Source organism: Chiloscyllium plagiosum, unplaced genomic scaffold (assembly GCF_037043375.1).
Source record: "Chiloscyllium plagiosum isolate Xiang-an unplaced genomic scaffold, Cpla_swu_hap1 HiC_scaffold_29, whole genome shotgun sequence".
Classification (NCBI taxonomy): domain Eukaryota; kingdom Metazoa; phylum Chordata; class Chondrichthyes; order Orectolobiformes; family Hemiscylliidae; genus Chiloscyllium; species Chiloscyllium plagiosum.
In genome coordinates, this window is record NW_028270167.1 from 43097291 (window position 1) to 43303663 (window position 206373).

The 206373-nt window shown below is 42.9% G+C and overlaps 2 protein-coding genes across 6 annotated transcripts; one reads left to right on the forward strand and one right to left on the reverse strand.

Annotated features, from left to right (window-relative positions):
• Positions 1-347: 347 nt before the first annotated feature.
• siae (sialic acid acetylesterase) lies at positions 348-169230 on the forward strand. Of its 2 annotated transcripts, XM_087976542.1 has the most exons (11): positions 348-452; positions 549-713; positions 22245-22411; positions 34933-35071; positions 43876-44050; positions 61706-61818; positions 83981-84114; positions 116625-116779; positions 117366-117558; positions 132124-132157; positions 169032-169230. In XM_087976542.1, exons 1-11 carry the CDS (start codon positions 377-379, stop codon positions 169088-169090), a joined length of 1410 nt encoding a protein of 469 aa, XP_087832668.1. In that variant the 5' UTR covers positions 348-376; the 3' UTR covers positions 169091-169230. The 2 variants fall into 2 exon arrangements, with proteins under 2 accessions (XP_087832668.1, XP_043532897.2); XM_043676962.2 differs by lacking the exon at positions 169032-169230 and having other exon boundaries at positions 132124-136753.
• On the reverse strand, positions 144509-187630 carry LOC122540764 (transmembrane protein 107). Of its 4 annotated transcripts, none has more exons than XM_043676966.2 (6): positions 187192-187557; positions 185296-185416; positions 179454-179521; positions 171704-171804; positions 154283-154379; positions 144509-151907 (listed from the first exon to the last, which is right to left on the reverse strand). In XM_043676966.2, the coding sequence occupies exons 2-6, from the start codon at positions 185380-185382 to the stop codon at positions 151838-151840; spliced, it is 423 nt and encodes a 140-aa protein (XP_043532901.1). In that variant the 5' UTR covers positions 185383-185416; positions 187192-187557; the 3' UTR covers positions 144509-151837. The 4 variants fall into 4 exon arrangements, with proteins under 4 accessions (XP_043532901.1, XP_043532903.1, XP_043532904.1 ...); XM_043676968.2 differs by lacking the exon at positions 154283-154379 and adding an exon at positions 166724-166820 and having other exon boundaries at positions 187230-187496; XM_043676965.2 differs by lacking the exon at positions 154283-154379 and adding an exon at positions 166724-166820 and having other exon boundaries at positions 144510-151907; positions 187192-187480.
• Positions 187631-206373: the final 18743 nt, after the last annotated feature.

Below are 206373 nucleotides of genomic sequence, written 5' to 3' on the forward strand. Positions count from 1 at the left end.
CAGCGAAGGGACCAGGATTGACTATGGGGGGCGGGGCATTGTGGGTGAGGGGGCGGGGCAAGGTGGGTGAAGGGGCGGGGCAAGGTGGGTGAAGGGGCGGGGCAAGGTGGGTGAAGGGGCGGGTCATTATGGGCGAAGGGGCGGGTCACTGAGGGGGCGGGACATTGCGGGTGAGGGGGCGGGACATTGCGGGTGAGGGGGCGGGACATTGCGGATGAGGGGGCGGGACATTGCGGATGAGGGGGCGGGACATTGCGGGTGAGGGGGCGGGACATTGCGGAGAGGGGACGGGGCAAGGCGGGTGAGGGGGCAAGGCGGGTGAGAAGGCGGGTGAGGGGGCGGGATTGGGCGGGTCAGAGTTGGTGCTGGTTGGACTATGGCGAGGCTCGGGTTGTTGTATTTGTTTGTCGGGGTTGTATTGTCGTTGTTGTCGAGTCACGGGTTTTGTGCGGGTAAGTGACAATACCCCCCCTGGTTATTGAAGATAAATGAAGTATGTAATCAGTCCTGGTTGAATTGTTCTAAGGCAGTTTGTTTTTGTTTTTCAGAGTTTCTCTTCCGGTTTGGATCTTACTATGCCGATCACATGGTGTTACAGAAAGAACCTGGCCGAGCTGTGGTTTGGGGATATGGTGCAGTGGGAGCAATAATCCGTGTGTCGGTCCGGACAGACAACAACACATTAACTCATGAAGTAACAAGAGTGAACCAAGGTGGGGAATTGTGCTTGTTTGTATAATCTGTATGGAGAATGTCTGATTCATAGAGTCATAGAGATGTAAAGCATGGAAACAGACCCTTCGGTCCAACCCGTCCATGCTGACCAGATATCCCAACCCAATCTAGTCCCACCTGCCGGCACCTGGCCCATATCCCACCAAACCTTTCCTATTCACATACCCATCCAAATGCCTCGTAAATGTTGCAATTGTACCAGCCTCCACCACATCCTCTGGCAGCTCATTCCATACACGTACCACCCTTTGCATGAAAAAAAATGCCCCTTAGGTCTCTTTTATACCCTTCCCCTCGTACACTATCCATGCCCCTCATGATTTTATAAACCTCTATACGGTCACCCCTCAGCATCCCATGCTCCAGGAAAAACAGCCCCAGTCTATTCAGCCTCTCTCTATAGCTCAAATCCTCCAACCCTGGCAACATCCTTAAATCTTTTCTGAACCCATTCAAGTTTCACAACATCTTTCTGATAGGAAGTAGACAAGAACTGCACACAATATTCCAACAGTGGCCTAATCAATGTCCTGTATAGCCGCAACATGACTATATACTCAACACTCTGCACTCAATACTCTGACCAATGAAGGAAAGCATACCAAATGCTGCCTTCACTATCCTATCTACCTGCAGCTCCACTTTCAAGGAGCTATGAACCTGCACTCCAAGGTCTCTTGGTTCAGCAACACTCCCTAGGAATTACCAACAAACTGCCAGACTACTCAGACCCGTTGGCATCACAAACCCACCAACACACTAAACACTAAAACAGCTAATGAACTTCAAAAACCCTATACAGACATCAAACAAAACTAATGTCATTTACAAAATACCATGCACGGACTGTAACAAACACTACATTGGACAAACAGACAGAAAACTAGCCACCAGTATACATGAACACCAACGAGCCACAAAAAGACATGACACTCTCTCACTAGTATCCTCACGTACAGATGAGGAAGGACACCACTTCAACTTGACGGAGTGACGGAGAGAGATGGTGGCATCTAAGTGTGTGGTGAATGATCAGTCGACTGGAGAGATAAAGGTGATCGGTGGAGACAACCTTTCAACCCTAACAGGAAAGAATGTTTTAATTGTTGAGGATATAATTGATACGGGTAAAACAATGCAGACTCTGCTGAGCATGTTGCAAAATTACAAACCCAACATGGTGAAGGTGGTGAGTCTGCTGGTTAAACGAACTCCTCGAAGTGTGGGCTATCGGCCAGACTTCGTTGGTTTTGAAGTTCCAGACAAGTTTGTGGTTGGATATGCACTCGACTATAATGAATACTTCAGAGATTTAAATCATATTTGTGTAATCAGTGAAAAGGGAAGAGAGAAGTACAAGGCATGAGGTGTGTGGCACTTCGATGGACTGTCAGATTGTGATGGTTGAAATCAGCTGAAGACAGTCAGTCTAGAAGATAATCTCTAGGGCTATGTGTTTGTTACTGTCAGTGAATTAGATATTTAAGGGCCCATCATGAACATACTTAAGTATTTATTTTTGTACTGTAAAAACATAAACTTACAATTTATCAAAAAAAAATTAGCGTTAATTAGCAGAGGGATTGAATTCAAGAGTCGTGAAGTGATGTTGCAACTGTACAGGACTTTGGTTAGGCCACATTTGGAGTACTGTGTGCAGTTCTGGTCGCCTCACTTTAGGAAAGATGTGGAAGCTTTGGAGAGGGTGCAGAGAAGATTTACCAGGATGTTGCCTGGAATGGAGAATAGGTCGTACGAGGATAGGTTGAGAGTGCGAGGTCTTTTCTTGTTGGAATGGCGAAGGATGAGGGGTGACTTGATAGAGGTTTATAAGATGATCATAGGAATAGATAGAGTAGACAGTCAGAAACTTTTTGCCCGGGTACAACAGAGTGTTACAAGGGGACATAAATTTAAGGTGAAGGATGGAAGGTATAGGGGAGATGTCAGGGGTGGGTTCTTTACCCAGAGAGTGGTGGGGACATGGAATGCGCTGCCTGTGGGAGTGGTAGAGTCAGAATCTTTGGTGACCTTTAAGCGGCAATTGGATAGGTACATGGATGGGTGCTTAAGCTAGGACAAATGTTCGGCACAACATCATGGGCCGAAGGGCCTGTTCTGTGCTGTATTGTTCTATGTTTTATCTAGTTCTAACTGGGACAACACATCCATCCTAGGAGAAGCCAAACAGAGACACGCACGAGAATTCCTAGAAACACGGCATTCTAACCGGAACTCTATCAACAAACACATTGAGTTAGACCCGATCTACCACCCCCTGAGAAAAGGAACAGGAAGTGACATCACCACAGGAAATGACATCAACCCAAAGAAACCCAAATATATAAATAGAAAGCAGGAATTTTCATCATTGCTTCGCCTGAGGCCCACTGAAGACGTTACTTAGTAAGGTAACAAAACATCTGGAAATGAACCTTGCGGCTCAGCGAGCAAACCTACATCCATTTTTTCGCTATGTTTAAAGACATCCAGCACTTCCTTCTCTGTAATATGGACATTTTCAAGATGTCATTGTCTATTTCCCTACGTTCTATATCTTCCATGTCCTTTTCCACAGTAAATACTGATGCAAAATACTCATTTAATATCTTCCCCATCATGTGCAGCTCCACACAAAGGCCGCCTTGCTGATGCTTGTGGAGTCCTATTCTCTGAGGAGAAAGCGAGGGCTGCAGATGCCCGAAACGTCGATTCTCCTGTTCCTTGGATGGTGCCTGACCTGCTGCGCTTTTCCAGCAACACATTTTCAGCTTGAGTCCTATTCTCTCCCTAGTTACCCTATTGTCCTTAATGTATTTGTAAAGACCCTTTGGATTCTCCTTAACTCTATTTGCCAAAGCTATCTCACATCCCCTTTTTGCCCTCCTGATTTCCCTCTTAAAGCATACTCCTAATACCTTTAATTCTTCTAAGGATTCACTCGATCTGTCCTGAATACCTGACATATGCTTCCTCCTTTTTCTTAACCAAACCCTCAATTTCTTTAGTCATCCAGCATTCCCTACACCTACCAGCCTTTTCTTTCATCCTAACAGGATTATACTGTCTTTGGACTCTCGTTATCTAATTTCTGAAGGTTTCCCATTTTCAGCCGTCCCTTTACCTGTGGACATCTGCCACTAATCAGCTTTTGAAAGTTCTTGCCTAATACTGTCAAAATTGGCCTTTAGAATCTCAACTTTTAGATATGGTCTATCTTTTTCCATCACTGTTTTAAAATTAATAGAATTATGGTCGCTGGCCCCAACATGCTCCCCCTCTGACACCTCAGTCACCTACCCTGCCTTATTTCGCAAGAGTAGGTGAAGTTTTGCACCTTTTCTCGGAGGTACGTCCATACACTGAATCAGAAAATTTTCTTGTTTGCACTGAAAAAAATTCTTCTCCGTCTAAACCCTTAACACTATGGCAGTCCCAATCTATGTTTGAAAAGGTAAAATCCCCTATTATTCCTACAGATAACTGAGATCTCCTTGCAAATTTGTTTCTCAATTTCCCTTTGACTATTAGAGGGTCTAGAATACAATCCAATAAGGTGACCATCCTTTTCTTATTTCTCAGTTCCATCCAAATAACTTGCCTGGATGTATTTCTGGGAATATCCTCCCTCAGCACAGCTGTAATGCTATCCCTTATCAAAAATGCCACTGCCCCTCTTCTCTTGCCTCCCTTCCTGTAGCATTTGTATCTTGGAACATTAAGCTGCCAGTCGTGGTGGTACTATTGGCAGAAACGTCTAGAATCATCCTTTCCCTGGCTGCAGGCCTTCAAGCTAGGGCTCCGGATAAGGGGACTAATTTTGGATTATAATTAGAAGTTTCACCATCTGGTTGAGAGTATTCTAACCTTGAACGTTGTGGATGATCAGCTGTTGAGCATATTCTAGATTGAGATTGAAAGAGTACTGCACTTGAGGCGCATCAAGGAATGTGAGGATCGAGTAGAAAAGTAGATTTGAAGTTGAGGATCAGTCGTGATTTTATGAAATTAAGAACCAGACTTGGGGGACTGTATAGCCTATTCCTGAATCTATTCCTTAATGTTTTTATGCTGCCAATTATGGAGTAAAACAGGATTTAGTAAGGAAATTCTGATCATAGTAAATAACCAGGAAGTACCAGGAAAAAGCTTCCAACACTCAAAAGTAGAAAACCCATTTTAGGGAACTTTAAGAAAGCAATTTAAACAGCAAACCGTAGACATGGAAAAGGACTTGTGAACAGGATTCAGGACAACACTAAGAAATTTTATAAATACATTTAAAGGCAAGAGGTTAACCAGGGAAAGAGTAGGGTCCGTGAGTGATCAAGGATTTGACTCACCCTGCCCGGCCCCCTCACCCACCATACCCTGCCCCCATAGTCAAATCCTGGCTTTGAAGCCACAAGATGTTAGAAGGATGTGGAATGAATACTTCTCTTTGGTCTTCACTCTGGAAAAGGAGAATGTAGGAATGAAATTCGCGGAAAGGGACAGTGAAGAACTTGCATAGTTTGACATAGGCAATAGGGAGGTATTGGAGGCTCTGTTAGGCTTAAAACAGATAGATCCCCCTGACCCGGCTGAATTGCTGCTGTGAGAGGTGAGGCAGACAATTTTTAATTCCTCTCTGGCCAGATGGGAAGTGCCAGAGGACTGGAGGACAGCTGATGTGGTTCCACTTTTTAAGAGGCATGGTGGAGATGAACTGGGAAATTACAGTCTGGTGAGTTTCATGTTAGTAATATGGAAACTATTGAAGAAAATTCTGAGGAACAAAGTAATACTAATTACTGTCATAGAGTCGAACAGCAAGGAACAGCATGGTCCATGCTGACCATGTTTCCATACTAAACTAGATCTATTTGGCCATATCCCTGTAAACCTTTCGTATTTATGTATTTGTCCAAATTTATCTTAAAATATGCCCCCTAGTTCCGAACTCTCCCGCCCTAGAGAAAGAACCCTTGTTATTTACCTATCTATGCCCTTCATGATTTTATAAACCTCTCAAAGGACCCCCCTCAACTTCCTGTGCTCCACTGAAGAAAGTCCTAGCCTATCCAGCCTATTTTTTATAACTCAAACCCTCCATTCCTGGTAACATCCTGGTAAATCTTTGCTGACTTGGAAGGACAGGTGTTGATTAAAGATAGTCAGCATAGCATTGTCAGAGGGTGGTTATGCCTAACAACTTTGCACAAATAAATTGAAAAGTGTGTGGATGAAGGAAGTTCAGTTGATGTAGTTTATGTGGATTTTAGTGAAGCTTTTTACAAGGTGCATCATGGGAGACTGATTGAGAAGGGCAAATGTCATTGAATTGAGGGAAACATAGTGAGATGGGTCAGAAATGGGTTTAGTAATAGTGGTAAAAGGCTGTTCGAGTGACTGGAGGTTGGCATCCAGTGGTGTACCTTTATTATCTGTTATATTCAGAAATAATGAACGTGAAAATGGGGGAGGGAACGCAAAGTAAAATTATAGATGATGCCAAGATTGGTAGAGTGGTTAACAGTGAAGAAAATGATTGTAAGTTACATGAAGATATAGGTAGGTTGGTCAGATGGGCAGACCAGTGGCAAATGGTATTTAATCCTGATAAGTGCTAGGAAATGTACTTTGGAAGAAGAAACAAGATAAGGGAGTATTTAGTGAATGGCAGGACATTGGGTAGTTTAGAGGAATAGAGGATTTTTGGATAATTATTCACAGATCCTTGAAGTTGGCAAAGCATGTGAATAGGATAGTTAAAGCATATGGAATCTATTCATGTTATGGACTAGGCCAGCCCCCCTCAAAACATTTTAAGAAGCCAACCCAGAATTTAAATTTTATTTTGTGCGAAGTGGATATTCCAGGAGTGATGCAGCTAGGCAACCATTCAGCTTTAAACAAAACAGAATTTATTTAAACATTACAGATGAAATACAAACAAAAGAAAACAGAATTTAGAATAACTTATTTGATAACCCACCAACACAATATCGCAACTTAACGAAGGTGTCCCAATCCTGGCAACATCCCATAAATACATCCCTTAACAAAAGATAAATTCAAACACAGATTCTTACAGGCAGGAGAGGTTTCAGAGAGAAAGTTCAGGCAAGACCTCTGTTAAAGCATAGAACTGCTTTTCACTGTAGCCACTTCTTTAGGTCCCCAGTAATTTTCTTGACTGCTTGCTAAAACAAACCAAACTAGAAAATAAACCTGAACTGGAGAACTGTTAGCCATTTCAGCACCACTGAATTTACAAACCTTCTTGAAAAAAAAACTAAGGACAGCATAATCTTGTTAAAAGAGGTAGCAGTGTCACAAGCATAAGAGAATGGAAATAATGTTGGAGTTGCACAGAGCATTGATCAGGTCACAGCTGGAGTATTGTGTGCGGTTATGGTCACCTCACTACAGGAAAGCTGTGATAACTCTGGATGTAGGTTTGCTTGCTGAGCTGGAAGGTTCATTTTCAGATGTTTCGTAACCATACTAGGTAACATCTTCAGTGAGCCTCTGGACAAAAAACTGCTGGTGTTTCCTGCTTTCTGTTTATATGTTTGGGTTTCCTTGGGTTGGTGACATCATTTCTGATGTTGACATCATTTCCTATGGTGATGTCATTTCCTGTTCTTTTTCTTGGGGATCTAACTCAATGTGTTTGTTGATAGAGTTCCAGTTGGAATGCCATGCTTCTAGGAATTCTCGTGCATGTCTCTTTGGCTTGTCCTAGGATGGATGTGTTGTCCCAGTCAAAGTTAGCACCCCCTGTGAAAAAGAACAGGAAATGACATCACGAACCCAAGGAAACCCAAACAAATAAATAGAAAGCAGGAAACACCAGCAGTTCTTCGTCCGGAGGCTCACCGAAGGTGTTACCTTAGTAAGGTGATGAAACATCTGAAAATGAGCCTTCCAGCTCAGCGAGCAAACCTACATCCAGAACCTCAACGTGAGCTACCAATCTTCTCAAAACTCGCTACCTGTGATAGCATTAGAGGGGGTAGGGAGAAAGTTCACTGGGATATTGCCTGGGATGGAGAAATTGAGGTATAAGGAGAGAACAAAGAACATTACAGCACAGGGGAACATGCCCTTCAGACCTCCATGCCTGTGCTGATCCAGATCCTCTATCTAAATCTGCCGTCTATTTTCTAAGGATCTATATCCCTTTGCTTCCCTATCCATTTATGTATCTATCTAGATACACCTTAAATGACGCTATCATTCCCGCTCCAAGCACCTCTGCTGGCAACCCATTCCAGGCACCCACCACGCTCTGCATGAAGAACTTTCCATGCATATCTCCCCTATACTTTTCCACTCTCAGTTTGAACCTGTGACCCCTAGTATTTGAGTCCTCCAATCTGGGGAAAATGTTTTTTGCTATCCACTCTATCTATACCACTCATGATTTTGTAGGCCTCAATCAGGTCCCCCCTCAACTTCCTTCTTTCCAATGAAAATAATCCTCATCTATTCAACCTCTCATAGCTAGCACTCTCCATACCAGGCAACATCCTGGTGAACATCCTCTGCACAAAGCATCCACATCATTTTGGTAATATGGTGACCAGAACTGTACGCAGTATTCCAAATGTGGCTGACCTGTTATACAACTGTAACATGACCTGCTAACTGTTTAGTGAGAGACTAAATAGATTTGGATTATTTTCTTTAGAGCTGAGACGACTGAGGGGGGCATGATTGAGCTATATAAGATTATGAGGAGTGAACAGAGCGCAGCTATTCCCCTTGGCTGAGGGTCAATCATGAAAGGGCATTGTTTTAGGGTATGGGCAGGAGACTCAACATTTGATGGGCATCAGGAATGCACTGTTTGGAAAAGTAGTGGAGGCTGGAAGTCTTACAAACTTTAAAAGATATTTGAATGAGTATTTCAAAAATCATAAAATTCAAGAATATGGTACAATTGCAGCAAATTGGGATTAGTGCATTATTAGTGGTAGTTATGCCAGATTTTATGTGCTGAACAGTCTTTGCTGTACCTATGAATTTATGAAATACACCTTTTAGAGACAAGTGGGCATTGCAGGGCCTGGGAGACATCATCACCCTGGATGATGGTATTTTGATTTAATAAGCTCCATTCACTGCTCGTGACCTCTCTTCAAGTGCCCCACTGGAGGCTGTTTCACTGATTTTTAAAGTTTCTTTTTCATAAGAATATACGTCATCTGACGAAATGGGTTAGATTCAAGTTTGCAGAGGGAAGTAAAGGTAGTGGAGGATTTGGCCAAGTCTTCAAATTCTAGATATGACAGAGGACTCTGGCGATAACTTTCATATTCTTGTTTAGAAATTAGGAGAAAGAGGGACCTGTAACTGTAGACCAGCCACTTGAACTGGTGGTGACAAAACTTTTACTTGAAGAACCCAAGTAAAAATTAATTGCCACTTGACAGTCCCTTGGATTAGTGAATGAAAGTCAAGATGAATTTGTTAAAGTCAAATGAAGCTCAATTTGATTAACAAAGAGGACCAATGAGTGTAGAGTACAATTCATATTATGGATATCAAAACATATTTGATAAAATGCTACTACTTGTGAACAAAATTGAAGATGCACAGTAAAAGTGCCAGAGTGGAAAAAGCACAGCAGGTCAGGCAGTGTCCAAGGACCACGAGAGTCGATGTTTTGGGCATATCCCTTCTTCAAGACTGGGGAGGGAAAAGGGGGCTGAGAGCTAAATCGGGGAGGGAGTTAGGGCTAGGGAAAGATAAGTAGGAGGTGATGGTGATAGGTTGGTGAAAGTGTGGAATGGATATGTGGGAGGAACAGTGGACAAGTAGGCCAGATCAGTAGGGCGGATCTGACTTGCAGGGTTGGATCTGGGATGGGGTGGGGGGAGGTGAAATTTGGAAACTGGCAAATTCAGTGTTCATGCCATGCGGTTGTAGGCTCTCGAGGCGGAAGATGAGGTGTTCCTCCTCCAATTTGTGGTGGCCTTGTGTAGGCAGTGGAGGAGGCCCAGAATGGACATGTCCTCAGGAGTGTGGGAGGGGGAGTTGAAGTGGATGGCCACACGAAGGTGGGGTTGGTTGGTGTACGGATCAGAAATATTCCCTGAACCATTCTGTGACTTTGCACTTGGTGCACCGATACTGCTCATTTAGCAAGGTTATACTGTCCTTGGCTTTGTTTCAGAGTTCGTAAAAGCAGCCATTCTGAAAAGTCTGACTTGGATGGGTTTTAGTGTCAATTTGATTATAGCTAACAGATACTGCCTCAGGAAAAAGGCGTTCAAATTTTTAAAAGAAACACTTGTATGATTAAAGAGGGGTGGACAGTGCTCTAGGTTCAACTTTTTTCTAGTTTGGTTTGGTTTGGTTTTAGCAGTCTGGCTGTTCACTAAAAGCAGTCAGTCAGTGGGGCTGATGGTGCAAGAAGCTACATGGAAGAAAGTGTTCTATGCTGAACCCCTCTGCCATCTCTCTCTCTCTCTCTCTTTTGTGCCAAGAGGTGTTTATGGGGATTGTTGCAATGAATTGGAACAGCATCATTAAGTTGGGATAATTGGCTGGGTTTTCAGCGAGGTTAAATTATTGAATATTCTGTTCTCTTTTGTATATGTTTCATTCAGTAATCTTGTGAATGAATTCTGTTTTGTTTCAAATTTTGATTTATGGACCAATTCAATCGTCAGCCATTTCAGTTGATGATCTTGCCTTTTTAACTCTCTGCTCGTACACGAATTCTCACTACTTCAGGAATTGAATTTTTGAACTCCTCCAAAATAATTCTCTCTCTAAGAGCATCATGGGGGGCACGGTGGCACAGTGGTTAGCACTGCGGCCTCACAGCGCCAGAGATCCAGGTTCAATTCCCACCTCATTGCATATTCACTCCGTGTCTGCGTGGGTTTCCTCCGGGTGCTCCGGTTTCCTCCCATAATCCCAAAAATGTGCAGGTTAGGTGAATTGGCCATGCTAAATTGCCCGTAGTGTTAGGTGAAGAGGTAAATTTAGGGGAATGGGTCTGGGTGGGTTGTGCTTCGGCGGGTCAGGGTGGACTTGTTGGGCCGAAGGGCCTGTTTCCAGCTGACCAGCTGCATTTCTCCTTGAATATCCACTTAAACCTGCTTTAAAACAACTCGTAAAGTTAGGATCCGGGCTACTTTCTTGAAATGTTTTTGGGGGGGGGGGTCTGGCCTGGCCTGGCCCAATACAGATTTGCGGCTCTTTGTTCTATAGCTCCAGATTGGGATTCGTGTTGCTGGACTTAAAGGCAGCAAGTGTTAGGTGTTAGTGTCTTTTGTTCTGGGTGTTGAATTAAGTTGGTTTAATCAATACTTGGCATAGCAATGGTTCTTTTCAGTCACCAAGGGTTTTCTGGGGTAGATTAAGTTGGAGACAAAAGACAGGAAAGGTCAACAGAAATAAAACAGTTTGAATTACAATTAAAAGCAGAGGAAAGAGAAAAGGAATGAATCGCTTTAGCAGAGTAAAAAGAGAGAGAGAGAGAGAGAGAGAGAGAGAGAGAGATTGAGAGAAAAGGAAGAAAAAGGCAGAGTTTGAACTTCAGAAATTGGTACCTAGACAGGAAAGACAGCTTAAAAAGATGGACATGAGGGCTGAAGGTAAGCTCTGAAGAGAGTGAGGATGAGGAAACCCATGGTAGCCGAAGGCATGGTGAGAAACTGTTAAATATCTTCAAGCATTTCCTAATTTGATGAAAAGGATATGGAAACCTTTTTCATCTCATTTGAAAAGGTGGGGTAAACAAATGCGATGGCCATTGACCAATGGTTGTGTTGATCCAAACAAAACTCTTGTAAAAAGCGGTAGTGAGGTGTTTGCATCGTTATCAGAGGAGGTATCTGGGCCATATGAGGAAGTGAAGACAGCCATCTGATGAACATATGAGCTTGTGCCAGAAGTCAACAGACAACATTTCAGGAGTCAAAGAAGGGGCAGTTTAGGATATCCAGATTCTGGATTAGTGCTGCTGGAACAGCACAGTGGTTCAGGCAGCATTCGAGGAGCAGTAAAATCGAGTTTAGGATATCCAGTCAGCATGGATGAGTTGGACCAAAGGGTCTGTTTCCATGCTGTACACTTCTGTGACTCTATGACTCTAAATACAACAAAAACTTGAAATTTCAATGACCCTGGTGAATCCAGCAGTGAGTTTGAAAGGATCAAACAAAGTAATTTGGATAAGTGGATAAGGGCATTAAAAATAAAGCAAATCGATTAGATTAGATTACAGTGTGGAAACAGGCCCTTCGGCCCAACAAGTCCACCCTGACCCGCCGAAGCGCAACCTACCCAGACCCATTCCCCTAAATTTACCCCTTCACCTAACACTACGGGCAATTTAGCATGGCCAACTCACCTAACCTGCACATTTTTGGGATTATGGGAGGAAACCGGAGCACCCGGAGGAAACCCACGCAGACACGGAGCGAATGTGCAATGAGATGGGAATTGAACCCAGGTCTCTGGCGCTGTGAGGCCGCAGTGCTAACCACTGTGCCACCGTGCCGCCCATGATGCTCTTAGAGAATTATTTTGGAGGAGTTCAAAAATTCAATTCCTGAAGTAGTGAGAATTCGTGTACGAGCAGAGAGTTAAAAAGGCAAGATCATCAACTGAAATGGCTGATGATTGAATTGGTCCATAAATCAAAGTTTGGCTTCCAACATCAATTTGAGATAGAAGCTGGGGCAAAGAGAAATTCTTGCCTGGAAAGGGAAAGTTAGATTTCAATGTAGGTCATAAGGATAACAACACAGGGTAAAAATGAAACCTTTGAAGGGGAAAGAGAAAATAAAATCTCCTGTGTTTTCACTGCAAAAAGTAGGCCACGTGAAATCACAGTGTTAGTGGATTAGGAAAAGCACTGTGAAGCCAGATGTAGGAAAACAGGATAAGCCAGTGAATTTTGTTGGAATGGTAATGGAAAGCAGAGTGAAGTCTAGAAAGCTGCACCAGAATGTACAATCTGGTCGGAGGTTGGTTAAAGATCTTCTTGAACTGTATACCTGTTAAAGTAGAGTTAACTCACATATGCCAGGAGCAGCAGGTAAAGAGGTTACAATATTAAGAAATACAGGACCCTTTGAATCTGTGATGTTGAAAGGTGAGGAGATGTATACTTCTGAAGGACCGTTGCCAGAAAAAAGTACTAGTAACGGGAATTCACGGTGAGACAAGAAGCACTCAATTATGTAAAATGAGGCTTGAGTGTCCAGTGATGAGTGGAGAACTTGTGGGAGGAGTACTGGACAAACTCTCAGTTCCAGGAGCCAACTTATCCTTGTTAACAATATGGCTGGTTCACAGGTAGGAGTGCTGCCTACTGTGGTTGAAAAGCCAGTGGAAACTCAGGCAACTGAACTTTTACAGGACACATATCTGGAATTTTTCCTGACTGTGTGGTAACAAGGTCACAAAGTCAGCAGTTGAAACAGAAGAAATCAAAGAGTGCAGATAAGAAAGTTCAAGTGGAATTAGCAGATTGATCAGATGGTTGACACAACCCAGGAACAGATAGATGACAAAAGAGATAAGTTAACTTAGTTACAGCAGAAAGATGAAAATGTAAAGCGATTGTATCAAAAGGCATACACGGAAAAAGAATCCGCATGTATTCCTATCATACATCATCTTAAGAATGATGTCTAAATGTCTTAAAGAAGTGGAGACCATCACATATTTGGACAGATGAGAAATTTGCAGGAGTTCATCAATTCATATTGCCAGTAAGTTATAGAAAGGCGGTGTTGTGGGTAGCGCATGAGCTACCACTAGGGGGTCATTTAGGAGTGAGAAAAACTCAAGCTAAAATACAAAAACATTTTTAGTGGTCTGGACTGCACAAGGATGTAGTTGAACTTTGCCAGACATGCCGTACATGCCAGGTAATTGGAAAACCACGAGAGGTAATAAAACCCCATCTTTAATACCTATTCCTGCATTTGAGGAACTTTTTACAAGAGTCTTAATTGATTGCATAGGACCCCTATCTAAAACAAAAAGTGGAAATCAGTATTTGTAAATAATAATGGAGGTGTCCATTAGATTTCCAGAGGCCCTTCCATTTCGCAATATCACAGCTAAAAGAATTGCCGAGGAATTACTCAAATTGTTTACTAGATATGAACTACCCACAGAGGTACAATCAGATCAAGGGTCAAACTTCACATCAAAATTATTCAAGGAAGTTATGAACAGCTCAGGAATAAAACAATTCAAATCTACAGCGTAATATCCAGGGTTGCAGTGAGCACTCGAAAGGTGGCATCAGACACTAAATACCATGTTGAGGGCTTATACTCAAAATCATCCAGATGATTGGGATAAAGGAATTCTGTTTGTACTTTTTGCAAACAGAGATCCACCAAATGAATCAACCAAATTCAGTCCATTTGAATGAACTTTTGGGATTGAAGTGAGATGACTGCTAAAATTGATTAAAGAGAAATTGTAGGTCATAATTCAGAGACCACATATTTGGACTTTGTGTCAAATTTTAGGAAACTACTAAGTAGAGTGGAGGAGTTGACTGGACAGCATTTAATCGTATCATGGCATATAATGAAACAGGAAACAGACAAGAAATCAAAAACTTGCAACTTTGATATTTAGGTTAAGGTGTTAATGTTACTTCGAGTGATAGATGAACCTTATCAAGTTGAAAGGAAATTAAGTGAGGTGATAAGGACTCCAGACAGAAAGAAACCTGAGTGTGCTATGTGAAGATGCTTATAAGGTATGCTAGAACATAGAATATTACAGCACAGTACAGGCCCCTCAGCCCTCGATGGTTTTGCAGGTTGGCAAACAATCTGAAGCCCATCTAACCTATACTATTCCATTTTCATCCATATGCCTATCCAATGACCATTTAAATGCCCTTAAAGTTGGCGGGTCTACTACAGTTGCATACATGCCATTCCACACCCCTACTACTGAGTAAAGAAACTACCCTGACATCTGTCCTATATCTATCACCCCTCAATTTAAAGCTATGCCCCTTCATGCTAGCCATCACCATCAAGGAAAAACGCTCTCACTGTCCACCCTATCTAACCCTCTTATCTTATATGTCTTAATTAAGTCACTGCTCTACCTTCTGTCTAAAAAAAAGCCTCAAGTCCCTCAGCCTTTCCTCATAAGACCTTCCCTCCATTCCAGGCAACATCCTAGTAAATCTCTTCTGAATCCTTTCCAAAGCTTCCACATCCTTCCCATATGCAGTAACCAGAACTGTACACAATACTCCAGGTGTGGCCGCTGCAGAGTTTTGTACAGCTGCAGCTTGATTATGTTTTCTGAGCGTATGCATTCAATCTCCTTTGAACCTGTGCCACCTTTTAGAGGGTTAATACCTATAAGGATTTTGCATGATAGCACCATTTAAGGTGTACATGAATGGGCATGGAGCAGAGGAATACAATAGAAAATAGGTGACAGGTTTAGGTAGAGGATCTGGATTGGTGCAGGCTTGGAGGGCCAAAAGGCCTGTTTCTGTGCTGTAATTTTCTTTGCTCTTTGATCTTGTTCTTAATCGGAACAGCATTTCCTATATCTACATCATGCATAATTAGGTCAGTACTTCCCAGCCTATTTCCACATATCTCCCCAAGTGATTGTAGTATCTCTTTCAGGGCATTTTGATTTTCCTCTGGAAGGTAACTTAATAATTTATCCCAATTTTTGACAACTTCCTCATTGTCCAATTTAATTTGAGGAATGTCCAATTCAGAATCCCCCGAATTTGGTTCTTCCCTCTGTATTGGAACCAATAACACAGTCTCCTTTGCCTTTCTCTCCATGTCAAAATCTTTGTTGTCACTGGCTGCAGGAATAGTGCCAAAAGACTGCAGGACAGCAAATGTTGTTCCCTTGTTCAGGAAGATGGGTAGAGCTAACCTAGAATATTGTGCCCAGTTCTGGTTGTCTCCTTATAGAAAGGATGTGGATGCTTTAGAGAGGAGTCTTACCAGGATGTTGCCTGAATTGGAGGGCATGTCTTATGAAGAGGTTGAGTGAGCTAGGGCTTCTCACACTGGAAAGAAGGAAGAGAGGTGACTTGATAGAGGTGTACAAGATAATGAGAGGCATAGATCGAGTAGATAGCCACAGACTTATCCCCAGGGCAGGAATGTCTGCCATGAAGGGTCGTAATTTTAGGGTGATTGGAGGAAGGTAAAGAGGAGATGTCAGAGGTAGATTCTTTACGCAAAGAGTGGTAGGTGCATTGAATGTAGTACCAGCAGAGGTACAACAGTCAGAGACGTTAAGGATATTTAAGCGACTGCTGAACAAACACATGGACGGCAGTAAATTGAGGAGTGTTTAGGTTAGGTTGATTTAGATTAAGATAAATGCTCGGCACCACGTTGTGGGCCGAAGGACTTGTAGTGTGCTGTGCTATTCTATGTTCTATGTATGTTGTGTACTAACAATTTAAAATGAGAGGGTTTTATAATGAAGCCTTTTTTTATTAATAGTTTTTATTTTAAAGGAGGCATTGTGCCGATGCTACTCCTTTAAAGAGGTTATGCTGTCCTTGGCTGCTTTTTGAGAGAGGTCGTAAAAGCAGTGATCCTGAAAAGTCTGGCCTGGATGGATTATAGGGCCAATTTGATTATAGCTGATAGATACTGTCTCAGGCAAAAGGTTGCCATGTTTTTAAAAGAAACACTTGTACAATGAAAGAGGAACGGCCAGTTCTCCCAGCTCAGCTTTTCTCTGGTTTGGTTTTAGCAGCCTGGCTGTTCACCGAAAACAGTCAGTCAGTGACGCTGCTTGTCCAAGAACAGTCTCTCGCCCTCTCTCACCAAGGATGTTTATGGGGATTGTTGCAAGGATGTCAAACGGCATCATTAAGTTGGGATAATCTCTTGGGTTTTTGAATAGGTCAAGTTATTTGGTATTCTTATTTTTGTTTTGTGTGCTTCATTCTGTAATCTTGTAAATAAATTCTGTTTTGTTTCAAACTAAGTGATTTGACCAGCTGCATCCCTCCTGGAATATCCACTATATCCACTATACCCCTGCTTAAAACAACTAGCAAAGTTAGGATCCGGGCTACTTTCTTGAAATTTTTTGAGGGGGCCTAGCCTGGTCCATAACACTCGATCTCTCTGATGTAGAGGAGAGCAGTAGATGCAATAAATGAGGTTGGAAGATATACAAGTAAATCTCTGCTGGGTTTGGAATCCCTTTGGGACCTTGGACTGAGGTGAGCGGGGAGATGTGGGAGCAGGTTTTGCACTCTTACACTAGCAGAGTGCCAGGTGTGGAGAGGCTGTTAGTGGGGAGTCTCCAGCATCTGCAGTCCTCACTTTTTCCTAGTAAAATTGGCAGGACAAGTCTAAATGTAAAATTACTCACAGTACAGAAAACAGATGGTAACAGTTGTGTTTTAGACTTGAAGGAACCAGGCAGTGGTATTTGCCAGCCGTCAGTATTGCCACCACTTTTCTTTTGAATATATATTAAGGGGAATGTGGTATTACCGCGAAACTATTAATCCAGAAACTCAGCTAACATTCTGGAGACCTTAATTCAAATTCCTTGGCAAATGGAGGAATGTTGAATTCAATTTAAAAATAAAACAGGAATTAAGAATCTACTAATGACCATGAAACATTACTGATGGTCAAAATAGTGGATCTGACTCATGATGTCCTTCCAGAGTCCATTCCCACAGCAATGTGGTTGAATCTCAACTGCCCTCTGAATTGGCTTAGTAAGCCACTCAGTTCAAGGGCAGCTAGGGGAGGGATAGGAAATGCTGGCCAGTCAGTGATGCCCATGATGTACAAGTGAATAAAAATAAATTGATAACCTAAATTGTGGTGATATTATTTCAAAATTTACAATGTCACAAGCAGTGAAGAGGATAGTTATGGGAAAACATAGACAGGTGAAATGGGCAGGGGCATGGCAGATGTAATTTAACAGAAATGTAAAATGATGTACATTTGTTGGAACAGTGAGAGGCAGTGTACATTAAACTGTGCGATTTTTAAAGGGCATCAGGAACCGTGAGATTGGAGGTATACATATCTTTGAGGATGAAAGTATTCTTTCACCAAAAACTTTACAACAAAATTAAATCTTTCCACTCTGGAAAAAGTAACATAAAGGTGCAAACAGTTATAAGTACAAATTTTATCAAAAGTCTAACCTTGTAACTTTTTTTTATTCATTCATGCAATGTGGGTGTCTCTGGCAGAGTCAGTATTATTGCTGTTCTCTAACAGTCCTGAAGTAGGTGGTGGTGAATCTGCTGCCTTGAACCAGTCTTGCCCTTGTGTCAAAGTATATCCTTAGTGCTGTCAGGAAGGGAGTTCCTGGAGTTTGACTTAGATTTTGCATTGCTAATAATTATTGAATATGAAACTCTACTTGGGAACTGTTTCCTTCTGACGTAAAAAGACAGGTTTACAGAACTCAGTGGTTAGCATTGCAGCCTTTCAGCACCAGGGGCCCAAGTTCATTTCCAGTCTCAGGCAACTGTCTGTTTGGAGGTTGCACGTTCTCCTCATGTCTGCGTGGGTTTTCTCCAGATGTTCTGGTTTCCTTCCTCTATCCAAAGACATGTACGTTTGGTGAGTTGGCCATGCTAAATTGCCCATAGTGTCCAGGGATGTGCAGGCTAGGTGGATTAGCCAGGGGAAATGCAGGGTTACAAGGAAAGGGCAGGGTGTTGAGTCTGGGTGATATGAGCTTCAGACGGTTGGTGTGGACTGAATGATCTGCTTCCACACTGTAGTGATACTATGATTCAATGTTATTCAAGGCATAAACTTCAATGTCTTTGAAATCTGCCTGATATAATTTCAGCATTCTTTTCTTTATTCTCACATGGAATATGTGCACCACTGCATTTGTTGTTCATCCCATTTGTCTTTCACCTGATTGAGGCCGTTTCAAAGGGCAGTTAAATTCGGAATTTGGAGTCACATGTAGACCAGATTAAGTAAGGATGGCAGGTTTCCTTCTCTCAAGGATATCCAGTGAACCTGCTGGGTGTTTATGTCGATTGACAATGGTCATTATTAGTTTACGTTTTAATTCCAGATTTTGGAAAAAAAATGTCAGATTTTACCCTCTGCCATAGTGGGATTTGAATCCATCCTTTCAGAGCATTAGCCCAGGATTGTGGATTACCAGTCCAGTGTCATTAACACTGCTTCTGTTCATAGAATGATAGACTACAGAAGAGACCCTTCGGCCGTCAAGTCTGTACTGCCAAATCTTTACACGAGTCCTATTAAGTCCACAGCCTTGGATGTTATAACACTTCAGGTGTTCAGTGAAGTACCTTTTTAAAAGTTGTGATATTTCCTGCCTCAGCTATCTTCTTAGGCATTGCATTTCAGACTCCACCACTTTCTGGTTAACATAGGTTTTCCTCAAATTCCCTCTAAACCTCCTTTAACATAATGCCCCTTGTCATTGACAGTTCCACTAAGGGGAACAGCTGTTTTTCACTTAGCTTGTTTCTGCATCTCATAATTTTATACACCTCCAAAAGGCTCCCCTCACTAAAACTTCCTGAAGAAAACCACCTGAGCTTTATCAAGCATCTCTTCACAGCTGAAACGGTCCATTCCAGGCAGTATCCCACTGAATCTCCTTTGCACCCTCTCCAGAGCAATCACATTTCTCCGATAGAGTGGTGACCACAACATTACTCCAGCTGTGGCCTAACTAAAGTACTGTGTGCTCCAACATTACCTTTTTGCTCTTAAAATGTGTACCACAACCAATAAACTCAATCATCCCATATGTTGTCTTAACTATCCTATTAATCTGTCCTGCCATTTTCAGGAATCTTTGGACACGCACCCAACATCCCTGTTCCTCTGAGCATCCTAGTGAATTGCTTCCTTGTCGTCTTCGTTTTTCTAAAGTGCATCACCTCATATGTATCAGGGTTAAATTCTATCTGCCACTAATCTGCCCACCTTGCCTTCCCCTGTAACCTAAGACCTTCTTCCTCACTGTCATCAGCCAATCAATCTTTGTGTTGTCCATAAACTTAATTATCATTAACACCCCCACCAAGCAATTCTCATCCACATCATTGATGAATATTACAAATCATCTGCCAATACCTCCAATACCTCTGCTTATATCAGTTTGCTCGAGAACTTCACAGTTCATCATCTCAAATCTGTACGTCTCCTCTGTCAAGACAGATATGAAGAACTCATTTAACAGTCTGCCAGTGTCCTCCAGCTTCATATATAGATTCCCCCCTTGGTCACTAATCATCCTAACTTTTTCCTGGTTATTTTCTTCCCCTTGATACACTTGAAGAATATATTGGGATTCTCCTTATTCTTGACCACCAGCATTTTCTCATCCTGAAAACAAAAAGTGCCTGAAATCATCCTAAGTCAGATAGCATCCATGGAGACAGGACAAGATAGCTGAATCTAGATTACCTGCTCAAGCCACTGTGATTTCCAGCATTTTTTGTTTTCAGTGCAGATTCCAGCATCAGCAGTAATTTGTTTCAGCATTTTCTCATACCCCTTTGCTCCCTTAATTGATTTCTTGATCTCCCCACAGCACTTTCTATTTTCCTTTAGGGCCTCCATTGCATGTTATCTTTGTACTTGTGATACATCACTCTTTCTTTTTATCAAGTCCTGAGTATTCCTAGACATCCATGGTTTTCTGGGCTATTCCTCCTATATTTCACCTTAAAGGGAACATGTTGGGCCTGCATTCTCCTCAGTACTTTTTTGAATGTCTCCCACTGTTCTGCTGTACATTTACTCTCAAGTGACTGTTTGTAGTCTACTTTGGCCATATCCTACCTTAGTTTAATAAAATCTGCCTAAGAACAATCCAAACGCTCTTTTTGCAATCATTTTTTCTGTTTTTCATAATAACTTACTGTATTGTGGTCACTGTCACTAAAATTGTCACCATTGTTACCTTGAGCATCTGTCTAGCTTCATTCCCCAGAATTAGGTGTTGACGCTAGAAGCTCTCCTGTATACATTTCACGAAATGTGTTCCCTCTAAACTCTTCATATAATCATTATCCAAATTGATTATGGGGTAGTTGAAATCCCCTAAAACCCTATTGTAATTTTCATCCGTCTTAGTGAATTGACTATGTTTGTACTCCTCAACTGCCCGCTAGCACCCTCATGATTAATGCAACATTGATGCCTCAAGTTGCCATCTTGTCCCTCCCTCAATATGTCTTTGTGATGGCCACAATATCATATTTCCATGTATCAGTTAATAACCTTAACTCACCTGTCTCGCCTCTCCTGGCATTAGAGGCCATCCAGCCTCTGCTTACTCCCTTGAGACACCATATGGCTGAACGTGCTCTGCCTTGGTTCCTTTTTTAAGTTATGCTATGTCACAATTGAACTAACACACTGTTTTTCCTGCTGAACAAGTCAAACTCTTCCCAACAGCAGTTGCAAACCATCCTGCAAGGATGTAAGTCCCATTCTGATTCCAGTGCAGACTGTCCCACTTGTAAAGGCCCCATTTTCCTCAGGAATGGTTCCAGTGATCCAGGAATCTAAAACCTTCCCTCCTGCACCAAGCTTGAGCCATACATCCTCCTATTTCTGCATTTGCTGGTGCTCAGCACTGGGAGTAATCCTGAGATTACAACCATTGAGGTTTTGCCTCTCATTCTACTGCCTAGCTTCCTGAATTCTTAACACAAGAAGTCATCCCTTGTTAGATTAGATTAGATTACTTACAGTGTGGAAACAGGCCCTTCAGCCCAACAAGTCTACACCGACCCTCTGAAGAGCACCCAGACCCATTCCCCTACATTTACCCCTTCACCTAACACTACAGGCAATTTAGCATGGCCAGTTCACCTAACCTGCACATCTTAGAACTGTGGGAGGAAACTGGAGCACCCGGAGGAAACCCACGCAGACACAGAGAGAATGTGCAAACTCCACACAGACAGTTGCCCGATGCGGGATTTGAACCCGGGTCTCTGGCGCTATGAGGCTGCAGTGCTAACCATATGTTCTATGTACATTGTTGGTGCCAATGTGTATCATGACCTCTCTTATCACCATCTCCCCAGCTGCTCCCCTAAAGGTGCCCAGTGACATCTCAGACACAGTCTCCATTGCTGCAACGTTTGCCTTCCTCCAATCTGCTCCTTGCACATGTCTGATTTTAATCACTGTTGACCTGTGCCTAAAACTCTGAAATTCCTTCCCTCCACCTTTTAAGACATTTATTGAAAGCTCTGTCTTTTTGGTTACTGGTTCTAATTTTTGTTTATGTGGATTGGTGTCAGATTTTGTTTGACAATTATGCTCTGAAATGCATTGGAATATTTTACTATGTTAAAGATCTGATATAAATGTGTGCTGCTGTTTTTCTGAGGTCTCTGCTGACAAGGAATGTATTTTTGATTGGTGTTAGTTATAGTCAAACTTCAGTGATGTCATGTACACGTGATTCCCGCCTCCCTCCACCGAGTACAAGTACTTTACTTTTATTTCTGTGTTATTTTTCAGGTGTCTGGAATGTTTTCCTTCGCCCTTTTGGTCCAGGTGGTCCATTTTGGATTATTGCAGAGCAGAATTATTCCAGAAGAGTGGAAAGAATTGTTTTAAAAGATGTTTATTTTGGAGATATCTGGCTGTGCGGTGGGCAAAGCAATATGGAGATGACAGTATTGCAGGTAATTATTTTTTCCTTGTGCTGGAGGAGCTTTATGGAGAAAAGTCTTGTGTTGTCAGGAAAAGGACAGAAATACGCACCTTGAAGATGTCCGATAATCACAATTATATAGTGAAGTTGGTTCCTCTCCCAAGAGAGGCAATTACCATGTCGCATAAAATACCGTGCATTGTTTCTGGCTGACAGAGATCTCATTACATTCTTATTGTTGAGCTTATTTTACAATTCTTTCCATCTCTGCCAACTGGCCACTGGCTGAGAAAACCCATGCTTCTACCCGTTATAATTCAGAAGCCAAGGTATTGTCCTGCTTCACAGAATTACAGCAGAAGGAGGCCATTTGATATATTGAAACTGCCAGTGCAAACTTGAGCAATCCAATTCGTCAGTTTCTACACCACAACCTGCAACTTTTTCTCCTATCTTTTTCCACCATCTTACCAGACCAGTCCAAATTCGTCATGTGGAATTCTGCCATCTCTGACTGTTTGGCTATATTAAAACAAAAATCCACAGTATGTGGTGTCACTAGTTAAGCAAGCATTTATTGCTCACCTCAAATGGTGAAATGAGAAGGTGATGGTGAACTTCCTCCTTGAATTGCTGCAGTTCATGAGTGTGTAGATATACCTATGCTGATAGGAAGGAAGTTCCAGGTTTTGACTCAGTCTTCAAGCAATGACTCGTGCCTGGAACAATTTTCATAAGTCCCTTCTGTATCACTTCACAGAGTCTTTATGTCCTTTCTAAAATGTGCTCAGAATTTGAAACCAAATTCCAGTTGAACATAATTTTGTTTCTTTTTTAATTAATTTAGCACAACTAGTATTGCCAGGATTAGAGTGTTTGAGCTATATGGAGAGGCTGAATAGGCCTGAGCATTTTTCCTGGAACATTGGAGGCTGAGGTGTGACCTTTATATAGGTTTATAAAATAATGAGGGGCATGGATAGGGTGAATTGCCAAGGTCGTTTTCCTAGGGTAAGGGAGTCCAAAGCTAGGAGGCATAGGTTTAAGGTGGGAAGGGAAAGATTTAAAACACACCTAACTTTTTCACAAAATGCCACAGAAAGTGGTGGAGGTGGATATAATTACAACATTTAAAAGCCATCCGAATGGGTAGATGAATAAGAAAAGTTTAGAGGGATTAGAATCAAATGTTGGCAAATGAGACTAGATCAGTTTAGGATATCTGGTTGACATAGATGAGTTGCACTGGAAGGGTTTGCTTTTGTGCTATATAACTGTAAATGTATGACTGCATAGCATCCTGGTTCTCTGCTTGTATTTGTAAAATCTATGATCACAACTAGAAGTCTGGTTTCTAAAGAAATATTAGCTAGAAGTCCTTTTCTTATATCAGTTAAATATTCAGAAGTGTTTTTAAACACATCTGAATGGCTTATTTTGCCCATCATCAAATCACCTGTGGTATTTATTTTTCATCTATTAACCAGCAGCAGTGTATCAAAGAATCCCGACAGTGTGGAAGCAGGCCTTTCCCTACCCTATCCCTGTAACCCTGCATTTCCCATGGCTAATCTGCCTAGCCTGCACATCCTTAGACACTGGGCAATTTAGCATAGCAAATCTACCCAATCTGCACATATTTGGACCGTGGGAGGAAACTGGAGCACCTGAAGGAATTTCACGCAAACAGTGGGAGAATATGCATGCTCCACAGTCACCCAAGGATAGAATTGAACCCAGGTCCTTAGTACTATGGGGCAGCAATGCTAACCATTGAGAAATCACAAGTATTTTCTAATTGGTTAATTTACATGCGCAACCTATTAAAAGAGATTGCAAAGCATTAAGGGTGAGGGCCTAAATTAAGTGTAGTTGGAAAGGGAGATAAAGCATTCCATCCACTATGATGCCCACCGTCCCTGAAGGCATTGAGAATATTGGTTGACACGTATGCTCCCTCGCCAAGTACACCCGGACACAAATATAGCTGTGGGAGAGGGGCTATGACTCCTTCCATAACCTGCTGCCTGGACTTAATAATAGCCACTTGTTCAGGCCCAGGAACATACCCACGAGGAAGTCCTTTGACTTACTATACCCCTCCACACCGAATGCCCAAGGTCAGAAGCATGGGGCTGTAGTGCAATTGAAAGCACAGCACAAGATAGCCAGAAGTCTTTGCTCCCTCCTACAAATCTGTTTCAGCTGTGATTGTGATCATTGTTGCTGACACTGCCAGTGTCCAGTCATGTACTGCAATGTTATAACCAGTTTCCTTTGCTTCATCTCTTTTGCCTCTTTGTCCTCCATCTTTCCCACTACATAAGAGACTGGTAACAAAAGTGAGGACATATGGAATTGAAGTAATTTACTGGCTTCAGTTAGGAGTTATTTTGGTAGATGGAGACTTTAGGAATAATGCATATGTTCTCAAAATAGGATGTGGTTTGTGGTGTCCTACAGGAGGCTTCAGTCATTCATTGTATTTATAAAATATGTGGGTTATTTATAATGTATTTCATCTTTGGTACCCAGAGAGTAGAGGAATTTTATCTCTTATTTATTAGAGATCAAGTTATACTTAAAGTTGCTCAATCTCCGGAGTTCACAGGTAATCAAAACAGAAAGTGCTGGAGAAACCCAACAAGTCTGACAGCATCTGTGGAAAGAGCAGCAATGCTAACATTTTGAGTTCAATACACAGTTTCAAAGAAGAGTCAGAGAAGAAATATTAACTCAGTTTCTGTGGCATTTTCTGTTTTATTTCAGATCTCCAGCATCTACAATATTTTGCTTTTACTTGGGGGAATTTAGCTATGAAGAAAGGTTGGATAGACTGGGTTTCATTTTCACTGGAATGCATGAGGTTGAGGGGCAACCTGGTAGAGGTTTATAAAATTGTGAATGGCATGGTTAGAGTGGAAAGTATGAGGCTTTTTCCCAGGATGGAGGCATCAATTACTAGGGACACAGGTTCAAGGGGGTGGGGGTGAGGGGTGAGGGCAATGTTTAAAACAGATTTGCGGGCAAGTATTTCACACACAGGATCGTGTGTGCTTGGTACGTGCTGTCAGGAGGTGGTGAAAGCAGACACAGTAGCAACATCCAAGAAGCGACTGGATAAATATATGAAGAGGAAAGGCATAGAGGGATACAGATCCTGTAAGTGAAGACAGTTTTCATGTGGAAGGGCAAAATGTGTCAGTGCAGACTTGGAAGGCCTCGTTCCTGTGCTGTACTGTTGTTTGAGTTAGACCAAATGTTTCCATGCTGTACATCTCTATGATTCTATAATTGGAACATTGCATGCAAATATGATACTGATGTTTAAGAAATGGACAAAGGATAATCCAGGAAACTACAGATCTGTCAGCTTAACACTAATAGTGGAAAAACTAATGGAGGCCATGGTATTGAATAAGATAAGCTACACTTGGAGAAAAATAAATGCTAGGCAGTCAACATTGCTTCGTCAAGGGCAGGTCATGTCTAACAAATTTAATTCTTTGACGAGGTAACACAGGCAGTGAATGGGGAGTAATGCAGTGGAAGCTGTATATTTCGACTTGCAGTAAGAATTTGGTACACTGCCATATGGAACATTTGTTTGCAAATTAGAAATATTTGGGTTTGATGGATCCTTAGCAATATGGATGAGAAGTAAATTAAAAGATAGGAGATAGAGGGGACGTACAGGTGGGCATTTCTCAGAAAGGAAAGGACTTGAAAGTGGTATTCCCAGTTCTCTGCATTGGGATCCTTACTTTTTCTGATTTACATCAACGATTTGGAGAGGGGTGCTGAAGGCAAAATCTCTAAATACTAAGCTGGGTAGAATAGTGAATTATGAAGATGATGCTGAGTGACTTCAGGTGAGCATTGGCAAGTTGTCCAAATGGGCAGATCCCTGGCAGATGAATTTCAATGCAGAGAAATGTGAAGTAATGTATTTTGGTAGAAGAAACAACTGTGAATTGGTAGAAGAAACAAGACTCAAGTGTACAAATTTGGAGGATAGAGAGACCTTGGGTCTCATGTTCATGATTCTCTGAGGGGGACCAGGCAAGTTGAAACAATTGTTAAAAAGGCTTATAGGATTCTTAGGTTTATAATAGAGGCATAGAGTATAAAAGCAATGAAGTGATGCTACACCTCTACGAATAAGACCACATTTGTAGTATTGTGTTGAGTTCTATATAAGGAAGAATGTTAAACCCCTGGAGAAAGTATAAAGGAGATTTATTAGAATCAGCCCAGGAATGAGGGATTCTAGATACAAAGAAAGATGAAAGAAATTAAGCTTGTTTTCCTTACAGGTCAGGCAGCATCTGAGGAGCAGGAGAATCAACGTTTCGGGCATAAGCCCTTCATCAGTAATGACAGCATCTGCAGTCCTCACTTTTCCTGTTTTCCTTGCAGCAGAGGTGACCTTATTGAGATGTTCAAAATTATGAATAATATGGAAAGGGATTTTACGTTTCTGTCAGTAATTAGAGGGTCACAATTTCAAGATTGTCAGCAAGAGAGCAAGGAGTGGAGATGAAGAGAAACTTCTTTATTCAGACTTGCTCAGATTTGGAAGGTGCTGCCTAGGAGAGTGGTGGAGGAATGTATTCTCAAAACATTTAAGAAGCACCTGGACGAGCTCTTAAGATACCAGGGTATTGGGGAGGTTAATCCAGAGACCCAGGTAATGTTTTGGGGACCTGGGTTTGAATCCTGCCAAGGCAGATGGTGGAATTTGAATCAATAAAAATCTGAAATTAAGAGTCTAATGATGGCCCTGTTGATTGTTGGAAGAATTCATCAGGTTCACAAATATCCTTTAGGGAAGGAAACTGCCATCCTTACCTGGTCAGGCCTACATGTGACTCCAGACCCACAACAATGTGGTTTATTCTTAACTTCATCAGGGCTTATTCCCGAAATGTTGACTCTCCTGCTCCTCGGATGCTACCTCACCAGCTGTGCTTTTCTAGCGCTACACTCTTCGACTCTGATCTCCAGCATCTGCAGTCCTCACTTTCTACTTATTCTTAACTGTCCTCTGGGCAGTTAATGATGGGCAATAAATGTTGTCTTAGCCAGTGACACCCTCATCCGGTGAATGAATAAAGCTATGGAACGAGTGCAGGTAAATAGGATTAGTGTTGTTTGATTATTTATTGATCAGCATAGATATGGTGCGTTGAAGAGCCTGTTTCTGTGCTGTATGACTCTGATTCTATGAAAATAGAAATCTTTGTGTCATCTGCAAACTTAGCAACAATTTCCTCAGTTTCTTCGCCTACATCATTCATGTATAACATAAACAGATGTGGTAGTCCCAACGCTGATCCCTGAGGAACTCTGAATCACTGGCTGCTGTCTTGACACCTTGCCTGTGACACCTTGGGCTCTTATTTAGCAGCCTCCTCTGTTGTACCTTGTCAAAGGCCTTCTGGAAATACAAATAGATCACATTCACTGGCTCTCCTTTGTCTAACTCTTCCCCCCCCCCACTTTCTTAAACAGAAGTGTGGCGTTAGCCATTTTCCAATCCTCCAGAAACTCACTGACTCCAGTGTTTCCTAAAGGATCCCCACCAATGCCAGGATAATTTCACCAACTATCTCCTTCAGAATTCTTGGAGGTAGTCCATCTGGTCTGGGTGATTTACCCAACTTCAGATCTTGCAGTTTCCCCAGCATCTCCTTACTGATTGCCATTACACTCATTTCTCCCCCGACTCACTTGAAGGTCTGATGTGATGCTGGTGTCTTCAACTGGGAAAACTGATGCAAATTACATTTTCAGTGCCTCCACCATTTCTTTGTTCCCTATTACTGCTACTCCAGCCTCATTTTCCAATGGTCCATTGTCTATTCTTGCCTCTCTCTTATCTTTTTAGGTATCTGAAGAAAAACTCTTGCAACCTTCTTTTATATTATGAGCTTTTTACACTCCTATTTCATCTCCCCCCCCTTAATTGCTTATTCAGTTATTCTCTGCTGGCTTTTGAGAGGCTTCCCATCCTCTGGCTTCTCATTAATCTTCACCACATTGTATCCTTTCTCTTTTAATATTGTCCCTGATTTTCCTCATCAGCCTTGGTTGCCACATCCTCCCCTTAGTCTGTTTTTTTTCTTCGTTGGGACAATTTCAGCTGTGGCTCCCACATTACCTGCAGAATATCCTGCCATTGTTGCTCCACTGTCTTCCCTGCGAAGCTCCCCTTCCAATCCACTCTGGCCAGCTCCTCCCTCTTGCTTTTGTAGTTACCTTTACTCAATTGTAATACCGTTACAACTGATTCAATCTTCTCCCTCTCGAGCACAGGGTGAATTTTATCATAATATGGTCACGACCCTGAGGGGTTCCTTCACCTTCAGCTCCCTCATCAAATCTGCCTCATGACGTATCACAAAATCCAGAATCGCCTCTTCCTTATTGAGCTATACTGCAAGCTGCTCCAAAATGTCATCTCAGACATTCTACAAATTCCTTTTCTTGAGATAATAGATTCCCTACAGTGTAGAGACAGGCCCTTCAGCCCAACAAGTCCACACCGACCCTCCGAAGAGTAATCCACCCCATATTTACCCCTGACTAATGCACCTAACCTACCCATCCCTGAACATTATGGACAATTTAGCATTGGCCAGCTAAGCTAACCTGCACATCTTTGGACTGTGGGAGGAAACTGGAGCACCCCGAGGAAACCCACATAGACACGAGGAGACTGTGCAAACTACACAAAGATTGAGGTTGGAATTGAACCTGGGTCCCTGGCACTGTGAAGCAGCTGTGCTAGCCACTTAGCTACCATGCTGCCCTAATCTGCTACCAATCTGATTTTCCCAGTCTACCTGAATATTGAAGTCCCCTCAGATTATTGCCTACCATTAACACCTCAGATTATTGTAATAGTGCCTTTCTTACATGTCTATTCTATCTTATGATTTATTTTCTTCCCCATATCCTGCCTACTGCTAGTTGGCCTGTACACAACTCCCATTAGGTCTTTTTCCTTTTGCGATCCTCAACTGTGCCTTCCAACTGTATATCTCTTCTTGCTATTGATTTAATTTACTAACATGGCAAACTGGCCCCCTCTGCCCAACTGCCTGTTCTTTTGATAAGACATGTATCCTTGGAACTTTAGTTCCCAGCCCTAATCCCCTTGCAGCTATATCTCTGTGATACCCACAACATTTATTTGTCGATTTCAGTCTGTTCTACAAGTCATTTACCTTTTTCTCAGTTAAGCCCCCCCCCCCCCCACCCCCCACTTCTCACATTTAACCACTTCTGTGCCGCATCTGAAGTTAGATTCTTGCCTCTTTCCATACTGTCTGCCCTGTTGCTTGTACTGGAAACTTTCATAACCTCTGCTGAGCCCTTCCTCTATGCTTTTAACTTTGTCCATAATTTTCCATCCAAGTGGACACCTCCAACCCACGCCCCGTCCAAAACTATTGATAGTCCTAATTAAGTGATACACACGGCTGTCATCTGAGCAGGATTCAAGTGGAGCCCATCCCATCGGAACAGCTCTGTCCTTGCCCAGTACTGATGCCAATATCGCATGAATTCAAACCAGTTTCTCCCTGGTGTGGTCTTCGAGTCAGGTGTTTACCACTTTGATCTTGTTTACCCTGCGGTAATTTGCTCATGTCTCAGCAAATAATCCAAAGATTCTTACCTTTCGGTCATGCTTTCAAATTTAGCTCCTAGCTATTTATTTTCCCTCAGCAGAGTTTGTTTCCTCTTTCTGGCAGTAACGTTGGTACCTTAGTGGAGCACGGAAGCTAGATCCTTCTCCTCTCTCCAAATTCTTCTGCGGCCAAGATGAGATATTCTGATTCTGAGCATCAGGCCTTTGGTATTCTCAATCTTGGTCAGAGAGAAGAGTGTCTATTCCACTGGCTATACTATCCCAATTACAACTGCAATTCCCTTTTCTTTGCACCCTGCTCCCCCACTTGAAAGACTCCCTGATCCACAGTATTTTGGTCAGTTTGCTCATCCTTCCTACAGCCCCCAATCTCATCCACACAGGGAGCAAGAATTTCAATGCTGTTAGACAAGCTCAAGGACTGGGGCTCCTTCAGCACAATCTCTTGTATCCCTCTACTTGCCTGGCTGATAGTGACACCCTCCTGAGCCTGATCATTTACTGAATTTGAAGTCGTTAATCTGAAACAAGGAATTAAGAGGGCTAAAATGGGTCATGAAGTATCTTTAGAAAACAGAGTTAAGGAAAATTCCAAACCTTTTATTCATTTATAAGAAGCAAGAGGTTAGCAAGAGAAAGGGTTGACCCACTCAAGGACACAGGAGGAAAGTTATCCATGGAGTCAGAGAATATGGGTGAGATTCTTAATGAGTACTTTGCATCGATATTCACTGAGGAGAAGGATATGATGGATGCTGAGGTAAGGGATAGATGTTTGATTACTCCAGGTAATTATAGACCATTAAGCCTGATGTCAGTGGTAGGGATGCTGTTGGAGAAGATACTGCGGAATAGGACATATTCCCATTTGGAAGAAAATAGGCTTATCAATGATAGGCAACATGTTGTTGTGCGGGGGAATTAAGTGTCTTACCAACTTAATAGAATTCTTTGAGTAAGTGACAAAGTTGATTGATGAAGGAAGGGCTGTAGATGTCATGTACATGGACGCTAAGGCGTTTGATAAGGTTCCCCATGGTAGGCTGATGAAGAAGGTGAAGTCGCATGAGGACCACGGTGTTCTAGCTAGATGGATAGAGAACTGGTTGGGCAACAGGAGACAGAGTAGTAGTAGTAGAAGGGAGCTTCTCAAAATTGAGACCTCAATGGTGTTCCACAGGGATCCATGCTGAGACGAGATTAGATTTTAGATTTGATTACATTACAGTGTGGAAACAGGCCCTTCGGCCCAACAAGTCCACACCGACCTGCCGAAGCGCAACCCACCCATACCCCTACATTTACCCCTTACCTAACACTATGGGCAATTTAGCATGGCCAATTCACCTGACCTGCACATCTTTGGACTGTGGGAGGAAACCGGAGCACCCGGAGGAAACCCGGAGGAGAATGTGCAAACTCCACACAGTCGGTCGCCTGAGGCGGGAATTGAACCCGCGTCTCTGGCGCTGTGAGGCAACAGTGCTAACCACTGTGCCACCATGCCGCACACATACTGTTGTTTGTGATATACATAAATGATTTGGAGGAAAGTGTAGGTTGCCTCATTAGCAAGTTTGCAGATGACACTAGGATTGGTGGAGTAGCAGAGAGTGAAGGGGACTGTCAGAGAATACAGCAGAATATAGATAGGTTGCATAGTTGGGCAGAGAAATGACAGATGGAGTTTAATCTGGGCAACTGCAAGGTGATGCATTTTGGAAGATCCAATTCAAGAGCCAACCATGTAAGAAATGGAAAAGGCCTAGAAAAATTTGATGTACAGAAAGATCTGGGTGTTCAGGTCCATTGTTACCTGAAGGTAGCAACACAGGTCAGTAGAGAGGTCAAAAAGGCATACAGCATGCTTTCCTTTATCGGATGGTTTATTGAGTGCAAGAGACGGCAGGTCATGTTACAGTTGTATAAGACTTTGGTTTGGCTACGTTTGGAATACAGTTCTGGTCACCACATTACCAAAAGGATGCGGATGCTTTCGAGAGGGTGCAGAGGAAGTTCACCAGGATGTTGACTGGTATGGAGGGCGCTAGCTATGAAGAGAGGTTGAGTAGATTAGGATTATTTTCATTAGAAAGATGGAGGTTGAGGGGGGACCTGATTGAAGCCTACAAAATCATGAGAGGTGTAGACAGGGTGGATAACAAAAAACTTCTTCCCAGAGTGGAGGACTCAATTACTAGGGGTCACGAGTTCTAAGATGACCTCTCATCTAACAGCGCTGCAAATACCTCACTAGCTCTGCCTACTAGTTTAGTCTGAACAAGCATTACCCACAAGTCTTCGGACCACTCTGTCTGCCTAGCTAATTTTTCAAGTGAAATAAATAAGGCTTCAACATCTTTCTCATCAGAATGTGGCAGAGTTTTGACATATTTGTATGTATCACCACCTGCTCTTTTAACCTCCATCCTGTTAATATGATTTTGCTAAGTCACAACGTCTCAAGTTCAAATTCTCTTTTTTTCTCTCTCTCCCTTTTCTTCTCTCTCTCTTTGCTCAGATAAGAACCTTCTCTCTCTTTTTCCCCTCTCTCTTTTCCCCCCTCTTTCTCTCTCCTCTCTCTCTTTCATTTTCTGTCTCCCTCTCCATTTCCTCTCTCTCTCTTTGTTTATCTTCTAAGATTGTAATTTAAGTTTTTCCAACTCTATTGCACTTGTCTGTTTCTCTGACAAACCTAAGTGTTTGCGTAATTGCCTTACAATTTCAGCTTTACTTTAGTCCTTGGTTAAACCCAATTCTGACACTTTGCTAATTCTAAGAGTAAGGTCTTGTTCTTTCCTTCTAAACTTTTTTGGCAAATTTGGGAATCAACTTCAAGCCCCAGAACCTCTTTAGCAATTTTAAGAGCCATTTCTCTCGCTTTTAATTTAACCAACCACAAGTAACCAAAATTAAACAAATTGTCTCATCTATGTTTTATTTAAAGTTCTCGGACACTAACTTGTAAGTTTTTAAATCTACTGGGCTTTTCCGTACCCCAAATCTATTCAAATATGTCCACATCTCAAACTGGATATGTTTCAATGGTTCAAATCACGGACTGTTATGACACTGGGTAAATGCTTCTGCAAATTTAAACCAGACACACAGAAAAGCTCACCTCGCCTCATAATCTGTTAAAGTACGAGTGATAAAGAACTACTGAAATTCCACTATTTAAGGAAAAAATTAACAATTTATTCTTTCACGCCAAGTAAAGAAAAAGAACATTAAAGCAAAATTATCTACAGTGTAAACCTCCTTTGTCTGATCAATTTATCTACCGATCACTCTGCAACACTATACTGAATCGATTAAAACCCTCTGATTAAGTTTCGCAAAAATGCAAATTTCAAAACCAGTCAGCTTTTGGTATTCCCTTTGTATTTTCCTCTGTAGATTATTCTTAGTTCTTTTCTTCAGTCTTCTGCTTCACAGATTTCATATGAACTGGTACCTTTCAGAGAGCGATTCTGCGGGGGCAGTCTGTTGGTGCTTTTTGCCGCTCTGGCTAACTGTTCAAAATGCCTGATTTTTAAATACACCAAATCAATGGACCGTCTCATTGGTCCGTCTCATTGGTTTGATGTCATCAAAACTTTAAAATGAAAATTTGATTGGATTTTGGTATCTTGGGGCATAATTTAAACTGGCCAAATTCGAATTTGTTGTGTAGCATAACAGCTCAGCTAAGGTATTTGTTTCACAACCAAATGTTACATTTTTGAAATTTTGTAGCATACTCTGTGCCTTTCTAGCTCCGTGCCAGTTTTCATTCTCTCTTAAACACACCTACACCTTCAGAACACTGTAATTATCTCTCCTTTCCTCATGGAAAGAGACAGCTCCAACTCCAGCTTGTTTGCCAATTCTAGCAGCTTTTCCTTGTTCACCTTCTGTAAAGCCTGCACTTGTTCCACCCCCAGGAAACTCTTAGTGACTGAAAGAGCCATTCCTACACCAAGCAGTGTTTAAACCAACTGAATTCAACACCCATAACAAAAGACTTAACCACTCATTGCCACTGAGTCTACCAACCCAAATGCCAATTTGGAACTTTGGAACAAATTGCGCAAAGAGCCCCCAATTTGTTATGGACCAGGTCAGACCCCTCAAAACATTTCAGAAAGACCGTCTGGACCCTAACTGTTTGAGTTGTTTTAAGCAGGTGTAAATTAATTTCTCCAGGAGTGATGCAGCTGGCCCAACCACTCTGTTTCAAACAAAACAGAATTTATATATAAATGGACAAAAGAATAATGTAGAATATATAATGTAGAATAACATAACTATTTGAAAATCCAGTTGACTCTATCGCAACTTAATGATGCTGTTCCAAATACTTACAACATCACCATTAACATCTCCTTGGCAAAAAAAGTAAGATAAAACACAGGAGAGATGTCAGAGAGAGAGACGATCAGCATGGAGCTGTTTCTTTGAGCAGCTGCCTCAAAGGCTGACTGCTTGCCGAAAGCAAACCAAACCAAATCCTGAACAGGGAGAACCGGTCACTCCCCTTTCATTGTACAAGTTTTTTAAAAGAAAGATTTAAAAGCATTCTCAAGTAGATGTTTCCAGTCATATCGGAACTGCTGCGTTTATGACCCCCTTTTGAAAAAAAGACAAGGACAACATAACCTTGTAAAAAGAGCAACATTGTCACATATGTCATGAGGGGAGAGGGAAGGGGTTTGTAAAGAGAAGAAGAGGTGGAGTGTGTTATGAGGCTCTCGAAGTATCTCTGAATAGCAGTGAGGGGAGTGAAGTGTTGGAAACAGCTCTAAGTTGCAAAATTTCTTAAGAGTTAATGTAAACGTATGTTGAGCTTTATGTTTGTCTGGTTTAATAATGTAGTGTGCAATATGGTCATTGCAATACTTCCTGTCTTTCAGATTATTAATGCAAGTGAAGTGCTCTCGCTTGCTTCCCATTATCCTTATATACGACTCTTCCAAGCAGGATTGAGCGAATCAGCTGAAGAGTTGAATGATCTTGATAGCATTGCAGTACAGTGGTCGATTCCCACTGCAGGTAAGACGGGTATTGCACTGAAGGGTAACATTGTAGCGGGGAAGACTGACTCTAGCAGTGGACGCAAACGGCTTACTCAATATAACCTTTGTTCTTTGTGTTAAGTATCTACAAAACTATTTTCAAAATAACAAACCAAAAAGAATGTCAAGTCTACAGAAAATATTTCTCAGGGCCCTGTTTGGAAAACCTTACTGTTACGACAAGGAGGTGGCCCCCTCTTTTAATTAAACCAAACACCCAGAAAAGCTCGCCTTGCCTCGTAACTCACAAATTCCTCTATTTGAAGGAAGTAGAATCCATTTATTTTTTAACTCTAAAAGTGAACATTAAACAATTATTCACAACTTTTAGCCCCCTTTTCTCTTAACTGTTTATTATTTGCCTCCAACTCTATAACAGTATGTTATTCCAATAAGACACTTACTTAAAATTTCAAAAACCACACAGCAGCTGTCATCTTCTGTGACTTCACTCTTCTGATTGCTGAATTCCCTGGGTCATCGTTTTCATTTTTACTATGAGTATGTTTCATGTGAAAAGGTACCTTTCATAAGAGCATTTCCTAATTTCTTGGAGAGCAAGATGTTCGATCTCCAGGCGTTTCTGTCTTGCTGGCAGTTGCTCTCTGATCAATTTTCAACGGTCCTCATTTTATCACATTGTTTTGCCAACATTGAACCAATGAGACAATAAATTCAAACTCGATTGGGTTTTAGTATCATGGTACATAATTTAATCTGATGGGTTAAATTCGTATTGTTGTGAAAACAGCAACCCAAACTCCGATATCCATTTCACAGCCAAATGTTACATATTTTCAACTTTCCAGTACACTCTGGGACTACCATCTAGTCATATCACAGATGCTTGTCATTTCTCAGTTCATAACAACATTCACACTCTCTTAAGGATACGGTACACACCTTGAACTTCATAACATTAGTTTTGTTCAAGTTTGAACATGGATCTGGTAAATAACAATAAATTAAAGTATGGCATAACATGCAGTGTGTTGTATTGCACTATATTCGTATTCCTAACTGGCAGGGCAGTTCCCTATTGTGCATACTGTCTCCTTGTTTGGCTGTCTATGATATTCTGCTTTCTGAGATTCTTCCAGTTGATGGATTTAACTAATGGTATAGATTCGGGTTTTAATGTGGAAGAAAATATGGTATTTGTAATAAATCAGTTTTTTTTCCCCATCCAGTCTTCAATTCCTTTGGGAAGTGTAGTCACAACACCATGGATGGTTTGGCTCTGCTGTGTAGGAAGAGGAAGATCAGAAGGCAACAGTGATAGGGGATACTATGAGGAGAATAGATAGGTGATTCGTGCTTACAGCCCTGTTTCCAGAATGGTACATTGCCGCCAAGGTACCAGATGAACAGGAAAAAATAGTAACAGAAGTAGGCCATTTGAGTCCTTGATCCCACAACACCATTCATTACAACCTTGCCTGATCTTGAGCTTCAACTCTAACTTGCTGTCCATTCCCCATAACCTTGATTCTGAGAGAGACCTGAATTCTGTTTATCACAGCGTTAAAAATATTCAACTACAGAACATCCCTCCAGCATAGAGAAAGTAAAAGATTCACATGTTTTTAAGTTTGGAAGCTTTGGTTGTTTTTTTTATTTTGACAAGGTGACTGGTTATGTAGATGTAGTTCGAATGGATGTCCGTCAGGCTTTTGATAAGGTTTCACATGGAGACTGGTTAAGCTAAGACTTCATGGTTTCTAGGGTAATTTAGCAAATTGGACCCAATTCAGGAAGCAGGCGGTCATTGTCAATGAGTGTTTTGATCACTTGAAGTCTGGTGTCCAGTTGCAAAACACAGGGATTGATGCTGAGTCTCCCTTGCTGTTTGTTGTCTATAGAAATGGTCTTGACATTAATGGAGGAGGTATGGTCAGTAAATTTGCAGATGACACGAAAATTTGAGTTAAAGTAAATAGCGAGGAAGAAAGCTTTAGCCTACAGAATGGTATTGGCAGGCTATATTGTCAAACCGTGGCAGATTGGGATCTTCATTTGACTAACTCACCTTTATTCCATATCCCTTGTTGCTATATGTCTAACACGGTTGAGAAGACAGTGCAGATAGTTGAACCTCACTATTCCACAAGTCATTATAAATGTGTAACTAGAATTATAGAATCCCTACAGTGTGGAAACAGGCCCTACAGCCCAATAAGTCCACACCGATCCTCGAAAGAGTAACCCACCTGGACCCATTTCCCTTACCCTGACTAATGGACCTCACCTACACATCCCTGAACACTATGGGCAAATTAGCACGGCCATTTCACCTAACCTGCACATCTTTGGACTGTGGGAGGAAACCAGAGCACCTGGAAGAAACCCACGCAGACACTGGGAGAACGTGCAAACTCCACACAGACAGTCGTCTGAGGCCGGAATCGAACCTTGGTCCCTGGTGCTGTGAGGCAGCAGTGCTAATCACTGAGGCGCCATTCCACTACTTCGTTAACCAAATCACCAAGATGATAAATTATCCCATCACACTGGTATTCAGGATAAATATATTTCACACAAGGATTTGTCATTAATGGAAAAATATATTTATTGTAAACAAATTTATTCTTTTGAATAAAGACAAAAATGGATTACTAGCTAACTACTATGAGACTTATGATATTTGCTGTTTAAAACCACAAATGCATTCATTCACAAATAAGATCTTAAAGACAGTTTGACATAAATATTATAAGTGAAAAATTGTTATGGACCAGACCAAACTCCCTCAAAACATATTAAAAAGATAGACTAGCTTGAGCCTGTTGTTTTTTTTTTAAAAGGTTGGATCAATAGAAACAGCATGCATTGGTAAAGATGGGCCCCCACAGAATTAGGGTTTAAGTTAAGCTTTCAGCAATTATTGGGATTAGATTAGATTCTCTACATTGTGGAAACAGGCCCTTCAGTCCACGCTGACCCTCTGAAGAGTAACACACCCAGACCCATTCCCCTCTGACTAATGCACCTAACACTATGGGCAATTTAGCATGGCCAGTTCTCCTGGCCTCCACATCTTTGGACTGTGGGAGGAAACGAGCACCCAGAGGAAACCAACACAGACACAGGGAGAACGTGCAAACTCCACACACACAGTCCCCCGAGGCTGGAATTGAGCCTGGGACTCTGGTGCTGTGAGGCAGCAGTGCTAACCACTGAGTCACTGTGCCGCCTTTAATTTTGAAGCTAGTCATGCAAACTGCTACGTCTCTCTCTCTCTCTGTCTCTCTGTTACACCTAAAAGCTTGGGATCGCTTTCTGGGCCAGAATTGCACGTGAGGCAATCTGTTTGACTGACTTTGCCTTTGCTAAGGATAAAATTAAAAATCACACAACACCAGGTTATAGTCCAACAGGTTTATTTGGAAGCACTAGCTTTCAGAGCACTACTCCTTCAGGTGCTCCTTGTGTGATTTAAAAAAAAAATTTCCATCCCAGTCCTACATCGGCTCCTCCACATTTTTGCGAAGGACGTGTTTATGGGATGTCACTATATTGGATCAATTGCTGTTTAGTAGTTAAATAGTCTATTAATGTGTTAAGTTTTTCAATAGACTTAAAGTTATACCAGTCCTTCCTCCTTTTGTTTGTATTTTAACATTAGGGTAAGAATAAAGTATGTTTTGCTTAAAGCTGAGTATCGCAACCAATTAAATTATATCTGGAACACAGTACCTTACACTTTAAATAAGATAAAAAATTAGAATCAAGGTCATCTCCTTGATATATTTGAAGGGGGAAGAAGGTATTTGATATGCTTTCCTTTATTGGTCAGAGCATTGAATATAACAATTGGGAGGTCAATGTTGTGACTGTACAGGACGTTGGTTCGGCCACTTTTGGAATATTGTGTGTAATTCTGGCCTCCCTCCTATAGGAAGGATGCTGTGAAACTTGAAAGGGTTCAGAAAAGATTTACAAAGATGTTGCCAGGGTTGAAGGATTTGAGCTATAGAAAGAAGCTGTTTTCCCTGGAGTGTCGATGGCTGAGGCGTGATCTTATAGAGGTTTGTAAAATCATGAGGGGCATGGATAGGGTGAATAAATAAGGTATTTTCACTGGATTAGGGAAGTCCAGAACTAGAGGGCGTAGGTTTAGGGTGAGATGGGAAAGATTTATAACGGACCTATGGGGCAACATTTTCACACAGAGAGCAGTGCATGTATGGAATGAGCTGCCAGAGGTAGTGGTGGAGTCTGGTACAATTACAAAATTTCAAAGGTATCTGGATGGGTATATGAATAGGAAGGGTTTAGAGAGATACGGGCCAATTGCTGGCAAATGGAACTAGATTAATTTAGGATATCTGGTCGGCATAGACAAGTTGAATTAACGGGTGTGTTTTCGTACTGTACATCTCTATGATTCTATGACTCTTAACTTGTTATCTGGGTCATTTCCAAAGACAGTGGTTTAGCAGTAGTTTGATGTAAAAATGCACAATATAAATTGAGTTTCAATCTCAGATTACAAAAGACAGCATTGGATCTTGTAATTTTCCCCTATTGATTAAACCAACCCTCGGAACCAGGGTGTCTCAATATCAGTCCATCCAAAACCTTGCAGCATTGTCTCATCAACAACACATTCGATAATCAATCAAGGTGAATAGTTTGCTTATCTGTCTGGCCTGATTCAATTTGACAGTGAATGCTGCAAGCTTTCATGGCTTAATATTTTAGTTCCACTGTCTCATTGACACCTATTCAATATAGTCAATCAAGGTAACTGGTGTGCGTACCTGTCATCTGGCCTGATCCAATCCCCAGCATGCTGCTCAGTTGGCCAGTTTTCCCAGCATGCTATTCAGTTGGCCAACATTGCTCTCAGTGTTCCAAAGGGCTGTTATTTTATTTAGAAGGGACATTCCAGCACTACAATGGCCTAACCAACATTTTAAACAGTTTCAGCATAACAACGCTGCTCTTAAATTCTATGTCCTTGCCTAGTAAAGGCAATTGTACCTACTTTCTTAACCACTTTATCCACGTGTCCCAATAACCGATGGAATCGGTGTATATACACAATCTGATCCTTGGTGCTTCCCAGGGGCCTACTAATTGTCATGTATTCCCTCACCTTTTGTACTGCCGAAGTGTATCACGTCACGTTTATCCGGATTGAATTCCATGACATTTGAAGTGCTCATTCACTTACTTTGAAAAGGTTGCAATGTTTTCCAACCCTACTGTCCTCTAGGCAATGGATTCCAGATTCCCACTACTCTCAGGGTGAAAAGATCTTTCCTCAACTCATGTCTAAACCTCCTGCCTTTCACCTTAAAAGTATGCTCTTTTATTATTGACCCTCACCTGAGGGGAACAGCTGCAATCTATCCATCCTGGTCATGTCCATATAATCTTGTACACCTCAGTCAGGTCCTCCTTTAACCCTCTCTGCTCAAAAAAGCAACCAAGTTTTTCTAGCCTCTTCTCATAGCTAAACTGCCTCCAAGTCAGGCATCATCCTGGTGAATCTCCTCTGCGTCTCTCCAGAACAATCCTTGTATAATGTGGTGACCAGAGCTGGACGCTGTACTCCAGCAATGGCCTAACCAATTTTCTATAGAGCTCTGACGTAGTTTACCAGCTTTTATAATCTTTGCCATGGCAGACAAAGGCAAGTATCCTCGGTTTTTTCCCAGTTTTTTAGGTTTTTTTTTAAACATACATTCTGGAGAGAGTTCAGTTGTGGAGGCAGTGGCAGCAATGACATTGGAGTGCGGAGCATTGCAGTGACTGGAGTTGGCGGGACTTTGACGGTCAGTGGCGAGTCAGCTGACCAGCCTGCAAGGCGGTCGGAGATGGGACAGCTGACCAGCCTGGACGGTGGTCAGACACAGAGCAGTTGACCAGTGGTTGGAGACAAAACAGCTGACCAGCTTGGATGGTGTCGGACATGGAGCAGCTGACCAGCCTGATGGTGGTCGGATACGGAGCAGCTGACCAGCCTGGAAGGCGGTCAGAGATGAAGCAGCTCACCAGCCTGGATGGCGGTCAGAGATGGAGCAGCTGACCAGCCTGGATGGCAGAGATGGAGCAGATGACCAGCCTGGATGGCAGTCAGAGACAGAGCAGACGACCAGCCTGGTTGGTGGTCAGAGATGAAGCAGCTCACCAGCCTGGATGGCGGTCAGTAGCTTGCAAGTCTGGATGGCAGTTGGCAGTGAGAGACTCAGCCCAGTGTGGGGCCCTCATGAGGAAAACCCAGCATGGAGCAACTGCAGGCCCAGACTACGGAAGCACTGTAATGTTGAACTTCTAACTGTATTTCTTTCTCTTTTCTATTTTGAATTTAAAATTTTGTACTTGGGTACTTTTGTACCTAACATGACGTTGGGATGGGTGACTTTTCACTGTACCTATAATTCCGTACTTGTGCACATGTAACTATAAACCTAATTCTCATTTGAACTACTCTATTAACCTGTCCTGCTGTCATCAGGGATCTGTGGACAAGCACACAAGATCCCTCTGTTTCACCTGGTATCCTACCATTCATTGAATACTCCCATGTCTCATCACTGCTTCTAAAGGATGGCTCAATGTTTAGCACAGCTGCCGCACAGCACCAGGGACCAGGTTCAATTCCAGCCTTGAGTGACTGCCTATGTGGAGTTTGTACATTGTTCTTGTGCCTGCGTGGGTTTCCTCCAGGTGCTCCGATTTCCTCTGACAGTCCAAAGATGTGCAGGTCAGGTGAATTGGCCATGCCAAATTGAACATAGTGTTCAGGGATGTGTAGGTTAGTTGCATTAGTCAGGGGTAAATTTAGGACAACAAGGTGGGGGAATGGGTCCGGGTTGGTAACTCTTCGGAGGGTCAATGTGGACCTGTTAGGCCAAAGGGTCTGTTTCCACATTGTACGGATTCTATAATTCTATTAAAAAAAGTATATCACCTCTCACTTTTCAGGGTTGAATTCCATTTTATTTGATTTAATTACTGTCACATGCATTTTGTTACAAAGCTGAAACCCTCGCTCCTACATCACACTTTATCCTCGTGTTCAACTATATTATCTTCCTATTTCTGGCCTCATAAATCCCAAAATTACAACATAAGAGATCCTGTTTTTCAACTTTCTACCGAAAAGGCATACAGAGATTAATTGACAGCCTAAGGTGGCACATTGCATAAGGAAATAGTCATTATCCTGAAAGAGTTGAGAAGAGCTCAATAAAGCACATAAAATAATTGAATTCTGTCTGAGGATGGCAAGAATTGTGGAGTATATAATTGGAAATATATAAGCAACAAAATCAAGGATTGCATCAGCCAATATTAAAGCAAGTTAGAAAACCAGTTGCAGGAAATTACCTTCTTGCTACAATAAATTACTATTCCTCACACAACATGGGTGCTGGGGAAAAAATAAGCACTACCGCAGTTAGGCAGTAGTGTGGGAGTAATAAAATAGAAAAAATAAACAGGAGTGTTAGACATCCTGTTTCCTCTGAGACCTGGCTCTGAGGGAGCTGGACCAGTGTCAAGGACTCTCCCTTGTTTGTCAAAAAAAAAGAAAAAAAACAAAAAGATATAAAAAAAAACTACTATTCTTTTCCCTGAAAACTGGTTGAACGGTAGGGTTTGGGGAGAAAGTGAGGACTGCAGATGCTGGAGATCAGAGCTGAAAATGTGTTGCTGGAAAAGCGCAGCAGGTCAGGCAGCATCCAAGGAGCAGGAGAATTGACGTTTCGGGCATAAACCCTTCTTCAGGAATGAGGAAAGTGTGTCCAGCAGGCTAAGATAAAAGGTAAGGAGGAGGGACTTGGGGGAGGGGCGTTGGAAATGCGATAGGTGGAAGGAGGTCAAGGTGAGGGTGATAGGCCAGAGTGGGGTGGGGGCGGAGAGGTCAGGAAGAAGATTGCAGATTAGGAAGGCGCTGCTGAGTTTGAGGGATTTGACTGAGACAAGGTGAGCGGAGGGTAAATGAGGAAACTGGAGAAATCTGAGTTCTTCTGTGCAGAGGAGATGACCTGGGGTGTGCAGTGAGAGAGGGACTCACTGAAATCCTTGTAGAGGGAGGAAGAGAGCTTCTTCAAGGAAGGCATCCTTGCAAGAGGATTCGCAGTAGGTTAAAATCTTCGAGGAGAAAGTGAGGGCTGCAGATGCTGGAGATCAAAGCTGAAAATGTGTTGCTGGAAAAGCGCAGCAGGTCAGGCAGCATCCAAGGAACAGGAGAATCGATGTTTCGGGCATAAGCCCTTCTTCAGTAGGGTTTGGGGCCTGGTTTTGATGCTCCTCTCCCTTGTAAAATTGCTATTTCTCTGTATACAGCTGCTAATGTTAATTGTTTTGTAAACTGTGTATTGTTTAATACATTTTTTTTAAAAAACTACTATTCTGCCTGCTGGGAGGTAGACGAGTTGACTTCAGTGGCTATACTGTGATTGTTAAATGGCTAAAAGCAGACTTCAGCCATTTTAGCATTCCTGACAAAGCCCTCAGTTTTGAGTAAAGAACTCTATGATTCTATGAACTCAGTCACATCTGGTTGTGAGTGGGTGGGTGTGTGTGTGTGTGTGTGGGTGTCAGTCTGTCTGACAGAATGCAGGATGTTAGTGCTCCAGATTTCCAGTAGCTGTTGTTCAAAATAAATACTTCTTGACTTCACTTCTACAAGGTCTAACTCTAGTTTGAAGATTATATTCCCTTTGTCTGATTTTCTCTCTATTTGATCGTGGAAAGGCTCAATGTTTATTTGAAGATGCTAAGTTTGCTTCCTGCTTGTCATCATTTCCATTTATTGAATCTTAGAGATTCTTGGACAAGGCAACTTCACCTCATTCTCGGCTGTCTGCTGGTTGTTTGGTCAATACCTCTATGATAAGCTACAGTATCCTATCGGCTTGGTGGAATCATGTTGGGGAGGAACTCCCATTGAAGCTTGGTCTTCCCAACGAGTCCTGCACAAATGTGAAATTCCTTTCAGGTAAGTTTACAGTTTATCTTCTTAGAATTCTCTCTTAGTTTGCTGTGGGCACAGAATAATTAACAGCTGTCAAACTGTTCAAATGGATCAGAACAAGGGAGGCTATTGACCCAACTCTTCCTTGGACAATACATCGTGTCAGATAGGATAAAGCAACAAGTCTGTCCAGCCTGCCAGAGAATATTGTTTGCATAATCATCCACTAATAAACCCTCAGTACGATTGTGCAGCTCTCGACCAGCCAGCCCTTGCAGGACCTGACCTATATTTTCTACGGCAGTCCAGTAAGTATCCCTGTAACATTTGACTCATCACTCACACAGCACCAGCCTTCTCCTTCTGCCACTTCCCATCACCTTCCAAGCCCTCAGACTATCACCCACATATCTCTTAATCTACGATGGCTCAGTGGTTAGCACTGCTGCCTCAGCGCCAGGGACCTGGGTTCAATTCCAGCCTCTGGCGACTATTTGTGTAGAGTTTGCACGTTCTCTCTGTGTCTGCGTGGGTTTCCTCCAGGTGCTCCAGTTTCCTCCCACAGTCCAAAGATGTGCAGGTCAGGTGAATTGGCTGTGCTCAGTTGCCCATAGTGTTCAGGGATGTATGTGTAGGTTAGGTACATTAGTCATGGGAAAGTTGAACATTACGAGAATGGGTCTGGGTGGATTACTTTTCAGAGGGTCAGTGTGGACTTCTTGTGCCAAGTTGCTTGCTTCCACGCTGTAGGAGCTCTACGATTCTATGAAGACTTAACCCCAGTCTGTCATACCTGCAGCCACAGGCCATCACTTCAGCATCTATACATCAGAGTTGACTCGTGCAGCCCTTCACTTGTGATCCACTCATCAAGCTGCAATCAAATCATCAACCTAACCCATTAATCACTTAACACTCAAACTGTCCCCTGCACGTCACCTGACCACACACTGCCAATACAAATTTTTACATAACACTTGTAGTGTAAAGTCCACAGCTGAAGGAAATGGAATGTCAAAATGAAGTTTCATAGACATGCACATACACAAAAGCTACCTTCTTTATACATATATTGTCATTGAAGGAGGAAAGGAACTGAATAATTTTAAAGGGAGTGAAGGATCAGAGGAACCTGGATGCACACAATCCGATCTATGAAGCTTGCAGAATAATTTGATGCGGCTGCGAAAGAGACATCTGAAGTCCAACATTTTACAAATAGATGCTTAGTAGAAAGATAAATAAATAATGTTCCACCTCTATAAAACATCAATGAGGAGCTTCCTGCTCTGTTCTGTTCTGGGCATGTAACTTTCTGAAGAATAAGACTTTGGAGAGGTTGCTGATGGTTTCAAAGAAGAAGCGGAACCATGAGGTTATGCTGCAGCTGTACAAAACTCTGGTGCGGCCACATTTGGAGTATTGCTTACAGTTCTGGTCACCACGTTATTGGAAGGATGTGGAAGTTTTGGAAAGGGTTCAGAGGAGATTTACTAGGATGTTGCCTGGTATGGAGGGAAGGTCTTACGAGGAAAGGCTGAGGGACTTGAGGCTGTTTTTGTTAGAGAGAAGAAGGTTGAGAGGTGACTTAATTGAGACGTATAAGATAATCAGAGGATTAGATAGATTGGACAGTGAGAGCGTTTTTCCTTGGATGCCGATGGCTAGCACTAGGGGACGTAACTTTAAATTGAGGGATGATAAATATAGGTCAGATGTCAGAGGTGGTTTCTTTACTCAGAGTAGTAGGGGTGTGGAATGCACTGCCTATAACAGTAGTAGACTCAACAACTGTAAGGGCATTTAAATAGTCATTGGATAGGCATATGGACGAGAGTGGAATAGTGTTGGTTAGATGGGCTTCAGATTGGTTCTACAGTTCGAGGCCCGAAGGGCCTGTTTCCATACTGTAGGAAGTCTAATCTAATTAAATTACAGTGCAGTACAGGCCCTTCAGCCTTCGATCTGTGGAGGAGAAAGTGAGGTCTGCAGATGCTGGAGATCAAAGTTGAAACTTTATTGCTGGAACAGCACAGCAGGTCAGGCAGCATCCAGGGAACAGGAGATTCGACGTTTCGGGCACAGGCCCTTCTTCAGGAATGAGCAGAGAGTGTTCAGCAGGAGAAGATAAAAGGTAGGGAGGAGGGACTTGGAGGAGGGGCGTTGGAAATGTGATATCCTATCACATTTCCAACGCCCCTCCTCCAAGTCCCTCCTCCCTACCTTTTATCTTCTCCTGCTGAACACTCTCTGCTCATTCCTGAAGAAGGGCCTGTGCCCGAAACGTCGAATCTCCTGTTCCCTGGATGCTGCCTGACCTGCTGTGCTGTTCCAGCAATAAAGTTTCAACTTCGATCTGTGGAACCAATCTGAAACCCATCTAACATACACTATTCCATTCTCGTCCATATGCCTATCCAATGAACAATGGACTTGAAGAGCCTGTACTGCGCTGTAATTCAATTAGATTAGATTCCCTACAATATGGAAACAGGCCCTTCAGCTCATCAAGTCCACACTGACCCACTGAAGAGTAACCCACCCAGATCCATTCCCCTATCCTTTATTTACCCCTGACAAATACACCTAACACAACGGGCAATTTAGCACGGCCGGTTTACCTGACCTGCATATGTTTGGATTGTGGAAGGAAACCCACACAGAAAAGGGAAAATATGCAAAATCCACATAGACAGTCGCCCAAGGTAGGAATCGAACCCAGGTCCCTGGTGCTGTGAGGATGCAGTACTAACCACTGTGCCACCATGCTACCCATGTTCTATGTTCTGTAAGCCACCTGACACCACATTATAGTTCAACAGGATTATTTGAAATCACAAGCTTTCAGAGCGCTGTTACTTTGTCACTTCTCTTGATGAAGGACGAGCGCTCTGAAAGCTTGTGATTTCATATAAATCTGTTGGACTATTACCTGGTGTTGTGTGACTTCAGAAGAAGGGCTTATGCCCGAAACATCGATTCTCTTGCTCCTCGGATGCTGCCTGGCCTGCTGTGTTTTTCCAGCACCACATTTTTCAACTCTGGTACTCCAGCATCTGCAGTCCTCACTTTCTCCTACCTGACTTCTGACCTTGTCAATGCCAGTCGAACACCAGTACCTCCACATCATGAAGAAATGAGAATCGCAGGACACAACTCTGGATCTTCTGCCAATCACCTTGAAACTGTATTGAGAATTTTATTTTCATCTGGAACACAACAATGAAAGGGCAGTGGAAGGAGATTCAAAAGGATTCAGGGAATTATCTGAAAATGAAATAATTTGCAGAACTATGGGAAAAAATATGAGTGAGAATAATTCATAAACTCTATTTTAACTAGTGGACACAAGCATTCACCCAGACTGTGTTCTTTAAATGGCTTCAAGGTCACTTGTTTGTCTGCAATAGTGTGGATTGGAGCTAAGTACATTTTAGTAGGAAGAACATGGAAAAACTGTTTAATGTTAGGGGGGTAGCTCTAAAAGAGTGTGCAGTAACAGAGACCTGGGTGTATATATACGTAAGTCGCTATAAAGATTTAAACTCATTAGTAAAGGTGCAAAAGTGACATGAGAAAAACTTCAGACAGCAACTGGTTAAAGTGTGAAATGCACATTTTGAGAATGTGATGGAGGCAGGTTCAATAAAACCATTCAAAAGGGAATTGGACTGTTTTCTCAAAAGGAAGCATGCAGGATTATGGGGAAAAATGCTATTGGCAAATTGCTCATTTGGAGAGCCAAGACAGGCCTGATGGATCAAGACCAGAAGTAGGCCACTTAGCCTTTTGAAGCTGCTTTGCATTTGATAAAATCACAGTTGATGTGATTTTAACCTCAACTGCACATTCCTGCCGAAGCTTCGTAACCTTTCACCTCTTTGCTTATCAAGAATTTGTCTATTTTTACCTGAAAACATTCAAAGATTCTGCCTTTGCTGCCTTTTGAAGAAGAGTCCAAAGGCAGTAAACCTTCTGAGAGAAAATACATTCTCTTTAACTGTCCTGTATAGGTGCCCCCAAACATCTCGTTCTAGATTCTCCCGTTACTAAAAATAGACTATCTACATCCACCCTGTAAAGTCCTCCCAGGATCTTATAAATTTCCATCAAAACAGTTCTCACTGTTCTAATCTTCGATGGATATAAGTCTAATCTGTACAGCCTCTCCTTATATGACAACACACTCCTACCAGTTATTAGACTAGCAAACCTTTTCATCATTTCTTAAACAGGACGGCACGGTGGCACAGTGGTTAGCACTGCTGCCTCACAGCGCCAGAGACCTGGGTTCAATTCCCGACTCAGGCGACTGACTGTGTGGAGTTTGTACATTCTCCCTGTGTCTGCGTGGGTTTCCTCCGGGTGGTCCGGTTTCCTCCCACAGTCCAAAGATGTGCAGGTCAGGTGAATTGGCCATGCTAAATTGCCTGTAGTGTTAGGTAAAGGGGTAAATGTACGGGAATGGATGGGTTACGCTTCGGCGGGTCGGTGTGGACTTGTTGGGCTGAAGGGCCTGTTTCCACACTGTAATGTAATCTAATCTAGGACAATCAGTGCTGTATGCAGGACTCCAAATGTGGTCTTGCCAATGTTCTGTACAACTGAAGCAGAAATTCCCTCCCTCAATTCCTCTTGCAATAACAAGAATGTTTTGTTTGCATTCCTGTATTACTTGCTGTACCTGAATGTTAACCTTTTGCAATTCATGCGCTTCGGCTTTCAGATGCTGCTGCATCTCAGGACTCTGCAATCTTTCACTGTTGAGGTATCTTTACCCACTCACGCTGAACATACCTTTTTGTAGCCCCTTGCGTCCTTTTTACAACTTACTTTCCTCCCCATTTTTGTGTCATTAGCAAATTTAGCAACCATATCTTCAATCTCTTGTTACAACTTGGCAATAAACCCTTCTGCTAATTAAACCAAACACACAAAAAAGCTCGCCTTGCCTCATAATCTGTTAAAGTATGAGTGACAGAGTGCTACCTAAATTCCACTAATTAATAAAAAAAATTTATTCTTTAACTCTAACATTGAACAACAACTATTTACAACATTAACCCTCCTTTCTCTTAAAGGTTTGTTATCTACCTCCCAATCTTTGAAAATATATTGATCCAATAAAACCCCTATTAAATTTACAGCAACGCAGTTTTCAAAACCAGACATCAGCTGTCATCTCTGGTGTCGATCTTCCCCTGTTTGTAGATCTCCCTGTGTCGTCTTCAGTTTTCTGCTGCACAGATTTTTCATATGAAAGAGGAACCTGTGATACTCTCTTATACTTTATAAAATGAGTATGAAATGTGGTGTAACTTGCTTTTCAGAAACTTCTAATGATTACAGAAAATAAATCCCTGACACTCTAAAATCAATAAGTAACAATTTATTTATCTAACTCTTAACAGTGAACAAATTAACCAAACTAATAACAAACAGAAGAAATCCACTCTAACTATTAACTATTCCTGAATAAAGCAAGATTCTAATGGTATGCTGTTCCAATAAATATAAGCCCCACTTATATCAAACAAATAGAATTTAGTATTTTGCAATTACAACTAGATTATGTGTCCTCTGGAATATTCTGTCAGGAACATCTTCTCCGCCTTTGGTACCTTTGTAAATAGATGATGCTTTCTCGAAGAGCTGAGAGCTGTTATCTCTAGCGTATGGCAGTTAGTTCTGCCAACTTACCAATTGCCCCCTGTGCAGTAGCATTTTAAATCTCTAAGCACAGAAGAAGCACAATCTTTTAAAAGGATCGTGCAATGCATTCCCCCCTGGCATTTTACAAGCATCAATATTTTAGAAACACCAATTTCTAATGTCCTGCCTCCTAATCCACAATTACTTTACTCAACTTCACAGCAACAGGCCCTTTGGCTCAACTAGTCTGTGTTGACCAGGTTTCCTGAACCAGTCCCATTTTCCTGTGTTTGGCCCATGTCCTTTCCAATTTTTCCTATCCATGTACAGGATAGTTGTTGTTATTGTATCCGCCTCTGGCAGCTCATTCCATATGCATACCACACTCAGTGTGAAAAAGTTGTCCCTTAGGTCCCTTTTAAATCTTTTCACTCTCACCTTTGGACTCCCCTACCCTGGGGAAAAGACTTTCGCTATTCATCTTATTTTGTGGAAGATACAAAAACCAAGATGCAGGATTAGAACAAAGAAGAACAAAGAAAATTTACAGGTCCTCCAAGCCTGAGCCGATCCAAATGTACTGTCTAAACATGTCGCCCAATTCCTAAGCATCTGTATCCCTCTGCTCTCCCATCTACTCATCTTAGTCCAGACGCATCTTAAATAAGTCGACCGTGCCTGCCTCTACCACCTCTGCTGGCAACACGTTCCAGGCACCTATCACCATCTGTGTGAAGTACTTGCAGCGTGTATCCCCCTTAAGTTTTTCACCTCTCAACTTGAAAGCATGACCGCTCGTTATTGAATCCCTCGTCCTGGGAAAAAGCTTATCTCTATCTATCCTGTCTATACCTTTCATGATTTTGTAAACCTCAATCAGGTCCCCCCTTAATCTCCTTTGTTCTAATGAAAACAATCCTAACCTATTCCACCCCTCTTCATAGCTAGCACCTTCCATACCAGGCAACATCCTCGTAAACCTTCTTCGCACTCTCTGTAAAGCATCCGCATCCTTTTGGTAATGTGGCAACCAGAACTATACACAGTATTCTAAATGCGGCCTAACCAATGTCTTGTACAGTTTTAACATTACCTGCCAGCTCTTATACTCAATATCCCGTCCGATGAAGGCAAGCATACAATATGCCTTCTTGACCACCCTATCCACCTGTGCAGCAATCTTCAGGGTACAATGGAACCGAACTCCAAGATCTCTCTGCTCATCAACTTTTCCCAAGGCTTTTCCGTTTACTGTATAATTTGCTCTTGAATTAGACTTCCCGAAATGCATCACCTCACATTTGCCTGGATTGAACTCCATCTGCCACTTCTCCGCCCAACTCTCCTGTATTCTTTGACAGTCCCCTATGATTTCTGCTACTCCATCAATCTTCATGTCATCTGCCACTTGCTGATCATACCAACAGTGCCCTCTTCCAGATCATTTATATACGGATTCTGTACATGTACTACTATAAATGTTTTTAATGTACCTTGAAGGTCAGGATACAGAGATGGATATTCCAGCAGAAGCCTAAGTAGTAATCGTAAATGGAAAGAGGATACTTTAGGCTGAGAGAATGGTAAGGCAGGGGCTGAAAGTTTTGTGGAATAAGCCTGATCAATGCAAAGGGGATAGCCTCAAAATATGCCATCAACTGGACTGATGACTCCGAATTTAATTGTGGGGCGGTAGTGATGATGGAATGGTGGTTCAGAAATTAGTAACAGCAGCAGTGAGGGCAGCGTTACTAGAGCGAGAGAACAGTGATGGACAGCATTGTGACAGCATTGTGAAGGTGCACAGTAGAAATATTCTCAGGTGTGTTGAGATTTAAGTATCTCAGCTTGATGTAAGAAATCTCTGAAGTTTCAGGGATTTGTATGAAAAGAGAGAAGATTGGAAAGTTCTGGAAATAGACTTAGAATATCAAGGAGAAATAGAAGAAATGAAAGTGAATCATATTAAGAAGTGCTAGAAAGCTGAGCATAGGCAAGTATATGGAGAGTGGTTAATAAACATGGGGTTATGAACAGGCAGTAAATAATAGTGGGCGGAGTGTAGTGTAGATGAGCAGAGAGATCTCGGTGTCCAGGTACACAGCTCCTTGAAAGTTGCCACCCAGGTTGACAGGGTTGTTAAGAAGGCTTACAGTGTTTTAGCTTTTATTAATAGAGGGATCGAGGTCCAGAACAATGAGGTTATGCTACAGCTGTACAAACCTCTGGTGCGCACTTGGAGTATTGTGTACAATTCTGGTCACTGCATTATAAGAAGGATGTGAAAACCTTGGAAAGGATGCAGAGGAGATTTACTAGGATGTTGCCTGGTAGGGAGGGAAGGTCTTACGAGGAAAGGCTGAGGGACTTGAGGCTGTTTTCGTTGGAGAGAAGAAGGTTGAGAGGTGACTTAAGAGAGACATATAAGATAATCAGAGGGTTAGACAGGGAGAGCCTTTTTCCAAGTATGGTGACAGCGAGCATGAGGGGGCATAGCTTTAAATTGAGGGGTGATAGATATAGGACAGATGTCAGAGGAAGTTTCTTTACTCTGAGAGTAGTAAGGATATGGAATGCTTTGCCTGCAGCAGTAGTAAATTTGCCAACTTTAAGTACATTTAAGTCATCATTGGACAAGCGTATTGGACAAGCATCATTGGACAAGTACATGGAATAGTGTAGGTGAGAAGGGCTTAAGATTGGTATGACAGGTCGGCGCAACATCGAGGGCCGAAGGACCTGTACTGCGCTGTAACGTTCTATGTTCTATGAGTATCAGGGAATGACTGAGCTACAGTGTGAGAGAATGTAGGAAAGAAGAAGGAAACAAAGTCTTGCAGTCAGCCAGGCAGTGGGACTTTGTATTAAAAAGTCTCTAATGTGATTTAGAGTTATAGAGTCATAGAACATAGAACAATACAGCACAGAATAGGCCCTTCAGCCCACGATGTTGTGCCGACCATTGATCCTCATGTATGCACCCTCAAATTTCTGTGACCAAATGCATGTCCAGCAGTCTCTTAAATGTCCCCAATGACCCTGCTTCCACAACTGCTGCTGGCAATGCATTCCACGCTCTCACGACTCTCTGTGTAAAGAACACGCCTCTGACATTCCCTCTATACTTTCCTCCAACCAGCTTAAAACTATGACCATTTCTGGTTAGCTGTTTCTGCCCTGGGAAATAGAGGTGAATTCTGGCTATCGACTGAATCTATGCCTCTCATTATCTTGTATGGACCAATTAGGTCTTCTCTCCTCCTCCTTTTCTCCAATGAAAAAAGTCCGAACTCAATCAACCTCTCTTCATAAGATAAGCCCTCCAGTCGAGGCAGTATCCTGGTAAACCTCCTCTGAACCCTCTCCAAAGGATCCACATCTTTCCTATAATAGGGCGACCAGAACTGGACGCAGTATTCCAAATGTGGTCTAACCAAAGTTTTATAGAGCTGCAACAAGATCTCACGACTCTTAAACTCAATTCCCCTGTTAATGAAAGCCAAAACACCATATGCTTTCTTAACAAACCTGTCCACTTGGGTGACCATTTTAAGGGATCTATGTACCTGCACCCCAAGATCCCTCTGTTCCTCCACACTGCCAAGAATCCTAACCGTAATCCTGTACTCAGCTTTCAAATTCAACCTTCCAAAATGCATCACCTTGCATTTATCCAGGTTGAACTCCATCTGCCACCTCTCAGCCCATACCTGTATCCTGTCAATGTCCCGCTGCAGCCTACAACAGCCCTCTATACTGTCAACGACACCTCCAACCTTTGTGTCGTCTGCAAACTTGCTGACCCATCCTTCAATTCCCTCATCCAAGTCATTGATAAAAATTACAAACAATAGAGGCCCAAGGACAGAGCCCTGTGGAACACCACTCACCACAGACTTCCAGGCAGAATATTTTCCTTCTACTACCACTCGTTGTCTTCTGTTGGCCAGCCAATTCTGTATCCAGACAGCTAAGTTCCCCTGTATCCCATTCATCCTGACCTTCTGAATGGACCTACCATGGGGAACCTTATCAAATGCCTTGCTGAAGTCCATATACACCACATCATATGGCAAGGAAACTGACCCTTCGTTCTAATTAGTTATCAGGTTCATACTTTTATAAACCACCGTAAGGTCACCTTTCAACCTCCTATGCTCCAATGAGAAAGGTCCCGGCTGATCCAGCCTCTCCTTATAACTCGAACCCTCCATTCCTAGCAACATCCTAGAAAATCTGTTCTGAGCCCTCTCCAACTTAATAATATCCATCCGATAACAGGGCGACCAAAACTGAACAGGCCTTACCATTGTCCTGTACAACCTTAACATAATGTCCCAGGCCTTCTACTCAAAGGTCTGAGTAATGAAGGTAAGCATATTGAAACACCTTCTTAACCGCCATATGTATATATGATGCAGATGTCGAAGAATTATACATAGAACATAGAAGAATACAGCGCAGTACAGGCCCTTCCGCCCTCGATGTTGCGCCGATCCAAGCCCACCTAACCTACACTAGCCCACTATCCTCCATATGCCTATCCAATGCCCGCTTAAATGCCCATAATGAGGGAGAGTCCACCACTGCTACTGGCAGGGCATTCCATGAACTCACGACTCGCTGAGTAAAGAACCTACCCCTAACATCTGTCCTATACCTACCCCCCCTTAATTTAAAGCTATGCCCCCTTGTAATAGCTGACTCCATATGTGGAAAAAGATTCTCACTGTCGACCCTATCTAAACCCCTAATCATCTTCTACACCTCTATCAAGTCACCCCTAAACCTTCTTTTCTCCAATGAAAACAACCCCAAGTGCCTCAGCCTTTCCTCATACGATCTTTCTACCATACCAGGCAACAACCTGGTAAATCTCCTCTGCACCCGTTCCAGTGCCTCCACATCCTTCCTATAGTATGGCGACCAAAACTGCACACAATACTCCAGATGCGGCCGCACCAGAGTCTTATACAACTGCAACATGACCTCAGGACTCCGGAACTCAATTCCTCTACCAATAAAAGCCAGTACGCCATATGCCTTCTTCACCGCACTATTTACCTGGGTGGCAACTTTCAAAGATTTGTGTACATGGACACCAAGATCCCTCTGCTCATCCACACTACCAAGCATCCGACTGTTAGCCCAGTACCCCATCTTTTTATTACTCTTACCAAAGTGAATCACCTCACACTTAGCTACATTGAACCCCATTTGCCACCTTTCTGCCCAGTTCTGCAGCTTATCTATATCCCGCTGTAACTTGCCACATCTTTCCTCACTGTCTACAACTCCTCCGACTTTCGTATCATCCGCAAACTTGCTCACCCAACCTTCTAACCCCTCCTCCAGGTCATTTATAAAAATGACAAACAGCAATGGTCCCAAAACAGATCCTTGCGGAACACCGCTAGTGACGGCACTCCAAGATGAACCTTTGCCATTAACTACTACCCTCTGTCTTCTTCCAGCCAGCCAACTCCTAATCCAAAACTCCAACTCACCCTCAATGCCATACCTCCGTATTTTTTGCAGTAGTCTACCATGGGGAATCTTATCAAACGCCTTACTAAAATCCATATACACCACATCTACTGCTTTCCCCTCATCCACCTCCTTAGTCACCTTCTCAAAGAATTCAATAAGGTTTGTGAGGCACGACCTGCCCTTCACAAAACCATGCTGACTATCCTTGATCACATTATTCCTATCCAGATGTTCATAAATCCTATCCCTTACAATTCTCTCTAAGATTTTGCCCACAACAGAAGTGAGACTCACCGGCCTATAGTTACTAGGGTTATCCCTACTCCCCTTCTTGAACAAGGGAACCACATTTGCTAGCCTCCAATCTTCTGGCACTACTTCTGTAGACAACGAGGACATAAAAATCAAGGCCAATGGCTCTGCAATCTCCTCCCTTGCTTCCCAGTGAATCCTAGGATAAATGCCATCAGGCCCAGGGGACTTATCTATTTTCACCCTTTCCAGAATTTCCAACACCTCTTCTCTACATACCTCAAAGCCATCCATTCTACTTAATTGTGACTCCGTACTCACATTGACAACAATGTCCTGTTCCTGATTGAATACTGACGAAAAGTATTCATTCAGTGTCTCCCCAATCTCTTCAGCCTCCACACGCAACTTCCCACTACTATCCTTGACTGGACCTATTCCTACCCTAGTCATTCTTTTATTCCTGACATACCTATAGAAAGTCTTAGGGTTTTCCCTAATCCTACCAACTAAGGACCTTTCATGTCCCCTCCTTGCTGCTCTTAGCTCTCTCTTCAGGTCCTTCCTGGCTACCTTATAACTCTCAATCGCCCCAATTGAACCTTCACGCCTCATCTTTACATAGGCCGCCCTCTTCCATTTAACAAGGGATTCCAATTCCTTATTAAACCACGGCTCCCTCACACGACCCTTTCCTCCCTGCCTGACGGGCACATACTTATCAAGGACACTCAATAGTTGCTCCTTGAACAAGCTCCACATATCAATTACACCCTTGCCTTGAAGCTTACTTTTCCAGGCCACACATCCTAAGTCATGCCTCACAGCATCATAATTTCCCTGCCCCCATCTATAACTCTTACCCTGTAGTGCACACTTATCCCTCTCCATCACTAGAGTAAAAGTCACCGAATTGTGGTCACTGTCCCCAAAGTGCTCACCTACCTCTAATTCTAACACCTGACCTGGTTCATTAGCCAGAACCAAATCCAGTATGGCCTCACCTCTTGTTGGCCTATCTACATATTGTGTCAGGAAACCCTCCTGCACACATTGGACAAACACTGACCCAACTAATGAACTTGAGCTATAGCTTTCCCAATTAATATCAGGAAAGTTAAAGTCCCCCATAACAACCACCCTATTACTTTCACTCTTCTCTTGAATCATCCTCTCAATCCTTTCTTCTACGTTTCTAGGACTATTAGGAGGCCTGTAAAAAACTCCTAACAGGGTGAGCTCACCTTTCCTATTCCTAACCTCAGCCCAAACTACATCAGATGGCGAGTCTTCATCCATCGTCCTTTCCACAGCTGTAATACTATCTTTGACGAGCAATGCCACACCTCCCCCTCTTTTACCCCCACCTCTGACCCTACTAAAACATTTAAACCCTGGAACCTGCAACAGCCAATCCTGTCCCTGTTCTACCCATGTCTCCGTAATAGCCACAACATCGAAGTCCCAGGTACCAACCCACGCTGCAAGTTCACCTACCTTATTTCGTATACTTCTTGCATTGAAGTATACACACTTCAAACCACTTTCCTGTTTACAGGCACCCTCCTTTGAAATTGAGGCCATGTTCCTAACCTCCCTACACTCCAGGTCCTGCACCCTAAAGCTACAATCTGGGTTCCCATGCCCCTGCAGAGTTAGTTTAAACCCCCCCCCCAAGAGCACTAGCAAACCTCCCACCAAGGATACTGGTGCCCCTCAGGTTCAGGTGTAGACCATCCTGTTTATAGAGGTCCCACCTTCCCCAGAAAGAACCCCAGTTATCCAAATACCGGAATCCCTCCCTCCTGCACCATCCCTGTAGCTCTGAGCTCCTAGGTCCCTCTGTTTACATCACTATTGAAGGCTATATTTTAATTGTATAAGTTAAATCATTTAGCTCTATTTTTGTCACAGGTTTAGCTTTCTTATTGCAAATGTTTTATGCATTTAATTTACATGATTTTGCACTATTCATTTAATGGACTCTGCTGATGCACTGTTACTGTTTAAAGATTTTATCCTTTTCCATTTTGCTTTGCTTTGCTTGCTTTACCTAAGGAACTGTACTGCTATATGGCCTTAAGTCCCTGGATTTCTAAAACTTTCTCCATCTGAAACTGCTGCCCACTTCTTTTACTTTCTAAATTGACTATAGTTGTAGTTATAGTGTGGCCAGGACCCTGCTCAACCTAGTTAAAATAGGGCCCACTCTTAAGGTAACAGCATCCTGAGCACTTTTTTTTATTCATTTCTGGGACATGGGCATCACTGACTGGCCAGCATTGATAGCCCATCTTTATTTGTCCTTGAGAAGGTGATGATGAGCTGCCTTTTTGAATCGCTGTAGCCCACTTGTTGTGGTTTGAGCAGCAACGGAATTCCAGGATTTTGACCCAATGACTGTGAAGGAACGGTGGTAAATTTCCAAGTCAGGGTGGTGAGTGGCTTGGAGTGCAACTTGCAGGTGGTGGCATTCCCAAGTTCCTGCTGCCCTTGTCCTTCTAGATGGAAATGGTTGTGGGTTTGGAAGATCTTTGGTGAATTTCTGCAGTGCATCTGAGCGCTGGTGGTGGAAGGAGTGGTGGTTTATAGATCTGGTGCCAGTCCTTTGTCAAGCGTCCTGAGTGTTGTTGGAACTGCACCCATCCAGGCAAGAGAGATGTGTTCCATCACGCTCTTAACTTGTGCCTTGTAGATGGTGAAAACACTTGGGGGTGTCAGGAGGTGAGTTACTTGCCGCAGTATCCCTAGTCTTGACCTGTTGTTGGAACCAATATGTTTATGGCGTGAGTCTAGTTGAGTTTCTGGTCAATGGTAACCCCAAGGATGTAGGGGATTCAGTGATGGTAAAACTTAAATGTCAAGGGATGGTGGTTTCAGTGTCTCTTATTGGTGATGGTCATTGTCTGGCACTTGTGTGGCGCAAATGTTTCATGGCACTTGTCAGCCCTAGCATGGATATTGTCCAGATCTTGTTGCATTTGAGCATGGACTGCTTCAATATTTGAGGAGTCACGAATGATGCTGAATATTGTGCAATCATCAGCGAACATCCCCACTTCTGACATTATGACAGAGGGAAGGTTGTTGATGAAGCAGCTGAAGATTGTTGGGCCGAGGACACTACCCTGAGGGACTCCTGCAGAGATGTCTTGGAGCTGAGATGACTAACTCTGCACAACCACAACCATCTTTCTTTGTGCTTGGTATGACTCTAGCCAACAGAGTGTTTGCCCCCTGATACTCATTGATTCCAGTTTTACCAGGGCTCCTTGATATCATACTCTGTCAAATGAGGCCTTGATGTCAAGTGCTGTTACTCTCACTTCACCTCTGAAATAAAGCTCTTTTGTCCATGTTTGAACTAAGGCTGTAATGTAATCAGGAGCTGAGTGACCCTGGCGCAACCCAAACTGGGTGTCACTGAGCGGGTTGTTGATGAGCAGGTGCTGCTTGATAGCACAGTTGATGACCTCTTCCATCACTTTACTGATGATAGAGAGTAGACTGATTGGGCGGTAAATGGCCGGGTTGGATTTGTCCTGCTTATTGTGTGTAGGACATATCTGGGCAATTTTCCACATTGTTGGGTAGATACCAGTGTTGTAACTGTACTGGAAGAGCTTGGCTAGGGGAGCGGCATGTTCTGGAGCACACGTTTTCAGTACTATTGCTGGAATGTGATCAGGACCCATTGCCTTTGCAGTATCCAGTGCCTCCAGCCATTTCTTGATGTGACATGGGGTGAATCGAATTGGCTGGAGACTGGTTTCTGTGATGCTGGGGACCACTGGAGGAGCCCAAGATGGATCATCCACCTGGCACCTCTGATTGAAGATTGTTGCGAATGCTTCAGCATTATCTTTTGCCCTGATGTGCTGGGCTCCTCCATCATTGAGGATGGGGATATTTGTGGAGCCTCCTCCTCCAGTGAGTTGTTTAATTATCCATCACCATTCACGACTGGATCTGGAAGTACTGCAGAGCTTAGATCTGATCCGTTGGTTGTGGGATCGTTTAGCTCTGTCCATCACTTGCTGTTTATGCAGTTTTGTATGCAAGGAGTCCTGTTTGGTAGCTTCACCAGGTTGATGCCTCATTTTTAGGTCTGCTTGAAGCTGGTCTTGGCATGCCTTCCTGCTCTCTCTCCATTCAACCAGGGTTGACCCCCTGGCTTGATGGTAATGATTGAATAGGGGATATGCCAGGCCAAAAGGTTACGGATTGTGCTGGATTGTACAGTTCTGCTGCTGTTGATGGCCCACAGCACCTCATGGATGCCCAATCTAGATGAACTAGATCAGTTCAAAATCTGTCCCATTTAGCTTGGTGATAGTACCATATAACACGATAGAGATTATTTTCAACGTGAAGACGGGACTTCGTCTCCACAGTGACAGTGCTGTTGTCACTTTTACCTGTACTGTCATGGACTGATGCTTCTGCAGCCAGAAGTTAGTAAGGATGATGTCAAGTATGTTTTTTCCTCTTGTTGGTTCCTTCACCGCCTGCGGTAAACCCATTCTAGCAGTTATATCCTTTAGGACCTGACTAGCTCAATCAGTAATGCTGCTGCCGAGCCACTCTTGCTGGTGGACGTTGAAGTCCCCACCCAGAGTATATTTTGTGCCCTTGCCATCCTCAGTGCTTCCTCAAAGTGTTGTTCAACATGGAGGAGTACTGACTCATCAGCTGAAAGAGACGGTACGTGGTAACCAGTAAGATGTTTCCTTGCCCATGTTTAATGTGAAGCTATGAGACTTCATGGAGTCCAGAGTCAATGTCAAAGACTCCCAGGGCAACTCTCTCCTGACTGTGTCCCACTGTGCTGCCACCTCTGCTGTGTCTGGCCTGCCAGTGGAACAGGATGTATCCAGGGATGGTAATGGTGGTGTCCAGGGTGTTATCTGTAAGCTATGATTCTGTAAGAATGACAATGTCAGACTTGACTAGTCTGTGAGACAGCTCTCCCAATTTCGACACTAGCCCCCAGATGATGGTAAGGAGGACTTTGCATTGTCGACAGGGCTGTTTGTGTTTTTGGCGTTATCTTTGCGCCAGGGGTCCGTCTAGTTTGATTTCTTTGTAGAAACTTACTTTCTAGCGATTGATACAACTGAGTGCCTTGCTGGGCCATTTCAGAGGGCACTTGAGAGTCAACCACATTGCTGTGGCTCTGGAGTCACAAGTAAGGATGTCAGATTTCCTTCCTAAAGGACATTAGTGAACCAGATGGGATTTTCCGACAATTGACAATGGTCTCATGATCATCATTCAACTATTGTATTCAAATTCCACCATCTACCATGGCGGGATTTGAACCCTGTTCCCCAGAACATTATTTGGGGTTTCTGGATTAATAGTCAAGCGATAATCTCACTAGGCGATCGTCTCCCCTAGTGATACTGGTGTCGGTGCCACATGAACCAACACCAACAAGATTCTTTGAGCCATGAATTTAGATTGTCATTCAACGTCCTTCAGTGCTATTCAGCACACGACTCGGGTAGAGTCCAGACGTGGTTACCTTTAAGTTTCTGTATTTTAGTTTGGACTTGAAGTGTTTGAAGAACGAGCTGAGATGGTAGGTATCACTGTTTGTTCATCAAAAGAAAGAAACATGTCACCTTCTGAATGTACACAATTGATACAGATTACGTCTGGAATTAGTGCTGACACCCCCTTCCCATCCCATTATTTATGATTTTAATACGTGACCTTGATTCTAATACACAAATTAAATTGAGTACTATGTAGTTTATGACACATAGGCACGAGGCAGTAAAGTCTGATGAAGGACTTGTATTTGCAATGGGCAGATGAAATTTCATACAGGTATAAGCACAATGTCTTCTGTATAGTGAGGTGAATTGGGAGGTTTACATAATAATTAAATGGTGTAAAATATGAGCTAGAGAATAACTGTGTGATCTGGGAATTATAATAAATACTGTCCACTTTCAGTGATTGTAGAGGATTGAGCTCTGTTCACTGACTCATATCTTGTCGGGTTTTGTGGCTAACTGATGTTGTCAGAAAACTCAGTTAGGAAACTTGATTTCTCAACATTGAAATAAATGAGAGTGTACCTCACAGGGGAATCCAATATTGGGAAGAAATTCTGCAGAGATGGGAAGTCATCAGCTGATCTTAGTTTAATAGGTTTAATTTAGTATTTACTAGTTTATTTTTAACAGTTTAAGATGCTTAAATTGCTTCTTGCAGATTATTCTAATACTGTTGTGTATCTATTATATGTTTGGTAACTTGTCTGTTTCATTTCAGTATTGGCAATCGAGTAAATGAAAAAAGTGGTCCCCATCAACCTACTGTTTTGTGGAATGCAATGATACACCCTCTACGTAGAATGACAATCACAGGAGCCATCTGGTATCAAGGTGAGGCATCTGTTACACCAGAAGCTACGGACTCAGTGCTGGGAGAGTCATAGTTGGATGGTGCATTTCACCTGCTGGCCTCTGTCAATGGCAAGGGGTATTTCTGGATCTCTGGCTAGACTTAGCTTCTGGTTAATAAATAACACCGCAAAATTAGGGAATTGTTGACCTTGTGTCACTAATGGAAACCTGTACTTGGGCTTCAATTTGGTGTTGTAAGGACCTAGGGCAATAAAAGACAGGGCAGGATGGAGAACTAAATATTTAAAGTACAATTTGGGAACTCACAAGAGGGGGAAAATAGTGTGCCTAGTAACTTAACTAGACAGAATTTGATTTCCAGATGGTGAGTTGAGATGCAAAGATAAAAACAGTGGTGTGCTGAAAGTTATGCTGGATTGTAGCAGGTTTGTACCTCTAACATATTTGCATGTCATGAATACTCAATTTAAAACAGTTTTTGTTTAAGGTCAGTGCCACTCGCTTCACAATTGTTTCAAGGAGATGTGCAGTAGGTGGATCTGTGCAGTTGTGATTGAGGTAAACAGGTCTCCATGTTGAACTGTTGCACATAGCAGTGAGTGATGAAAGGTTGATGTTCAGTTGTCGAGACCTATGGTGGAGAGAAAGATTGAGAGTACTGGATGTAGTGGTCCTGTCAGGTAATGGGCAGATCAAGCAGAGATTGGAAGATCAATGAAGGCTTTAAAGAGTGGTCAGTGCAATCAAAGGTGGAGGTTGAATTGACATACTGTTTGGTAGAGGATTCAGTGAAAATTGGAAACTCTCCTGAGTATGGGGTTAGGTCTAGAGTCAAGTTTGGGGACTGGATGATCTCTTGAAATGGTTCACAGCACCAAACAAAAAATTGAAGCTGGATAAAGAGCAGATTCAGGATTAGAGTGGTAATTTTAATGGTCAAGGGGGAAGACAATGTGTATAGGGATTTGGTAATGTGGTCTGGTCTAGGTTTAAGCATAACAGGATGGGAAAGGTTATTTTGGGTAATTATGGGTGATGGCTCAAATGTGAGGATGATGAGGATGTAGAAAGCATATGATCATGTTTCTAATGTTCCATTGTTTGTGGCTCACTGAAAACACCCAGAATTGCTTTTGCTAGTTTCCTCAACTCTGGAGTTAGACTGACTGGCCTATACTTTCCTGGTTTATCCCTTGCTTTCTTCTTGAATAATGGTGAGCATGTTGGTTGTTCTCCAGCAGTTTTCCTGTGGCCAGAGAGGAAATGAAACTTTTTGCAAGCTGTGCCATCATATTCATATTTTTAAAATGTACTTTTGCTAGGAGCTCATCTAGATGAAATCCTGACATCAGTTGAAGTACAGGCAGTCTGCTTCATATCACTGAAATGTGGCTGGCACATTTTTCATGCCAGATGGCATGACTTTAAACTGATACAGTCCAGTTGGCATAAAAAGCCAAAATTGTCCTTGCTCTTTCTGACAAAGGTACCTGTCAGTATCCTCTGAGCAAGTCCAACTTAGAAATATAAGTTGCTTGTCCCACCTTCTTGACAGTCTTCTAAACATTGAATCAGATATGTATCAGTCTTTATAACTGCAATAATATTGTGATAGTCCACACGTAACCTTTGGGCACTATCTTTGGCACCATTAGTATGGGTGAGCTCCAGTCATTGTAACTCACTTTGATTATGTTGTTTTGTTGCTGTGCCAACTTTAGAGTTTTATGCCTACAAGGATGTTGCTTAATCAGAACAGCATCTCCTATATCTACATAATACATAATCAGGTTAGTACTTCCTGGCTTATTTCCTCATATCTCCCCATGTGATTGTAATATCTCTTTCAGATCATTTTGATTTTCCTCTGGAAGGTAACTCAATAATTTATCCCAATTTTTGAAAACTTCCTCATTGTCCAATTTAATTTGAGGAATGTCCAATTCAGAATCCTCTGAATTTGGTTCTTCCCTCTGTTTTTTTTTCCCCGTCAAAATATCTTTTGAGCATATTCACACAACACACTCTGTGAGATTCTTTCTATCCAGAGGCCTTATCAAATAGTTCACCTCACTCAATTTCCTTTCGACTTGATAAGTTCCACTAAACCTTGATTTTAAAGGTTCACCTATCACTGGAAGCAATGTTAACACCTCCCCAATAGCAAAATTGCAGATTTTTGATTTCTTGTCTGCTTCCTGATTCATTGTGATACTTTTAGATGCTGTCTCGCCAACTCCCCCACTCTATTTCATCATTCCCGAAAAGTTGACACATTGTCCAAATATGTGGTCTCTGAATTATGACTTGCCAATTTCTACTTAATCAATTTTAGTGGTCCTCTCACTTTATACCCAAAAAATAGTTCAAATGGATTGAATTTGTTCAATTCATTTGGGGCATCTCTTGATCGCAAAAAGTACAAATGCAATTCCCTTATCCCAATCATCTGGATGGTTTTGACAATAAGCCCTTAATATTAAGAAGGCTAATGGAATGCTATCCTTTCATATGATAGGAATTGAACATGAGAGTCAGGATATTAATGGGTGGCATGGTGGCACAGTGGTTAGCACCGCTGCCTCACAGCGCCAGAGACCCGGGTTCAGTTCCTGCCTCAGGCAACTGTCTGTGTGGAGTTTGCACATTCTCCCCGTGTCTGCATGGGTTTCCTCCCATAGTCTAAAAATATGCAGGTTAGGTGAATTGGCCATGCTAAATTGCCTGTAGTGATAGGTGTAGGGGAATGGGTCTTGAGGGGGTCGGTGTGGACTTGTTGGGCCAAAGGGCCTGTTTCCACACTGTAAGTAATCTAATTTAATTGTCTTTAATGTCTGATGCCACCTTTGGAGCCCTCCCTGCAATTCTGGATGGTATGCAGTAGATTTAAATTGTTTAATTCCTAAGCTGTCAATAACTTCCTTGAATAATTTTGATGTAAAGTTTGACCCTTGATTTGATTGTATAGAATCCCTACGGTGTGGAAACAGGTCCTTCGGCCCAACAACTCCACACCAACTGTCCCATTACTCTACAATTTACCCCTGACAAACGTACCTAACCTACACAATCCTGAACACTATGGGCAATTTAGCATGTCCAATTCACCTAATCTGCTGGATTGTGGGAGGAAACCGGAGCACCCGGACGAAACCCACGCAGACACAAGGAGAATGTGCAAACTCCATATAGACAGTCTCCCGAGGCTGGAATCAAACCTGGATTCCTGGCACTGTGAGGCAACAGTGCTCACCACAGAGCCACTGAACCACATGCCACCTTATCTCTGTGGATAGTCTGTATCTAGTGAAAAATTTGAGTAATTCTTCTCCAGTCCTTTTAGCTGTGATATTGCATAATGGAACAGCCTCTGGAAATCTGGTGGACACAAATCTGGTGTTAACAAATACTGATTTTCACTTTTTGTTTTAGGTCAATTAAGACTCTTGTAAAAGGTTCCTCAAATGTAGCAATAGGTATTAAAATTGTGGGTTTTATTACTGCCTGTGGTTTGCCAATTACCTGAATGTATGACATGGCTGGCAAAATTCAACTATATCCTTATCAGTCCAGGCCAGTAAAAATGTTTTTATATTTTAGGTTGAATTTTTCTCACTCATGAATGACCCCTTCGTGGTAGCTCATGTGTCACTCACAACGACACCTTTCTATAACTACAATGAGTCTTCTTGCTATCTGTCACCATGAAGATCATTGAAAGAAGCCTCCTCAGCTGCTTCCTCCCAATGTCCATGAACTCCTTTCAGATTCATTCTGCAGTTTTCACCTATTGAGTGACAGCACAGAAGTGATCATTCATCATTGATCCATTTAAGAAAAGTGCAAGGAATATCAATAACTACTGCACATGACCTCTCAGAAGCCACTCCAATCAAACCCCGAAGCATATGGAGATGCTCCTCCAAAATGTGTCACTATTCTCTGCCTACTCCTTCATGTATTGTAAGCTATGTTCCTCAGCAATGGAACCACAAATTTTCTGCGGAAATTGGGGTCAAATGGGCACCAATTTTGCACCAACTGTCATCCATTTTCCTGAACACGTTAATTGCACCTCACCTCCAACAAATTACCGTTAGGAACTCAGATAATCTACAGAATGTTCTGGAAACTACTTATCCCTTGCCACCTTCAATCCAAATTCAAAACCACTCCATCCTCAGTCATTGAGCTTCACCATGTACATGCTGCATGTGTTCATTTAGAAATTGAACTCCAACCACTTGAGATAATGGGCCTTTCACTGAGACCATCTTCCACCAGCTCCAGCAGCTAAACACCTCCATGTTGATTAGATCACTATTGAGATTCAGGAAAATGTATACTGTTTTCTGTAGTTTGGGAGTTTTCACAAAAGGTAGGCATTGGTGACAAAATCCTGTAAGAATTAATTATGTTCCAGCTTGGTTGGTCAGTGGCACTTCGACACATTTCCTCTGTTTCGTTTCAGTCTTGTCATTGATAATGTCCTCAAGATAGACAAGGAGGTAAACATCTCCAAATAAATAAAAATTATCAGTTTATAATTTAAATTGCCCGTAGTGTTAGGTAAGGGGTAAATGTAGGGGTATGGGTGGGTTTCGCTTCGGCGGGTCGGTGTGGACTTGTTGGGCCGAAGGGCCTGTTTCTACACTGTAATGTAATCTAATCTAATCTTAGTATTCAGTTTACTACACATACCTGACTTTCATGAGGGTACAATTCTTCTCCAAGATCTCTTGCATTAATGTATTTTGATACCAGATTGATACATTTCACTGGATTTCACCCAGATGATTTATTTCAATTCAATTCAAAATTATTTTAGAAAACTTCCAACTTGTTGGAATGATTTTTCTATCTCTATCTTTTATCCCTTATCACTAATTATTCTAGTTCACAGAACCTAATCAAGATTCTATCTAATTTGAGAGTCCTGGAGGAACTTTACTGTCCTATACCCTATTCTTAGATCATTAAAATATCACTGTTTCTACACAGTAGAAATATTGTAGATTTTAACACATTTTGTTTGTTTTTTTCTTTTTTATCATTTCAAAACAATGCCAAATTCAGATGGATTTTTTGGCAGAACTTGTCAGTCCTATGTTCAATTTTATTTCCTCCGGTTTCCGAGGGCCTGTTTCCACACTGTGGGGAATCTAATCTAATCTAATCAAATCAGACTAGCTTCTATGATGTTCTAGAACTCTAAGACTGCTTTCTGTTCCTTTTCCTTTATTAAAAATAATACAATTTCTTCAAACAGTAAATAAATTTCTTCTCCTGGAGTGCAATGAATTTTATCATTTCCAATCTCAGAAACAATCATGCACAACCCTGGTGGTTTTGCATTAGGGACAGAAATACTTGCAATCCATGTCGTATGCAGCACATTACTTCAGCTAACAAATTACCCTAAATAGATTGCAGCCAAATCCTTGAAAAGCAAAGCCTTTGGTCGAAATTGTCACCACATTATTCAAGTCTGATGGTGTCTGCAGATAAGTTATTTTATTCTTCAAGCGACTACAGTGTTATTGTCGATGCGGATGTAAAAGGTCCACTCGTTTACCAGGGCCATGAGTTGAAAACAAAAGCAGCAAATTCTTTGTGACCGTGCTTAGCAGCCAGGAGGTTAATTTGTCAAATTATGGTTTGGTTTTGTCATCGTGGAAAAAATCCAAATAAAATGAAGAAGTTTAAATTTAATAATGCCCAATATGTGTTTATTACATTAAACAATTGTGATGATCTAAAGAGAAAAAAAAGTAATTTTCAACAGAAGACAGAACAAAATAATGTTGAAAACCTGCAATTACTTGACAAAAACTTTACAAATTCTTCCTAATTTTTATCCTAGAAATTGAAACTCTATTAAAATAGTAGTAATCATTGATTGTGTTATTAATTTCAAAAACATTTCCATTAAGGAAGACAGCATTTTACATTAATCACTTCATTTGTTTTAGTAATTTTCAGTGCCTTTCATTTGATAAAATGTTTCCGACTTCAGGCATTTGAGTACAACCAAGATGGTTGAACAAGCAAAATTATCTTATATTATCTCAAAATTCAAACCATTAGTAAATAAAATCATAACTGTTAGCCTTTTACATTTGCATGTCATCTATTCTGAATGAAAGACCTCAATATAATCAAACATAATACCCAGATTTTTACTTTGGCAGCAATGAGAGTTAGTTTCTCACAATTGAAGAGATAAGGTACCCTCAGTCATTCCAATTGAAGTTAGGCCAACTATTTAACTAAATACAAAAAACAATGCTGGCAGGAAAAAGGTGTCTCGCTTCTTTTCTTTAGCACATTTCAAAATGGCTAAACACGAATCTGAAGAAGCGGTCAGCTTTTGCAATGTGAAATTCAACACTTACCAAAGGTTTAAGAGGGCAGAGCTTTCCACATGTTGAGAATTCTGGAACAACCACACCAGTTTTTTTTTAATTGATACACAACCTTAAATTTAAATTTAACGCATTTAACAATCGGATCTGTACTTTTAGATAACTTGGAAATATTTATCTTTTTTAATGGGTTATGAACTCACTGAAGAAGGGCTTATGCCCGAAACGTTGATTCTCCTGTTCCTTGGATGCTGCCTGACCTGCTGCGCTTTTCCAGCAACACATTTTCAGCTATGAACTCACATTGCCAAACTTGATTATTTCCAGGTGTTGCACCTGCCACACAATGTGTTTGAACTCTTATATCTAGCAAAAGAATGTGAATTGACTCTTAATAATGATAAACAGCAATCCTCACTTATTTGACACAATTAATATTAGAACCATAAGAGGCTAACGATCTTATGTTTTAACTTAAATTTGTATGATTGTATACCACAACACTAGAACTTGGCCAGGATCCATATGATGATGTTGTATGGTCTTCTTCCGAGGATCTCAGAGGTGTCTTCTGTTTTGGTGGGTTATTCTCAAGTTACCGCGCTAAGCAGGGTTTTGCAGCAATTCTTATCCTTCAAACTCTTTGGGCCCTTTTGGGTTGGTCTTGAGGATCTGCCAATAGATTGATCAAATTCGAATACTCTAATAGATTAGACTCAACCAGGGATTGGCATGTTGATGGGAGGGTGGCCCATAGGTGACCATTCTGGAAGGTGCTGGGTGCAAACAGCCTCCTCCAAATAAGCATGCTAGGCACCTCCATGTCTGGTGATTGTCCCAAGTGTGACATTCCATTGTCTCATTCAAGTCCAACTTCAGGGGTGTGTATTGCAGGGTCTGCAGTTGTCAAATTTGTTTGCAAACTGTCTGTGGGCAGCTGCAGCCGGTCTGGATTCTGCAGCATGTGGATTGACACAGTCACTTTAGTCAAAGCTGGCTTTCATTTCCCAGCATCCTTTAATTTATGGCCACTTTATCGAAGTTCATCAAAAATCAATTATTTAGGGCGGCCTTACCAGCCACAGTCCCTTCTCTTGATCTTGAATGCAAAGCATGATAGATCACATACTAAAAGACCAATCTCTATGCAGTGGGTATATGACCATTCAAGCTCAAATAAAGCACAATACATATTTAAACAAGTAAACTGTTACAGATGGCATGAGAAAGCCACATTTAACTAATATCAGAAACTAAAATAAATAAGGTAATGGAGAAATGTGCAAATACAAAACAATTGTGAAAGTACAATGGTCTTCTTCCGAGGATCTCAGAGGTGTCTTCTGTTTTGGTGGGTTATTCTCAAGTTACCGCGCTAAGCAGGGTTTTGCAGCAATTCTTATCCTTCAAACTCTTTGGGCCCTTGGTAGAGAAAGAAAGGAAAATGCTTTCTTTTCGAACCTCAAACCTGGGTCCGGTGTGGAGGAATGAAGGGGGGGGAATCTCTTACCAGAAAAACCCAACTCCACCATACACAGCCACAGGGAGAGATACAGGAACAAAGCAAGGGAACAATTGTCATCCAGTGCAGTGTTACACTGCAGGTGCACAGGACACTAAGCGTGGGAATACATCACATAGTCATAAAAAGGCATTAATTAAATAAAAAAAGTATTTATACACGTAGGTGGCTAAGATTCACTATCTGATCAAATGAAAAGCCAAACAATGTTATAAAATCTCACAAAAAAAGCAATAACAAACATTTCCGTAATGGGAATCTTGAAATTGAGCAAATGTTATAATTTATACATTGGAGAAATGGCCAAATAAATTGTGGTTCTGTAGTATGTTTCAATATCAAGGTAGGCCAAATCAAAACAACCCTTCACTGCACCTGTGGGTCAGCCGAGAAAGAATCAAAGACAGGAAAGGATCAAAGGAGAGAATTAATTAGATCAGGACAAACTTAATTAGATCAGAATTAAAGTTTTCAGCAGCAACTATAGTGACAAAAAGGGAACTAAAGCGAGCAGGCGGTGGGAATGTCTACAAGAGGCGCTCAGCAGGAGGTAACCACAGAACATCTATACATGGTCTAAAATTGCTTGAATGCACAACAGGGGTAACCACAGAGTGTCTACATGTGGTCTAAAAGCATTGAGGTAAACAGACAATTCTCAAGTACCTATCTCAATGGATCAGTTTCAGTACTTTACACATACAACAAATAAACTATCGAAACCATGGAGGTAATGAATTGATAATTGCATCCTGTGGTTAAGCCAGTGATATAGTTGAAGGACTGGACAGCCCAAAACACTGTGAGGAGGTGTCGTTTGCACATGAAAAACCATTGTTCCATAGGTTGTAGGACCCTAGAGGCATAGGCCACTTGCCCTTGCCTACTGTGCTGCTCTTGTAGTAGAACAGCAGCTATTGTCTGGTCTGTGGCTGTAACTTCTAAGGTGTATGGTTAGTAAGGGTCTGGTACCAGTAAGGCAGGTGCAGTTGCAAGGGCTTGTTTTAAATCAGTTACTGCCTCTGTGTGTTGAGAGATCCAATTCCAGGCAGCGTTCGATTTTAGCTACTTTGAAAGTGGAGCTGCTTTGGGGCAAATCCATCAATGTGTTCCTGAAGGTTCATACTGGCCTAGGAAAGATCAAAGTGCACTGACATCTCTGGGGAGTAAGAGCTGTTCTGGCGTCTCTATTCGCTTTCAGTCTATTTCCTTTTCCCATGGGTGACTATCATTTCCAAATATGTGACCCGAGGTTGCAGAATTCGTGCCTTTTTAGGATTTATTTTGCCTGTGTAACGGATCGAGTAATGTGTTGAATGTGCTCCTCTTTCTTTGTTTCTGTTTATAGAAATAGATTGACCACATATTGTATTAGGCAATCAGGCCTCGGCTAACTATCTGTGAAAAATCAGGGGTGAGTTATGAAACCCTTGGGAGAGACAAGTTCAGGAAGGTAAAGGCGAATTTGTAACTGATAGGACCGTTTAAGGGTACAGACTAGAAACCATTACTGATATCAAGTACTGTGAAGTACTTCGCTTGCGGGGCCTGTTTCACCATTGTGAGTGGTCACTTCATTAAGTTCTTGACAATTGATGGTTAAATGACCCATCTGCTTTCCTTACCAGCCAAATTGGAGCATTATAAGTGGAGACTACAAGTATCAGCACTCCTTGCAGTAACAGACTGTCAATCACCTTTTGGCCACTTCCCCCCTGCCTTTGTGATTTCGGGTCGGGCCCCTCAATTATCACCTCTCCCGGGATATGCCAAAGTCATGCTTAGTGCTTTACAGTCACCTCTCTCATAGCCAGATTCTTGGTCATGGTTAGGGGATTGAACTAAAACTCCCCTATTGTGCTGACTTGATTAGCATAATGGCCCAGGATGGTTGGGGTATTAATGACCAGAGATAATTGACATATACAGGCATTCACTGGGTCGAAATTAAGATTACACCTTGTCATATAATTGATGCCAAGTAGGTATTCTGCACCTGGAGGAAGGTTGATTAAAATAGCAGTGTGCTGGCATGTAATGTCACCTAGATTAAATTCTATTTGTTCTGTAATGTACCCTTCCTCTACATGGCCAGTAAACCCACTTAAAACAATTGCCCCTGTGGTACACCAGGGAATATTATTAAATCTGGAGGTGTTCATGGTTATGTGGGAACCTCTGGTATCCCAAAGGAATTTGACAGGGCAGCCCACCTCACCATCAAATAGTGGTCTGCCTACGCTATCCCACGTCATGTTGCAGACCCTTACTGGGGAAGCAGAAGCCTGGCACTGTCATGCGGATGCCTCATAGGTTGAGAGTGGGGAGTATATGTGTTGGCTAGTATCCACAGCAGGGACTGGAACTTGCTGAATTGGGCATTCTAACGGTAGTTGGTGACTCCCTGTATCACCCCTTGGTCCCGCTGCAGTTGGTGGTCCCTGTGGCTGTGAGTGTGGCTGCACATGGGCTCGACATTCCCACGCTTAGTGTCCTGTGCACCTGCAGTGTAACACTGCACTGGATGACAATTGTTCCCTTGCTTTGTTCCTGTATCTCTCCCTGTGGCTGTGTATGGTGGAGTTGGGTTTTTCTGGTAAGAGATTCCCCCCCCCCCTTTCATTCCTCCACACCGGACCCAGGTTTGAGGTTCGAAAAGAAAGCATTTTCCTTTCTTTCTCTACCTTGCCTTTATTCAATTCATGGGCTTCTTTCTCCCATATCCAGGACATTCTTCTCAAAATCCATGCCTCGTTTGTGACTTGGCTTTGTGGAAATTCATGCAGGCCTTCCTGCTCTCCTTCGAGGCATGGGAATCTAGAGTCCTAGCCTACTTAGCTGAGTCAGCCTTGAATAACTGTCCTCTGTCTAAGTCTCTGTAAACTCCTGTAAAATGTACCCATAAGTAACGGCAAACGGTGTTCCCCCTTCTTTTGCCAACACTTGTTTAACCCATCCACGGGGTCCCTTGATTGTAGCCAATCACTGTTAGGATTGCCTTTTTCATGTTGGCAAGGGCTCTGTCTCCTACATTAGTGGGGCTGGGATCGCAGACTGGACTGACTGGCCTAAACACATGACAAAGAGTTTCACCTCTCTCCCATCCAGCCCATGTAACGTTTCTGCTGTCTGACCCTCACAAAGAACGTAATTGGATCAGCTGACGGTTAAAACTCTGGAATCTTTTTCGCGGTCTCTGCTAACTATGCTACAGTAGATGGGGTCGTATATTTGATTGAACATAGAACATAGAAGAGTATAGCACAGAACAGGCCCTTTGGGCCACGATTTTGTGCCGAGGATTATTTCTAATCTAAAGTAACAAAACCTAACCTAAACATTCCTCAATTCATTGCTGTCCATGTGCATGTCCAGCAGTCGATTAAATGTCCCGAATGACACTGCTTCCACCACCACCGCTGGCAACGCAATCCATGCATTCACAACTCTGTGTAAAGAACCTACCTCTGACATCCCTTCTATACCTTCCTCCTAATATCTTAAAACTATGACCCCTCATACCAGTCAATCCTTCCCTGGGGAAAAGTCTCTGGCTATTGACTCTATCCATGTCTCTCATTATCTTGTATACCTTGATCAGGTCTCCTCTCTTCCTCCTTCTCTCCAGAGAGAAAGTCCGAGCTTAGTCAACCTCTCTTTGTAAGACAAGTCCTTCATCCCAGCATCCTGGTAAACCTTCTTTGCACCCTCTCCAAAGCCTCCGTATCTTTCCTATAATTGGGCGACCAGAACTGGACACAATATTCCAAGTGTGGTCTCACCAGGGACTTGTAGAGCTGCAGCAAAACCTCGCGGCTCTTAAACACGATCCCCCTGTTAATGAAAGCCAAAACATCATATGCTTTCTTAACAACCCTTCACAACATCACTTCGCACTTATCCAGGTTGAACTCCAGCTGCCATTTCTCAATTCGGCACTGCATCCTGTCTCTGTCGCGTTACAGCCTGCAATAGCCTTCGATACAATCAACGGCACCTGTAACCTTTGGAGGTTGCTGGGGCTTCGGTGCCTCCAAACTGCCTTTCAGTTGTTATCGGGTTCATTGTGACTGGGGGCGTTCCCAGAAGCGCTGAAGGAGTTGACTCCTCTGAGAAGGGTGGAGGTGGACCCCAATCGTTTGTGCTCCTGGCATATGCTGTGCATATTCCCTAAGCTCATCCCAGTTTATCCCTTCTTGTTCTTCCTCTCTAGCCTCTTCATATGAGCACTTTATCCCATCTCTAAATGAGAGCTGCGCTTTTAATTTGTCAATCTCCCGCAGACACTTGTTGTGGTCGACACAATGCTTCTTAGTATTGTGTAGTTAGTATACAAGTCACATAAGAGTAGAATAGTAATACTTTTTTCCACTGTCATTTGTTAAAGTCAAAAGTGTTACAATAAATAGTTCATTTCTATTCATGATGGCACCAGATGTGAATTGATTTTGTCCTAAATGGCAGTCAGGCATGCTCATCTTGATGGTCGAATTTAGATTTGATATGTTTTTTTGATGGCTTGTGGAACAGTGAGACTTAATTATTTGCATACTCTTGGCAGTTAAGTTGTGACAATGTGCTTGCAGTATTTAGCTACTCATTTAGTTGTTGGGTTCATGCTGTTTAAAGCCAGAAGAGTCAAGAACTGTGAGTGCAGTGATAGGGATAACATTTTAAGATCTTCATCACTGAGTAGGCAGGGGCTTTACAATAAAGATATTGTGATAATCATCTGTGACTTTAACCTTTGCATTCATAAATGTTACCTGGAGGATGAGTTCATTGTGTTCAGCACCGTTTCTTAGAATAAAATATCACCTGGAACCAGGCTTGATTTGACCTGATAACATCAAATGAGACAATTAATTGAATATCTCCCAAAAAAAGGCCTTGTGGGCAAGACCAATCATAATAACATGGTCAAATTTCACATTCAATTTGAGAATGAGAAATCTGGGTCCATAGCTAGTGTCCTAAACTTAAAGACAATTACAGATGTGTGAAGAGAGGACTGGCTGAGGTGTATGTCGGTTGAAAGGTAAAGAGGCACTGGCAGACATTTCAGGAGATATTTCATAACCCTCAACAAAGTTATGTTCCACTGAGAAATAAGACTGTACCGGAACCTGATCGCATTTACAGGATTCTGAAGGGGGAGGGGGAGCAGCCAGAAATAGTGGTACATATTGGCACCAGAAATATAGCTAGGAAAGGGATTGAGGATCTGAAAAGTGACTACAGAGAGTTAGGTTGGAAACTGAAGAGCAGGACGAGTAGAGTAGTGATCTCAGGTTTGCTACCGGTCCCACAAGATGATTAGATTAGATTCCCTACAATGTGGAAACAGGCCCTTTGGCCCAATCAGTCCACACTGACCCTCCGAAAAGTAACCCATCCAGACCCACTTCCCTCTGACTAATGCACCGAACACTATGGGCAATTTAGCATGGCCAATTCACCTGACCTGCACATCTTTGTACTGTGGGAGGAAACCCACGCAGATAGGAGAATGTGCAAACTCCACACAGACAGTCGCCCGAGGCTGGAATTGAACCTGGGACCCTGGTGCTGTGAGGCAGCAGTGAGCCACCATGCCGCCCCTAAGACAGTGAGGTGAAGAAAGGTCAGCGAGTGCAGCTTAACATGTGGCTGCGGGGCTGGTGCAGGAGAGAGGGCTTCAGATACCTACACCATGGGATGCCTTCGAGAGAAGGACGGGTTGACGTGAACTGGAGGGGCACAAGTGTCCTGGGTGGGAGATTTGTTTGTGTGGTTCGGGAGGGTTTAAACTAGTTTGGCAAGGGGGTGGGAATCAGAGCTACATATCTGAGAGGGGGGTAGTTGTGGATGGGGCAGTGACAGGATGTAGTGAATCTATTAGATTTTTCACATGATGAAACAAAAGGGTTGGTTAAAGTGTGTCTGCTTTAACGCAAGGAGTGTCAGAAATAAGAGTGATGGACTTAGAGCATGGATCAGTACTTGGAGATATGATGTTCTGGCCATAAAGGAGATGTGGGTTTCACAGGGGCAGGAATGGTTGCTAGATGTTCCAGGGTTTAGAACATTTAAAAGGATGGTGGAAAAAGAGGACGGGATGTGGCATTGCTAATCAGAGAATACATCACAGCTACAGAAACAAAGGTTGTTGAGGATGGTTTGTCTACTGAGTCAGTATGGGTGGAAGTGAGGAACAGCAAGAGAGCAGCCACCTCATTGGGGGTTTCCCTAATAGCAGTAGGGAGATTGAAGAATTCATAGGGAGGCAGATTTTGGAAAAATGCAGATGTAGCAGGGTTGTTGTTATGGGTGACTTCAACTTTCCCAATATCGGCTGGAACCTCCTTAGTGCAAATGGTTTGGATGGAGCTGTTTTTGTGTGTGTTCAGGAGAGCTTCCTTACTCAGTATATAGACAGGCTGACAAGGAGAGAGGCCATTTTGGAATAAACCAGGACAGGTGTCAGATCTCGCGGTGGGAGAACACTTTGGTGACAGTGACCACAACTGCCTCACATTTACCATAGCCTTGGAGAGGGAAAGGAGCAGTTACCAAGGGAAGGTATCTAATTAGTGAAGAGGAAATTATGACGCTATCAGCCAGGAGTTGCGAAGTACAGAATGGGAGCAATTGTTCCACAGAATGGGTACAACGGACATGTGGAGACTGTTTTAGAAGCAGTAGTTGTGAGTGATGCATAAATTTGTTCCTCTGAGACAGGCAAGAAGGGATAAGATTAAGATTAAGGAACCTTGGATGACAAGAACAGAGGAGCTTCTCGTAAAAAGGAAGAAGGCAGCTTACATAAGGTGGAGGAAGCAAGGATCTAGCACAGCTTTAGAGGATTACAGGCTTACTAGAAAGGAGCTCAGAAATGGACTGAGGAGAGCCAGGAGGGGGCACAATAAAGACTTTGCAGGAAGGATTAGGGAGAACACAAAGACATTGTACTCAGGTGTGAGGAATAAGAGAATGATCAGGGAGAAGGTAGGGCCGATCAGGGATAGCGTAGGGAACTTGTGCGTCGAGTTTGAGCAGATAGGGAAGCCCTAAATGAGTTTATTTGCTTCGGTTTTCACTGAGGAAAGGGACCTTGTTGTGAATGAGGACTTTGCGGAGCTGGGATACAGGCTTGACCAGATCAGGATTGATGAAGTTGATGTGCTGAAAATTTTGGCAACATTAAGTCCCCAAGGCCAGACCAGATTTATCCTAGGTTGCTAAGCCGTTGGCAAAGATCTCACTCTCCATGGGCATCGTACCGGAGGACTGGAGGGAGGCGAATGTTGTTCCTCTTTTCAAGAAAGGGAATAGGGAGGTCCCTGGCAATTACATATCAGTCAGTCTTACGTCTATGGTCAGCAAGGTTTTGGAAAGAACTCTGTGAGATAGGATTTATGACAATTTGGAAGAGCATAGCATGATTAAAGGCAGTCAGCATGGCTTTGTGAGGGGCAAGTCATGCCTCACTAATCTTATTGAGTTCTTTGAGGAAGTGACGAGACAAGTCGACAAAGGTCGAGCAGTGGATGTGGTGTATATGGACTTCATCAGCAAGGCATTTGATAAGGTTCCCCATTGTAGGCTCATTCATAAAGTCAGGAGGTATGGGATACAGGAGGATTTGGCCATTTGGATTCAGAATTGGTTGGTTGACAGAAGGCAGAGAGTGGTTGTAGATGGAAAGTATTCTGCCTAGAGATCAGTGGTTGAGTGGTCTCCCCCAGGGCTCTGTTCTTTGTAGTTTTTATAAATGACTTGGATGAGGAGGTTGAGGGGTGGGTTAACAAAAGTTGGAGGTGCCATTGATAGTATCGAGGGCTATCGCTGGCTGCAGCGCGACATAGACAGGATGCAGAGCTGGCCTGAGAAATGGCAGATGGAATTCAACCTGGATAACTGAGAAGTGATGGATTTTGGAAGGTCAAACTTGAATGCTGAATGTAGGATTAAAGACAGGATTCTTGGCAGTGTGGAGGAACAAAGAGATCTTGGTGTTCAAGTGCATAGATCCCTCAAGGTTGCCACCCAAGTGGATGGGGTTGTTAAGAAAGCATATGGTGTTTTGGCTTTCATGAACAGCGGAATCGAGTTTAAGAGCTGCGAGGTTTTGCTGTAGCTCTAAGTCCCTGGTGAGACCACATTTGGAATATTGTGTTCAGTTTTGGTTGCCCTACTATAGGAAAGATACGGAGGCTTTGGAGAGGGTGCAAAGAAGGTTTACCAGGATACTGCCTGGACTGGAGGGATGGCCTTACGAAGAGAGGTTGACTAAGCTTGGATTTTTCTCTCTGGAGGACCTGATTGAGGTATACAAGCTAATGAGAGGCATGCATAGAGTCAATAGCTAGAGACATTTCCCCAGGGCAGGATTGACTGGCATGAGGGGGTCATAGTTTTAAGATATTAGGAGGAAGGTATAGAGGAGATGTCAGAGGAAGGTTCTTTACGCACAGAGTTTTGAATGCATGGAATGTGTTGCCAGCAGTGGTGGTGGAAGCAGAGTCATTCGGGACATTCAAGCAACTGCTGCAAATGCAGATTGATAGCAGTGAATTGAGGGGTACGTAGGTTAGGTTATTTTATTTTAGATTAGAAATAATCCTCGGCACAACATCGTGGGCTGAAGAATCTGTTCTGTGCTGTACTTTTCTATGTTCTATGACTTAGTTAAGGGTTCTATAAAAAAAAAGTGTCCAATAATGCAATAATTGGAGGTAGAGTCATAGAGTCACATAGAAGTACATCAAGGAAACAGACCTTTTGGTCCAACTTGGCCCAGCCAATCAGTTATTCTAAACTAATCTAGTCCCATTTGCCAGCACTTGGCCCATTTCCCTTTGAATCTTTCCTATTCAGATGTCCAGATATCTTTTAAATGTTGTAAATGTCCCAGCCTTCACGATTCCCTCTGGCAGTTCATTCCATACATGCACTACCATCTGTGTGAAAAATTTGTCCCTTAGATCCCTTTTATATATCTCCCCTCTCACTCGAAACCTATGCCCTCTTGTTCTGAACTCCCCCACCCCAGGGAAAAAAACCTTGTCTATTTACCCTATCCATGCTCCTCATGATTTTATAAACCTCTCTAAATCACCCCTCAGCTTCTGACAGGGAAAACAGTCCCGGCCTGTTCAGCCTCTCCCTATCGCTCAAATCTTCCAACCCTGGCAACATCCTGGTAAATCTTTTCTGAACCCTTTCAAATTTCACAATATTATCAATACGAGGGAGACCAGAATTCCACGCAATATTCCAAAAGTGGCCTAACCAATATGTGGTGCAGGCTGGTACAATTGCAACATTTCATATATTTCCATTCAGATACCTTTTAATAGGAAGGGTTTAGAGGAATATGGGCCAAGTGCTGTCAAATGGGACGAGATTAAATTGGGATATCTAATGGATGAGTTGGTCTGTTTCCATGCTGCACATCTCTATGACTCTATGACTCCAAGAAGATCATATCTACTAAAGGCTATCTTTGTTCCTTCACAATCTGCTGACCCAGAAAATAGCACAGACTTTTGCTATTAAAAGAAGTGCTCCGGGTTAACTTTATACTTATGGTTTATATTTTCAAAATTTGATCAAGAGACAGATTTCAATAAAATATATAATTGCGAAAGAACCCACTCTACTCAGTACTCCTACTCACTACCGTAGACTTATTGCAAGGCTACATTTAAAAACTATGCTGTTATCTGTTCCTGTGCTGTGAGCTCTCCCACACAGGTTCCTCCAAGGTTAGCTGTGAATTTCACTGTTTGTTATTTTTTTCTAGATGCACTGTGATGTCCAGAGGTAAATGAACTCAGCAGCAAAGACAGTAGTTGTGCAAGTTCACTGCTGTGTCAGTTAGCAGTGTAGGCTTCTTTCTCTCTCTTCCTCACTGACAATGTCTTAGCCTTTTGTTGGTCTTTCTCCCTTTTAAAAGTATCATTGTTTTGACTTATTTTCTCCAAAGTTCTAAAACAATGCAACAGCATAAAAAACAGTAATTGTTGCTCCTGGAATTCAAGGAGATCACCTCCCACTCCTAAAACCCTTCAAAAAGGAGCAGCTCTTACAGCCACAAATCTTTTTCCTGTCTTCCATCTTGGATTACCCAGAATCCTAGTAGATTGCTATTGTTTTATAAACAAGTAACAAGTGAAGAATGAAAATTAGGAGGGTGAAATTGGATTATGTGAATAAACTGGCAAAAGTAAAGATAGGAAAAGCTTTGAAAGGTGTATTACAAGGAAAAGATCAGTGTTATTTTAGACATTAAAACTGGGAAATTGAAAGTGGTAAATAAGGAAATGGCATAGGCTTGGAATAATTTTTATCTATTTTCAGTCTAGAGGACAGAAAAAGAATTCGAGGAATAGTAGAAAATCAAGAGCCATAAGGAAGGAGAAACTTAAAATAATGCATATCACAAAAGTTTGTTTGCAAGCAAAGGAATCTCTGACAAGTGGGAGGCCTTGAAAGGTGAGATAGCTAGAGTTCAAGGTCTGTATGTTCCTGTGAGGGTGAAAGGCAAGGTTGGCCGGAATAGGGAAACCCTGGATGACAAGAGATATTGTGGCTTTGACCAGAAGGAAGAAGGAGGCATGGCTCGGATACAGGCAGCTATTCAGTGAGCCGGGTTCATTTTTAATCATTGCACGCGATCAGGGTTGAAACAGCTCTTTGACGTAATATTTTTATCGGGACCTTGAGATCGCCTTCAGATAATCAAATATTCGGATAATTGATATTTGGATAATTGAGGTTGATCTATAGTTCCCTGGCTTGTCCTTACCACCTTTCTTAAACGGTGGCACCACGTTAGCCAACCTCCAGTCTTCCGGCACCACACCTGTGACTATCGATGATACAAATATCTCAGCAAGAGGCCCAGCAATCACTTCTGTAGCTTTGCACAGAGTTCTAGGGTACACCTGATCAGGTCCTGGGGATTTATCCACTTTTATGCGTTTCAAGACTATCCAGCACTTCCTCCTCTGTAATATGGACATTTTTTCAAGATGTCACCATCTATTTCCTGGAATTCTATATCTTCCATGTCCTTTTCCACAGTGCTTATTTGGTATCTCCCCCATTTTCTGTGGCTCCACACAAAGGCAACGTTGCTGATCTTTGAGGGGCCCTATTCTTTCCCTAGTTACCCTTTTGTCCTTAATGTATTTGTAAAGACCCTTTGGATTCTTCTTAATTCTACTTGCCAAAGCTATCTCATGTCCTCTTTTTGCCCTCCTGATTTCCCTTTTAAGTATACTCCTACTGCCTTTAAACTCTTCTAAGGATTCACTCGATCTATCCTGTCTATACCTGACATAGTTAAAAATCACACAACACCAGGTTATAGTCCAACAGGTTTAATTGGAAGCACACTAGCTTTCAGAGCGACGCTCCTTCATCAGATGGTAGTGGAGGGCTCAATCCTGACACAGTTTATAGCAAAAATTTACAGTGTGATGTAACTGAAATTGTACATTGAAAAATTGACTGTCTGTTAAGCCTTTCATCTGTTAGAATACAGTGATAATTTCACTTCTTTCATGTGTAAATCACAAAACCTTTAAGGGTTACATTGTACTTTGCTCAAAAACTGCATGCACTCATGTAGAACTCTGAGCTCAAAAATTGCATGAATTTATGTAAAACTCCGTTATCTCACTTTTTAGATTAGAATCAATCTAAACATCATGGCATAGACAGAGAACACAGGGGGCTAACACCTTCAACATATTGTCTTAGTATCACCATTGTTAACAGCTAACCCGAGAATGCAACTTTTTTTAAAGAAAGGTTTTGTGATTTACGCATGAAAGAAGTGAAACTGTCACTGTATTCTAACAGATGAAAGGCTTAACAAACAATCCATTTTTCAATGTATAATTTCAGTTACATCACACTGTAAATTTTTGCTATAAATTCTGTGTGTTAGGATTGAGCCCTCCACTACCACCTGATGAAGGAGCGTCGCTCCGAAAGCTAGTGTGCTTCCAATTATACCTGTTGGACTATAACCTGGTGTTGTGTGATTTTTAACTTTATACACCCCAGTCCAACACCGGCATCTCCAAATCATACCTGACATATGCTTCCTCTTTTTTTAACCAAACCCTCAATTTCTTTAATCATCCAGCATTTCCTCTACCTACCAGCTTTTCCTTTCACCCTAACAGGAATTTACTTTCTCTGGATTCTCGTTATCTCATTTCTGAAGACTTCCCATTTTCCAGCTGTCCCTTTACCTGCAAACATCTGCCCCCAATCAGCTTTTGAAAGTTCTTGCCTAATATTATCAAAATTGGCCTTCCCCAATTTAGAACTTCAACTTTTAGATCTGGTCTATCCTTTTCCATCATTATTTTAAATCTAATAGAATTATTGTCGCTGGCCTCAGTCACCTGCCCTGCCTAATTTCCCAAGGTACATCCACATACTGAATCAGAAAATTGTCTTGTACACACTTAACAAATTCCTCTCCATCTAAACCCTTAACACTATGGCCGTGCCAATCTATGTTTGGAAAGTTAAAATTCCCTACCATAACCACCCTATTATTCTTACAGATAACTGAAATCTCCTTACAAGTTTGTTTCTCAAGTTCCCTCTGACTATTAGGGGGTCTATAATACAGTCACAGTAAGGTTATCATCTCTTTCTTATTTCTCAGTTCCACCCAAATAACTTCCCTGGATGTATTTCCGGGAATATCCTCCCTCAGCACAGTTATGATGCTATCCCGTATCAAAAATGCCACACAGTTTCCCCCCCCCCCCTCCTCTTTTGCCTCTCTTTCTATTCTTCCTGTAGCATTTGTATCCTGGAACATTAAGCTGCCAGTCCTACCCATCCCTGAGCCATGTTTCTGTAATTGCTATGGTATCCCAGTCCCATGTTCCTAACCATGCCCTGAGTTCATCTGCCTTCCCTGTTAGGCCCCCTTGCATTGAAATGCATGCAGTTCAATTTATTAGTCCTACCTTGTTCCTGTCTGCCCTGACTGTTTGACTCACTTCTGTTCTCAACTGTACCAGACTCAGATTAATCTCTTTCCTCACTATCTCCCTGGGTCCCAACCCCCACCTTACTAGTTTGAATCCTCCTGAGCAGCTCTAGCAAATTTCCCTACCAGTATATTAGTCTCCTTCCAATTTAGGTGCAATCTGTCTTTCTCGTACAGATCACTTCTACACCAAAAGAGATTCCAATGATCCAAAAATGTGAATCCTTCTCCCATACACCAGCTCCTCAGCCATGTATTCATCTGCTCTATCCTCCTATTCCTGCCCTCACTAGCTCGAAGCCCTGGGAGTAATCCAGATATTATTATTCTCGAGGACCTCCTTTTTAAAATTCTACCTAACTTCCTGTAATCTCCCTTCAGAATCTCAACCTTTTCCCTTCCTATGTTGTTAGTTCCAATGTGGACAATGACCTCTTGCTGGGCCCTCTCCCCCATGAGAACATTCTGCACCTCTCGGAGACATCCTTGATCCTGGCGCCAGGGAAGCAACACACCATTCTGCTTTTTCGCTGCTGGCCACAGAAACGTCTGTCCGTACCTCGGACTAGAGAATCCACTAACACAATTGATCTCTTGGAAGCCAATGTACCCCTCGTTGCATTAGAGCCAGTCTCAATACCAGAAACTTGGCTGTTCGTGCTATGTTCCCCTGAGAATCCATCACCCCCTATATTTTCCAAAACAGCATAACTGTTTGAAATGGGTATATCCACAAAATACTCCTGCACTAATTGCCTACCTCTCTTACCTTTCCTGGAGTTATTGTATCTGTGACTGTATCTGAGACTTTCCCCCCTTCCTATAACTGCCATCCATCACATACTGTTGCTGTTGCAAATTCCTCATCGCTTCTAACTGTCTCTCCAACCGATCCACTCGATCTGATAAGATCCACAGCCAACAGCATTTATGGCAGATATAATCTGCAATAACCCTTAAACTCTCTTTAAACTCCCACATCTGACAAGAAGTACATATCACTCTATTAAAGGCCATTTTTGCTCCTTCACAATCTACAGTTGAGGACTTCGAGGATTTCCTGTCGGTAGGCGAGAATTAAAATCCTCATCCTCACTTAGTTTGTGCGATGCATTTGAATTAAATTAAATTGACCAAAGAAAGGCTGTTTTCATTGTAAAGTGGGAGGACTTTGAGTTATGTGGATTGATGTTGATGCTCTTTGCTTGAATAGTGAATGTGATGTGAGAGGTTTGCCCATATCGTTTTTGAGGCTCAGTTTTGCTTCATGACATTTTCTTTCAGGTGAAGCAAACACAAATTGGCACATTGCACAGTATAACTGCACCTTCCCAGCAATGATAGAGGATTGGAGGCAGGTTTTCCATCAAGGCTCTGGAGGAGCCACACAAATAGACTTCCCTTTTGGATTTGTCCAGGTAATTTAAAACTCTTATATTTTGAATAAAACAAAGAAGTGCAGATGTTAGAGATCTGAAACAAACAAAACAGAAATTGCTTTTCTTGTATCAACCTCTGTTGCTTCATCAAAATATTCAGTTAGATTAGTCAAGTGTTCTGGCTGTCTTTATCTAGCCTGAAACATACTTAGGTAGTGTCTTCCATCCATCCTCTTCCCCTAACCAAAACTAAAGGTTCTGTGTGCAGGATAAGGTTATTCGTTTTTTCAATATTCTCTTTGGGAATTCAGAACAGTAGGAATGGATGTTAGGGCAGTTGTATGCTCCTCCTGTAGGATGTGGGAGGTAAGGGTCACCACTAGTGTCCCCACTGACTTAATCTGCGGGACGTGCAACCAACTCCAGCTTCTTGCGAACCATGTTAGGGAACTGGAGCAAGAGCTGGATAAACTTCAGGTCATTTGGGAAGTGGAGGGTGGAGTAGAGAGGAGTTACAGGGAAGTAGTCTCACCTCAGGTCCAGGATAAAGGTAGATGGGTTACAGTCAGGGGATAGGGAACAGGCAGACAGTACAGGCTTCCCCTATGACTGTTCCCCTCAATAATAAGTAAACCGTTTTGGATACTGTTGGGGGGGGTTGACCTACCAGCGGAAAGCCTTTGTGGCCAGGTCTCTGGCAGTGAGCCTGTCTCTGTGGCTCGGAAGAGAAGTGGAGGAGAATAGAAATGCACTAGTGGTAGGAGACTCAATAGTTAGCGGAATGGACGGGAGATTCTGTGGTCACGAACAGGACTCCCAGAAAGTATGTTGCCTCCCAGGTGCCAGGGTCCGGGATGTCTCTGATCGAGTCTACAAGATTCTGAGGGGGGAGGGTGAGCAGCCAGAAGTCATGGTGCATTTTGGCACCAATGACATAGCTTGGAAAAGGGATGAGGATCGACAAAGAGATTTCAGGAAGTTAGGTTGGAATCTAAAAAGCAGGACAAGCAGAGTAGTAATCTGAGGATTCCTATCAGTGCCACGTGCTAGTGAAGTGAGGAACAGGGAGTGAGTGCAGCTAAATACGTTGCTATGGGATTGGTGCAGGGCTTCAGATAGGTAGGAGCTGTGGAATATAAATTGGGAACAATGGTTCTGCGGGAAATGCACAGCAGAAGTGAGGAGGCTGTTTAAGGTGCACTTGTTGCAAGTGTTTGGTAATTATGTCCCACTGAGACAGGCAAGGAATGGTAAGGTGAAGGAGCCTTGGATGACAAGAGAAGAGGAATTTCTCATGAATTAAAAAAAGGAAGCTTACTTAAGGTTGAGGAAGCAAGGATCTGGCACAGCTTTAGAAGATTACAGGGTAGCTAGGAAAGAACTGAAAAATGGACTGAGGACAATTAGGATGGGGCATGAAAAAGCCTTGGCGGGAAGGTTTGGGGAAAAAAACCTACAGGCATTCTACATGTGGAGATGTACATTGTAGAATAAGAGAATGATCAGAGAGAGGGTAGGGCCGATCAGGGATAGTGGAGGGAGTCTGAAGAGATAGGGAAGGCCCTAAATTGTTGAAAAAATCCATCTGGTTCACTAATGTCCTTTCGGGAAGGAAATCTACCATCCTTACCTGGGTCCCGAAGAAGGGTTACACCTGAAACATCAACTTCTCCACCTCCTGATGTTGCCTGACTTTTTGTGTTGTTCCAGCCTCCTGCCTGGCTATTTTGGATTCCAGCATATGCAGGTTTTTTTTGTCTCTAATTACTCGTCTGGCCTACATGTGACTCTCAACTGCCCTCTGAAATGGCCAAACAAGCCACTCAGTTGTATCCATAAGACCATAAGACATAGGAGCGGAAGTAAGACTATTCGGCCCATTGAGTCCACTCCGCCATTCAATCATGGCTGATGGGCATTTCAACTCCACCTACCCGCATTCTGCCCGTAGCCCTTAATTCCTTGTGACATCAAGAATTTATCAATCTCTGCCTTGAAGACATTTAGCGTTCTGGCCTCCACTGCACTCTGCGGCAATGAATTCCACAGGCCCACCACTCTCTGGCTGAAGAAATGTCTCCGCATTTCTGTTCTGAATTTACCCCCTCTATCACTATCACTAGAAAGTCACAACAAAGAAATGAAACTGGACGGACTACCTGGCATCCACCTTGGGGCTAGAAAAGACAACAACAAAAACACATACACCCCTGTCAACAATGCAAAATCCTCCTTACCAACGTCTGGGAACTATTGGGAAATTGGGAGAGCTGTCTCACAGACTAGTCAAGCCTGACATTGTCATTCTTACGGAATCATACCTTACAGATAACACCCGGACACCACCATTACCATCCGTGGATATGTCCTGTCCCACCGGCAGGACAGACCCAGCAGCGGTGGCAGCACAGTAGGGAGGGAGTTGCCCTGCACGCTAAACATGGGCAAGGAAACCTCTTACTGGTTACCACGTACAGTCTCCTTCAGCTGATGAACCAGTACTCCTCCATGTTGAATAACACTTTGAGGAAGCACTGAAGGTGGCAAGGACACAAAATATACTCTGGAGATTTCAACGTCCACCACCAAAAGTGGCTTGGCAGCAGCATTACTGATTGAACTGGTTGGGTCCTAAAGGATATAGCTGCGAGAGTGGGTCTGCGGCAGGTGGTGAAGGAACCAACAAGAGGAAAAATATACTTGACCTCATCCTTACTAACTTGCCGGCTGCAGAAGCATCTGTCTGTGAGAGAATAAGTAAAAGTGACCACCGCATTGTCCTTGTGGAGACGGAGTCCCGCCTTCACATTGACATAACCTCAATTATGTGTGTGGTACTATCACCACGCCAAATGGGACAGACTTCGAACTGATCTAGCAGCTCAAGACTAGGCATCCATAAGGCGCTGTGGGCCATCAACAGCAGCAGAACTGCATAATCTGCAACCTCATGGCCTGGCACATCCCCCACTTAACCATTACCAATGTTGTAGGTAAAATTATGCCACATTACAAACATAGAAGTCAATCAGAAGTCATTTCCTAAAGACAAAGGCTTTTGGGAGAAGCATAGGAATGTTACCACATGGCAGTCAAATCTAGCTTCTCGCAGAGTACAGGCAACTACCAAAGGTTTATACAGAACCATCTGTATAATCAAGATAATTACATAACCCAGCCTATGTGACACAGAGCTCTGAATCGCCTTGCGGTTTTTCTTAGAAGCTGACTGCAGCCGTTTTAGCTGTCTCAGCTCTGCTGCGTAACCACAGACCATGACCACAGAGGCCCTCCTGCAAGTCTGTTTGCAGGAAATCTGACAGTATATCACATTATAGTGCAAAACAAGGGTCAGTACAAATTTAATTTTAAAACTTCATTTTCCACCTTCACCGTCAAGCCAGGGGGTCAACCCTGATTCAATGGATAGAGCAGGAAGGCATGCCAGGAGCAACCTCACGGAGACCTAAAAATGAGGTATCAACCTGGTGCAGCTACCAAACAGGACTACTTGCATACAAAACTTCATAAACAGCAAGTGATGGACAAATCTAAGCTCTGCAGTTCTTCCATATCCAGTTGTGAATGGCGATGGATAATTAAACAACTCATTGGAGGAGGAGAAGGCTCTACATATATCCCCATCCTCAATGATGGAAGAGCCCAACACATCAGGGCAAAAGATAAGGCTGAAGCATTCGATCCAATCTTCAATCAGAAGTGCCGAGCGGATGATCCATCTCGGGCTCCTCCAGTGGTCTCCAGCATCACAGAAACCAGTCTCCAGCCAATTCGATTCACCCCATGTCACATCAAGAAACGGCTGGAGGCACTGGATACTGCAAAGGATAACATTCCAGCAATAGTACTGAAGATGTGTGCTCCAGAACTTGCCGCTCCCCTAGCCAAGCTCTTGCAGTACAGTTACAACATTGGTATCTACCCAACAATGTGGAAAATTGCCCAGGTATGTCCTGTACATAAAAAGCAGGACAAATCCAATCCGGCCATTTACCGCCCAATCAGTCTGCTCGCCATCATCAGTAAAGTGATGGAAGGGGTCATCAACTGTGCTATCAAGCAGCATCTGCTCATCAACAACCAGCAACAACAATCAGTGGCGTCCAGCTTGTGTTTCACCAGGGTCACTCAGCTCCTGATCACATTACAGCCTTGGTTCAAACATGGACAAGACAAAACAGCTGTATTCCAGAGGGGAGGTGAGAGTGATATCAAAGCTGCATTGACTGAGTATGCCATCAAGGAGTCCTGGCAAAACTGGAATCAGTGGGTAAGAGGTGACAAACACTCTGCTGGTTAGAGTCATATCTGACACAAAGGAGGATGGTTGTGGTTGTGGAGGAGAAAGAGCTGAAAATGTATTGCTGGAAAAGCGCAGCAGGTCAAGCAACATCCAAGGAGCAGGAGAATCGACGTTTCGGGCATGAGCCCTTCCTCAGGAATCACCCCATGGTTGTGGAGGGTCAGTCATCTCAACTCCAGGACATCCTAGGCCCAACAATCTTCAGCTGCTTCATCAACAGCCTTCCCTCTGTCATAAGGTTAGAAGTGGAGATGTTTGCCAATGATTGCACAGGGGTGAAAGGAAAAGCTGGTAGGTATAGGGAATGCTGGATGACTAAAGAAATTGAGGGTTTGGTTAAGAAAAAAAAGGAAGCATATGTAAGGTATAGACAGGATAGATCGAGTGATTCCTTAGAAGAGTATAAAGGCAGTAGGAGTATACTTAAAAGGGAAATCAGGAGGGCAAAAAGGGGACATGAGATAGCTTTGGCAAATAGAATTGAGGAAAATCCAAAAGGTTTTTACAAATACGTTAAGGACAAAAGGATAACTAGGGAGAAAATAGGGCCCCTCAAAGATCAGCAAGGCGGCCTTTGTGTGGAGCGGCAGAAAATGGGGGAGATACTAAATGAGTATATTGTATCAGTATTTACTGTGGAAAAGGATATGGAAGACATAGGCTGTAGGGAAATAGATGGTGACACCTTGCACATTGTCCATATTACAGACGAGGAAGTGCTGGATGTCTTGAAACGGGTAAAGGTGGACAAATCCCCAGGACGTATTCAGGTGTACTCTAGAACTCTGTGGGAAGCGAGAGAAGTGATTGCTGGGCCTCTTGCTGAGATATTTGTATCATTAATAGCCACAGGTGAGGTGCCTGAAGACTGGAGGTTGGCTAACGTGGTGCCACTGTTAAACAAGGGTGGTAAGGACCAGCCAGGGAACTATAGACCAGTGAGCCTGACCTCGGTGGTGGGCAAGTTGTTGGATGGAATCCTGAGGGACAGGATGTACATGTATTTGGAAAGGCAAGGACTGATTCGGAATAGTCAACATGGCTTTGTGCATGGGAATTCATGTCTCACAAACTTGATTGAGTTTTTTGATGAAGTAACAAAGAAGATTGATGAGGGCAGAGCGATAGATGTGATCTATATGGATTTCAGTAAGGCGTTCGACAAGGTTCCCCATCGGAGACTGGTTAGCAAGGTTAGATTTCACGGAATACAGGGTAAACTAGCCATTTGGATACAGAACTGGCTCAAAGGAAGAAGACAGAGGGTGGTGGTGGAGGGTAGTTTTTCAGACTGGAGATCTGTGACCAGAGGAGTGCCACAAGGATTGATGCTGGGTCCTCTACTTTCTGTCATTTACATAAATGATTTGGATGCGAGCATAAGAGGTACAGTTAGTAAGTTTGCAGATGACACCAAAATTGGAGGTGAAGTGGACAGCGAAGAGGGTTACCTCAGATTACAACAGGATCTTGACCAGACGGGCCATTGGGCTGAGAAGTGGCAGATGGAGTTTAATTCAGATAAATGCGAGGTGCTGCATTTTGGGAAAGCAAATCTTAGCAGGATGTATACACTTAATGGTAAGGTCCTAGGCAGTGTTGCTCAACAAAGAGACCTTGGAGGACAGGTTCATAGCTCCTTGAAAGTGGAGTCGCAGGTAGATAGGATAGTGAAGAAGGCGTTTGGTGTGCTTTCCTTTATTGGTCAGAGTATTGAGTACAGGAGTTGGGAGGTCATGTTGCGGCTGTACATGACATTGGTTAGGCCACTGTTGGAATATTGTGTGCAATTTCCTATAGGAAAGATGTTGTGAAACTTGAAAGGGTTCAGAAAAGATTTGCAAGGATGTTGCCAGGGTTGGAGGATTTGATCTATAGGGAGAGGCTGAACAGGCTGGGGCTGTTTTCCCTGGAGTGTCGGAGGCTGAGGGGTGACCTTATCGTGGTTTACAAAATTATGAGGGGCATGGATGGGGTAAATAGGCAAAGTCTTTTCTCTGGGGTCAGGGAGTCCAGAAATAGAGGGCATAGGTTTAGGGTGAGAGGGGATAGATATAAAAGAGACCTAAGGGGCAACTTTTTCACACTGAGGGTGGTACGTGTATGGAATGTGCTGCCAGAGGATGTGGTGGAGGCTGGTACAATTGCAACATTTAAGAAGCATTTGGATAGGTATATGAATAGGAAGGGTTTGGAAGGACATGGGCCGGGTGCTGGCAGGTGCGACTAGATTGGGTTGGAATATCTGGTCGGCATGGACGGGTTGGACCGAAGGGTCTGTTTCCATGCTGTACATCTCTTTGATTCTAAGACGCTAGGGTCTGCACTTTATGCGACTCCTCAGATACTGAAGCAATCCGTGATTAAATGCAACACAATCTGGGCAATATCCAGGCTTGGGCCGACAAGTGGCAAGTAACATTTGTGCCACCCAAATGCCAGACAATGGCCATCACCAAGAAGTGATACTGTAACTACCACATTCAATTGTATTACCATCTCTGAATCCCTTATTGGCAACATCCTTGGCGTTACCATTGGCCAGAAACTGAACTGGACTCAACACACAAATACAAGAGCTGGTCAAGTCTAGGGATACTGTGGCGGAGAACTCACCTCTTTTACACCCCCAAGTCTATACAGCATCTACAAAGTACAAGTCGGGAGTGTGATGGAATACTCCCCACTTGCCTGGATGGATACAGCTCCAAAAACACTCAAGAAGTTTGACACCATCCAGGACAAAGCAACCTGCTTGATTGACACCACATCTACAAACGTTCAATCCCTCCACTACTGGTGCTCAGTAGCAGCAGTGTGTACTATCCACAAGATACATTGCGGAAGTTCACCAAAGATCCTTAGAGAACACCTTTCAAACCCATGACGACTTCCACCTAGAAGGACAAGGGCAGCAGATACATGGGAACACCACCCATGTAGGTTCCCCTCCAAGCCACTCACCACTTGGAAATATAACGTCGTTCCTTCACAATTGTTGGGTCAAAATCCTGAAATTCCCTCCCTACTGGTATTGTGGGTCAATCCACAGCAAGTGGACTGCAGCGATTCAAGAAGGCAGCTCACCACCACCTCTCAAGGGGAAATAAGAATGTGCTATCAGTGCTGGCCAGCCAGCGATGCCCAAGTCTCATTAATGAATTTAAAAATGAGTTTTTTGCTTCAGTATTCACCAGAGAGATGGACCTTGTTGATGGTGAGAATACCATGGACCAGGTTAATAGACTTGAACAGATTGAAATTAAGGAAGGAGATGTCCTGGAAATTCTGGGAAGCATTAACATAGACAAGGCCCCAGGGCCGACCTGATATATCTAAGGTTACTATGGGAACTGAGGAATGAGATTGCTGCGCCTTTGGAGATGGTCTTTGCATGCTCACTCTCCACGGGAGGAGTACCAGATGATGGGAGGGAGGCAAGTGCTGTTCCTCTGTTCAAGAAAGAGAATGGGGATATCCCTGAGAACTACAGATCAATCAGTCTTACATCTGTGGTAAGCAAGGTACTGGAAAGGATTCTGAGAGATAGGATTTATGGTTATTTGGAAAAACACAGTTTGATTAAAGATGTCATATGCATGGACTTTAGTAAGGCGTTTGAAAAGGTTCCCCATGGTAAGCTAATAGAGAAAATGCAGTCACACAGTGTGCAGGGTGTTCTAGCTAGGTAGATAAAGAACTGGTTGAGCAACAGGAGACAGAGACTAGAAGTTGAAAGGAGTTTCTCACAATGGAGAAAGGTGACCAATGGTGTTCCACAAGGATCAGTGCTGGGGTCACTGTTGTTTGTAATATACATAAATGATCTCGAAGAGAGTACTGTTGGTCTGATCAGTAAGTTTGCAAATGACACGAAGATTGGTGGAGTTGAAGATCTATGACCCCTCAAGAGGGGCCTCTTGGTTTGAGATCGGTCAAAAGAATCGACAAATGCGGACTGTTCAAAAGCAAGGGTCAATAGTTTATTGAATGAAGGTACCTTGATGCAATTCTATCCAGCTACACAGAGATTGAAGCTTCTGTGTTCCATGGTGAAATTGCACAATTACATTTGAAAATTACACATTATTTATATGTTTTTAAAGAAATAGTACAGCCTTAATTACAAGAAAGACGAATCACATATGATAAGGTGGCATGATTTACAGCAAGTTAATCCAATGATATTTCCTGGGAAAGAGTTCTTAATTACAAGAAAAGTCCAATCAACTGTAATATGGTGACATAATTGAAGACAGGCTAATCCAATAGTATTCTTTGGAAAAAATAGCTTATTTACAAAATTGTCATGCTATGTATCAGTTCAAAGTTAGTTCAAATGGTCAATTAGTGTGTCAGTATTCGGTTTATGAAAACTCTATTGTCCTCTTATCTTTGAATTTCAGCTTAGTTCTGCAAATCTGCAGTACAGGTTCACAGGCCATTTTATAGTATTCTTTTTTTAAATTGAGAAACCATTTTGTAGTAAATAAAAATCGACATATAATTGTTGCCTAAATTCAAATTTTAGATCCTCATTCCCCCCTTTGGCCATGCTATGACCACATCATAAAGGCATTGATCAAATTAATCCAATTCAATGGCAGCAAAAGATTGCCATACTTCCTCTTCCTCCGAAGGGAAACCAAGGGCAGGCAATGATGCTGCCTCATCATGATTTAAATGAACAAGCATTTTCTGGGTGGAACCAATATTGTCAATAGAAGTTAATATTTTAGCAATAATACACTTAATTATACCAAAACCAATAAAAAGACCAATTAAAACAATAGCACCATACATAGCCATATTATTTAGCCAGTTGTACCATGAGCCAAAACCCCAATCTCCCCATCCTGCACCTTCATTCATTTGGATGACAAAAGTGCGAATATTATCAATATGTCTAGTAATGTTTTAGATAAGATCAGTGACCCTCATAATGCATTTTCCTTCGCAAGTATGTGATCGGTTTTGTTGGGCAAATAGGCACAGTTCTGAAAGCATGTCCCTAATTTCTATTAAGGCAGCAGTTGTCTCATTTCACAAAATCGTGAATCCACAAATGAGATAATTATGGTTTTGATGACTAATAATTCCTGAAGACTCTCCTAATGAAAGAACACCAAGAGCTGCATATGCCAATGAGTGTGTTTTACTTCTTGATATGGCCTTTGGATTCTTCCATTCTGCACAGAAGTGAGGAGAAACTGTATGTTTAAAAGGGGAATTATGATCTCGTTGCCAGGTAATTGGACAAGGAACAGGAGTTAGAAGGAGTGTTCCTACAGCTACGGCACGAGGAGTAGACAATAGACAATAGGTGCAGGAGTAGGCCATTCTGCCCTTTGAGCCTGCACCACCATCCAATATGATCATGGCTGATCATCCTTAATCAGTATCCTGTTCCTGCCTTATCTCCATAACCCTTGATTCCTCTATCCTTGAGAGCTCTATCCAACTCTTTCTTAAATGAATCCAGAGACTGGGCCTCCACTGCCCTCTGGGGCAGAGCATTCCACACAGCCACCACTCTCTGGGTGAAGAGGTTTTTCCTCATCTCTGTCCTAAATGCTCTACTCCATATTTTTAAGCTGTGTCCCATCAGCGGAAACATGTTTCCTGCCTCCAGAGTGTCCAATCCTTAAATAATCTTATGTGTCTCAATCAGATCCCCTCTCAGTCTTCTAAACTCAAGGGTATACAAGCCCAGTCGCTCCAGTCTTTCAGCGTAAGGTAGTCCCGCCATTCCAGGAATTGACCTTGTGAACCTACGCTGCACTCCCTCAATAGCCAGAATGTCTTTCCTCAAATTTGGAGACCAGAACAGCACACAATACTCCAGGTGTGGTCTCACCAGGGCCCTGTATAGCCGCAGAAGAACCTCTTTGCTTCTATACTCAATCCCTCTTGTTATGAAGGCCAGCATGCTGTTAGCCTTTTTCACTACCTGCTGTACCTGCATGCTTATCTTCATTGACTGGTGTACAAGAACACCCAGATCTCTTTGTACTGCCCCTTTACCTAAATTGATTCCATTTAGGTAGTAATCTGCCTTCCTGTTCTTGCCACCAAAGTGGATAACCATACATTTATCCACATTAAACTGCATCTGCCATGCACCTGACTGCTCATCTAACCTGTCCAGTTCACCCTGTAATCTCCTAACATCCTCCTTACATTTCACCCTGCCACCCAGCTTAGTATCATCAGCAAATTTGCTAATGCTATTACTAATACCATCTTCTGAATCATTAATATATATTGTAAAAAGCTGCGGTCCCAGCACTGATCCCTGAGGTACCCCACTGGTCACTGCCTGCCATTCTGAAATGGAGCCGTTTATCACTACTCTTTGTTTCCTGTCAGCCAACCAACTTTCAATCCAAGTTAGTACTTTGCCCCCAATACCATGTGCCCTAAGTTTGCTCACTAACCTCCTATGTGGGACTTTATCAAAAGCTTTCTGAAAGTCCAGGTACACTACATCTACTGGATCTCCCTCGTCCATCTTCAGAGTTACATCCTCAAAAAATTCCAGAAGATTAGTCAAGCATGATTTCCCCTTCATAAATCCATGCTGACTCTGACCTATCCTGTTAGTGCTATCCAGATGTGTCGTGATTTCATCCTTTATAATAGACTCCAGCATCTTTCCCACCACTGAGTACTTGCTTCATTTAGGACAAGGTAGTTAGATGCTTTACTATAATTAAAAAATATATATCCTGATTTAGTATAGATAATACTAAATCCCAGTGAGAAGCAGGCCTATATTTGTGACTTCCTGGGTTATGTGGATAATCCATGATTACATAATTTGGGCCTGGATGCTGAGATGAGTTTCCTGATAAGAAACATGGTCGACATCCCAAAATGATTCTACCCATCCAATAATTGGGAAAATATTAGTGCTGTTAGGGGTAGCATAACGAAGGTGGGTGTTATTACCCTCTCCACATAGAGTTTGAATTCTAGTGATAATAGGGATACATTTTTCATTAAGGCATACACATGAGATGCAAGGTCCTTCAGAAAAGCAGTGACGACTAATACATTTAATCATAGCACAGGGAATAATTTTAGGCACTCTTACATAAGTGCACCCCCATCCCTTACCATTGTAGCAATTTGGATAGGAGGAAATCCATAAACAAGTAGCAGATGGGGATAGGTAATAACTAAAAAAGATATTACGTCCTGTAAATACTTTAGTACTATTCCATACCCCCATGTTAGGATTTGGATAAAAGGGGTCAGGGAGTCTCTTACTGAAGTAAGGGCGTAACAAATTACTTCATCCTCTCCAAATATTTTATTATGGGTTTCTAGAAACATCCCCATAGAAACATAGCAAGGGGACAAGGCTTATCAGGGATGCCCATAGTACAAATGTAATCAAACTGGCACACAACACCTTTACAGGGTAAAGATCATTTAGACTTATTCTGTAAATGAACTGTTCAATATTTTTGATGCAGTTGACCACTACATTAGTAATTCTTGGTAACATTCAGTCTCTCAGCACACAAGGACATCTTCGTGACATAGTTGGTACACAGCCTCTGTTTGCTCAGGATCGCACAGGTAAACTGTCCCTTCTTGTGCACCAATGCTGGCAATGGGAGGTCAAATTCGATCTTTGTCATCTCCCCCCTTGGAAGGTTGGAGACAGCGAAGTGTCCATTGTAATAAAGTATAAACCATTTCTTTCTTCTATATAACTATATACAATATACATATATTCAAGTAAAATAGGCAGCAGCAAAGAAGTAACACAATCTAATCTAGTAAAGATCACCCATATTCTGGTTTGAGTATCGCGGGAGTACCTTATTTGAGGCCATAATTTGTGCTCTTCAGCTGGCTAGAGCAATTTTGAAATAAATAATTCTCAAATTAATCAAACTCAAATAGCCCGCTGGAGTAAGTATATTGCACATACTGGCAAAAAGCTCGTTCATTTTAAACTCTGGACTAGAGATTCCCTTCCTACCCATTATTTTCTTATTTTATATGGAAAAGCCCAGGCAAGCCCAATTAAGCATACCTATTCTTATAAATCCAGCATTGCTAGGATGTAATGCTCTTTGAAGTTTTCCTATTAAAAACATCCATATTATCTAAAATTTAGATTAGTTCTGCAATATATTGTATTCTCTTTTTTTAAAAAAAAATCATTAACCTTGTGCCTAATTAAATGGCCTGATCTACAGCTGTAGTTAACAGTAATTAGAATTAAGTGTAGAAACCTGATGGTATTTTGAGCAGAAAATTGGTAATGAATATTGGCTGGAGGGCAATGCTGTCCCAATATTATGGTGACATAACACAAAGCTTTCAAACCACACTGAAATTTTTCTAATATTGAGCTAACCCTAGAATTTAGATATTGGTACAATCTTAAAATTATAAACCATCACTGTTCACTATTAATTATCTACGTGAAGATAATACCTCAGCCAATCTAACAGCCCAATCCAAAAATAAATCAAATCAACCAGTGTGTATTCTTATAAGCTCCATACACAAAGCAAAGATATTTAGGCTTAGCATCCATGTATAAAAACAAATCACTTGATAATTCAGTCAGTAGTATAAAGTGCCTGTAATTATTTCAGAAATGGAAATTTGCAAATTACTTCCAAATCTCAAAACAATATTGAATTCAATCCAAACACTAAACCCGTATGATTACAGTCAGTAAGCAATAGAGGAATCAATCTCTATATTGTGAATTGGCGCTGAACAGACAGTCTCAATCCCCCGTGATCTTTGAACCTTACCTAAGTCTGGCATACCCGTCCTCATACTGTGTCTAACTGGGTTTTGCTGGGGACCCAATGGGATGAGAAGTTTGGGGAGTTAGGCTGCCTGCTTGGCAGCTGCATATACTTGCCCACTACTTTGGAAACTGTATCAGTTTCATCAGCATGAGCCGAACATCTTGATAACTGTCAGATTGATAGGACAAAATAGCATTACTATAACGCTGCCCCCTTAGGGGTTAAATATCTTCAATGTTCGCACAAGGCTCCAAAATCATGGATCATATTAAAAGCACAATGAAGAGTCAGTGTATATTAGTAGATTTTCCTTCTGATAGGATGAAAGTATGTCAATTCCCAACGTCAGCTCCGAGGTAACACTAAAGACTCATTACTCCTTATTGGCCATATTTCAACAGTTAAAGCAAGGGCCAGGCATTTGCCCCTGGGTTTTTTGATGTTTTGTTGCCAGTCTCAAAGGTGAAATGCTGGGGCCTGCCTGTCCCCATTTTCAGGACCCCCTTGGGAAAAGATTGTCCAGCAGTGGTCGTCGTTTGAGCACATGAGTTAGGTTCCGCCCCCAGTGGGTATCCTGGTTCTAATCAACCCTATCAGGACCAGCATATGGCATTTGGGATCCCGAGGATGCTGAATATAATTTGTTTTACCTGTAACTTTCTTCATGGTTCAGTCCGGTTCTGGCAATCCCAATAGAAAACCACTGTTCACCTCATTTGTGATTGGAAATTTCTGGACTGGTTTGTACTGTTGGTCTGGATCATGTCAGTGACTCCAGGCAGAAAACATTGCAAAAGCATAGCGTTAAAGAAAGGTAATTGAGCTTCTTGATTATTGTTCAATTGTTTGTCACTTCCATCAGACAGATAGGCGCCATTTGTATTTAGGCTACTCCTAGAATTTTACTGCATTTGCATCCATATCACACTTGGATATATTGAACAAATCTGGCTGGTTTGGTCTTGCAGTCAGGGGCATGCTTCATTAACATGACTCTAGTCCCTGGGATAGGACCCGGTTTAGGATGGCGCAAGTCACTCATCCCCATGATATCGCCTATGAAGACTGAATGCTTCATTTTTAAAAGAAGGAAAAGTTTCAACAAGTGGATGCTTTAAATTAAGGCTGGGGACAATCAGATGATTAGATTCCCAACAGTGTGGAAACAGGCCCAACAAGTCCACACCGATCCTATGAAGAATTACCCACCTAGACCCATTTCCCTTTGACTAATGCACCTAACACTATGGGCAATTTAACGTGGCCAATTCACCTGACCAGCACATCTTTGGACTGTGGGAAGAAACCGGAGCACCCAGAGGAAACCCACGCTGACACGGGGAGAATGTGCAAACTTCACACAGTTATCCAAGGCTGGCATTAAATCCGGGACCTGGCACTGTGCTGCAGCAGTGCCAAGCACATAGTCATCGGGCTCAGCAGGTATACAGGAACAAAATCACAATTCTCAAGAAGTGTCGGTATACCAGACATAGGCTCGTGATTCCGAGTAGAATCGTAGTTTTTTATTTTACAGTATTGTTGCTTTAACCTTGTTTATATATTCCTCAACCTTAGTGGTCTTACATTGTTTTCTCATGTCATTTCTAATTTTTTTAATACATGGATATACCCATTCACAGTCACCTCCCCAGCTTTTGGTAGTTTCATCTGCCATATATATATATCCCTATCCCCAAATCATATGCAGAATTTCTTTAACTGGCCAGTAATGTAGCTTTCCATTCTTTAATTAACAATGAATTAATGCAGTCATGATTTTAAATTAACCATGAATCAAAATGCCAGGTCACTGAGAATGTGTGAAGGAATCCTGCCAATTAATTTTGATTCAGGCCAAAACAATTGATTTATTATAAATATTAATAATATGAATAATATATGTAATTAATAATACATATTTATGATGATAAATAAAATAATCATTATCTGTAATTCAGGGTGGAAACCCAACAAGTGACTAAAACATTTTAAAAACTGTATTCTGCTCCTTTGTCCTTCTTATTGCATCATTTTCTTCCCTTCTGTAGTTGATCTCCTTGCCTCTATTTTCATTTTAACCTCATTTAACCAATTTGTTAATTTATGCTTGTCTAACTTTAAAGCCTATTCTTAACTATACATTTTGGAATCTTTATTGTCGTAATCTGAAAGCTAGTTTTAGGATTTTCAGCTAATCAAAAATTTCAAGAGGAGAATAACTAAATAGGTGATTTGTCTCATTCACTTGTCCTGGTCACTATCACATGGCTATGACATTATGGAGCTTGCCAACTCCATGGCAATGGGACAGTGATGCTACAAAGGAAAGTGATTGATATACTGTCCTATTCCTCGATATGTTTGGCTGTCCTTATTTTCCAAAGGTTGGAATGCTGGGTGACAGCAGTGCCTGTTTAAGTCAGGCAGTAGTCCTTTTTCATCCGTTAGGGACACCTAATGATAAGGATTGAATTCAGTTTGAATTTTGGAGAGAGCACTGAGTGGAGTGTACCAAGCATACTTTACGAATTACTGAGTGGGGATCCAGCCGAAGAAGATTTTGGAAAACAAGTTTTCAATTATTTTTGTGGACGTTGGAGGATCAACAGAGCTTAGTTCTCATTGTCTTGTTTTGAGATCAGATCTCTTCTGTTCTAATATATCAATGGTCATTATTTTTACAATATATATCTGAGTAACATATAACATTTTATTTTCTTATATAATTTATAAATATATATTTATATATTATATATAAATTGGAAATTCATTTATTCAGTATTTAATATTTAAAATGTAAAATGCATACAGTTCCCAACTTTGAAATCTGCTATAATTACCCGGTTTTAGTCCCTTAATTTAAATCCAAAATTAGGTTTCTTAAGTAGTCCTGACCAGTCATTGCTCAATTACAATGCTATAGGTGGTGAAATAACTGGAGCTGCCTTAAAAGGATTTGTCTATTCAAGTTAAAAAAAAACGTTTATTGCATGAGTAATGGCCGAATCCAAGGACACAGATATTAACCATAGGCTATTATTTTTTTGATGATTTATCACAATGTTGAACTGAAACTTCAACTGTCATTGAGACAGGGGACTTTCTGAATAAAGCTATAGCTGGCATATCATAATCACCAATGAAACACATCAGTCTTAAAATTAAGTGGAAACAAATGAGTCTGAACTACAAAAAAAAGTTTATAATGTTGTCTTCCCTTGTATTAAACTGATTTGAAATCGAATAAGGTTGGCTTTCATGTAAGGATAAAAGAGATTAGTTAGAAACTAACAGTAAGGCAGTCATGACCTGTAAAAAAAACAGGAGTTAATATTTTACTGAAGGATCCTTAACTTAAAAGAAATCATGTTAAATTACAAAATGCAAATCAGATTCAAAACAAGTGTCATCGGAGTTTTGAGGTTAATTCTCATGAAAACTTCCTTGGTTCCCCCTGTGGGGTGTTTCTAAGGCAATTAGAGGTCCAATGGAGGGTACTGCTGCAAGTTCGGCAGTTTCTGGTTGGGCAGTCACGAGCCCAGTGATATAGACTGTTACAATTAGAAGAGGCCGGGGACGGACGCCTGGGTGGAGTTCCTCTGCCATACCCATGATTGCAGCCTTGAATGGGTGCAGGTCCACTACTATGACACCCTGGTAGTTGTTTAGGTGCCTCCTCTTGAACTACAAATTCTGGTTTTACACGGATTGGTGGTCTGTCTTCACTCTGCTGATTCCTCAAGGCCCTAATAGAATGATGGAGTTGGTTAGGGGTGGCTTCAACCCAGTCTGTTTGTTTTGACTGCTGTGACTACAGAGGGCGGCAGGCAGTTTAATAGCATAGAATTATACTGAGCGTTAATAGCATTTAAATTCCAAGCCTGATCGCCAGAATAGGACTAATAACATTCTCTAAAATGTTTCAAAAAATCCTCAGCAGACTCCTTATTTTTGAGGCAAAGTTCAAGGATACGAGTAAAGTCAATAGGCTTTGCTAGTATAGCAGATGCAGCAGTGAGAATATTTCCTTGTCGCTGTTGTTCCTGGACTACAACATTAGCGAAAGCAGTAAAGTTATTGAGAATGAAGTGAAACAGCTGTACAGGCTGATCCAAAGACTGATCAGCCTGTAAGGAAGAGTTTGAAATGGGAGCCACAAAAAAAGAACACCACTCATCTAAATCTGAATTATCATTGACTTTCTCGTTAAAACTAAAGCCAACATCGAACTGCACAGCTCTGTTTGTTTACCAGTCACTTGTGACTTCTCCTTTTGTTTCTGTAATTGTTTTGCTCGAGCACATTCACTTTTAAGAACCTCAACAGATTTCATAGCACTATTTGCAGTTAATTCAATCCCAATTTGGTGGCAGTATCCTGCTACGAGCACAAAACTGATTCTTTGTACCTCTCATCACAAAACTATCGCCACAGTCCAATTAACTCTTTCGTTCCTGCTCCCATGTTACGTTGCCAAATCAATTGCTGAGCTGATTTAACCAATTGAACAGCTTTAGGGCCACCTAATGGCCATTCTTCATCATCCAATGTTTTGTTTAGACCTCCGTACAGTTTTCTAAAGGCCTCAGACTTTTCGGGAAATTTTTCGCATAATTTCACTAACGTTGATGATGGATCATCTGTTCTGTCTATGTAATTATCCATTTTAAAATTACTTCAGTATTATAGCAACTAATTTTTTTAAAAAAATTATTACTCACTGATCAGACTTCCACAAAATCTAATCAATTTCACAAACCACTTTTTAAAAAAAAACTTTTATTATAAAATATCGCGAAATTTCTTTTCTTTAAAAAATCAAATTAAGTATTTTCTATTATTAATTTATTATTATGAATTAACATATTGTTAAGTATTATATTTTATTTTATTATATTAATAATAACCTCTTATTAAAAACTGGGGCCCCCTGCCTCCTAGAAACTTCAAATATCGTGGGCCTCTTGCCTCCTTAAAAACTTCAAATATTGAATATTAGTAACTGCCTATATTGAAACTGTTGAGGGCAACAGCCACCGAAAACTGCTGAAAATACAAGCATCCAATCTTTTAGAACCTGGAAATACACAAAGCTCAGGAGATCAAAGTTTTTTTTAAAACCTAAAAATTAGCAAGGCTTGGGAATTCAGATTTCAACCACCCCCTCAGAATTCAGCAATTTTTGAACACCACTGTCCGTAAGTACCAAAGCACCCTCAACTTCAATTAATCTCTTCCCCCCCCCTTTTTTTTAAACATTTAAAAAGTCCCCCAGACCCAACCTTAGTCCCCTAAGACCAATCCTTTCAGGCTGGACTGGAAAATAAACAGCGAAGGGTCAAGTCAGACACCACTTGAAAGAGAGGAAAGCCAAATGCTCTAAAAATTCTCACATCTGGCCGGTCGAATTCCTCAACACTCAATAGTGAAGGATATTTAACTCTTACACCTCTGTTCACAATCTGTCCGAGCCGAAATGTGTCACAACACCAAAAGGAAGATGTATGAAGAGGGGCCTCTTGGTTTGAGATTGGTCAAAAGAATCAACAAATGTAGTCTGTTCAAAAACAAGGGTCATTAGTTTATTGAATTAAGGTACCTTGTTGCAATTCTATCCAGCAACACAGAGGTTGAAGCTTCCATGTTTCGTGGTGAAGTTGCGCAATTACATTTGAAAATTACACGTTATTTATATTTTTTTTTAAGAAATAGTACAGTCTTAATTACAAGAAACACCAATCACATATAATGAGGTGACATGATTTACAGCAAATTAATCCAATGATATTTCCTGGGAAAGGGTTCTTAATTACAAGAAGAGTCCTCCCGCACCTGGAGTAGCAGACTGTCAAAAAATACAGGAGAATATAGATAGACTGGAGAGTTGGGTGGAGAAGTGGCAGATGGAGTTCAATCCAGGCAAATGTGAGGTGATGCATTTTGGGAAGTCTAATTCTAGAGCGAACTATACTGTAAACGCAAGAGCCTTGGGAAAAGTTGATGAGCAGAGAGATCTGGGAGTTCAGGTCCATTGTACCCTGAAGGTGGCTGCACAGGGGTTAGAGTGGTTAAGAAGGCATATAGTATGCTTTTGAGTATAAGGGTATTGAGTGTAAGAGTTGACAGATCATATTAAAATTGTACAAGACATCTGTTCAGCTGCATTTAGAATACTGTGTACAGTTCTGGTTGCCACATTAACAAAAGAATGTGGACACTTTGGAGAGAGTGTGGAGCAGGTTTATGAGGACGTTGCCTGGTATGGAAGGTGCTAGCTATGAAGCACGGTTAGGATTGTTTTCATTCGAGAAAAGGAAATTGAGGGGGGACCTGATTGCGGTCTACAAAATCATGAAGGGTATAGACAGGGCGGATAGAGGTAAGCTTTTTCCTAGCCTGAGGGATTCAATAAAAAGAGGTCATGTGTTCAAGGTGAGAGGTGAAAAGTTTGAGGGGGATATACGTGGCAAGTACTTTACAAAGAGGGTGGTCAGTGCCTGGAAAGTGTTGCCAGCAGAGGTAGTAGAGGCAGGTATAGTGGATTCATTTAAGGTGCATCTAGACAGATACATGAGTAGGTGGGGGGCAGAGGGACACAGATGATTCGAAATTCGGCAATTGGTGTAGACAGTGGACTTGGATCGGCTCAGGCTAGGAGGGCCGAAGGGCCTGTTTCTGGGCTGTAAATCTTCTTTGTTCATTCTTCTAAAAATAGTCAGCGTGGCTTTGTGAGGGGCAGGTTATGCCACATAAGCCTTATTGAGTTCTTTGAGGATGCAATGAGACAAGTTGATGTAGCGTACGTGGATTTCAGTAAGACATTTGTAAGGTTCCCCACAGTAGGCTCATTCAGAAAATTAGGAGATATGGGATACAGGGAAATGTGGCTGACTGGATACAGAATTGGCTGGCCAAAAGAAGGCGGCGTAAGTACGTAAGTTAGCTCGCTGAGCTGGAAGATTTGTTTTCAGACAGTTTGTCGCCATACTCGGTAACATCATCAGTGAGAGGCTCCAGTGAATCACACTCACTGATGATGTTATCTAGTATGGTGACAAAACATCTGAAAACAAATCTTCCAGCTCAGCGAGCTAACTTACATACTTATCATCTACCTAAGCTACAAACCTTCTCAAAAATCGCTAACACAGAGAGTGGTAGTGGATGGAAAGTATTCTGCCTGGAGGTTGGTGACTAGTGGTGTCCCACAGGGATCTGGTCTTGGGCCTCTGCTCTTTATAGTTTTTGTAAATGACTTGGATGAAGAAGTGGAAGAGTAGGTTAGTATGTTTGCCGATGACACAAAGGTTGGTGGTGTTGTAAATAGTGTCAAGGGCTGTTGCAAGCTACAACAAGACATTGACAGGATGCAGAGCTAGGCTGAGAAATGGAATGTGCAGTTCAACCTGGATAAATGCGAAGAGATCCATTTGGGAAGGTAGAATTTGAATGCGGAATACGAGGTTAAAGACAGGACTCTTGGCATTGTAGAAGAACAGCGGGATCTTGGGGTCCATGCACATAGATCCCTCAAAGTTGCCACCCAAGTTGATAGAGTTGTTAAGACGGCATATGGTGTTTTGGCTATCATTAGCAGGAGGATTGAGTTTAAGAGCCACGAGCTTTTGCTGCAGCTCTGTAGTGCCCTGGTTAGACCACACTTGGAATACTGTGTCCAGTTCTCGATGTCTCATTATAGGAAGGATATAGATGCTTTAGGGAGGGTGTAGAGGAGCTTTACAAGGATGCTGCCTGGATTGGAGGGTTTGTCTTATGAAGAGAGGTTGAGTGAGCTCAGGCTTTTCACACTGGAGAGAAGAAAAAAGAGAGATGACTTGATAGAGGTGTACTAGGTAATGAGAGGCATCGATAGAGTAGATAGCCAGAGCAGAAGTGGCTGTCACGAAGGGTCATAATTTTAAGGTGATTGGAGGAAGATGTCAGAGGTAGGTTCTTTATGCAGAGTGTGGTGGATACATGGAATGCACAGCCAGCAAAGGTAGCAGAGTCAGAGACATTAAGGATATTTAAGCGACTGCTGGACAAGCACATGGACGGCAGTAAATTGAGAAGTGTGAAGGTTAGGTTGATCTTCGATTAAGATAAATGCTCGGCACAACATCATGGCTGAAAGGCCTGTACCATTTTGTACTGTTCTGTGTTCTAACTCAAACTTCTCCAATTGTCTGTTATTTTTTTCCCTGATTATGGTTTCTAAAATAATAACCATCACTGAGTGACCTGTAGTTACTGTGAACGTTTCTACATCCTTTCTTGAATAAAATGTCACATTTGGCATATTCTTATCCTCTGGCACCTCTCCTGTAAGTAAGGGAGGTTGGAAGATTCTGCGCTCTCCATCTTCACTCCCTTCAGCAGCCTGGGATACAAGCCAATGGAGCAGGCAGCTCATTGTAGCTGCAAAATGGTGTGCCAATTTTTGTACTCCACATTGTGAAAGTGTCATTCCAGCAGGCAGGATGTGAGGTAACCGTGGGAGTCAGTGGATTTATAGTGGATATTGGTGGCTAGCCAGAAATGAAAACAGAGATGTCAAGGAAGGGAAGGGCCGAGTCAGTGAAGGTGAGAGCAGGGTGGAAATTTGAAGTGAAATAGTGAAAGGAGTAAAGTAGATTGAATGAAGACTTCACCTAGAAGGTGCCTGGGCCTTGAATAGTGAGGAAGAAGAAAGTAAACAGGCAGGAGTTACACCTTCTGAGGTTGCATGGGAAAGTGCCGTGGAGGTGTGGGGACATTTTCTGAGTGAAGGACGAGTGCATCAAACAATTCTGGAAGTAACCATCCTTGTGGAAGGCTGACGAGGGAGGGGACAGGAATATCCATGGAACATGGAACAGTACAGCACAGTATTGATTGTCTGTTGTACTGGCCTTCTATCCTACTCTAGGATCAGACTAACGTACATGCCCTTCATCGTACTAACTTCCATGTGCCTGATGGTGGTGTCCTGCTGGAGCTAGCAGAAATGGTGGCTCATGATTCCTTTAAATCTGGATGCTGGTGGGACGGTAGATGAGGACAACGGGGTCCATATTGCTGTTGAGGGAGGGAAGACAGAGGGTGAGGGCCAAAGTATGAGACGTGGGTCAGACACAGTTGAAGGCCCTTTCTACCACAGTGTTGGGGAATCCTCGGTTGAGGAAGAAAGTGGACGTTTTGGAGGCCTCCTTGTTGAAGTTAACATCATTGGAAGAGATGTGATGGAGATAGAGAAACTGGGAGAATGGAGTAGTGTCTTTACAGCAAGCAAGATGTGAGGTAACTGTGGGAGTCAGTGGATTTTGTAGTGGATATTGGTGGCTAGCCAGAAATAGAAACAGAGATGCTGAGGAAGGGAAGGGACGAGTCAGAGTCAGTGAAGGTGACAGCAAGGTGGAAATTTGAAGTGAAATAGATAAACTTTCCCAATTCCAAACAAGAGGGAAGCAATACAGATGTTGTCATCGATGTATTGGAGAAAGAATTGTGGATGGGGGTGGAGTGGGCCTGGAACAAGGAATGTTTATATCTAAAATATGTCTTCCTTAAAGATCACCCATTGTTCCGTTATTATTTTTTCTGTCAGTCCTAGGTTCTGTTTAACTTGGTTATATGCCTTCTCCCTGTGCTAAAAGAAAATTTGGCATGTCCACAATGACTTCTACCAATTTTCATAGATGCACCATAGAAAGCATCCTGTGCGGATGCATCACAGCTTGGTATAGCAGTTGCTTTGCCCAAGACTGCAAGAAATTATAGAGAATTGTGAATGTAGCCCAGTCCACCACGCACATGAGCCTTCCATCCATTGACTCCACCTATACGTCCTGCTGCCTCAGGAAAGCAGACAAAATAATCAAAGACCCACCCATCCTGGTTGTAATCTCTTCCATTTCTTCCGTCCGGCATAAGATTCAAAGTTTGAAAACATGTGTCAACAGATTCAAGAATAATTTTTAAAATCACAGTTATCAAATATTTGAAGAGACCGCTCATATATTAAAGTTAATCTCTCTCTGCACCTTCTCTGTCGCTATAGCCTATATTCTGCATTCTATTCCCTAATGTACTTATGTATGGTATGATTTGCCTAGATAACACGCAAAACAAAACTTTTCACTGTATATCAGTGCATGAAAAAAATAAAATCTAGATGTTCTCATTTATATCAATCCTTGCTTTTGTCTATTATTAATCTAAACCTTATGATACAGTGATCATTCTTATCCAAGTGTTTTCCCACAGGCATCTGGTACTTATGGCTCACCTTATTTCCCAGTACCAGATAGGCAATGACAACTTCCTAGCTGAACTAGAACAAACTAGTTGAAGAAGTTCTCCTAAACATTTTTCAGAAATTCTTCTTCCTTCCTATCTATCCTTTACCATTATCCATATTGATATGCAGATAATTAAAGTTCCCAAAATCACCACTTTCAAATTCACATCTCACTGCTACCTCTGCAGATTCTGTGCTTCTCTCTCTCATTATTTGGAGGACTACAGAGTGCTCTAAGTCACATGATAATTATGTTTTTTTGCTTCTCAGCTCTAACTAAATGGATTCTCTCCTTGACCCCTCAAGGGCATCCTCTTTCCAACAATCTTTCTCAATCTGTATTACTTTTTTTTATTAGATTAGATTACTTACAGTGCGGAAACAGGCCCTTCGGCCCAACAAGTCCACACCGCCCCGCCGAAGCGCAACCCACCCATACCTACATTTAACCCTTACGTAACACTACGGGCAATTTAGCATGGCCAATTCACCTGACCTGCACATTTTTGGACTGTGGGAGGAAACCGGAGCACCCGGAGGAAACCCACGCAGACACGGGGAGAACGTGCAAACTCCACACAGTCAGTCGCCTGAGGCGGGAATTGAACCCGGGTCTGTGGCGCTGTGAGGCAGCAGTGCTAACCACTGTGCCACCGTGCCGCCCATCTGTTTTTCTTTCCCTAACTTTTCTGCATTTTTAAGGAACTGTCTCAAATGTATACTTTTGACTGCCTTTGTGTTTTATTCAACATACATATGAAGTTCAATGTGTTCCAAGATTATTGTTATCTTTGTTACAAGCTTCTTTTCATTCTCCGCCATGTCTGTGTGGATTTCCTCCAGGTGCTCCAGATTCCTCTGACAGTCCAGAATGTGCAGATTGGTCATGATAAATTGCTCACAATGTCTAAGGATGTGCAGGCTAAGTGGATTATCCATGGGAAATGCAGGGGTAAGATATGGCTATGGGTCTGGGTGGGATGCTCTTCAGAAGATCTGTGTGGATTCGATGGGCCGTACGGGCAGTAGGAATTCTATAATTCTATGCCACTCAGATACTGAAGCAGTCCATTTCCAAATGCAACAAGATCTGGACAGTATCCAGGCATGGGCTGTTAAATAACAGGTGCCATTCATGCCACATAAATCCAGGCAGTGACCATCACCAATCAAAGACAATCTAAACCACCACTCCTTGACATTCAATGCTGTTAACATTACTGAATCCCTCACTATCCACATCCTTGGGGTTACCATTGACCAGAAACTTAACTGGACTCACTGTGGCTTACAAGAGCAGATCAGAAACTGGGAGTACTGGGATTAACTCACCTCGTGATTCCCCAAAGCCTCTCCATTATTTGCAAGTCACAGTCTGGAGTGTGATGGATAAGTGCCTGGATGGCTGCATCTCCAATAAATGTCAATTATCCAGAACAAAGCAGTCCATTTGACTGGCACCATATCCATAAACTCCCACTACCTGCATCACTCAAGCTTGGTACCAATAGTGTTTACTATCTACAAGATACACTGCAGAAATTCATCAAAGATCCTCATGCAGCACCTCCCAAACCAAGACTACTATTAGGAGAAAGTGAGGACTGCAGATGCTGGAGATCAGAGCTGAAAATGTGTTGCTGGAAAAGTGCAGCAGGTCAGGCAGCATCCAAGGAGCAGGAGAATCAACGTTTCGGGCATGAGCCCTTCTTCAGGATTCCTGAAGAAGGGCTCATGCCCGAAACGTCGATTCTCCTGCTCCTTGGATGCTGCCTGACCTGCTGCGCTTTTCCAGCAACACATTTTCAGCCAAGACTACTATTATCAAGAGGGACAAGGGCTGCAGATACATGGGAACACCACCTGCAAGATCCAAGCCACTCGCCATCCTGATTTAGAAATATATCGCCGTTCCTTCACTGTCACTGGGTTAGAATCTTTGAATTCCCTCCCCGACAGCATTGTGGGTCAACACATTGTGATGGACTGCAGCATTTCAAGAAGGCAGCTCACTACCACCTTCCCAAGGGCAGCTAGAAATGAGCATAAATGCTGGCCAGCCAGCGACACTCAATCCCATGAATGAATGAAAAAAACACCTATTAAGCCATTTCCCTCTATTGATGTCACTGTTTAACTGGCTTGTTAAAAATATGTTCAGGTAAGAACCTTTTATTTTTAAACCATTATTCCCACTCGATTCTTATTTGTTTACTACTATTGCAGTCAAACTCTTTCATTCTCTGAATATTTCTATCCAAATTGCTACAACACTGCCTTAACTTTTCTCTATATATTTCGAACTTTCCCCTCAGTTGAACCCTTTGCCCCCTGAGAAGTTTAATTGCCTACCCACAGCCTTGATTATATGATTTGCCTGGATGCTGATCCAAGACTAGTTAAAGGAAAGCCCATCTGAACAGAACACCTCTCCATTTCCTCATCACTTTCTCCCACATGACTCTTTGAGCCACATATTTAATTCTTTAATATGAACAATAATTGGTGCATTGTTCAGGCAGTACAATAATAAGATTTGTTTGCTTGTCACGTGTACCTAAGTACAGTGAAAAGCTTATGTTTGCAAACAGTACAGGCAGATCATAGCAAGCAAGGACATACGATCATAAGACCATAAGACATAGGAGTGGAAGCAAGGCCATTTGTCCCATCGAGTCCAAACCGCCATTGAATCATGGCTGATGGGTGTTTCAATTCCACTTAGATCATAGGGTGAAAATAACTTGGACAGATTGAAGTATACAAGTTACACCGCAGAGGACATGCGCAAGGCAAGATCAATATTATTTGAAGTTAGAGAGTCCATTCATCAGTCTAATAATAACAGGAAAGAAGCTGTTCTTGAACAGTGCCAGAAGACTGGAGGATAAGCAAGTGCTGTCCCCTTGTTCTATTTTGTCATTTACATAAATGATTTGGATGCAAGCATAAGAGGTACAGTTAGTAAGTTTGTAGATGACACTAAAATTGGAGGTGTAGTGGACAACGAAGAGGGTTACCTCAGATTACAACAGGGTCTGGACCAGATGGGCCAATGGGCTGAGAAGTGGCAAATGGAGTTTAATTCAGATAAAAGCGAGGTGCATTTTGGGAAAGCAAATCTTAGCAGGATGGTAAGGTCCTAGGGAGTGTTGTTGAACAAAAAGATCTTGGAGTGCAGGTTCATAGCTCCTTGAAAGTGGAGTCACAGGTAGATAGGATAGTGAAGAAGGCGTTTGGTATGCTTTCCTTTATTGGTCAGGGTATTGAGTACAGGAGAAAGAGAGGACTGCAGATGCTGGAGTACCAGAGTTGAAAAATGTGGTGCTGGAAAAACACAGCAGGCCAGGCAGCATCCGAGGAGCAGGAGAATTGACATAAGCCCTTCTTCAGGAATGAGGCTGGTATGCCAAGCGGGCTGAGATGAAAGGTGGGGGGAGGGAATTTGGGGGAGGGGTGCTGAGAATACGATAGGTGGAAGGAAGTGAGGGTGAGGGTGATAGGCCGGAGAGGGGTTGGGGGCAGAGAGCTCAGGAAGAAGATTGCAGGTCAAGAGGGCGGTGCTGAATCCGAGGGTTGGGACTGAGATAAGGTGGGGGGAGGGGAAATGAGGAGGCTGGAGAAATCTACATTCATCCCGTGTGGTTGGAGGGTTCCTAGGCGGAAGATGAGGCGCTCTTCCTCCAGGCATCGTGTGGCCAGGGTCTGGTGATGGAGGAGGCCAAGGACCTGCATGTCATTGGTGGCGTGGGCGGGAGAGTTAAAGTGTTCAGCCACGGGGCGGTTGGGTTGGTGCGGTGTCCCAGAGATGTTCCCTCAAATTTCAGGGAACACCTCTGGGACACCTGCACCAACCAGCCCAACCGCCCCGTGGCTGAACACTTTAACTCCCCCTCCCATTCCGCCAATGACATGCAGGCTTATGCCCGAAACATCGATTCTCCTGCTCCTCGGATGCTGCCTGGCCTGCTGTGTTTTTCCAGCACCACACTTTTCAACTATTGAGTACAGGAGTTGGGAGGTCATGTTGCGGCTGTACAGGACATTGGTTAGGCCACTGTTCGAATATTGCATGCAGTTCTGGTCTCCTTCCTAACGGAAAGATGTTGTGAAACTTGAAAAGGTTCAGAAAAGATTTACAAGGATGTTGCCAAGGTTGGAGGATTTGAGCTACAGGGAGAGGCTGAACAGGGTGGGGCTGTTTTCCCTGCAGCATCGGAGGCTGAGGGGTGACAAGATTAGATTAGATTATTTACAGTGTGGAAACAGGCCCTTCAGCCCAACAAGTCCACACCGCCCCACCGAAGCGCAACCCACCCATACCCCTACATGTACCCCTTACCTAACACTACGGGCAATTTAGCATGGCCAATTCACCTGACCTGCACATCTTTGGAATGTGGGAGGAAACCGGAGTACCCGGAGGAAACCCACGCAGACACGGGGAGAACGTGCAAACTCCACACAGTCAGTCGCCTGAGGCGGGAATTGAATCCGGGTCTGTGGCGCTGTGAGGCAGCAGTGCTAACCACTGTGCCACCGTGCCGCCCTAAATAGCTTACATAGAACATAGAAGACTACAGTGCAGTACAGGCCCTTTGGCCCTCAATGTTGCGCCGGTCCAAGCCCACCTAACTTACACTAGCCCACTATCCTCCACATGCCTATCCAATGCCCGTTTAAATGCCCATAAAGAGGGAGAATCCACCACTGCTACTGGCAGGGCATTCCACGACTCGCTGTAAACCTTATAGAGGTTTACAAAATTATGAGGGGCAGGGATAGGATAAATAGACAAAGTCTTTTCCCTGGGATCGGGGAGTCCAGAACTAGAGGACACAGGTTTACGGTGAATGGGGAGAGATATAAAAGAGACCTAAGGGGCAACGTTTTCACGCAGAGGGTGGTACGTGTCTGGAATGAACTGCCAGAGGATGTGGTGGAGGCTGGTACAATTGCAACATTTAAGAGGCATTTGAATGGGTATATGAATAGGAAGAGTTTGGAGGGATATGGGCTGGGTGCTGGCAGGTGGGACTAGATTGGGTTGGGATATCTGGTCGGCATGGACAGGTTGGTTCCATGCTGTACATTTCTAAGACTCTATGACTGTATGAAGGGAGTCGAGCCACACTTGGTAATTATAGACCAGTGAGCCTTACCTCCGTTGTGGGTAAAGTGTTAGAAAGAATTATAAAAGATAGGATTTATAATCATCTGGAAAGGAATAATCTGATTAGGGATAGTCTATATGGTTTTGTGAAGGGTAGGCCATGTCTCCCAAACCTTACTGAGTTCTTTGAGAAGGTGACCAAACAGTGCTGCTTCTTGAAGCACGCCAATTCTGAATCCACACGGCCAAGTCACTGAGGGTAAAATGGTTGATGTGCCCTCACATCTCCTTTGAACTTTCCCCTCTCACCTTAAATGCATGCCCCGTTGTCGGAGACATTTCAACTCTGAGGAAAAGGATTCTGACATTTATCAAGTCTTCTCTCAGCCTCCGCTGCTGCAGCCTCACTAACCTTTCCTAATTGATCATATCCTGTAAGCCAGACAGCATCCTGGTAAATCTCTTCTGCACTCTCCCCAAAGCTTCCACATCCTTCCTGTCCAGAATTGAATGTAATACTCTTAAGTGTGGCCTTGCTAAAGTCTTATAAAGCTGCAACATAACATATTGACTCTTTACTCAATTCCCCAACCAATAAAGGCAAGCATGCCTTCTTTACCACCCACCTACTTTTGTGGCCACTTTCAAGTAGCTATGAACTTGAACCCCAAGTTTCTTCTGTACATCAGTGCTGCTCAGGATCTGGCCATTGACTGTCTGCTTTTTCTGAGTTAAAAATCACACAACATCAGGTTATAGGCCAACAGGTATATTTGGAGACACTAGCTTTCGAAGTGCTGCTTCTTGAAGCACGCCAATTCTGAATCCACACGGCCAAGTCACTGTGGGATCACATGCATCTTAATCCTCTGGATGAGCCGACCATGAGGGACCTTGTCATAAGCCTTACTAAAGTCCATGTAGACAACATCCATTGCTCAACCCTCATTGATCACTTCTGTCACCTCCTTGAAAAATTCAGTCAATTTAGTAAGACATGGCATGCCCTGAACAAAGCCTTGCTGACTGTTTCCCATTAGGCCACACTTTTCCAAATGCATGTGAATCCTATCTCTAAGAATTCTCTCTAATAGTTTCCCAACCACTGATGTGAGACTCATCAGTCTATAGTTTGGGATTATCCCTATTTGCCTTCTGGAACAGATGAACAACATTAGCCAGTCTTCTGGCACCTCTGTAGTAGCTGGCAAGGATACAACAATCTTGGTCAAGGCCTCAACAATCTCTTCTCTTGCCTCCCTCAATAACCCAGGGTAGATACCATCAGGCCTTGGGGCTTATCTACCTAATGTTCTTCAAGATATCCAACACCGCTACTTTTTTGATCTCAAAATGCCTTGGTAATCCAGTGTTTATTGTCCTTCACTAATTTAGAACAAAGCGCTCCAGAAACAACTTTCCGTCTTAGATCTACCTAAAGTTTGAATCTTTTATACTGATCTGTTATTGTGTTGTCAACTCTCCCACTCTCAATTCTATCCCTTCCCTCCCACTTCACAATAGCAACCCTAATCCCTGTACTAGCCCATCTGCACCTTCACCTGCCCATGTCACTGCATTCCTGCATGTTCACCCCACTTGCCCATCCAAGCACTCCCTCCTTTCTATACTATCACAGAGCTACCATTACAAAAGTGTAGTGTTCCCTGTCTGATAGTGTAGCGTCCACAGTGCAGCTGCTCCAACAGTGGCCCTCTCCCAGATCCATGCTCTCCCTACCTGATACACCAACGTACAGACTAGCCACCAAAGAATTTACTCCACCCAAGAATTCCTGAACACCATCAAAGACACCAAGATATAAGAGGACAAAATAATGGTGTCCTTTGACGTTACAGCCCTTTTCACATCAATTAACATTGGCCTGACCAAAGAAACACTGGCATCACTACTAGGAAAACCAGGACCACAAACACCAGACAGCACCAACTTCATCAGCAAAGACAACATCCTCAAGCTAGTGGACCTCTGCCTCACCACCCACTTCACATTCAATAACAAAACCTACAAACAAGTCAACGGAACATCCATGGGATCACCAATATCAGAGCTCATAGCAGATGCAGTAATACAGAGAATTGAATAAGCTGCCCTCCCATCTACCCAACCCAAACTTTGGGTCCACTACATAGATGACACCTTTGTCATCACAAAATGGAACAAATTAGAGGAAACATATAACACCATCAACAATATTCTGACAGGCATAAAATTCACAAAAGAGGAGGAGAACGACAGCCAGACTCCCATTCCTAGATGTACAGTTAAATGTACAGTTAACGGAGAGCTTTAAACCAATGTCGACAGAAAAGCAACAAACACAGACCAAATACTTAACTTCAGAAGCAATCATACCAACACCCACAGAGTTGCATCAAGACATTACTTCAACAAGCTACATCACACTGCAGCACCCAAGAGGTACAAAAAGCAGAAGAAAAATATCTGTACAACGTTTTCAAGAAAAATGGGTGCCTAATAATCACAATCCGCTGATTCCTCAGAAACGAACCCAACAAGCAGACACAACACAACCAAAAACTATAGCCACATTAAGTTACATCAAAGACATTATCAGAAATAACTTCCAGATCCCTTGGCATCATAGTAGCCCACAAATCTACCAATACACTTAAACAGCCATTAATTGACCTAAAGGTTCCATTAGATACTACCAGCAAATCTAATGTTATTTACAAGATACCATGCAAGAACTGTAAAAAACACTACATCCAACAAACAAGCAGGAAACTTTCCATCAGGATACATGAACGCCAACTGGCCACCAAAAGACACGACCCATGCTCACTAGTTTCCATACATACAGAGAAAGAAGGGCACCACTTTGACTGGGACAACACCCACATCCAAGGACAAGTGAAACAAAGACACGTACAAGAATTCTTAGATGCATGGCATTCTAACCAGAATTCCATCAATAAACACATTGATTTAGAATCCATCTAACTTCCCTTGAAGGAAAAGGAAGAACCGGAAATGACATCGCCCACCTTAAAAAACCAAAACCGAAAAAATAGATAGACGGCAAATCAGCGCTTCACCAGAGACTCTCTCTGATCATGTTACCTACTATGGTGACTGTGGTGTAAAATTATGTCCCAATACATGTGTGAATCATAATGTAACACATGTATTGGGCCAAGCAGTGGAATGTGGTGAAACGGTTAAAAATTATGTCCCAATACATGTGTGAATCTAACCGGAATGGAGGTGTTGCTTAGTCCCGTGTGAATCTTATTACACACCTCCCCGTGTGAATCTTCTTATCTGTATGTAACCAGAATGGAATGTGTTTTTTAGCCTTGCTCTGCTGTTCACATGAATGTTTATATCTGGAAAAGAGTATATCAGCTGGAAAAGTCTCCAGTTCGGTTACGTTTAACGGCCGAGCGTGGGTTGTTGGCAACTGCTCTACGAGAACTGACGGCTCCCAGTTCCGGTAACATGTAGAGTGAGTATAAGCCAGACCCGTTGTAAGTATGAGACCTGGTTGTGGCGACGCTGCGGGGAATAAAATGCTCATATTCTAGCAGACTCGCCTCTTGGTCGTTTGTTCTGTGTCAGACTACTCTCCTACGAACCTGACCTTGAGAATTTTTTAAAACAGTGACAAAATGTCTGAAAACAACCTTCAAGTTCAGCGAGCTAATGTACATATCATCAACCTGAGCTACAAGTCTTCTCAAAAATCGCTAGTGGAGCACACTCTCTGGCCTGACTCTCCAAAGGCACAACGCACTCTCGGAAATAAAAACAATGTGCAGGAAAAACTGAACAAGTCTGGCAGTAACTGAGGAGAGACGAAACAGTGTTAACATTTTCAGTTTAATATGACTTTTCTTCAGAACGTGCTCAGTACTGTTCTTCTGATAAGTTAGCACTCACTCAGTACTATCCTCCAACAGCATAGCTGCCATTCCCTCAGTATTGCCCAACTACTTTAATTTCATATTTATCAATTATGGCTCATAATTAATTATTCTGTAATTATTATTCCTGTAGCTGTCCACATACCACCATGCTGTCCCAGACGATTCTTTCCCATGGATACGTTGGCATCAAACCGCTGATTTTGGTTATGTTCCAAACCCAAAGATGAAGAGAACATTCATGGCAGTTGCAATGGACCTGGGTGATGAGAAATCACCTTATGGCACGTAGGTACCAATGTTTAAAGATGTCGAGATAAAGATTCGTAAAATCAGTCACACATTTGCATTCAAAGCCATCTGTGCACAGTGGGCTGTACATACTCTGAGTATGGATCTTGCTTTTGCAAATTGACAGGAGCAGAGGTTGGTGGGGATAAAACTATGTAGGAGTAATGGGTGACGGCTGCAGACAAAGTGGAAAGGCTTTGTAACAAGTTTACCTAAACAGAGGGACGTAACATAAAGGGGCGATGCAAATGATAATGGTTACATAGCAGTCCGTCCTAAGATAAAAATGTTGCTTTCACATAATGTACTGTCTTCAAAATTTTTAAGCGTATTTCATGATCAAACTTTTGAAAAAACGCTTGTTAGTTATGCAGATGCATCAGCAATTTGTGCACAGCAAGTTTCCACTAAATGCAAATGAATCAGTGATAAAGGAGTTTGCCAGGAGCCCAAGAGAACTTCTGTCCATTCCTTTGAAGAGTGTTATGGAATCTTGCAGCTTGGCTCCGCAAATCCACCACCTCTTAACTATGTAGAATCTAAGCGGTGCCAAGTGTGTAAGTAAACATTTACTATATTTCAGCATTCATCCTCGATACAAACAAGATGTCGCATATAGATTGTACCTTGGCGCTCGAGCAGTGGCTTACAAAGAAACAGCAGTCGTTTTCCAGGGCCCATTTCCTAAGGATGTCCAGCTCAAGAACAGCACAGAATTGACCATCATCTACACGCAGGAGCTGACAGTGCTGGAGCTCAGTCGTGATATATTTGAGGTATGGCACAGTTATATCTGAACTGGAGCAGTTGATAGATTCCGTCCACAATTTTCAACTCACCCTCAAATTCACTTGGTCCATCTTGGATATTCCTCCCTTTTCTTGACCTCTCAATTCCCAACTCTGGCAATAGTCTCCAGACAGACATTTACTATAAAACCATTGACTCCCATTACTACACCTCCTCCCAACCTCTCGCTTGCAAGAACTCCATCCCATTCTCCCAATTATTCCACCTCCACTTCAGAAAAGGAGACATTCCACTCCCACGCATCCCAGATGTCCACCTATTTGGAACAACATGCCTTTCCCCCCTCTGTCATGCAGACAGCCCTCCACTGCACCTCCTCCACTGTCTGCTGCATTGCTCTAAAACCGCCCTCCCAAATGCAAATAGACAGGGTCCCCCTTGTCCTCTCCTCCCACCCCACCAGTCTTTGCATCCAGTGTCTCATCCTTAAACACTTGTACCAACTTCAATTAGACCCCACCACCAAAAATATCTTCCTCTCTCCACCCCTCTCTGCCTTCTGCAAGGACTGTTCCCTCTGCCAATCCTTGGTTCGCACCATTCTCCCCACCAATTTACTGCCATCCCCACCCCGAACCCTCAGTCAAAAGATGTAAATCCTGCTGGCATACCACCACCACCCCCATCTCCATCCAAGTGAGACAGCGGTTCACCTGCCTTTCCACCAACCTTGTTTATTGTATCCAGTGCTCCCGATGTTCTCTTCTTTACATTAGAGAGACCAAACATAAACTCAGGCCATATTTAGCCGAGCATCTCAGCTGCGCCCGCAGGGGCCGATCGGTCCTCCCAGTCACTACCCATTTTATTTCCTCTTCCCATTCCCTCTCCGAAATGACCATCCTTGGCCTCCTCCATTGCCACAGCGAATCAGAGCACAAATTGGAGGAACACCACCTCATCTTCTGCCTGGGCAACCTACAGCCAGAAGGATTCAACATTGAATTCTCCAATTCCAAATAACCTCCCTTCTCATCCCCCAACTCCCTTCCCAGCCCCTCCCCCTCCCTTCCATTCCTCTGATCGACTCTTCCTTCCAGCTACCAACCAAATTCATTTCTCCCATCGACCAACCAGGCCATACCATCTCCCAGTGTTCACCTCTCCTGACCTCACCACCCCGCCACCACTCCCCCCAACACCCCCTTACATGCAGCTCCCCTTACATGCAGCCACAGTCCTAAAGAAGGGTTATGCCTGAAACATTGACTTCTCCGCCTCCTTGCTTGCTGTGTTCTTGCAGCCTCCTGTTTGTCTACATTCACAGCAACAGCAGAATGCATCAGGTATTTTGTATATTTTATAACAAGTGAGGGTGATACTGCACAGAACAAGTATTTTGCTTCACATATTGAATACAGTTTGAATAGAGTTTGCAGAGCTGGTGTGGTCTACTCAGGGAGCTACCTCCCTAAACAGAGAGCAGGCTTCTTCCCTGCAGCTCTTTAAATTCCTGACCCTTTCTTTAATAGGCAGGAAACCTTGGACTGTTTTACAGTTCTGGTTGCGTACAGACTGCGTATGGTTCGGGTTGCCGCATTAACAAAAGCATGTGGATGCTTTGGAGAGGGTACAAAGGAGGTTCACCAGGATGTTGCCTGGTATAGAGGGCGCTAGCTATGAAGAGAGGTTGAGTAGATTAGGATTATTCTCATTAGAAAAACAGAGGTTGAGTAGGGATCTGATTGAGGTTTACAAAATCATGAGAGATATAGACAGGGTGGATAGCAGGAAGCTTTTTCCCAGAGTAGGGGACTTAGTTACTAGGGATCATGAGTTCAAGGTGAGAGGGGAAAAGTTTAAGGAAGATGTGCGTGTAAAGTTCTTTACGCAGAGGGTGGTGAGTGCCTGGAACGCGTTGCCAGTGGAGATGGTAGAAGCGGGCATGACAGCGTCATTTAAGATGTATCTCGACAGATACATGAATGGGCACTGAGCAAAGGGATACAGATCCTTAGAAAATAAGTGACAGGTTTAGATAAAGGATTGGAGAGCCAAAAGGCCTGTTCCTCTGCAGTAATTTTCTTTGTTATTTTTTCTTTAACAATGTGGGAGCAGAGCCAGGCCCCAGAAAATGAGGAGCCCACTTACTAGGTACAGCATAGAAACTACGTCCTTGCTAAGCAGAGAAAATAGCATTCTATGGACAGCACTAAATAATCCCACAATTAACGGACCAGACCAAAGCTCTATAGTTTTTCCACATCCAATTTTGAATGATGCTGAACACTTATCAAACTAATTGGAAAGGAGATTCCACAGATTGAGTGTACCAATGAATACAAAAGACTCTTGTTTCAATCAATTGATGATCCAGCTTGGACTCCTCCTAAGGTCTCCACATTACAGATGTCAGCCTCCAACCAATTTGGGATGGGGTTGCAAAAGCCTTCTTGAAGTTTGTCCACTTGCATTGTTATGCATCATCAACTATGTTCATGCTCCTTTTTACACCAGAATCCAAGAGATTCAAAACAAAACATTGATTAGATTAGATTACATTACAGTGTGGAAACAGGCTCTTCGGCCCAACAAGTCCACACCGACCCGCCAAAGCGAAACCCACCCATACCCCTACATTTACCCCTTACCTAACACTACGGGCAATTTAGTATGGCTAGTTCACCTGGCCCTGCACATCTTTGGACTGTGGGAGGAAACCGGAGCTACAAGATTGAACTACAAGATTTGGATGATAGAATTTTATGAATCGCATAAAGCCATAATTATGGAAACAGGCCCTTTGGTCCAACATATCCATGCTGACCAGACATCCTCAATTAATCTAGTCCCACTTGCAATTGACCCCATCCGTCAAAATCCTTCCTATTCATGTATCCATCCAGATGCCTTTTAAATGTTGTAAGTGTACAAGCCTTCAATATTTCCTTTAGGAGAAAGTGATTTTCTTTGGCAGTTCTTTCACCCTCATGATTTTATAAACCTCTATAAGGCCACCCCTCGGCCTCTGATGCTTCAGAGAAAATAGCCCCAGCCTATTCAGCCTGTACCTATAGCTCAAACCTTGCAATTCCGGCAACATTCTTGTAAATCTTCTCTGCATCCTTTCAAGTTTCAGAACATCCGGGAGCAGGCAGACCAGATTTGAACACAGTACTCCAAGGTCCTTTACAGCCACAACATGACCTCCCAATTTCTATACTCAATGCACTGACCAATAAAGACAAGCTTACCAAATGCCTTTTTCACTATCCTGTTTACCTGTGAGTCCACTTTCAAGGAACAATGAATCTGCACACCAAGGTCTCTTTGTTTGGCAACACTGCCTAGGACCTTACCATTAAGTGTATAGATTCTGTCCTGATCTGCCTTACCAAAATGTAATACCTCACAGTTATCTAAATTAAACTCCACCTGCCACTTCTGAGCCCATTAGCCCATCCGATCATGGTCCCTTTGTACTCTGAGATAACCTTTTTTACTGTCCACTACACCACCAATTTTCATGTCTCCTATGTTCACATCTAAATCAGTTATATAAATGACAAAAAGCAATGAACCCAGCACCTATCTTATGGCACATTGTTGGTCACAGGCCTCCAGCCCAAAAAGCAATACTCCATCTCCAAATTCTGTCTCCTGCCTTCAACCCAATTTTGTATTCAAATGGCTAGCTTTCCCTGTATTCCATGTGATCTAACCTTGCTATCCAGTCTACCTTGTTGAATACCTTACTGAAGTCCATATAGTCAACGTCCACTGCTTTGCCTTCATCAATCTTCTTTGCCACTTCTTAAAAAACTCAGTTAAGTTAATGAGAGACAATTTCCCACACACAAAACCATGTTGACTATCCCTAATCAGTCCTTGCCTTTCCAAATCCACGTAAATTCTGTCCCTCAGAATCCCCTCCAGTAACTTACCCAAAATTGTCTTCAGGCTCACCAGAGTAGGCAGTGTGCGGGGTCCTGTGTATGGGCTTATATTTCTTGGTCTTTTTCCTCCTTTCCCTGGACTTTGCCCAAACTGACCTGATGGAAAGGGCTCTTTGGTGGGAGGTGGCCTCAATGTACTCCGGACTAGTCGCAATGTCTTCAGAGACAGCAAGGCTGCAGTCGGTTGGTTAGCTTGTGAAGCCGGGAGCCTGGGCATAGCATGTGCTGGGAAACCTCTTGGAAAGGCAAGGACTGATTAGGGATAGTCAATATGGCTTTGTGCGTGGGAAATCATGTCTCACAAACTTGATTGAGTTTTTTGAAGAAGTAACAAAGAGGATTGATGAGGGCAGAGCAGTAGATGTGATCTACATGGACTTCAATAAGGCATTCGACAAGGTTCTCCATGGGACACTGATTAGCAAGGTTAGATCTCACGGAATACAGGAAGAACTAGCCATTTGGATACAAACTGGCTAAAACGTAGAAGACAGAAGGTGGTGGTGGAGGATTGCTTTTCAGACTGGAGGCCTGTGACCAGTGGAGTACCACAAGATCAGTGCTGGGTCCTCTACTTTTTGTCATTTATATAAATGATTTGGATGCGAGCATAAGAGATACAGTTAGTAAGTTTGCAGATGACACCAAAATTGGAGATGCAGTGGACAGCAAAGAAGGTTACCTCAGATTACAACAGGATCTTGACCAGATGGGCCAATGGGCTGAGAAGTGGCAGATGGAATTTAATTCAGATAAATGCGAGGTGCTGCATTTTGGGAAAGCAAATCTTAGCAGGACGTATATACTTAATGGGAAGGTCCTAGGGAGCGTTGCTGAACAAAGAGACCTTGAAGTGCAGGTTCATAGCTCCTTGAAAGTGGAGTCACAGGTAGATAGGATATTGAAGAATGCGTTTGGTATGCTTTCTTTTATTGGTCAGAGTATTGAGTACTCTGTTGGGAGAGTTGGGAGGTCATGTTGCGGCTGTACAGGACATTAGTTAGGCCACTGTTGGAATATTGCATGCAATTCTGGTCTCCTTCCTATTGGAAAGATGTTGTGAAATTTGAAAAGGTTCAGAAAAGATTTACAAGGATGTTGCCAGGGTTGGAGGATTTGAGCTATAGGGAGAGGCTGAACAGGCTGGGGCTGTTTTCCCTGGAGCATCGGAGGCTGAAGGGTGACCTTATAGAGGTTTACAAAATTATGAGAGGCGTGGATAGGGTAAATAGGCAAAGTCTTTTCCCTGGGGTCGGGGAGTCCAGAACTAGAGGGCATAGGTTTAGGGTGAGAGGGGAAAGATATAAAAGAGACCTAAGGGGCAACGTTTTCACGCAGAGGGTGGTACGGGTATGGAATGAGCTGCCAGAGGAAGTGGTGGAAGCTGGTACAATTGCAACATTTAAGAGGCATTTGGATAGGTATATGAATAGGAAGGGTTTGGAGGGATGTGGGCCGTGTCCTGACAGGTGGGACTAGATTGGGTTGGGATATCTGGTCAGCATGGACGGTTTGGACCGAAGGATCTGTTTCCATACTGTACATCTCTATGACTCAATAATGTGGCATGTGCTGGGAAGCACAGAATGGGACACTCTCAGCAGCATAGCCTGGCCTGGGAAGCCTGGAGTTGGACACTCTCAGCAGCATGGCCAGGGCTGGGAAGCCTGGAGTGGGACACTCCCGTGGCGTGGCTAGTGCTGGGTAGCCTGGAGTGGGACACTCCCAGCAGCATGGCCTGGGCTGGGTAGCCCAGAGTGGGGCTTTGATGGTGGCATGATGTAACATTGGTGAAGGAAAGTTTGGATTCATTTTAAGTTATATTTTCTTTATTTTATTTTAAAATAATGTGAATGCTACTTATACATAGTGACAATACACAGTTTCACTGTATTTTATATTGAATACATGTGACAATAAATTGCTCTATAGTTTCCTGGCTATTCCTTACAACCTTTCTTAAATATTGGCACTACATTAGCCACTTTTCAGTCTTCCGGGTACCTCACCCTTGGCTGTTGATGTACAAATATCTCAGCAAGGGACCCAACAATCACTTCCCTAGCTTCCCACAAATTTCTGGGGCACACTTGATCAGGATTTATCTGCCTTTATGCATTTTAAGATGTTCACCTCCTCCTTTGTAATGTGGACACTTTTCAAGATATCACTACTTATTTCTCCAAGTTCTCTAACATCCATGTCCTTCTCCACAGTGAAAAAAGAATGCAAAATACTCATTTGTATCTCCTGTGGTTCCATACAGATCCTTAAAGGAGTCCTATTCTCTCACTGGTTACTCTTTTATTCTTAATGTGTTGTAGAATCTCTTTGGATTATCCTTAACCCTATTTGCCAAAGGTATCTCATGTTGCCTTTTTTCCCCTCCTGATTTCCCTCTTAAGTATACTGTGACTGCCCCCTATACCCCTCAAGGGATTCGCTTGATCCCAGCTGTGCATATGCCTCGTTTTTCAAGACCAGAGCTTCAATTTCTTTAGTCATCCTATATTTATAGAGTAATATCCAAACTGGTCCATGCTGACCATGGTGCCCACTCAGCTAGTTCCAGTTGCCAGCATTTGGTCTATATCCCTATAAACCTTTCCCATCCATGTATCTTTCAAAATGTTTTTTTTTTAAATGTTGCTGCCTCAATGACTTCCTCTGGTAGCCCATTCCATATACTCAGCACTCTCTGTGAAGAAGTTCCCCCTCAGGTCCTTTCTAAATCTTTCCCTCCTCACCTTAAACCTAAGCCTTCTAGTTTTTAACTCCCCATCCCTGGCGAATAGATGATATGGATTTATCCCCTCATGATTTTATACACCTCAATAAGGTCACCCCTCATTCTCTTACATTCCAAGCAATAAAGTCCTATCCTGGCCAGCCTCTCCCTGTAACTCAGACCTACTAGTCCTGGCAACATGTTCATAAATCTCCTTTGCACTTTGGCCAGTTTGATTAAGTCATTCCTGATGAAGTGTTATGCCTGAAATGTTGACTCTGTTGCCCCTCAGATGCTGCCTGACCTGCTGTGCTTTTCCCAGCGTCACACTTTATCGACTGACTCTTCAGCACCTGCAGTTCTCCAAGTTACAGTTCCAAGTTGCAAACCTTATTGTTAAACCTCTTCCAAGGATGCCAACCTTGAAGAAGCTTTCCTCCTACTTCCACAAAGGTCTCAAAGACCTGTCTCCAACTGCTAACCCCGGTCATCTCCTCCACCCTGAATCTGTTCAACCACATCCTAACACAATCCCGTTACTACAGCCACGTCGCCTTCCTCAGCAGCTGCCTACAAAACCGACTGTCCTGATGAAGGGTTATGCCTGAAACATCGACTCTCTTGCACCTCAGATGCTATCTGGCCTGCAGTGCCTTTTCCAGCACCACACTTTATTGACTGTGACTCTCCAGCATCTGCAGTCCACACTATCTCCTTTGTCTTTCCTATAACAGGGTGACCAAAACTGTACACAATACTCCAAGTGTAGCCTCACTTATACAACTGTAACAAAATGTCCCAACTCGTATACTCAATGTCTTGACCAATGAGGCGCCAGCAATACTAAATGCCTTCTTCACCACCCTGTCTTCCTGCGATGCCATTTTCAACAAACTATGTACTTGTATTCCTAGGTCCCTCTGTTCCACAAATTCCTCAGGACCTTACCATTTACTGTATAAATTATGACTTTCCAAAGTGCAACACCTCACACTTATCTCGATTGAATTGCAATTGCCAATCCTCAGCCACTTCCCCATCTGATCAAGATCCCTCAGTAATTTTTGATAAGCTTCCTCACTATCAACGATACTTCCTAATTTTGTATCATCCACAAATTACTAATCATGCCTTGTACATTCACATCCAGATCTTTTATGTAAATCACAAATAACAAAGGTCCCAGCACTGACCCCTGTTGCATATCACTAGTCACAGGCTTCCAGTCTGAGAAACAACCTTCAACCATCATCCTCTGCTTCTTACTATTGAAGCAATTTTGAATCCAATTGGACCCCATGTGACCTAACCTTCATGATTGGCCTGCCGTTCGGGACCTTGTCAAAGGCCTTACTTAAGGTCCATATGGACAACATCCATTGCCCTACCCTCATCTATCCTCTTGGTTACCTCTTTGAAAAACTCTAAAAGACCTGTCAGACATGACTTCTAGTGCATAAATCCATGCTGACTATCCCTAGTCAGACCTTGAGTATCCAAATGTTGGTTGATCCTGTTCCTCAGTATCCTTTCCAACCACCTGCCTATCACTGATGTCAGGCTCACTGGCCTGTAGTTCCCTGGTTTGTCTTTGCGACCTTTATTAAAGAATGGAACAACATTAGCCACCCTCTAGTCTTGTGGAACTTCACCAGTGGCTAGAGAGGAAGCAAAAATCTGTGGCCCAAAACATCCTCACTTGTTTCCCTTATTTCCTTAGCCTCCATGATTCTGTCCTCAGTACACTTACCAGCCTTCCACTTCACACGAGCAGGCACATAATGTCTTTGGACCCTCATTATTCTCATCTTCTAGCCTTCCTCAATCAACCTTTAAAAGTTTTTTGCCTAATATCGTCAAAAGTGGCCTTCCAGTTAGAACTTTAACTTTTAGATCAGTTCTATCCTATTCCGTAACTATTTTAAAACTATGATACAAAAGCCAATATGTTGAAGATTTGAATTTCGGACATGACATGATGTTGAACTCTTCTTCTGTCGCCTTTGCCTCTGTGTCTATTTCTTTGCTCTAGAATCCTCTCCATGGCCCACAGACCCTTTTACCCACCTCGAACATTCTCCCTCAATCTGGACCTCTCCTCAGGCCTTCTACCTGCATTTGATCTGTACATTGAGAACAGTCAACGTGACACTGGTGGCCTCAATTTCTCTGCCCCCTCTACCCATTCCATTCTATCCTCCCAGGAACTAGCTGGACTCCAAGCTTTCAGATCCAACCCTGACTTTGTAATTAAGCCTGCTGGCAAGGGTGGTTGTGTTGTTTGGCAGATGAGAGCACCAACTCTCAGATACCTCATCTCCCTCTGGGCCATGACCCCATGATGGAACATCAGGCCATTATGTCAACTACGGTCACCCACCTCAGTTCATTTGGTGATCTCTCCCCCACTGACTCCAAGCTGATAGTATCCCAACCCCGCATAGCTCGCTTCTATCTCTGTTCCCAATATCCACAAATACGACCGGCTGGGCAGACAATTGTTTCTGCCTGCTTCTGCTATGCAGGAGTCATCTCTTCTTACCTTGCCTTATCATTTTTCTTCCACTTACTTGCGGGATTCCTCTGATACTTTACGTGAGTTTTTAAATTTCCAGTTTGCAGGCTTCCTCTTCGTCATGGACATGCAGTACCTTTACATGTCCATCCCCAACCTCGATGATCCTACGGCTGTCTGCTTCTTCATGGAACAAAACCTGAACTATTCACACCCAAAAGCACCCTCCTCCACATGGCTGAGCTCATCCCCACCCTGAATAACACTCTTTTAACTCGTCTCATTTTCTTCAGGTTAGAGGGGTAGCCATGGGTACCTCCATAGGCCCCAGTTCTGCCTGGCTCTTAGTGAGGTAGTTGGAATATTCTTTATTCCACTCCTATTCGGGTCCCCACACGCATTGCCGATAAATTGATGATATTAGATTCCCTACAGTGTGGAAACAGGCCCTTCACCTCAACAAGTCCACACCGACCCTCTGAAGAGTAACCCACCCTGACCCATTTCCCTCTGACTAATACACTTGACACTATATTCTGGATCAGTGGTGCTGGAAGAGCACAGCATTTCAGGCAGCATCCGACGAGCAGCAAAATCAACGTTTCAGGCAAAAGCCCTTCATCAGGAATAAAGGCAGAGAGCCTGAAGCATGGAGAGATAAGCTAGAGGAGGTTGGGGGTGGGGAGAAAGTAGCATGACTTGACACTATGGCCAAATCACCTAACCTGCACATCTTTGGATTGTGGGAGGAAACTTGAGCACCTGGAGGAAACCCACGCAGATGCAGGGAGAATGTGTAAACTCCACGCAGTTGCCCGAGGCTGGAATCGAACCTGGGTCCCTGGCGCTTTGAGGCAGCAGTGCTAACCACTGAGCCACCATGCCGCCCAATATCATCGGTGCTGCCTCTGTCACTCATCTGGAATTGGAAAGATTAATCGATCTTGCTTCAAATTTCCACCCTGCCCTCTTTTGCACCTAGTCCATCTCTGACTCCTCCCTTCTGGTCCTCTGTTTCAATTTCTGAGAATAAGCTGGTCACCAATGTCCACTATAAATCCACTGAATCCCACAGTTACCTTGAGTGTACATTCTCACCCTGCTTCCTGTAAAGACTCTGTTCCATTCTCCCACTTCCTTCATCTCTGTCACATCTGTTCTGGTGATGCTAACTTCAACAAGGGAGCCTCCGAAAGGTCCACCTTCGTCAAACAGAGATTCCCCAGCACTGTAGTTGACAGGGCCATCAGCCGGGTCCAACCAATTTCCCACACTTTGGCCCTCATTGCCCCTCTTTTCTCCCACAGCAGTAATTGGATTCCCCTTGTCCTTACTTACCATTCCAGCAGCATCCATATCCAAAGGATCATTAGCCACCATTTCTGCCACCTTCAGAGAGATGCCACTGCCAGACACGTGTTCACCTCCCTTCCCGTCTTCTCCTCTCGCAGGGACCTTTCCCACTGAGACACTCTTCCTTCACTCCTTACATCTCCCCACGATCCCACAGTACCTTCTCTTGCAACTGGAGAAGTTGTAACACTTGTCCATTTACTTCCTCCATTAGTATAATTGAGACTGCAGATGCTGGAGATCAGAATCTAGATTAGAGTGGTGCTGGAAAAGCACAGCAAGTCAGGCAGCATCTGAGGAGCAGGAAAATCCTGCTTCTCCGATGTTGCCTGACCTGCTGTGCTTTTCCAGCACCACTCTAATCTAGACTTCCTCCATTCGTATCCAAGGGCCCAAACATAGCTTCCAGGTGAAGTAGTGCATTTCATACAATCTAGTCTACTACATTCACTTCTCACAATGTGGTCTCCTCTACATTGGAGAAACGTTGCGTATACTGGGTGACCACTTTGCAGAACCTATATTCTGTCTGCAGAAAAGACCCTGAGCTTCCAGTTACCTGGCCAATATCTCTCCCAGGCTTACTGCAGTGCTCCAGTGAAGCTCTGCACAAGCTGAAAGAACATCACCTCATTTCCTACTTGGGGATCCTTTCATCAGCTTTAGGGCTTGAACTCTCCCATGTCCTTATCCCTACTCCCACATACTAGGCCTTGTTATCACAAACACTGTTATTACTCACAACCCATTGTTAGCCACTAACAGAGTTTAGATCAGAGTGGTGCTGGAAAAGCACAGCAGGTCAGGAGCAGGAAAATCTATGTTTTGGGCAAAAGCCCTTCATCAGGAACAGACCCCATTAATAGCTATTCACACTTCAAGCCAGATCGTTATTCACTGCTTTGTCTGTCCAACTATTCTTCGCTGTCTTTGGGCTCTATTCCCACTATCATTTAATCTTTACCCTGTCTTCTGCGTATAAACTGACATTTTCTTAGCTGCCATTAGTTCTGCGTTTTGGCTCACTGGACCCAAAACATTAACTCTGATTTCTCTCTACGAGTCTGCCAGACTTGCTGAGCTTTGCCAGCATTTGTGTTTTTGATCCTGAAGGAGATAGTGTCATGACAAATATATTTCAAGAAAAGGATAAATTGATGATGCTGGAAATCAGACATGAAAATAGAAAATGCTTGCATTTCTCAGCAGGTCAGGCAGCATTTGTGGAGTAACTGTTCATGCTTCAGGTCACGAATGACCTTTCGCTAGATCTGAAGAATGTCAGGGATGCAATAGGTTTTGAGTCAGCAGAAGTATGAATGGGCAGGAAAAACAAAGGGGAAGATCTGTGATAAGGGAGAGTAATGAACAAAATATTTTGTGAAGTAAAAGCCATGTTGGTGGGTAATGGTTGTAATAAAGAAACAAGATATGTCCAGATGAGGTTGGAATGACAGAACTAACTGTCTAAATGCAACATAAAGAAATAAATGAAACAAAACTGAGCCAGCCAACAAGCAACATGTAGGACGTGATGGAGGCAGATATTATGATTGTAAGATTATTTAACTCAGTGTTGAATCCAGAAGACTGTACAATGCTGAATCAAGCAAGTTTGTGTTGAATCTCATTGAAGATTCAATTCATGGAAGTATTGTAATAAGTCAAGATCAGAGTGTGAGTCAAGTGAACAATTATAATGACAAATGATAGGAAGCTCTGCTAAGTGGTCTCACAATCTGTGTTGATTTCCCCTTTATAGAGGGATCAGTGAATATACAATACTAAACTGAAAAGAATACAAATAACTGGAAAGAGTGTTGGGCCCTAGCTAGTGAAATAGAGGAGTTGAAAGTATTGTAACCCTGTTATTGCCATTGGACGGACATTATTAGGTATGACTGAGGAGTGGACCATGCAATCTCGGGGAATGGTCCTTTGGAAATACTGGAAAGGTGGGCAGTGGAAGATGTGCTTTGTGACATCACACTGAAGCTGTCAAAAATGGCAGAGGATGATCAGTTGAAATCAGGCTGATGGGATGGGATGTAAGGACATAGAACAGTACAGTACAGGAACAGGCACTTCGGCCCATCATGCCTGCACCAAGCATAATACCATTCTAAACTAACCCTATTGCCTGCACGTGGTCTATATCCCTATATTCTCTGCCAGTTTATGTATCTACCTAAATGACTCTTAAGAAGGACAAGAGTAACTCTGTCATGGTTCTTGAAGGGATGGTAAGTTTCTTTGAGAGAAGTATATTTAATGGGCCAGGTCTACCAATATCTGGAACAGTGACGCAACTAATCTGTTAGAGCAAACAGGATCCTGAGGATGTCTTTACGCGTGCTAAGTGCCCAGGAGGTTAAAACCTCGAACGGGCTAATCTGCACAGTCCACAACTCTCCATGAGTACCTCTTACAGAGAGCTCAGGGTTGGAGACTTCAGCTAGATACACATGACTTAACTCTAGGATTGTGGTTAACCCTCTCGAGTAACTCCATGATTAATAGCGTTACTCAACCTACCATCTCTCCTGTTCTCAATCTGATTATGATCTACTTGCCCATTCACCCGCTCATTCACACCCACTAACTAATCCAGATGCATTCTCACTCTACATACAAACACAAACACACACAACTTTGAAACCTTCAAAATAATTAAAAACTTGTGAATGATGTTGGCAAGGCTTGTATATATTGCCCATCCCTAATTCCTTTCATTTCTTTTAGCTGGACCACTTCAGATCACAGTCATAGTCTTCCCTCCCTGGAAAAGAATCTCTGCCCTCAGATTTTCTTTGGGATGTCATTTTTGTAAAGTCAGAGCATGGCTGGTCAGTGGGGCACTGCAGGGCAATGTTGTCAATAAGGGTCACATTTTGTGAAATGTGTAACATCTTCTGAGCATCCATTGTGAGAGAGAAACCACTCTATCTCGGGATTGATTTGGAGATGCCGGTGTTGGACTAGGGTGTACAAAGTTAAAAATCACACAACACCAGGTTATCGTCCAACAGGTTTAATTGGAAGCACATTAGCTTTCGGAGTTGGTAGTGTCGCTCCGAAAGCTCGTGTGCCTCTAATTAAACCTGTTGGGACTATAACCTGGTGTTGTGTGATTTTTAACTTTATCTTGGGATTGATTGCTTTGTACGCCCATAACCCACTGATGGAGGGGTTTCTCTGCCACAATGGATACTGGGTAAAGAACTTCCTATTCTCCAAATGTTGGTTATTTCCAAAATGTGCTGCTGTTGCTTCTCTGAACAGAAACTACCTGACTCGATGAATATTTTCAGTATTTTCAGTTTTTGTTTCCCCATGGTAGCTGCCCCTACTCATCACAGCATTGATTTTTAATGCCTGATCAGGATCTACAAATAAAATATTTGCTGTCCTACAAGTATCTTCTTGAAAACAAAATTATTGTAATGAGAATTGAAGTGACTCCATCCATCCACTTGATTTGCTTGTAAAAGGAGTAAGTTTCATAATCATACATGCATTGAGAGAAAGAGCTTATATTTCCACATTAGTTGTGAGGCAAAATAAATAAATCACCCATTGTGAGTATGCAGGCAATATTCAAACCTTGTAGTTTGTAGTTACCTTGTAGTTGCAGTGACTAACGTGTGGGTATGTGGTTGTTGATTGACAGTTTAATGGATGTTGAGATTAATGCGTAATTTATGGGCGGCACGGTGGCACAGTGGTTAGCACTGCTGCCTCACAGCGCCAGAGACCCGGGTTCAATTCCTGCCTCAGGCGACTGACTGTGTGGAATTTGCACGTTCTCCCTGTGCCTGCGTGGGTTTCTTCCGGGTGCTCCGGTTTCCTCCCACAGTCTAAAGATGTGCAGGTCAGGTGAATTGGCCAGGCTAAATTGCCCGTAGTGTTAGGTAAGGGGTAAATGTAGGGGTATGGGTGGGTTGCGCTTCGGTGGGTCGGTGTGGACTTGTTGGGCCGAAGGGCCTGTTTCCACACTGTAATGTAATCTAATCTAATATTTGCATTTTTCACTCTCTAGGTGTGTTGCTGTACAACATGGAATTTGTCTAACTGTAAGTGGATCTTTGTCCCCATTGTCGACCATTCTGTCAATTCAATATCTTTATCTCTAAATCAGTGTCACCAGAAGGTGACTGGTATCCGTTATGCTTGGATGGAGTGGCCATGTGACCTGAAGAAGTGCCCCTTATACAGCAAAGATTCTAACTTACCTGCTCCAACATTCATGATACAACCAGCCCACAATGGACCATTCTGAATGTTGCCTGTCAAACCGTTGCTATAAAATAAATTTTAGGGATATTTAGACTGTTTAAAATATGACCAACTTTAGTGCCAGTCTAGGTCTCCTTCCATTGGGGTGATGCAAGTCTGATATTTCATGTACTGAATTTGAAAGGTCTGTGGAAATTTTGAATCCAATGTGATCCTGTCAGACTTTTTAATATTAATACATTTTCTGCTTTTTCTAATGTGTGAAATAAATAAATCTTAGGAGGGTTCACAAGCTGGAACTATAGCATTGACTTTCCTGCATGATATGAATATTTTAAATTGAATAATAAACTTATACAGGCAGTAATCTGCTCAGGGATCTAACAATATTGGGTAATTGATAAATTTATCAATAGCAAATAGTGTTTGTATTTTAATTAAAAATTGAGTGAAACACTTATAGAATATAAATTACAATCTTGGCTGTGATCAGTGAGTGTTTGCAATAATTTTAATAGGAACAATTTTAATGGAGCAGTATGGTGGCTCAGTGGTTAGCACTGCTGCCTCACAGCATCAGGGACCCAGGTTCAGTTCCAGCCTCGGGCGACTGTCTGTGTGGAGTTTGTGCATTCTCCCCATGTTTGCGTGGGTTTCCTCCGGGTGCTCCGGTTTTCTCCCACAGTCCAAAGATGTGCAGGTCAGGTGAATTGGCCATGCTAAATTGTCTGTAGTGTTAGGTAAGGGGTAAATGTAGGGGTATGGGTGGTTTGCGCTTCGGCGGGTCAGTGTGGACTTGTTGGGCCGAAGGGCCTGTTTCCACAATGTAAAGTAATCTAATCTAAAGTAATCTAATCTAAGGTCGGTGTGGACTTGTTGGGCCGAAGGGCCTTTTTCCACACTGTAGGGAATCTAATCTAATCAAAAGCCTTAAATTATAAACTTGACAGAGTGTGACCTCACATACAGAACTAGTGCTTCAAGAAGGAGTTCAAAGCCATGTCAGTTCACCAATTCATGAGTTAGCATAAGAAAGCAGTTTTAAAATCCTTTACTAATATTATCAAAGTGACAGATTTCACATTAGAAGCTACCAGCCCAGTGTTGTAAGATCAGTTATAAAATGACCTAATGAGAAATAAAATGAAAGTTTGGGTATTGCAGCTTCAATAACTTTTGGAATCTGACTTCTGATAATGCAGAGGATATGCTTAAGATTACATGTGCTGAAATAGTTTGAACTTTACCTGTGTGTGTTTCCTGCATGTAGACTGGGTAGGCTTGATGTACAAACTTCTTCAAGGTACATCAGCATGGAAGGCACAGGAAAAATAGTTAAAGTTATTCAAGAGATTATTCCTCCTTTCATTTAATTCTCAACTCCTCAGTATTGAAGCAGTATGTAACTGAATGCAGCAATACCTGACAAACACTTGAATCTGGACTGATATTTGATAAGTGCCAGGTAAAGACTATCTATAGCCAGGAAGAATCTAATCATAAACTCCCCTGATATTCAACACTGACTCCCTGTTGTACTTCAAACTTTCATCACCAACTTGACAGATCAACCAAATAAATACTTTGCAGCAGGTCAGAGGCTAGGAATTCTGCAATAAATAATTCTCCATTTGATACAGAATTGACCCACTATCTACAACAGACAGGAATATGATGGCACACTCTGCTTGAATGGTTGAATGCAGCACTCAAAAAGTTTGAGTCATCTAAGACAAAGCAGTCTGTTTGACTCGTTGTCACATTACTTACTCTAAGTATGCATAAAAGGTGCATCATGGCTTCAGTGTTTGCAAGATGTACTAAGTTACCAAGGCTCCTTCGACAGCACCTTCCAAAATTGTGACCTGTCTCTCCTAGAAGCACAGGCAGCAGATGTGTTCTTGACTTCTGCAAGCCACAGACCTTGACTTGGGTCTATATTGCCGTTCCTTCACTGTCATTGAGTCAAAATCCTGAACTCCACCCTAACCACACAATGGGACAGTCTTCATCACATTCAAGAAGGTGACTCCGCATTTTGGCTGCAAAAGCATCATGTTCAGTTAAACTAAGTATTGGATGTTAGATGGAGATGGTCGAGAAGTTGTGTGCTGGAAGTTGTGTGCTGGTAGGCTTATGCGGAAAGTCAGGAGGCATGGGATAGAGGGAAATTTGGCCAATTGGATAGAAAACTGGCTAACCGGTCGAAGTCAGAGAGTGGTAGTAGATGGTAAATATTCAGCCTGGAGCCCAGTTACAAGTGGAGTTCCGCAGGGATCAGTTCTGGGTCCTCGGCTGTTTGTAATTTTTATTAATGACTTGGATGAGGGAGTCGAAGGGTGGGTCAGTAAATTTGCAGATGATACGAAGATTGGTGGAGTTGTGGATAGTGAGGAGGGCTCTTGTCGGCTGCAAAGGGACTTGGATATGATGCAGAGCTGGGCTGAGGAGTGGCAGATGGAGTTCAACCCTGCCAAGTGTGAGGTTGTCCATTTTGGAAAGACAAATAAGAATGCGGAATACAGGGTTAACGGTAGGGTTCTTAGTGAGGTATCTTGGGGTCTATGTTCATAGGTCTTTGAAAGTTGCCACTCAGCTGGATAGAGCTTGTAAGAAGGCCTATGGTGTATTAGCGTTCATTAGCAGAGAGATTGAATTCAAGAGTCGTGAAGTGATGTTGCAACTGTACAGGACTTTGGTTAGGCCACATTTGGAGTACTGTGTGCAGTTCTGGTCGCCTCACTTTAGGAAAGATGTGGAAGCTTTGGAGAGGGTGCAGAGAAGATTTACCAGGATGTTGCCTGGAATGGAGAATAGGTCGTACGAGGATAGGTTGAGAGTGCTAGGCCTTTTCTCGTTGGAACGGCGAAGGATGAGGGGTGACTTGATAGAGGTTTATAAGATGATCAGAGGAATAGATAGAGTAGACAGTCAGAAACTTTTCCCCCGGGTACAACAGAGTGTTACAAGGGGACATAAATTTAAGGTGAAGGGTGGAAGGTGTCAGGGGTGGGTTCTTTACCCAGAGAGTGGTGGGGGCATGGAATGCGCTGCCTGTGGGAATGGTAGAGTCAGAATCTTTGGTGACCTTTAAGCGGAAATTGGATAGGTACATGGATGGGTGCTTAAGCTAGGACAAATGTTCGGCACAACATCGTGGGCCGAAGGGCCTGTTCTGTGTTCTAAAAGCACAGATATTTGTGGAGATATTTAGCACCCTCAAGGTGGAATCTATGAGGTATAGCCAAGAGTGCCATTGCATTCTTATTTAAATTGTACATATTATTAGAAACATTTAGTTATCTAAATATGTTTTTTGAAACAAGCTTATGTTACGACGCGAAGTTCGAACACTTTATAAAAACCAAACACCCAGAAAAGCTCGCCTCGCCTCATAATCTGTTCAAATGTGTGAGTGACAGAGCAGTCCTAATTCTCACTATTTAAAGAAAAATAATAATTTATTTTCCTAATAAAACACTAAACGAAGCTATTAACAAACTGAACTCTTTCCCCTAACTGAACATAATCCTGTTAACATACTGTTCCAGTAGCACAATTTTAAACATTACATTAACTTAATCTCAAGTCCTCTTCTTTCTTTTTACAGCGAGTATGTTTTACAGGAAGAGGTACCTTTTGATATAGAGTGTCTTCTAACTTCTTTGAGCACAAGATTTTAGGTGGGCAGTTAACTCTCTGGCTCTATGGCAGTGGCTCTGCTGTTTGGTGGTCGTTGCTGTGACCAATTTTTAAAATGCCCTCTCATTGTTCAAATGTTGTCAAAACAATGAATTCAAACTTAATTGGGTTTTAGCATCCTGGTCATAATTTAAATTAACTGCTTATATTTGAATTGTTGTCAAAACAGCAACCAAAAACTCAGGTATCTATTTAACAGCTAATTGTTACATGTATCTATTCTGGAATAGCCCATCTCCCAGCCGTTCTGCTCGGCCAGCTGAGCCTGCATTTCAAATTCAAAAAACACTCCCTATTTTAAAGTGAACATACCCATACTTTTGACTTCATGACACTTATTTTGTAACTGCCCTTATAAATCATTAATTGTTTCAGATTGATGTATAGCAAAGTTCCCTCAAGGCTGGATTAACTCTAATATTTATGAAGCTACCAAAAGAAAATGACTACACTAAACGATTGGGCAATAGACAGAGCTAGGATTCTAAGACATTAGGCCAAATATGGAATGACATAAGAAATTCCAAATGTTGAGAAAGAAATATAGAGGCTGACACTTCTCCCAATAGCATCAGATTATATTGTTTGTGTTAACTGCTTTAATCTGTTGATTATTAGGCTGTTCTTGTTCATAAGAATTATACATTGCTCGTGAGTCAACTTCTTTAATTCTGACTGCTGTGTACTCTTCTAAATCAAAATGAATAAAACATGTATCTTGCATCCCAGAATGGTTTGGTCTCTTTGAAACTCGTTTGGAACAAAGAACAAAGAAAGTACAGGTCTTTTGGCCCTCCAAGCCTGCGCTGATCCAGATCCTGTATCTAAAACTGTCACCTATTTTTGAGGATCTGTGTCCCTCTGCTCCCTACCTATTCATGTGTCTGTCTAGATACTTCTTAAATGATGCTATCTTGCTGACGTCTACCACCTCCACTGGCACCGTGTTGCATGCCCCCATCACCCTTTGTGTAAAGAACTTTATATACATATCTCCCTTAAATGTCTCCCTCTCACCTTGAACTCATGACCCCTATTAATTGACTCCCCCACTCTGAGAAAAAGCTTCCTGCTATTTAACCTGTCTTATATTCCTCACGATTTTGAAGGGATAAATCAGGTTCTCCCTCAACCTCCGTTTTTCCAACGGAAATAATTGTAATCTACTTAACTTCTCTTCAGAGCTAGCACCCTCCATCCCATGCAACATCCTGGTGAACCTCCTCAGCACCCTCTCCAAAGCATCCATATCCTTCTGGTAATGTGGCAACCAGAACTATATTCTAAATGTGGCCGAATCAAAGTCTAATACAACTGCAACATAACCTACCAACTCTTGTACTCAATACCTGATTGATGAAGGAAAGCATGCTGTCTGCCTTCTTGACCACTCTTATCAACCTGCGTTGCCACCTTCAGGGTACAATGGACCTGAATATCTAAATCTCTCTACACATCAATTTTTCCCAGGACTTTTCCATTTACCAAATAGTTTGCTCCTGGATTGGATCTTCCAAAATGCATCATCTTGCATTTGTTCGGATTGAACTCTATCTGCCATTTCTCCACCCAACTCTCCAATCTATCTATATTCTGCTGTATTCTCTGACAGTCCCCATTCATTATCTGGTACTCCTCCAATCTTAGTGTCATCTGCAAACTTGCTAATCAGACCACCTATACCTTTTTTAGATTACTTTACAGTGTGGAAACAGGCCCTTCGACCCAACAAGTCCACACCGACCCACCGACGCGCAACCCACACATACCCCTACATTTACCCCTTACCTAACACTATGGACAATTTAGCATGGCCAATTCACCTAACCTGCACATCGTTGGACTGTGGGAGGAAACTGGAGCACCCAGAGGAAACCCACGCAGACACAGGGAGAATGTGCTAACTCCACACAGTCAGTCACCTAAGGCGGGAATTGAACCCGGGTCTCTGGCGCTGTGAGGCAGCAGTGCTAACCACTGTGCCACCGTGCCGCCCACCTTCCTCCAGATTATTTATGTATATCACAAACAACAGTGATCCCAGGACAGATTCCTGTGGAACACCACTGGTCAGAGTTCTCCATTTTGATAAAAATCCCTCCACTACTACTCTTTATCTCCTGCTGCCCAGCCAGTTCTCTATCCATCTAGCTAATACAGCCTGGACCCCATGTGACTTCACTTTCTCCGTCAGCCTACCTTATCCAACACTTTACTGGAATATGTTTCACCTTTTTTATTTTCTCATAGCTGTGCAAATGAATCCTGTTTAAGTATAATCCATTTCTTTTCTGAAGGTTACTGTTAGATTCGTTTCCACTAGCCTTTCAGTTACCTATTTTTGAGGATCTGTGTCCCTTTGCTCCCTGCCTATTCATGTGTCTGTCTAGATACTTCTTAAATGATGCGATCTTGCCGATCTCTATCACCTCCACTGGCACCGTGTTGCATGCCCCCACCACCCTTTGTGTAAAGAACTTTATATACATAGCTGTGCAAATGAGTCCTGTTTAAGTATATATCCATTTCTTTTCTGAAGGTTACTGTTAGATTCGTTTCCACTACCCTTTCAGTTGGAGCATTCCAGATCACAGCACACAATACTCAACTCACCTCTGAATTTTTTTAAATTAATGACCTTAGATCTGTGCCTTTTAGAAAGCTTTCACCCTACCATTTCTATTCATGATTTTGAACACTTCTGTTAAATGTTTGTGGCACTGTCAGTCGCGTTCTTGTCTCTGAGTCAGCACCTTCAGGTTCAAGTCTCAATCCAGGTCTTGATGACCGAGAAAGGTGCATTCATAATAAGATGCCGGTGTTGGATTGGGGTGGATAAAGTTAAAAATCACACAACACCAGTTTATAGTCCAACAGGTTTACTTGGAAGCAGTAGCTTTCGGAGCACTGTTCCTGCATCATGTAGCTGTGGAGCAGGGTCAAAAGATATAGAATATATAGCAAAAGATCTCAGTGTCTTGCAACTGAAATAATATATTGAACAAACCTGGATTGCTGTTAAGTGTTTCAGGTTGTAGAATGGATTGCAGGCTTCGGTTCATTAATATATAAATTCCAGAACTTCTTTCAAGTCACATTCTCAAGACAACTTAGGATTTTATGTGTGCTTTTTGAACAAAATAGAATGTATCTGTAATTAGAATTCTGCAATTGCTAATTCACCCCATAGACTTATGTGGAGAGAGAGAGTGTGTGTGGGGGAGAGTGTGTGTCCTTGTGAGTATGCGTGCATGTCAGAGTGTGTGTTTGCGTGTGTCATTATGGACTAGGCCAGAATACTCAAAACATTCTAAAGCAAGAAGCCCAGACCATAACTTTGCAATTTGTTACGGTTAAGTGTACAGTGAAAATTATTCAGAGTAAGATGACTAGGATGACTACCAGGTTTTAAAACAGACAAAGATTTATTCACAAAATTACACAATTGAACACAAAGAACAGAATAAAGAACCCCTACAGAACTCATTCTATCCAAATTTGACTTAATTATGCTGTTCCGGATTTACACAACAATCCCAGGAAGCAAATGCCCTTAAAGACCAGTTTAAAAAAAAGGAATAGATGCTTACAGGTTGAAGTTAGAAGGGCAGAAGGAGAGAGAGAATTTCCACACAGCTTACTGCTGAACTCCCAACTAGTTCTGAACTGAACTGACCACTCCTCTTTCATTATGCAGGTCACTTCTAAAACATGACCACTTTGGCCTGAAGTCTCATCTGCTTACATATAAACAAAAAGGCGTCTCAATACCCTTTAATCTCTGTACCAAACTAGTCATCTCTGATCCGGGAGCGGTTTACGACCCCTCTGAACAAAAACAAGGACACAGTATCCTTGAGAAAAGGATAGAAAAATAGGGACCAGCTTTGTGATACCTCCCCCTTAAAAATATCAAAAGATGGCTTGATTTTTTTAAAACCCTTCAAAAACAAACTGGTTAGTATTCTAAAACACACATATACACTATCCTAAATGCACACTTGCAACCATTCATAACCACGTGCAAATTCAGGCTGTGGCACACTCGCCACCAAACACCTCCATATCTCATTCACACCTCGATAACGCTTCGGCAAACATGTTTTCGTAACCTGCCACATGCACAATTGTCAAATTGAATGGTTGCAATAACAAGCTCCATTTAAACAGTCTGGCATTTTTGTCCTTAAATCTTTCCACAAGTTATCAGTGGATTGTGATCAGAGTATACGATTGTCTCCGGTGCATTGCTGGTAAGATAAATACTGAAATGTTGTAATGCCAACACCAAGTTTAAAGTCTCTTTCTGCACCGTTGAATATTTCTGGTGATGAACGTTCAACTTCCTGGAAAAATACCCAATGGGTCTTTCTAACCCCTCGTCATTCTCCTGCAGGAGCACCGTACCGACACCCCCATCGCTGGCACTGAAAGCCACTTTGAAGGGCTTCATGTAACCCGGTGTGGCTAATGCTGGGTTAACACAGTTTTTAGGGTATCAAATGCCTTTTGACAGTCCGCTGTCCATTGAAACATCTTCCCCTTTTTTAACAATTCAATGAGTGGAGCAGCCACACTGCTAAAGTTTGGCGCAAACTTTTGGTAAAATCCACTCAATCCCAGGAAGCATGGTACTGCTTTTTTTTGTTGACAGTATGAGAAATTTCCCAATTACTATCGTTTTTGCATCCTGTAGGGCCATTTGTCCATGTCCAATAACATGGCCCAGCAAAGTGACTCGGGCTTTGGCAAATTCACTTTTAGAGCTAGGTTTACAACCAAGCCTGCCTTCCAAAACCGATTGAACAAGTCCAATAAATGCTGTAAACGTTTCTTCTACAAGTCACTAAAAATCATCAGGTCATCAATATACACCACACAGTTGGGTAATCCAGCAATGACCTTATTAGTTAGTCTCTGAAATGTGGCTGGAGCATTTTTCATACCAAATGGCAAGACTTTGAACTGATGTAGTCGGGAGTGTGGTGCTGGAAAAGCACAGCAGGTCAGGCAGCATCCTAGTAGCAGAATTAACGTTTCCGGCATAAGCCCGTCATCAGGAATGAGGCTTGTCGGCCGGGGTGGGGGGTAGGGGGCTGAGATAAGTGGGAGGTGGGGTGGAGCTAGAGGGAAGGTAGCTGAGAGTGCAATAGATAGATGATGGTGAGGGAGAAGGTGATAGGTCGGAGAGGAAGGTGGAGCGGATAGATGGGAATGGTAATGGACATGTCAAGAGGGTGGTGCCGATTTAGAGGCTGGGGACTGGAAATGAGAAAACTGTTGAAATCCATGTTTATCCCATGTGGTTGCAGGGTCCCAAGGTGGAATATGAGGCGTGCTTCCTCCAGGTAGTAATGGTTTGGTGGTGGAAGAGGCCCAGGACCTGCATGTCCTTGATGGAGTGGGAGGGGGAGTTGAAGGGTTCAGCCATGGGATGGTGGGGTTGGTTAGAGCAGGTGTCCCAGAGATGTTCTCTGAAATGATCCGCAAGGAGGCTTCCTGTCACCCTGACGTAGAGGAGACTACATCGGGTGCAAAAGATACAATAGATGATGTTGGTGGAGGTACAGATAAATTTCTGTCGGATGTGGAAGAATCCTTTGGGGCCTTGGACGGAGGTGAGGGGAGTGGTGTGGAGAGGTTTTGCACTTTCTGCCGTGGCAGGGACAGGTGCCGGGAGTGGGGTTTGGGTTGGTGCGGGGGCATGGACCTGATGCTGGGAGTGAGGTGTGGGCTGGTCGGGTGTGGGCTGGTGGTGGGCGTGAGGATGTGGTACTAGTGGGGGGTCAGGGAAGTGGGTGTGGGCTGGTGGAGGGATGCCAGGAGTGGGGTGTGGACTGGTGAGGGGTCGGGTGAGTGGGGTGTGGGCTGGTAGGGTGGGGGGCTTGAGGAGTGGCGTGTAGGTTGGTGTGGGGGCTTTGAACTCATACAGTCCATTTGGCGTCACGAAAGCTGAAATTGCCTTTGCTCTGACCAAGGTACTTGCCAGTAGCCTCTAAGCAGGTCCAACTTAGAAATATAAGTTGTCCCTATCAACATACCTTTTGAGCATTTTCACATTTGGTGAGATTTCTTCCTGTCTGGAGTCGTTATCAAGTAGTTCACCTCAATCAATTTCCTCCGGATTTGATAGGGTCCACTAAACATTGCTTTTAAAGGCTCATCTGTTATTGGCAGTAACACCAATACCTTATCCCCAATGGCAAAATTGCGAATTTGTGATTTCTTATCCGCTTCCTGTTTCATTGTATGCTGATACTTTTAAATGCTATCTAGCCAACTCTGCAGCTCTATTTTATCATTCCCTAAAATTTGACACGTCGTCCAAATGGATGGTCTCTGAATTAGAACATAGAACATAGAAAAATACAGCAACATACAGCCCTTTGGCCCTCGATGTTGCGCTGATCCAAGCCCACCTAACCTACACTAGCCCACTATCCTCCATATGCCTATCCAATGCCCATTTAAATGCCCATAAAGAGGAAGAGTCCACCATTGCTACTGGCAGGGCATTCAAAGAACTCACGACTCGCTGAGTAAAGAATCTACCCCTAACATCTGTCCTATACCTACCACCCCTTAATTTAAAGCTATGCCGCCTCGTAATAGCTGACTCCATACGTGGGAAAAGGTTCTCACTGTCGACCCTATCTAAACCCCTAATCATCTTATACACCTCTATCAAGTCACCCCTAAACCTTCTTTTCTCCAATGAAAATAGCCCCAAGTGCCTCAGCCTTTCCTCATACGATCTTCCTACCATATCAGGCAACATCCTGGTAAACCTCCTCTGCACCCGTTCCAGTGCCTCCACATCCTTCCTTATAGTATGGCGACCAAAACTGCACACAATACTCCAGATGCGGCCGCACCAGAGACTTATACAACTGCAACATGACCTCAGGGCTCCGGAACTCAATTCGTCTACCAATAAAAGCCAGTGCGCCATATGCCTTCTTCACCGCACTATTTACCTGGGTGGCAACTTTCAGAGATCTGTGTACATGGACACCAAGATCCCTCTGCTCATCCACACTACCAAGTATCCGACCATTAGCCCAGTACCCCGTCTTTTTGTTACTCTTATCAAAGTGAATCACCTCATACTTACCTACATTGAACTCCATTTGCCACCTTTCTGCCCAGCTCTGCAGCTTATCTATATCCTGCTGTAACCTGACACATCCTTCCTCACTGTCAACAACTCCACCGACTTTCGTATCATCCGCAAACTTGCTCACCCAACCTTCTAGTCCCTCCTCCAGGTCATTTATAAAAATGACAAACAGCAATGGTCCCAAAACAGATCCTTGCGGAACACCGCTAGTAACTGCACTCCAAGATGAACCTTTACCATCAACTACTACCCTCTGTCTTCTTCCAGCCAGCCAATTCCTAATCCAAACCTCCAACTCACCCTCAATGCCATACCTCCGTATTTTTTGCAGTAGCCTACCATGGGGAGCCTTACGAAAATCCATGTACACCACATCTACCGCTTTACCCTCGTCTACCTCCTTAGTCACCTTCTCAAAGAATTCAATAAGGTTTGTGAGGCACGACCTGCCCTTCACAAAACCATGCTGACTATCCTTGATCACATTATTCCTATCCAGATATTCATAAATCCTATCCCTTACAATTCTCTCTAAGACTTTGCCCACAACAGAAGTGAGACTCACCGGCCTATAGTTACTAGGGTTATCCCTACTCCCCTTCTTGAACAAGGGAACCACATTTGCTATCCTCCAGTCTACTGGCACTATTCCTGTAGACAACGAGGACATAAAAATCAAGGCCAATGGCTCTCAATATCCTCCCTTGCTTTCCAGAGAATCCTAGGATAAATGCCATCAGGCCCAGGGGACTTATCTACTTTCACTCTTTCCAGAATTTCCAATACCTCTTCCCTACATACCTCAAAGCCGTCCATTCTAATCAATTGTGACTCAGTATTCACATCGGCAACAATGTCCTGTTCCTGAATGAATACTGACGAAAAGTATTCATTCAGTGTCTCCCCAATCTCTTCAGCCTCCATACGCAACTTCCCACTACTATCCTTGACTGGACCTATTTGTGGGCGGCACGGTGGCACAGTGGTTAGCACTGCTGCCTCACAGCGCCTGAGACCCGGGTTCAATTCCCGCCTCAGGCGACTGACTGTGTGGAGTTTGCACGTTCTCCCCGTGTCTGCGTGGGTTTCCTCCGGGTGCTCCGGTTTCCTCCCACAGTCCAAAAGATGTGCAGGGTCAGGTGAATTGGCCATGCTAAATTGCCCGTAGTGTTAGGTAAGGGGTAAATGTAGGGGTATGGGTGGGTTTCGCTTCGGCGGGTCGGTGTGGACTTGTTGGGCCGAAGGGCCTGTTTCCACACTGTAATGTAATGTAATGTAATCTAATCTAATCTACCCTAGTCATTCTTTTATTCCTGACATACCTATAGAAAGCCTTAGAGTTTTCCCTAATCCTACCAACTAAGGACTTTTCATGTCCCCTCCTTGCTGCTCTTGGCTCTCTCTTCAGATCCTTCCTGGCTACCTTATAACTCTCAATCGCCCCAATTGAACCTTCACGCCTCATCTTTACATAGGCCGCCCTCTTCCATTTAACAAGGGATTCCAATTCCTTATTAAACCACGGTTCCCTCACACAACCCTTTCCTCCCTGCCTGACAGGTACATACTTATCAAGGACACTCAATAGTTGCTCCTTGAACAAGCTCCACTTATCAATTGTGCCCAAGCCTTGAAGCCTACTTTTCCAAGCCACGCATCCTCGGTCGTGCCTCACCACATCATAATTTCCCTGCCCCCAGCTATAACTCTTGCCCTCCATCACTAGAGTAAAAAATTCTGACTTATTACTTTCTCTTTAATAAATGTTAACAGTCCTCTTACTTCTCAAAAATAAATTCAAATGGACTGAATCCCCAATGTCCTTGGGGGAGATTTTGCTACCGCTGTTGGGGAGATTTTAAACTAATGTGGCAGGGGACTGGGAACCAGAAGAGAAAACAAGTAGGCAGTGAGGTGGAGACTGCAGACTGTAAGAAACATGAAGATAGCACTAATAAAGGGAAGAGTAGGCAGAGAGCAGGTGAACACAAAAGAACTGGTGACCTGAAATGCATCTACATTAATGCAAGGAGTATATTGTGTAAAGCAGATGATCTTCGGACTTGGATTGGTGCCTAGGAGTATTACATTATTGCAATCACAGAGACTTGGTTAAAGGAAGGGCATGATGATTGGGAACTGAATGTTGCAGGATATAGACGTTTCAGACAGGACAGGGAGGGAAGTAAAAGAGGGGATGGAGTTGCATTGCTGGTCAGGGGCGATATCACGGCTGTGCTAAAGGAGGACACTATGGCGGTCTTGGGTAGTGAGGCATTATGGGTGGAGCTGAGAAATAAGAAGGGTGCAGTTACATTGTTGGGGCTGTAATACAGACCTCCCAACAGAGAATGTGAGGTAGAAGAACAAATAGGTAAACAGATTATGGAAAGATGTAGAGGCAATAGGGTAGTGGTGATGGGAGATTTTAATTTTCTCAACATTGACTGGGATACACTTTGCGTCAGAGGTCTGAATGGAGTAGAATTTGTACGAAGCATGCGGGAGAGTTTTCTAGAGCAGTATGTTAATCGTCCGATGAGGGAAGGGGCCATATTGGACGTGGTACTGGGGAACGAGCCAGGTCAAGTGGTAGAAGTTGCAGTGGGGGATTTCTTTAGGAACAGTGACCACAATTCTGTAAGTTTTACAATACTCGTAGATAAAGAAGAGAGTGGTCCTAACGGAAGAGTACTAAACTGGGCCAAGGCCAATTATATCAAAATTAGGCAGGAGCTGGGAAATGTGGATTGGACATAGCTATTTGAAGGGAAGTCCACATTTGAGATGTGGGAGGTTTCAAAGATAGGTTAACGGCAGTGCAGGATAGGCATGTCCCGTTGAAGGCAAAGGATAGGAAGGGCAAGATTTGTGCACCGTGAATGACAGGAGAAATTATACGACTAGCCAAGAGGAAAAGGGAAGCGTACAGCTGAGGACAGAACAGGGTCCTGGAGGAATATCGGAAGAGTAGGACAAGTCTTAAACAAGGAATCAAGCGGGCTAAAAGGGGTAATGAAATAGCTTGAGCTAGCAGAATTAAGGAAAATCCCAAAGCATTTTATCTTTATATAAGGAGCAAGCGGGTAACTAGAGGGATTGGTCCACTAAAAGATAATGAAGGAAGGCTGTGTGACGAACCTGAGAGAATGGGTGAGATTCTGAATGATTACTCTGCATCAGTGTTCACTGAGGAGAGGAACATGATGAATCTTGAGATTTGAGATAGAAGTTTGATTAGTCTGGTTCACATTGGCATGAATGGGGAAGATGTGTTGGGTAGGCTAGAGGTTATTAAGTTGGACAAATCCCCAGGACCGGATGGGATCTATCCCAGGTTGCTGAGGGAGGCAAGAGAGGAAATAGCTAGGGCCCTGACAGATATCTTTGTGGCATCTGTAAATGCAGGTGAGGTGCCAGAGGACTGGAAGGTTGCTCATGTTGTCCCCCTATACAAGAAGGGTAGTAGGGATATTCCGGGTAACTACAGACCAGTGAGCCTGATGTCAGTGGTGGGGAAGTTGCTGGAGAGGGTACTGAGGGATAGGATCTATTTATATTTGGAAAGGAATGAGCTTATTGGTGATGGGCAACATGGTTTTGTGCGGGAGAGATCGTGCCTTACCAACTTTTCCCAAGGCTCTTCCATGTACTATATAATTCGCTTTAAAATTAGACTTGCCTAAATGCATCACCAATGCATTGACAGAGTTCTTTGAGGAAGTGACCAAGTTGTTAGATGAAGGAAGGGCTGTAGATGTCATATACATGGACTTTAGTAAGGTGTTTGATAAGATTCCCCATTGTAGACTAATGGAAAAAGTGAAGTCACATGGTGTTCTAGCTAGGTGGGTAAAGAACTGGTTGAGCAACGGGAGACAGAGAGTAGTAGTTGAAGGGGGTTTCTTGAAATGGAGAAAGGTGACCAGTGGTGTTCCACAGGGGTCAGTATTGGAGCCACTGTTGTTTGTAATATACATAAATGATCTAGAAGAGGGCACTGTTGGTATGATCAACACGTTTGCAGATGACACAAAGATTGATGGAGTGGCAGAAAGCATAAGGGACTGTCAGAGAATACAGAAGGATATACATAGACTGGAGAGTTGGGCGGAAAAGTGGCAGATGGCTTTCAATCCAGACAAATGTGAGGTGATGCATTTAGGCAAGTCTAATTTTAAAGCGAATTATATAGTACATGGAAGAGCCTTGGGAAAAGTTGATGGTCAGAGAGATCTGGGAGTGCAGGTCCCTTGTACCCTGAAGGTTGCTGCACAGATGGATAGAGTGGTCAAGAAGGCATATAGTATGCGTGCCTTCATTGGACGGGGTATTGAGTACAAGAGCTGGCAAGTCATGTTAAAATTTACAAGACATTGGTTCGGCCGCATTTAGAATACTGTGTACAGTTCTGGGTGCCACATTACCAAAAGGATGTGGATGCTTTGGAGAGGATGCAGAGAAGGTTTACGAGGATGTTGCCTGGTATGGAAAGTGCGAGCTATGAAGAGAGGTTGAGTAGGTTAGGTTTATTTTCACTAGAAAAAAGGAGATTGGGGGGTGGGGGGCGACCTGATTGAGGTTTACAAAATCATGAAGGATATAGACAGGGTGGATAGAGACAAGCTTTTGCCCAGGGTGAAAGATTCAATAACCAGAGGTCATGCTTTCAAAGTGAGAGGTGGAAATGTTAAGGGGGATACAGGTGGTAAGTACTTCACACAGAGGGTGGTGGGCATTTGGAACATGTTGCCAGCTGAGGTGGTAAAGGCAGGCACGATAGATTAATTTAAGATGTGTCTGGACAGATGCATGAGTAGGTGGGGAGCAGAGGGATACAGATGCTTAGGAATTGACCGAAAGGTTTAGACAGTACATTTGGATAGGCTCAGGCTTGGAGGGCCGAAGGGCCTGTTCCTGGGCTGTAAATTTTCTTTGTTCTGTTCTTTGGATTTGGTTGATTCATTTGGTGTGTCCCTGATCGCAAAATGTACAAACGGAACTCTCTTATCTCAATCATCTGGATAGTCCTCTCCATAAGCCCACAAAATGGTCTTTAGTGATTGATGCCATCTCTCTAGTGCTCCCTGTGATTCCAATGGTATGCAGTAGATTTGAATTGCTTTATTCCCAAGATATCCATAACCTCCTTGAATAATTTGGATGTGAAGTTTGATCCTTGATCTGACTGGATCTTTATTGGTAGTCCGTATCTAGTTAAAAAAAAATTAAGTAATTCTTCTAAAATCCTTTTTGGTGTAATGTTGCACAATGGGATTGCCTCTGGAAATCTAGTCGACACATCCATTATTGTTAATAAATACTTATTCCCACTTCTTGTTTGAGATAGGGGACCTACACAATCATTCAAGACTCTTATGAAAGATTCCTCAAATGCTGGAATAGGTATTAAAGATACATATTTTATTACTGCCTGTGGTTTTCAGATTAGCTGGCATGTATGACACATCTGTTAAAATTCAGCTACATCCTTGTATCGTCCAGGCCAGTAAAAATGTCTTTGTATTTTAGTCTGTGTTTTCCTCACTCCTAAATGACCTCCAAGTGGTAGATCATGCAACACTCACAGCATCTCCTTCCTATATCCTACTGGCAAACAATTTGAAAAATCTCTGCCCATTTCTCATCTGCTTGAGTATGTGATGGCCTTAACTGCCTCATTAAGACATCATTTGTTAAGTAATCACACACATTTTGATATAATTATTTGAAGTTCTCATCTTTCTGCTATAACTCGATCAGCTTAGCAGAGCTAAAATACTTGCATGTTTACCTATTTGCTCCTTTTCTGTCCCACTTATTTGGTCAAAAACATCTCAGATAAAGCTATGCCAGCTTCCTTGTCTGTGCCCCTTGATCATTCTTGCTTCAACTTGTGCCTCTGTGATTTTGTGATCATACAACCAGGAAAAATTCCTGAATAAAGATCCTTCCTTTCTTCAGTTGCCTGCATCTCCACTGGCTTTTCAAATAGAATAGGCAGCACACCTACTGGTGAATCAGCTATATCATTTGTATTCCTGGAGCTTAGAGTTCGTCCAGTACTCCTACCACAAATTCTCCACTGTTCTCTGGACTCTCTAGCCTCACTTTACATAATTGAGCGCTTTTTGACTCACCATGAATTCCTGTTACCAGTACCTTTTCTGACAATAGGAGTACATATCTCTTCATCCTTCCGCATTACAGACTGAGAGGATCTTGTGTCCCTTCTTTACCTGCTACTCCTGGTCTATGTGAATAAACTTTACGCGTGCATTAAGCAGATCTGATACTTCCTCCGTAACCAACCTCTGACCATCTTGTACACTCTGATGCAGTGGTCTAACATCCCTTGTGCTTTTTATTACTAGTCCAACAAAACTCCCAGGCTTGTCTGGTTTTTCTACATCTGGCTTTCTCCTAGCCCACCAACACTGTGATTTTGTGTGGCCCATTTTATTACAATGAAAACACCGGAGCTTTTTAACTTCTGTGTCCCCCTCAAGGGTTTCATTTTTACCCTGTGGTAAGTTCTCTTTATGATCTTCACTGAGATCTACCTTTCCCTATCCACATGAAGATTTTTCTTTACCCCACTTTCTATCCCTCATGGACTGAAAGTGATTCTGGAAGCCAAACCATGTTTTATGGACTAGCTCATAATCCTCAGCTGCTAACCTTGCTGTTTTAACTCTGCTCTTCCACATGAGTTCACACTACTTCAGGCAGTGAATTTTTGAATTCCTCCAAAATAATTACCTCTCTAAGGGCATCATTGGTTTGTTTGATTCTTAAAGCTCTTATCCATCTCGAAATTACTCCGATCCTTTCAAACTCAATGTAAGTTTGACCTGGATCTCTCCTTAGATTACTGAAATGTTGTCTATAGGCTTCTGGCACAAGCTCATATGCACTTAAAATGGCTTTTTCACCTCCTCATACTCCCTACATACGTTCTCTGATAGATCTTACTAGCCCTACTGACAAGTTTTGTTTGTATCAACAAAACCCACCTTACCACTGGCCACTGCATTTGTTTAGCCACCTTTTCAAATGAGATGAAAAAGGCTTCCACATCCTTCTCAACAAATTTAGGCAATGCATGAAAATACTTAAGCACTTTCTCACTAGGCTTCTGACTACCAGGGTCTTGCTCCTCCTCACTCTCTTCCTCACTAAGCCTACCCTCAGCCTTTATCTCCAGCCTTTTAAGCTGACTTTCCTTTGTAGGTGTCAGTTTTTGAAGTTCAAAAGCTCTCTTTTTCTCTCTGTTCTGCTGCTCTTTGTTTTCTCTCCTGCTTTTAATCGTAACTCAAATTGTTTCATTTCTGCTGCCCTTTCCATATCTCTCGCCTCCAACTCAAGCTGCTCCATTTGCAATCGAATTCCTGCCATTTCTAGAGATTCTGATGGTTTCTCCAGCAAGTTTAAATGCTGAGCTACTTCTGTAATTTTCTCTCCTTTCCTCACAGAAGCAGGCAGGTCCAATTCCAGCTTGGTCTTATTCACCTTTTGCAAAACTTCCAAAGTCACTGCATCCACATCCAGAAAACTTTTGGCCACTGAAAGAGCCATTACTATCCCAAGCTTTGTCTACCCAACCAAACCGACATCTGAAATAAAGACACTAGCACCTACCACTCGCTGTTTAATATCCCACAAAGTGCCCCCAGACTGTTATGGACTCGGCCAAACCATTCAAAACATTCTTAAGCAGACAGCCCAGACCATAACTTTGCAGTTTGTTTCGGTAAGCATACAGGAAAAGTTACCCAGAGTAAGGCAGCTCGGATGTCTCCCAGGTTTTGAAACAGACAAAAATTTATTCACAGAATCACACAATTGAACACAAAGAACAGAATAAAGAACTCCTACAGAACTCAGATTATCCAAACTAGACTTAATTATACTGTTCCGGATATACACAACAGTCTCAATAAGCAACCCCCACTTAAAGACCAGTTTTAAAAAAAGGAACAGAAGCTTACAAGTTGAAGTTAGAAGGGCAGAAGGAGAGAGAGAGTTTCCAAACAGCTCACTGTTGAACCCCCAACCAGCTCTGAACTGAACTGCTAGAGAGCTGACTGCTCCCCTTTCATTATACAGGTCACTCCTAAATCATGACCACTTTGGCCTGAAGTCTCATCGGTTTACATATAAACAAAAAGGCGTCTCAATACCCCCAACACAAAGCACGATAATGAAGATGGCAATGCATACTTTCTATAATGGAGACTGATTACACATTTTCTAGAACAGAGATCCAAGTGGTACACATGTTCTGTAATATAAACTGTGATATTCATGTTCTGAAATTGAGATACTGATGTACACTTCCGTAATGTAGGTTGTGACAGATATGATTGAAACTGAAGATGCTAAAAAAACATGTTCAATATTGAATTATCTGATGCATAGTTCTGTAATGTAACATATAATGTAAACAATTTATAAAACATGAGATCCATATGATGAAGATAAACATGAGCTATGATGAAGAAGGAGATACAATACAGACAATGATATACATATTTTATAAAGTACCCTGGCATTGAAACTCTCTAAATGTTGCTGGTATCCATTGCCCACTGCACAATCCTGAGTGGGGATCCATTGCGATTAGTCATGTCTTCCACTATTCTTGTTACTTTACTGATGGATTCCAGTTTTTTAATTAGGGGTTTCAGTACATTCACAATGGCTTCTTTTTCAGCCCAAACACTCCGATCATCAGAATGATTTCAATACATGCTGGAAGAGCACTAAAAGACAACCAGAACCACTATATTATATCACAGTAAACATTCTTCAACGTACAAACATTTTAGACAATCTAGAAAAAAAACATGAGTTATCAATGAGAAGCTTATGTCTCTGTACACTAATGCAGCAATACCAAGTCATGGTTCTGTTGTCAAAGAAGTTCCCTGTACCTTGTGCACCATTGAGTTAGTACAGGGTCGTCAAAAAGGTGTTAGCACACATGTGTACACAGTGCTGATTATTTGGGTAGGCTTCAGCGTTGGTGTCCTCAATGCTGTGATTGATGGATGTGTGTTAGTTCACCTAGATCAAGATCCATGTGCTTAGGTGTACCCAGCAATGTGTGATCTGGTACAATATAAGAAATATTTCGATATAAAGAGTGCTTTTCATAACTTCAGTACCTCAAAGTGGTTAACAGCTAATGAAATTGATTGAAGGCTAAATATTAGCCAGATGACCAGATCTCCCTTGCTGTTCCCTCAAATTATGCTAAAGGACCTTTTATCTGTAACAGCAGATGGGACCTCAGTTTACCGTATAATCTGAAACACTGCACTCCCTCTCAGAGTGCAAACTTTATTTTGTGCCAAAATGTTGGTAACATTAAGCATGACTGTTGGGCATGGGAGCAAGCTCAGGCGTGGTGAAGAGTGTATAATTCATAATATACTCTCCTTTATTGGAATTTCAATTTCAAAATAGAGACAGATGAGTGTTGGTTACTTCAGAGAAGAGTTTGCTTTAACAAAAAAAAATCTGAGTCTTTCTGGAACAGTGACTAAATTCAGCTCCGTATGTGGGCAGAAGAGTACAGGGATGGAGAAAGGAAGATCAGTGTGTGTTACAAAGGACGTAGAACTAGGAGTAGGCTATTCAGCCCTTCTAGCTTTCTCTGCTGTGTTGTACAAAGAACAAAGAACAGAGAAAGTTTACAGCCCAGGAACAGGTCCTTCGACCCTCCAAGCCTGAGCCAATCCAAATCCACTGTCTAAATCTGTCGCCCAATTCCTAAGCATCTGTATCCCTCTGCTCCACAGCGACTCATGCATCTGTCCAAACGCATCTTAAATGAATCTATCATGCCTGCCTCTACTACCTCTGCTGGCAACGCGTTCCAGGCACTTAGTCACCTGAGGTGGGAATTGAATCCGGTTCTCTGGAGCTGTGAGGCAGCAGTACTAACCACTGTATCACCGTGCCACCCATTAATTATTGAATCCCTCACCCTGTCTATACCCTTTATAATTTTGTAGACCTCAGTCAGGTCCCCCCTCAATCTCCTTTTTTCTAACGAAAACAATCCTAACCTACTCAACCTTTCTTCATAGCTAGCACCTTCCATACCAGGCAACATCCTTGTAAGCCTTCTCTGCACCCTCTCCAAAGCGTTCATATCCTTTTGGTAATGTGACGACCAGAACTGTACAAAGTATTCTAAATGCAGCCAAACCAATGTCTTGTACAATTTTAACATGACCTGCAGCTCTGATACTTAATATCCCGTCTGATGAAGGCAAGCATGCCATGTGCCTTCTTGACCACTCTATCCACCTGTGCAGCAACCATCAGGGTACAATGGACCTGAACTCCCAGATCTCTCTGCCCATCAACTTTTCCCAAGGTTCTTCTGTGTACCATATAATTCGCTTTAGAATTAGACTTCCCAAAATGTATCACCTCACATTTGCCTGGATTGAACTCCATCTACCACTTCTCCGCCCAGCACTTCAGTCTATCTATATTCTCCTGCATTCTTTGACAGTCCCTTATGCTTTCTGCTACTCCAACAGTCTTTGTGTCATGTGCAAACTTGCTGATCATACCAACAATGCCCTCTTCCAGATCATTTATGTACATTACAAACAACAGTGGCCCCGATACTGATCCCTGTGGAACACCACTCCTTTTCTCCATTTTGAGAAACTCCCTTCACCTACTACTCTCTGTCTCCTGTTGCTCAACCAGTTTTTTATCCACCTAGTTTGTCTTTGTAGTTTTTGATCTGGAGAGGAAAGCTGCTGATAATTCTGCCATCAAACCATATTCTGTGTGAATGAAAGAAGAGGCATTATTATGAATGGTTCTGTGTCAATACCTGGGTCTATTTTGAGCTTGTGCCCTGATGGTTGATGTGTCAATATCTGATCTATCTATATGGGTACTCATGAGTAGCTGCTTTTAGATTTATCATGATTGGACCTTTGGACTGGTGGTGAGCCTACAGCAGCCTAGGTGAGTCCGATATGTATTCATTTTTAATTTTTATCTCTGACCTGGTAATGATTCCAATTATATTTATTGCCAAATACATAATCCATCTTGCAGACAATTAATACAGGACAGAAATTAAATGAAAATGAATCAGTGATACCTGCAGAAGCTAAAGATATACCAGTAGGTCCAACACTCCCATTTCTCAAAGACAAAGAAGGAAAGACAGATGCAAGCACTGCAATGTGCTGCAACAGCTGAACCACAACTCAGGAAAAAAATTAATACAGAGACTGTAGCAGACAGAACCAATACAGACAGACACAGAGCAGTCTTACTTTCATTCTAATCCACTTCCTAAATGTGTGGAGACATTATTGCACAAATGCATCTTCATTCTTCTGAATGATAATCATTCCTCATATCCTATCCTTCAAAGAAAACTCTACCAAATGGTTGTTGTAATGATACTGCTGCACATTCTGCCTTATCCTTTTCACACTTTATCTCTACAACCTTAGACTTTCGAATCTATAATTCACATGGTGGTGTGGAGAAAAGCAGTTAAATGCCTTTTTGGCTCTTTAAATGCATTACCTTCTGGTAATTCAGAGTGAAGGAAGCAAGGACACCATGGCAAGAACCATTGCATTCCACATAGAAGTTGTGAAGGCAACACTATCTTTTTAAGTTTTGAAAATTCCAAGACTGAAGGAGGAGGGATAAACTTACACGACACAAAAGCAAGTCTTAACAAATTCAGTCAGATGACAAAATTGATGAAGAAAGATTTGGTCTTAGAAGATCTTGAAGTAGAAACGGTATTCTAGAAATTAGGACTAACAAATGTCACAAAACAACTGAGAGTAATTTCTGTTTTCTCCCCAAATCCCTTGATGTCATCAAAATCAAACAATTTATCTTTTTCTTCAAACATATTCAGTGATTGGCCTCCCTAGCCTTTTGTAGTAGAAATTCACAATTTCAGTCTTAAATGGTCTACCCTGTATCTTGAGACTAATTCCCTTATTCTAGACTCTCCTTACCAAGGGGAACATCCACCCTGCATCTAGTTAATCTAGTCCTGTTTGAAACATAAGGTTCTATCAGATCTCTCTCACCTCTCCATACTGTCAAATCAATATCTTTATTGCAAAGTCCTGCCAATCCCAGTATCAGCCTAGTGAACATTCACTCTAGGCAAGTATATCTTTTCTTAGGTAGGGAGAGCAAAACTGCACATAATACTCAAGCCTTACAGTAAGACATCCCTACATTTATGAACTTAAATCCTCTGCAATGAAGGCCAACATATCATTTGTCTTTTTAATTGGTTCTTGTACCCACCAGACTATTTTCATTGACTGGTGTACAAGAATACCCAGATCCCTTTGTACATCCATATTTCCTAATAAACCATCATTTAAATCATACTCAGACTTTCTCTTTTTCACAATGGACTTCACATTTAGCCATACTTTATTTCATCTGCCATGTGTTTGTTCAACTGGCCTAAAATACCTTGAAGACACCTAGAATTCTCAAAATTCACAGACCCACATAGTTTTGTATCATCAGCAGTACTGAAAATGTTGCATTTGGTTCCCTCATTGAGATCATTTACATGTATCATGAATAACTGTCCGCCATCTGTTTGCTTCAATTCTTGTTTCTTGTTTATCAAGCAATTCTTGAGACATGGCAGTATGTAACCCTAATGCCATATGCTTCAAATTTGCCCACTAACCTGTTATGATGGACCTTTACAAAAAAGGCCTCAAATTAAAAATATAGTTACATGTGGAGTTCAAAACCATCTGACCTGGCCAAGGTGCTAAGTTTCGAGTTACTGCATTAAAGAAGAACAGATACAAACCTTGCTAAAGTATTATTGATACTGGGAATCGGGAAGAAGAAAAAGAAAAGGTGGGGGGGGGGGGGGTGGGGAAACTGAGTTCAGAGTTTAACTGACTTGAGACCCCTTTAAGAAAGGTGACAAGACACACTGTAGGATTCTCAACAGCATTCCCAGGCTTTATGAATTTCACCAGGGCATTTCAAAAGTGTGGACTAGTGCAGGTCATGGGGTGACACCCTGACCTGGCCAATTAAACTGCAGCAATCGGAATTGTGTATTTATGCACAACTTTTATAGTTTCAGATCAGGTTTTTAAAAGGTCATGATTCAGCGCACAACAGAGATATCATAAGTGCACAGACTATGTCTTTTGAAAAGAAGGTTCGAACTTCCTCCTTATCTCAGTATAACACCCCTTCAGCTTCCATGCCCATTGATTCACTATGTACCACAGATATCATCAAATCCTAAGTTTGTTGTACATGTAATCAAATGCTTCAAAAAAAAAAAGGAATATTTTATAACTTCACTATCTTATAAAAAACCTTTTTTTTTAAAAACCTCCAATCACGACAGACCAATAAAGCTTTCAATCATTCTTGATCTTTTAAAGCTTTCACAACTGATGCCACCAGGCAAATGAAATGACTTTAATGTTTGCAAATAAACATTGTGAATTTGATAAAGATCAAAAAATTGAAGCCCACAATCTATCTGTGGGTCAGGCATTTCAAGATAGTAATGGTTGCCCAAGCTCTTTGCTGAGGGTCGAGGAGTGGCAGATAGAGTTTTAATTTAGATAACTGCGAGGTGTTGCATTTTGGCAAGACAAATTAAGGGAGGGACAATACACAGTTAATGGTAGGGCTCTGGGGAGTATTGTCTAACAGAGAAACCTAGGGGTTCAGGTACATGGTTCCTTGAAAGTGGCATCACAGGTAGACAGGGCGATGAAGAAGGCATTTTGTATGTGTGCCTTTATTGTTCAGAGCATTGAGTATAGGGATGTTGTAGCTGTATAGGATGTTGATGGGACCACTTTTGCAGTACTGTGTACAGTTCTATCGCCCTGTTTTAGGAATGACATTGTTAAGTTAGAGAGGGTGCAGGAAAGATTTATATGGATGGGCAGGATGGTGGCTCAGTGGTTAGCACTTCTGCCTCTCTGTGCCATGGTTCCAGGTTCAATTCCAGCTTTGGGTGACTGTCTTTGTGGAGTTTGTACATTCTCTTCGAATCTGTGTGGGTTTCCGCTGGGTACTCCACTTTCTTCCCACAGTTCAAACACATGCAGGTTAGGTGGATTTGCCATGCTAAATTGCCCTGTAGAGACCACAGATGTGCAAGCTAGGTATGTTAGCCATGGCAAATATGGGCTTACAGGGGGAATGGGTCTGATGAAATGCTCTTCAGAGGGCTCGTGTAGAGTTGATAGGCCTCATGGTTACTATTTGCACTGTAGGGATTCTATATGTAGCCGGGACTGGGGTGTTTTAAGATATAGGGAGAAGCTGGATAGGCTGGGACCTATTTTCCCTGAGAGGTGGAGTTATAGAGGTTTATAAAATCATCAGGGGCTAGATAAGTTGAATAGCAAAGTTCTTATTCTTATGGTAGGGAAGTTCAAAACTAGAGAGCATAGCTTTAAGGTGAGTCGGAAAGATTTTAAAATGACCCAAGGGGCAACTTCTTCTTACAGAGGGTGGTGTGCATATGGAATGAACCGCCAGAAGTAGTTGTAAATGCAGGTACAGTTACAACATTTAAAAGACATTTCAACAGGGACACGATTAGGAAAGATTCTGAAGGATATGGGCCAAATGCAGGCAAATAGGACTAGTTTAGTTTGGGAAACATGATCTGCATGGATACGCTTGGCCGAAGTTAACTTGGTCCATATTGTATGACTCTTTTTTAGATTAGATTACTTACAGTGTGGAAACAGGCCTTCGGCCCAACAAGTCCACACCGACCCGCCGAAGCGTAACCCACCCAGACCCATTCTCCTACATTTACCTCTTCACCTAACACTACGGGCAATTTAGCATGGCCAATTCACCTAACCTGCATATTTTTGGATTGTGGGAGGAAACCGGAGCACCCGGAAGAAACCCACGCAGACACGGGGAGAATGTGCAAACTCCACACAGAGAGTCGCCTGAGGCGGGAATCGAACCAGAGTCTCTAGCGCTGTGAAGCAGCAGTGCTAACCACTGTGCTACCGTGCCGCCGACTCGACAGTATGGTGCTGGAAAAGCACAGCCGGTCAGGCAGCATCTGAAGAGCAGGTGAATTGACGCTTCAGCATATGCACTTCATCAGGCTTGTGTGCCAGGGGTGCTGAGAGATAAGTGGGAAGGGATGGGGCTGAGAAGGTAGATGAAGGTGGGGGAGAAGGTGATAGGTCAGAGAGGAGAGTGGAGCAAATAGATAGGAAAGGCGACGGAAAGGTCAAGACGGCGGTGCCGAGTTTGAGGCTTGGGACGAGGATAATGTGGGGGGAGAGGAACTGAGGAAACTGGTGAAATCCACATTAATCCTATGTGGTTGCAGGGTCCCAAGGCGGAAGATGGGGCATTCTTCCTCCACGCGTCAGGTGGTTAGGGTTTGTCGATGGAAGAGGCCCAGGACCTGCATGTCCTTGCTGGAGTGGGAGGGGAAGTTGAAGTGTTCAGCCACGGCGCAGTGGGGTTTGTTGGTGCGGGTGTCCCAGAGATGTTCCCTGAAATGATCCACAAGCTGGTGTCCAGTCTCCCCAATATGAAGGAGACCACATGGGGTATAATGATACGGTAGATGACATTGGTGGAAGTGCAGGTAAATCCAACAGAAATTTGGAAGGATCCTTTGGGGCCTTGGAAGGAGGTGAGGAAGTGGAGGTGTAGGCACAGGTTTTGCATTGATATTTAGTCTTGAAGACTGTAAAGTGCCCAAGGAGATAATGATGAGGTGTTATTCCTCCAGCTTGCATTTCATTGGAGTATTACAACAGGCTGAAACTGAAATGTTGGCATATGGTGTGTTGAAGTGCCAGGCTACTGGAAGCTCGGGGTCATTTTTACACAGAAGTGTTCCACAAAGCAGTTGCCCAGTCTGTGTTTGGCTCCCCAATGCAGAGGAGACCACATTGTGAACGGTGGATACTGTAGGATAGATTGAATGAATTGCAGGTAAATCACTACTTCATCTGGACAATGTGTTTTGGGCCTTGGAAAGTGAGTGAGGGAGGTAAATGGGCAGGTGTTGTACCTTCTGTTTGAATGCATGGGTAGGTGCCATGGGGGAGCAAGGTGGTATTGGGAATGGAAGAGGAGTGGACCAGGGTGTCCCAAAGTAATGATCCCTATGGAATGCTGTGAAATATGTGTCTCATCTTGACATGTCACCAGAGATGGTCAAAATGGTGGCTCAAATATCCTTTGGATGGGAAGGCTCATGGAGTGGAAAGTGAGGACAAGGGAAACATATCATTGTTGTCGCGTGGAAGGGAAGAGAAAGCACGAGGTCAGAAGTGTGAGAAATGGATCAGAGATAGCTGAGGGGCCTGTCGATCATGGTAGCAAGGAATCCTCAGTTCAGGAAAAAGATGGATATTTCTGAGGCCACAACCTGTGGAAGGTGGCATCACCAAAACAGATGTGACAGAGATAGAGGAACTGGGAGAATGGAACTGAGTTCTTAAAGAATGCAGACTACGAGGACTGTGGCAGTCAGTAAGTTTTAACGGATCCCCAGAAATGGAAACAGAGCTGTTGAGGAAGGGAAAGGGAGGAGTCAGAGATGGATTACGTGAAGGTGAGGAAATGATGGAAATAGGAAGTAAAATTTATAAATTTTTCCAATTCCAAATGAGAGAGGAAGCAGCACTCTGCAAATTTAGGATGTCATCAATGTACCAGAGAAAGAGATCTGGGGAGGGACCTGAGTAGAACTCGAACAAGGAGTAACCCAAGTACCTTACAAAGAGAGAGTCATAAGTAGGGTCCATGTGGATAAATACATTGATTGTTGATCTGAACAAAATGTGAGAGAAATTAAAGGAGAAATTGTTGAAAGTGAGGACAAACTCAGGCAGACGTGGAAGTGGTTGGTGAATGAGAAAGGGGGAAGGAGCCTAGTTGTATTATCACTAGATTGTTAATCAGGAACTTGGCTAATGTTCTGGGGCAGCACAGTGACTAGCACTGCTGCCTCACAGCACCAGGGACCCAGGTTCAATTCCAGCCTCGAGTGCATGTCCGTGTGGAGTTTGCACATTCTCCCCATGTTTGCAGGGCTTCCTCTGGTTTGCATGGGTGCTCCGGTCTCCTCCCACAATCCAAAGATGTGCAGGTTAGGTGAATTGGCCATGCTAAATTGCCCATAATGTTCAGAGATGTGTAGGTTTGATGCATTAGTTAGGAGAATAGGGGAGGAGAATGGGTCTGGATGGGCGACTCTTCAGAGGGGTTGGTATGGACCAGTTGGTCAGAAGAGCCTGTTTCCACAGTATAGCGATTCTATGGTTCAGGTTGTCTCTCAAGGAAGAAGCAGTGAGCTTCAAGATCATACTCTTGGGGGGGGGAGGGGGAGAGGAGATGAAATGTTTAGAGGGTTTTCACTTCAATAAAAAGGAGGTAGCTGGTGCTCGGAAACTGGAAACTTTGAAACTGACATAAAGCTTCAGAAAAATTGTGGGAAGTGGGAAGGGACTGGACGAGGCAAGAAAAAAGTCAAATCAAGGTAGGAAGAAATAAGTTCCTGGGGCAGGACCAATCAGAAACATTGCTTCTGCTTGGACAGTCCTGTTTGTGAATTTTGGGAAGAAGGTTGAAAGGGGCTGTAAGCGACTATGAGCTATGAGGTTGTGACTGGGGGAGATCCAGACGAGATGAGGTTAGTGATAGTCATGGAAACAACAACCTGATGTTGGTGGGTGGGTCATGGTGTCCCACTTTCCTCATCCTCTGCAAGGCAATAGGCAGTACACCAGACAACAGCACCATCCTTGTTGCAGGCAGGTTTGATTACAAAGTCAACATTTTTCAATGAACAGGTCGAGAGCAGGTCAGAGGTCAAAGCAACATCAACAAATAATAGGGATGGCCCTCATTGTCTTTCCCAACATTTCCAGGTCAGTTAACTGCACAAAAACAGATTAACAGGTCACTTATGTTATTGCTTTGAGAATTTGCCATGGCTGTTACTTGTAATTTTGTCCATCTTTGAATAATCAGACATTTTGCAAATTTTTCTGTCATATTTCGTCCACAACTCTTAATCAACACTCCCCTTTAACTCTTTAATTCAATCAAATATTCTGTGCACCATTTCTATTTTTGAGTTCTATAACTGCGTCTTTGATTATTACTACTTCCTCTATCCTAAATATTTTCAAACCTGGATAGTTGAATTCCATGTCCTTCATTAGGTCAATGTTGAACTTTAATTTTGTAAATGCTAGCTTATACCTCTCGTTTGCTAGCTAATACAATATTGGCTATATTTATATCCATTTGCCTGTTCAATAATTCTCTGTGTATAAATGCTGCCTTCAGTTTGTTCTTTTATTTTCCCTACACTTCTTGGTTTTGCCTGATTTCTGCTGTCAAGGGATTGCAGATCTTGTCAGACAATGGATCCACACTGAACCTTCCAGTGAAAACCCATCAAACCATATGCCAATCAAACACTGGCGTGTCAAAAGTCCTGCAGATAACTGCCGACCAGAGGCACCATAGAGTAGGGCATGGCTACTGGGCTAAGAGCACCTTTGGACCCCCAGAATCCCTCTTGTCCTAATTCCAGGCTCTCAATCAGGCAATGATCAAAATTAAGAAACCTCCCTCAAGGTGACAAACTGTCTAAACAGTAGTAGAAACTGTGCACACAACATGAGAACAGGCCTCTTTACCACTGGATTAATCCTAATTGCTCTGGAGAAACCTCCAAACTCATCTTCTTTAGCAGCAGAAGTTTCCAAGGTCACGCTTTAATTCCTCAGGGAAGTACTCACAACACTTGAAAACACATTGTCAATTTTTGATTGATGGACTGTTGTGTGCTTGTTCATAGGGTGTTTTGGAGGCTGACCAGACCTGTACTATAGAACATAGAACAATACAGCACAGAACAGGCCCTTCGGCCCACGATATTGTGCCGAACATTTGTCCTAGCTTAAGCACCCATCCATGTACCTATCCAATTGCCGCTTAAAGGTCACCAAAGATTCTGACTCTACCACTCCCACAGGCAGCGCATTCCATGCCCCCACCACTGTCTGGGTAAAGAACCCACCCCTGACATCTCCCCTATACCTTCCACCCTTCACCTTAAATTTATGTCCCCTTGTAACACTCTGTTGTACTATCTGGTCAGCTACCTCATTTGTTTGTATTACTAAACTTCAAAAGCTGTCCAGTCATTCTACTTTTTTTCTTTTCAGCATTACCAGAATATTCAATATATAAGTTGTGTGTGTTATCAAAATTTAAAGAGGGTGCAATCTATTGACAGTTTGTAAGAAACACCTCACGTAGAACAGGCTGTAATGAAATGCTGGTCAAGAGAACAAGAACTTAGCAACTTTGTTCTTTCAGTGGATCTTGATGACCCTTCCCATTGTGGGATTGGAAGAGTGTCTCGTATCTCACTGACACCCACACAGGGAGGCAGAAGGGTTCTCACTTGGCGCACACACTGGAAGGTTTGATTCTTAGTGACATTCCTAAACTGGGGTGGGGAAGAGTGTGAGAAGACAGGAGAAAGAGACAAGGGTCTCACTGATACCCTCATGTCTCACAGGCACTTCTGACACCTCTGCACTGAGTAAAGACACTCACTGACTATTCTGCAACATGAGCAGTGAACACACAATTCACAAACAGCAATGTGCAATGGGGAAAGGTCTAAGGCCACGTTGCACTGAGGGGGTTGGAAACACTGTGGAACTAGCATGGAATTAATATTACAAATACTAAAGTTATTGAATTACTTGAATACATTGTATTGTACAAAGAAAAGTTAAGTTCAATAGAATTTCCTGTAATATTTAATTTCAAATGTTTGTCCTCAAGTCATACAGCATGGAAACAGAACCTTCAGTGCAATTCATCAATGCTGACCAAGTTTCCCAAACTAAACTATTTTATTTGCTTGTTTTGGCTCATATCCCTCTTTACCTTCCCTCCTCATGTACCTGTCCAAATGTTGTAACTGTACCAGCATCTACCACTTCCTCTGGCAGGTCATTCCATATATGAACCATCCTCTAAGTGATAAAGTGGCCCCTCAGGTCCCAATTAATTTTTTCTCTCTCATCTGGGGCAGGTACGGTGGCCCAGTGATTAGCACTGCTGCCTCACAGCGCCAGGGACCCAGATTCAATTCCAGCCTTGGGCAACTGTCTGTGTGGAGTTTACACATTCTCCCAGTGTCTGGAAGTGTCCTCCCACAGTCCAAAGATGTGCAGGCCAGGTGAATTGGCCATTTTAAATTGCCCATAGTTTTAGGGATATATATGGGGAATGGGTCTGGGTGGGTTACTCTTTGGAGCGTTGGTGTGGACTTGTTGGGCTGAAGGGCCTGTTTCCACACTGTAAGGAATCTAATCTTAAGAAGATGCCCCCAACCTTTGAACTCCCCCATCCTCCAGAAAAGACCTTTGCCATTCACCTTATGCCCTACATGATTTTATAAACCTCTTTTAGGTCACTTCTCAACCTTGTACGCTCCAGTGAGAAAAGTCCCAGCCTATCCATTCTCCCCTAATATCTCAAACCCTCCCTGCAACATCCTGGAAAATCTTTTCTGAACATTCTCCAATTTAATAATATCTTTTCTATAGCAGGGAAACCAGAACTATACATAGTACTTCACAAGTGGCCTTACCAATGTCCTGTACAACTTCAACACAGTGTTCCAACTCCTATATTCAATGATCTCAGCAACTAAGGCTAAATACTAAATGCCTTCTTAACCACCCTGTCTTCTTGTGAAGTAACTTTCAAAGAACTATATACCTGAATCTCTAGGTCTCTCAGTTCTACAGTACTACCTCTACATTAAACTGTAAAAGTCATGTCCTTGTTCACTTTACCAAAGTGCAATATCTCACATTTGTCAAAATTAATTTCCATCTGCCACTCCTCAGCCCATTGGCCCAATTAATCAAGATCACTTTGTAATCTTAGATACTTTCAACTATAACACTGATTTTGGTGTCATCCACAAACTAACTTAATAATTTTTCCTCCTAAATTCTCACCCAAATGATTTATATAAATGACAAACAACAGTGGATCCAGCAGCCATCCCTGCAGAACACTGCTGGTCACAGTTCTCCTTAGAAAATAGGCGACAGGTTTAGACAGAGGATCTGGATCGCCGTAGGCTTGGAGGGCCTTAGGGCCTGTTCCTTTGCTATCATTTTGTATTGTGCTGTACCCTTTGACCACACTATACACAACTCCACTGATCTTTGTGTCACCTGCAAATTTATTAACACATCCATCTGCATTTTGATTTATAAATAGCAGAGGCATCAGTACGGATGCGTCTAGGACACCACTAATCACAGACCTACAGCCAGAAAAACACCCTTCCACTATTGCCCCCCTGTCTTCTACCGGCAAGCCAATTCTGAATCTAAGTGGCCAAATCACTATGGATCCCGCATCTTAATCTTCTGGAGGAGCCTTCCATGAGAGACCCTGTTGAAAGCCTTACTAAAATCCATGTAAGATATTCACTCCTCTACCTGTCATCTCCTTGAAATATTCAATTACGTTGGTCAGACATTACCTGCCCCACACAAAGCCATGCTGATTGCCCCTAGTCAAGCCATGCTTTTCCAGTTGTGCATAAATTCCATTCCTAAGAATTCCCTCTAATAGCTTCTCAACCACAAATGAGAGACTCACTGATGTTTAGATTACTAGATTACCCTACTTCCCTTCCTGAACAGAAGAACAACATTAGCAACTCGCCAGTCCTCCAAAACCTCTCCAATTGCAAGCAAGGATAAAAAGATCTTGGTCAAGGTGTCAATAATCTTGCCTCTCTCAACAATTGGAGGTAGATCCTGTTGGGGCCTTGGAACTTATTGACCTATTCAAGAGATCCAACACCATTTCTTTCCTGATCTCAAAAACAGAATAACTGCAGCCAGGTATTCACCTAAGCCCGCATTTAGACCAACCAGCAGCACTTCCATCACAATAGCAGTCCCTCTCAAAATATTTTGTCAGTAATTTCTAATTAACTGATAACTTAAATTACAATGCAATCTTTACAAACAGGTAGCTTCTAGGCTACAACAAATTTTCTAACAAATTTTATGGGATGTTACTGTATTGGAACAAACATAGATTCCTTGACATGTTCTTCCCTGATCTGCTGTTCAGTTGTGGTTGTTATGGACCCAGCCAGAACCCCTCCCCAAAATATTTTAAGAAGGTAGACTAGACCCTAACGTTTTCTTATTTTAAAGGAAGATGCAATCTGAATGCCCCAGATGTGATGCAACTAGTAAAACGGCTCAGCTTTAAGCAAAACAGAATTTATTTAAACATTATAGTTGAAACAAAAGAAAGAATTTAGGATAACAACCATTGGAAAACTTAACCGATCTTTGTATTTATGGGATGTTACTGTATTGGAACAAACATAGATTCTTACAGGCTGGAAAGAACAACATCCAGAGAAAAATTTCAAACAAAGTCAGAGGGATTCTTTACTGAAGCTTGCAACTCTCCTGGAATCACAAACTAGAAAAAAACCTGAACTGTGGGAACTGGCCACTCCACTTCCATTGTTAAATTAGACTTTTTAGCACTTCTCCTTTTACAATACCTCTCCAAAAAAACAAAAATAACATTTTTAAAGGGACAGTATTGTCATATAATGAATGAGCCAACTTCTCTCTGCACGTTCCTCAGTGATGTCTCTCTGCTCTTTTCTGTTGGAGGGTGACTGTCAAGCTGCTTCTGAATCCCCTATGATCTAACTTTACTAATCAGTCTACCAGGCAGAACCTTGTCAAAGGCTTTGCGAAAGTTCACATCGACAATATGTACCACTCTACCTTCATCAATCATTTTGGTTACATTCTTAAAAATTCAATCAATTTGGGCTTTAGAGTTGTCCCTCCAGGAATCCATTATTTCATCTGTGATATACCACCTTCACGTGTCTCTAGCTACCTGTATCAGTGCATTTTTCCTTTGGGACTTTATTCATTATTAAAATACCCTCTTTCCCTTCACAGAGTAGGCACATTTACTGCAGGCGAAAGTGAGTACTGCAGATACTGGAAATTAGAGTCACGAGTGTGGTGCTGGAAAAGAACAGCAGGTCAGGCAGCATCCGTTTGGACATTCCTGATGAAAGGCTTTTGCCCGAAACGTCGATTTTCCTGCTTCTCGGATGCTGCCTAACCTGCTGTGCTTTTCCAGCACCACACTCTCAACATAAATCAGAATATCCCTATTGACAGATATCAGCAGTATTGCAGTTGTGCTGAGACACCAATGACTGGAACGTGCTGTGTGGCAGAAAGTTGAAGCTTATCACTTTTTGCAATTTTCTATTTAAAATGTTTGCAATGTATTTTCACAAATGCTGAGTACAGTTTTGGGGAAAAAGTTTCAAAAACTGGTATGTTGTGAGGAATAGAGGCCGCTAACTGTAATGTAACTGATTTAGACTGGCTAAATTTCTAGTGAAAATGGTTCGCATACACAATGAACATGGTATATGACCTACCTGCAGAAAGCAAATATCCACCAGTATGTACTGCACGGCCATTGTTCAAAGAGGAAGAAGAGAAGAGTTACTGAGGCACTGGCATGTGTTCCAATAGCTGACAGATAATTAATAGGAAAGAGCCGAAGACTGCTCAGGTACAGTAACAGCCTGACTTCCCAAAAGTACCATTAGCCAAATTCATTACGTCCAATAAGACAACTATTGCTAGAGAAAAGTATTAGCTAATTTGATACAGTTCAGAGCTAAAAATACCTCTGTACTTCACAGGTTGTATCCAAGGATATGAAAGGAAGTTGGTACAGAGATAGGAGATATGCTGATATTAATCTTTCAAGAATCCTTGAATTCTGGAAAAGTCCTAAAGGAAGGGAAAACTGTCAATGTGACAACCTAATTCAGAACGGGGAAGGTGACAATAAAACAGGTAACTGTGGACCAGCTAGCTTAATAGCTGATATTGGCAAAATGTTATGAGTCCGAAAGACGTTTATAAAATAATGAGAGATACAGATAGAGTTGGTGGTAGTTATCTTTTCCCCAAAATGGGGAATTTCAAGACGAGACAGCACAATTTTAAGGTGAGACATGAGGCAATTCTTCTGACATAGAAGGTGGTTCGCATGTGAAATGAATTTGAGGAAGTGATGGATACAGGTACAATTACAATGTTTAAAAGACATTTGGATGGATACATTAATAGGAAAAGTTTAGATTAGATTCCCTACAGTATGGAAACAGGCCCTTCAGCCCAACGAGTCCACACTTACCCTCTGAAGAGTAACCCACCCAGATCCATTTCCCTCTGACTAATGCAGCTAACATTATGGGCAATTTAGGATGGCCAATTCACCTGACTTGCACATCTTTGGACTGTGGGTGGAAACCGGATCACCCGAAGGAAACCCACGCAGACATGGGGAGAATGTGCAAACTCCACACAGTCGCCCGAGGCTGGAATCAAACCTGGGACCCTGGTGCTGTGAGGCAGCAGTACTAACCATTGAGCCACTGTGTCGCCCCAGGGATGTGGGCTAGGAGCAGGCATGTGGAACTAGTTTAGTTTGGGATTATGTTTGGCATGGTCTGATTGGACCAAAGTGTCTGTTTCTGTGCTGTTATGATGCTATGACTCTATAAGAAAGGACATAATAGCAGATAATTTAAAATTACAATATCTGGCGATGCACAGTCAACATGGCTTCATGAAGAAGGAGGGAAATCATGCCTAACAAATTTATTAAGAGTTCTTTGAGGAGCTAATAAGCAGGATAGATAAAGAAGAACCGTAGGTGTAATATGTTGAATTTCCAAAAGGCATTTGATAAGATACCATACAAAGAGCTCACAGTTTTGGGGGTAGGATATTTGCACAGAGAATTGGCTAACTAAAAGAAGACAAACAGTTAGGATAAAGAGCACATTTTCAACTTAGTGAGCTGTTACTAGTGGACTGCCACAAGGATCAGTGCTGGGGACACAGTTATTTGCATTACATGTTAATGACTTGGATGCAGAAAGTGAATGTCCTATCATCAGGTCTGCAGATGACATGAACAGAGATGAGAAAGCAAGTGAGAAGGATGATACAAATAAGCTACAGGGGAATATAGACAGGATAGTCAGGTGGTCTAAAAATTTGGCAGAAGGAATATAATATGGGAAATGTGAGATTATACATTTTGGTAGGAAGACAAAAGAAGCCGATACTTTAACTGAGAAGGACAGCAGAATGCTGCAGCACCGAGGGATTAGGGGGTCTTCATGTACAAAATTACAAAAAAAAACATAGCTGGTTTGTCAATGGAGTCATAAACCCATGACCTATTGCATTAGCTGGAATTGACTGATCTGAAGTACTTCCCTAACAGATCAGCAACACACATACACGGTTCACCACATTCCCCTTGCCAGCATGATGGCAGTGCAACATGGAGATGTAGCCTACCATCCTCAGAGGAAATTTTGAATCAATTGAAAGGGAGTACCGACACAACAAGTTTCTGCTAATTTTTTTTGTCTGTTTCGTGCCTAGGCAATCTTTGGTGTATGGTTGAGGAAAGTTGCAACTTTGATATGCAATATCCTCTAAGATCTCAACTTGAATAAAGTTTAATTGCAATGTATACATCAGAAGTGACACTCAGAAGACTACCTCATGCAGCCAATAACTAAATTAAATCCTGACAAGCTCAAAATTCAAGAATTTGGTAGTTCCACAAGTTTCCAAATATGGTATAAAATAGTAATCAGATCAGTTCTGAATGATCACATGACCTGAAATGTTAACGCTGATTTCTCTCCACAGATCCTGCCAAATCTGCTGAAATTTTCCAGCAATTTCTTTTTTTGATGCTGAAATGTTGATTCTTCACTACTTAGCTTCCTTATAACATCTCCTTAGATAATGGCCTGCCCGCTATTTTACTGCAACGGATTAAATAAGCCCCTATCTCTCACTGCACAGTCCCATGGGAAGATGGCTATTGAATGGCAAAAGCAGAAATTCACCTTGTGCTACAAATAGTGGGGTACTGCATGGCAATAGACACACCACTGAAAGTAGCTGGCCAACTCTATGTTTTTCAGATAGAGAACACTGCATCATATACAGAAACCTGGATTCAGACATTTGTTTGACTAACCTTCTGGAGCACATTTGGAAAGACCATGTTTGGAATACAATACTCCATAACAATTTGAAAAACTGGCAACTAAATGTTTTCAGTATGTTGATATTGCCAAGCTAATGGCCAAAGAACACAAGAGAAATTTAGAACACCATTCCATGGAGCAAAGACATTATGTACCTTCCTCCAGCAATCGGCTTTCTCCTGACTATTGTCTTTCAGCCAAATGGCCCAAAATCTAATGATTCTGTTAGGTGTTCTACCTGTGGAGGCACATTAGCTGAATATTTAAGTCTGGCCTGAGGACCAATTTCTTTGCTCGGTCTGATTGATTCCATTTACCACAATAAAAATAGTTTAATTGACTGCCCCTCTTCCTGGCCCAGGTGTCCCTGGAGAAGAAGCATGTGGTGTCTACCAATACCCTCTAGGTTTTCACAGAGAGGTGGGCACCGTGGTGAGTAGAGTGTTTTATTTCCCCCTTGAATTCGATTTCGATTTTATCCTTATCCCCCCTTCACTTTTTGATCACTTGGGCATTGCCCTTTAATGAGAAGGGCACTGTGTTGTCACTGGCTACCCTGGTGTTTCCTTTCCTCCTGGTGGTGGAAATTGAAAAAAGATTCACCTGTTGTCTTTCACTGTGTCTCACACCTGCACACATACAACATGGGTGCTGGGGAAAATGTAAGCATTACAGCAGTTTGGCGGTAGTGTGGGGGTAAAGAGGAGGAATAAAATATATAACCAGGATAAGCCAGAAAGCGCATTGGGTGGAGTGAGAGCCAGAAGGGTGTAGAGGCAGGCTGCCTTGCGGCCAGAAGATGGGAGAGACGTGGTTTGCTGGGTTGCCAGTGGTGTCTGTATTCCATGCACTGTTTTGTTGTTCGGTTGATTGGACTGTCTTGTATGAGTGTGTGTTACTGTTTCCTTTGCGATAAGGTGGGATTTGAGGTGTGTCTTCCCTGTGAATTGGTTGTACGTTGGGGTTTGAGGATTCATCTAGCAGTCCCTTTCCCCTGTAAATTGGTATTTCTTGAAAAGAAAAAAAAACAGTTTAATGTGGGTGGCACGGTGGCACAGTGGTTAGCACTGCTGCCTCGCAGCGCCAGAGACCCGGGTTCAATTCCCGACTCAGGCGACTGACTGTGTGGAGTTTGCACGTTCTCCCCGTGTCTGTGTGGGTTTCCTCCGGGTGCTCCGGTTTCCTCCCACAGTCCAAAGATGTGCAGGTTAGGTGAATTGGCCATACTAAATTGCCCGTAGTGTTAGGTAAGGGGTAAATGTAGGGGTATGGGTGGGTTTCGCTTCGGCGGGTCGGTGTGGACTTGTTGGGCCGAAGGGCCTGTTTCCACACTGTAATCTAATCTAAAAAAAAAACTAGAAGTTTAATTGGCTGCCCCTCTTCCATGGTTACATTCAGACCCAGGTGTCCCTGGAGAAGGAGCATGTGGTGTCTACCAATACCCTCTAGGTTTTCAGAGAGAGGTGGGCACCGTGGTGTCTGGAGTGTTTTATCTCTCCCATCAATTCTATTTCGATTTATTCCCTATCCCCCCCCCTTCACTGATTGATCATTTGAGCATTGCCCTTTGATGAGAAAGGCACTGCTTGTCACTGACCACTTGAGTGTTTCTTTGTTCCTGGTGGTGGAATATGAATAAAGGCTTGAAAAAGATAAATAAATAGATAAACAAATTATGAAATAAATAAACAAATAAATAAAGCTTTTTTAAAAGTTCTAGTCTATCATGTAGGACAAACCCGACATGAGATGCCCCTTCAGACTCATGGGGTGTACCAACTATTTCTGGCATCTGCTACAATAACTAAACCACTGAAACCCTGAAACTTGGCAGTGAGCGACACAGCAATACCTCTGGTACAAGATGTCCCACTGACACATTGTGCCAATATTGCTAAATAATGTTCAACTATTTGTACTCTCCATACTCTTCAACCAATTGTGTTAACTTATGCCAACACAATCCTGATGTCATCGATACACCATGGACTCTCTCTCTGATTATGATGAATTCAAGGTAGTAAGGTTGGTCATAAGCCCAAGTCCAAACAGCAGGTCTGAACCTTTCAAAACATGGCCCCTTTTAAAGCCACAGGATAAAATTAAAACTGTAACAACTCCAACTTCACTTAAAGACAGAAGACAAAAGCTCACAATAAATTATACACATCTTTAAACAGACAGTTACAGAAAATGTTAATCTTATTTTCACACTATAATCCCTCAGTATGTACAATTACAAAATGGAAAGTTGACAGGAGTTGGCAGTGTTGCAAACATTCAAGGACACTTTTAATCTTAGTCCTAAAGATGCCTGAAGGATACAAATGAGACTCTGGGTGCTGTTGAACATGGAAACACCAGAGAAGAAGCCCAGCAGCTCAATTAGAAACATGCCCAGAGTCACTGACAGTGCCACAATTAATCTGGAACAAAGCAAAGAATGACAATCAGCAAATATGATTATGAAATATTCAGGGGAAAACAATAAATTATTTTGTACATGTTTCTGTAGAAAAAATGGAATAAGATATGCAAAATGCATAACACCAGGAAAACATAGAAAAGGGAAAACATTCTGCAAAACCTAAAATTACACTATATTGGATTTCAATATAGTCTTTTATTAAAACCTAAAAATTAAAGCTAAAAAAAATTGTCTGTGATTTAGAATTATTCCCTGTCCAAACCAAGATTCAATGATGTGATCGTGTGATATGGCAGAGAATATAATCCGTGTTTACCCAATTTTGTCATATCTCAGTTCAATCATTCTCCAAATCGCCCTTTTGAACAATCACTAGAACTTCAAAGGCCATATAACCTCTAAATTGAGATGTCAAAAGTGAACGTATTAAGCAGATGCTACTTCAGTTATACAAAGATGGCAACGAAACAGACTACCAACAGGAGGTGGACAACCTGAAAATATGGTGTACTGAGAACAACCTAGCTCTCAATGCCAGTGTTTTAAAAAATTCTCAAAGTCAGGTTCGTAGGAGAGTAGTCTGACACAGAACAAACGACCAAGAGGCGAGTCTGCTAGAATATGAGCATTTTATTCCCCGCAGCGTCGCCACAACCAGGTCTCATACTTACAACGGGTCTGGCTTATACTCACTCTACATGTTACCGGAACTGGGAGCCGTCAGTTCTCGTAGAGCGGTTGCCAACAACCCACGCTCGGCGGTTAAACGTAACCCCGGAGCAGACTCCCGGGTCTGGCTTATACTCACTCTACATGTTACCGGAACTGGGAGCCGTCAGTTCTCGTAGAGCGGTTGCCAACAACCCACGCTCGGCGGTTAAACGTAACCCCGGAGCAGACTCCCGGGTCTGGCTTATACTCACTCTACATGTTACCGGAACTGGGAGCCGTCAGTTCTCGTAGAGCGGTTGCCAACAACCCACGCTCGGCGGTTAAACGTAACCCCGGAGCAGACTCACCGAACTGGAGACTTTTCCAGCTGATATACTCTTTTCCGGATATAAACATTCATGTGAACAGCACAGCAAGGCTAAAAAACACATTCCATTCTGGTTACATACAGATAAGAAGATTCACACGGGGAGGTGTGTAATAAGATTCACACGGGACTAAGCAACACCTCCATTCCGGTTAGATTCACACATGTATTGGGACATAATTTTTAACCGTTTCACCACAGCCGGTCAAACCAAGGAACTCATTATTGACTTTTGGCGGGATGTTACTCATGTCCACCTACACATTAACAGCATAGAGGTGGAACGAGTGGAGAGTCATCCTGGGAGCGGTCATCCACAACAACCTTTCTTGGACTCTTCATGTGGACGCACTGGTTACAAAGGCCCAACAATGTCTCTTCTTCCTCAGGCAGCTGATAAAATTTGGCATGACAGCAAATACCCTTGCCAATGTTTGTAGGTATGCCATCAAGAGCATTCTGTCTGGATGTATCACCACCTGGTCCAGCAACTGTATCATTCAAGATCGGAGATGTTTACAGATAGTGGTGAACTTGGCCTGGACAATCACAAAGGCCAATCTCCCATCTAGAGTGTACATCTACTAGGCTGCCAACATTCTCAAAGATCCATCCCAGTGCTTTTCTACAACCTCTACCATTGGGGAGAAGGTACAGAAGCCTGAACACACGCACCAGCCGGTTTCGAAACAGTTTCTACCCAATTGTTGTTAGAGTACCGAATGGACTCTCAAACTCTTGAGCATCTGCCTGTACCTGTGTTTTGGATTTTGATGCTGTTTACTTATTATTTAATTATTTATGCTATTTATCTGCCTGTATTGTTCACAAGACAAAGCTTTTCACTGTGCCTCCGTAAATAGGACAATAAATTCAGTTAAATTCAATTCATTAAACATGGCACATGTGGAGCCAATGAGACAGGGATGTCACCTACCATCTTGATCAGGTGCTGCTTGGGTCACTCTCTGGGTGTGATTCTCAAACAGTTGATTTGCACACTGTTTATTCAAATGAGAGACTGAAAAGTCAGTTTTGGAAACTAAGGTTGACCAGTAACCTTATTATCCAAAATGTGTCACATTTTTAAGTCATCTCAATGTGAATCCCTGAAGATCAAGAGTTCCTCCTAACTCATTAGAAGCACAAGTGGATGATGCTTGACCGCTCCCGGGCTCTCAAAGCCAGTATCTAAGCAGTACCCATTGCAAGTTTTGAACTGATTCTGCGAATACAAATGGTAGACAGCACTGAGTAGTATCATCTGAGTTGCAGGACCAATTTGTCATAGTTTTCTGCCAGTCTATTTGTGCAGATGTACCATACTCAAAATCACGTTACAACTGGATTCATTTGATTGAGAGTCATAGTCATGGCATTGAATCCTGACAGAAACAAAAACAGAAATAGCTACAGAAACTCAGCAGGTTTGGCAGCTTATGTAGAGACAAAACAGTCAATGCTTCACATCCAGTGACCCTTCTTCAGAAGTGATTCTAGCAAGGAAAGGGTTAAGTCAGGAAGGGGATGGAGTTAACCAATAGACGGACATAGAGCCCAGAGGAAGAACAGTAATTAACCAGACAAATAATGGATAAATGCGAGCCGGGAGAAAGAAAAGCTGTAAATAGGAACCATTAGTGGGTGAAAATCGCTTGGCTGTAGAGAATGCAACACATGTGACAACAAGGCTTGATGTGTGGGATTGGGGAAAGAACATGGAAGAAAGTGCTCAGGTCCTAAAATTGTTGAACCCGATAGAGACTCTGCAGCCTTCAGAACTCTAAGTGGATAATGAGATGCTGTTTGTTCAACTTGAGCTGAGCTTTACTGGAGTCCTGCAGCAAACCCAAGACCGAAATGTTGTCCAGAGCACATGGTGAAGTGTTGAAGTGGCAGGAAATCAAAAGCTCTAGATAATTTTTGCAGAGAACACAGATGTTCCGCAAAGCAGTCGCTCAGTCTGTCTATACATCCTCACATCCCATTTCCTGTAAAGAGTCTATTCCATTCTGCCAGATTCTAGGTCTTCGTCACATCTTTTCTGATGATGCCATTTTCCATACTCAGGGACCTAAGAAATTTCCTCCTTTTTCCTCAAACAAGGATTCCCTGCTACTCTAGTTGATAGTGCCCTGAGTAGTGTCCAGGGTCCTCTGGTCCTCACTTTCCACTATACCAGCATTCACATTCAAAGCGCAAAGAAAATTACAGCACAGGAACAGGCCCTTCAGCCCTCTAAGCCTGCGCCGATCCAAATCCTCTATCTAAACCTGCCGCCTATTTTCTAAAGATCTGTATCCCTTTGCTCCCTGCCCATTCATGTGTCTGTCTAGATGCATATTAAATGACGCTATCGTTCCCGCCTGTACCACCTCCACTGGCAACACATTCCAGACCCACACCAGCCTCTGCATAAACAACTTTCCACACATATCTCCCTTAAACTTTTCCCCTCTCACTTTGAACTCGTGACCCCTAGTAATATGGTTCCGCATGCCAGGAAAAAGCTTCTTGCTATCCACCCTGTTGATACCTCTCATGATTTTGTAGACCTCAATCAGGTCCCCCCTCAACCTTCGTCTTTCTAATGAAAATAATCCTATTCAACCTCTCTTCATAGCTAGCGCCCTCCGTACCAGGCAACATCCTGGAGAACCCTCTGCACCCTCTCCAAAGCTTCCACACCCTTTCGGTAAAGCCCACGATGTTGTGCGGAGGATTCTCTCTAATCTAGAATAAAATAACCTAACCTACGCATCCCTCACTTCATTGCTGTCCATGTGCATGTCCAGCAGTCGCTTAAATGTCCCTAATAACTCTGCTTACACCACCACCGCTGGCAACGCATTCCATGCATTCACAACTCTCTGTGTAAAGAACCTACCTCTGACATCTCCTCTATGCCTTAGATAGAACATAGAACAATACAGCACAGAACAGGCCCTTCGGCCCACGATGTTGTGCCAAACATTTGTCCTAGCTTAAGCACCCATCCATGTACCTATCCAATTGCCGCTTAAAGGTCACCAAAGATTCTGACTCTACCACTCCCACTCCCCCACCACTGTCTGGGTAAAGAACCCACCCCTGACATCTTCCTTATACCTTCCACCCTTCACCTTAAATTTATGTCCCCTTGTAACACTCTGTTGCACCCGGGGAAAAAGTTTCTGACTGTCTACGCTATTTATTCCTCTGATCATCTTATAAACCTCTATCAAGTCACCCCTCATCCTTCGCCGTTCCAACGAGAAAAGGCCTAGCACTCTCAACCTATCCTCGTACGACCTATTCTCCATTCCAGGCAACATCCTGGTAAATCTTCTCTGCACCCTCTCCAAAGCTTCCACATCTTTCCTAAAGTGAGGCGACCAGATATGCACACAGTACTCCATATGTGGCCTAACCAAAGTCCTGTACAGTTGCAACATCACTTCACGACTCTTGAATTCAATCCCTCTGCTAATGAACGCTAATACACCATAGGCCTTCTTACAAGCTCTATCCACCTGAGTGGCAACTTTCAAAGACCTATGAACATAGACCCCAAGATCCCTCTGTTCCTCCACTTCACTAAGAACCCTACCGTTAACCCTGTATTCCGCATTCTTATTTGTCTTTCCAAAATGGACAACCTCACACTTGGCAGGGTTGAACTCCATCTGCCACTCCTCAGCCCAGCTCTGCATCATATCGAAGTCTCTTTGCAGCCGACAACAGCCCTCTTCACTATTCACAACTCCACCAATCTTCGTATCATCTGCAAATTTACTGACCCACCCTTCCACTCCCTTCGCCTTCCTCCTAATATCTTGAAATGATGACCCCTCGTGCCAGTCAATCCTGCCCTGGCGAAAAAGTCTCTGGCTATTGACTCGATTCAAGCCTCTCATTACCTTGTACATCTCGATCAGGTCACCTCTTTTCCTCCTTCTCTCCAGAGAGAAAAGTTCGAGCTTAGACAACCTCTCTTCGTAAGACAAGTCCTCCAGTCCAGGCAGCATCTTGGTAAACCTACATTGCACCCTCTCCAAATCCTCCGTATCTTTCTTATAATAGGGTGAACAGAACTGGACTCAATATTCCAAGTGTGGTCTTGGCCAAACCAAAGTCCTAAGGATCATAATCAGCTATTTCCACCACCTCCAGAAAGATGCCACCACCAGACATTTTCCCGTTCCCTCCTTTGTCAGCCTTCCACAAGGACTGTTCCCTATGGGACACACTAACATCCCCATATCCCTACATCACCTTCCCATGCAATCAAAGAAGGTTGTTTACTGCCAGTTTACTTCCCGTCCCTTCATGATTCAAGACTCCAGATGCATCTTTCAGGTGAAGTAGCGATTTATCTGCACTTTACTCAATTTAGTTTACTTATGTGTTTGCTGCTCACAAATGTCGCCTACTCCACACGAATTGGGGGGAGGGTAGAAATGCAGAGTGAGCAACGAACTTGGGGAAAATCTACAGTCTGATGGTAAAAACGATCACCCAGCCCCAACTCTCTTCCCCAGCATGTGCACCAAATATTTCTTAGCTACAAATCAGTTCTGAAGAAGGGACACTGAATCCTTTTGAGGTATTCTTCGGAGATATTCCGAAGATAACTATTGACTTGGATGGAGAGCCTGTTCACAGAAAATTGGAATAATGGGTCCTTTTCAGAGTAATAGGTTGGGTGACGGGATACTGCAGGGTTCAGTGTGGATTCCTCAGTTGTTCACAATGTACGGTAACGATTTGGACAAAGGAATTGAATGCCATATCTCCATATTTGCAGATGACACCAAGCTGGGTGGAAGTGTGCATTGTGAGGAGGATGCTAAGAGGCTGCAGGGTGACTTGGAAAGACTGGCTGAGTGGGCAAATACAACATGGATAAATTTAGGTTATCCACTCAGGTGGAATAAACTGGAAGGCAGATTATCATCGGAGTGGTAGCAGTTTAGGAAAAGCTGAGGTGCAACAAGACCTGGTTGTCATAATGGAACAGTTGCTGAATGTTGGCGTGCAGGTCCAGAAAGCATTGAGGAAAGCTAATGGCATGCTGACCTTCATTGTGAGGGGATTTGAGTAAAGATGCTTTGCAGCCTTGGTGAGGTCACACCTAGAGTACTGTGTGCAGTTTTGGTCTCCTAGTAATAGAGGGAAATTTTTAAACTCTGTATGCAAATGTATTGCTGTTCAGTTGCATATTTGTACAAAATAAACAATTTGGTTTACAAGTGTCTCCAGAGACGTAGTTGCAGAGGGTTCTAGGAAAATTTACTTTCTGGACTATATACTTGAGTGAATCTCACTTGAAATAAGCATCAGTTCCTCAACATGCTTGAAACCTAAGAGAAACCATGCAGGGTTGAAGAGAGATCCCTCAGAACACTAGCCATTTGTTACAACATTGGACCAGTCTGGCGAACATGGAAACAGGCAAGACAAAATGCAGAACATCAGAACTATTTTCCTAATCAACCTAGTTAGAGGAGGTTATTATACACTTCTGAAGCATGTGGGACTTGAATCCGGGTCTCTCAATTCAGGGGTAGAGATATTACCACTGCACCGCAAGAAAATATCAGATTGGAAAAATGCACACAAGGAATGCATGAGCTTACAGTACCCATTAGACATCAATGAATTTTCATTGTGGCTCCAAGCTATAAGTGGCTTGAACAATCACTGATTCAGACGGAGAGCAGACATTAAATATACAAGTCTTTCATAATTATAGCAAAAAACACTGGGGTAGATGGCAGTTCTGCATGCATTGCTCAACATTTTGAAATTCACAGGTATTAACAAATCAGGCAGTTGGCCACTGACTTATTTCACACACACAGTGTAAAGTAATTAGATTAGGTTCCCTACAGTATGGAAACAGGCATTTGGCCCTACAAGTCTACACTGGCCCTCCAAACAGTAACCCACCCATTCGCCTACTCTATATTTTCACCTGACTAATGCACTTATGGGTAATTTAGCATGGCCAATTCATCCGACCTGCACATCTTAATGGGTGGCACGGTGGCACAGTGGTTAGCACTGCTTCCTCACAGCGCCAGAGACCCGGGTTCAATTCCCGCCTCAGGCGGCTGACTGTGTGGAGTTTGCACGTTCTCCCCGTGTCTACGTGGGTTTCCTCCGGGTGCTCCGGTTTCCTCTCACAGTCACAAAGATGTGCAGGTCAGGTGAATTGGCCATGCTAAATGCCCATAGTGTTAAGTAGGGGGTAAATGTAGGGGTATGGGTGAGTTGTGCTTCGGCGGGTCAGTGTGGACTTGTTGGGCCGAAGGGCCTGTTTCCACACTGTAAGTAATCTAATCTAATCTTAAAAAAAAAAGTAATCTGTAAGTAATCTAATCTAATCTTCGGATTGTGGGAGGAAACCGGAGCACCCAGAGGAAACCCACACAGACATAGAGAATGAGGCGGGAATTGAACCCAGGTCCCTGGCACTGTGAGGCAGCAGTGCTAACCACTGAGCCACCATGCTGCTCCTGTCCATCTGAATCAGTGGTTATTCAAGCCACTAAATGTGCTGGATATTGCTATTGAATGGTGCATAGTGACAGTAAGAGATTTCTCATCGGTGTTAAGATACTTACTCTGTATCACGGTTTTGATATTGGAGAGATGTGTGGGTGGGTGGAAGACTGGCCAAAACATTGTTCTCCTGCAAAAGAGATGGAAGAAATACCATAGAGAAAGGACTCATAGAACATTACAGTGCAGGACAGGCCCATCGGCCCTCTCCTTACAAAAAATACTTCCCCATACTTGCAGCAGCCACTTTCGCTAATGGTCCTTTCTGCTCAAGTTCTGTCTGCTGCTTTAAATCTGCCACCATCATCCTTCTCCTCAAAAAGATCTAATCCTGGATCCCAGCCATCATTGTAAACCATCACCTCCAACATCCTTTTCTGCTCCAACGTTAACCATTAATTGCCATTTCCATCTTTCCCAGAGCTTGTTATTGGAATCACTCCATTCAGGTTTTTGCCCAGGCCACAATTCTGAAAGGGCTTTAACAAAAGTCAAATGATATCCAATATGACTGGAACAAAGGTGATATTTTCCTTCATGTCCTTTTTAATCTGTTGGCAGCCTTTGACATAGTTGACCACGCCATCCCACTCTAACAACTCACGCACTACCCAGTCAGATGGGATTGCATTATCATTCTCTTCCTGCTCCCACAGTCACCTCTGCTGTTGGCCAGTGTTTCCTTGTCTCCTCCTATTAGTTATCTGCATGCTGTCTCTCACCAATACTAACCTCACCACCACCTTTTTTTAATCTTCTACTATTGCTAAATATCAGACTGTTTTCAATAAATGGTTGAGCATAACTTTATTTCCTTATTAAAGACTGACACTGTCATTTTGGTTCCTGCTACAAATTTAATTTCTCAGCTCAATTGATATCTCTGGTAAGTATACAAGGTTGAATCAATGTATTCACAAACTGGACATCACTTGCATAGTCATTAAGACTATCTTCTTCCTGTTGCAATAACATCACTCGATTCTACAATTCCCTTACCTCAAATGCTGCTGAAACCTTATTCAAACCTATATATCTCTGGATTTGACAACTGTGATGACATGGTGGCTTTAAGGGGTTATTTTGTCCCTTTTTTTAAAAAAAAAGAGCTGATTTAAGACAGAGGTGACAAATTGTCCAGTTGAACAGCCCATAAAGGTAAATAGCCTGGTTTTTTTGGGGAAGTTGGAACAATGGAAGCAGGGTGTGGTCAAACTCCTATAGACCCAGGATCTGTCATCTTTTAGCTTTTCAGTAGCAAAAGCTGTTTGGTTTGTGAAAAGCTGCCACATCTCTCTTTACTACAGCTGAAAGCTGGAGTTCTCTCTTTCTCTCAGACTTGCCCTTTAATGTTTTTTTCTCCTGGATTGGAGAACTGCCTGTGAGACAATCTATTTTCTGATTTGCCTTTTGCCAAGGGTGTGTTCATGGATGTCGCTATATTGGAACAGTTAATTAGTAATAGTTACTGTATCTATTATTTGGTTAAATTTTCCAGTAGAGTTAAGGTATTCCAATTTCTTCTTTCTTTTACTGTATTTTAACAATGGTGGATGAATAATTTGTATTTTGCTTTAAGTCCAGTAGGCTAACCAATCCACCTGCATCTGGAACAGAACTCTAGATATTTACTTTTAAAATTAAGTAAAGGTTTGCATCTAGAATATCTTCTGAATATTTTGACAAGGTTGGTCTGGCCAATAACAATTCTAACACACTCCTGTGGCTGATTATTTTGGCCTTCATAAATTTGATGTCATCCAAAATTTTGCTCCCACACTAAATATCGTTCACCCAACACCAGTATGGACACTGGTCTGTGCTGACTGCTGGCTGAACAGCAGCTCAACTTTAAAACTTACATATTTGTTTTAAAGTCCCTCAAGGGTACTGTCGCTCTCTATTTCAGTAAGCCCCTGCAGGTTTGCTATCTTCTGAGTTAAAAGTGAAATCACAGGTAGACAGGGCAGTGAAGAAGGCTTTTGGCACACTGGCCTTCATTAGTTAGGGCACTGAGTATAGAATGTGGGAAGTTATGTTGCAGTTGTACAGAATGTTGGTGAGGCTGACTTGGGAGTTCACAGGCACCTCTATTATCCAAAGAACACAGGCGGGAAGTATTTCATTCGGTTAATCGAATGCCAGATAACATAGTCTAGCCAAACATCAGTACCTTGTAATGTTGCCAGATGTGGGGCAATATACAGGTCCCGCCTTCCCCATGACATGGCCACAAAACAGACAATACAAAATGTCTGCACTTATCCAATAAGCCTACTCACAATGCCTCAAATTGGCGAAACCAGCCACCCCAGACATCATACATACTTCAGGACATAACTCATCCAGCCCCAGACGAAGAGAATATACTTCTTCAGATAAACTGATAATGCGCCTCCCTGGGCTCAGCTGCTCCCATTAGGAGTCAAGCCTTCACAAAGGGTACCCAGACAAAGAGGCACCAAAGGTACTTCGCTTGCCCCCTCAACAGTACAAACTCCAGGATGAAATCCACTAACACCTACTCCAGCCAAGGATCGGAATCTCCTGAGTAAATTAAGAAACTCATTGTTAGACACCAGACACTTGAATCTCTTCAATTAATGAAGTTTATTTCTCTTTTTGGTAGAATTCACACCATTGTCTCATAATTCACACTTTATTGTTTTAAGGGTATAAAACTGCACTGTATTCTCTGTTCGGGAAAGAAGCTGTAGTTCCTTCTGAGCAGCTTGTCAGTGGCTGTTTCAGTGGAGTCAAGTCTCTTCCACAATATCGGTGTTTATTAAATAAATCCTTGTCAGTTCTCAGTCCAATCTGTGGGTTTGTGATCTCTGATTAATTGGGCTAAATTCTCCGTCACCGGATAATCCAATATTGGGATAATCGCGGTTCCTCCATATTGTGTTCAGTTTTGGTCACCTTACTATAGGAAGGATGTTATTAAACTGGAAAGAGTGCAGAAGAAATGTACAAGAATGTTCCCAGGAGTCAAGGGACTGTGTTATAAGGAGAGGTTGGACAAGCTATGACTTTTTTCCTTGAGGAGCGCAGGAGATTGAGGGGGGATCTTATAGAAGTGCATAAGATCATGAGTGACATGAATAGGGTCTTGAACATGAGTTTAAGGTTAGGGGGAAAGAATAACTGGGAACCTGAGGGGCAACTTTTTTTTTTAAAACAGAGAGTAATACATGTATGGAATGAACTGCCAACAGAAGTAGTTGAGGCAGGTACATTAACAATATTTAAAAGGCATTTGAATAAATATGCGGGCAGGAAAGGTTTAGAAGGATATGGGCCAAGTGCAGGCAAATGGGGTTCGCGTGGATGGACATTTTGGTCGGCATGGACCAGTTTGGGCCGAAGGGCCTGTTTCCACGCTTAGGACTCTATGACCCGTGCTCATCTCATGCTGGTCTCAGGCATTTCCAATTTTAATTACTTTATCGCTGGAAATCATCCCTCAACTTTACCACCTCTTTATCCCTCATTCTTCCTTTCAAACACTCCTTAAAACCCACCTCAAAACTTAAGTCATTCACTAAGCATTTTGTGCTCTGGACTAATATTGTCTTCTATGACTCGGTGTCTAATTTTGCTACATAAAACTGTCGTGAAGTGTTTTTGGGTCTCCTATTAGGTCAAAGTGTACAATGTATAACTGATTGCTGGATCCAGATCTTTAGACCTACACAGGACATTGTTGTTGCAGGTTAATCAGCTTTCACTGCCTTATCAGTATTCCTCTGAAGGTCCTTCTGGCCCCCAGTGGACTCTGTCTCATGCATTAAATCCACCAATCCTGCAGAGATCGACAGAGCTTCAACTCTGCCATGTGTAATTGTCAGATCTAAGTAATTTGCATAATGCATTCCCGTGTCTGGATGTAGGTTTGCTCGCTGAGCTGGAAGGTTCATTTTCAGTCGTCTTGTTACCATACTAGGTAACATCATCTAGGTAACAGTGCTCCGGATGAAGCACTGGTGGCATGGTCCGCTTTGTATTCAGATGCTTAGGTTTCCTTGGTTTGGTGACATCATTTCCTGTGCTGATGTCATTTCCTGTTCTTTTCCTCAGGGAGTGGTAAATGCTCAAAAACTTCAGAAATCTGGAGAAATAAATAAGACCGACTTCCAAGAAATGAAACCAAACAGATCCAACACACTACGCTTCTACAAGTCATGCAAAATTCACAAACGAGGAATCCCTCCTCAGACTCATAGTTTCGCTACTTGGAACACAAACTTACAGGCTGGCCAAGGACAAAAACACCTAGTTGAAGACTCACACCATTCCATCCACCACTCCAGGCCAAAGATACCTAGATAGAAGAGGATGAAATAATGGTCTCTTTTGATGTAACAGCCCTGTTCACATCCACCAACATCAACCTGGCCAAGGGAACACTGACTACATTATTAGAACCAAAGGCACATGCACCAAACACTACCAACGTCATCAGCATAGATAATATCATCAAGCTAGTGGACCTATGCCTTACCACCCACTTCACCTTCAACAACAAAAACTACAAACCAATGGAACACGCATGGGATCGCTGATATCAGGGTTCTTAGCAGAGGCAATAATTCAGAGACTCGAACAAACAGCCCTGCCAACCATTCAGCTCAAACTTTGGGTCCACTATGTGGATGACACCTTTGTTCTCACTAAACGAAACAAATTACAGGAAACCTTCAAGACCCTTACTGGCATAAAATTCACTAAAGAGGAGGAAAGCAACAACAACTGCCATTCCTAGATGTCACAGTAGAGCGAACAACCAATGGGGAACTTCAAACCAGTGTCTACAGGAAAACAACACATACTGACCAAATACTGAACGACAGAAGCAATCATCCCAACGAAGCTGCATTAGAACATTATTTCAATGAACCACCACACACTACAGCACAGAGGAACTACGCTGAGCAGAGGAAAATCACCTATACAGTGTATTCAAAAAGAACGGGTACCCAATGAACACAGTCCGTCGACTTCTCAGCAACAAACCCCAACAAGCAGACAAAACACATCCAGAAACCCTAGCCACTCTCCCCTACATCAAAGACATCTCGGGAATGACTGCCAGTCTACTCAGACCTCTTGGCATCATGGTAGCCCACAAACCCACTAACACACTTAGACAGCAGCAACTTGAAAGACCCTATACAGACAACAAACAAAACTAATGTCATTTACAAAATACCTTGCAAGAACTGTAACAAACGCTACATTGGACAAACAAGCAGAAAACTATCCACCAGAATACATGAACATCAACGAGCCACAAAAGACATGACCCACTCACACTAGTATCCTTACATACAGATGAGGAAGGACATCATTTTGACTGGGACAACACATCCATCCTAGGACAAGCCAAATAGAGACATGCACGAGAATTCCTAGAAGTATGGCATTCCAACCGGAACTCTATCAAACACATTGACTTAGATCCCATTTACCACCCCTGAGTAAAAGAACAGGAAATGGTATCGCCATAGGAAATGATGTCACCACAGGAAATTATGTTGCCAACCCAAGATAATCTAAGCCCATAAATAGAAAGCGGGCTATGCTACCAGTGCTTCATCCGGAGGCTCACTGATGATGTTACTTAGTAAGGTGATGAAGCGTCTGAAAACGAACCTTCCAGCTCAGTGAGCAAACCTACATCCAGAACCTCAACCTGAGCTACAAATCTTCTCAAAACTTGCTCTCATCCTCATGTTTAAATTGTTTATGGCCGCATCCCTTCCCATCTCAGTCATCTCTTCCAACTGGAACTGCATTTCATTAATTTTGGTGATGGGTTTAAAAAGTTGCAGGAAGAGAAGGAGAGAAAATTGCTTGTCCTATGTATCTGCTCTTAGCTTCTCAGCCACACTTCTTACTCACCCTGGACCAAAAGATGTCAATAACAATGACTAAGTGAGCCATAAGTGTCAGAAACCGGGATGGTATCAGGCTGCTTGGTATCGGCATTACCAATTCTGGATTGTCAGCTCAGAGGTTCAACCTGTGAAAGGGAAGATTGAGGAGGAGTGAGTTCCAGATTTCTACTACTACTAGTAGAAATTATGCTTACACAAAATGACTTCAATCATTCTGATAAATCTACACTGCACACCTTGTCAAGTGAATTTATTTTCCTTGGGTTTAGTGTCCAAAATTTTCTTGTATACCAAAGCACAACTTCCTCACTTTTGAAATCCAGTGAATTTCTGATTACTATGGCCTAGCTATTAATAAGTTGTGTAAATGTATAGGTACTTTGTCATTCAGAATAAATGCCAATTTGCCTTCTCCTATCCAAAGTGGATCAAAATCATGGAAAATCATAAATCTGCATGGAAAATTCAAGTCAAGAGTTACACAAGCAAGGTTTCATAGATTCAGAACTAGCATGTCTGGATCAATGAGGAAGGTCAAAGAAGGCACATGTTTCTAGATGAACCAGGGCTCTTGATTCCACTTTTCTGGATGACCTTCCAGAATTTTCAAATCTAACTCAAAGCTGGGGTCTTGTCAGACGATTCCAGATGCTGGGTAAGTGTTCTTAGGCAGCATAAACTTGAAAGTATGACAATGCAGTGGTTATCCAATGTGTCATGGCTTTCAAAGGGTCCCAATGCATCTGCCAGGGCACATCCTGTCTGTAGTGACCTGAAGATCTGGGTCAATGATTTTGACATAGACCATGCAAGAAAAAAATTAAAGAAATCAGATATAAAGCAAAGCTTTGAATGTTTCAATGAAAAGAGTGTGGTAAGCAATTTTAGGAAAAGATTGGAAAAGGAGAAAAATTATCGAATTTCAGAATTAATTTATTTTGCCAAAGATACAGGTATGGCCAAATATGGTAGAGGCTGTTGGTAACAAAAAGGGAAAAACAGTTAATATCCTAAATATAGATTGAAGATGGCAGGACACATTGGCATGGACTTGAGTTGTGCATAGGAAGTATGTGGAATCACAACACATATTTCCAATGGAAAATTCCTCTGCATCTAGAAACTTTTGAAAGGAAATTCAGGAATTATAGGCCCCCCTAACAGTAGCTAATACAGATAATAAATCAGGACACAATGAAGTCACGTAATTCCTTATTTAAACAGGAAACACTAAGAGGTACAAAAACCACTTTAACTCCTGGATAACTATTAAAATGACAGTTCAACTGCCCCAAACAACTGTTGCAAACCTCTGAAAAGTTCTCCAAATCAAGGAACTTTGATAGGTTCTGAATTAGCTGAATAATTATTCAGGGAATATAAAGTAATTAACATCTGCAGTAATTCTTGAATAATCATAACATTGACTATCTTATTCATTGTTGACAGTATCTGCAACGACTTTACCAACACCCACACCCGAAATCCCCAAAAACTTTACTACTGACTACACATTCCTAACCAGCCCTGAGTTCCATGCCATACCTTCACCCACCTGACACTCCAACCCTTCTCCCATTGACACCTGGACTGCTTCACTCATCTACCACTCCACACCTCCGAATTCGTACCCCACCTTGCCTCACCCACTTGACACCCCACCCTTCCTCCATCTGACATCCTAACCCCTCACTGATCTGGCCCAATTCCTTCATCACCTACTCCCGACAACCCACCCCTCAGCCAAACTATTCCTGAGCTCAATCATTCCCTCATCACCTGTTGAATCTATCGGCGTACCCGTTAGCCTTCCTACCTTACCCACCATTAATCATTCCTAACTACATTTTCTCCGTGACTTTTCAATGCAGCTCTGAGTCATTTAAACATATCGACTCACTAAAATAGGACAGCTACTGCTGTAGAAAGGAGGCGTGCCTAGCTTCCGCCGATGATCCGACATTGGAGGATTCAACTGGATTGAAGCTCCACTGCACTTTTCGGAAACGTTGGTTATCAATGTCAGGCCCAGTAATGCGGACACTGGTAAAGACTGTCGCTGTTAGAGTAACAATCGGATGCTGACTGCTACTCTCGGAAGAATCGAGCCCGCCGCCGGCGCCGCTGCTTGTGCCCAACACAAAATGGCGACTGGTTGCCAGGGTAACCGTGACTCAACACACTGCAGCGCCAAAACAGGAGCATAAATAACATCATCCTCATTCCCCTATCCACTCCCCAGATTCCCCCTTTCAAGTATCTCACCACCTCCGCTTTAGATACTGTTGCCAGCAATTTAACTCTTTAAGCTTGCCGCGCTTTCTATTGGACTTTTTCTGCCTCGCGTTGCATTCTGGGAAGGTGACATTGAATGGTGAAAGTGGCGGTTGGGCCTAACTTTCTGAGCTTGGGTGGGGGGGATTGGAACAAATACCAAAAATTAAAATAACTCTTCAGTTCCCTCTGGTGTTGTAGATGATAACAAAAGCAAAGAAGAATTCGCACACAGTATTACAGAGTCACAAATTCACCACAATATAGGAGCAAATTACTGCAGATGTTGCAATCTATACTGAAAACAAAAAAAAAGCTAAATATTATAGTGGGCCGGACAGCATCATGCAGAGAGCAAACTAAGATGACTCCATCGCTCTGATGAAGAGTCATTTTGACTCTAAACATTTCGGCTCTCTGTCCATGGATGCTGCTCAACACACTGAGATTATCAATTTTTTTTGTTTGCAGTCACAAATTTATCCAGTTATGAAGATATGTCACTAGTCTCAACACATTGACTATGCTTTCTTTCCAAAGGTCCTACTAGACCTGAATATCTCCAGCAATTTCTGTTTTATCACATGCACTTCATTTTTTCAGCACAAAGTAGGCCAATTTGGCAGCTCTAAGCATTTCACCAATTTCCATTACTCTCTGTGTGTGTCTACACACAGACATTCTTCCCAATTAATTCCAAATCCTTCTTGAAAAGCTTGATTGAATCTGCCAACATCACATTTCCAGGCAGCTCATTTCAGATCCTAATCATTCATTGCATGTAAGTTTCTCCGCTTGTCTCCAAAATGTCTTTAGCTAAAATTACCTTTAACCTTTAACCATTATCTTCTTGTTCTATACCCTTCAATCAATGGGATAATTCTCTCCCTGTCTACACTATCCATATCCACCAGGAATTTGAATGCCTCTATCAAATCTCTTAATCTTCTCCAAAAAAAATTCTCCAATGTATCTCAATAACGAGAGAATAATCATTTGAATGATTCATGTGAATCTTTTCTACACTCTCTCAAATGTCTTTGCATTCTAATATATGATATCCAGAACTGACTTAGATAAAGGGAACAAAGCTATGATTTGTAATTTTACTGATGGCACAAAGATACATAGGAAAGTAAGTTGTGAAGGGATTTAAGGAGGCTAGAAAGGGATAAAGCTAGATTAATTGAATGGGAAAAGGTCTGGCAGGTGGCAGATAACATGGGAAAATTATTAATTTTGGTAGGAAGAATACAAAAGTAGTACATTATCTAAATTGTGAGAGATTATAGAGCTCTGAGTGCCCCAGTACATATAATCATGTAATCCCTACAGTGTGGAAGCAGGCCATTGAGTCCACACTGACACTACAATCAGCATCCCACTCATACAGTACTTTTATTTTACTTATACACGAAAACATGCTATCTGCCACACACATATACATTCTTTCATTCTGCAAAACTCACTTTCACACAGCTAACTGCCATTTGAGTGCTTCCTTTAAGAGATTGGCACCTGCATAGGAAGGAGAGAACCTTATCTTCCTCCCAATTTGCTCCCTAACTCCGAATATGTTTCCATTATAATAACAGGGCACGCAAATATCCCCCTCCCCTCACCCTCAAACAAAATCAGCTCCCAGTTTGCAGACCTCAGGCCGAATGAAGCTATTAAAGTTTGCACAGCTCACTGTTTTCCCAATCAGAGGTCATTGTTTTCTTCTGCATGTGCTGCTGATATGCTCAATAGCAAACTTGTCAACATCAAATGGGAGAAAGGAGCAGCCTCTGATTGAACAAGCGTCTACTTCGAGATTCCTCTGTTTCTACTTCCTGCAATTAGAACATGGATGGTGGATTGTTTAAGATCATTTGCAATGCCGTATTGTTGCCCATAGGTCTGTTGTTGGACATGCCTATTCATTATCCTCCTAACAGTTTATAATGCTTTCAATTTCTTTTAATCTGCAATTTGTGAAATGGTGTCCTGTATACCAAGGTTTAGGTCATTAATACATATCAGGAAAGTAAAGTCCTCAGTCAATTACTGGTCTGTTTTTCACATTGTGGCACTGTAGCTAGTGTTGCTACCTTACAGCACCAGGGATCTGGGTTCAGTTCCAGCCTTGGATCATTGTCTGCATGGGTACATTTACCAAACAATCAACACTCTCCTCTCATACTGTATAAATGTTGTTTCCCCTTATATTGGTACATTTTAAAAATGTCCTGCTGAATGCAAGGTGAAAAGCTTTAAAAAGTGTCTTTTTTCATCAATAAAACTATCATTTTTAACAAAACCATGTTAATTATAGTCAGTCCTACTTTCATCAGTCTTTGCACATACATTCCATCGATTATATCTAAAGTATTAAGGTCTCTTAATGACATGAGTGTGAGTTATTGTTGTCAGATTAGATTACTTACAGTGTGGAAACAGGCCCTTCGGCCCAACAAGTCCACACCGACCCACCTAAGCACAACCCACCCATACCCCTACATGTACCCCTTACCTAACTTACGGGCAATTTAGCATGGCCAATTCACCTGACCTGCACATCTTTGGACTGTGGGAGGAAACCGGAGCACCCGGAGGAAACCGACGCAGACACGGGGAGAACGTGCAAACTCCACACAGTCAGTCGCCTGAGGCGGGAATTGAACCCGGGTCTCTGGCACTGTGAGGCAGCAGTGCTAACCACTGTGCCACCGTGCCGCCCACAAGTTTGCCTAGGATCTGTTTGTTCCTGTTATGTTTTCCTATTTTTAAATATACTGTTGTCATTTATCCTGGAATGTCTATCAGCTTAAAGCAAAGTATCAATTATTCCTTAATAGCCTAGAGTATGTAATTGACAATATCAGAGTTTCGGCAATGTTCAATAGCCCTCTTAACAGTAAATAATCTCCAACCCCCCCCTCCCTCCACCAACTTCCTGACTCCATCTCAGGAGGAGAAAGTGAGGACTGCAGATGCTGGAGATCAGAGCTGAAAATGTGTTGCTGGAAAAGCGCAGCAGGTCAGGCAGCATCCAAGGAGCAGGGGAATCGACGTTTTGGGCTTATGCCCGAAACATCAATTCTCCTGCTCCTTGGATGCTGCCTGACCTGCTGCGCTTTTCCAGCAACACATTTTCAGCTCCATCTCAGGAGGCACACTCTTGCAGTAGAATCACAGTGATGTCACACACTGATCAACAGTCTCTCCCTTCTAAGGTCTGAAGTTTATTAATAAATAACATTAATACACTTCAAAGTAGGTCTTCAAAACCTTTAAAATCCCTCTCTTCCAGGTTCTCTGCTCCACAGTGGATCTACATTGCAAAGCATCTTAATTAGAATCCCTACAGTGTGAAAACAGACCATTTAGCCCAACAAGACCACACCAACCATCTGAATGGCATCCCATCCCCCATTCCATAACCCTGCATTTCCCATGGCTAATGCACCTACCCGGGCATCACTGAACACTATGGGTAATTTAGCACGGCCAATCCACCTAACTTGCACATCTTTGGACTGTGGGAGAAGACTAGAGCACCAGACATGGCAAGAATATGCAAATTCCACATAGAGAGGCACCCAAGAGTGGAATTGAACCTGAGTCCCTACTGCTGTGAGGCGGCAGTGCTAACCACTGAACCACCATGCTGCCCTTGTGGCACTATTTTCCCTGGCCCTGATATCAGAGTTGCTACGTTTATTTGCTCAGTATTTAGAGTCATAGAGTCATAGAGATGTACAGCATGGAAGCAAACCCTTCGGTCCAACCCATCCATGCCGACCAGATATCCCAACCCAGTCTAGTCCCACCTGCCAGCACCCAGCCCATATCCCTCCAAATCCTTCCTATTCATATACCCATCCAAATGCGTCTTAAATGTTGCAATTGTACCAGTCTCCACCACATCCTCTGCAGCTCATTCCATACACGTACCACTCTCTGCATGAAAAAGTTGCCCTTGCGTCTCTTTTATATCTTTCTTCTCTCACCCTAAACCTAATTGGTGGGCGGCACAGTGGTTAGCACTGCTGCTTCACAGCGCCAGAGACCCGGGTTCAATTCCCGCCTCAGGCGACTGACTGTGTGGAGTTTGCACGTTCTCCCCGTGTTTGCGTGGGTTTCCTCTGGGTGTTCCGGTTTCTTCCCACAGTCCAAAGATGTGGAGGTCAGTGAATTGGCCATGCTAAATTGCCCGTAGTGTTAGGTAAGAGGTAAATGTAGGGGTATGGGTGGGTTACGCTTCGGCGGGTCGGTGTGGACTTGTTGGGCCGAAGGGCCTGTTGCCACACTGTAATGTAATCTAATCTAACCTATGTTCTCTAGTTCTGGACTACCCGGCCCCAGGGAAAAGACTTTGTCTATTTATCCTATCTATGACCCTCATAATTTTATAAACTCCTATAAGGTCACCCCTCAGCCTCCGACGCTCCAGGGAAAACAGCCCCAGCCTGTTCGGCCTCCCCTCAGATCCTCCAACCCTGGCAACATCCTTGTAAATCTTTTCTGAACCCTTTCAAGTTTCACAACATCTTTCCGATAAGAAGGAGACCAGAATTGCACGCAATATTCCAACAGTGGCCTAACCAATGTTCTCATTTATTAATTACCTCCTCTGTCACTGAGGCCCTGTTAGTATTTTCTCCTTTACAAAGACAGATGCAAATTATTTGGTTAATAGCTCATGTGTGCTCCATGAGCAAAGTTGCTATTGTCAAACCAGGCATACCAGCTGCTCTCATCTTCCAGGAAGTCATTAGAATAGCAATGGGGTCCTCTCAGTGCAAACATTTTAAATGTTGAAATGTGTTATGTTTGATAATTGGAAGTAACTTTGTAATATGATTTATCGAGTTTTTATCAACAGATCTTCTTGTCTGACTATGTTTTTATACAGGGTTCAAGTGTTGTTAAATGTTCTTTGTGTATTAATGTTTCTTTTCTTAACATCAAGGAGAAATGAATAAACAAAATATAATGTGAAATAAGTGATTAGCAACAAATACTCAAATATTTAGGTGGTTATTGCTGAACAGCACGAATTTACAGGCGGCACAGTGACACAGTGGTTAGCACTGCTGCCTCACAGCACCAGAGACCCGGGTTCATTTCCCGCCTCAGGCGACTGACTGTGTACAGTTTGTACATTCTCCCCGTGTCTGCGTGGGTTTCCTCCCATAGTCCAAAAATGTGGAGGTTAGGTGAATTGGCCATGCTAAATTGCCTGTAGTGTTAGATGAAGGGGTAAATGTATGGGTGGGTTGTGCTTCGATAGGTTGGTGTGGATTTGTTGGGCCGAAGGGCCTGTTTCCACACTGTAAGTAATCTAACTGATGCATTTGTGTGACATTAATAAATTATAATTTAAAGTATTTAATGCAAATATTTATTACAATTTGTGTTAATTAGCTATTTTCTGTTGTCTTACTAAACTGTTGTCTTACTAAAATAGGTCATGGAACAATTACTGGAGGGGAAGGTTTGTGTGAGTTCAACAACAGAATCAGCTGGTCACAGTCATTCATAAATATAGCTTGTGATAAATAGCATTTCATCAAATTAAACACAAAAAAACTTCCTGTCATCTGTCCCTGAGGGTCATAACATAAAAAGTATGAGTAAAAGAAAACACATTCCATTAGACCCAGTCCCCTACTGCTTCTTCCCCCTCCCCATCATGGTCACTGAGCATCTCTTATTCCAATGGCATGAGCATCAAGTAACCCGTCATCAGGGTGTATTGTCCAGATCCGTCTGATCCATAGCTTCTGGTTCATGAGTCTGAACTGTTCTTGGTCAGAAGTCACACAACACCAGGTTATAGTCCAACAGGTTTATTTGAAATCACAAGCTTTCAGAGTGCTATGCTCCTTCGTCAGGTGGACTAAAATCTGGTGTTATGTGACTTCTGACCTTTCCATCCCAATCCTACGCCGGCATCTCCACATCTGAACTGCTCTACACTGCGAACCATTAATCACAAACTGTTTCACAAATTTGCTTTGGGGACAATGATTGAGATGGGCCTGGTTTCTAGCAGTTAATGTACTATTTTTTAGTAAAAAGGGTTGGTGCTTATAAAGGATAGAAATCTTACCAAATGCTCCATTTACCGAGGGGGTCATACTATTACTCATGCCATCAAGTAAAAGCAAAATACTGCAGATGCTGGAAATCTGAAACAAAATACAAAACGCTGGAGAATCTCAATGGTTCTGGCAGCATCTGTCGAAAAGGAAATGTTTCAAGTCCAGCATGACTGTTCTTCAGTTTGATTGTGGTAGGTGACAGTTAGAGGCAATAAACTGGTGATTTGGGGCAAATCAGTGATGTTCCCAGAACCTTACCAGAGCAAGTAACTAAGAAGATTGATGAGGGCAGAGTAGTAAAGCCTTTGACAAGGTTCCACATGGTGGACTGATTAGTAAAGTGAAATCATATGGGATTCAGGGTGTGCTTGCCAATTCTTTTTTTATTGATTTTGTGGGATGTGGGTATGGCTGGCTGGGCTAGCATTTATTGCCCATCCCTAGTTGACCTTGAGAAGTTTGTAGTGAGCGGCCTCCTTGAACTGCCGCAGTCCACCTGCTCTGGGTTGACCCACAATGCCTTTGGGAGGGAATGCCAGGATTTTGACCCAGCGAAGTGAAGGGATGGCAATATATTTCCAAGTCAGGATAATGAGTGATTTGGAGAGGAAATTGAAGGTGGTGGTGTTCCCATATATCTGCTGCCACTATCCTTCTAGATGGATGTGGTCGTGGATTCAGAAGGTGCTGTCTGAGGATCTTTGGTGAATTTCTGCAGTGCATCTTGTACTTAGTACACGGTGCCGCAACTGAGTGTTGGTGGTAGAGGGTGTGAATGCTTGTCCTTGTAGTGCCAATCAAATGGGCTGCTTTGTCCTGGGTGGTGTCACACTTCTTAAGTGTTATTGGAGCTGCACTCATCTAGAGAAGTGTGGAGTATTCCATCACGTACCTGAGTTGTGTCTTGTAGATGGTTGACAGGCTTTGAGGTGTCAAGAGGTATGTTACCTGCCACAGTACCCGTAGCTGCTGACCTGTTCTTGTAGCCACTGTGTCTATGTGGATAATCCAGTTGAGTTTCTCGTCAATGATAACCCCTAGGATGTTGAAAGTGGGAGATTCAGTGATGGTAACACTCTTGAATGCCAAGGTGTGGTGGTTAGATTGTCTGTTGTTCATGATGCTCATAACCTGAATTTGTGTAGCGCAAACGTTACTTGCTACTTGTCTGCCCAAGCCGGGAGAATGACAGAACTTGTTGCACTTAAGCATAGACTGTTTCAGTATCTGAAGAGTCACAAATGGTGCTGAACATTGTGCAATCATCAGCGAGCAACCCCACTTCTAACCTTATGATGTAGGGAAGGTCATTGATGAAGTAGCTGGGCTGGACTGAGGATACTAACCTGAGGAACTCCAGAGATGACCTGAAGCTCAGATAACTGGCCTACAGTGACCATGGCTGGTACAATTGCAACATTTAAGAGACATTTGGATGGGTATATGAATAGGAAGGGTTTGGAGGGATATGGGCTGGGTGCTGGCAGGTGGGACTAGATTGGGTTGGGATATCTGGTCAGCTTGGACGGGTTGGACCGAAGGGTCTGTTTCCATGCTGTACATCTCTATGACTCTATGACTCTATAACACCATACTTCCATATCAGGCAACATCCTTGTAAATGTCCTCTGAACCCTTTCCAAAGCTTCCACATCCTTCCTATAAAGCGGTGACCAGAACTGCACGCAATACTCCAGGTGCGACCTTACCAGTACCTTGTATAGCTGAAGCATGACCTCATGGCTCCGAAACCCAATCCCCTACCAATAAATGCCAACACACCATATGTCTTCTAAACAACCCCATGAACCTGGACACCGAGATCTCTCTGTTCATCTACACTGCCAAGAATTTTACCATTAGCCCAGTACTCTGCATTCCTGTTACTTCTTCTGAAGTGATCTACCTCACACTTTTCCACATTAAACTCCATTTGCCACTTCTCATACAAGCTCTACATCTTATCTATGTTCCTCTGTAAGCTACAACGTTGTTCAGTACTATCCACAACTCTGCCTACCTTAGTGTCATTCACAAATTTATTAACCCATCCCTCTACACCCACCTCCAGATCATTTATAAAAATGACAAACAGCAAAGGTCCCAAAACAGATCCTTGCAGCACACCACTAGTAACTGAGCTCCAGGATGAACATTTCCCACCAACCACCACCCTCTGTCTTCTTTTTGCTAGCCAATTTCTGATCCAAACTGCAAAAACATCCTTCCATCCCTAAATTCCATTATTTGTGAAGTAGCCTACCATGTGGAACATTATCAAACTCCTTACTGAAGTCCATATACACTACATCAACTGCTTTACCTTTATCCACCTGTTTTGTCACCTTCATGAAGTAGTCAATAAGGTTAGTGAGGCACAACCTACCCTTCACAAAACCGTGTTGACTATCCCTAATCAAATTATTCCTTTCCAGATGATTATAAATCCTATCACTCACAACCTTTTCCAACACCATACCCATAAGGCTCACTGGCCTATAATTACCAGGTTTGTCCCAACTCCCCTTCTTAAACAAGGGAACAACAATTGCTATCTTCCAGTGTTCTGGCACTCTTCCTGTAGACAATGATGCCATAAAGATCAAAGCCAAAGGCTCTGCAATCTCCTCCCTGCCTTCCTAGAGAATCAGAGGATAAATCTCATCCAGCCCAGGGGTCTTATTTATTTTCAGATCTTCCAAAATTGCTAAAACCTCCTCTTTGTCCACTTCAATCCCATCTAATCTTGTAGCCCATATCTCCTTATTCTCACTAACATTGCCCTTTTCCAATGTGAATACTGATGAAAAGTATTCATTAAGTGCTTTCCCTATGTCTGCCGATTCCACACACAACTTTTCACTACTATCTTTGATTGGCCCGAATTCCTAAGAGAAAGTGAGGTCTGCAGATGCTGGAGATCAGAGCTGAAAATGTGTTGCTGGAAAAGCACAGCAGGTCAGACAGCATCCAGCATCGGCCCAGCCCTCTCCCGACACAGGACACTCAGCTCCTCTGGGAAAAGGTCCTCCTCAGAGCCAGGGCACCTAGGAAAGCAGTCTGGCAGGGAGGAATTAGGGCCAGCAGGTCAGGTAGCATCCAAGGAGCAGGAGAATTGACGTTTCGGGCATGAGCCGTTCTTCAGGAATGAGGAAAGTGTGCCAAGCAGGCTAAGATAAAAGGTAGGGAGGAGGGACTTGGGGGAGGGGTGTTGGAAATGCGATAGGTGGAAGGAGGTTATGGTGAGGATGATAAGGTGAGGGTGATAGGCCGGAGTGGGGGTGGGGGTGGGGGTGGGGCGGAGAGGTCAGGAAGAAGATTGCAGGTTAGGAAGATGGAGCTGAGTTCGAGGGTTGGGACTGAGACAAGTTGGGGGGAGGGGAAATGAGGAAACTGGAGAAATCTGAGTTCATCCCTTGTGGTTGGAGGGTTCCTAGGAACCCTCCAACCACAAGGGATGGCCTAGGAACCCTCCAACCACAAGAGATGAACTCAGATTTCTCCAGTTTCCTCATTTCCCCTCCCCCCACCTTGTCTCAGTCCCAACCCTCGAACTCAGCACCATTTTCCTAACCTGCAATCTTCTTCCTGACCTCTCCGCCCCCACCCCCACTCCAGCCTATCACCCTCACCTTATCACCCTCAGCTTGCTTGTACGAGGGGGCATAACTACAAATTGAGGGGTGATAGATTTAAGACAGATGTCAGAGGCAGGTTCTTTACTCAGAGGAATGCCCTACCTGCCAATGTAGTTAACTCAGCCACATTCGGGAGATTTAAACAAAAGTTGGATAAGCACATGGATGATGATGTAGGAGGACGAGCTGAGAATAGTTGGCATAATATCGAGGGCTGACGGGCCTGTTCTGTGCTGTATTGTACTATGCTCTATGTTCTACCCTGGGACAAAGCCATCTGTCTCCTGGAGGGACAAGGAGATGCCTACATGAGTCACCTACCCACAAATCCAGTGGGGTGGCTTTTGTGTTGGCCCCACATTTTCAGCCAGAGATCTTCATGGTCAAGGAGCCTGCACCAGGCCATTTGCTTCACCTGACAATCCGGCCTGGGGGTTCAGTGCTTCACTTTGTGAATGTCTTCGTTACCACTATGGGAAAAAGGCCAACACACTTCGATGGCGAAGTGTCCGCTCCATAGATGAAGGCCAGAACACTGTCCTCAGGCGGGATTTTAATTGCATCCCCTACTGGTTTGGCATCGATGAGGAGGTTGGTGGACTTGGTCAAGTCCTTGGACCTGCTGGACATCTGATGGACGTCTGGTGGAATTTCCATCCTGACTCCATTGCCTTCACATTTGTGAAGCCTGGGGTCAGAACATCCAGAATCAACCGCTTGTACATTTCATGGACATACACCCCCTGCACTCTGGTGGTGTCAGTGTGACAGGTGCTGTGCATAGATCGTCACCTGGTATGGATGGAACTCCTTCCGTTCAGTGCCCGGCTGGGGCGTACTGGTACTTTAACAACCCGCTGCTGGATGACAAGTGGTTCTGGGATTCATTTTGTCGGTTCTAGGCGGCTGGAGAAGGAAGCAGTGGGGCTTGGATTCAGAATTGGCTGGCTGACAGAAGGCAGAGAGTGGTTGTAGATGGAAAATATTCTGCCTCAAGGACAGTGTTGAGTGGGGTCCTGCAGGGCTCTGTTCTTGGGCCTCTGCTCTTTGTAGTTTTTATAAATGACTTGGATGAGGAGGTTGAGGGGTGGGTTAGTAAATTTGCAGATGACACAAAGGTTGGAGGTGCCATCGATAGTATAGAGGGCTACTGCAGGCTGCAGCGCGACATAGACAGGATGCAGAGCTAGGCTGAGAAATGGCAGATGGAGTTCAACCTGGATAAATGCGAAGTGATGCATTTTGGAAGGTCGTACTTGAATGCTGAATATAGGATTAAAGACAGGATTCTTGGCAGAGTGGAGGAACAGAGGGATCTAGGTGTGCAAGTACATTGATCCCTCAAAGTTGCCATCCAAGTGAATAGGGTTGTTAAGAAAGCATATGGTGTTTTGTCTTTCATTAACAGGGGTATTGTGTTTAAGAGCCGCAAGGTTTTGCTGCAGCTCTACAAGTCCCTGGTGAGACCACACTTGGAATATTGTGTCCACTTCTGGTTGCCCTACTATAGGAAAGATATGGAGGCTTTGGAGAAGGTGCAAAGAAGGGTCCAGGATACTGCCTGGACAGGAGGGCTTGCCTTATGAAGAAAGGTTGAATAAGCTCGGACTTTTCTCTCTGGAGAGAAGGAGGAAGAGAGGAGACCTGATCGAGGTGTACAAAATAATGAGAGGAATAGATAGAGTCAATAGCCAAAGACTTTTCTCCAGGGCAGGATTGACTGGTACGAGAAGTCATAGTTTGAAAATATTAGGAGGAAGGTATAAAGGAGACGTCAGAGGTAGGTTCTTTACACAGAGAGTTGTGAATGTATGGAATGCGTTGCCAGTTGAGGTGGTAGAAGCGAAGTCCTTGGGGACATTTAAGCGACTGCTGGACATGCGCATGGATAGCAGTGAGTTGAGGGGTGCGTAGGTTAAATTACTATATTTTACATTAGGATTAAGTCTCGGCACAACATTGTGGGCCTAAGGGTCTGTCCTGTGCTGTACTTTTCTATGTTCTATGTTCTGTGCTCCACTCCTTGAGCCTATTGTGGAATATGGGCAAGACTCACATCTGCGTTTTGTGTCAGGTGTATGCGAGGGAGTCGACAAAGATATAGAAGTCGAGGATCGAGGAATTGCAGAATGAGATGCTTGATGTTTAGTCATGTCTTGTTTAGCCCAATGCAAACTCGCTCCTGTGAGGGATGTACGAAGCACAGAAAGCCGCGCTCTGAGACCTGCAGCTCGCTGGGCCCTGAGGTGTGTACGTGAGGTCACAGATCTGGCTCCTCCAGGATCTGGACCGCATCTCCCCCTTCTCCTACTCACTGGAAAATAGGTGCAGCACCCGTCAGCAGCTCCTTGTGCTGCTGGCCAATGACGGGTCCCACACCTTGGGTCCAGAGGGCATCAGGGCCAAGATATACTCCTATTACATGACTGTGTGTTCTGTCTGGATCCATCCAGCGAGGATGCTCACAGAGTTCTGTGGGAGAACCTGCCGCAGCTCGGTCCAGAGAACACCAGAAGGCTCGATGCTCCCGTCACCTTAGAGGAGCTGACCAACGCCTTTGACTGGCTCTCAATGGTAAAGCCAGGCCTGCACAGGCTGACTGTGGAGTCCTTCAGGGCGTTCTGAGATGTCCTGGGGGGCGATTATGTGCAAGTTCTGAGGGAGAGTCTTAAAGCCGGAGAGTTGCCCTTCTCTTGGTGCAGGGCAGTCATTGTGCTTTAAAGAACTGGCATCAGGTCTCCCTCCTCAGCATGGATTATAAAATTTTTGCAGGAGTGTTGACTTCTCACATGGCCTCTGTACTGGTCCAAATGATCCACTCTGACTAGTCATACACAGTCCCAGGCCGGAGGATTCACAATAATATCCACCTTGTCCAGGACCTGATCCACCTTTGCTGAAGCACTGGTCTGTTGAGTGCCTTCCTGTCTCTCGATCAGGAGAAGGTGTTCAACAGGGTCAATCGCGAGTATCTGCTCGGGACTCTGCGGGCATTTGGGTTCAGGACGCATTTCATTTCCCAGATTCGACTTTTGTACGCCGCTGTAGAGTATCTGGTTAAAGTTAATTTGTCCCTGACTGTGCTCCTTCGCACGGGGAGAGGGGTACATCAAAGCTGCTCCTTGTCCAGCAGCTGTATTCCCTGTGCGTGGAGCCTTTCCTGTGCCTCTTGAGGAGGAGATTGTCGGGGCTGGTTCTGCGTAGGGCAGACATGGGCATGGTCCTCTCAGCTTATGCCAACTGCATGCTCTGCACTTTAATTGACCCGGCTGACCTGGGAAAAATGCGCAAGTGCCAGGCGGTATACTGGGCGGGATCTTCTGCCAGGATCAACTGGGTCAAATGTTAGATTAGATTAGATTACATTACATTACAGTATGGAAACAGGCCCTTCGGCCCAACAAGTCCACACCGACCCGCCGAAGCGAAACCCACCCATACCCCTACATTTACCCCTTACCTAACACTACGGGCAATTTAGCATGGCCAATTCACCTGACCCTGCACATCTTTTGGACTGTGGGAGGAAACCGGAGCACCCGGAGGAAACCCACGCAGACACGGGGAGAACGTGCAAACTCCACGCAGTCAGTCGCCTGAGGCGGGAATTGAACCCGGGTCTCAGGCGCTGTGAGGCAGCAGTGCTAACCACTGTGCCACTGTGCCGCCCACTAATGTTCTGTACTCCTGATTGTTCTGTGGTGGGTGGATTCTCTGCCAGAAGAGTTACATGGTCCAGCTGGAGTACTATTCATCTTCTCTAGCTGGGTGTTGAGGAATTCTAGCCTGGCGGTCAGGTCTGTCAATCAAAAGTTGGCGTGGAGACAGAGCCGAGGAGTCAGACATCGCACAGAGCCGTGGTAATAGGGGACTCCATAGTGAGAGGAACTGAACGGGGTTTCTGTGGCAACAGATGGGATTTAAGGATGGTGTGTTGCCTTCCTTGTGCCAGGATTAAGGACATCGCAGACAGAGTGCAGGAAATCCTCAAGGACGAAGGTGAAGAGGTGGTGGTACATGTCGGCACAAATGATGTCGGGAAGAAGAGGAGGAACATACTACAGCGGGACTTTGGAGAACTAGGAAGAAGGCTGAAAAGCAAGATGTCCAGGGTGGTTATCTCCAGTATGCTTCCAGTTTCTCGGGTGGAGAGGCCAGGAACAGGGAGATAATGGACTTGAATGTGTGGCTGGGGAACTGGTGCAGGAAGCAAGGATTTAAATATTTGGATCACTGGGGTATGTTTTGTGGTAAGCATAAATTATACAAAAGAGACGGTTTGCACCTTAATAGGTTGGGGACCAGCGTTCTGGCAGGCAGGCTTGCTACTGCAACACAACTGTGTTTAAACTAAATAGCGGGGGGGGGGACAAACTGGAAGTTTAAGAAGGAAATTGAAGGGAAAGTTAGAACAAGGAAAGTCAAGAAAGACAACGGTATCAATGAAGCAGAAAACTCAAAAAGGGATCATGCTGTAAAGTTGAGTGAAATAGGGGTTGATAGGAAGGGTGAGGGCAGTAACAAATTAAAAAGACTATATATGACTGCACAAAGTTTTAGAAATAAGATGGATGAGCTTGAGGCTCTTTTGGAAATTGGCAGCTACAATATTGTGGGGATAACTGAGACATGGCTTCAAGTGGACAGGGCCTGGGAAATGAATATTCAAGAATATATATGTGCTATTGTAAGGACAGACCGACGGGCAGAGGGGGTGGGGTGGCCCGTTGGTAAGGGATGAAATTCAGTCCCTTGCGCGGGGGTACCTAGAATCAGGGGATGTAGAGTCAGTATGGATAGAGCTGAGAAATTCTAAGGGTAGAAAGACCCTCTTGGGAGTTATCTACAGGCCCCCAAACAGTAGTCTGGATGTCGGATGTAAGTTGAATCAGGAGCTGAAATTGGCCTGTCGCAAAGATGTTACTACAGTTGTTATGGGGGATTTCAACATGCAGGTAGACTGGGAGAATCAGGTATTGGACCTCAAGAAAGAGACTTTGTGGAGTGCCTCCGAGATGGATTCTTAGAACAGCTGGTGCTGGAGCCTACCAGGGAGAAGGCAATTCTGGATCTGGTATTGTGCAACGAACCAGAATTGATCAGGGACCTCGAAGTGAAGGAGCCATTAGGAGGTAGTGACCATAATACAATAAGCTTCAATCTGCAATTTGAAAGGGAGAGGGTACAATCAGTAGTGACAATATTTCAGTTGAATAAAGGGAACTATGGAGCTATGAGGGAGGAGCTGGCCAAAGTTCAATGGTGCAATACCTTAGCAGGGATGACAGTGGAGGAACAATGGCAGATATTTCTGGGTATAATGCAGAAGATGCAGGATCAGTTTATTCCAAAAAGGAAGAAAGATCCTATGAGGAGGCAGTGGTGGCCGTGGCTGACAAGGGAAGTTAAGAAACATATAAAGTCAAAAGAGAAAAAGTATAACATAGCAAGATAAGTGGGAAAACGGAGGACTGGAAAGCTTTTAAAAAGCAACAGAGGATTACTAAGAAGGAAATATGCAGAGAAAAAATGAGGAACAAAGGTAAACTGGCCAAACATATGAAGGAGGATAGTAAAAGTTGTTTTAGGTATGTGAAAGGGAAAAAAATGGTTAAGACTAAAATTGGGCCCTTGAAGACAGAAACAAGGGAATATATTACGGGGAACAAAGAAATGGCAGAAGAGTTGAATTGGTACTTCAGATCTGTGTTCACTGGGGAAGACCAAGCAATCTCCCAGAGGTAACAGTGGCTGAAGGACCTGAACTGAAGGGAATTTATGTTAGCCAGGAATTGGTGTTGGAGAGACTGTCAGGTCTGAAGGTTGATAAGTCCCTGGGACCTGATGGTCTACATCCCAGGGTACTGAAGGAGATGGCTCTAGAAATCGTGGATGCGTTGGTGATTATTTTCCAGAGTTCGATAGATTCAGGATCAGTTCCTGGGATTGGAGGGTGGCTAATGTTGTATCACTTTTTAAGAAAGGAGCGAGAGAGAAAGCAGAAAATTATAGGCCAGTTAGTCTGACCCCAGTGGTGGGAAAGATGTTGGAGTCAATTATAAAGGATGAAATTATGACACATCTGGATAGCAGTAACAGGATAGGTCAGAGTCAGCATGGATTTATGAAGGGGAAATCATGCTTGACTAATCTTCTTGAATTTTTTGAGGATGTAACTCTGAAGATGGACAAAGGAGATCCAGTGGATGTAGTGTACCTGGACTTTCAGAAAACCTTTGATAAAGTCCCCCATAGGAGGTTAGTGAGCAAAGTTAGGGTGCATGGTATTGGGGGCAAAGTACTGACTTGGATTAAAGATTGGTTGGCTGACAGGAAACAAAGAGTAGTGATAAACGGCTCCCTTTCGGAATGGCAGGTGGTGACCAGTGGGGTACCACAGGGATCAATGCTGGGACCGCAGCTTTTTACAATATATGTTAATGATATAGAAGATGGTATTAATAGTAACACTAGCAAATTTGCTGATGATACAAAGCTGGGTGGCAGGGTGAAATGTGAGGAGGATGTTAGGAGATTACAGGGTGACCTGGACAGGTTAGGTGAGTGGACAGATGCATGGCAGATGCAGTTTAATGTGGAGAAGTGTATGGTTATCCACTTTGGTAGCAAGAACAGGAAGGCAGATTACTACCTAAATGGAGGAGAAAGTGAGGACTGCAGATGCTGGAGATCAGAGCTGAAAATGTGTTGCTGGAAAAGCGCAGCAGGTCAGGCAGCATCCAAGGAGCAGGAGAATCGACTTTTCGGGCATAAGCCCTACTACCTAAATGGAGTCAAGTTAGGTAAAGGGGCAGTACAAAGAGATCTGGGTGTTCTTGTACACCAGTCAATGAAGGTAAGCATGCAGGTACAGCAGGTAGTGAAGAAAGCTAATAGCATGCTGGCCTTCATAACAAGAGGGATTGAGTATAGAAGCAAAGAGGTTCTTCTGCAGCTGTACAGTGCCCTGGTGAGACCGCACATGGAATATTGTGTGCAATTCTGGTCTCCAAATTTGAGGAAAGACATTCTGGCTATTGAGGGAGTGCAGCGTAGGTTCACGAGGTCAATTCCTGGAATGGCGGGACTATCTTATGTTGAAAGATTGGAATGACTGGGCTTGTATACCCTTGAGTTTAGAAGACTGAGAGGGGATCTGATTGAGACATATAAGATTATTAAAGGATTGGACACTCTGGAGGCAGAAAACATTTTTCCGCTGATGGGTGAGTCCCAAACCAGAGGGACACAGCTTAAAAATAAGGGGTAGGCCATTTAGGACAGAGATGAGGAGAAACCTCTTCACCCAGAGGGTGGTGGGTGTGTGGAATGCTCTGCCCCAGAAGGCAGTGGAGGCCCAGTCTCTGGATTCTTTAAGAAAGAGTTGGATAGAGCTCTCAAGGATAGTGGAATCAAGAGTAATGGAGATAAGGCAGGAACAGGATACTGATTGAGGATGATCAGCCATGATCATAATGAATGGTGGTGCAGGCTCAAAGGGCAGAATGGCCTACTCCTGCACCTATTGTCTATTGTCTATTGGTTGAGAAATTTTAGCCGGTGAATTGGCAGGAGCTAGAGGCCAAAGTCTTGGTTCGCCTAGGCTGCAGGACAGGACTGCTCCAAGTGCTATCTTATAGGAGTTTGTGCGGGTCAGAAACTAGCTAGTGGCCTCCATGTTGAGCTACCGGCTGGTCCCTTTGGTCCTTCCTCCTGGTTTTGTCACTGACATCTAGAGAATGCTGCTCAGGAATCTTCACCTCCACAATCGCAGGTTCAAGTGGCTGATGGAGGGGAGGGCCATGGCTATGGGGATGACCAGGGTTGGGGACATGCTGTGTTGCAGTGGTCTGGGTTGGATGCTGCTGCAGGAATTGGCACACACAGTGGCGGTGACATCTAGCTCTCGACCACTGCCATCCAATGCCTTAAACGGCGGAGCACAGACCCGATATTGTGCATCAGCTGGAGGACGCTGAGGTGTGTGATGGAATCCTGTCTGAACGAATCCCTGCTCTGACGGAATTTCACAATCGCCCCAGGATTCCGTATCTCCCTCGGGAGGCTGTGCTTCAAAACCTGAGATGCCTCTGGAATGTTTAGAACATAGAACATAGAACAATACAGCGCAGAACAGGCCCTTCAGCCCTCAATGTTGCATCAGCCTGTGAGCTGTTCTCAGCTCATCCCCCGACACTATCCCATCATCATCTATGTGCTTATCCAACTTTTGTTTAAATCTCTCTAATGTGGCTGAGTTAACTACATTGGCAGGCAGGGCATTCCACCCTCTGAGTTTCACTCTCTGAGTAAAGAACCTGCCTCTAACATCTGTCTTAAATCTATCACCTCTCAATTTGTAGTTATGTTCCCTTGTACAAGCTGACGTCATCATCCTAGGAAAAAGACTTTCACTGTCTACCCTATCTAATCCTCTGATCATCTTGTATGTCTCTATCAAATCCCTTCTTAGTCTTCTTCTTTCCAATTAGAACCGACCCAGGTCTCTCAACCTTTCCTCAAAGGACCTTCCCTTCAGACCAGGCAACATCCTGGTAGATCTCATCTGCATCTTTTCCAATGCTTTCACATCCTTCCTGTAATGGGACGGCCAGAACTATACACAATATTCCAAGTGCAGCCGCAATAGTGTTTTGTTTAGTTGCAGCATGACATTGCGGCTCCAGAACTCAATCCCTCTACCAATCAAACCCTCCTCTCCGACATATCACCTCCAATCCCAACTTCATCTACCTATCACATTATCAGATACCTTCCCCAACCCCATCCCTTTCCCATTTATCTCTCAGTCCCCCTTGGGCACAAGCCTCATTCCTGATGAAGGGCTTACACAAGAAATTTCGATGCTCCTCTGATGCTGCCAGGCCTGCTGTTCTGTGCCAGCACCACATTCTCGACTCTGATCTCCAGCATCTACAATCCTTACTTTCTCCCTTGTGTTAATGTATCCAGACATTTCCCCACCAGACATTTTATGCAGCTGATCTGTTATTTTATCCAGTCTCCTTTATAAACAGAGGGGGGCATATATAGCCCTGCAGTGCTTTGGCAATACTC

What these genes read in the sequence shown, in the direction of transcription:
- LOC122540764 (XM_043676966.2), bottom strand. Translation starts at nt 185,382, where the DNA reads ATGCCGATACCAAGCAGCCTGATACCATCCCGGTTTCTGACACTTATG. An exon ending in CAGCACCCAGAGTCTCATTT is followed by an intron (nt 154,380 to 171,703) that starts GTATCCTTCAGG and finishes GTTGTGGTTCAG; the next exon opens with CTGTTGCAGCACATTGCAGT. An exon ending in TATATCTTTAGCTTCTGCAG is followed by an intron (nt 151,908 to 154,282) that starts GTATCACTGATT and finishes GTTGTCTTTTAG; the next exon opens with TGCTCTTCCAGCATGTATTG.
- siae (XM_043676962.2), top strand. Translation starts at nt 377, where the DNA reads ATGGCGAGGCTCGGGTTGTTGTATTTGTTTGTCGGGGTTGTATTGTCG. An exon ending in GTGGTCGATTCCCACTGCAG is followed by an intron (nt 35,072 to 43,875) that starts GTAAGACGGGTA and finishes ATTGAATCTTAG; the next exon opens with AGATTCTTGGACAAGGCAAC. An exon ending in AAATGTGAAATTCCTTTCAG is followed by an intron (nt 44,051 to 61,705) that starts GTAAGTTTACAG and finishes GTTTCATTTCAG; the next exon opens with TATTGGCAATCGAGTAAATG.